Raw genomic sequence first — 288,358 nt, 5'->3', positions numbered from 1 at the left:
GTGAGCACTTTGGAGAGAGTCACCATAATTCAGTTATGTTTAGTTTAGCAATGGAAAGGGATAGGTACATGCCACAGGTCAAGGGTTACCGATGGGGCCAAGGCAATTATAATGCGATAAGGCAAGAATTAGGATGCATAGAATGGGGTAGCAAAATGTGGGGGATGCAGACAATGGAAATGTGGAGCTGGTTTAAGGAACAGATATTGCGTGTCCTTGGTAGGTATGTCCCTGTCAGGCAGGGAGGAAGCGATAAGGTAAGGGAACCGTGGTTTACTACACAAATTGCATCTCTTGTTAAGCAGAAGAGGGAGGCTTATGTTTTGATGAGGCAAAATGGTTCCGATGAGGCGATGGAGAGTTACAGATCAGCTAAGAAGGATTTAAAGAGAGAGTTAAGAAGAGCAAAGAGAGGACATGAGCAGGCTTTAGCAAATACAATAAAGGAGGACCCTAAAGCTTTCTATAGGTATGTGAGGAATAAGAGGATGACTCGGGTAGGAATAGGGCCAGTCAAAGACAGAAGTGGGAAGTTGAAGGTGGACCCTGTGGAGATCGAAGAGGTACTAAATGAACATTTCCCATCGGTGTCCACTCAGGAAAAGGAAAATATTGTAGAGGAGAAGAATGAGGTACGAGATATTAGACTAGAAAGGATCGAGGTTAGTTACGAACAGATGTTATCAATTCTAGAAGGAGTGAAAGTAGACAAGTCCCCTGGGCCAATGGGATCTATCCGAGGATTCTCTGGGAAGCTAGGGAGGAGGTGGCAGAGCCTTTGGCTTAGATATTTGAGTCATCATTGTCTACAGGTTTAGTACCAGAGGACTGGAGGATTGCAAATGTTGTGCCCTTGTTCAAGAAGAGATGACCCAGGTAATTATAGATCAGTGAGCCATACTTCTGTTGTAGGAAAGATTTTGGAAAGGATTATAAGAGATGAGATTTATAATCATCTAGCAAACAACAATTTGATTTCAGATAGTCAACATGGTTTCGTCAAGGGCAGGTCATGTCTCACAAACCTCATTGAGGTTTTGAGAAAGTGACCAAGCATGTAGATGAGGGTAGGGCAGTTGACGTGGAAGACGTGGACTTAAGTAAAACCTTTGATAATGTTCCACATGGTAGACTGTTGGAGAAAATGCAGAGGCATGGAATTGAAGGTGATTTAGCAGTTTGGATTAGAAACTTTTTGAAAGAAAGCAGCAAGTGGTGGTTGATGGAAAATGTTCAGCCTGGAGTCCGGTTACGAGTGGTGTGGCACAAGGGTCTGTTTTGGAACTATTACTGTTTGTCATTTTTATAAATGACGTAGATGCAGGCATAGGTGGATGGATTAGTAAATTTGCAGATGACACTAAAGTCGGTGGAGTAATGGACAGTTTGGAAGAATGTTACAGATTGCAGGGGGACTTAGATAAACTGCAGGATTGGGCTGAGAGGTGGCAAATGGAGTTCAATGCAGCTAAATGTGAGGTGATGCACTTTGGGAAGAATAACAGGAAGGCAGAGTACTGGGTCAATGGAAAGATTCTTGGTAGCATGGATGTGCAAAGGGATCTTGGAGTCCATGTACATAGATCCTTGAAAGTTGCCACCCAGGTTGATAGTGCTGTTAAGAAGGCATACAGTGTGTTAGGTTTCATTTGTACAGGAATTGAGTTCCAGAGCCGCAATATTATGTTGCAACTATGCAAAACGCTAGTGCGGCCACACTTTGAATATTGCATACAGTTCTGGTTGCCATATTTCGGGAAGGATGTGAAAGCATTGGAAAAGGTGCAGAAGAGATTTACGAGGATATTGCCTGGTCTGGAGGAAAGGTCTTATGAGGAAAGGCTGAGAGACTTGAGTCTGTTCTCATTGAAAAGAAGAAGGCTCAGAGGGGATTTGATAGAGACATACAAGATGGTCAGAGGAATAGATAGGGTAGACAGTGAAAGACTTTTTCCTAGGATGATGATGTCAGCTTATATGAGGGGGCATAACTACAAATTGAGGGGTGATAGGTTTAAGACAAATGTCAGAGGCAGGTTCTTTACTGAGAGAATGGTAAGGGCATGGAATGCCCTACCTGCGAATGTAGTTAACTCAGCCACATTAGGGAGATTTATACAATCTTGGATAAGCACATGGATGACGATGGGATCGTGGAGGTGCACGAGCTGAGAATAGTTTACAGGTCGGCGCAATATCGAAGGCCAAAGGGCCTGTTCTGCGCTGTATTGTTCTATATTCTATTTGTTAACCATGATGGATGTGTCTACTAGATTTCCAGAGGCAATTCAGTTATGGAGTATTAAGGCAAAAAGGATAGTAGAAGAGTTAGTAGTTTTCTTCACACAGTATGGGCTATCCAGAGAAATTCAGTCGGACTAAGGGTCAAATTTTACTGCTAGGCTATTTAAGGAGGTTATGGATAGTTTAGGTATATGGATGAACCTTGATCATCCGAACAAGATGGACAGGCACTATTTCGTTTGGATAATTGATCAGTTGATCAATTGATTCAATGCCTTTCCTCTGAGGCTCTGAATTTTCTGTTAAGTGCACTCCCTGTTCAGGAGACAAGGCAGCAGTACACCGCATGGGAGCCCCCCCCCCCCCCCCCCCGCGCACACTCTCCAAACCCATCCAACACCGTCCTCCTGCCTGCCCCCCAACCCTGTCCAACACCGCCCCAATCCTGTCTAACACCACCCCCGATCACCGTCTGCCCCCCAATCCCGTCAACACAGCTCCTGCCCCCCCCACCACCCAATCCTGTCCAACACCAACACTGACGCCTGCCTGCCCCCCAGTCCCATCCAACACCGATTGACAGGATCAAAGTTGGAGATCTCACACTTAGATTATGTATCTGAGGTGAGGAAGAGATTAACTCGAGTAGGTGAGTTAGCTAAACAGCAGCTAAAGAGGGCACAATATAGAATGAAGCAGGTGGCAGATAAAAGCTCTGAGACTCGAATGTTTTCCCAAGGGGTTGACGTGTTAGTACTGTTACCAGTGATAGGAGATCCGTTCAAAGCCAGGTTTTGAGAAAAAGTTGAGTCAGGTGAACTATCTTGTAAAGATGCCAGATAGGGAATAAAGGTATTGGGTATGTCATATGAACATGTTGAAGCCGTATTATGCTAGAGAGAAAGAACTGGAGAAACAGGTGTTAGTTACTGCTCCACAAAGTGAGGAATCAAATCCAGAAGATGTGGATTTTGATTTGCCTCAAAATAGATTAAAACATGAAGAAGTCCTTGAAGAGTGGGATAGGTTAGTAAACTGTCTGTCTCAGGAGCATAGAACACAGTTGAAAGCTTTGTTACTGCAGTATAAGGACATATGCAAGAATCAGTTGGGAGGACTAATGCTATTGCACATGAAGTAGATGTAGGGAATACTACTCTGATAAAACAACACACCTATAAGCTCAATTCTTTCAAAACCAGACCGGTCCAGATGGAGGTGGAGACCATGCTCGACGAGGACATCATTGAACCATGCCAGAGCAAGTGGAGTTCACCGATTTTGTGTGGATTATCGGAAGGTCAACGCCGTTCCAAAATCGGACTCATATCCAATTCCTAGATTGGAGGACTGTATCGAGAAAGTCGGACATGCCAGTTACATCACCAAGTTGGACTTAATGCGTGGTTACTGGCAGGTACCTTTATCAGAGACGGCAAAATAAATTTCTGCATTTGTAACCCCAAATAGACTATATCAGTTTAAAGTCATGCCCTTTGGAATAAAGAGCGCAACCACCACATTCCACAGACTCATGAACAGAGTTGTGGCTGGGTTAGCAAACTGTGCAGTCTATTTGGACGATGTAGTGATCTTTAGTAAGTGCTGGAAAGATCACATGGTAGTGTTGGCAGAACTCTTTGAATGACTTTGAGAAGGAAAACTGGTGATAAATAAAACTGAATTCGCGAAAGCAGAGGTGATGTGCTTGGGACATAACATCGGTCATGGAAGGTTGACCCCATGAAACACAAAGACGAAGGTCATCGTGGAATTTCCATGACCAACCTCAAATAAAGAGGTGCTTCGATTCTTAGGACTCAGCAGATTTATCGGAAGTTTGTTCCAAATTTCAGCAGTGTAATGGTACCGTTAACCAATTTGCTGAAGAAGAACACAAAGTTTCAGTGGACAGCACAGTGCCAGGAAGCATTCGACCATTTGAAATCAATATTAACATCAAACCAGTTTTAGCTACTTCAAACTTTTTAAAACCTTTTAAAGTCGCCATCGATGCTAGAGACATAGGTGTTGGAGCTTTACTCCTACAGGAAGATGAGGATGGGATTGAACTGCCAGTTGGTTACTTTTCAAAGAAGGTCAATGTCCACCAAATGAAATACTCCATGATCGAAAAAAAACCTATTGCGTTTGGTACTGGCCTTACAACATTTTAATGTGTATGTCACGAACAGTGTGCCGGAGACAATGGTGTACACAGATCCCAATCCTCTTACATTCTTAGAATGCTTTAAATGCGAGAATATGAGACTATTTCATTGGGTCTTATGTTACAGACTTTTAATTTTAAAAATCGTATATGTTGCGGGTCATAGGAATGTAATTGCAGATGCGTTACCACAGATTTAACTGATAAATTATAGATGAGATTTGTATTTATTTTATGTTTTATATTTATATGGGAAGAAGTTAAGGTGAACTTAGATTAAAGTTATCAGTAAGAAGAGAAAAAAATGAAGCCATCTTTTCATTATGATGGTTTATATCTTCTTAAAGGAGGAGGTGTTATGAAGGTATGGATGTACTGTACCTTCAAGAAAGCTAAAAGCTAGCAGAAATACCTGACAGCACCAAGTGTTCTGAACAAGATACAATGTTACCTTTTGGTCCAGCAGTCAGAATAGCTGGTTGCCTGGATACAAAAACAAATTTGAATTCAGCCAATCACTTTCAATTATACCCCCCAAAAAAACAAACTCCAATCAAGTTTGAATTTAATACATAGACAATATTAAAAGCCAATGACACAATCCAATGTTTTGTGGGTGTAAGACCCGTAAAAATAGAACAGTTTGGAGAAAACTGCCAAGCCACTAGGATGTACAGACTCCCGAAACACAGATCTCTTAAAGGTACATTTATCTATCAATGACCTGTGAAAGAGAAATCCTTAGAAGACAATCTCCAGAGGAAGATACAAAGAGAAGATTTAACAGCTGCCTGGTTTTGAAATTTGAATTTTTGGTAAATGATATTCAGGGTTTTTATTGGACTAGTATTACAGAAGGGAATGTAAATGACAGGTTAAAGGAAGGAGTTGTAAATTATTGTTAGTTAATTATTCTCTGTTAAAGTTTAAGAAATCAAGTTGTTAATTTTTATTTTAAATAGTTCTTGGCCTCTTGAATTGTCACAGATTACCGCATGGAGCAAATCTTTTCTGTGTTGCTAGTTTAAAATTGGCAGCGGGTGTTTACCCTGTGTCGTAACTATGGTCTAACAGATCTGTTAACATTGTATCCTCCATTTTCTGTTGACTTGTCAAATGTCCCCTTTGTGCTATGAATGCTGCTGGAAAGGAATACTCTCCTAGGATTTTTTTAATGCATCTGATATTTGTTGTATGAGCAATAACACTCCACCAGTTACAGTTTGCCATCCAAAATATTTATCCTGATTTTGTGTTTCCTGTTCATTAGCCTATCCCTATCCAAGCTGTTATATCACCTTAATATCAGAATTTGTTATCTTGTGTATTAACCATTTTATGTGGCAAGTTTGTGAAATAATTTCCCTTTGGCAAAACCATATCGACTGTAATTGCATTATGATCTTCTAAACATCTTGCTACTACCTCTTTCATAATTCTTCTGTATTTTCACAATGATAGATATTAGCATGATTGCTGTAGTTTCCATCTTTCAATGTTCCTCCTCCCTTAGACATAGGTGTTACATTTACAGTGTTCTTATCCACTGGAACCTTCCAGAATCTCTGAAATTTTAAAAGATAACAATTTATACAGTCACATACATTTTTCTAGCTATTTCTTTTAAAACCTCAGAATGTCGGCCATCAAGTGTAGGAAGCATTTTGGCCTTTAACTGCATTAGTTTTCCAATTACGTATTCATCACTAATAGTCATTGTTTTACATTTCTCCCTCTCTTCTGTCTCTTGGGACACTTTTTGTATCATCTGCCATGAAAACAGATACAAAATACTTGTTCAAAGCCATTTCCTTGTTTCCCATTATTAACTGCCCAGTTGCAACTTGTAAGAGACCAATGCTCAATTTAGCCATCCTTTCCTTTTAAGTGCTTATAGAAATGTTTACTACGCTTTTTTTATTTCTCTCTGGTTTTCTATCACATTTCCATTTCTTCCTTTTCATTACTTTTAAGCCATCATTTGATAGTTTCTAAAACTTCTGGACTACCAATAGTCTTTTCAGCATTGTACATTTTTTTATTTCTTCAGTGCTGCCTCACCTGCCAAGTACTTGTAGCATTGTCTGTTTCATGCTTTTAAATAGTGTTAGTGTGATTTTCTTTTGTGATGCTAAATGCATGTTCAATTTTCTGTGTTCAAGGAGAAATATTAACTAGATCAAAATGGGCAGGTCTAGCATTAGGTCAATAGGAATGATGCCTTGATCTGCTTACTCTTTTTACCCCACCAATGCATGCACGTAACACCTGTGATAATGATATCAATACCACGGAATTCAGTGACAGTTGTGCCAGAAATGGGCAGGAGTGGCATAAACATCAGTTTTTATTCCTAAACTGGCATTTGTATTTCTGAAACTACCAAGCCAAGCTGTGTGACGTTGATTTTATCATTTAAATTTCCAGTTAAATAATTCCCATTGCTAATCTATGGGATAAATATGACATCTCATTAGCCCATATTTTTCTGCCATTCAAATAGGGAGAAGTTCATTTTTCTCTTGCTTTATATTGTGCTTTTCCAGTAAAATCATCTTGCCTTGTACATTTTTATAACACAAATTCACTGTTTCTCAAATGTCGCTTGAGTTTTAGGCTACCTCCTCGTTCTATTTTAATAGGCAATACCACATCAATAATGATTCCATATTTACTGATGCAGCAACATATTGAGTAAGGAAATGGTTTTTTTCTCCCTGCTTATTTTTGGTTAATTAAAGTTTCCTATAATTATCCAACTCAACCTCCTCCTGAGTTCCCCACCATCACAGTCTTCAGTCAGACGTCAGCCGATTCAATTCTCTCCACATGATATCAGGAAACAGCTGAATGCACTGGATACATTAAAAACCATGGGTCCAACAATACCCCAGCTGTAGTGCTGGCGAGCTGTGTTCCAGATCTAGCTGTACCTCCAGCTAAGCTTTTCCATTACAGTTACAAAATTGGCATAAATCCGGCAAATTGGAACATTTTCCAAGAATGTCTTATCCATAAAAAGCAGGACAAATTGTGATAAAGAATTATAAATATTATTATTTTGGAACTTGAGTTCTAAAGTAGAGATAAAGGTTTTTAGTTCCATGAAGGTGATTTGTTTTCTCAGAGTCAGAAACTTTTTTTATCATTGAGTCAAAACAACATTTCTAAGAAATCATGTGGCCTAAGTTAGCCCTAGACAATCTCCCGGTAAGATAATGCCAAAGTATTTATGAAGAGGAGCTTTTGCAACCAGATAAGGAGACTTCAAAGGCAGCAAGGAGTTCAGTTCAGAAGGAAAAAAAAATCCATATCAGAAGATGTGCTATTTAACAGCCTAAAAAATAAAGCAATACACTGAAAGAAAATAAATAAACTGTTTGGAAGAAGAGTCATTAGATCTGAAACTTTACTCTGATTTCTCTCCACAGATACTGCTAGATCTGCTGAGTTACTCTAGCAATTTCTGTTTTTGTTTAAGACAAAGCCCTAAGTTCTTTTTCTTAGAGTTCGATGAGAAAGGTGAATGAGTTAGCCTGTGCCTGTGTGTCGTGAGGAGAGATGGAGAAAATTAGATGTGGTGAATATGCGGTAAGTTGCTGTTAGGACACACTTATGATTTTGTTTGTTGCTAATGAAATTAAAGATTGAAAAAGTAGTGACACTTCACTGCAGTTGAGTGCCTATAAAGGCTATTGCTGGGAAAAAGAATTGAATCTTTCTTTCCATTTCTTATGATGAGATTTTTTCCACATTGTCATATATAAATATCTATGATAACTTCGTGTAGTAAACTTTTTAAAAAATTCATTTGCATCCACATGTGAATGTGTGTGGTCACCTTGGTAACCAATTTGTGAACATGAAATTAATAGTTCATCAAGTGAGGTTTCACTTGGAATTTGACTTGTTCAATATTACTATCAGCTAGATCATATCAAAATCCAATCCATCCAAATATTGTACCATTAGACTATTCACAATTATTATCAACACCTGGAAAATATCATCAACAATGTTCGCAAGGACACCTACACATAAATTTCCCATTTACTGGCACTCAACTTGAGTTCCTCAGGACCACTTGGTAGAAGAAGTCGTTATGGACAAATAGACAAGGAGCAGGAAAAGCCCATTCAGTCCCTCGAGCCTTCTTCCTATTTAATAACATCATAGCTGATCTGATTGTAACCTCAGATGCCTATTCCTGCCTAACCTTATAACTTTTCATGCTTTGCTTATTAAGAATTTATCCATCACTGCCTTAAAAATATTCAAAGACACCACTACTGGTGCTTTGATATAAAGAAGTCCAAGAGCTCATTATCTGTGAGAAATGTCTTTTGCTTCATCCTTGTTTTAAATGGGCAACCCCTTATTTTTAAATAATGGCCCATAGTTATAGATTTTTCTATAAGAGGAAACTGCTTCTGCACATCTTTCCTGTCAATTACGTTGCCTCCTCTTCTTTGCTCCAATGGATACAGGCACAGCCTGTCAAACCTTTCCAACCTACCTATTCTAAATTTTAGTACAGTAAACATACTCTGAACTTTTTTTCCAAACTATTTATATCTTTCTTTAAATAAAGAGACCAATGCTGTGCACAGCACACCAGATATGATCTCACCGTACCCCATCTATGGGGATTGGTTAGTTCAGTTGGCTGGATGGCTAGTTTGCATTGCAGAGTAATGCCACTAGTGTGGGTTCGATTCCTGCTCAGGCTGAGGTGACCATGAAGGACTCTCCCTCTCAACCTCCTTGCCCTGAGGTCTAGTGACCTTTGGTGCTTCCAGCCTTCTTTGTCTAATGAAAGATCAGCTATATCGGTTAGTAAGATCATGGCTACATTACCTGTACAATTGAAGCATGACCTTCTTACTCTTGTATTAATTTCCCTTAACAATGATAACATTCTATTTGCTTTCCTAATTACTTGCTGAGTCTATATTTTACCTTTTTTCAATCAACGAACAATGGTACTTTGGTATCTCAGAGCTCTACATCTCTCACCATTTCGAAAATATACTTCCCTATTATTCTTCCTGCCAAAATGGACAATTGTACAATTTCCTGCATTATTCTTCATTTGCCAGATCTTTTCCCACTCATCGAACCTATCTAAATCTTTTTGTAGCCTCCTCATATCATCTTCACAACTTAGCTTCCTAAATATCTTATAATCAAATAAGCAAATTTGACACGCATACCTTCCAACTTTCTTCTAAGTGATTTATGTAAATTATGCACTATTGAGGTCCCAAAACTAATTCCAATGATACATCACTTGCTATACCTTGTCAACTTGAAAAAGATCAATTTATGCCTATTTTCTGATTCCTGTTAGCATGCCAATCTTTTATTCATACTAATATGCTACCACCCTGAGCTTTTATTTACTGCAATAACCTTTGATGTGGGTGTTTATCAAATCCTGATCTTTATCAACTTTCTAACAAGTTAAGTTCTGGTTCTCCTTATCCACAGTACATCATACTTCCTCAAAGAGCTTCAATAGATTGGTTAAACATGATTTACCTAAGAGTCATGGGGTCATAGAGATGTACAGCACTGAAACAGACCCTTCAGTCCAACCCATCCAAGACAACCAGATATCCCAACCCAATCTAGTCCCACCTGCCAGCACCCGGTCATATTCCTCCAAACCCTTCCTATTCATATACCCATCCAAATGCCTCTTAAATGTTGCAATTGTATTAACCTCCATCACCTCCTCTGGCAGCTCATTCCATACACGTACCACCCTCTGCATGAAAACGTTGCCCCTTAGGTCTCTTTTATATCTTTACCCTCTCACCCTAAACCTATGCCCTCTAGTTCTGCCCCCCCCCCCCCCCCCCCCCCCATCCCAGGGAAAAGACCTTGTCTATTTATCCTATCCATGCCCCTCATGATTTTGTAAACCTCTATAAGGTCACCCCTCAGCCTCCGACACTCCAAGGGAAACAGCCCCAGCCTGTTCAGCCTCTCCCCATAGCTTAAATTCTCCAACCCTGGCAACATCCTTGTAAATCTTTTCTGAGCCCTTTCAAATTTCGCAACATCTTTCCAATAGGAAGGAGACCAGAAGTGCATGCAATATTCCAACAATGGCCTAACCAATGTCCTGTACAGCCACAATGTGACCTCCCAACTCCTGTACTCAATACTCTGACCAATAAAGGAAAGCATACCAAATGCCTTCTTCACTATCCTATCTATCTGTGACTCCACTTTCAAGGAGTTGTGAACCTGCACTCCAAGGTCTCTTTGTTCAGCAACACTCCCTAGGACCTTACCATTAAATGTATAAGTTCTGCTAAGATTTACTTTCTCAAAATGCAGCAACTCGCGTTTATTGAATTAAACTCCATCTGCCACTTCTCAGCCCATTGGCCCATCTGATCAAGATCCTGTTGTAATCTGAGGTAACCTTCTTTGCTGTCCACTACACCTCCAATTCTGGTGTCACCTGCAAGCTTACTAACTATACCTTTTATGCTCACATCCAAATCATTTATATAAATGACGAAAAGAAGTGGACCCAGCACCAATCCTTGTGGCATTCCATTGGTCACAGGCCTCCAGTCTGAAAAACAACCCTCCACCACCACCCTTTGTCTTCTACCTTTGAGCCTGTTTTGTATCCAAATGGCCATCTTTAAAAAACAAATTTATTCAGCCTGAATACATGAAACTTACCTAAAGATCTTGCTGTAACTTCTTTAACAGTTGTTCGTAACATTTCCCCTATGGCAGATGTCAGGCTAATTGGCCTGTAGTTTTCTTCCTCTCTTTGTAAATATTAGCATGGGACCTTCCTTGAATATAGGAGATTTGGAAAATTAAAACCAGTACATCAACGAGGAGGTTGAGGAGTGACCTTATAGAGGTGTATAAAGTCATGAGGGATATAGATAAGATGAATAGCAGGTGTCTTTTCCCCAGGGTGGGGTATTTCGAGACTAGAAGGCATATTTTTAAGGTGAGAGGAGATAGATTTTAAAAAGACATGAGGGGCATTTTTTTTATATAGAGAGTGTGTGGAATGAACTTCCAGAGGAAGTGGTGGTTGTGGATATAGTTACAATGCTTAAAATACATTGTTTTCAAATAAATCTGTTGTATCATAACCTGGTGTCATGTGATTTTTAACTTTGTCCTCTCCAGTCCAACACCAGCACTTCCACATCATAAGAGACATTTGGATAAGTACATGAAAAGGAAATGTATGGAGGGATATGGACCAAGAGCAGGAGGGACTAGTTGAGTTTGGGATTATGATTGGCATGGACTCGTTGGACTGAAGGGTCTGTTTCCATGCCGTATGAGTCTATGACTCGATAACTATCTTACTAGCTACTTCTTTTATGACCCTAGGATGATGATCATCAGGACATGAGCACAAATAAACCTGCAGCTCTAACAATTACCAACTTTCTGGTGTTGGTTATTTTCCCGAGTCGCTTCTTTCAGTCTAATTTCCTCAATTACAGCTGCTTCTGAGATGTTATTTGTATTCTTTATACTGAAGTTTGATGTAAAATATTTGTTCAGCTCCTCAACCTCAGTCCAAATATAGACAAAAGAGCTGAATCCCAGTTTACGCGAAAATGACTGCCCTTGACTTCAAGGTAGTGTTTGACTGAATATGGCATCGAAGATCCCGAGCAAACTTGAAGTGAATGGAAGTCATGGGGAATCTCTCAACAGACTGGAGTCAGACTTTGTACAAGTTGATTATAATTGTTGAAGGTCATAGGAACCTCTCAGGACCTTATCTAGTATCTAAGCACCTTCAAAGCTTTCTTTAATGACTTTCCCATCATCATATATCAGAAGATATGATAGTCTGTGCTGATAGTTCCATTCATGACCTCTTAGATAATGACTGTGTCTGTGCTTGCATGCAGAAAGACCTGGATAACATTAAGGCTTGGGCTGATAAATGATGAGTAACACTTGCAGTACACAAGTGGAAGGCAGTAACTATCTAAAACAGGAGAAACCTTAGCCATCTATCTTTGACATTCAGTGGCATCAACACTGCTGAATTTCCTACCTGGCATCAACATTCATCATAAACCTAACTGGTCAGAGGCTAAGTACTCTCTGGTGAGTGATTCACCTTCAAAGCCTGTCGAGCCTCTGCAAAGCTTAACATGAGATTTGAACAAATGGATGGCCAAAGATCATCAAGCAGGGATTCTTTATTCTACTGGCATCAGGTCATTACAAACATGAAGAGAAAATAATGTCAAACAAGGAAGACACAGTATGTACATGGAATTAAGCCTGTGGTTTCTATTTGTCTGTCTGATTATTCAGATGAGTATGAGTTGGACACATGCACCCACCCTTCTCCTCCCTCCTCAAAAACCCATCTTCAAAGCAGACTGGGAGGGGAAGAAAACCCAGGCTGAAAGCAAACCATCTGTTGAGCCTCGCTTTTGTGTGAATTCTGCCAAGGTCAGCTCAGAGTGTGCGCTGCCATGGATATGTTAGTTAAATTCAATACCTTTGCTTGGCTGCAATCCCACAGCCTGAGTGATCAGGATTTGAGATATTGGCTTGTTCTCTCTCTAACTCTACTTCTTATCTAAAGAGGCAACAATGGTTCTATTAATTAGCCACTAGCCCAGAATTTTTAAATATCAGATTTATTCAACTTAAATTTCACCATCTGCCAGGATGGAATTCAAACATGTGTCCCTAGTGTAATAGTTTGGGTCTCTGGTTTACTAGTCTTCTGACATTAGTACAATATACTGGTTCCTTTCTACTCTGCTGTTTTGACACCTTTTAATGGTCATCATTCTGAACTACTCATTTAATTATCAACTTGTTGCCTTGCAGTTGATTTTTTTTCCGGAAATTAATTTTTTGCTGTTGTGGCAAATCTTATCTTTCTGAAATTTGCCTACCAGCCAGTCAAGTGAGAGAAAAAATTGAAATGTGGACATTGTTGTGAAGAAGTTGGACAATTCTCATCCACAAGGTGCACCACAGCAACTCACCGAAGCTTCTTCAATAACTCTTCCCAAATTTGCGACCTTTACTTCCTAAAAGGCAAGGATAGCAAATCAATATGAACACAACCACCTCTAGATCTTTTCCAAGTTACATTTCATTCTGACTTGGAAATATTTTGCCATTTCATACTTACTGAGTTAAAAACTATAAAATTCCGTTCTTAATAGCATGGTGAAGGTACTTGCATCGCACAGGCTTCAACAGATCAAGAGTTTCTTCAGGGCATTTAGGAATGGTTAATAAATGCTAGTCTTGCCATCAGTACCCTCGCTCCATGAATTAGTAAGTGTATTAATTTATTGTTAATATGTTACTCTCTAATTTTCTACAAATTTCATTCTTGGTTTTCTTTCCACCATTTGGCGATCTACAATGTATTTCTGCTAATGTGACTGATCTGTCATCAACTCAATCCAAAGGAATATTGTTTGAGCTACTTTCCTACTTAAATCTTTATGTTCTAATGACATTATCTTTAATTAGTATGACAACCTCATGTACCTTTTTATTGTTTATCTGGAAAACTCTATACCCAGGAACATTTGATTGTCATTAGTAATAAGATGTAGGCACACATCAGCTATTGCTTTTATAAGTTTTCATTGAAATCAGTGATTCTGGTACTTTCATTTTGTTCCTTATAATTTGTACACTGATGTACATTTACTTTAGTTTAGATGCGCTTGGTCTGTTAATCTTTTCTTTTATTATCTTGTCATCTTTCAGTTGAAAGTAATGCCCTGCCAAGTCCTATTAATTCCTGGCTAATGCTTTCTTCCAACAGGCATAAGGCAGAAAGCATTGTTGCAAGCATTTTTAGCATAGATAAAGCTACTGTGGAAATGGAAAGGCTTAATCATTTTTTCACCAATTGTTTCACTTTTTTAATGTGCTAACTATATTGCAAACACTTTCTGATGGTTGTAAGCACTTAGCTTCAAAAAGAACTTAAAATAGCTTCTACTTCAGCAACTTATTAATATGTATTTTCTATTGATTGCTGACTGCTTCCTTTTAATTTATAGATTTTTGATGGTTGGTATATTCTCTGTGCACTTGGTTGTATTTTCAGGCTCAAACACACTGTGTTACACATATTTGCAAACTGGTGTGACTCCAGAAATTTGATGGACAGAATATGTTGATATAGCCTGAGATTATCATTTTAACAATGTTGATATAAGCACACCATGTTCATACCTAATCTCTTCAGTTTATATTTCTCAAATTTAGAATGAACATTACTATCACATACATAGCAATGTATATTTCATTTATTTTCCATTTCGTTTCATTTACAAACAAAATATCTATTAATTTGTATGCAGACTTACTCATAATCATTCCAGTTTTAAATAATTTAATGTTTTGATGGTTGTTAAATAGTTCAAAATTAGCACATTGTTTGAAATTATATGTTGAATTATGTATGTAAATTCTTTTGGGGGAATCTGATTTAAGAATTATCACAGATTGAAAATTTCTTACTGAATGATTCTTCATGAAAGAGATATATCTGTGGCACCATAGCACAACAAGCTGCAAATTTTACTTAATTGCAAGTTCAATGTGGTTAGTGTGTAATACATTTAGCAGAATTCTAAATGTTAATTAAAATGGTCTGAACTCAAAAGCAACAAACCAACTATGTGCATAAAATGTGTAAAATATAGATATGTCCAATAAATCAGTAGATCTTAAAGTAACCCAATGTCATCTTGCTCTCCTCCAAGTTTTACAAGAGTAACTTTCAAAGCAGTCAAAGAATCAAGCTTCTGGATCAGTGGTGCTGGAAGAGCACAGCAATTCAGGCAGCATCCGAGGACAGGCAAAATCGACGTTTCGGGCAAAAGCCCTTCATCAGGAATAAAGGCAGAGAGCCTGAAGCGTGGAGAGATAAACTAGAGGAGGGTGGGGGTGGGGAGAGAGTGGCATAGAGTACAATAGGTCAGTGGGGAAGGAGATGAAGGTGATAGGTCAGGGAGGAGAGGGTGGAGTGGATAGGTGGAAAAGGAGCTGGGCAGGTCGGACAAGTCCGGACAGGTCAGGGGATCGAGTTGCTGGAGGTTAGAAACTGGGATGAGGTGGGGGAAGGGGAAATGAGGAAACTGTTGAAATCCACATTGATGCCCTGGGGTTCAAGTGTTCTGAGGCGGAAGATGAGGCGTTCTTCCTCCAGGCGTCTGGTGGTGAGGGAGCGGCGGTGGAGGAGGCCCAGCACCTCCATATCCTCGGCAGAGTGGGAGGGGGAGTTGAAATGTTGAGCCACTGGGCGATTTGGTTGATTGGTGCGGGTGTCTCGGAGATGTTCCCTAAAGCGCTCTGCTAGGAGGCGCCCAGTCTCCCCAATGTAGAGGAGACCGCACCGGGAGCAACGGATACAATAGATGATATTAGTGGATGTGCAGGTAAAACTTTGATGGATGTGGAAAGCTCCTTTGGGGCCTTGGATAGAGGTGAGGGAGGAGGTGTGGGCGCAGGTTTTACAGTTCCTGCGGTGGCAGGGGAAAGTGCCAGGATGGGAGGGTGGGTCGTAGGGGGGCGTGGACCTGACCAGGTAGTCACGGAGGGAACGGTCTTTGCGGAAGGCGGAGAGGGGTGGGGAGGGAAATATATCCCTGGTGGTGGGGTCTGTTTGGAGGTGGCGGAAATGTCGGCGGATGATTTGGTTTATGCGAAGGTTGGTAGGGTGGAAGGTGAGCACCAGGGGCGTTCTGTCCTTGTTGCGGTTGGAGGGGTTGGGTCTGAGGGCGGAGGTGCGGGATGTGGATGAGATGCGTTGGAGGGCATCTTTAACCACGTGGGAAGGGAAATTGCGGTCTCTAAAGAAGGAGGCCATCTGGTGTGTTCTATGGTGGAACCGCTCCTCCTGGGAGCAGATACGGCGGAGGCGGAGGAATTGGGAATACGGGATGGCATTTTTGCAAGAGGTAGGGTGGGAAGAGGTGTAATCCAGGTAGCTATGGGAGTCGGTGGGTTTGTAGAAGATGTCAGTGTCAAGTCGGTCGTCACTGATGGAGATGGATAGGTCCAGGAAGGGGAGGGAGGTGTCAGAGATGGTCCAGGTAAATTTAAGGTCAGGGTGGAATGTGTTGGTGAAGTTGATGAATTGCTCAACCTCCTCGCGGGAGCACGAGGTGGCGCCAATGCAGTCATCAATGTAGCGGAGGAAGAGGTGGGGAGTGGTGCCGGTGTAATTACGGAAGATCAACTGCTCTACGTAGCCAACAAAGAGACAGGCATAGCTGGGGCCCATACGTGTGCCCATGGCTACCCCTTTGGTCTGGAGGAAGTGGGAGGATTCAAAGGAGAAATTGTTAAGGGTGAGGACCAGTTCGGCCAAACGAATGAGAGTGTCAGTGGAGGGGTACTGTTGGGAACGTCTGGCGAGGAACAAACGGAGGGCTTGGAGGCCCTGGTCATGGCGGATGGAGGTGTAGAGGGATTGGATATCCATGGTGAAGATGAGGCGTTGGGGGCCGAACCCCCAAACCAAAAGAATCAAGCTGTCATACCATTGATTTAAGTTTGCAAATAAACAATTGAGTGTACTTTTAACTCAACATTCTAGCTTTAATGGCAAGTGTATGGGTTTCTAAAGCTGTATGAAACTAGATTCAACAATGCAAGCACACAGTAGAAACTCATTGATCAATGAAACTCACAGGCAGGAAAGCCTTTAACCAGTAACCTAGTATGGTGATGAAACATTTGGAAATCAACATTCCAGCTCATCACAGGAAATGATATCACCAGCCCAAAGAAACCCAATCATATAAATAGAACGCAGGAATTATCAGCAGTGCTTCGCCCGGAGGCTCACTGAAGATGTTACCTAGTATGGTGACGATACGTCTGGAAATGAATCTTCCAGCTCAGCGAGCAAACCTACATCCACACCTTAGTAGGTGTGCTAACACCAGTGGAAAGAGAAACAGATGTTTTGAATCCAATATGACTCTTTTTTTGGAAAAAGAGTCTGAAGGAAAGTCGTGTTGGACATTAAACATTAATCCTGTTTCTCTGTCCATCAACGCTACCAGACCTACTGATCTTCTACAGCATTTTCTGTGTTTTGTTTCAGATTTCTAGTGTATGCAGTATTTTGTTTTTATATAAATAAATGCTTCCTGCTTTTAATGCGGTTTAAAGTAATGGATCTCCTTTTATTACAGTCTCAATAGTCTCCATACTTTCTTCCTCCTTTGATCTGTTCAACTTAGCCTTTTAGATTTCATCCATACCACTTTAATTATGGCTTTGAAATCTTCCTGAGTCTATTTTTAAATTATTTTATTTTAAATTGCTGTTGTGAACTTTGATTTCTCTACAGGCAGCAAGGTGGCACAGTGGTAAGTACTGCTGCCCCACAGTGCCAAGGACCCTGCTTTGATTCCACCCTTGAATAAATGTCTGTGTGGGTTTCCACTGGATGCTCTAGTTTCCTCCCTCAGTCCAAAGATGTGCAGGTTAAGTGGATTGGCCATGATAAATTGGCCTGTGGTATCAAGGGATGTGCAGATTAGGTAGATTAGCCATGGTAAATGAGACGTTATGGGGATAGGGTTGGGTCTGGATCTGTGTGGGATGCTCTTTGGAAGGTCAGTACAGAGTTGATGCGCTGAATTGCTTCTTTCTGCACTTTAGAGATTCTATGATTCTTACTGTAGCTGTGTCTCATAATATCTGTTCATTTTGGTGACAACATTTGATCTGAAATCTGTAAGTTCTCTGTTTAATTTTACTTTTCCAACCTGTAACAGTGCTGTTTTAAACTTTTTCCACTTTCCCTTTACTCATGGTGCCTCCAAAGTCTGTTAACTCTCTGACTGAATTTAGGACTGCTCCTACAGTTCATTAGCACCTGATATAATCTGTAAATATCCAAGTTTGACTCATGTTCCAGCTGTGTCTAGCACGCACTCAGTTTTGCATGTCTTTAGCCAGGTCTGAAATGCCTTTTACCATTGGTAGTCATCACAACCTCGACTGGAAGAGTACACTGGAAATCAAGCTCTACTATTTAATGAGTCATCACAAATATGAACTATGACTAATTAATTACTTGTTAATGTCTTGCAGTGACCATTATCTAAGACTTTAAAAAAAGTTTCATTAATAAACAAACATTTATTATAACAAGAATCACCTAACAAGGAGCAAAATTAATTATTAATTACTCATATAAAAATGTAAGCTATTAACCGCTTTAAATCCAAAGACACACACATTCATTTACAAACAGGATGTACAGGACAAATACGACAAAACGTTTTAGGAATATTGTGGGGGGGAATTGTGGAAGAAAAGGAACAAGGTCTGTGGATTAAGAGTCAAAATCAAGAGGTAGAATGAGGTAATTTGGAAATTAGATTAGATTAGATTACTTACAGTGTGGAAACAGGCCCTTCGGCCCAACAGGTCCACACCGACCCGCCGAAGCGCAACCCACCCAGACCCATCCCCCTACATTTACCTCTTCACCTAACACTACGGGCAATTTAGCATGGCCAATTCACCTATCCTGCACATTTTTGGACTGTGGGAGGAAACCGGAGCACCAGGAGGAAACCCACGCAGACACGGGGAGAATTTTCTGTCAGTTCTTTTGTGTTTTAGTGATGATATCAAGTTGTTGTCCATTGTATCAATCCTCAATTCAATAGCCAGCTAGTTGGACCTGGCCCTGACTTGCATTGTATGATTTCTTTCTGAGTGTTATTTCTTTTCCATTCAAAGTGGAAGATAGACCATTCTTGCTTGCTGGCAGGATTTTTAGGTCTGACTCCCAACTGCCCTCTTTCCTCTAAGCTCTGTGTTAAACTTCTACTTGAAATCAATCTATATGCTGTCGCTTGATAGTTTCATTTGTTTGGGCTCAAAGACATCTTGTGTCAGTGTGTCTCACAAAAGTATCAAGTCCATCTCATTAACAAATTACATGGCTTTGTGTAATCATTACTGACAACACAGTTCCATTTTTCCTTTGAGTTGCAATTGTAAAGGTTTTTCTCTGCAACAAAGCAGACTAATTACCATTTTCAGTCTAAAAGTATACATTAACAGTATATGTGGTCCATACCGTTATAGATTCTGCCTTTTAGAATGTTGCAATTAGTTTCTCTTCTGCAGGTTTCTTGAAGGTTCAGTTCTTTCTGTTATAACCTGTGTGAGCAGCTTTGTTACAGCTGTGTTTGCAATTCTTCAAACATCTGCGATTTACTGTCTAGCCATAAGACAGAGTGAAGCCCACCGCTACGACCATGTGGTGTGATGGATTTTCAACACAGCACATCTTCTTGAAAGATATATTTGGTAGATTTGCTGCCATTATTTTCTTTTCTGATGAGAATTTACTGTACTTGGTTGGTCTCACGTGATAGGGGAAGGCCACTTGATGTCTATTGAGAGAAAGCTTTTGTCTTAAACAAAGTACGGTTTATTACATGAAAGCAATGAGATATAAATAAATTTTTTTAAAAAACTGTGGATTTAGTCATCACGGCCATGTTTCAATAACAGATCTGTTGCAGACAAAGGATCATGTGACAAACCAAATTTTTTTTATGCTTGAGGCCAAAAGCAGAAGAACTGCCAATCTCTTTCTGCATCCAACGTACAAATTTGAACTGTCTACTGTTCAACCGTCGACACGCTGTCAGCCAAGTCTTGAGAATTAATGCAGTAGCTGCTGACTCCATATGAACAGATTTAAATTGTCTGTCAATATATTTGAATCATCATGTCAAATCCAGAGGTATCATTGAACTGAGCCTGAAATCATGAGTTACCAACTTTAAGATTCATATATCATCAATTTTTATTGGACAGTAAAGACTGCTTCATCTATCCTATCATTCTGCGGAGTATTTTTTGATCTTGAATGCCCATGTGCATGTTATGGGTTGTATATGAGAAGTTCAGGGGAGGCAGTCATAATGTTACTGGAATGGTAATCTGGATCCTGATGCGTGACATTCCAATTCAATAAAAAGAGATTAAAAGCTTGTTGGTGACCATGTAACCATTGTTGATTGGCTTAAAAATCTAGTTCACCAGTGCCTTCTTGGGAAATCTACTGTCCTTACCTAGACTGGCCCATATGTGATTTTAAACCCCTAGCAATGTGCTTAACTCTTAATACCCTACGAGGTGGCCCAGAGAGCCATTCAGTTCAAGAACAATTAAGGATGGACAACAGATGATCCAAGATGGTGGCAGTCTGAATGGTCTGCTATGCTGGGCTCTGTGCCATACCCCTGGGCAAGGTGGACCTTTACCCTCAACTTATCAACCACGCCCAGGAGAAAAAAGTATTAATTTAAACTTGCTGACTATTTGGAGCTGCTGAAATCGCCTGGGACAGCTTTTAAGGTCAGGCTGAAGTCCAGTAAAGGAAAGAGGCCTAAAGGAGCACAGCAGACAGGGCACTCCCCTACTGTATTGGAGGTGCCTGCAGCCAGTGCTACCGGGACGGCCCCTTTGGATCCAGCAGGACAGCAGCACTTACTCTCGGAATTTGCCAACTCCGAGAGTGGATTCAAGCAGCAGTGGTGCCATTATCTATCATGCTAAAAAGGCATGAGCAGGAAATCCAGCGGACTGAACGAAGATTGGAGGCAGTGGACTAGAGGACCGCGGTATCGGAGACCGAGTTTGCCAACTCCAAGAGTGGATTCAAGCAGCAGTGATGCCATTGTCTGCCATGCTGAAAAAGCATGAACAGGAAATCCAGCAGACAGAACGAAGATTGGAGGCAGTGGAGGAGAGGACCGGGGTATTGGAGACCGTAGAGGAGGCTTCGCGAGGAAGAATCTGAACATTGGAACAGCAGGTTTGGATCCTTCAGGATCAAGTCGATGACCTGGAAAACAAAAATAAAAGGAAAAACTTATGGATCGTAGGTCTCCCGGAACACGAGGAAGGCGAGGACCTTGTCAGCATTCTGCAGGGATGGCTCCCAAAGTTCCTGGGTTGGAGTTGGAGTCGGGCCTGGTAAGCGTGGAGCAGGCCCACTGGATCACAATGTGCAGGTCTGGCTGGACCCATGCCCCTCCCCCCACGGTCCTAGTGCAGCTCCTGTGTTATAGAGAAAAACAATTAATAGTGGAAACAGTAAGAAGATTGGGAAGGAATTCAGCAGCTTTGGTGTACAAAGGCTCAAAGATAATGTTTTTTCAGGACTTTTCAGGAGCCTTGATTAAGAAGAGGAGGACATTTGGTGATGTCAAGAAAGAATTAAGGGACCTGAAAATTCGATACTCCTTGAGATACCTGGCTGTGTTGCGTTTCACCTATGGGGGGGACAGTATATAACTTTGACTCCGCAGAAAAGGCAAAGGACTTTGTGAAGTCTTTGAAATGAAGGACTTCAGCTGGGGTAGGAGGGGAGGGGGCATCATTGCAAACAATGGTTTGGGTTTTTTTTATTATCCCTCCTTTCTACTTCCCTCTCCCCCCCTTTTTTGTGGTTATTGGTTTCATATGTACAGTTTTGTTGTAAAATTGCAATTACTTTATATATCGGTCAGTTGGGTATTATCTAGGGTTCCTTTTTTTTACTGCTGTCCTCTTGATTTTGTATTGGGTGTGGTTATATCTGTGACTAAGATGAGTGGGAGGGAATGGGTAGCCATTGTTAACTTTCAGAATGTAAATAACAGGTTTTCCTCATTTGTGAATTGCCAGGGGCTAGGACAAGGCCTCAGCCGGAGGAAGTTAAGATGGTAATAAGGATTGGGAGGGGTGCCCCCTACGGGCAAGGTGAATTGGGGTTATTTGGGTGTCTGTTTCAGTTAAATGTAGTGTTTAGTTTTTTTAGTTGTAATTGTTTTTTAGGAATAGTTCTTAGATCTCATAGAGTTAAGATCTTTGTAACTCAGGTAAGATCCCTCCTCCTGGGAAACCACGGGCTGCCCTAGATTACCATGGCTAGTGATTTGTTTAGGTGCTGCACCTGGAATATAAAAGGGAGCCAATCTCTGATTAAAAGAAAGAAGGTCTTATCAAGCCTCAGGAAGGAAAGGGTGGGCATTGCCCTGCTGCAGGAGACGCATCTAACTGATGAGGAACATCTGAAACTGCAGCAGGGGGCTTATGACAGGGTATTTTTCTCATCCTTCAGCTCTAAGAGTAGAAGAGTGGCTATTCTGATAAGAAGGAACCTCCCTTTCTAGGTAACAGAGCAGATTAAGGATGAACACGGACAGTTATCATTCTTAAAGCCCTAATACATGGAGAAGAATACGGTGTTTTGATTATCCTCCGGTGCACTCTCGCAAATTTCTAATTGATGCAACGGCTAAATGAATGAAGCTTGGGGTTAGCCGTATGATTATAGGGGGGGACTTTAATCGCCTAATAAATCCAGAGATTGACAGGGTGCCAAAGGACCTGGCAGGTACGCCTACACAGCCTGAACAGTTGGTGGACATGTGCGATTAGTTGGGACTAGTGGATGTGTGGCGGTACCTCCACCCTAGTTGAAGAGACTTCACATTCTATTCCAACCACACAAGTGCCATACATGAATTGACATGTTTTTTATGCCAACTGACGGTTTGTACAGAATATTGATGTGCAAAATTGGCAATATAGCTATCCCCTAACAAAAATGGATCATGCGCCAGTGTATTTAAGATGTTAAAATCAAGGATAGTGGAATGGATGCACGTCACTGGTGCATGGATCCATTTTTGATAGGGGATAGTAAATTTGTTGAATATGTTACAAGAGAGTTCAGGGCCTTTTGGGATATCTATTAAGGTATGGCTAGTAATCTGGCAATGCTTTGGGAGGCCACTAAGGTATATTTACGAGGTTTGATAATTTCATATTCGACGACTAGAAAGAGGCAGAGGGAGGAGCAGCAATGGATGCTGAAGTTATCTGAGAGAACATATTATAATAGGCCTTCTTTGGGTAAGCTTCAGCGGGTCACAGCTCTCTGGGCTGCTCTCGGCTTAATGCACACACAAGTGGCTAAAAATGAGGTCTCCTTTGCTAAACAAAGACTTTGAAGTTGGAGTTAGGCCTGGTAGATATCTGGCTTATTTGACTATGAGGAGAAAAACTTCCGAATCTATTACCTATGTTAGGGAGAAGGCTGGTATGATTACCCGTGAATTGAAAAAGATCAATGTTAGGTTTAGGGAATATCTTCAAGAAATATATCGGTTGGGGAGGGGGGGGGGGCAACATGGTACAATGGGAATACAGTCCTTTTTTGAAAATCTGGACCTCTCCAATATAACTATGGAGTAGGCTTCCCTTTTGAATGCTCCTTTAACGGTACAGGAAATGCAGGAAGCAATAAAGCATCTCCAGGGTGGCAAAACACCAGGGCCAGATGGATTCCCAGCTGGATTCTGTAAGGAATTCATGAACATGTTAATGTAGCCACTTCTGGGGATGTACAACTATTCATATACACAGGATTGTCTGCCGCCTTCTCTTAGGGAGGCTAATATTTCCCTCATTTTAAAGAAAGGGAAGGACTCCGAAGAAAGTACCAATTTTGCTGTTGAATGTAGATTTCAAAATTCTATCCAAAATGCTGGCTCTGAGGTTGGAGAAGATCCTGCCCCAAATTATTAGATTACTTACAGTGTGGAAACAGGCCCTTTGGCCTAACAAGTCCACACCGACTCTCCGAAGAGCAACCCACTCAGATCCATTGCCCTACATTTACCCCTTCACCTTACACTACGGGCAAATTAGCATGGTCAATTCACCTAACCTGCACATCTTTGGACTGTGGGAGGAAACCCACGCAGACACGGGGAGAATATGCAAACTCCACACAGACAGTTGCCCGAGGCTGGAATTGAACCCGGGCGCTGTGCAGCAGTAGTGCTAACCACTGTACCACCCATAAAATGAAGACTCATCGCAGATTTGAACCCAGAACCTCTCGCAAGTCAGTGTAGTAGAAGCTCTAAAGTAAGAATCATACCCCGAGACCAACGAACCGCAGGCCAAAGGAAGACAGGACAGGTTTTGTTAAGGGCCGTAGCTCCTCCAACAATATCAGGAGGGTACTGAACACAATGCAGGTATGCCAGCAAAGATTGATTCCGGGTTTGGTCATCTCCCTAAACGCAGAAAAGGCGTTTGATAGGATAGAATGGCCGTATCTATTTGAGGTCCTAGAGCGCTTTGGTTTGGGGGGATCCTTTGCCAGATGGGTAATGATCCTAAGGCGGCAGTCATTACAAACAGTATTAAGTAAATTAACTTTAATATTGGAAGAGGTAGTCGACAGGGGTGTCCTTTATCACTGCTGTTATTTACCTTGGCGATTGAACCGTTAGCCGAAACTATTAGGTGGGATCCTGAAATAGTACCGCCAAAGGTGGGAATGGGGGAGCACAAGATCACTCTATATGCTGACGATGTCCTTTTATAATTAGATTAGATTAAATTACTTACAGTGTGGAAGCAGGCCCTTCGGCCCAACAAGTCCACACCGACCCTCCGAAGAGCAACCCACCAGATCCATTCACCTACATTTACTCCTTCACCTAACACTACGGGCAATTTAACATGGCCAATTCACCTAACCTGCACATTTTTGGACTGTGGGAGGAAACCGGAGCACCCGGAGGAAACCCAAGCAGACACGGGGAGAATGTGCAAACTCCACACAGTTGCCTGAGGCGGGAATTGAATCTGGGTCTCTGGCACTGTGAGGCAGCAGTGCTAACCACTGTGCTGCCCCAATTATTTTTGGCCAATCCAGAGAAGTCTGTTCCTCAACTGATCCAATTAATTCATATGGTGGTTTCTCGGGTTACAGGATCAATTTTACAAAATCAGAAGCCATGCCGGTAGGGAGATTAGTGGAGGTGCCTAACCTGAAGGATGGAATGCAATTCCTGTTTAGATGGTCGCCAAAACATTTTTTGAATTTGGGAATTTTTTATTACCCCTTCCTTCCACCAGCTGTATAAAGCTAACTATGTACAACTACTAGAGAGGATAAAACAGGATTTGCAGCAGTGGAAGGGGTTACAGTTATCATGGTTGGGCTGAGTAGACCTAATTAAGATGAATGTTCTTCCTCGACTGCTGGACCCCATGAGAATGCTCCTGTTGTTGTTACCTTGACAAGTATTACGGAGGCTCAATGGTTGGCTAGGGCCTTTTATTTGGTGCCACAGGCGTCCTTTAATTAAATTCACTAAATTGCAGCTTTCGCAGGCTGAGGGAGGGGTGGATCTTGTGGATTTGAAGAAATACCAAATAAGTGCTTTGTTAACATATGTTGGTGACTGGTTACGGGAGAATTCGGATTCGATTTGGCTTGATATTGAAGCCTTGCAGTCGAGATGTTCTTTAATTAATTTATTATTCATGGACAAGATGAAATCCGTGACCCAGTAGTGTAAAAGTTCAATTATTTTAAATACAATAAAAAGCCTGGAGGATAATGAGGCAAGATGAAAGCAACTGGTCTAAGGCTTCGCCATTTACCCCTTTGATGGGAGTCCAAGGATTTAAACTTGGACAATGGACTCTGGCTTTAAGGCATGGGAGAATAATTGAATCTTCTGTCTTGGAGACTTATTTGAGGGGGGAGGTCCTGATGTCACTTAGTTAAATCAGGAATATGGATTGTCTAGTACCTTTTCCGATATTTCTAGATAAGGGACTATTTACAGAGGCTGACCACGCTCCTGGTTCAGTGTTACAAATCAGACATGGAAAAAAGAATAGTCCAGTGTACGGGTGCTCTTTCACTCAGTACTTTATATAATTTACAGAAAAGTCACGCCCTGGGGGGACAAGAAAGGACTCTGTAGGACGTGGAATTGAGAGTTAGGAGAGGATATTTCATCTGAGGTATGGGAAGACATCTGGGGGAATGTAAGGAAAATCTCAGTATGTAACAGAGTGCAGGCCATGCAATTGAAGATCCTATACAGGGGTCCTATGGCACCAGAGGGGCTAGCTAAGCTCAAGAGAGGAGTATCATCAGAATGTTCCAAATGTAACATTAGTATAGACACTCTCACACTGTTACTGGTCCTGTTGTAAGATCCAGAGATACTGGAATGCTATAGTAAGGGAGCTAAAGGTTATCCTGGGGCTTGAAATTAACGTGGATCCGGTATTTCTTCTTTTGGGGTTGCCAAATTTGCCCTCTCTGGGGGAACACGGGAAGAGATTGTGTAACATTCGTACTCACTGTGCGGGGAAGAACATTCTGGTGAACTGGACGACAGAAAAACTACCAGGTCTTACAGGGTGGTGTAGACTGGTGATGGAGCATCTCTCCCAAGATTACCTCACAAATATGGTGCACCACAAAACGGAACAGTTTTACAAGACATAGTGGCACTTTTGAAATTATATTGATGCTACTTGTCAGCAATATTAATTAGGGCCGTGATATAACCATGAGAATCAGTATGGGTGCCTCTGGGGTCCTGGGAGGAGTAAACTGGGGGAAAAAGAATAAGGGTACTGTAGATGATGCTCCCAGGGATGGGAGCCTCAGTGGAGGTGTGACGAGTGACATAGAATAAAGTAGTGAAATATGATTTAATTTATTTGGATGTAGTTTAAATTAGTATTTATTTAATATGTTTGTAGTTTAGCTTAAGTTAAGTAGATATGATTGTTCTGGTAGAATACTAGGTCGTTTATTAACAATGGTACTGTGTTATAGCCTTTTTGGTACTGCCTTTTTTCTGTTTTGATGGTGTTATTCTTTTTATTTGTATATACATGTTTTGAAAAGATTTTCAACAAAAACATTTATAAAACAAAAAAGGATGGACAACAAATGCTGGTCTTGCCAGTGGCATCCATATCCCATGCAAGGAGAAAAGAAATAAAAATTGTTCTTTTTTTAAAAAAACTTAAATATCAGTGAATTGATTATCACTGCACATAGCCAGCTGAACACATGCTGAATTGACAGCAAACATTTTAAAAGGTAACTGTTGTAGTCAAACAAGGAGAACAAAAATAGGGGATGCCATTTTAAGAGATATTAAAGAGGTCTTGTTTACATCACATATGAAAAATCTAAAGGCAACGTTTTGAAGAAATGCAGAGGAGAGCCCCTGTCCATTGTTAATCCATTAACCAACATCAGTAAAAGAGCTGATCTGGTCATTATGTCAGTGCTGTGAGCATAACCCTGAAAAGTGTGTAGTGATGCATTTTAGAAAGGGATAACAAGACAAAGGAGTATACGTCTAAATGGTAGGAACCAAGGAAATCCAGAGGAAGAAGGGCTTTTGTGTGCATGTCCATGGATCCTTAAAGGTAACAGGGCAGGAAGACGAGGTGGTTATGAAGGCAAATAAGATACTTGCCCACAGAATGAAATGGTAGCCATGATGTGGAGGTGCCAGTGTTGGACTGGGGTGGAGAAAGTCAGACGTTACATGACACTGGGTTATAGTTCAAAAGGTGTATTTGAAATCACAAGTTTTCAGGGCGCTGCACTTCACCTGACGAAGGAGCATTGCTTCAAAAGCTTGTGATTTCAAATAAACCTCTTGGACCATAACCTAGTGTTGTATGACTTCTGATTACAGTATTAAAGTCACTAGAGATTTCAAAGAGGTTATGATAGAGCTGTATATAATATGAACTGGAATCATTACAGGTCAGGATTAGTGCTGCTGGAAAAGCACAGCAATTCAGGCAGCATTTGAGGAGCAGTACTGCTCCTCCGATCCTGCCTGAACTGCTGTGCTTTTCCAGCACCACTAATCCAGAATCTGGTTTCCAGCATCTGCAGTCATTGTTTTTTACCTCATTACAGGTCAGGAGAGTCCCTTTGGCCCATCCAGTCTGCCCCAATTTACCCACACTAATCCCATGTTCTAGCACCTGGCCTGTAGCTTTGACACAGCCAGTACAAATCCATCTACTTCTTTTAAAAGGTTGTATTGCCCATTGCAGATTCCCCCATGACCCTCTGGATGGAAATATGATTCAAATTGCCCCTCTAAATCTGGTCACCCCATTATAGGAAAGACGTGGAACCTTCAGAGAGGTTGCAGAGGAGATTTACCAGGTTGTTACCTGGACTGGTGGGCATGTCTTTACAAAGAAAGGTTGAGGGAGCGAGGCCTTTTCTCATTGGAGCGAAGAAGGATGAGAGGTGATTTGATAGATGTGTACAAGATGTTTAGAGGAGTAGATAGAATGGATAGCCAGAGACTCTTTCCCGTGGCGGAAATGTTTATCACAAGGGGGCATAATTTTAAGATAATTGGAGGAAAGTTTAGAGGAAATGAGGCAGGTTCTTTACACAGAGTGGTGGGTGTGTGGAATGCTCTGCTGGCAGTGGTAGTAGAGTCAGATACATTAGGGACATTTAAGCGACTCTTGCATAGGCACATGGAAGATAGTACAATGAAGGGTATGTAGGTTAGTACGATCTTAGAGTAGGATAAAAGGCCGGCACAACAGCAAGGGTCGAAGGGCCTGTACTGTTCTGTGTTCTGTAAACTTTCACATCAAAATCAGCATCAGTGAGTGCTGTTTTCGATTGCTCCTGCCTGGCTGTCTGTCTGGGACCGGTCCCCGGGGAAGAAGGAGGAGGAGGTGGATTGTCTCGGTCATCGGCTCCCCGGGTCTGTTTACCCAGCAGCCCTGGCGGCAAGAGCGGGAATTTCCGGCCGGAGCCGCCGCTCTGCAGCAATATGACGTCGGCCCTGGAGACCTACATCAACCGTATCCTGTGGGAGCGGGCCCGGAGTGGGGGACTGGGAGGGGTTCGCTGTATCCCGCAGGGCCGGACCGGACCGGACCGGACCGGACCGGACCTCACCCCCCACCCCGCTGTGAGATATTGGCGGGGGCGGGGGGTGTCGGTGTGTGTTTTCATTGAATACTCTCTCCATCTGGATTCATTAACTGAATGATTCCTGGTGGCTGTTGCGCCAAACTCTGCAACGTGTAATATCACGGAGGGTTCCTTTCATGTGGAAAGAATGCTGAATGACCTCGATTGCACTGAATGTGTCAAAATTGCAAAAGGCATTTGCTTGTCTTCGGGTGAACACTCAGCGATAGTGTGTTTACTTCCAGATTGTCAATGGCTGCGTTGTGAGGGGATTGTCGTGCACCATTCTGGAAGGTTTGCTGCATCTGTCCAGGGTATTGCATCTGGAGCATTATTGTTTTGCTCTAAAGAGTACCACACGTGGAGGGAGTGCGGTGGAAGTTCGCCAGACTTGAGTACTCAGACGGGATTGTCCTGCCTGGAGAGATTCAGTCAATTGGGCCTATATTCCCTTGAAGGGAGAAGAATAATGAGACATTATCTCGAAGTGATTCAGTATTTTATAGGGGTTTTATAGGATAGATATTGTGAAGTCATTTCCCCAATTGATGTTGAACTGGGGGCATAGTTTTAGAATAAAGGGTAAACCATTTCTTCACTTGTGGTATGAACCTTTTGGAATTCTCTGTCCCAGAGCATTGCAGATGTCTGGTCGTTGAGTATACTTAACGCTGAAGCCAAAAAAAGGTCAGGCAATCAAAGGACATGGAGATGGGATGACAAAGTGTAGTTTAAGTGAAATATTAGCCAATATCTTATTCAATTGCACAGCAAGTTTGAGGAGTCAGATGGCCTACTACAGTTATTACATGACTTCTAATTTCAGATTTGCCCTCCATTAGAGCATAAATGCTTGGTTGTAATTTGGGATTAAAACTTCAAATTTGTTTAATGGATTTAATGCTAGATTCCCCTTGGGAAAACTATGAAGTATTATTTTCCTTATAAATCGTCTCATGAGTTGATGGTCCAATTATTTTAATGTGCTGATTCAAAAAATATATACTTTTTGGCATTGTATTGTTTAATTATTTCTATTTTAAAGTAATATCCCTTCAGGTATTCTAGTAAAAATGTTTCTGCATTATACTGTCATCGTGGAAGTTTGCCAGTATCATAGCTGTAGTGTTGAAGTCATGTTGTGATGGTGTTCTGTTTCCCTTGTAAGCTAACACTAGCTGGGGAAATGGCATTGCTGTGTATTAACAGAATATTTTCTGCTAGACAGTCCATTATGAGGATATCTCAGCTGGCCTGTTCTTAAATCAGGTCTTGCATGTTGAATGACTAACTTTGTATTCAAAGTTGCTGTTCACATGGTTGTTACAAAATCAGTTAGAGTGGTGAAATGTGCTCAATGGACTGCTTGACTCTTATGTACACCTTACTACAGTTTACAATTTAAAAAAAAAGTTTCCATTTTTCTATGCATCAGTTAGAAAAAGTCCTTTTTGGCATATTTACAGTAATTCTCAAAGGGTATCCAATGTAATGTTAATTCTAGCCTCGGGTGACACTCTGTGTGGAGTTTGTACATTCTCCCCGTGTCTGCGTGGGTTTCCTCCGGGTGCTCCGGTTTCCTCCCACAGTCCAAAGATATACAGGTCAGGTGAATTGGCCAAGCTAAATTGTCCAGAATGTTAGGTGCATTAGTCAGAGGGAAATGGGTCTGGGTGGGTTATTCTTCGGAGGGTCGGTGTGGACTTGTTGGGCCGAAGGGCCTGTTTCCACACTATAGGGAATCTTAAAAAAAAAATTCAGTTTAGTATTGTATTAGGTTCACGTTCATCTGATGAAACGTGTGGCAACAGTTGAGGCCTATAATGAGTAAATGGAGATGAATGACCAAAATTACTTTGGGCAGTCTCAATGTTTCTGTATTATTTTGAGTAATTTTAAGAAGGGAGCACTTTTGTTCCATTTCTGTTTTGTGCTATATCATTCAGGATACAAGCTGCCACTCAACAATAACAATTTTCAACTCTGATATCTTCTAGAACATGCTTAAGTGCATCTGACAGAGGACTAAAAAAATAGAAATAATTGGAGAGGATGAAAAGGGCAGTAAAAAAGATAATTGTTGAGGGTTTTATAGTTGGAGAATAGGAAGTAGTGTTTGAGAGTAATGGAGAGATTACTGAACGTGGAACTGTGAGGAGTACATGTGCGGCACGGTGGCACAGTGGTTAGCACTGCTGCCTCACAGCGCCAGAGACCCGGGTTCAATTCCGGGTTTGCACGTTCTCCCCGTGTCTGCGTGGGTTTCCTCCGGGTGCTCCGGTTTCCTCCCACACTCCAAAAATGTGCAGATTAGGTGAATTGGCCACGCTAAATTGCCTGTAGTGTTAGGTGCAGGGGTAAATGTAGGGGAATGGGTCTGGGTGGGTGCGCTTCGGTGGGTCGGTGTGGACTTGTTGGGCCGAAGGGCCTGTTTCCACACTGTAAAGTAATCTTAATCTAATCTTAGTAATTAAGATGCATAGAGTGGGGAGGCAGTGTGTGTACATAGTGAGATTTTTACTGAGATGTGTTAGACAGGGCAGTGTTGAAACTGAGTAGCATGGATGATAGAAGAATGACATATGAGTGGTAGAGTTTTGGAGTTGATAAAGGGTGGAGGCTGGTAAGAGAGCATTGGAGAAATTGAGACCAGTGACAGTGAAAACTTGCATGCGGTTTTCAGTTATAATAGAAGTGAAATAAACAGTGGAGATGAATGATGCCATCGGTGTGGCATTAAACTGCCATGACAATTGATTAGATTTGGGACTTGAACTACCACTTTGGGGTTATAATTCACTGAGCGTGTATAGATTGACAGGGAACAGAATTGTGGTTGGGACGTTAATGGTAAAACAATTTTTGCTTGAATCTTTGTAACGTGAATTGGGAAATATTCTGTCTTTATTCACAATCTGATCCATCTAATGGATATTGGGCAGTATGAGAACAGTGGAGATGGATATGGAGTCATTGATAAAGTTGTTCGAAAAAAATGGATGTTTTTCATTTTTCCATGGGATGACTTAACTAGAGGGTGGAGCGGATAGGTGTGAAGGGAGATTGGCAGGTAGGACAGGTCATGAGGATAGTGCAGAGCTGGAGGTTTCCTGCATCTATTCCTGATGAAGGGCTTTTGCCCGAAACGTCAATTTTCCTGCTTCTCGGATGCTGCCTGACCTGCTGTGCATTTCCACCACCACTCTGATCTAAACTCTGGTTTCCAGCATCTGCAGTCCTCACTTTTAGCTAGTAAAGTCTGCATTTATTACCTATCCATATTGTCATTGAGAAGGCGTGCTGATCTTGACTAAGGAAGAGATGCAAAAATCAATATATTACCTTAACTTGAGTCTACAGGAACAGTTGCAGTCGTTACAGCAGATGGAAGAATGATTGTGGTGAGTTAACCTTCATTCTTACAAATCTTGGTTATTAATATCATGATTGTGGAATTCCAGAAGAAAAATAAAAATCTAGTTCTTCTAGGCTAGTATAACTAGAATTTGTACTGAAGACTTCAAATGAACTAGCAGACTATGGCTGCTCATCTTTATATTTGCGATTGGCCAGGTTTCAATCAGTTGGAGAGAGAGATCCTGGTTGTTTTATGTACTGAACCTGAGCAGGTGGGATTTAACCAGGCTTAGAAACTTGCAGAAAAGCAAAAGTTTTACAGTTTGCTTTCTTTGACCATGTAAGGCAAAAGAAAATTGAGGAACAGACTACTCAAATAAAGAAGGAGGCTGCAACTGTGGTGCTTATGTATGTTTTGTGCCATATGTAAATGTAGGATACTTCTATCCCTGTCATAGAATAGATATGTAGTCAAGACAGTGATAAGAGTGGCTCGTGAAATTGTTTCAAGCTACTACACTGTATTGCATTCTTAAGGTCTGTATTAAAGATGGGGAAAGATTGCTGAATACATAGCCATGCGCATCCTTGCTAATTGGCAAAATGACCCTCCTAGGTGGAGCCCAGGAATACTAATTCTTGAGAGATGTTTCATTTTTGCCTGTGAAGTTTTTAAATACTCCTGTTAGTTGCCTGAGAAACATAAGTACATAATCCAACATTGAGAATTCATTGTTGCTTTCTCTTTTATCAGTTTTAATGGACGACTTAGCTTATGATGACCATAAGTCAATTCGAATGGACAAAACACATTAGATTTATTTCGGGAATCTCTGATAGCAAATGATCGATCTAATGCTTTGTCCCTACTCTAATTCCATTTTCTAGCTCTTGGTCCATAGCTCTGGAGGCTATGGCAATGCAAGTGACTATCTAAATCCAGCTTAAATGTTATGAGAGTTTCTGACTCAACCATTTCTTCAGACAGTAAGTTCCAGAATCCCAGTACACTCTCGGGTGAGAAAATAAATTGCTCAAATATCCTCTTAGCTTTCTACCTCTTACCTTAAATCTGTGCCCCCTAGTTATTGACCCCTCCACTAATGGAAAAATTGCCTTCCTATCTGCCCCTTTGTATGCCCCTTGAATTCTGTGTAACTCAGTCAGATACCCTCTCAATCTTCTCTCTTCCAAGGAGAACTTGTTGAAGCACTGCTCTGTGTACCTAATCCATCCTGTATTTTCACCAGTCCCAGATTCTTTTATCAATACTTCAATTACCTCTGCCTTCTTGGCAGTGCCAGCAGAATTTTTTTAGCTGCTTCTAATTCTGTTTTAATATGAAAAACCTAATATCTGTCTTTTTCTCCTTTGCCACTTGCACTTGGTACAACGTAACTGGGAACAATGCGTCAATAATCATGCCCTACCTTTCCATGAACAGTCCCAAATGTATGAAATCCCATCAGACCATCAGGATGACCAATTTGCCTGAGTGAATGTTACTGAGCACAAAGCCAATTTGTAGTAGATTTTGTCCTTAACATAATAATTAATCTAAACAAAAAAGATTTCTCACCAATAACTGTGCAAGTTAAACTGTACCACTTCAAAATCAGCAAATACACACACAGTCAGTCCATGATGAAGACAGATGTGTTGACAAAGATATAATGTGTGAAAAAATAGACAAGTCTGAAGTTCACATTGCAGATTTCAAGCGTGGGTTGAATTGTCATTTTTTAAAAGAAATTCAGCACTGATGGCAAGCTGTTGTCTGTAAACAATGGATGTTCTTTGATTAGATTATTGACCAGGTGGACCAATGTCTTGTTAGCATTCCTTCTTTTAAGCTTTCTGGCTTTCCCACAGAAAGAGAGGAAGGGGGATGGATGATTTGAAATTTCAAGCTCTGGATGTTCACTCCCTCTCCTGCCCTTGCATTTAAGCTTTTAACGTGGTGATTGGATCAATCACAGCTGGCATTGGGAGGAAATTTATTTGCTATAAAGACTCTTGGTGTCATTCAGTCTCTATTCTCTCCCCTCGCTGCTTCTAAAAGCAAAACTACATTGAATTGCTCCAGATATGAAATGTTTGATTTTCAAGTTGCAAAGCTCTCCTGGTATATCAGTGATATGGTAGTCCAACTTCCATTTTAGGTCATAGCCTCGAGAAGTTAAAATAGGGGATCTCATATAGCGACTGCTGACATCACTTCTAAGGTTGACAATCCTCTGAAACTTTTAATCTCTCAAACTCTTGGCATCTGATTTTACCCAGTCCTCATCTTACAGCCTGATTGTTACCCTGATTCAAGTTCTGCTTCTGAACAGCACTTTGCTATCTGCAACTCGCTGGTTTAATGGTATTGGGCCTGAGATTTCAGGCCAATCTATTCAAGATCAATTTCAACACCCTGTATGCTTTAAAGAAATAACAGGCATGGTTCATTTTCAAACCCTTGTCTCAGAAAATGTTCATTTTTTTTTATCAGAAAAAACTTTCTCTCCTGATTTCTCATTTGGATCTTTTGTTTCTTTCCTATGTGATGTATTTCATTTGGGTTGTGTATCTCAGCATTTTATTACTGTTATTACTGATGAATTATATAAAATTGAGAATTTTGCCAAAATAACAGGTGGTAGGAACTTTAAACACCAATAAATGGAATTATGAATAACTTTGAGTTCCTTCTTTTCACAGGGAACCCTAAAAGGATTTGACCAAACCATCAACCTAATTTTGGATGAAAGTCATGAGCGCGTATTTAGTTCACAACAAGGCGTGGAACAAGTAGTACTTGGCTTGTACATAGTAAGAGGAGACAATGTGTAAGTGGGGATTACTTTGTAACACAGGGTATCATTGGTTAAAGAATCAAACATGCACAAGTAAAAGAGCATATACAAAATTTTATCCTTGAATCATGAGAGTCATATAGACTTGTACAGCATAAAAGAGGCCCTTCAGCCTGCTGAGTCTTTACTGACCTTTTTTGAGAAGATTTGTAGCTCAGGTTGATGATAATTGTGTAAGTTAGCACGCTGAGCTTGAAGGTTTGTTTTCAGACGTTCCATCACCATACAAGTAACATCATCAGTGAGAATCTTCGGTGAAGCTCTAGTGGTATGTCCCGCCTCTCTCTTTATATGTTGGTTTCTTAAGGTGGGTGATGTCATTTCTGTTTTTTTTTCCAAGGGGAGGTAGATAGGATCTAAATCGATGTGTTTATTGATGGAGTTCTGGTTAGAATGCCATACCTTTAAGAATTCCCGTGTGTATCTTTGTTTTGCCTGTCCTAGGATGTGTGTGTTGTCTCAGCCAAAGTGACCTTCTTTGTCCGAATGTATAGAAACTAGTGATAGTGGTTCGTGTCTTTTGGTGGCCAGTTGGTGTTCATGTATTCTGGTGGCAAGTTTCCTGCTAGATTGTATGTTTTTTTTTAACAGTTCTTGCATGGTATCTTGTAAATGATGTTAGTTTTACTGGTAGTATCTAATGGGTCCTTTAGGTTCATTAGTCGCTGTTTAAGTGTGTTGGTAGGTTTGTGGACTACCATGATGCCAAGGGGTCTGAATAGTCTGGAAGTCCTTTCTGATATGTATTTGATGTAAGGTAATGTGGCTTTAGTTTTTGGTTGCGTTGTCTCTGCTTGTTTGGGTTTGTTTCTGAGGAATCAGCAGATTGTGTTTATAGGGTACCTGTTTTTCTTGAAAACGTTGTGTAGATATTATTTTTTTCTTCTGCTTTTTGTAATTCTTAGGTGTTGCAGTATGATGTAGCTCATTGAAATAATGTCTTTATGCAGCTCCGTTTGTGGGTGTTGGGATGGTTGCTTCTGAAATATTTGGTCTGTGTTTGTTGTTTTTCTGTAGACGCTGTTTTGAAGCTCTCCATTAATTGTACGTTCAACTGTCACGTCTCGTAACGGGAATCTGTTGTCGTTCTCCTCTGTTGTGAATTTTATGCCTGTCAGGATATTGATGATTGTGTTGTATATTCCCTCTAATTTGTTTCGTTCTGTGATGACAAAGGTGTTATCTACGAAGCGGACCCAAAGTTTGGGTTGGATAGATGGGAGGGCAGCTGTTTAAGTTTCTGCATTACTGCTTCCACTATGAGCCCTGATATTGGTGATGCCGTAGATGTTCCGTTGACTTGTTTATAGGTTTTGTTATTGAATGTAAAGTGTGTGGTGAGGTACAGGTCTACTAGTTTGAGGATGTTGTCTGGTGTTTGTGGTCCTAGTTTTTCTAGTAGTGATGCCAGTGTTTCTTTGGCCAGGTCAATGTTAATTGATGTGAAAAAAGCTGTAATTTCAAAGGAGACCATTATTTCATCCTCTTCTATCTTGGTGTCTTTGGTGTTCAGGAATTCTTGGGTGGAGTGAATGGAGTGGCGTGAATCTTCAATTAGGTGTTTGTTTTTGGTGAAGTTCTTTGGCTAGTCTGTATGTTGGTGTACCCAGGTAGGGATACTGTGGGACTGAGGGGGGCTCCAGGTTTGTGTATTTTTGGTAATCCACAGAAGCATGGTGTGTTGGATCCATCTGGTTTCATGTTTTGGAAATCTGTCCTGTTTTATTCTCCTGATTTTTTTTAAAGTGCTGTGAGAAAGGATGAGATTCTGTTTAGTACTTGTGGCATCGGATCTATCGCCACCTACTGGTAAATGTCCGTATCTGCAAGCAGAGAATTTGCCTTTAAGATAGTCTGATTTCTTTACTGACATATCTACATGAATCACACTTTCTAGTCTTCTGTTTTCCATTCATAACAAAATGAGCCTTGTATATTATTGTAATGTTCTCACTATTGGCTTTTATTCTTACTACAACTTTAATAAGATAAACAAGAAGATAAATTTAGTTGGGATGATAGCATCTTCCTGATTTTTACAAATGTCCATACTTATGAAGGGAAATTTTATACTGTACAGTATTGTGTTCTGATGTATGTAAAAGTTGACATACAAATGTACTGTGGAATGGAATCTGCTTGTAACCTGGGGACCTCCTGTAGTTAGTTTAACAAAACTATTTAGCCTCAGATTCTAGTTCTGAATTGATGCTAATCATTAAGTATAGTATGAAACCTTTTGGGAGCAAATGTAGAAGTTGCTTTGAGTGATTGCTATTATATGTTTTGTAAGTATAAAATGAACAGTTAAAAGACATTTAATAAAAGCTGAAAGAACTGCAGATGCTGTAAATCAGAAACAAAAACAGAAGTAGCTGGAAAAGTTCAGCAGGTCTGGCAGCATCTGTGAAGAGAAATCAGAGTTACTGTTTCGGGTTGGTGTCCTTTCCTCAGAACTAAGTTCACCCAACCTGAAACGTTAACTCTGATTTCTCTTCACATATGCTGCCAGACCTGCTGAGCTTTTCCAGCTACTTATGTTTTTGTTGCAGTTAAAAGACATTGTTAATTTTATGGGGCAACAGTTTTAACTTGAAACTTTATCTCTGCTTTTCATCTAATAAACAATATTATTGTTTGCTCTAATTGGGGGCAAGTCTTTTTTTCCTAATAATTTACTGGGTAAGTTGAATTGGAATGTTCTAGCTAATATCTTTAAAGATACAAATTAAGATAATTATTCATCTCCTGTATTTCAGAGCAGTGATTGGTGAAATAGATGAAGAAACAGATTCTGCATTGGATTTGGGAAACATCAGAGCTGAACCTTTAAATTCTGTGGTACATTGAAAGACTTAAGAACTGTGTGAATGCATGGCTGACATTGGGAAGATTAGAAAACTGATACGTTCACAATAGCTCATGTCGGCAGTTTGATGTTTGAAGAAAGCAAATATTTCGTATTTGAATATTTTTATGTATTTGTAGTTTTGAATATTTACATATTTCTTAAAACTTGATTGTATTGAGTATTTGATGACAAAAAATAAACTTGAAATATTAAGCTAAATTCAGAATTGGTTAATTATGTACAATTTTACCTCTTGCTCAGCCCCAAAAGTCCAGTTATGCAATTTTAGTTAAAATGGTGCTTACAGCCAGACACAACATGTCAGTAAAATGTAATGATTTGCACTGGCTGTCAGCTTAATGACTTCCATGTTTTGATAATGTTGACATATGGGAGAAAGTGTGGATTGCAGATGCTGGAGGTCAGAGTTGAGTGTGTAGTGCTGGAAAAGCACAGCAGGTCAGACAGCATCCCAGGCGCAGGAGAATCGACATTTTAGACATAATTCCTGGTGAAGGGCTTATGCCCAAAACATCGATTCTCCTGCTCCTCAGAAGCTGCCTGAGCCACTGTGCTTTTCCAGCAACACACTCTCGACTAATGTTGACATGTACCTACTTTGCTTTCCTTAATGCCCACCTTTCAAAATAATCCTGTTCCCCTATTCCTTTCCCAGATATCTGGGTTTCAAATAAGTTGTATGCCAATTCCTGATCTGTCCAAATTGGTCAAACTTTATGGAAGGTTCCTGATTTATGAATTTACCGAAATTCTTAATTATTAATGAGATCCCACATTAGTATTAATTTTAAGGATCCAGCATATTTGTACTTACAAACAGATATTTTACAAGGTAACATACTGTTTCTGATGAGCTTACAAATTGACTCACGAATGTACTCAGGAACAGAATCCATTTGTAACCCAGGTCTTCCTGTACCAGTACCATCAGTGTGAATTGTTATTTTTCGAATATGATTGGCACGAAAACGTGCCAAGTTAGTACCAGAAAACTTGAGTGAAAAAGTGTGGTGCTGGAAAAGTACAGGTCAGGTATCTGAGGAGCAGGAGAGTTGACATTTTGGGCATAATTCCTGATGAAGGGCTTATGCCCAAAACGTCAACTCTCCTGCTCCTCGGATGCTGTCTGACCTGCTTGCTTTTCCAGTGCCATACTTTTTGACTCTGTCTCTCCAGCACGTGCAGTCCTCACTTTCCAATGAAAATATGAGTCCAGCAGTAGAGGAACTCATTTCACAGTGGCGATTCATGCTTTTGAATGTGTTGGGAAAATGTGATGATTCACCAGGACTTATGAATAGAATCTGGGTTCCGAGTTGGATTGCAAACAGAAAGAGGCTACTTTTAATTTATTGTGTAAATATTGTTGAACTTATTATCAGAAATATGGGCTTTTTAAGATAAGGGGCAGAAAGTTGGAACTTCTTTCTCCCAAAATGCTAGCAGAATTGGAGCTTTCAAGATTGAGAAAGACAAATAAAGGGAAATCAATAATATGTTTGGTAAGACATCTGAATAGGTACACTTGAAGCTACTTAAGCTAAGATCCTATGAATTTGGGGGTGGGGAGCTTTTGTGGTGCAGTGGTAGTGTCCCTACCTCTGGGCCAGGTTCAAGCCCCACTTGCTCCAGAGGTATGTCACAATATTTCTTGGCAGGTTGGTTAGGAAATAGGTAAAAACAATGACTGCAGATACTGGAAACCAGATTCTGGATCAGTGGTGCTGGAAGAGCACAGCAATTCAGGCAGCAACCGAAAAGCTTTGAAATCGACGTTTCGGGCAAAAGCCCTTCATCAGGAATAAAGGCAGAGAGCCTGAAGCGTGGAGAGATAAGCTAGAGGAGGGTGGGGGTGGGGATAGAGTAGCATAGAGTACAATAAGTCAGTGGGGGAGGAGATGAAGGTGATAGATCAGGGAGGAGAGGGTGGAGTGGATAGGTGGAAAAGGAGCTGGGCAGGTCGGACAAGTCCGGACAAGTCAAGGGGATCGTGTTGCTGGAGGTTAGAAACTAGGATGAGGTGGGGGGAAGGGGAAATGAGGAAGCTGTTGAAATCCACATTGATGCCCTGGGGTTGAAGTGTTCCAAGGCGGAAGATGAGGCGTTCTTCTTCCATGCGTCTGGTGGTGAGGGAGCGGTGGTGGAGGAGGCCCAGGACCTCCATGTCCTCGGCAGAGTGGGAGGGGGAGTTGAAATGTTGAGCCATGGGGCGGTTTGGTTGATTGGTGCGGGTGTCTCGGAGATGTTCCCTAAAGCGCTCTGCTAGGAGGCGCCCAGTCTCCCCAATGTAGAGGAGACCGCATCGGGAGCAACGGATACAATAAATGATATGAGTGGATGTGCAGGTAAAACTTTGGTGGATGTGGAAGGCTCCTTTAGGGCCTTGGATGGAGGTGAGGGAGGAGGTGTGGGCACAGGTTTTACAGTTCCTGCGGTGGCAGGGGAGGGTGGGTCGTAGGGGGGCGTGGACCTGACCAGGTAGTCATGGAGGGAACGGTCTTTGCGGAAGGCGGAGAGGGGTGGGGAGGGAAATATATCCCTGGTGGTGGGGTCTGTTTGGAGGTGACGGAAATGTCGGCGGATAGCCCCATGGAGTTGGGGGTAATATCTTAACATGGATAGAGGATTGGCTAACTAATTTGAGAGAGAATTCGGATTTAAGGGTCGTATTCAGGTTGACAACCTGTAACTTGTGGAGTGCAACAGGATTCACAACTCTGGCCACAGTTATTTACAATATATAAATGACTTGGATGAGGGAAGTGAATGTACCGATGTTGTTTCCAGATGAGATAAAAATCAATGGGAAGGCAATTGGAACGGATGACAGAGTTGAGGGATATAGACAGGTTAAACGAGTTGGCAGATGGAATATGTTATGTACTTTGGCTGTAAGCATACAGGAGGTGGGTATTATTTAAATTGAGAGAAAACTGCAACATGGAGGGATTTGTGTGACCTCGTGCCTGAATCACATCTAACATCCAGTTTTGGCAGGTGATCAGGAAAGCAATGGTACGTTGACCTTTTATTTCAATGGAATATAAACATAGAAGTCCTGCAAAAACTATTGACAGCACCAGTCAGATATACTGACATTGGAAGTAGACCAGAGAGGGTTCACTATGTTGAACCTGTGTACAGACTGATATTCTTATGAGGAGAGGTTGAATAGTTTAGGTCTGTACTCATGAAAAATGAGAATAAGTTGGAACATGTAAGATTCTTACAGGTTTGACAGGGTTAAGTTTAGAGAGTTTGTTTTCACTTGTGGGTGAGTCTAGGACCAGCAGGCATAACCTCAGACTAAAGGGTCACCCGTTTAAGACAGATGAGGAACAATTACTTCCCCCTGTAGTGTGGGAGAAAATCTAAAAGAAAAAAAACAGGAGAGCTGCCTCTGAGGCAGCTAAAAAAAAGGCAGTAAAGTGGAGTTGAGAATTATCAGATCAGCCATGAACCAATCCCTTTTGGAAGCAGTTCAGAAGAGAATCACTCTGCTGGGATAAAGTGTTGACTTATCAAGCATGGCGAGCAGATTATGCTTTTATTCATTTGAGTTTAAAATCAAGAGTATACTCAAATTTGATAATATGAGGGGACTGTTTGGTTTAAAATTTACAGGTTTACAATTACCTGTTGGCCATTCAATAGGTACATTCACCGTGCCAGCCAACAGTAGAAATGTTATTTCACTTTAGTTTTGTAAATTTCTTATGCTTGATGAGTGTAGAATAAAAAACTGAATTAATCACAATGTCTTTTTCAGCAACTCTCAACTTTAAATGGACATCATTACCTGGTGCTAATTGATGAGCTAGTGCAAGCACAATTGGCTGAATTGGCCATAACGCACTTGGAATACTGCGTCCAGTTCTGGTCGCCCTATTATAGGAAAGATGTGGATGCTTTGGAGAGGGTTCAGAGGAGGTTTACCAGGATGCTGCCTGGACTGGAGGGCTTATCTTATGAAGAGAGGTTGACTGAGCTTGGACCTTTTTCATTGGAGAAAAGGAGGAGGAGAGGGGACCTAATTGAGGTATACAAGATAATGAGAGGCATAGATAGAGTCGATAGCCAGAGACTATTTCCCAGGGCAGAAATGACTAACACGAGGGGTCATAGTTTTAAGCTGGTTGGAGGAAAGTATAGAAGGAATATCAGAGGCGGGTTCTTTACACAGAGAGTTGAGAGAGCATGGAATGCATTGGCAGCAGCAGTTGTGGAAGCAAGGTCATTGGGGACATTTAAGAGACTACCGGACATGCATATGGTCACAGAAATTTGAGGGTGCATACATGAGGATCAATGGTCTGCACAACATTGTGGGCTGAAGGGCCTGTTCTGTGCTGTACTGTTCTATGTAACATGGTGATTTCATTGATTCTGTACTACTATTCACAGCCATCTTCCTTTGGTTTACATTTGACTCCACCAGGATATTGAGAGAAAGTGAGGGCTGCAGATGCTGGAGATCAGAGCTGAAAATGTGTTGCTGGAAAAGCGCAGCAGGTCAGGCAGCATCCAGGGAACAGGAGAATTGACGTTTCGGGCATTCCTGAAGAATTGGCACATTTGTGTAGCCTGTTCCTGCTCAAGTGTGCAGTTATGTATGTGCAGTAACTTAATGGCTTCACATTCAGCTCCACTTCCTGGTCACCGATCCCATTCCTGCCAAAACTGTCTACGCTGAGAATAGACTGGAGGGACTGATTGGCCTCCTCTTGTTCCTATCAAGGGGACAAGCTGATATAACTTTTTTCTGTCTGTTTCCTCATTCCACACTACAACAGTTTGCCACTGACGTGTGCCTGGGTCCTGGACAATTGCCAATGATATAGGTCACTCTTGGTGATGAACACTGAAGTCCCTCACCCATTCTGTACTCTTGCTGCCCATAACACTACAGTTATTTCAGATCTCCAATATCTGCAGTTTTTGATTTACTTTATGAAAATCTAGCCGTTCCATAGTCACTGTCACTGATAACTAGCTTTTAATTGTTTAACCAAATTTGAATTTTCTGGCTGCTGGTGTGGGACTGGAGGCCACTTCTGCATTGGTCCAGAATTCTGGTCAAAAATCAGTAACAAAACTGCTCTACTGCATACCCGAGAATAACAATTGCAAGTATTCTATGATTCAATGAAGAAGTGACATCATCCAAATAATATCGCATTTTCTTTAAAGAAAATCAAGTTTCTAAACGTTAGTTATAAAATAAACTGAATTTAAGAATTTTCCAATTTCATTGAGCCACATGAATGCAACATTCCTGAATCCATGATGATTACTTCATCCACAATGTCCAAATACTAAGACATTCAGGAATTAGTCAATAACAATAAATCAGAATTTATGAGCAAAATCTAATTACTTGATTCTCTGGGTTAGCCTTCCCAATACAACTTCAATTGCATTAGAGTCAGGCTTCACGAAATTATGTAGTGTGTACAGCTTTGGCCTCATTTAAGGAAAGATACTTGATGTGGGGATCTGATGAAGGTAGGCCAAACAGGATGGGCCTGTGTCCACTGCAGTTTTAGATTGAGGTGACTTATAACAGATCCTGAGAGAATTTGATAAGATGGATACTCCCTTGTGGGAGAAACTAGAAGTCACAGTTTAAAAAATCACTTTTGTGACACACATTTTCTCAGCAGGTTATAAGTCTTTGTTCTCCAGGGCTAGTGTGTTCCAGGAGAGGCAGATTCATTGAATTACTTTAATGCAAGAGGTAGATTTATGACTAACACATAAGTCCGAGGTTATCAAAGGTGGGATTTTGGAGTTGAGGCCATAATCAGATCAGTCATGTTCTTGTTCAATTGATAATGGGGAATAGAGAAATGACATAATTTAAAACTAATATTTTGCATTAGTCTTCACAGTGGAGGACACTATATACATTTCAAAAATATCAGACAAGCAAGGTCCTAATAGAAGCAAAGATGTTGTAAGTCTCTTTGACAAGGGACAAAAAAAAACTAACTATTGGGACTGAAGGCATACAATAGATTCTGGAAAATGCAAATGTGATGCCCCTGTTCAAGAAGGGGGGTCAGACAAAAAGCAGGAAACTGTATGCCCATTAGCCGAACATCTCTTAAGGGACTCTTAAAAATTCTCCAACATGAAGGAAGAAATGGGACATTGAGAAAAGCTTAAAGCAATCAGAGTCAACCTGGTTTTGTACAAGGGAAATTATGTTTGACAAATTTGCTCAAGTTCTTTGAGGATATAAGCAGAATTGTGGAATCAGTAGGTGTAGTATATTTGGATTTAAAGACGACATTCAGTAAGGTGCCACACAAAAGGTTATTGTACAAAAAGCTCACAGGATTGGAGGAAATGTATTAGCGTGGATTAGAGTCATAGAGATTTACAGCACAGAAACAGACCCTTCGGTCCAACTCATCCATGCTGACCAGATATCCCAACCCAATCTAGACCCACCTGCCAGCATGTGGCCCATATCCCTCCAAACCATTCCTATTCATATACCCATCAAGATGCCTCTTAAATGTTGCAATTGTACTAGCCTCCACCACTTCCTCTGGCAGCTCATTTCATACGTGCACCTCTCTGCATGAAAAAGTTGCCCCTCTCACTCCAAACCTATGTCCTCTAGTTCTGGACTCCCCCACTCCAGGGAAAAGACTTTGTCTATTTATTCTATCCATGCCCCTCATGATTTTATAAACCTCCAAGATCACCCCTCAGCTTCCGACGCTCCAGGGAAAACAGCCCCAGCCTATTCAACCTCTCCCTATAGCTCAAATCCTCCAACCCTAGCAACATCCTTGAAAGGGTTCAGAAAAGATTTACAAGTTTCACATCTTTCTGATATGAATGAGACCAGAGTTGCATGCAATATTCCAAAATAGGCAGATGACACCAAAATTGGAGGTGAGGTGGACAGCAAAGAAAGTGACCTCAGATAACAACGGGATCTTGATTAGATGGGCCAATGGGCTGAGGAGTGGCAGATGGAGCTTAATTTAGATAAATGCAAGGCACTGCATTTTGGGAAAGCAAATCTGAGCAGGACTTATACACAGTTTGGATTGATGGGTCTTTTTCAAGTTGGAAAGATGTAACCAGCGCAGTGTCACAAACGTTGGCCCAAGGGCCTTCATTTTTTTTTAAACTGTCTATATTAACGACTTGGAGAATGGGGTAGTATAATATATCAAAATTTGCTGCTGATCAAAGTTTGTGAGAAGATTTGTAGCTCGGGTGCTCGTTGTTGTGGTTCTGTTCGCCGAGCTGGGAATTTGTGTTGCAGACGTTTCGTTCCCTGTCTAGGTGACATCCTCGGTGCTTGGGAGCCTCCTGTGAAGCGCTTCTGTGATCTCTCCTCCGACATTTGTAGTGGTTTGAATCTGCCGCTTCCGGTTGTCAGTTTCAGCTGTCCGTTGCAGTTCTCTGAGAACAGCCAGGGAATTCCTAGAGGCATGGCACTCATCCACAGATTCAATCAATAAGCACATCGACCTGGACCCAATATACCGGCCACTGCAACGGACAGCTGGAACTGACGACCGGAAGCGGCAGATTCAAACCACTACAAATGTCGGAGGAGAGATCACAGAAGCGCTTCACAGGAGGCTCCCAAGCACCGAGGATGTCACCTAGACAGGGGACGAAACGTCTGCAACACAAATTCCCAGCTCGGCGAACAGAATCACAACAATTTGCTGCTGATACAAAAATAGATGGGAGGGCATGTTTTGAAGACATAAGGAATATACAAGGAGATATAGAAGGATTCAGTGGACAAAAACATGGGTAGAATTTACGAAATTAGAATTTAGAAAAACATGGATAGGAAAGTTAGTATACAGATGCAGTAAGTAGCCAAGGAAGCAAATGGAATTTTGCTCTTCTTTGCTGGGGGAGGGGATGGGGGGAGTTAGTTTAAAAATAAGCAAATTTATAATTATACTCAGTATTGGTGAGGCCACACCTGGATTACTCTATGCAGTTCTGACTTCCTTATTTAAAGATATATTCTCATTGCAGACAGTTCAAAAATGGTTTAGTATGCCAATTCCTAGGATAAAGGGTTGACTTTTGAGAACAGCTAACAGATTCATGACAGCTGAGAAGAATGAGGAGCATTCTTATTGAAACTTGATTCTGAAGGGACTTTACAAGATAGATGTTGAGGAAATGTTTCCAATCGTGTAGGAATCTCAAACTAGGGGAACATAATTACAGAATATGGGGACACATTTAAAACAGATGTGAAGGAATTTCTCCTCAGTTATGCATATCTGAAATTCTCTCCCCCAAAGCAGCATGTAAGATAGATTACAAAGTATTTAAAGAGAAGGTAGGTAGATTTTTTTTAAACAGAAGAATTGAGAACTGAGGAGCTGCATGAAAGAGGAATTGATACCTGGGGTATGTCAGCCATGATCTTCTAGGATGGCATGGCAGGATAGAGGGGCTGATAGGATTATCAGTAGCCAAATTTTTATATCCATAATGAAACCAAATCATATTTCTTTATTAGGGCAACACAGAGGTGAGCGCTGCTGCCTCACAGCACCAGGGGATCCGGGTTCAATTCCAGCCTCTGGCGACTGTGTGGAGTATGCACATTCTCCCTCTATCTGCATGGGTTTACTCCTGGCGCTCCTCCCACAATCCAAAGATGGGCAGGTTAGGTGAATTAGCCTTGCAAAATTGCCCATAGTGTTCAGGGATGTGTAGATTAGATGCATTGGGCAGGGTAAATATAGAGTAATAAGGTAGGGGAATGGGTTTGGTCGAGTTCGTCTTCAGAGGGTCAGTGTGGACTTGTTGGGCCAAATGGCCTGTTTCCACACTGTAGGGATTCTATGTGAAGCTCAACCTCTAAGTTACAAGAGGGGTCTTTATGAAGATCTGTGGAAAATACAAACATAAATCCTTGGATCAAGTGAAATGCTTACTTCACTCATCTGGTTGGAGGCTTTTTCTCACAATCATAATTTGAGGGTGTTCTTTTAGTTGCGAAATTAGTGATGGTAATAAGTGTTCATGAAAGTAAACGCCACTGCATCCAGAAGTAACATTACATTGCACAACAATTTCAGCATAAATGGTAATGGCTTTACTGTACGTACCAAAACACACATTAAAAGGTCTTGGCACTATTTGACAATAATCTAGCATACAATACTGTATCACTGCAAAATAGACATTACCACATAGGACATTTTAACCAAGCTAATATTCACAAACAGCCAACTTTTTAAACGGTGTGTGGCAAAAATGTAGTTTGATAAAATGCTTTTATCTTGTGCAATTTCATAAAATATTAATTCAAATTATGGAATGTTCCATTAATTGGAACTCGTTCAATCACTGTAAGACATCAATGCAGGGAGATTGCAGTCCCTAAATCACACTATTAGAATTGGTTTGGTCAAATGTCACTTCCAACAAATAAAATATGAATAGACTCTGTACAATAATTTTAAATTGATATACAAATTTCCTCCTGAGCAAATATAGTTAAAGAAATCTATGTGCTGTAAAATAACCTTCCATGCGTTTACAATAGGTTAATCAAATCCATGGAATGTTATCACTAAACAGCATTTTGTATTCATAAAATTTTGAAATTGGACAGATTTTTCAGGAGAACTGTTATTTTGATCCACTTCTGTGCGGAAAGTTCATGGAATATTTTCAAATAGGGGCACAACACAATTCAAAGCATGTAATTTTTCTTGAGAACTTCCAGGTATTGTTCTGTGGCTCTAGTGACAGGATCCTGGTCTTGGTTTATACTCTTAAGTGAGCCAGCAGCTGATCCAAGAGGCGAGACCCGTGTAGATTCTTTTTCCAAATCAGCAGTGGCTGGAATGCAGATATAGAAATTAGTTACCAAATGAATCTGCTCTTATGTTCATGCTTCCTGTAATTCTTCAGTGGACAATATTTAATCATTCATATTCATAAAATCATAGCATCCAGACAGTGTGGAAATAGGCTCTTCGGCCCTACAAGTCCACACTGACCCTCCGAAGAGTAACCCACCCAAACCCATTATCCACCCTATTACTCTCCATGCAGCTTTATGAATGCACCTAACCTACACATCCCTGGACACTATGGCTGATTTAGCTTGGCCAATTCACCTAATCTGCATATTTTTGGACTGTGGGAGGAAATCAGAGCACCCAGAGGAAACCCATCAGACAGCAAGGTGGCCGTTGTATGGAGCCACAGAAAATGGGGGAGATACTAAATGAATATTTTGCATCAGTATTTACTGTGGAAAAGGATATGAAAGATATAGACTGTAGGGAAATAGATGGTGACATCTTGCAAAATGTCTAGATTACAGAGGAGGAAGTGCTGGATGTTTTGAAATGGTTAAATCCCTAGGACCTGATCAGGTGTACCCAAGAACTCTGTGGGAAACTAGAGAAGTGATTGCTGGGCCTCTAGCTGAGATATTTGTATCATCGATAGTCACAGGTGAGGTGTCGGAAGACTGGAGGTTGGCTAACATGGTGCCACTGTTGAAGAAGGGCGGTAAAGACACGCCAGGGAACTATAGACCGGTGAGTCTGATGTCGATGGTGGGCAAGTTGTTGGAGGGAATCCTGTACATGTATTTGGAAAGGCAAGGACTGATTAGGGATAGTCAACATGGCTTTGTGCGTGGGAAATCATGTCTTACAAACTTGATAGTTTTTTGAAGAAGTAACAAAGAAGATTGATGAGGGCAGAGCAGTAGATGTGATCTATATGGACTTCAGTAAGGCATTCGACAAGGTTCCCCATGGGAGACTGATTAGCAAGGTTAGATCTCATGGAATACAGGGAGAACTAGCCATTTGGAACTGGTTCATAGGTAGAAGACAGAGAGTGGTGGTGGAGGGTTGTTTTTCAGGCTGGAGGCCTGTGACCAGTGGAGTGCCACAAGGATCGGTGCTGGGTCCTCTACTTTTTGTCATTTACATAAATGATTTGGATGCGAGCATAAGAGGTACAGTTAATAAGTTTGCAGATGACACCAAAATTGGAGGTGTAGTGGACAGCGAAGAGGGTTACCTCAGATTACAACAGGATCTTGACCAGATGGGCCAATGGGCTGAGAAGTGGCAGATGGAGTTTAATTCAAATAAATGCGAGGTGCTGCATTTTGGGAAAGCAAATCTTAGCAGGACTATTACACTTAATGGTAAGGTCCTAGGGAGTGTTGCTGAACAAAGTGTCCTTGGAGTGCAGGTTCATAGCTCCTTGCAAGTGGAGTCGCAGGTAGATAGGATAGTGAAGGCGGCGTTTGGTATGCTTTCCTTTATTGGTCAGAGTATTGAGTACAGGAGTTGGGAGGTCATGTTGTGGCTGTACAGGACACTGGTTAGGCCACTGTTGTAATATTGCATGCACTTCTGGTCTCCTTCCTATCAGAAAGATGTTGTGAAACTTGAAAGGGTTCAGAAAAGATTTACAAGGATGTTGCCAGGGTTGGAGGATCTGAGCGACAGGGTGAGGCTGAACAGGCTGGGGCTGTTTTCCCTGGAGCGTCAGAGGCTGAGGGGTGACCTTATAGACGTTTTCAAAATTATGAGGGGCATGGATAGGGTAAATAGACAAAGTCTTTTCCCTGGGGTCGGGGAGTCCAGAACTAGAGTGCATAGGTTTAGAGTGAGGGGGCAACTTCTTCACGCAGAGGGTGGTACGTGTATGGAATGAGCTGCCAGAGGATGTGGTGGAGGCTGGTACAATTGCAATATTTAAGAGGCATTTGGATGGGTATATGAATAGGAAGGGTTTGGAGGGATATGGGCCGGGTGCTCGCAGGTGTGACTAGAATGGGTTGGGATAACTGGTTGGCATGGACGGGTTGGACCGAAGGGTCTGTTTTCATGCTATAACATCCCTATGACTCTATGACACAGGGAGAATGTGCAAACTCCACACAGTGGCCCAAGGCTGGAATCGAACCTGGGTCCCTGGTGCTGTTCTCTCAGCAATTTTATATGAATGTGTTTAATTTGATTAATATTTGTATTATTGATTAATAATATCCAGTGAAGCCTCAGCAACCTCCCTTAACCATACATTCCACTATGTATTCTCTGCATTCTTGTCTATAGCCTATTTTACAATCACTCTGCTGTTTCTCATAAAGAGAATTTCAGATGCTAAATATAAACCAGAAATATATAGAGATTGCCCCCATTTTCCCAGTGACTTCAATTTAACAGGGACTTTGGCACAATCCTTGCTCAAATGCTCCATTGATGTCAAAGGTAGTCACACTCATCTATGGAATTCAGCTTTTTGTCCATGTTTGGACTGAGTCTGTGATAAGGTCCATCCAAAGCCGAATTTTCCCTGGCAGAACTCAAAATAGATGCCAGTGGAAAGATTTTGAGGGAGTGACTGTGTAGAGGTCTATAAAATCATGAGGGGCATGGATAGGATAAATAAACAATGTCTTTTCCCTAGGTTTGGGGAGTCCAGAACTAGAGGGCATTGGTTTAGGGTGAGAGGGAAAACAAAGAGATCTAAGGGGCAACTTTTTCACGCAGAGGGTGGTACGTGTATGGAATGAGCTGCCAGACGAAGGGAGGCTGGTACAATTACAGCATTCAAAATGCGTCTAGGTGGATATATGAATAGGAAGAGTTTGGAGAGATATTGGCTGGGTGCTCGCAAGGGGGACTAGATGAGGTTGGGATAACTGGTCAGCATGGACGAGTTGAACCAAAGGGTCTGTTTCCATGCTGCACATCTCTAGGACTCTCAATGCTTCTTGATGCACAGCTGACTACACCTTCCATTACTTTTCTGATGATTGCAAGGAAGCTGAGAGGGGACAACGGGCCAGAATGAATTTGCCTTATTTTTAGTGGACAGGACGTATCTCGGTAATTTTCCACATTATTAGGTAGATGCCAGAGCTGTGGCTGTACTGGCAAAGTTTGGTAGGACTACAACTAATTTTAGTGCATGATTTTTCAGTACCATAGCTAGATGCACTAGTGACTTTAGCTACTTTATTTCATAACACAGTGAACCAAATTGACAATTGTTACCTTTGACCTCAACATTTATGAATGATAGGCCAATGCAGACTATTTTTGACTATATCTCTTATTAGGCTAGAATTAACAAACTGATACCCTGTCAGACGACAAAGTAGTGTTAGTGGGACAAAAGAACTACTTTTATAGAAGCAAATCAATAGATCAGCAGCATGATATGGAAAATAGTACCAGATGTAGGCCATTGAGTCCTCCGCCTGCTCAACTATTCAATATAGCCATGGCAGATCAGCACTTTGTTCTCGCTTTCTCCCCATTCTCTTTAATCTCGTTAGCCCCAAGAACTATAAATCCTTCTTGAAAACATTCAATTTTTTGGCTTCAACTACTTTTTGTGGCAGAGAATTCCACAAGTTTGCCACAGTGTGTGTGGAGAAATTTCTCCTCACCTGAGTCCTAAATGAGCTACCCCATGTTCTTTGCCAGGTTTGAGACAGATCGGTCATCAGGAATATTCTTCCTGCATGTATTGTGTCTAGTCTTGTTAGAAGTTTTCAGGTTTCTATGTGATACCTTTTCATTCTAAACTCCAGTGTATATAGTCCTAACCAATTCTCATCATGTCAGTCGTGCCATCTTAAGAATCAGTTCAATAAATCTTTGTTGCACTCTGGAAGAGACATAACATTCTTCCTCAGATAAGGAGACCAAAAGTGCATACAGTACTGTAGGTGTGGTCTCACTTAGATCTTATACAATTGCAACAACGCATCTCTGCTTCTGTACTCGAATCCTATTGCTATGAAAGTCAACATACTGTCTACCTTCACTGCCTGTGCTGGATGCTTAATTTCAGTGATAGGCATCCAAGGATACCCAGGTCTTGTTGCATCTCCCAATCTATCACTTTTCAGATAATAACCTGCCTTTTTGCTTTTAATATAAAATGCCACTTGATTACATTGCATTTTACTGCATATTGTTATGCAATTACCCTTTACAGCAGCTGCCATTTCAGTGTAGAATTAAAATCTCTGTTTACGCCTGTTAATTCAAAATTGTACAATTTTATATCAAATCGCAGGAAGAAATATCTCCAATGATATTTTAACATAAATTTGAATTATGGTGAAACTCAATTAAAAACATTTGTTATTGTGGAATACATTTATAATTATTCCTGGAGTTAATATACAAAAACACTTTGTTATAAATGTTCCATTATTTACCTTGAACAAGTTCTTTGGAAATATTTTTTTGCAATGCTTCCTGCATCTGAAATGATAACATTTGAACAAATTAATGCAATTTGATGAAACAAACAATTGAGGAAATCAAAGTAAAGCATTTGAAGTACACAAACAAACATTTATTTAATAATTTGTAAAAAAAAAAAATTAGAATTGCAAATATTTTAATTAGACAGACTACTAAAGTATTTGCATGTTGGATCATATTCATGCACTTACAGGGTTCAATGAACTAAAGCCTATACCATAGTTTAGTTTTCTTCCCTAGAAAAGCTAAACTATAGTGCAATTAATTTCTTCATGATTAGCACTGATCCTTTTTTAGTAGCTTTGCTGAATTAATTTATGCTCCCCTTTAAAATGTCACAGAAAGTCCTCAAAATGTAACAAATACAAAAAAGCCAATTATTATTTACACATTCGTTGATTTGGAAATATGTAGGACAAGCTGGATCTAAGATGTGATTCATAAACTTTTAATGAAGTCCTTTTCTGTTCCCCATATAAGTAGCAAGAGGCTTTGTTGCTCTCTAATTCTTTCCATACCTTCTTCCAGTTCCCTTCGACATGGTTTGCTAATAGAAATTCTCTGTGCTGAAGAAAAGAAAGGCCTGCGTAGGGATGTCAGGTAAATCAGACTATTCCAGAATCTCTACTCACCCATTCAGACCTGTATCTGTAATGTCAAACTGTGGAAGACAGAGTAATGATTGAAGCCCTTTTCCTGTAGTCACAACATATGACTATTTAACTGCTGTTTTACAGGATTTCATTCTTTGTTTGTTCTTTTTGTGTGTTAACTCTGATATCCTTGCCCCTTCAAAAATATTTCACTCTGGCCATTCCCCTGGTAAATTCCACAACTCTATTCCCATTGGTCCAAAGAATGCAGACTTGAAAGGAGGTGGCAGATATCTAATTTATCCACCCACTATAGATAAATTAGACTGCCTAAACCTCTACCAGATCCTGCTGCCAACTTTAAAACTGCCCATTATTCCTGGAGTATTCTGAATCTAAACATAATACCAGGCTTCTTTACTGAAAACTGTCTTCATAAACCTCCTATTCTCGCTACTCCAGCCCCCAACAAGTACACAGAGCTCATGGACCTCTGTCACTAAGGATTGAGACAACCTTATCAATTACCACTGCCATGTTCCTTCCTTCCACTAAGCCATCTAGTTAAGCTTCCATCAATACTCTCCATGCTCTAGCCCTGAACTCTCTACTTTTCCTTCGATCTTCTCTTGTGCTGTCTCATCAATTCTATCAGACTAAACTCTATTCTGATGATCCTATTACCACTAAGTTGTTGATTCACCCAACCTCCTTCCTCCCCTTAGCTCTCGTATACTCTTTATGTCCGAAGTTTCGACTTTCTTGCTCTTCGGAAGCTGCTTGAACTGTGTTTTTCTAGCATGACTCATTTTGACTCTGACTCTCCAGCATCTGCAGTCCTCACGTTCTCCTCATATTAACCAATTTTGTAAACGGTTCTCCATCTATCAAGAAACAAATTGACTTGGACCTGATTTACCACCCCCTTATAAAAAGAACAGGAAATGACATCCCCCATATGAAATTATATCACTACAGGAAATGATATTTCCAACCTAAAGAAACCCAAACACAAACAGAAAGTAGGAGTCATCAGCAGTGCTTCGTCCGGAGGCTCACTGAAGATATTACCTAGTACGATGGCGAAACATCTGAAAATGAACCTTCCAGCTCAGCGAGCAAACTTACATCTAGGTTATTCATCTCCCCATAAATTCTGAATGATCACCCCTCTTAAAAAAAAATTAGTTTCGCATTCCTAATCGCCCTTGAGAAGGCGGTGGTAAGCTGAATGACAATAAACCTCTTGAAAGCTGCAGTACATGGGGGGTATAGGTACACCCATAGTGCTGATAGGGATTTCTGGAATGTGCTGAAAAATGTGTTGCTGGAAAAGTGCAGCAGGTCAGGCAGCATCCAAGGAGCAGGAGAATCAACGTTTCGGGCATAAGCCCTTCTTCAGGAATGAGGAAGGTGTGCCAAGCAGGCTAAGATAAAAGGTAGGGAGGAGGGACTTGGGGGAGGGGAGTTGGGAATGCGACATTTCTGGAATGTGACTCAGCAAATGTGAACTAATAGTGATTCAGTACCAAATCAGTATGGTGTGGGGCTTGGAAGGGAACTTGTATGTGAAGGTGCTCCTATGCATTTGTTGGCTTTGTTCTTCTAGGTGATAGAGATCACAGGTTTGGAAGGTGATGTTAAAGGAACATCAGTGAGTTGCAGCAATGCGTCTCCAAAAGGGTTTACACTGCTACACTGTGTACGTGAATGTTGGTGGTGTTTAAGGTGTCAGTCAAGCAGGCTTCTTTGTCCTGAAGTGGAGTCTTTTAGGAACTACATTCATCCAGTTGAGTGGAGAGTATTCCATTACAATTGTGACTTGTGCCTGGTAGATGATGGAAGGCTGTGGGCAATTTGGAAGTGCGTCACTCACTACAGAATTCATAGCGTGGACCTGCTCTTGTAACTACAGTTTTTTTTCCTAATTAAATATTGTGAAAACTGAAGTCAGTGCGCTCAGTCCTCATTCCAGACTGTGCTCCCTAACTATTGACCCCATCCCTCTCCTTGGCAACAATCTGAGATCAAGCCATCTGTTCAAACATTTGGTGTCACGTGTTCCAAAGAACTTCTGACCTCTTATCTGTGCCATTACCAAGAGTGGTATATATCACAAGTCTTCCCTGATTCAGACCTAAAATCCTCATTCATACATTCGTTAGTTACATTTCACTTGGGTAGCAACCTGGAATTCAAGCCCTGTTATCCTTAGAGTTATCACAAAAGTTAAGAAGAATTCATAAAAGTATATAAAATTCCCCAACTTACCTATCTAATCTTCTTCTAAACTCCCCCTATTCACTAACACACACACATACCAACAAAACAGTGTTACAGATGGCAGGAAAGAATAGGAAGGTAGTTCATTGGTCCTTGTTCACAGGTTCACAGAGATGATCTTTTCAGCTTGTCAGGACTTGCTGCTCCTTTGATTTTCTTCTACAGGTACTTTCACTTGATTTTAGGATGCATTGGGCGATTGGTTCATATTTACAAAGTCTCTGGCTTGTTTTTTTTAAACCCACAGCATACAAAAACTGAAGGGAGATAAACTGGCTTTCTTCAGGCATGATGCGCATATTATTGCTCAGAAAAGAGCAGCTTGCTTTTCAGAATCCAATGACTTCCGATCAAGCATTCACACACCCAAGCTGTTCAGCTGCCTGGGAGTTGATGGCAAGTAGAAGACCTATGTCATTGATGACTGGTCACTACTCCACAAACCAATCAATGACTTGTTGCTGGTTGATTCTCACTTCACACACAGTCCTTGGTTCCAGCTTGTTTGGAGGAGCCTCCACTACTGCTCGAATAAACAGCAGTGTAAATATTTACAATTAGTCAGAAAACCTAAAAGTGCAGTTTCTATAATCATTGGTATTTAAAAGTCTTTTGATTTTGATCCATAATGCAAAATACAGATTAAAAATAAAATGGTCTTTACTGACCTCTAGGTCTGACTACTCCAACACAAACTGGGCTGGTTTCCCATATTCTTCCCTCATAAACTGGAGGTGACTTTAAGCTCTCCGGCAACTTGCAACAAGTATTGCTCAACTGTCATCTCCATCCTCACCGACTTATGTGGCTTCTGGTCAAGCAACATCTCATTCTGGTTTTCGAATAGCTCTACAGCCTTGCCCATCACTATTTCTAATCTCCTTCAGCCCCACAACCCATCATAATACCTCTGCTCCTCTAATCCTGGCCTTTTGTGCATCCTGAGTTATGATTATTCCTTCACTGATGGCCTTAGCTTTCAGTTGCTTAATCCCGACCTCAGGAATGTCCTCTCTACATATTGTTTTCTGCCTTTAAGACTCTCCTTACAGTCTATGACTAAGGTTTTGGGCATTTGACTCAATATCTCCTTCTGTGGTTTGATATTCTTCCATATTCAACAGATGTAAAGTGACAGAAATGAATATCTAATTTTCTTGTTTCTATAACTACTTACACGTGATATAGGTATATAAAATTCAAATATACTCTGCCCATAATTTTCTGACAATTAGAACTGTACACTTTCAGGTTGTTGAAACATCCTTCCCCTATATTCCTCAGAGGTGGCTCTTCATGGAATTATTTGTCAGCGTTATTTTATTAGTAGTACTCTCACATCTCAGCCAGTTCATCAATTATTCCTCAATTAAAAGCAGGCAGTTCTATATTGGTGTTTGCACTCTACATGAATTCCTTGCCATCTTATTCCGTTACAACTTAGAGTCATAGAAGTCTGCAGCACAGAAAAAGGCAGTTTGCCCAGTCACGTCTGTGTCAATCAAAAAAAGCAGCTAACCTTTCGAGGGAACCTCATTTTTCACCATAAATGGCACATAGCCATTTACGCATTGGAATAAGTTCCTTCCAGTCTACCCTATGTACAGCCCATATGATTGTAAAATCTCAACCATGTCCCCCACTCAGTTTCCTTTACTCTAAGGAAAACAACCCTATCATCCAATCTCTCTTCATAACTGAAATTCTCTAGTTCAGGCAACATCCTGGTAAATTGTCTTTGCACCCTCAATGCATTCACATCCCTCACTCCAGAACTGCACACAATACTCTGGTGGCCTAACTAACATTTTATACAGTCAGTTCCAGCACAACCTCACTGCTCTTAAATTCTTTGCCTCAACTATGAAAGGCAAGCATCTCTTATGCCTTCTTAAACATTTTATCCACCTGTCCAGCCAACCTCAGGGTCTGCTGGACATTCCTTAAGTTCCCTTTGAATCTATGTGCTTTCCAGGGTCCTCCTATTCATCAAGTGTTCCCTTGCTTTGTTTGTCTTGCTCAAGTGAATCACCTCCTAATTATGAGTCAGCCCATCTATATTCTGTTGTAAGCTAAAACTATCGTAATCACTGTATAGTATGCCACCAATTTTTATTACATCTGTGAATTTACTGATCAACCCTCCTAAAATCAAGTCTAAATCATTAATATGTAACACAAGCAGCAGGAGTCCCAACACTGATCCCTGTGGAACCCCACTTGACACAGGCTCCAGGTTACAAAAAAATGCCCCTTGCCCTGCTTCCTGCTACTCAGCTAATTCTGGATCCAATGAACCAATTTTCTTTGGATCACGTGCTCTTACTTAGCTATTAGCCATCCACGTAGGTCATTTTCAAAAACCTTGCGAAAGTCCATGTCGAATTGTTGTCCTCATATATATATACACCAAGACATCTCTTCAAAAAATTCAGTCAAATTGGTCAGACATGCCCTCACCTTAACGAAACTATACTGACTGTTCCTGATTAATCCCTACCTCCCCAAATGCAGATTAATTCTGTACTTTCGAATTGCTTCGAATAGTTTCCCCACCAATGAAGTTAGTCCAATTGGCCTGTAGTTTCCTAGTTTATCACTAGCTCCCTTACTGAATAACAGCACCACATTGGCTGTGCCAGTCCTCTGGCACCTCTCCTGTGGTGAGAGAAGAAGTGAAAACCATTGCCAGCACTCCTGCTATTTTCTACCTTGCCTCACTCAATAGACTCATTCCAGCACCTAGAGTGTTCAACTTCTAAGCCTATAAGATCATGACGTATCCTTCTATTACTTTCTCCCCAAGTAGACAATTGGCTGTGAAGTGCTTTGGGATGTCCTGAGGTGTAATACATGGTGCTCCAAGTTGTACGTATTTCCCTGCTCCAGCAGGAAAATACCATGAACGGGATGAGTTTTTTTTTAAAGCAAGATGTTCTCTGAACGCCTTCTCTACATTTTGTCCCTCGACTGTAATGTACCCCTTCAGTATTTAGGTTCCATTATGTGGCAGGACATACCATTTTCTTCTCTTTTCACCAATGTCTTCCCTAGCCTGTTGCCTTAGACAGGAATTTAAATGTATTGAAACTTTAGGTTAGTTTATTCTAAGTTATTGTCACTTTGTTGTATTTTGGTCCTTTTATATAAATTTATACTTACAAGAGTTGGAGGACCTCAGTTATGTATAAATATTAATTTCTAAATTTTAAATTGGTTGGATTAGTATAGAAAATAAAGATCAGACGTCAATAATAGTAGCTACTTTCCTTTTGTTAGCTGTAAAAATAAATTGTCCAAAGTTAACACAAACAGCATGAAATTATAATTCATCTGTTTACTCAGTTCTTCAGCATATCTTAAGTCATGGATTAATAAAGTTCGTAATACTACTGATCAGTGTCAACAGATGTAAAGTGAGATTTTGAAGGTAATAAACAATAGAAATTAGCTTGATATTGAACATTCACATCAAAACAGAATCCATGCTTTACGCAGATATCTCTTGCAACTCCATGCAATGTCAGAAAGAAACATTACTGGTCAACAGCATGGTCTATGATAACACTAAGAATGAATTAGACTGCTAGAGAACAAAAGTATTTAAGCTAATTAATTTTAATATTTAATAATACAATATTGAGAGATTTGTAGAATTGATACTTATATCAGACATGAATATACTTCACAGACCAAATGAAGCAGTTTAGACAGATATATACAAAGGGTATCCCTAATTTAGAACACAACCACAATGAATTTTAGTCAACAAATAACACATGGCTACAGACCTTGTTATGCATCTGGATGCATAGAAGATAGGTGAGAAACAGAGTGTTGAGTGAGGAGCTGAAGGAGCGAGAAATGAGACCTGTGAGTGTACAGACCTCTCAGTTCAGGGTTAAATTCACTGTTTTGTATTTTTAAAAATGGGGTTTCAAGCAATTCAGCAGTATTTATGCAGAAATCAAACTGAACTTTAAAACTAAAAATCAAAATGTAGAAATTTAACAAGTTTTGTAAAACAATTTCCTTTGCTGTTTGGCACAGGGCTTTCTATTTTCTGGGTGTCCAGTTTAATATATTAAAATTATTTATCACTGGAGAACATTTTCAAGAAAATCTCAGTAGTATTCCATATTTCTTTACAAAAGGGGTTTTAATGCCTGGGTAAGAACAATTTTCCTCCTTCTGAAAAGGTCCTTTCATAAAACAGAAATTTTACAAAAGCTATGAATACATTGTTAAGAAATTAAATTTTTAACTGAAAAAATGCAAATTACTTAAGGGATATAATTTGTAACAGTCATAATGTGGTGAACATTGAACATTAACACAAAAATTCATTGACAAGGGTCCACCTTACGTCAAAATTTTGAAATGTATTGAAGTCACAAGAATTTACTGAAAACTTCTGTATTGCTTGCACAATATGTTTTAATTATGCCTTGCACAAATCTTAATATTGAACTTCAAAAATAAAGAGTTGCGAAGACTGTAGAAAAATATCATAGAGAAGGCTTTCTCTCTTTGAAGATTACAATGAAAATGTTTGTTCTATTATTGATCAAGAAAAAGCTGCCTATATTTAGACAATGTGTTCAGGAAGGAAACACAAATTTAGAGCATAAAAAGTACACTGCGGTAACTGACCTTAGCCAGATATGACTCTACTTTGTTGGTAGAGGACATTCCATCTTCGATTGGATTTAAGAAGCTATTTCCTAGATTTCTGTTGAAAGTTCCCAGGTTACCGACATTACCCATTGTGCTTTGCAGTTGACCCATCTCTAAAGCAGGAGTTACATTGAAGCTTCCATTCATAATGCTGTTAGCAATTAAGGATTTACTACGTTGACGCTCATTTAGTAGCTTAGTATTGGTTTCTGCTAACCTCTCATTTGCTCTGTAGAAGGAAATTAATGAAAGTTGTTAAAATGCCAATATTAATTCCAAACAAACTGGATATCTTCAAAGCTTTTTGTACAATCTTTGATACAAAGAAAACTATTAGGATACATGCTCATTACATAAAACCATTGAAATTTCAGCTGTGTTGAAAATAATTTTCCAACAACCTAAGATACCAACATTCAATACTGCACTACTATATCATTACTGTCTCATGAAGCACTTTTGCAATTAGGGATGCACCCAATGAATCAACTAAATTCGGTCTATTTAGATTAGTTTTTGGGCATGATGTGACAGGACCATTGAAATGAATTAAGGAGAAATTGGTGAGTCAGAGTGCAAAGACCACACATTTGGTCAATCTATGATTCTGGACTGTGAGTGAAATCTTAGGGAAAGATTAAATAGAATGGGTGAGTTGGCTAGACAGTATTTGAAAGTCACACAGCATGTGATGAAACAGGAAGCAGCCAGATCAGAAACATGTAATTTAACTAGTGGAGATTAAGTGTTAGTGTTACTCCCAGTGGCGGTAGGTGAACCTTTAAAAGGCAAGTGGACCTTCTCAAACTGAAAGGAAATTGAGTGAAATGAATTATTTGATAAGAACACCAGATAGAAAGAAATCTCTTCAAGTGTGTCATGTACATATGCTCAAAAGGTATTTTGACAGAGAAGGAGAGCAAAGTGTGAATTAACGAAGATTCTGAATTGGACAATGAGAAATTTCTTAAAAATTGGGATAAATTACTGAGTTACCTTCAAAAGGAAAATTGAAATGACCCAAAAAAAGAATTATAATAATCACATGGGGAGATATGTGGGAATAAGCTGGGAAGTACTAATCTGATTATGCATGATGTAGATATAGGAAATGCTATTCCAATTAAGCAACATTTTTGTAGCCTTCACATTCTAAAGTTGGCACAGCTTCAAAAAGAGATTAAATGTGTGCTGAGACACAATATAATCAAAGTGAGTTGCAGTTAATTAAGCTCATCCATAGTAACAGTACTAAAATCATATAGTACCTAACGATTGTGTGTGGACTATCGCAAAGCCAATGCAGTTACAAAATCTGATTCATATCTTATTCCATGTTTGGAAGACTGTATTGAGAAGGCAGAAGAAACAACTTATATTTCAAAGTTGGACTTACTCAGAGGACACTGGCAGGTATGTTATCAGAAAGTGAAGGAAACTTCGGTTGTCATGACGCCAAATGGAATGTACCAGTCTAAAGCCATGCCATTTGCTATGAAAAATGCACCAGACATATTTCAAAGACTAACCAATAAGATAATTTCTGGATTACCCAATTGTGTTGTATACATCAACAATCTGGTGATTTTTAGTCACACACGGAAGGAACATTTGGAGCATCTATCAGAATTGTTTGATTGACTTCAGAGGCAGGTTTGGTGATAAACCTAAGAGTGAGTTTGCAAAAGCCTAAGTCACATTCCTGGGCCATGTTATTGGACATGGACAGATGGCCTTATGGGATGTGAAAACAAAGGTCATTGGTAAGTTTCCCAAACCATCAACAAAGAGGGAAGTACTACAATTTCTGGGATTGAATGGTTTTTATTGAAAGTTCAGACCAAATGTTAGCAGTGTGGTTGCTGCACTGACTGACATTTTGAAGAAGTTCAGAAAATTTCAGTGGATGGACAAATGTCAGAAGGCACCTGACAGCCTGAAAGCTGTTAACCACTGTCCCAGTGTAAGCTACACCTAATTAAGCAAAGACATTCGAGATGGCTATCAATGAGAGTGATGTGAGTGTTGGTGCTGAACTCTTTCAAGATGACGACGAGATAGAAAGATCTATTGGTTATTTTTCCAGAAAACTGACTAATCATCAACAGAAATATTCCACAATTGAGAAGTATCCTTGAGTTTAATGTTAGCTTTACAACATTTATAATGCCAGTAATGCACCCTAGATAATTATACATACTGATCATAACCCCTTAAAGTTTAAGGGAAAAATTTAAGGAGAAAAATACTAGACTGTTTGGAGACAGATTATTGTAGCCATTCAATTTCAAAACTATACAGGATGAGAGAACATAATTGCTGACGTGTTGTCACAACTTTGATGAATGAAGACAAAGGCATTCAGTGGTGGGAAGAAAAGAACTGAAATGGACTGTAGTGGTCATTTTTTGCATGCTTAGGCTATATATGTAATGTATATGTATTGTAATGTACTAATGGTGTAAAGCTAAAGGTTTCTACAAATGAAGCCATCTTTGTAAATTGATGGGTTTTTTTAAATTATGGAGGAGTGGGAAAAAGGTGTGATGATACATGACTTTACGAAGTGTATTTTGACTTTTTTTTAAAAAAGAATCAAGATTGAAACAGAGCTGCTGAACAATCTGCTCAAAACCAATAGAGTAAACAACTTCAGGGGCCTTTGATTTTTAAAAAAAATTGGAACAATAGAAACTGGCTTAATAGATGGGGTCAAGCTGCCACAGAACCAGGAGTTTTAGTTTTAGCTCTCAGCCGTTGCTGTGGTCTTGAAGCTGGGTGTGGAAGCTCTTACTCTTCACTCTGTAACAGCTAAAAGCTGGGGTTTTCTTACAGCAGCTGGAACTGCATGTGAAATGATCTATGTAGTGTTTGTTACAGTCCTTGCAAGGTATTTTGTAAATGACGTTAGTTTTGCTCATTGTCTGTATAGGATCTTAAGACCCTATACAGTGGAAACTCGATTATCCAAATGAGATGAGCGGACACTATTTCGTTCGGATAATCGATTATTTGGAAAATAAGGTCTGTAACAAACACTACGTTGGACAAATGGGCAGAAAACTAGCCACCAGGATACATGAACACCAACTAGCCACAAAAAGACATGACCCTCTCTCACTAGTATCCTCACATGCGGATGAGGAAGGACACCACTTCGATTGGGACAACACATCCATCCTAGGACAAGCCAAACAAAGACATGCACGAGAATTCCTAGAAGCATGGCATTCCAACCGGAACTCTATCAACAAACACATCGAGTTAGACCCCATCTACCACCCCCTGAGAAATGGAACAGGAAGTGACTTCACCACAGGAAATAATATCACCACAGGAAATGATATCACCAACCCAAAGAAACCCAAACATATAAATAGAAAGCAGGAATTTTCAGCAATGCTTCGCCTGAGGCCCACTGAAGATGTTACCTAGTAAAGGTAACAAAACATCTGGAAATGAACCTTGCAGCTCAGCGAGCAAACCTACATCCAAAACCTCAACCTGAGCTACAAATCTTCTCAAAACTCACTATGATCTATTTTATTAAATTTGTCTTCGCGAAGGGTGTATTTCTGGGATGTTACTATATTTGAATGGTCAATTAGTAGTAGTTAATATATCTATTATTTTGTTAGGCATTTTGATACAGTTACAGTTAAACTGATTCTTTTATTTTTATTTTGTCTGTACTTTAACTGTAGTATAAAGTGTGTTTTCCTTAATGTCGAGTAGTTTGACCAATCAAATTGCATCTGAATGCAACACTTTCATTTACCTTTACAATAAGAAAACGTAGAGTCTAGACTATCTTCTTAACATATCTTGAGTGGTTTTGATCTGATCCCTAACAGTACCCATCACAGTTACCAACTTTGAAAATCAAAATATGCAGTTTTCATTTGGGGGTGGATTTTACGTTGAGACATATTCTATCCCTGACTAAAATGTTGGAAACTGGCTACCCTACCACAATATTATAGTACCAGCAACACTCGAGTCAAAATGGGACTTTCATTGCTTTATTGGGAAGTCTGCTGTGCTTACCAAATATCTGTCCGACATGCGATTCCAGATCCACAGCAATGTGGCTGATTTTTAATGCTCTGTGAAATGACCTATGAAGGCCACTCATTTGAAGGGAAAACAGTAATGGGCCTATTACTCATTAAAGAATTAAAATAAAATAAACAAAAATGGGCTGGCCAGCTCTGTAGTCCCAATTGTACCAGAATGGAGAGGTGGTCACTGTTGTAATTGTTGATAGTCGTCAAGGGAGTCAAAAAAGACCATAATCCGAAGTAAATCTGGTATTTTGGATAGAACTGCCCTAAAGACCTCTAACAAGTGAAATATTGTTTAATGGCATAGTGACACCCCAATAGAAGATACCTATCACCCTTGTCCCTTGCCAGGGGCCTGCATAATAAAAGCTGCTGGGCTTCCTGACTTGCCTGCACCTGCCACACTTACAACAGCTAGAACTGATGATAAACTGATTAGGCATCTGCAATAGAACTTCCACTTCTCTACCTTTCTGAACCAGACAGGTCAGTCACAAAAAAATATTGAATTAAGATTACTCATACTGATACTTTCATTTAGTTTCAACCTCTGGGAAAACATACTACTCCAAACCAAATCTTGATTAATCAAAAGATAATAGAGGGATTTGAAGTTAATGATTGGCACTCATCACTAAAGCAAATTCCGTGCCTGAATTGGTGATATATGTTTGGTTAATGCAAGGAATGAGCAATATTAATAAGAAATTGGTTAAATGGTTCAAACTTGGCTCACAGGTAGCATTCTCAACTGAATCATAAATGCACAGGTTCAAAACCTCCTTCAGGAAGCACTTAATTTAGGCGGACACATCAGAAGTAATAGAATGTTCCATTGCTAGACAATGTTAAATTGAAGCTCCCTTTGCTCTTTTAGGTAAATGTGAAAGATCCTAATGTACCATTTAAAGAACAGGAGTCCATTTTTGACAGTTTAGTAGACTAAAGCAATTTCCCCTCCCACGTAGTTGATGCCCTCCAGCGCATCTCATCCACATCCCGCACCTCCCCTCACCCCTCCAACACGGACAGAACTCCACCGATCCTCATCTTCCACCCCACCAACCTCTGTATACGTCGCATCATCCTCTGCCATATCCGCCACCTACAAACAAACCCCACCACCAGAGATACATTTCCCTCCTCACCCCTATCAGCTTTCCGTAAAGACTGTTTCCTCTGCGACTATCTCATCAGGTCGACACCTCCTAACAACCCACCCTTTCCTCCGGCACCTTCCCCTGCCACTGCAGGAATTGTAAAACCTGCACTCATACCTCCCCCCTCACCTCCATCCAAGGCACCAAAATTGTGGTAGATCATTTAGTGATTGGTCTAAATTTACTGTGAGCTCCCTTGATTCCTTTACCCCACCTAGATTCACATGTGAGTAGTAAGTGATATCCTCTTCTAACCAAATATACTGCCTTGCAATTAAATGTGTTGAACTTTATTTGCCAATTATTTATCCATTTTGTAAGTTTATCGTTGTCCTCGTGCAGGTGTTGCCCCATATAGAGCTTTATTCAAATTGCTGCTGAACACTAAATCAGTTGTTCGAGTTGTCAACTCAAATTGGAAATGTTTCTAGCTGTTTAATCATGTGATGCCAGATTATGTAGTATCTATAAACATTATTGAATTTGATGGTTGTATGTCCGGGATCTGAAAAATTACAAAATTATGAGGGGCACAGACAAGATGCACTAAGTTTTCCCTTTGATGGAGGCATCGATGACCAGGCCATAGATTTAAGTGATTGAGCAGGAATTTAGAAGAGATGCAAAAAAAATCTTCTTCACCCAGATAGTGGTGGCAGCCTGGGTATCACTGCCTGTAAGGGTGGTAGAGGCAGGACTTCTTATGACATTTAAAAATTATTTCGATATATACTTGCATATAAGGCTATGAGGAGAAAGTGAGGACTGCAGATGCTGGAGATCAGAGCTGAAAATGTGTTGCTGGAAAAGCGCAGCAGGTCAGGCAGCATCCAGGGAACAGGAGAATCGATGTTTCTGGCATAAGCTGTTCCTGAAGAAGGGCTTATGCCCGAAACGTCGATTCTCCTGTTCCCTGGATGCTGCCTGACCTGCTGCGCTTTTCCAGCAACACATTTTCAGCTATAAGGCTATGAGACAAATGCTGGAAAATGGAATTGGAATAGTTAGATCGTTGTTTTTGGTTGCACAGACACGATGGTCCGAAAGGCCTTTTTCTGTGTTGTATACCTCTTTGACTTTATGAAGACTTCTTGGTCATGGTTTTATAACGTAGACAAGCAGGAGGCTGGAAGAACACAGCAATGCAGGCAGCATCAGGAGGTGGAGAAGTCGACGTTTTGGGTGTAACCCTTCTTCTGGACTGGGGGTGGGTGTAAGCGGAGCTGCAGATGAAGAGGGTGGTAGTGGCAGGGGCAGGGCAGTGAAGTGGGGATAGGTGAACAGAAGTAGAGGGTGCAACCTAGTTGGTCAATGGGACAAATGAATCCAGTAAGCGGCTGGGAGGATTGGAAGGGAGGGGGAGAGGCAGAGAAGGAAATGGAGGCTATTTGAAATTGGAGAACTCAATGTTGAGTCCTTCAAGCTTATCCAATTTCAAATAATCTCCCTTCCCTCAAAAACAGCAAAGAGATAAATCTGTTTTAATATATAGGTTAATGTGTCTTTCTGTCTGCAATCCCAAGTGCGGAGGATTATTCTTTTCTGCATAGGTCATAGCTGGATGGTTGTGGGTTGACAGTTGATTAGCCCACTAAGCTAGGTGAAAGTGAATACTGCAGATGCTGGAGATCAGAGTCAAGAGTGTGGTGCTGGAAAAGCACAGTTGGTCAGGCAGCATCCGAACAGCAGGAAAATCGACTTTTCAGGCAAAAGCCCTTCATCAGGAATGAGGCTGGGAGCCTCAGGGGTGGAAATATAAATGTGAGAGGAGGGTGGGGCTGGGGAAAAGGTAGCTGAGAGTGCAATAGGTGGATGGAGGTGGGGGTAAAGATGATAGGTCAGAGAGGAGGGTGGAGCGACTGGATGGGAAGGAACATTGACAGGTGGGACAGGTTATGAGGACGGTGTTAAGCTGGAAGGTTGGAACTGGGATAAAACGGGGGGCGGGATGAGGAAACTGGTGAAATCCACATTGATGTCATGGGGTTGGAGGGTCCTGAGGTGGAAGATGAGGCTTTCTTCCTCCTCCCTCACCTCCGTCCAAGGCACCAAAGGAACCTTCCACATCCAAAGTTTCACCTGCGCTTCCACACATCATTTACTGTATCCGTTGCTCCTGATGGGGTCTCGTCCACATTGGGGAGATAGGACGCCTATTTGCAGAGCGCTTCAGAGAACACTTCCAGGACACCCGCACCAATCAACCCCAACGCCCTGTGGCTGAACACTTCAACTCCCCCTCCCACTGCGCTAAGAACATGCATGCCCTGGACCTCCTCCATCGACACTGTCTTACCACCCAACGTCTGCCTGAACCATCCAAGCTTGGGGGATAACGCTTACAAATGTCTCACCTGTCAAGTTTGGCTGCAAGAGATTTACGTAGTTTTAATTCTTCTGAATACAATTCTTTGTATCTTTCAAATTCCAACTGTGCGGAATCTTTCAGATTAATGCTGTCTTGTTGTGAAGTTCTAAGTTTATTGAGCTCTAATTCCAGGTCTTTTATTCTCTGGTCCAGTTGACTTCTAATTGTGCTTTCGTTTGTGGCTCTCAATTGTTCCAAAGCTTCTTGGGAGGCCTGTTGAGTCTTAACACAAGGAGTGCAACAATTTAATACTGCATTGGAATAAATTAATTTTATATTATACATTTTTGGTAATGGCTAGTTTTTATGCTGCATTGTAAATTCAAAGAATTGAAGTTATCCGTCAAGTTGTGAGACTAGATTACTTAAATTAAGCATTTATTTTACAGGTTTGAGGTTGGCTTCTGTTGCAAAATGCCTCCACAGTTGTACAATACCGTTACACAATTTGTTCTTTCTCCTTAGCATTTTTTGTTCTAAACAGAGTTTTTGAAACTTCTGCCTGCCAGAGTCTGAAATGTAACAGTCTTAGCTATGCAGTGAATGGGAATAAGGGGCATTATGACTATCTGCTGTCTCTTTAGTTGATCAATTTCATTGGAAATTGCATAGCTTGCCTACTACATATCCCTATTCTCTCCAATAGGCTGAAAAATGTTGTCGGACCATAGTGTTAAAACTAATTATACACAAATTAGAAACAAGTTACTAGTAACAATAACAGAACTAGATCAAATCACACACATTTAAAAATCTCTTCCTCAGAATATGCTCCTTACACGAGGACTAATTCAAGGGCATGTATTAAGGACGAGTTTATCGCAAGCCTGTCGATACAGGATTCTTTTTAAAAAATTAAGGATACTAAGATTTGTTTCACAGAAACTTACAATTTATTCAGTTCAGTTGGCTGAAGAAAAACAAATACTCAGAATTTTGGTGATTGGTGACAGTATGGTTCCTGATCCTTTTAAAAACTGAGTTACTCTATGGGGTTTTGCATGCCAATTTATAGACTTTGGAATGGCCAAGCACAGCACCGCCCTGTACATGCAATTGGAATTTGTATGAACAGGACAAGCAACTGTATGCTTTAATTGATCAGATTAGAGAATCATTAATGAGCAGCACAGATTCTGATCCAAGAAGTTACAAGAAGTGATTTCAATGTGAAATCCCATACAAAAAGAATCTTACCTGTAAGAATAAATTGACTTCTTCTAGCTTCTGCTTGATTTCCTTACGAGCATGTTCCTCTATGTCCCTCTTGTATTGTTCTATGTGACTGTAGTTTATCAAATTAGTTTCAATCTGATGTTTCAGACTGACTATTTCTTCCTCTAGCTGGTGTTTTCTCTTTTCTAGCCGATCTTGGTTTTTCTGTAGAATTTTCATTGATGCAACCTGTGCAGAAAGTTCTTGATTGGTTGATTCCAAATGCCTACCCTTAGCAGCTTCAGTTTCCAACTGCTGGGATAACTCTTCAACCTGAGAGATATGGAGAAATTAGGTTACAAATACCTTAAGAGTCTCCTGCTTGACATTTATGAAACTTGATAGCTCCAAACATATATACTTATACATGCAAGTCACATCTAATGTCCCTGAATAATTTTAGAATATGATGTGGAAGAGCCAGGGTTAGACTGGTGTGGACAAAGTTAAAAATCACACAACATCAGATTATAGTCTAACAGGTTTATTTGGAAGCATTAGCTTTCGGACCGTTGCTCCTTCTTCAGCTGAGTGGTGACTGGATGGTTCCTGATCCTTTTTAAAGACTTCCACTTGCTGAGGTATTCTATAGGGTGACAATTTACAGACATGGGATGACCAAGCACAGCACTGCCCTGTACATGCAATTGGAACTTGTATGAATAGGACAAGCAACTGTTTGCTTTAATTATATGAATCAGCTGAAGGAGCAGCAGCGTGCTGAAAGCTTATGCTTCCAACTAGTCCTGTTGGATTATAACCTGGTGTTGTGTGATTTTTAATTTTTGAATAGTTCGAGATATGATCAGTGACTCTCAGTTTAATATAACGATATGTGTGTCACGGGTGCATATCTCTGGAAGTAGGTGCTTCTGGAATGGACTGCTTCTGTTAACAAATTACGTTAATAATCTGGATAATGGGTAATATTAGGGAATGTTGTCCAAATTAATATACATTCCAAAACAGGAACCACACTACATAATTCTGAGGACACAGACGAGCTGAATGTGTTGTCATTTTAATTTAGGGATAAATACTGGTGTCGGCACTGGAGATATTTGCTTTGCTCTTCTTCGAGCTAGAACTCGAGGACCTTTTACATTTTGAGAGCTGATGATCTCAATCTGATATCTGATCTTTAACAATGATGCAAAATAGCAGCTTTGATTTTGCGATTTCTATTTGATTATCCAAGATTTCTTGATTCACCAAGAATAATAAAATCTTTAGATTGAGATGTCACAACCTGCACAATTTCTGAGTGCAAAGTAAACTTGCTGATCCTAAGATTTTGCCAACCCAGCTGTTGAGTTGATTACTGGGAAACAAAGAAAATAATTTAACATGACTTATCTAATATGTTTTAACATCAAGTGACCAGCATTCAACTCTCTTCCTCTCTACAGATGCTGTCAGACATAAGTTTCTCCAGAGTTTTTTTGTTTCAGATCTTCAGCATCCACAGTTCCTGGTTTTCTATTCATAAAGGAATATCTGTTGTATATCTGTACACTACTCAAGGCATAACATCTCATAGCACCAGTAAAAGTCAGTGTATGCACTGTACCATTAAATTTAGAATACACAATGGTCTCACCTTTGTCTTCAGTCTGTTAAGAGTGGTTTCAGATTCAGAGTGTCCATGATTCAGTTCTTGAATACCACCCAGTTGACTGACAATTTGTCCATTCTCATAATCCTTTAATTTCTTTTTGGTAGTCTTCAACAATGTTCTTATTCTGCATAACAAATACAATCACCTAACTGAAGTCATCTATTATCTTAATATAACTTTTACTGGAGATTCTACTTTGCATTTCAAGTTATATTGGCTATAATCTGGAGTATATGTAATAAGAAAACATAATAAGTGACCTTTAAGGCAGTAACAGTGAGCTCAATTTAACACTCTACAGCAAATTAAAAACCAGACCCAGTTGTTTCAGGGAAAATCATAGAATTATAAAATCCCTATAGTGCAGAAAGAGACCATTTGGGCCATCAAGTCCACACCAATTGTCCGAAGAGTATCCTGCCCAGACCCAGCCCCTACCCTAAAGAAAATAGCATTGAAAGATTCTATTCAAATATCTACATGTAAATTTAACTGGATACAAGGAAAGTGTGAGCAATGAAATGTAGAAGGAGGGATTGGGTGATGGGAAAATGGAGAGAGAAGGTTTGAATAAAAAAGTAGCTTCCTACAGGATAAAAAAAGAGAAGCTGTATATTTTACAACAAGTGGCAATATTTACCATTTAAATAATATAGGGTTTCCAGTTTTGCTGTAAAAGTCCCTTAGAAAATCCTGTTTGGCATTAAGGACGGACAATTTCTGCCTTGAGCTGAAGAGCTGTGGCCAGTACTGTGATATTAAAGAGTTAACTTGCTCTGCTGACCTGCAGGAAATTGGATGACCTGAGGCTAGGATGGGATGACTCTGATTTACAGACAAATTGTAAGAAATTACCTTATCGTCTCCTATTATCCAGAGCCATTTACATGGCCATTTCCATGCCATTCAGAGCTACTTACATTTTCATCCCCGATTCAGAAATCAATAAGAACATTACAGTTGGAATTCTGACTACTCACTATAGTTAAAAAAAATACAAATCACACCAGATCTGGCCATTAAGGGATTATTTGCATTACATTGTTTCTGGAAGTGAGGTGGTCACTGCATTGTCTTGAGTGCCATGTGACAATGAGGGAGCGACTGGGGATTGTCTTGTGAGTATTACTAATTGTGATGCAAAGATTTTATATAAAGGAAGGACTGTTTCCTTTGTTCAGAGAGCGCTTCCCTGGACACACTTCACCTCCATGATGAAGTGTTCAGGATTTCTCCAAAACTTGTATTGAACTGTGCTTAATAAAATTTTGCTTGTTCACAGAAGTTGGTGTAGTGAAGTTGCATCAAGTGTGGACTTAAGTCAAGGAAAAAAAAATCTTAACAGTACTATCTATAATGTTCTGGTTGAGGCCTGTAATTAATAAAGTTCAACAATGCTGTCTCTGCTTTTATGTTCTATGCCTAAGGACAAGTAACACATCTTTGAAAAAAAAATCACTTGCTCAGCCATCATTAAGGATCGTGTACGTGGAAAACAAAGCCTCTCTGCCAATCCACAACTTTCAAAGTTATGCTTGTACATTATCTTTCAATATTAGTCTTGCCAAAATGCAGCACTTTGCTTTTTACTGTGCCAAATGCTATATTCCATGTTTCTGCCTATTTCACAATCCAATGAAATCTTCAAGCTGACAACTACATCACATCTACAACTGTTAAATTCCATTGTCACCAAACATTATGGACTTGAATTTGCAACCAGCAGTGAAACAATGGCACCCGCTGTTGACTTTGAAGAAAGCTGTCTGGAAAAATATATCAATTTTTGTGGTGTGGATTTCCCATTGAGAAGGCAAACTCAATTAAGGAGATCTCCATGGGCCTAAAAACAGTAATGTCAGCAAACAGGGACAAGCAACCAATCACAATGAAATGTTCTCAAATACAGCAAACCAAGGTGCTTATTTCGCTAATTTTTAAAATTTCAAGACTGAAATAAATAGCTGAATTAACACACAATCTGAAATACCCTCAAACGTTTGAAAATGTATTCTAAAATTCAGATATATCTTAATGGAGACATTTTACATTGAACAAATAGAAAATTAACTTCTGGGTCAGTGAGGGTTTAAAAGTAATTATAAGTTTAGTCTGTTAAAAACCAGTAATGCTTCATTCAGCAAGATGCAAATGTTTCAAGGGCTTTTACACGGAGATACAGCAAAAAAAGTAGAATTGAATTTAAATCAATCATAGGAGTTCCTCAACAGTGCACCCTTTGGTGGGGCACTGGATTGTTGACAGCAATTTCTGAATGCGCAGATTCCCAAAATTGCCTTTGATTTCAGTAGAGTAACGATGAAAATCACTGACAGTTTTGCCATCATTGCCACACAACAATCTGGGCCTGTAATGCTGCTTTCTTAGCCAAGTCTCTCATAATTTATAAAAATTCAAAAGACTCTTGATGAACAACACTGTGAACCATTTCATGTAGAAAAGTTCCACCACCATAACACTTCCTAACACTGAGCAATTATATATCCAGCTCCACTTTTCTTTTAACTGAGCAGGCTTTCATCCACAGGAAACCTTTGTACACTGAGTCAAAAGGCTTTTGAAAGTTCATGTACACAACATCTACTGTACTATCTTTCATCAACATTTTCTGACACAAAGAATTCACAGTCAAACAAAATGCACATTTTACAAATCCATGCAGCTGTCTGAATTTAAGCCCTGGCTTTCCAAACTAAAAGCTTATTTGGTCTATGATTATCATTTTCAATAACTTCCTCACGATTGATGTTAGGTTAACTGACCTGTAGTTACCTGCTTTATTCCTTTTGAAAAGTGTGAAAATAACATCATGCCCCTGGGATTTCTCCTGAACTGACTAAGAATTGAAATATTATGATAAATGTCACTGCTATTTCTATTTCTTTTTCTTTTAATAACATAGCCTGAATTCCATCTACATCAGCAACCTTACCAACCTCCAGTAATGTTAATCTTTTTAGTATCTCTTTTCTATCTATTACTATTGTCTTGTCCCATAATTTCCTTTTCCTCTTTTCATCCATCCTTAGTATAGTTTGCTTTCTTTGTGAAAGCAGATGATTCCATTTGATACTTTGGCCATATCCTCTGCCTCACGGTGAAGATTTCCTTTTAGATTTCCAAAATACTTGCAACCTCATATTTACAAAATACTTTCCATTTCAACATCATGCTGACCTCGTAACCTCTCTGCCTCCTTATGGAGTTCTTCTGATTTGGTTATTATTCAAATCTCCTGATATTTGTCATTAGTATCCTTGTGCTGTTTTATTCTAACATTTTTATTCTTCACTACTGGGTATTTGAGCTTTGTAAGGCTTTCATCTCCAAGAGAAAGCTAATTTCAAATGGGGCCTCTTTCCCTCCCCTTTGGCTGCCTGAGAGCTCTTTATCCTGCCATTACCAGTTCCAATCTGTGATAGGTCCTTTCTTAGATCACTAAAATTAGCTATTCCCCAGTTCAGCATTTTTATCTTTGTAATTTTCCTATCTTTTTTCCTTAATTATTCTAAACCAAATTATGTTATCATTACTGTAGCTACTGGATATCCAACTGTAATAAATTCATTTGTCCCTAGGTGATTACCTAGGTCCATATAAAACACTGCTTCCTTCCTTTTTAAGATTTGAGATATATGAATCAGAGGTCCATACAACAGGAGAAAAAAATTGAGGGAACTTCAGCAGATGGGTAAAATGATTAATTACAATGAGTTATGCTGGAAAAGTATAAGTAGCAAAATGATAAAGAATGATAAAAACAGTCTTATGCTGGAATGCATGATACAGCCAAAATATTCTTCTAAAACACAGTCTAAATTCAAGTTGCAAAAGTGAATATCATACCGGTTTAGTTCTTTCTGAAGCTCATTGTTTCTTTTCATTTCCTGAGCCAGTCTAGTTTCTACTGATCTTTTTAATTCTAGAAGCTTCTTTACTTTTTTCCTTTCACTTTCAACCTTTAAAAAAAGTATTTGCATTTAATCTTTAACAAAAATAAATCTGCACACATATATTTACCTTAATAACTGAGCTACAAGTAGAAGAAATCAATCACTACAAGTACATGAATAAAGATTTCCTATAATGCCCTTTTGTTTTGAACTAATCCACAGAAAGTGGGCATCATTGGCTGTGTAACCATCCCTAGTTATCCTTAAGAAGGTGGTGGTGAACTTCTTTCTTCAAACAAAATGCAGTCCATTTGATGTAGATAGGTCCACAATGCTGTCAGTAAAGGAACTTAGTGAAACTTTTTAATTCTGTAATTGGTCATATTATGCAAAAGCACCATAAGACTGTGGATAAACTATTTTGTTAAGCAATGCTCACGAGCAGTTAATCGATTATTTTGCAACAAAATAATCAATACTATACATACCTATTATTCGATACTATACATACCTATTATTCGATACTATACATACCTATAATGTAAGGAAGCTCTTAATATCAATTAGTGAAAAATTTTCATTTGCTGTGCCATTCAAAAGTGTTGACACGATAGGAAATAAGCTACAAACTTTTAGTTAACTGTTACTTTGTTAATAGCAAAATTGGACACTTGTAATTTTTGAAATTTAAACCTCATTCATACAGATTTTTCAGTCAGTGATGAATAAACTTTATTATGCTTGCCCAGACTTTTGAGAGACCTTTTGTCTGGAATTTATTGTGATCAGAATTTTAAGAGTGCTGTCTCCTCGAGTGGGGACCTTTGCAAAAACAAGGCAGGCAAAGCTGTATCTTAACGAGATGGCAGAATCATTACTGAGACATTAAAATGCCCCTCTTCATCTCAGAAATAGGCTGGGCTTGAGTCAGGTCAGAAATCAAAGGCTTATAAACCTGAATGCTAATCACAACCCACCCACTTCAAGTTTTAGAGAAGCTAAAATGGGGTCAGGTTTGCCAATCTCAATTTGGCATCTTCCAATATCTCGTCTTCAGATTTTGTATTAGGAAGGATCTGGTAGAGTAGTTTATTTTACCTGCTCCATGCAAATTAAAGGAAAGAAATTTGTGATCAAAGGAGAGAAGTAAAAGAGACAGAAGTAAAAGAAAAGAAAGTTTACTACAACAAACGAATTCTGAAGGTATGAGATTACACAATTATAAAGGTTAATTTTCAGAAAACATGTTCAGCAATAATTAAGAATTGCATGTAATCAGTATAGCAGATTTTCTGGTACAGCAGGGCAACTCTCAGTAACTTCTTAATTTTTATTTTTGATTGTACATTTGCAGCTGCATAAGCTGCTATCTGACTTGTTCTTTTGTAAAAGACAGCATCCGTGCTCTGCTAATGGTGTTTTCTTCTGTACAGACCTCTAAGGTCCATGTGTGATAGTGACTTCCAGAACCAGAAGTCAATGCTGAGAACGGTGATCGCGCAGACTCTTGGAGCAGCTGAACCCACACAACTTAGGAGGATATTGGTTAGCAGCGATGACGTCACTTCTTTTTGATGCAAAATCCAAGCAATATTTTGCCATTTCTTTAAATAATATTTTGCAATTTCAACATAATTATGAAAATAAACTTTGAATTTAAAATTTATCAAGTCATCTTACAATGCTGAAATTTGATAAAACATATTGTTAATGACACCCAAAAAACATACATGCCAACTTACTGCGAGTCCCCTTCTATGAAGAATGACAGCTGGGGAAAGCTGTTGTAGTCTCTTCTTGCTACATTATGACCGAAATCATTAAATTTAAACTCATAGGAGGAAAGTAATTTTATAATGTAAGACGACCAAAATGTCAACAACTATTGGTTCAAAGTGTGCTTTTACCTGCCCTGCCAAATCATCTTTTTCTCTATCCAACTGAGAAATTCGAAGTCCAAGCTTAGATCGTGTTTTCAATTCCTCTTCCCACAGTTGATGAGAATCTTTCACACTCTGTGACAACATTGTTTGTTTTTGTACCTAAACAGATATGCATTACAGAAATCCAATGAGAGATGTAATTTTTTCTCTCTCCATACACAGATGATCAGTCCATTAAATATTAGAGGTGACACTGACAATCTACATTTGAATAGTTAACAAAAGCAAGCAACACTGTGAAAGCTTTCAAAGAATAAGATCTAAATATTTTAATATATTCTCATGCATATTCCCTTAGAAGCAAGAGAAATACATTTTTACAAGTATTACAATATAGTAGAGAAACTATATTAGTATAGGCCATAATTATTCCAGCCAATAAATAAAATCAGCCATTTTTAGTGTTAAAGAGGAGGTAACAACGTGCTGTACTTTTTGGTTGCAGGATTAAATATAATCATGTCAAGATTACACTATAATGGAAATATCAGACCTCTTGACCGAGTTGATCTTCTAAGTTAACCTTTACTCCTTGTAAACTTGTTATCAAATCTTCTAGACGAGTGCGGACCTGTTGAAATAAAATTGGAATAAATAACATCATTTCCTGTCTGATTATCATCCATTTGCAAGCAAAGGAATGAAAACTACCACACTTAAATTTAGGAATACTGCAAAATAACAGGGGCTTAACAGGTCCTTGACTTGATAGTCAAGGGAAAAAAAAATCCTTGGGATTTCCCTGGGAAAGGCATTGAAAGTAAAATAGAAAAGATATAAAGTTATATATTGAAAACTCAACTGGTGAATCTTCAATGCAACAATACTGCGCATTCCTCCATGCTGTGATAATTCAACATGCACCTTCCCTACAATGTGAATTCAAATTAAAAGAATTCTATACAAATTTCAGTTTAATACTATCAAATGTTAAAATTTCCATCAGCTATCCTCAGAACCAGAGAGATATTATCAATTTAGTGCTAAATTGTTGGCTACATTTGTGCATACACCGAAGCCCACAAAGAACAATCATCTACAACCAGTAGGTTAAAGCGATTTGTTTAATGAATAGATGAGATGTGTTGGCTGGGTTTGCCTTTTGTTATACTAGTTTACTTCTCATTTTCAGTCTACACCACTGGTTAGAAACAATATGAACAAGTCTCTTCCTGTCCATTGACAAATCTTCTTGTGATTTCGGACTAAAGCTTCAAACAAGGTTCAGGCACACTGATAGGTGATTACACCACCTCCCAGCTATTGGTGAATAGCTCCACTGCTCTGTGAATACGTCAGGAGATTAGAGGCTACCTGAGTACATCTGAACAAAATAAAAATGTACTGGAACCCAAAGGCAAACTGATATCAAACCATGCCATTTTCCCAGCAACTCCTACAATCAATATGGTGTTAAGTGTGGTAGAAATGAAATTTATATTTCTTTGGACCAACCGTTGAGGTTGAGCAGTCCAACATCTCTACAAGTTTTTGCCAAGGCTTGTGCCCATACCATCATAACATCTAACAGTAAATTAGACCATTCATCCCATCGGGTCTGCTCTGCCATCTGATCACAGTTGATATGTTTCTCAACTCCATTCTCCAGCCTTCTCCCTGTAAGCCTTGATCCCCTTAGGGATCGAGAACCTATCGAGCTGCCCTAAATACATTCAATGACTTGGCCTCCACAGTCCTCTGTGGCAGTGAGTTCCACAAATTCACCACCCTCTGGCCAAAGAAATTCCATCTTATCTCAGTTTTAAAGGGTTGTCCCTTCACTCCGACGCCATGGCCCTGGCCCTGGTCTCTCCTGCTAGTCAAAAAATCTCCATATCCATTTATCCAGGCCACTCAGTATTCTCTATTTTTAATGAGATGCTCCACCCCCAATTCTTCTAAACTCCACCAAGTACAGACCCGGGGGCCTTAAATACTCTTCACGTGATGAAGTTAAAAATCACACAACACCAGGTTATAGTCCAACAGGTTTATCTGGAGGCACTAGCTTTCGAGGCGCTGCTTCATCAGGTGGTTGTGGAGCAGAATCATACGACACAGAATTTATAGCACCAGTGTGCTACATAGCAAATTATGTTTGTGCTTAAAAACTCAATCAGTTTAAAGCAACTTGAAAGTTAGGAACCAACAAAAAACAAGGAATTAGTTTGCCAGGAAGCTGGAATTAATTTACATGTTGTCAAGCTAGCTAACGTCTCCAGGACATAGCTAGTTTATGGATGAGTTGTAACTTATGAATGTGTATATATAGTTTGAAGAAACTTGCTACCAAACTGAGGAGCTGCAGAAGATCAGCATTAACTAGCTTAACAGAACACACTGTTTAGCTTTGCAAGTGCCAGACGATTCAGTCATCGAACCAAGGCGACTAAATGACTTCATGCAATCTTGAACAATTTGTTCAGAGATGAACATAACTGCCACAAATAAATGTGGTTGCATGAAAACGATTTGTTTAGCATAAATAAAACAAATTATGATTACAGCATACGAGACAATCCTTTGGCTTTTTGTGTCCGTGGCACTAATTTGGTAGAGCAATCCAGGTAACTGCACTGCATTTTCTCTTTCTTACATTTTACTTTTCATATACATGCAGTTTAAGGTAACATAGAACATTATTCAAGAAACTTCAACAATTAAAGTTTGCAGCTTGCTTTCAAAGCTCCATCGTATTACATGAACATCTGAAAATAAACCATTTGTTCATGAGGAGGAAACCACAAAGTCCAAAAGCATCACATCAAAACTTCATGCGATACTTACTGAGATCTGGAATATTCATGAAATGAAATGCTGCTCAACAATTCAAGAAAATGTAAATTGGTTCACAGAATGTTGCTCTGAATCATTATCCAATAATTGAAAGCAACTCTCTGGGTTGAGGTTAAAACAGATGAATTACCTCTGTTAAAGCTTGGTCTTATAGTGGGGTTTTGTTGTGTGCAGTGTCTAAATTGGGGAACTCACCTGATATTGCACAAAGCCAGAAGCAGTGAAGGTGGGGTCAGGTGAAGGGAGGATGAAATGTGGGGTGGAGAAGAGAGGACAAAGCATGAGGTGGAGAAGAAAGGTCGAAGGGGGATCGAACAGGGAATGAAGCAGCGTGGGGGAGTATAGAAGAGAGGACAAAGCGGCGTTTGGGTGGGGGGGGGGGGAGAAAGGAGGGAGGATCAAGAGGATGAAGTGGGGACGGTGGGGAGGAATGAGAGGACAAAGTGGGGGGAGAACAAGAGGATAAAGGGAGGATGGAGGAGAACGACAGGACAAAATGGGTGGGGGGTGGGAGGAACAAGAGGACAAAGCTGGGGGGAGGCACAAGATGACAGAGTGGGGGGTGGGGGAGAGAGAAGAGAGGACGGAGTGAAGGCGCGCCGGCCGGGGGTACAGGTAGGAGGATGAGGTGGGGATGGGGTGGGGAGAAGAGAGGGCAAATGGGAGAAAGAAAAGAGGACAAAGCAGTGGGGGGGAATGCAGAAGAGAGGACGAAGTGTGAGGGTCAGAAGAAAAAAACTAAGTGGCGTTTGGGGAGGGGAGGAGGGAGGAACAAGAGGATGAAGTGAGGAGGGTGGGGAGGAACATGAGGACAAAATGGGGAGGCAGGGAGAACAAGCAGACAAAGGGAGGGGGAGGAGAACAAGAGGACAAAATGCATGGGGGAGGGAGAAAGAAGAAATAGTTGGGGGGGCACTTGATGAAGTGGAGGGTTCGGGAGAGAGATTAGAGGACAAAGTGGGGGGTGGGGGGGGGTAGAAGAGAGGGCGAAGTGGGGGCAGTGGGAGAAGAGAGGATGAAGTGGGGGCGTGGGGGGGGGGGATAGAATGAGGTGGGGGTTGGCGGTGGAGGTGGGGGAAGAGAAGAGAGGACAAAGTGGGGGTTTGGGTGGGGGGGCATGAAGAGAAGTCAGGACGCATGGGAGCAGGGGCAGAAGACAGGATGAAGTGGAGGTGGGGGAGAAAGCAAAGTGGATGAGTGTGGGGGGCGAGGTGAAGAGAGAAAAGAAAGGACAAAGTGAGGGGTGGGGGAGAGAGAAGACAGGATGAAATGGGGGTGGAGGGTAGAAGAGAGGACGATGTGGGGGCAGGAGAAAAGAGAAGAGAGGACGAAGTGGGTGTGGGGGGGGAAGGGAGAGGACAAAGTGGGGTGGAGGGATGAGAGAGGACAAAGTGGGGTGGAGGACAAAGCAATCCCCATTTACACATTGTCTCCTCTTACTACATGAAAGTGAGGACTGCAGATGCTGGAGATCAGAGCTGAAAAATGTGTTGCTGGAAAAGCGCAGCAGGTCAGACAGCATCCAAGGAGCAGGAGAATCGACGTTTTGGGCATAAGTCCTGAAGAAGGGCTTATGCTCGAAACGTCGATTCTCCTGCTCCTTGGATGCTGCCTGACCTGCTGCGCTTTTCCAGCAACACATTTTTCTCCTCTTACTACGCACAAGCCAAGTACTATGCCTTGTTCCACACTAAATAATCGCTCATGACTTTCATCCAAAATTAGGTTGATGATTTGGTCAAACTAGGCCTAGCTACTGTCAGTTCTGAAGAGTCGTCATTGGACTCAAAACATTAACTCTGCTTTCTATCCTCAGATGCTGCCAAACCTGCTGAGGCTCAAAAGCTATTTCTGTTTCAGATTTCTGCATCCACAGTTTTGTTTTAGTTTAGGACAGATAAATAAGTTGGTGAAGAAGGCATTTGAGATGCTTTCCTTCGTTGGGTGAAGTATCAATTGAGGAGAAAGTGAGGTCTGCAGATGCTGAAGATCAGAGCTGAAAATGTGTTGCTGGAAAAGCGCAGCAGGTCAGGCAGCTTCCAGGGAACAGGAGAATCGACGTTTCGGGCATAAGCCCTTCTTCAGGAATGTCGATTCTCCTGTTCCCTGGATGCTGCCTGACCTGAAGTATCAATTCCAAGATTAGTTATATAGTAGTGAGGCCACAGCTGAAGTTTTGTGTACAGTTCTGATCAGATTATAGGAAGTACATCATTACTCCAGAGAGGGTACAGAGGAGATTGACAAGAATGTTCCCAAGGCTTGAAAATTGCAGTAATAAGAAAAGATTGGATAGGCTTGGGGCTGTTTTCTTTAGAACAGAAGAGGCTGAGGGGTGATTTAAATGAAGTATTCAAAATAATCACAGGTTTGAATAGAATGTTCAGGTAAGACTAGTTATCCCTAAAGCAGTCAATTGCCTGGGACCACAGAATTAAAGTGATGGATAGAAGGATTAGAACACTACGAGGGGAAATATTTTTGCACAGAAGGTGACGGATGCCTGGAATTCACTGCCCAGTTTGTTGGTTGAGGTGAAAACCATGCATTTGATATGTTGTAACCTGTAAGGAGAAGGGCCAGGAACTTTTAAGTTGGATTTAACATTTATCAACTTTGCTTGTATTTTACTCATTTTTCATCTTCACCTGGTCCATGTAACCCTTTCCTTACTCAGTTCCTCTTTCTTAATTTCTCCTTTTCAGCTGTCAAAACAGACCCACCTAAAGACAGGTACACTTACTGACACAGTATCCTGAAGTTCCTTCTCCATCACTTCAGATTTGTTTGCCTGCTGTTTTGCCACAGATTCCAATTTTGCATTTTCAATCTCTAACCTGAAACAATAGAAGAGGAAGTTGATCTCATTTTAGTTATTTCAGCAAGTTTGTGAAATAAGAATGTTCACAATGAAAGTGCGCAAAAATTCCATCACTTAATAGAACACCTTGGAACATGAGAAATAGGAGCAAGGAAAGGGCATATGGCACCTCAGGCCTGCTTCACTATCAGATAAAATCATGGCTGATCTGATTATTGTCTTAACTGGTTGTTTTGCCTGATCAAATAACCTCAGCTCCCTTATAGATCGAAAACCTAATTTATTGTTGAATATACAGAATGACACACTCTCCACTGCTCTCTGGGGTAGGGAACTTCAAAGATTAACAATGTTGTGAAAAGATATTCCTTCTCACCCATCTGTGCTCCCTACTTCTAGATTCTCTAAAAAGGGAAATATTCTTTTCAGATCTCCTAAATCAAATATACTTGTAATTTTAATGAAAAATACAAGCTCCTATTATTATTCTAAATTCCAGTGAGTACCCAATCTGTTCAACCTTTCTGGTTGGAACCCCAGATTGAATTTATTATCAACTTGCATGCTATAGAAAGGCTCTTAAAATTAACAAATTTTGGGCACAAGGACACAAATATCTAATTTTTTGAAACATTTACGTTTCTTTTAACTTACTAGAAAACTGACTACATTTTTATGTAGCTAATAAATGGCTTTGCATTGTTTCCAAATTTAATTTTCAGTTCTTTAAATAGGGTTAGCCACAGCTGATTAACTAGACACTGATTAAAAATACCCATATTCAACTGTATTAATAATTGCTAGTTTACTATATTTAAATATATCAATTCACATTTTTCAAAACAAAATTACATACCTTTTGAAAATTAAATTCTTAAGCTTTTTGCAATTGTGCTTATTCATGAATGATTCTATACCTGACAACATTGACTGGACGCTTTGGCAAGAAAGCTCATCTGAAAACCAGTGCAACTTACAGCGAAAATTGCATTTAGATCACCAATTCAGTCCAATAATGGAATCTGGCCAAAATGTTTATTAGAACTCAACAATTCAGTCATAGATTGAAGTTCTTTCTCCAATTTTACAACATTAAAATTGCCAATTACCGTTGTATATGTTCTTCAAGTTGCTTTGCAGCTTCCTTTGTCCGTGAAGAAGTTGACAAAGCATCTTGCATTTTCTGGGAAACTGTAATCAAATCACGTTCTTTATCATCCAGGGTATTCTGTAGGTGATGGATTTTCCTCTCTGACTGCATGCACCCATCTCGCATCCCCTGCAGCTGTAAAGTACAGATGTGATTATTTAGTTTAAATGTCCGAGTTATAAAAAACAAATAGTTATTTTAAAAAAAACTATAGTTGTGTTATGGGCAACATGTCAGACAGTCTGTTATGTGGGTGTATTCATTTACAGTTTATTCATATAGATCTTGTGGACTGACATCAGTTGAGTATTTTGAAATTGTTTTAGATTAGATTCCTTACAGTGTGGAAACAGGCCCTTTGGCCCAACCAGTTTACACTGACCCTCCGAAGAGTAACCCACCCAGACCCATTTCCCTGTGACTAATGCACCTAACACAATGGGCAATTTAGCACATCTTTGGACTGTGGGACGAAACCGGAGTACCCGGAGGAAACCCAAGCAGACATGGGGAGAATGTGCAAACTCCACACAGACAGTTGCCCGAGGCTGGAATCGAACCTGGGACCCTGGTGCTGTGAGGTAGCAGTGCTCACCAGTGAACCACTGTGCCGCTCATTTATTAAAATGATCTGATGAGCAGTAGGATTACACTATTACTGTAGGAATCTTTCACATTTAATTTTAGTTTATGGCTTGATGGTCATATTTACCTCCATTTTAAGCTTCTCCAATTGGTTCTGCATACGTATTTTCTCTTCTTCAGTTTCATTGCGATAGCGCGTAGTTACTTCCAGTGAAGCCTCTGACATTGAAAGTTTCTTTAGTGCATCAGCGAGTTCTTGTTGAAGCTGCCTCAATGTAGTCTAAAAAAAAGTTCTCATTGATTAGCAAAACACAAAAACAAACATTACTGAGAAAGCATATTTACCTTAGAAATGTGTTGCAAGGTACTTTGAGAGGCATAATTAGGCAAGAATGGGCTCTGAGATACAGGAGGAGAAAGTGAGGAGTGCAGATGCCGGAGATCAGCGTCAAGAGTGTTCTGCTGGAAAAACACAGCAGGTGAGGCAGCATCTGAGAAGCAGGAGAGTCGATATTTCGGGTATAAGCCCTGTGTCAGGAATGAAGGGCTTATACCGGAAACGTCTATACTCCTGCTCCTCGGATGCTGCCTGACCAGCTGTGCTTTTCAGGCACTACATTCTCGACTGAGTTGCAGCAGGACGTATAAGGAAAAATAACTAAATCTTGATTAATGAGTAGGATTTTATGGATAGCGGAGGGCTTAGGAAGGAACTTTTGAGTGTGAGGTTCATGTGGCTGAAGGTAGAGCTGCCAACTGTGAACAAGGTATGGGTTGGGTAGAAGGGATAAAACAGGATAAGGTTTGTAATTCAACTCTGGGATTAGAAGTTACTCGAAGTCCATAAGATCATAATGTGTGAGCAACACTTAAAAATATTAGAGTTTTGCACAAGTTGAAATATATAGCACATGGGGAAAAGAGATGGTGGCCAGAAGACCACCAGAATAACTGAATCTGGAAATGAAGAAGGCCTGGATGAGGCTATCAACAGCAGTTGGGATAGTTCTGATTCTCAGAAATGAAAGTAAACTCTCATTGTGACTTACAGGATAAAGTTAGTAGCTTATCTCAGGAGTGAATAGAACACCAAGAGTTCTAAAAACAATTTAGCTAGAGACAACAAAGGGGGCCTGCAGACTGGAATAGTGAACATATGCTTCTGATGTAAAGTGATTGACCTGGGCCACTGCCTCTGTTTCCTTCTCCATGAATGTTGCTGTATCTGCTCAGAATTTACAGCATCTTCCGTTTTTAAATTTTCAGTTTTGATAATAAGGAATGAGGTCTAGTTTAGAATGAGGTGATTTAACCAACATTAACAATGAGTCTGAAGAGAGTTAGAGGACTTTAATAGTAAGGAATCATTGTTATCAGCTGTTCCTCAATTTGAAGAGAACATCTACTCAAGATCACAAGTTTCTGCCATAGTCTTCACTTGATTTTTTAAGGCGGATTCTTGATGCATATATCTTAAGGCAGGATATACCATGAGGTTAGGAGATCTGGAGTCACGTTTCCATTTATTTCCTGTTCTGACACTACCCTGACTCATCATTAAGATAGAGCTTGATGGAGTGGTGCTGCATTTCCAGGAGTCTTTAAGAAATTTCTTTGGCCTCCCCTGGAGAGAGTGCTAATTGACAGCTGAGAAAACAGGACTTAGTAGGAGAATGGCTTTTTGGTCATTCAGACGCAGTATTCGATGTACAGACGTTGATTTTGCAGGAATTTTACCTGAATGCAGTGGAGCTGACTTCAATAGGATATTAACATTTGTTTAACAGTGTTCCAATTGAAGATGACGCAGTGGAAGCAATACTGATTGAATACATCTAGTGCTTTAGTCAGCATCCAGATTTTGTTGTAATATCTAAGAGCAATAACCAAATGCAGTGCACACTAGGATTTTTGTAATGAACGCAGGGCAGTTGGTAATGATTGTTTTGTCAGTTATCAAAGAACTGAGGAATCATGAAAGATTAGGTTGATGGGTTATCCATAAATGTGAGTAGTATAGTTTATATAGGGAAAGAAGTTTGGAATACAGTTGATTCACAGGATAGAGGTCAAAGTGTTGAAATGGGAATTGGAAGTCTCATAAATGTTTAGTTGTTCAAAAGAGGGGCTTAAGAGCTTTGGAAAGGAGCAAATTCTTGCCACCCCTAAGCCCAAGTTTTGGTCAAAAATAAGAAATCAACACAATGAACTATGATGAGATCATGAATGACAGCAGCAGTAACGAGGTATTGTTTGAGACTGCTACAGAACATTGTCCACAGTTGCAGAGTGGATGCTTTGAGCAAGATGGTAAGGAGCTTGATGAGGGCTTCTGGGTGGGAGAGTTATTGAGGGAAGAGGATGTTGGAAATTCTGGAAAGGGTGAAAATATATAAGTCCCCTGGGCCTGATGGCATTTATCCTAGGATTCTCTGGGAAGCAAGGGAGGAGATTGCAGAGCCATTGGCCTTGATTTTTATGTCCTCGTTGTCTACAGGAATAGTGCCAGTAGACTGGAGGATAGCAAATGTGGTGCCCTTGTTCAAGAAGGGGAGTAGGGATAACCCTAGTAACTATAGGCTGGTGAGTCTCACTTCTGTTGTGGGCAAAGTCTTAGAGAGAATTGTAAGGGATAGGATTTATGAACATCTGGATAGGAATAATGTGATCAAGGATAGTCAGCATGGTTTTGTGAAGGGAAGGAGGTGCCTCACAAACCTTATTGAATTCTTTGAGAAGGTGACTAAGGAGGTAGACGAGGGTAAAGCGGTAGATGTGGTGTATATGGATTTTAGTAAGGCGTTTGATAAGGTTCCCCATGGTATGCTACTGCAAAAATACGGAGGTATGGCATTGAGGGTGAGTTGGAGGTTTGGATTAGGAATTGGCTGGCTGGAAGAAGACAGAGGGTAGTAGTTGATGGTAAAGGTTCATCTTGGAGTGCAGTTACTAGCGGTATTCCACAAGGATCTGTTTTGGGACCATTGCTGTTTGTCATTTTTATAAATGACCTGGAGGAGGGGCTAAAAGGTTGGGTGAACAAGTTTGCGGATGATACGAAAGTCGGTGGAGTTGTTGACAGTGAGGAAGGATGTGTCAGGTTACAGCAGGATATAGATAAGTTGCAGAGCTGGGCAGAAAGGAGGCAAATGAAGTTCAATGTAGGTAAATGTGAGGTGATTCACTTTAGTAAGAGTAACAAAAAGACGGGGTACTGGGCTAATGGTCGGATACTTGGTAGTGTGGATGAGCAGAGGGATCTTGGTGTCCATGTGCACAGATCTCTGAAAGTTGCCACCCAGGTAAATAGTGCGGTGAAGAAGGCATATGGCATACTGGCTTTTATTGGTAGAGGAATTGAGTTCCGGAGCCCTGAGGTCATGTTGCAGTTGTATAAGACTCTGGTGCGGCCGCATCTGGAGTATTGTGTGCATTTTTGGTCGCCATACTATAGGAAGGATGTGGAGGCACTGGAACAGGTGCAGAGGAGGTTTACCAGGATGTTGCCTGGTATGGTAGGAAGATCGTATGAGGAAAGGCTGAGGCACTTGGGGCTGTTTTCATTGGAGAAAAGAAGGTTTAGGGGTGTACAAGATGATTAGGGGTTTAGATAGGGATGACCATGAGAACTTTTTTCCACGTATGGAGTCAGCTATTACGAGGGGGGATAGCTTTAAATTAAGGGGTGGTAGGTATAGGACAGATGTTAGGGGTAGATTCTTTACTCAGCGAGTCGTGAGTTCATGGAATGCCCTGCCAGTAGTAGTGGTGGACTCTGCCCCTTTGTGGGCATTTAAATGGGCATTGGATAGGCATATGGAGGATAGTGGGCTAGTGTAGGTTAGGTGGGCTTGGATCGGCGGAACATCGAGGGCCAAAGGGCCTGTACTGCGCTGTATTTTTCTATGTTCTATGTTCTAGGATGGGGTCAGTTCGGGTTTCTGCTCACAAGGAAACAGCAACAAGCGGTCTTCAGCCTAAATGCAATCTTTTCTGAGTTACATGTGGTTCTGAAGAATCACTGAACTCGAAAGGTTGACACTGCTTTCTCGCAACAGATGCTGCCAGATCTGCTGAAGTTCTCCAGCAATTTCTGCTTTTGTTTCAGATTTACAGCATCTGCAATTTATTTTTTCCCAACTGGATGTTATCTGATATAGAGGAATTGTCGAATGAGCAAGAGCTAAACTTGGGACTACACTCATTGCAGCTCAGAAGAATGAGAGGTGATCTCTTGAAACATAGAATTCTTAAGAGGTGTGACAGAATAAATATTGAGGGGGCGTTTCCTCTCATGTGAGTGTTTAGGGCGTAGACTTAAATTGGCACTCCTTTATTCTGAGACTGAGATGAGGAGGGATTTTTCTCTTAAAGTTGATTGTCTTTGAACTTCTTGCCACAGATGTGTATGGGTAGAGTCCTATAAGAGATACATAGATCTTGATCAGTCGGGGAATTAAAAGTTACAAGGATAAGACAGAAGGTAGATATGAGGAATGTTGGATCAGCCATTATTCTAATGAATGGGAAAGCAGACTTGAGGGACTGAATGGCCTACTTGTGATCCTATATCTTATAGTCTTACAGCTGCATGCAATGATTATTTGATTAAAGTTCTGTGAGGCATTTTAGGGAAATACGAAGCATTGTATAAATTAAATTTCTTTCTTTGTATCTTCAATTTGAAAGTCACCACCACGTACACCATTATTAAACTTAGGCTATGTAAAATAATTACAATGGAACACAACAGTAGAGTCCAACAGCAGACCAAAAATATATTGTCCCTTATTTATTTTATCACATTCTATTGTGGGAAGTTTTACTTTCATTATTAGCAGTAAGCTAGCAAAGTCATAAAATTTAATTTAAAATTCAAAAGTGGCAGAAACAAAGTCTGATTAGTTATTGAAATCTTAATTACCACAGTACCTCTCGCTCTATCTTCTCATTTTCAAACTTGCAGATTTGTTCTCTTTGTTCAATAGTCTTGCTCACTAGTTCCTTATTCCTCTCTTCCACCAAACATATCTGCCGTTCACCATCTCTTCGAAGTTTAGAAAATATGTCATTGAAGCGGTCCTGAACATCAGTGACTGCTTTTTCCTTCATAATACCTTTGTTTTGTGCATCTTCGAGCTGCTGCCGCAACAGCATGATTTCACTTTGGGCTTGTGCCAATCTCTCTTGCATAGACTCCTGACGAACTGTAAATTTGCTTATCTGTTCTTTTTGCAATTGATTGGTGTGTTCTAGGTCATTTATGCGAGCCTGAGATTGATTCAAGCTCCTCTGAACACTCTCCAACATAAGGTTTTTTTCAGCAAGAGAAAGTGTTGCACGATGAAGTTCACTATCTAACTTATTGGCTTTTGCTTCCTCTTTACTTAATTTTTGCGACAAGCTGTTATTACTCTCACGGAGACTGGAAATTTCATAGTTTCGTTTTTCGTCTGAATGGTGCCATTCATCATGCTCCCTTTGAAGAACTTGTTCAGATTCACATTTAGCTGCCTGACTCCGTTCTAGTTCCTTAAGTGCTATACTTAACTGTGAACGGATAGCTTCCGTCTCAGTCTCTAGTTTTTCTTTATTTTGCTTCTCATGTTCCAGCTTGGAAGTTAACATTGAGATTTCAGTCTTCAATGAATTCAGTTGACTATTATACTGCAAAGCGGTGTGAGTTAAAGCTTCTTCGTTAAACTTCAAATCTTTTTTTGTGTCATCTAGCTTTTCTTTCAAAGCCTCAATCTGCTCCATGTACTTTCCCTGTTCTTCCTGATTCCGTTCACGAACACGAACCAATTCTAGTTTAAGTACTGCAATTTCATTTTGTAGTGAATGATTTTGCAGCGTCACATCTTTTTCGTTGTCATTAACATCACAAAGGTGAGTAGCAACCTTCAAGACATAGAATGTGACATTTGAACAAAGGATTCAATGGCAAAACACAAAAGCTAATATCAACATTACAGCAGGAATTAAACTTTTAATTTAACCAGGTAGAAAATCATCCACCTTTTAATTTTTTTAATTGTTTTAATTTTTCTTCAGTCCATTGATTGGTTCAAGGTCCCGATCAGTACTACTTTGTAGCCAATCTCTAAAAGTGCATAGAAATAATCCATAATGCTTTCCTCTTTGATGATACAGTGCAACAATATATAAACATGGCTAGTTCTTTTTTTAAAACAGGACCTGTACATGTGATAGCACGTATAATCTTCATTACACTACCTTAAAAATATAAGAGGACTAAGAAGTCTACATAGAAATATCAAAAAATTGTAATTGAGGATATTGGCTGAAATGAAGAATTTTAATACAGGTGGTCTACAGGTTGCAAATGGAATCAGTTACAGAATTTGCTGACGAACAAGGCGGGTCAATATAAAAGGAGCCACCCATTAGTACAGGAAACATTCATACGTTGGGTCTTTAAAATTACATCCATGCCTGAGATCGTGCTTGCTTGGCACAAGTTTTAGTAAGTTGGACATTCATAAATCAGGGACCCCCAGTACTTTTCTTAAGGAGAGAGAAACAGACTCGAAGCAATAACTCTGTCTCTCTCTCCACAAATGCCACCAGACTTGCTGAGTTTCTCCAGCACTTTGTTTCCAGCATCTGCATTAAGTTAAAATTGAAATTCCTAAGAAATTTGAATTTCTTAGTTGATAGTACAGTATTTATAGCAGTCAGATGCTCTAGAAGTAGGATTTATTTTTCCCACCACTTGCATTTGCACAATTTTAAGATAGTCTGTCATCATTGTTTACATACCTCTGCATTTTTTAACGCCTTCTTGTCCTCCTCTTCTATTGCATGATTTCTGTGCAGATGGCTGTTGACGATTTCTCTGTGAATAGATTGTTCCCGGTTGAATTGCTGTTGTAATTCATTATGATCTTCATGAAGCTAAGCATATTAAACAAAGTTTAATTAATCTGTTGTTACAAAAATTATTTCAGAATTAGTAAGTTCAATAGGATTCTGTATTTTTTGGCACATGGTCTTTGAGTAAACACTGAACAAATTTTACTTTTGTTGCAATTACCTGATTCTATATATATATTTCACAAATATAACTTATTGCTTTAAAAAGACATTATAACTGTTGAGAGATTAAAATGTCAAATGAAAAATGAATGGAAACAGCTTATTATTGCCTCAATCCTAAATTAGCACCATTATAATAAAAAAATGTTCATTTCATTTCAGAAAAAGGCAGAAAACAAACAATGGATGACCAATCTTTTGTAAGGATAACAGGTGTAGAGTTACTATAATAAAGAATGTGGATTATTCATAGTTCCAAGAGCAAAGCAGGTTTCTAAATAAGGGAGATGATTAGTATAGAGAGAGCTAGAGAGAGCACAAGAACGAGCGAGACAATGACACACACACAGAGACAGAGGGAGGGACAGAGAGATACTGTCAGAAGCTGTAAAACAGAAGTGAACTGTCTATTAGAAATTATGATTATTTCTGAAGTGAAGTCACTATCCAAAAATGCAGTGCAGCACACATTTGAGTTGAAGCTTCCACAACTTGTGAAGTGCTTAAGGCACAGTAAAGGACTGCTTAGCTGGAAAGAAAGGCACGAAGATGACTCATCTTGGTGGATAATAATGGGGAGAATCTAAGTGATATCCTAAGAGCTGTGGCACTTTGGTTTGGTCCATAAAAGTGAAGGAACGTTTAAGAGCTATATATAGTCGAATACTTTTTTAAAAAATGGGTAGGAGTAAACCATATTTAGTTAATAGCATTCACTTTGTTTGAGACTTGTATAGCAAAATAATTTAATTTATGGAGTATTTGGCTTCATTCTTTCAGTAATGAATGGGATTTCAAAATTTCTTTGTAATAGTCTCTACTGGGATCATAATTTGTTGAATACTTTTACCTGTCACGACAATGAGCAATTATTTCAAATTCTGCATAACTAAAACTTAAATTTCAAAGTCAAATGTTGTAGGATCCCATTACAGTGCAATCTTTGAACTTCTTGACATTACCTAAGTAGCACTAAAAAGCAGCTCATGCTTGAAACCAAAGAATTTGTTTTATTTACAAGGTATCTTTGATGTAGAAATATATGACACTTCAAAAAGGTTTCTTAATATGCCTTAAATTGCCTTTTAGATTTCCTTCCTTTTGTACAGACTGCAAGAGGTTTAGGGAATGCAGCTGGAGAGAAAGCAAAGCGACTGTTTTTCAGAACTGGACTTGAAACATTAACTCTACTTTCTCTGCATTGATGCTGCCAGGTCTGCTGAGCTTATGTAGCAATTTCTGTTTTTGCTTCAGATTTCCAGCATTGGCAGCTTTTAGTTTATTTTTTGTGTAAAACGTTAGGCAAAGCACATTTTTCAAAAAATGTATTAATAAATGTCGGAGAACTCATTTAAAGTTTTTTTTTTAAGTACCAATGTAAAGGAAATAATTTAGTTCTCACATATTCCATAATTCTCTGCACCTATATTTTCCAAAACAAAGTATAGTGTCTTTTTATTAGATCACATCATTACTTTGAAATAAGTCGAACGACCTGTTCTATGTTGCTGATCAATGATTTCCTTTCCAGTTCCATGTTTCTTATTATTAGTTCCAATTCTTGTTTTGCTTTCAGCTCCTCACAGTACTGCAATTCCTTTTTTTGGAGTTGCTCACGGCTCTTTTCATATAATATTTCTGCAATCTTCCGTTTTTCCTCCTCTTGTTTCAGACTAAATCTTCATTCAAAAACATTAAAGATCATAGATATAAGAACTATATTGTAAATAATATCTAGACACTTCATAAATTAATCAGATTTTATTTTGCACACATTATAACCATGAATATTATCAAGAATTTTTAAAATTAATTTTTTTTCTTAAACATACTGTTCCACGTGCCATTTTGATTTTACTACCACTTCTCTGCAGGGGTGACCAAAAAGCCTGAAGAAAGGTTATTCTGCAGAACAACATCCTACAAATGCTGGAGAACATTAGTGTCTTATTTATGAACCAAGATAACAGGCGTGTTTCTTCCCTATAAGCTTTGGGGACATCTTCAAGTCATGAAAAGGCCCTATATAAATACAACTGTTTTCAGAAATTCGGAGGTATCTTGAAGAATACTTCACTGTCATTATTTTGCACAGGAGGAAAATAGACCAGAAAATCACGGCATTTTCTACTGTTTAAAATTAATGGATGGGAAACAGGAGGCACTTTTCTGGGGAGGGAGATGGGATTCTTAAATACCCAGCATATACATTACGCTGTGTTTACCGAGACTGAAACAATATTGACCAAGTTAATGATTAATCTCTGATGAAAAATTTACAGTGACACTCATCTACCATAAATATCAGTTTCTTTCAAAAAGACAAAAAAGTAACCACCTCAAGTAGCAAATATTTTTTCAATAGCAAGGTTTTTAAAATAATGTCAAATCTATCATGAACTGGTTAAGGAAAGAGGTGAATGCAAATTTACAAATGTGAAAGATTTCAAATGCATTTATTGACTCGTGACAGTAGCACACAAATTGGAGGGGGAGAGTACATTTAATTAGTAGGAAGACAGTAGGTGGGAATCTAGCTAGCTTTTTGTCTCTGATCTGATAAAGTCCAGGGCAAGATGCTTGTGGATGGTCTGCATCCAAGTGAGACTCTTAGGTTGGCAATTAATGCTCACTTATGCCCATTCCCACTATTGTTGGTGGAATCATCAGAGCCTGAAAAGAAAAACCTTGTCAGTGTTTGCTTGAGAGCTTGTGTTAGGCACTCAGTGCCACATTGAAGGAAACAGCAACAGGAATGTGCAGACTATACAATGAAAGCCACATCCACTGCCTTCCATCTTTGTTTCTTTGCTTTGATCCTCCTTCCGTCCACTCACCTTTTGCTCGGGTCACTCGGTAATCTTGGTTGATACTCTTAGGGAGTGTGGGATTTCTGTCCCTGGAATCATTAATTCCAGGAAGACTTGCCACTGGCCTCTGAAATGAGTATTTGCACTACATATAGCAGGGCTTTCCCAAGGGAAATAACATGGGACTCTTACCAGCTTTATAGTCAGCCATCAAGACCTTTGCTGGAACATTGATTTTTGACATGTATCAAAATTTAGCATTGATCCAGATATAGAAAACTATATTGACAAATAATATATGCAAGAACATTACTTGACACTATTAAAGTCAGTATCTCTCTCCATTTTCTGACACTCCAGTTTGGATTTCATTTCTTTAGTTTTGTCCAGTGCTTGATGGAGCTCTTTCCGTTCATTTTCCAGATATTTTACTTTTTCTGAAAGTAAGGCATAACGTTTCTTTTCCCGTTCAACTGCTCGCTCATATTCATGAACCAGATTTTGGATTTTCAGTAAACTTATGGAGTCTGTCATTGGAAAAAAAATATTATAAAAATAAATTATTTCATTAATTCACTTGACAATGTACAATTTATTAAAAAGTTAGAATTGCCTAATTGATACTGGGTACGATACACTGCATTTATTGGTTTCTCAGATAGGTCACAGAATTTAAACTCAAGAACAGACTGAATTCCATCATATAAACAGATTTTTTTGTTTAATAATTCCTTGCATTATTCATATATATCTTGCTTGCCTGGTGTTAGTTATAGTAAAAATTCCATAATCTAGGTCAAAATTGAAGTTGGCAAAATTGTTCTTACTTGCTTATCGTAAATCCTCTTTATAATAATAGAAGAGGAACAAAGTTGAACAATAACATTGGAAAACTTTGCATACAATGCAGTAAGAAGAAGAAAGAGAATTCTGGATTTACCCTCCTTACCTATTGCCTCTGTATCCAGCTGTGCAATTAACAGTGGGGTATTCTTATATGCAGAACTAGGGGATTCTGACCCATCTGTACCAGTATCAGAGGACTGTGTAAGATCATCCAGATCATCTGAAATATTTACTGGTCTAGTGAACTAAAACAGGCAAATAGAAAAATGGAATTGTGAACGTATCAATAGAGTAAATTACTGTACAATAAAAATGTGTGAGTGGAAACACTGAATAGGTGAAATAGCAGGTGTGAAGAAAAAAAGTTACTCTTTCAAGTTGATGGCCTTACTGTGGAATGGCAAAGTGGAACCAGGGACAAAAAAACTAGGCAAAGGAGGTAATGAGACAAGCACAGAAACCTGTCTCGTTACTTTTAAATGTCTAATCATCATGTTAACAAAAAGTTTATCTTTACTATCATTCATTTCTGAATGACGTGCATCGACCTGAAACATTAGACTTGGGTTTTACTGATAAGCTTGAAATTTCCAAATTGTGGTCATTTATATGACCACATGTATGAATAATGGAATATCTGTATGTATGTTGTATATTGCAGTCACTTTCTGAAAAGTCTGCAGAGGGGGAGTTATGGGCAGAAGTCATTGCCATCCCCTCCTTGCTCTTGCACTCTACATCCTGCTTAATAAAGCTGAGAAAATGCCTTCTTTACTTACTGCTCTCTCCACTTGCCCTGACAACTTCAATACCTGTGCACATACACAACCCTTTGTGCCTGCACCTCCTTTAGGATCAGAACTCCTATTTTATATTGTTTTACAATGTTCCTCTGACCAAAGAGTATCACTTTACTCTTATCTGCCACCTACTGACCCACTACACCAACTTGGCAATGTCCTTTTGCAGTTCCACACTATTTTCCTCAAGGTTTACAATTCTTCCAAGTTTAGCGTCATCAGCAAACTTGGAAATTGTCACCGGCACATAAAGATCCAAATCATTAACATTTTGAGGAAAGGCAAGGGTCCCAACACCAACTCCTGGAGAATTTCTATACAAACCTTCCTCCAGCCCAAAAAATATCCATTGACCATCACTTTCTACTTTCTATCACTCAGACAATTTAGCCTGAGTGTTTAGTCCCTCTTATACCATGGCCTACAACTTGCCTCACAAATCTATTGAAGCATTATATCAAATGCCTTCTGGAAATCCATGTATACTATGTCAAAAGGTTATCCTCATCAACATTTTCCATTACCTCTTCAAAAGTATTGCAAGTTAGCTAAACACTATTTCCTCTTTATAAATCAATGCTGGATCTTCCTAATCAACCCACAATTTTGCATGTGATTCTATCTCAAACAACTGTTTCAAAAAGATTCCCTACTACCAGAGTTAATAAATTGGTTTTTAATTGCTGGGATTATCCTTGCAACTTTTTTTGAACAAGACTTTAAATGTTGGCAATTCTTCAGTCTCCTAGCGCCGCCTCAGAGTCCAGGGAACACTGAAATATTATAGCTAGTGTCTCCACATTTTCTACCCCGACTTTCTTGAAAATCCTTGGATGCATTTCATCTGGCTGCAATGCCTTGTTAACTTTAAGTGCCAACAATCCATCCATCTTCCCTTGTTAATTTTGAACCCTTCCAGTGACAGAGTTTCTTCCACTGTCACTACTGCCTGGGCAACAACCACTTTTTGTAAAGATAGATGAAAAATATTCATTTAATATCTCAACCATACTCTTGCCACCATCTATAAATCCCCTTTTTGATCTTTGATCAGCCCTAGTTCTCTTTTAATAACTCTATTACTGTTTATATGCCTAAGCCGACTTTGGGATTCCTCATTATGTTAGCTGCTGGCCTTTTCTCATACTTTGTCTTTGCTTTTTACCCCACAAACCTTTGGTATTCCTGTTGATTTTCAATTGTGTTTTCTGCCTTATACTGTTATAAAGCACATTTCCTTTCCAAAGTTTAATTTTTACCTCCTTTGCCATCAAGACAGCTCTGGATTTGTTTATGCTACATTTTCCTTGATTGGATCCAAACCATCTACTCCTTAAAGGTGGCCCACAATTCAGTGACTGATCTTCAAGCTAACCCCCTTATTACAATCAATCCTTCTCAGTTCTGTTAGAGACCAATTGAAGTCCACTAACTGGCTTTTTTTGCTCTGGGTTGTTGTATGTCATTCTCCAGCATGAACTTACAGTCATATTGTAGAGAAGAGCTACTTCAGCCCATTGAGTCTGCACTGACCTATCCACACTAATCTCACTTTCCAGCACTTAGCCCATAGCCTTATTATGACATTTCAAGTGTTCATGTACCTTTTAAAGGTTGTGAGGTTTCCAGCCTCTACTACCCTCCCAAGGGGTGGATACAATGATCCCTGTCTCCTAACCATTCTCTAACTGATACTTGATTCATTTGATCCACGTCATATCCAAGGACCAGGATCAACAATGCATACTTCTTTGTTGGCCTGGACACGTACTGCTAGAGGAGATTCCACCTAACACAATTCAAGAACATGTGCCTTTCGTTGCCGCAGTGTGATTCAAATCCAGAGCATGAGTCTGGTGCTCTGGATTACCAATTCAATGAAATTACCTCTCCTCCCAACCGTCAAATGATCATTTGTCTCGAGTGCACTTGCATTGCAGATTTAGTGTTTCATGTCACCATGACATTATAAATGAAGTACCAGCATGGAATTATATAAGCAATCTGACTCACTGGCAGCTAGAAATTGAAAGCAAAACTTTGAATACCTAAGAATTTCAAGCCTGATACAAATTTCTGGCTATAAGCTCTTAAGGCTTAGAAATCCAAATGCAATTGACTCTCAGTTCACTGTATGCAGTGCAAACCAGGTTTATATTTTGTGCTGAGCTTCTATTAATACAAATCAATGTCATACTTTGGCTCACAAGATTTATAATTACCTTTTTACTTGCAGATGACTTGCAAGGTCTGAAAAAGATATTTAAAAAGGGAGTGTGAACATTCAAATTGTGAACCAAAGTTTAAATGTAACCTGTTATGTCAAAAGATAATACAATTTATTTTGTTCATAATTTGTCTTTGTATGTTAATAAGATTTTTTTCAACTTGCTATGGTTCAGTGATAGCATTCTCACCTGAGTTTCATTCCAGAGGCTTAACCAAAAAATCTAGGCTAAACAACTCAAAGTCTTCACTTTCCAAGTAAATTCTCACAACTGAAATAAAAGGAATTATGCCAACTGTAAGAGATCTCTCTCTCTCTCTACAAACAACAAACAAAACAGAAATTCAAGCAAAATTAAAAATGCTGTTTCTGCAAATACATTTTGCAAAACCTCAGCAGCAATAAAGTATAACTGCAATACTCTGAGGTATAGAGGGATCTGAGTGCTCAGTACATGAAAAATAAAAAAATTAGTAGGCAGTTAGAGTAATTAGGAATGCCAATGAAATTCTGGAGTTTATTGCAAGGTTGATAGAAAAAGTGAATGTTGGGGATATTTTATCACACAGGGCTTCAGTTAGACGTTATTGTCCAGAGACCAGTTAGGAGTTAACCAGCTTGCTGGGGTGTCTGAGGTCCCACACTGGCCAGTCCAGGTAAGGATAGCAGATTTTTGTCTTTAAAAGGCATTAGTGAACCCGATTTTCTTTTTAAACTGACAATTGACATGGTTACAATTCATTTAGTTTTTTTTAAAACTGAATTTAAATTTCACACATTCCATGGTAAGATTGAGAACATGGCCAGAACATTAGCTTAGGTTTTTGGATTACTAATGATATTATCTCAATGTCATTACCATCCCTTTCAGTGTTGAAGCATATAACAGGGGTGATGAACCCTGATTAAGTAGAAAAATCAGCAAGTACGGGAACATGCCACCTGAAATATATGGTGCCTTAAGGAGTTAAAGAATCAGCAAGTGGGATTAAAAAGTTTGACACTTCAAGAAAAACACAAAAATAAAATATCAAATTTTATAGTAATTCTTTCCATTTAAAAATAAAAGTTCAACAGTAGCTTCTAATCAAGCGCAACCTTTTTTTGATTTAGAGTCTGTTTAGGTCACTAATTTAAAACACAAAGTAAACCTGTCAGACTTCCTGAGTTCAAAGTTTGTGCGAAGATTTGTAGCTCGGGTGCTCGTTGTTGTGGTTCTGTTTGCCGAGCTGGAAATTTTTGTTGCAAACGTTTCGTCCCCTGGCTAGGCGACATCATCAGTGCTTGGGAGCCTCCTGCGAAGTGCTTCTTTGATGTTTCCTCCGGTGTTTATAGTGGTCTGTCCCTGCCGCTTCCGGTTGTCAGTTTCAGCTGTCCGCTGTAGTGGTTGGTATATTGGGTCCAGGTCGATGTGTTTGTTGATGGAGTTTGTGGATGAATGCCATGCCTCTAGGAATTCCCTGGCTGTTCTCTGTCTGGCTTGCCCTATGATAGTAGTGTTGTCCCAGTCGAATTCATGTTGCTTGTTGTCTGCGTGTGTGGCTACTAAGGATAGCTGGTCATGTCGTTTCTTGGCTAGTTGATGTTCATGTATGCGGATTGTTAGTTGTCTTCCTGTTTGTCCTATATAGTGTTTTGTGCAGTCCTTGCATGGTATTTTGTACACTACATTAGTTTTGCTCATGTTGGGTATCGGGTCCTTCGTTCTGGTGAGTCGTTGTCTGAGCGTGGCTGTTGGTTTGTGTGCAGTTATGAGTCCTAGGGGTCGCAGTAGTCTGGCTGTCAGTTCTGAGATGCTCCTGATGTATGGTAGTGTGGCTAGTCCTTTTAGTTGTGGTATGTCCTCGTTCCGTGGTCTTTCTCTTCGGCATCTGTTGATGAAGTTGCGCGGGTATCCGTTTTTGGCGAATACCTTGTATAGGTGTTCCTCTTCTTCTTTTTGCAGTTCTGGTGTACTGCAGTGTGTTGTGGCCCTTTTGAATAGTGTCCTGATGCAGCTTCGTTTGTGTGTGTTGGGGTGGTTACTTTCATAGTTTAGGACTTGGTCTGTGTGTGTGGCTTTCCTGTATACCCTTGTAGTGAATTCTCCGTTCGGTGTTCTCTGTACCATCACGTCTAGGAATGGGAGTTGGCTATCCTTTTCTTCTTCTCTCGTGAATCAGATTCCTGTGAGTGTGGCGTTGATGATCCGGTGTGTTTTTTCTATTTCCGTGTTTTTAATGATTACAAACGTGTCATCGACATATCTGACCCAGAGTTTGGGTTGAATTTGTGGTAGGACTGTTTGTTCTAACCTTTGCATAACTGCCTCTGCTTTGAGTCCCGAGATTGGTGATCCCATGGGTGTTCCGTTGATTTGTTCGTATATCTGGTTGTTGAATGTGAAGTGTGTTGTGAGGCACAAGCCCAGTAGTTTAAGTATGCCGTCTTTGTTGATAGGTTCAGCGTCCTGTTTTCTGTTCTGTATGTCCAGTAGGTTGGCTATTGTTTCTCTGGCTAGGGTTTTGTCAATCGAAGTGAACAGTGCCGTCACGTCGAATGTAATCATGGTTTCTTCTTTGTATATGTGCATATTTCTGATGATGTCCAAGAATTCCTGTGTTGATTGTATCCTTAGTAGCCACACACGCAGACAACAAGCAACATGAATTTGACTGGGACAACACTACTATCATAGGGCAAGCCAGACAGAGAACAGCCAGGGAATTCCTAGAGGCATGGCATTCATCCACAAACTCCATCAACAAACACATCGACCTGGACCCAATATACCAACCACGACAGTGGACAGCTGAAACTGACAACCGGAAGCAGCAGGGACAGACCACTATAAACACCGGAGGAAACATCAAAGAAGCGCTTCGCAGGAGGCTCCCAAGCACTGATGATGTCGCCTAGCCAGGGGACGAAACGTTCGCAACAAAAACTTCCAGCTCGGCGAACAGTTCCTGAGTTCAACAACCTAACAACTCTTCAGCCTTCAATGTCTAGAATCCTGTGAATCAAATAAACCCCAGTAAGTAGATGTTATTACTAATCAGGAATAGATGTTATTATTCCCAGAGTATATTGTAAGAAACCTATCGAGTTGAAACTTGTAAATACATTCAGATTTTTAAAAACTATTGTTATTTTCATTATTGATGTAATGTCCAAATGTCTCACTGAAAATGACAAGTTTAAAAATTAAGTGAATCAATGGAAGATATTCTACTTCAGGAGATTATTCTGAATTCTACTATATGCTCAAATAGGACTCTGTAAAGAATGACTTAAATAATATACATTTAATTTTAATTCCAGTAAAAATGCACGCATAAAAACATGGAGCTGGAGTAGACTCTTGGAGCTTGCCCCATATTCAATATGATCATGATTGATCCTTTTTCTCCCCATATCCTTTGATGCCACTGAAGTTTAAAAATTTATCTCTTTCTTTTATTATGGCCTGAAACTTTGCCTCTACAGCCTTCTATGGTAGAGAATTCCATAGCACATCAGCAAAACTGAAGAGCTGGCCACTGACGTCAGGAAGCAAGGTGGAAGACATACCCCTGCCTATACCAATGGTGCCGAGATGGAGATGCTCGAAAGCATCAAGCTCCCAGGAATGATGATTATCAGTACTCTGTCCTGGTTCACCCATGTTGACATTACAGTCAAGGAAACACAACACCACCCCCTACTTCAGCAGGAGGCTTAGGAAATTCTGCATGTCTATAAAGACAATTACCAAATTTTATAGATGCACCATAGAAAGTGTTCTATCCAGATGCATCACAGCTTGGTATAGCAACTGCTCTGCCCAGGACCAGAAGAAACTACATACTTGTGAACATAGTCCATTACACAAGCCAACCTTCCATCCATTGACTCCATCTATACCTCTTGCTGTGTCAAAAAGGCAGCCAACATAATCAAAGATCCCTCCCACCCAATTATAATCTCTCCCAACCTCTTCCATCAGGCAGGAGATAAAAAACTTAAACATACAAAGCAACAGCTACTTCCCCACTGTTATCACACTTTTGAATGGACCTCTCAAATCTGAAATATAAATGTTGACCTTGCTCTATGTGCACCTTCTCCACAGCTATAACATTGTTTTCTTCGCTCTATTACCCTGATGTACTTTGCATGGTATGGTCTGCCTGTACTGTACACAAAACAAAACCTATCACTGTACCTAGGTACCTGTGACAATGATAAATAAAAAAAAATCAAGGTTCACAACCCTTTAAGAGAAGAAATCATTCCTCATCTCAGTTTTAAATGGCCTATCTTTTAGTCTGAGATAGTTACCTCTGCTTCTAGACTCCACAGCCAGAGAAAGCATCTCTCCATATCTAATTTGTCCAGCCCAATTATAATTTTATATGCTTCAATTAAATCCTCTCTCATCCATCAATTTCTAGTGGATACAGGCACAATCAAACCAATCTTTCCCTACAGGACAGTCCTCAGTATCAGTGGAGTACATTTCTGCTGCATCATCTCTATTATGTCTTGAAACAAATACGCCAGGTGTGATCTCATCAGCGCGGTGCATAACTGAAGCAAGACATCCCTATTTTTGAACTCAAATGCATTTGCAATGAAGACTAAAATACGATTTGCCTTCCTAACTGCTTTTTACACCTGCCTGTCTACTTTTACTGTCTGGTGCACAAGGACATTGAAACCGCTTTGAACATTCATATTTCCCAATACATAAATAGTACTCTTCCTCTCTATTTCTTACACCAAAGTGCAATTGATCACTAATTGTTGTCCAATATACCATTTCCCGCTAGTCCCTTATTGGAGAAAATCAATCGGGTTTCTATACTTCCTACACCACTAAAACAGCTCTGATCAGAATTATGAATATCATCCTGTGACTTGACCAATAAAACATTTCATTCTCTCCTTATTATCCTCAACGTACTTCATCATCAGTTCAGGAGTGGGAATGTGTGCCAATGATTGCACAATGTTCACCACATGAGCAACTCCTCAGATACTGAAGAAGTCCATATCCAAATGCAAGAAGACTTGGACAATATCCAAGTTTGGGCGGGAAAATAACATGTAATATTCGCGCCACAAAAATGCATGATAATGACCATTTCCACCTCTCAAATCACCAATTGCTCCTTCACATACAATGACATTAACATCACAATCTCCCACTAACAATCTGGGGTTACTATTGGAGAGAAACTCAACTGGACTCACCTTATAAATAAAAGACCAGGCCAGATGCTAGGAATACAACATCAAGGAACTCACCTCCTAGTTTCACAAAGCGTGTTTACCATCAATAACGCACACATCAGAGGGGTGGTGGAATATTCTCCTCTTGTCTGGACATGTGCAACTCCAACAACACTCAAGCAGCTTGACAATCCAGGACAAAGCAATCCATTTGATTGGGACCACATGCACACATATCCATTCCCTCCACCACAAATGCTCAGTTGCAGCAGTGTGCACTATCTACAAGATGCACTGCAGAAATTTGCCAAGGGTTCTGAAACAGCACCTTCCAAACCCATGACCATTATCTTCTAGAAGGTCAAAGGCAGCAAAAGTACAGGAACACCACCCCCTACAAGTTCCCTTCTATGATATTCACCATACTGACCTAGAAACATTGCTGTTCCTTCAGAGTCACTGGGTTAAAATCCTATAATTCCCTTCCCAAAGGCATTGTGGGTCTACTTACAATACATGCAGTACAGTGGTTTGAGGAAGCAGCTCATCACACCTTCTCAAGGGCAACTAGGAATGGGCAATAAGTGCTGTGCTATGGACCAGGCCAGACCCTCTCAAACATTTTAAGGTAGCCCAGAACCTAACTTTTCTAGTTGTTTTAAGCAGATATAGGTGGGATATCTCAGGAGTGGTCCAGCTGGCCAAATCTCTGTTTTAAATAAAACTGAATTTATTTACACACGAACAAAAGAAAATCGAATTTAGAATAACATAACTATTTGAAAACCCAACCGACACAAAACGCAACTTAAAGAGTTGTTCAGATTTTCTGCAACATCCCATAACACACCCCTTGGCAAAAAGATAAGTTCAAACACAGGTTCCTTACAGGAGAGAGATTGCAGAGAGTTTGCCAGGAAACTTTGTTGAATTTGGGAACCTTCTCCCCTAGCAGCTTTCTTTGACTAGCAGCTTCAAAAACTGCTTGTAAAAACTCAGAACTGACCACTGCACTTTCATTGTGCAAGTGTTTTGATAAAAAACTTAAAAGCCTTTGCAAGTAGATATTTGCAGACGTAAAGAACCTCTGCCTTTACAACCCCTCTTGAATAAAAATACAAAGGACAACATAACCTTGTTAAAAGGGCAGCACAGTCACTGCCAGTTCCGCCAGTAACATACATATTTCATGAATTTTTTAAAAAAATTTGAAAAAGGTCGTTCCCTCAAATATAAGACCATAAGACATAGGAGCGGAAGGAAGGCCATTCGGCCCATCGAGTCCACTCCGCCATTCAATCATGGCTGATGGGCATTTCAACTCCACTTACCTGCATTCTCCCCGTAGCCCTTAATTCCTTGTGACATCAAGAATTTATCAATTTCTGCCTTGAAGACATTTAGCGTCCCAGCCTCCACTGCACTCTGCGGCAATGAATTCCACAGGCCCACCACTCTCTGGCTGAAGAAACGTTTCCGCATTTCTGTTCTGAATTTACCCCCTCTAATTCTAAGGCTGTGTCCACGGGTCCTAGTCTCCTCACCTAACGGAAACAATTTCCTACTGTCCACCCTCTCCAAGCCATGTATTATCTTGTAAGTTTCTATTAGATCTCCCCTTAATCTTCTAAACTCCAGTGAATACAATCCCAGGATCCTCAGCCGTTCCTCATATGTTAGACCTACCATTCCAAGGATCATCCGTGTGAATCTCCGCTGGACACGCTCCAGTGCCAGTATGTCCTTCCTGAGGTGTGGGGACCAAAACTGGACACAGTCCTCCAAATGGGGCCTAACCAGAGCTTTATAAAATCTTCCACTTTATCATTCCAATCACAGCAGGAATGTTTCTCAAGCTATCAAAACATTCATCTATATTTGGTGCATCTCAAGATTTAATTCCTCCAGTATTCTGCTGTCTGCCTTACTATTCCCCACAATTTCAGCTCATCCAAAACACTGCTCCATATGTTAAATTTTATATTACTTAACACTGAATCATAAAACTTTTTGGTGACACTCAGGTTCCACCTCCTTTAATGTCTTAAAGTTAAAATCCGTTATTCAGCTCAAGTACCCAGAAAATATCATTTTCACAACTGTGTAATTACATTACATAACATGGAAAAAAGCCAAACAATTTTTAAACAAACATTCTTACTAAACAGTTCTTAGAAGTCATGACAACCCTTGTCGATTGTGGCTGTTATTTGGCTGTACTTACCTCACAAAAGAAATCACAAGAGAACTTTTAAACTTCAATGAATATTTCCATGGGCAAACAAACATCTGACAATGTTCCACGGAGATGTGAATAGCACAAATAACTTGACAACGAGAATTATCTAAAGTCATAACTGAGACCTAACATAAATTCATCGGATTAAATCTAGGGTGAAAAAGATGTCTATGAGAAGGAAATAAGTAGAATGGGTCTATATTCTTTAGATTTTAAAACAACTAGCTGATTTGAAGACGCCATAGAGAACAGGGTAATGAGGTTGGAACTCACTGTGAAGGTCAGTAGCAAGACTGTGGTGCCAACATTTCTGGATGCAACACTAGCTAAGGTTTAGCCAACTAATTAGGGAGCAAACGTGGGTGGAATAACATTTTTAAATCGACCTAATGGGCATCTTCCCCAAAAAGCAACCCTACCTAAAATGCTTATTCCTGTACTTCATTCTTCATATCATCTTCCCTTTGAAGTGTACCCATCCGTCTACAGATTCCGGTTTGATGATTTATTTCTGACATTCAGCTTCAAACTTGTAGTTAGACAAAACCCGAGTGTGATCCTCTTCATATTTTTTCCTCTGTCTATCATCTACGGCACGGTAGCACAGTGGTTAGCACTGCTGCCTCACAGCGCCAGAGACCCGGGTTCAATTCCCACCTCAGGCGACTGACTGTGTGGAGTTTGCACATTCTCCCCGTGTCCGCGTGAGTTTCTCCGGGTGCTCCAGTTTCCTTCCACAGTCCAAAAAATGTGCAGGTTAGGTGAATTGGCCATGCTAAATTGCCCGTAGTGTTGGGTAAATGTAGAGGTATGGGTGGGTTGCCCTTCGGAGGGTCGGTGTGGACTTGTTGGGCCGAAGGACCTGCTTCCACACGAAGTAATCTAATCTACTCCACACTCCATTGCTCTTGCCTCTTTGCAAACATCACTCGAGACAGCAGAGTTCAGAAGATGCCTCTACAGACATCTCCATTCCTACCATTGCAAAAGTATTGGAAATAAGTGAGGTCTCTGTGAAGCTGACCTGCTGATAAATATCACGCATGAAATTTAACATGCATTCATGTTGACCTGATGGGAGAAGTCACTGAAATATGACATAAGAACTAGGAGCAGGAGTGGGCCATCTGGCGCGTCGACAGCATAGGCAATAACGATTTAACATCATCTTATCTTGACCGTTCAAATTCACATCTTTCAAATCATATAGACCCTTCACATATCATAACAGGTGTATATGAAGAGGAAGAAGACTTCTCAAAGGAAGTCACACATTCAAAGTTCACTTACACACAGTCCTCCAGCTCAAATGTACATGCCTTAGTGGTAGCAGCAAGGCAGGTCTTTGGATTCTCACAGAATCGCACACATCACAATTGGGCACTCATAAGTGGTAAAGAGAAAGAGTAATGGAGAGAGTCTACTTCCAAGAATACAGGATGGTTCAAATTCTAGTCATTTGGGTGTAGATACTGATCACTGAGGACTGTTGATGTGAGCAACTTTTGAGCATCTGTGCAAAATACATACAATGTTGTAAACTACCTCCACTGCACTTCAGCCGAAGGGGGACAGATTGAAAGAGTCAGTCTCTCATGCTTTGATGTCTCAGCTGATGTCTATGTTCTTGCAAAAAGTGGCCAATTGCATGTAGAATCAGACACAACAGTTGACCAAGTGTATACTGCCCTTCACCAATAATCTGCACTCTTAAGAATTCCAGAAATACAAATCAAACTTTTAATAAGAGTACACAGGATGAATTCAGAGAATGCATATAAGATTGCTTTCTCAATAAGTTATCATTTTAATGGACAGTGGAAACGGATTCAGTAGTAACTTTCAAAAGAGTTAGATAGCTACTTGAGAAGCTAACATTTGCAGAGCTAGGCATAAGAAAACTAATTGAACTAACTTCAAAGAATATGCAGAAGTGAGATTTGTTGAACAGTTATATCATTGAATGATTCTACAATTTATTTCTGATGACAAAGGAACCATCTTTTGCTACAGGCACTGCAAAGTTCAAAGACAATATTTAATGCTTTTGGAAATCCATGTGGATCATTTACAGATCATAAGTATAGGTAATATACTTCAGTCATTCATATTGAATGTGTTCATACAAACAAAGTAAACTCTGGGGGTGAATACAGAGCCCAAAGTAATTCCTGGTATTAGTGCACACAAATCATTCTGCAGAAAATTGCTGAGAATCATGCACTTCTATTCCAGTTTTATACATATCTTCAGAACTTCCCTGATTAAAAACAGGCCTGAATTTTTTCCAGAGCTGTGTAATTGTATATGAGATTCCATTAGTGGCAATCAACACTCAAAACAAGAAACCTCTCTAAATAAGAATGGCTGACAGCCTAAGAAACTTCTATTGTGGTAAACATGGACAAAGTACAATTTCTACCAGTTCTTAATTTACTTTTGCCTTTATATTTGCTAAAATTAGCAAACAGTAGCAATTTCAGCATTAGAATGTCCTGCTTGTCAATATTAGTACTTAGAATATGAACATTAAGTACCTCACTTCATCTTGAGACATCTCGCTTGTAGTACTGTCAAAGACAGATAAGTCATCCCCATTCATTGCAGGTGTCTGTTGTAGTCTGACCAGTCTCTCAATGCTTTTCAATTCTTGATCAGCTTGCTTTGGCTGATTACATTGATGACTTTCATAATTCTCCTCATCTGTGCCCAAGACAGTCCTTTAAATAAAAATGTTTAACTTGTGTGCATGTGTGTATATATATCTATATACATACTTGAATGGTCTCCCACAGTCTTTGCATATGGATTCATGTCGATTAGGTGTATCTTGCACTTTAAAGTGTGCACATAATCAAAGCAGAAAAATGTGTTGCTGGAAAAGCACAGCAGGTCAGGCAGCATTCAAGGAGCAGGGGAATCGATGTTTCGGGCATAAGCCCTTCTTCAGGAATCATACCTGAAGAAGGGCTTACGCCCGAAATGTCGATTCTCCTGCTCCTTGGATGCTGCCTGACCTGCTGTGCTTTTCCAGCAACACATTTTTCAGCTCTGATCTCCAGCATCTGCAGTCCTCACTTTCTTCTACATAATCAAAGCAGTCTGCTGATGCACCAGCAACCTGATATTTTTGAGCAGGTAACTTGCTCAAATAACAAATTCATTTCTGAAATATTACATTTGTAGCTGAGAATTTGAAGAAAGTGAGGACTGCAAATGCAATAAATCACCCGTAAATATCAACCAAAGTTAAGAAATTTTTTTTTAAATAAAAAAGTAATGGATGTAAACTTAACTGCTTTATTTTTCTTCACATTATTAGTTAGAATTTTCCACTGTTAAAGTGATTTTGACCTTTTCTACCGAGGGAAAAATATGAAGTTAGAGTCATAGAGTAATGCAGTATGGAAACAGCCCCTTTGGCCCAATTCGTCCATGTCCACCAGATCTCCTAAACTGAACTAGTCCTATTTGCTTGTGTTTGGCCCATATCCCTCTAAACCTTGCCTATTCATGTATCTGTCCAAATGTCTTTTAAATAATTTAATTGTACCCACCTCTACCACTTCCTCTTGCAGCTCGTTCCATATATGAACCACCCTGTGAAAAGATTTCCCCTCAGGTCCCTTTTAAATCTTTCTCCTCTCACCCTAAAAATATGCCCCCTAGTTTTCAATTGCCCCACCCTTTGCTATTCACCAATCCATGCTCCTCATGATTTTATAAACTTCTATAAGATTACCCCTCAGCCTCCTCCAGGTAAAAACGTCCCAGCCTATCCAGCCTCTTCTATTAATTCAAACCTTCCACTATTGGTAACATTCTTGTAAATCTTTTTGCACCGTTTCCAGTTTAATAATATCCTTCCTATAGCAGGGTGAGCAGATTATACATAGTTCTTCAAATGTAGTTTTAAAAAATTTGTTAAGTATGAACAGATAAAATAAATTATTTCAGCCTGAAATATTGAATAACCTATAGAAAAATTACATTTCAGCACAGTATAAGCCCATTCTGCCCAACTTGTCTGCATCAGCTTTCCAAATGAGTATTTGAATTCATGTCATTATTTTACAAATAACTGCAACTCCAGCTTGAATGTCTTAATTGAACCTGACTCTACTACACAATGTGTTTCAGATCATAATCGCTCATTGCATGACATTTTTCTTTCTCATTTTGCTTTTACCTCTGTGCCGAGTGGGAACAGTTTCTCCCTACATACTATTCAGATCTTTCAGGTTTTGAATACATTTATCAAATCTCTGCATAGTCTCTTTTTTCCAATGCAAAAAATTTGATCATCACAAATCCATCTTCATTGCTGAAGTTCCTCATTCCTGGAAACATTCTCGTGAATCTTTTCTGCACTTGTCCCAGTGTTCACATCCTTCCTAAAGTATGGTGCCCAGAAATGGATTCAATTGGCTAGCTGATGCCAAATTAATGTCTTTTACAAGTTCAAATAAACTCCCTGCTCTTGTAATCTATGTCCCTACTAATAAAGCCTAAGATACCGTATTGTATCAACTGCATTCTCAACCTGTCTTGCTACTGTTTATGCACATATACACACACACACACACATATACATACACACACACACACACACACACACACAAAAACACAAACACACACAGTGTACACCCTACTGCTGCATTCTCCTTAGCTTCCAGTCTTTAGATTATTTTGTCACATCCTTCCTACCAAAATGAATAATCTCATTTCTTTGCAAGGGAACTATCAATGCATTGCATCAACCTGTCAATTTTCTTTTCAAGTTTTACACTATCATTCTCACAGTTTACAATGTCTCCAAGTTGTGCATCATCAGAAAATATTATTCCCTGTGCACCAAGACCTAGGCTATCAATATATTATCAGGAAAAACAAGGGTTCTGACACTGACCTTTGGGGAACTCCGTAACAGATTGACTTCCAGCCAACAAAATACCTACACTGTTTTCTGTAAATCAGCCAAATTCATATCCATGATTCCACCGTCCCTTTTGTTCCACGAGCTATAACTTTGCTCAGACTGTTGGGTGGCACCGTATCAAGTGTCTTTTGTAATCTATGTACACCACAGCAATATCAATTCCCAAAACAACCTGTCTGTTGCCCCTTCAAACAAAAACCACAGCAAATGAGTAAAATCGGCTTTTCCCTTAAAGAAATGTTGGCTCTCCTTAATTAAGGGGTTGTTTCTTCTTGCAACTAATAGTTGCTTTACCAACTTGAAGTAAAGATAACCTCATCAACTGTAATTTAGTGCATCAATTATTTCCATTTTCACCTGACCCTTGTAGCGCCTTCTTTCTTGATAAAGAAAAATGCAAATTATTCATTTAATACCTCGGCGCTAGCCTGTGTGTAAACCCATGTTCTGATCCCTAAAAACATATATACCACCCTTTCACCAACATTTCACTCGTTATGCCTAGAGAATAATTTGTGATTCCTCTTTATGTTAGTTGCAAGTCTCTTTTCATACTCCCTCTTTGTTTCTCTTATTTGATTTTTCACCCTCTTGCTGAACTTTCTATAGTCAGCCTCATTCACAATAATTTTTTCTATTAGTTGCTTGTCATAAGCATGTCCTTTATATCTTATTTGCCATCCAGGGAGCACTACATTTGTTTTGCCTTTCCTCTTTATATGAATGTACATAGTTTGGGCACAGTCAATCCATTCAGCTACCATTTTCGCTGCCAAACTTTAACTTCAATTTACTCGGACCAAGCCCATTCTTACCTCATTAATTTTTATCTCCCAGTTAATTAATCTTCCTCTGGATTGCTCTTTGTAGTTTTACATAATCAGGCAAAATCTTATGAAACAACAATCACTGTTCCCTAAATATTCTAATACTGAAACTATTTACTTAGCCTATCTCATTCTCTAGAACCAGGTCTAGGAGTGCCTCCTTTCTTTTTGAGGCTGAGAAATTCCATGAAGTGTAGGAAAGAGTGTGGACGTGGTAATCTTTGTTAATGAAAATAGATCCTCCTCCAACGACTAACTGGACAAATGAGGCTGGAATGGATCATGTCGCACAGTGAGAACAAGAAGAGGGCAGCTAACAAGACATTTGGAAGACAGGATGAGCAAACTTTTAATATTCCATCTGAATGTCTGAATATACTTGGCAGCAGCATCTTTGAGAAAAGATTTTCCAAGCCTGGGCGGCATGGTGGCACAGTGGTTAGCACTGCTGCTTCACAGCGCCAGAGACCCGGGTTCAATTCCTGCCTCAGGCAACTGTCTGTGTGGAGTTTGCACATTCTCCCCGTGTCTGCGGGGATTTCCTCCGGGTGCTCCAGTTTCCTCCCAGTCGAAAAATCTGCAGGTTAGGTGAATTGGCCATGTTAAATTGCCCGTAGTGTTAGGTGAAGGGGTAAATTAGGGAAATGGGTCTAGGTGGTTTGCTCCTCGGAGGGTCGGTGTGGACTTGTTGGGCCGAAGGGCCTGTTTCCACACTAAGTAATCTAATCAAGCCATATAGTTATCTAAGTTCCTTTCCTGCAATTCATTCAGGGAAAATTCATGATGGCAGTCTGAGGGGATTGGAGTGGGAGTGAGACAAATCAATTAGAAGAAAAATATAGAAAGCAATTTTTAAAACCCTGAAAGGGAGCATACACAAGGGAAGCAGAAAACTGGCGTATATTCAAAACAGATATCAGATTTAATTTACACACTGGTCACTGTTAGAAACACACAAATTCAGACACAGAAATGCATACGTACAGACTCATCCCTACTTTGAGACCATTTTTCAAAGTACTTTTAGAAATATATTAAAGACTACCGCTACTGGTATATGCATTAATATTTGGAAAACTTAATCTTTCAATTGCTATTGTGTCCACAAAAGTTTTGTTTCTCTATGCCAAGCCATTTGGTAAGTTTTTGGTTCACTTTCTTCAATTCAGCACGATTTTATAAACTCACAAACGATAAGCTAGTGCAAGAAATGGAAAATCTCATTAGCTTGGTAGCATTGGGGTTTAGGCATAGTATGGCAACATAGTTTCGCCTTAACTTTGCAGGTCTTTCTGTTACACACGATCTGAGTACTTGATACTAAGATTTTTGTCTATCAGGGAAAAAAAGAGTTCTAAGACCCAACCCAAACAAATCCCACTTTTCTCAACAGAAAATATTTTAAAAATAAACATTCTGATACTAATAGTTATAGCACATACATTTTGTCATAAACTTAAATTTTATATTATTTCTTTTCTTTACAATTATTATTTTCATAGTAAAACAAACTTTGAAACCATTTATTTTATTTTCCTATTGATGCCTACTGTCTAGATTTAAAAGCTGATCTTTTGACTTAAAGTCCAAACTGTGTAAAATGACCTAGCCTTGCCTTTAAATTAATCATGATAAATATTTAAACATTGGCAGGGCATTCCATTACATGGAACATGCTTATAGTTTGAATATACAAGAAGGGTTCAATTAATTTTTAAACTAAAACAGAAGCTACTATCTACAAGGTGTTAGCATATCACTTTAAAAAAAACACGCAACACATTGTATCAATGTGCACAACTATCAAAACGATGTTGTATGTTACACATAAGACTTGTCTTTTCGAAATGAATCTGAAGCAGTAAAACAACTGGGGGACTAACAGAAAATTACACTGCAGCTGTTAAACAATGTCATATTTTCTCTAAACATTGATGCTAAATATCTATAGACAGTTATGATTATTAAAGCATAAAATCATACAGAACAATTAACTCACCCTTTGAAAACAGGTTTTCTTGTTCTGTCTTTATTAATAAAGTTTTCCCTTTGCTTTTCTTTGTCCAACTTTGAAGTTACATTTGTCTGTAACTGTTTCAATGAATTTCCATGATCCTGAGCCAACTTCAAATCTAATCTTTCATTATTTTGGTGTTGGATAGATTTCTCACGTGGTACGTTTTGCTTTATGCTCCAGTTGTTCTTATCTTCTTCCTCTAATTCAGAATTGCCTAATTTATCATAGTTGTTTCTTTTTTGATTTTGAAAATGTTTATTTTTTTCTTCTTCAACCTGAAAACAAAATAGGGTTTTTAATGGTCAAGCTCTTTCTTAGTTGCCAAAAATCAGTCTTTAAAGTATTACTAAAGTACTGCTGGTGAGATTTTACTGAATATCAGTTTTACAAATTTACTGTACGTGGCAATCAGCATCTACTCTAGATGTAGTCATTGAAATCACAGTTTAATTTCCACTTTGTGGAGTTTACAGTAAATAAATTTCTTTGCCACGTACCAACACAGAGCTTTAGCTCCAGCCCAAGTAATCACCTCAAAAAGATTTTTATTTCATGCTTTTTAAAAGAAATAAAGATACATCATGTGACCCAAAAACATTTTCTGCACAAATAGGTATTATAATGTACTAGAACAGTATTTCAGAAAATACCTCTAAATTTGCAGGCAAACAAAACAGCCTTGAAATTACCCCAAGAAATACTGTTGTAACTCAAATTTGGCCCCTTATGAATGAGCAAAAACATTAACCTGTTTAAAACTATATCTCAAATACTTCCAAATTGAGGTATAATCATAAAAAATGTCTAGATTTCAATAACAATTTAAAATCCTACTTTTGGCACTTTAAAAGTTATAGGGATGGAGTTTCTGTTAAGCAAATTCAGCAAAACGCATTCATATTGTGACCTATGCCCTACCAGTGCTGCTTGGGGAGTTACCCCCACTAAACACATTTGGGCAAGCCTGAATGTAAATTCTTTATGAATAAGTACATTTAGTGTAAATCAATTGTTGTTGTGGGAGATGCCCAGATGTGAAGTATGACCATAACTTACTGGAATTTAAAATGCTACAATTTTATTTTCATTTGATAATGCTCAGGTTAAGTTAGTACTTTGGTGGAAATTCATCAGACATGCTCCTGTGCACACAGATCTTTTCTCATAACGGCAATGCTCTTGTCGTTTCTTTAATTTGTTGGTAGGATATGGGCACTGTGGGTTACCCAAACCTAACTGTCCTTGAGCTTAATGGTTTTCTAGGCCATTTCAGGTAGCAGTTAACAGTCAACCACATTGCTGTGCATTTGGAGTACCACATAGATCAGACTAGTTAAGGATGGCAGATTTCCTTCTCTAAAAGGATACTAGTGAACAAGATAGATACTTATGACAATCAATAATGGATACATAGCTGTCGTTGGACTAATTTTTAATTACAGATCTTTATTGAACTCATTCTATTATTTATCATGGTGGGATTTGAATCCATTTCTTTGGAACACTCTGGAATACTAGCCCAATTACTTCTACAATACTGCCACCTAGTCTATTATTTTGATAGTTTCATTCCGTCCTTTTTTTCCTGTCTGTTTATAGGGGAAATATTCAAATTTGAGAAGAGTTATTTAAATAAAATTTCTACCATTCACTGCATACTCAACTAAGAGCAAAAGTGCTATTTTAGCATTTGCACATGATCGGCATTTTCATCCATTTGGAATAACTGGTTCTCGGTAAGCTAAAAACAATTCTATGTTTACAAAACAAAAACATTAACCTAAGAGAGAAATCATAAAAGGTAGAAATGTCTACTTTAATCTGAAACAAAAGGGTGTGATGGTGACATAAAAACAAATAATTGATGAAAGAACAGGGAAAAGGTCAATTACTGCAAAGATAAAAACATAGAAACGCAAGATACGGTATCAAGTACACTGACAGGGTTCATTCAAATGTATAAAATAGAAACATTATTTCAAAATAAACACACATGTACAACTGCAGTATGTTTCTTTTTATACCAAGCTACCATTACTTACTGGATTTTCCAAATATTATACTAAATAATAGTGCCACACAACAGGCAAACTGTACTTGACCAAAGACTAAGTTTCTTCCCCCTGTGACACAGCATGAAGTTTTCTGTAACTTCACAGGTCAGCAACAGACTTCATTTTATCTTGTTCAGCTATATATATTGCAATTTTTGTGCAATCAATCTTCAATTCTGGCAGGGAAACAATTACGGTTTTATCATCATCATCAAAAGTCAGCAGATTTAATATTGAAAAAGTAAACAACAATCTAAAAAGGAATTGATTGCTGGGCCTCTTACTGAGATATTTGTTTCATCCATAGTCGCAGGTGAGGTGCCAGAAGACTGTAGGTTGGCTAACACGGTGCCACTGTTTAAGAAAGGTGGTAAGGACAAGCCAGGGAACTATAGACCAGTGAGCCTGACGTTGCTGGTGGCAAGTTGTTGGAAGGAATCCGGAGGGAAAGGATGTACATGTATTTGGAAAAACAAGGACTGATTAGGGATAGTCAACATGGCTTTGTGCGTGAGAAATCATGTCTCACAAACTTGATTGAGTTTTTTGAAGAAGTAACAAAGAGGATTGATGAGGGCAGAGTGGTAGACGTGATCTAAATGGACTTCAGTAAGGTATTCAACAAGGTTCCCCGTGGGAGACTGGTTAGCAAGGTTAGATCTCATGGAATACAGGGAAAACTAGCATTTGGACACAGAACTGGCTCAAAGGTAGAGGACAGTGGGTGGTGGTGGAGGGTTGTTTTTCATACTGGAGGCCTGTGAAGAGTGGAATGCCACAAGGGTCGGTGTTGGGCCCACTACTTTTCCTCATTTATGTAAATGATTTGGATGTCAGCATAAGTTAGTAAGTTTGCAGATGACACTAAAATTGGAGGTGTAGTGGACAGCGAAAAAAGGTACCTCAGATTACAACGGGATCTTGATCAGACTGGCAAATGGGCTGAGGAGAGGCTGATGGAGTTTAATTTAGATAAATGTGAGGTGTAGCATTTTGGAAAGGCAAATCAGAGCAGGAATTATACACTGAATGGTAAGGTCCTCGGGAGTGTTGCTGAATAAAGAGACCTTGAAGTGCAGGTTCATAGCTCCTTGAAAGTAGAGTCGCAGGTGGAAAGGATAGTAAAGAAGGCGTTTGGTATGATTTCCTTCATTGGTCAGAGTACTGAGTACAGGAGTTGGGAAGTCACGTTGCAGCTGTACAGGACATTGGTTAGGCCACTTTTGGAATATTGCATGCAATTTTGGTCTCCGTTCTATCGGAAAGATGTTGAGAAACTTGAAAGGGTTCAGAAAAGACTTACAAGGATGGTGCCAGGGTTGGAAGATTTGAGCCTCAGGAAGAGGTTGAATAGGCTGGGGCTGTTTTCCCTGGAATGTTGGATGCTGAGGGGTGACCTTACAGAGGTTTATAAAATCATGAGGGGAATGGATAGGGCAAATGGACAAGGCTTTTGCCCTGGGATGGGGGAGACCAGAACTAGAGGGCATAGGTTTAGGGTGAGAGGGAAAGAAAAAAATGAGTCCTAAGGGGCAACCTGTTTACGCAGAAGGTGGTGAGAGAGAGAGAGATGGGCTGCCAGAGGAAGTGGTGGAAGCTAGTTCGATTGCAACATTTAAAAGGCATCTGGATTGGTATATGAATAGTAAGGATTTGGAGGGATATGGGCCAGGTGCTGGCAGGTAGGACTAGATTGGATTGGGATATCTGGTCGGCACGGAACAAGTTGGACTGTACATCTGTATGACTCTAGTTTAGCGTAATGCAAGTAAAATCACAATTAGTTCCACGTTCTCTTTCCTGTAATTCAACACTTTCATCTAACTTGATTATTAAAAACTTATACTGCAGAAAGCAAACTATCATTTCCTTTCTCAGCACAATGGGAATGCAACAAGTTGGAAAGTCATATTACCAGAAAACCAAATATTAGTTTCATGCACACTACTTCCTGTCAAAGTAATTGAAATGAGGAAATATTAAAGGCAAAACTGGAGCGCTTACAAACATAATGGGGGACTACTAGGGAAACATCTACCTCTTTTTGTAGCTGTGCTTTCTTTTCCTCCAAAGCCAGGAATACTACTTTCAGCATTCCTACCTCATTCTTAAATCGCTGCATATCTCCCTCTAATTCTTCATCCAAGTAAGGTCGATCAGCTACTCCAGAAGACAACTGGATACTTCTTGGACTGTGCTCCAAATCATCCATTTGTGCCTTTAGATTTCTTACATTAAGATGAGGTGTACAGTTGGCCACATCTTTCCTTCTTGTTGATGAATACTTAACCAATTCTGTACTATGCTTCAGAGGTTTTTCTGAAAAATCAGGGTTCTTGTTAGAAGAATTTGCTTTATCAGTACCAGAATGTAATTTAAGCGAATCATCGCCCGCATCAGAGTCTATATCAGTAACATAACCAACAACATCAGTTTCTTGTTCCCTTAACATGGACAATTCCACCTTTTTTACATGGTCTTCTTTAGCTGTCTCCCATTTCAACTCTTTTGACTCACTAACTTCCTCAGGTGTACAAGCATGTTCAGAGCTATTTTCATCATTATTTACTGCTAGTTTTGATTCAGTCATCCTATGGAATGTTTGCTGCTCATCTCTCCCATCTGTTGGCTCTGTGCACAGATCTTCATATTCCTTTTGCTCTGGAATTAGATTAAGTACTTTGCAGTCATATTCATCACATCTACTCTCCTCTTCTTCTATAACAGTGTCTTCATTATTCTTAAAATCTGCAATTACAACTTCTTGATCAGATTCATTGCTCACGTATTTTCCACCAAAATCTTCTGAATATTCCATATTAGTTGCATCATTCTTACTCTGTCGAAGTTCTTCAAACCTTTGCTTCAACTCAACTGTCAAATTTTCTAGATGTGATGCTATTTCCTCCTTTCCTTTTTCAATCCAGACTTTTAAATATTTTTTCTTCAAAGCCGGTCTACTCATTTCATTTATCCCCATACCTGCAGCAGCATTCTCCCTACTATCAAAATCAGGCCCTTCATGCAGGTTGACTTCTTCAGCCTTCTGTTGAGAAACCAAAACTCCTTCATGGGTTTGACTTGTAAATTGAGACCTCTTGGTGGGCAATTTGTCATCGACACTGGTTGTTTCTAAAATATTTTTATCCTTGTGAAAGCATGCGAAACAGGTAAAGAGAAATCAGGCATCATTACCAAATGATCAGTATGCACTGGATTATAAAGAAAAACACATACTTCATAATAATTAATAAAGTAGTACATTAGATTTATGAACAAAGAAATACTGCCCATAACATTCAATACATCTATTACTTTGCAACCTCGGGAACGTGATACATACATTCGTTATGAGACACTGGGAATTGGGTTTGATTACTTCTCAATTGATTTCTATCATTTGTACTATTATCTTCAAATCCAATAACAGTACTTTGCATAATACTGTCATGACAATGATATGCCAATTAATTTCAGCTGTATGGAACATTTCTTTATTCTGTAGTCTACATTTATAATTGCGTGGCTGCCTTCTTTATACAGCACAAGGGCAACCTCGATTATCCAAACAACACCAGCAGGGAGTATTTTGTTCAGATAACTTATTGTTTGGATAACTGAATCTTCAGATAACACTTTACCCAAGCATTGAGACCTTGAGAGCTTGTTTGGATAATCTGAAATTCAGATAATCGAAGTTTGAATAATAGGTGTTGTACTGTATATTATACATGTTGAAAGTTAGTTAAATGTGATAAGTGGAATATTTTTTAAACATACAACAATTGAAAACATTTTGATGATTCATTGCTTCCCCTATTTCTATTTAATTTTAGAAGAATAAATCTAAATTTGATTAATAATTTACTTGTATATGTTGAATTCATGGTATTAATTCATACTTCTTGACAGAACTAGCTTTGTGATCATATCACAGGTCAGCAATTCTTTCAAGAATCATTTAACAGTCGCTTCTGGTGATAATGAATAAAGTCATTCTAATATCTCACCGTTTCAAAAATTATAAAGTAAATAACTCAATGAATATTGGTCACCAAAATGAAGTCAAAAGTATTTCAAAGCAGAATTTTTTTTTAAAAAGGATGTATAATAAAATGCAAAAGCAACCACTTCATAGTTTTAATTTTTAATAACAACATAAACACCTACAGTCTTCATTTGACACTGCAGTACTGTGTGACATCAGAATTGGTTGGCCCTCAAATAATCAAAAAACCTAATCATAATGAAGAATCGGACCCAAATTATTTCAGAAACTCTTGTATCTGTCATTCTCAAGTCAGCAGCCAATATGCACAGTGCACATTATCATGATATTATTAAGCAGTTCTAATTACTTAAAGAAAAAGCGTTTGCTAATTCTGAAAAAAAAAAGTTGCAGTACAAATAAAATCAAGAAAATGTACACCTGGGGTGCATCCCTCCACAGCAAGGTTTATGATTAGATTTCCTACAGTGTGGAAACAAGCCCTTCGGCCCAACAAGTCCACATAGACCCTCTGAAGAGTAACCCACCAGACCCATTCCCCTACATTTACCCGACTAACGCACCTAACACTACGGGCAATTTAGCATGGCCAATTCACCTGACCTGCACATCTTTGGACTGTGGGAGGAAACCGGAGCACCCGGAGGAAACCCACAGGGTGAATGTGCAAACTCCACACAGACAGTTGCCCGAGTCGGGAATTGAACTCAGGTGCCTGGTGCTGTGAGGCAACAGTGCTAACCACTGAGCCACTGTGCTGCCCAATTGCGTGTGTAAAACAATATACAGCAATAAAATGTTAGTAAAATCAAATAAGTATTGCATGAAAAGGTAAACGTAGTGGATTATTGTTCACTAAAAGACGCTTGGGCCACTCACTGATCCTCTTGTTCGGTATCTCAGTCGCAGAGTTATAAAGAACTGAAACACCTTTCCGTCTAATTCGTCCACGCTGACCAGATATCCTAAACTGATCTCATCCCAGTTACCAGTATTTGATCCATATCCCTCTAAACCCTTCCGATTCAGGTCTTCATTCAGATGATGTAAATGATGTAATTATACCCGCCTCCACACTTCGTCTGGCAGCTCATTCCATATATGCACCACCCTCTATCTTAGAGCTTCCTCCCTACTAATTGCAGCCCTTCTCACTGTCATTCACTTAATCTCTCTCATCCACATCAAGTGTTTGAGAGAGGGAAACTGTATGTAAGGGTCAGGAACCAGGCGGTAAGAAGAAACAGTAGGTTATGAAGAATTAATAGGAATCTTTGGGATAATTAAGTTAAAGGAAATCAATATGCTTTCACTATGAACATCATAGTTCAAGAATGTCAGGAAGCATGGCGTCAGTTGTCATGCCTTTTTAGGAGTGCATTGGGATAGCTGCAGTGATGAATTAAAGTACAGAGGAATATCAGTAACTAACACGTTCCTATTGTTTAGATCAGAGTGGTGCTGGAAAAGCACAGCAGGTCAGGCAGCATCCGAGGAGCAGGAACATCGACGTTTCGGGCAAAAGCCCTTCATCAGGAATAGAGGCAGGAAGCCTCCAGAGTGGAGAGATAAAAGCCTATCTTCCAAATTTCTTTGTACTTTATGTACAAAATACTTAATTATTTAGATTGAGAAATAAACTAAAAAAGTTACGTGGCCTGATTAAAATTTTCCAATATCCCCATTGCCACTTGCTATTTTTCTAGATAAACAGGACATCCATTGGTGGCAAATGGAATGTAAATACAGTAAATTCTATAACAGCTCTCATAATTCATTCAAACCATAACGGTCTTATGACACTAACATCATGGGATGTTACATTTTCTGACACAAGACAAATTTTTTTAAAAAGTTACAAGCATCCTCCTTGTAGTTAATGAATAGAAATAAATATTGGAATGCCAATTCTTAGGAAGCGCAATGCAAGTAAAGATCCAGTGAATGTACATCTGTGAACCTAGATGCATCACAAGTAGCAATTACTGAAAAGCTAGTTTGTAACTTGAATAGTAAGGAAAATAATGATAAGAGAGAAGCCCCTTTGTAGATATTGCAGTTGGTTAGCAAAATTTATTGTCTATTTGAGAGTTTTGCCAATATTACTTTCAAGTCTCAGTTGGTGATCATGGTAAAAATCAGCTCTACAATTTTTTAATTGCCTCACTATTTAAAATTGCACTCAACTATTAACTGTGGTAGGTTCAATCAATGCCAGCTTGTGCATTTGTTTTAATGTATGGAGTTTATAACAAGTTACAAACAATGCACTGTTTCTGGATTGAAAATGCTACACCAAGATTGAGCTAACATAATTAGAAACTTTTGTGAATTGTATTTAATTACTGGATGATTTATTTCAAGTAAACCATGCAGCGTTTTAATTTTTTAAGAAAATCATTTTTGCATTAAAAAATCCAGTAAAATGCAAAACCAAATTTACTATCACAGTCATTCATGAATATCTCACCTTCTGCATATTCCAGTCATAGTTCTCTTTTTCATTATCTTCATCTTCCAATAGAGATATTTTCAGATCGGATTCTGAAGATACATTTACAAATTTATTAATAGCTTAATAGATACATTTTTTAAGAGGTGCATAAATTTCCTTAGTCAATACTGTAACAAATTGTGATTGAAGCAAACACAATTGAGAAATCAGATGTTTCACCATTTTTCAGCAATTGTGACAGGCAAATACTTTGCATCCCATAGTTGATATGATTGCAGGCACAAAATTGGCAGATTGTCTGTTTGCGTCAGTAATAAATGTGTTTTAGGAAGCACCATAAGGCCAATATTCAACTCACAGCTATCAAATTCTGGCAAAAATGATTAGCTTTCCCTTTGCCAAAGGAAAGATGAGTGAAGATCACGTGTTTCTTTATACTTTGTTGGCTAAACTTTTGGACTTGTGGATTCTCATGTCCTACAGATACACTTTTCCCCCGAGGGAATATCCTTTTAATATGAATTCCAATCAGTTTCTAATTTGGAAGAGTGCAACAAGTCAAATAGAGAGTTATATTAGTTCAGTTTCAATTTGAAAATATACAAATTGCTCAAAATCAGTGAGGAATGAACATTTTAGGTGAGATACAAGAAAATTCTTTATTCCACAAAAGGCCATTTATTCAGAAGAAAACTACATCTGGTGCTTAGCACAAATTGGAAAGATACAAAATCCTGTGATACTTCTTTGGGTCCAACAAATGATCCCACAGAAAATACTATCAATATGATAACATCAGAAAAACAATTATGCAATATCCTGTTGTTTCGACAAAAATAAAAGGTGTGCCTATCAGTACATAAATTTTGCTATGTTGAAGTAAGTAATTAGAAAAACAGAAAATGCTTGGTATAACTACCGTTAATTTTTTTCGTTCTCCAGATACCAGACCGGCGAAGTACAGTCATAGAATCATAGAGATGTATAACACGGAAACAGATTATTCAATCCAACTCATCCATGCTAATCAGTTATCCTAACCAAATGTAGTCCCATTTGCTAGTACTTGATCCATATCCCTCGAAAATCTTTCTATTCACATACCCATCCAGATGCCTTTTAAATGCTGTAATTGTATAAGCCTCCACCACTTCCTCGGACAGCTCATTCCATACACGCACCACCCTATGCATGAAAAAGCTGCCCCTTAAGTCCCTTTTATATCTTTCCCCCCTCACCCTAAACCTATGCCTTTAGTTCTGGACTCACCCACCCCAGAGAAAAGACTGTCTATCTATCCTATACATGCCCCTCATGATTTTATAAACCTCTATAAGGTCATCCCTCAGCCTCTGATGCTCCAGGGAAAACAACCCCAGCCTATTCAACCTCTCCCTACAACCTGGGCAACGTCCTTATAAATCTTTTCTGAACCCTTCCAAGTTTCACAACATCTTTCCAATAGGAAACCAGAATTGCATGCAATATTCCAAAAATGGTCTAATCAATGCCCTGTACAGCAACAACATGACCTCCCAACTGCTATACAAAATGCTCTGACCAATAAAGGAAAGCATACCAAACGCCTTCTTCACGATCCTATCTACCTGTGACTTCACTTTCAAGGAACTGTGAAACTGCACTCGAAAATCTCTTTATTCAGCAACACTCCCTAGGACCTTACCATTAACTGTATAATTCCTGCTCTGATCTGCTTTTCCAAAATACAGCATTTCGCATTTATTTCAATTAAACTCCATCCGCCACTCCTCAGTCCAATGGCCCATTTAATCAAGATCCTGTTTTACTCTGAGGTAACCTTCTTCTCTGTCCACTACACTTCCAAGTTTGGTGCTTTCTGCAAACTTACTAACTATACCTCGTATGTTCACATCCAAATCATTTATATAAATGACAAAAAGCAGTGGACCCAGCATCAATCCTTGTGGCACACCACTGGTCACAGGCCTCCAGTCTGAAAAGCAAATCACCACCACCACCTTCTCTCTTCTACCTTCGAGTGCTGTGTCCAAATGGCTAGTTCTCCCTGTTTTCCACAAGATGTAACCTTGCTAATTAGTCTCCCATGGGGAAGCTTGTCGAATGCCTTACTGAAGTCCATATAGATCACATCTATCACACTACCGTCATCAATCCTCTTTGTTACTTCTTCAAAATGTTCAATCAGGTTCGAGAGACATGATTTCTCATGCACAAAGTCAAGCTGACTATCCCTAATCAGTCCTTGCCCTTCCAAATACATGTACATCCTGTCCCTCAGGATTTCCTCCAACAACTTGCCCACCACCGATGTCAGGCTCACCAGTGTAGTTCCCTGGCTTTTCCTTACCACCTTTTTAAAATAGTGGCATCACGTAAGACAATCTCCAGTCTTCCGGCACCTCACCTGCGACTTTCGATAAAACAAATATCTCAGCAAATATCCCAGCAAACATTTCCCTAGCTTCCCACCAAGTTCTAGGGTACACCTGATCAGGTCCAGGGGATTTACCCATTTTTATCCATTTCAAGGCATCTAGCACCACTTCCTTTATAACATGGACATTTTTCAAGACGTAATCATCTATTTCCCCATATTTTACATCTTCCACATCGTTCCCCACAGTAAACACTGACGCAAAATATGAATTAGTATTTCCCTCATCTCCTACGACTCCACACATAGGCTGCCTTGCTGAGGTTTGAGGGGCCCTATTCTCTCCCTAGTTACCCTTTTGTCCTTAATATATTTGTAAAAATTGTTTGGATTCTCCTTAACCCTATTTGCCAAAGTTATCTCATGTCCCCTTTCTGCCCTCCTGATTTCCCTCTTAAGTATACTCTAAGGATTCACTCGATCGCTCCTACACAGGTCATGTGCTTCCTTCTTTTTCTTAATCAAACCCTCAATTTCTCTAGTCAGTCACCATTCCCTACAGCTACCAGCCTCTTCTTTCACCTTAACAGAAATATACTGTCTCTAGGCTCACATTATGTCATTTTTGAAGGCTTCTCATTTTCCAGTCATCCCTTTACTTGCGAACATCTGCCCCTAATCAACTTTTGAAAGTTCTTGCCTAATACCATTAAAATGAGCCTTCCTCCAATTTAGAACTTCAACTTTTAGACCTGATCTATCCTTTCCCATTACTATTTTGAAACTTATAGAATTATGGTCGCTGGCCCCAAAGTGCTTCCCCACTGACACCTCAGTCACCTGCCCTGCCTTATTTCCCAAGAGTAAGTCAAATTTTGCACCTTCTCCAGTAGGGATATCCACATGGTGAATGAGAAAACTTTCTTGAACACACCTAACTTCCTTTCCATCCAAACCCTTAACACTACGACAGTCCCGGCCTACGTTTGGAAAGTTAAAATCCCTTCCACAACCACCCTATTATTCTTAGATAACTGAAATCTCCTTACAAATTTGTTTTTCAATTTCCTGCTGATTTGTAGGGGTCTATAATACAATCCCATTAAGGTGATCATTGCTTTCTTATTTCTCAGTTCCATCCAAATAACTTCCTTGGATGTATTCTCAGGAATATCCTCCTTAAGTACAGCTGTGATGGTGTCTGTTGTGAAATACACCACTCCCCTTCCTCTCTTGCCCCCCCTTTTCTATCCTCCCTAAAATATTTGTAATCTGGAACACTGAGCTGCCAGTCCTATCCATCCCTGAGCCATGTTTCTGTAATTGCTCTGATATCCCAGTGCCATGTTCCCAACCATGCCCTGAGCTCATCTGCCTTCCCTGTTCGGTCTCTTGCATTCAAGTAAATGCAGTTTAATTTATCAGTCCTACCGCGTTCTCTGCTTTGCTCCTTCTTACCCTGACTGTTTAATTTGCTCCCTTTCCCAACTGTACTAGTCTCAGACTGATCTCTTAACTCACTATTTCTCTGGCTCCACCCCCCTCCCTCCACCTTAGTAGTTTAAATTCTCCCTAGCAGCACTAGCAAATCTTCCTGCCAGTATATTAGTCCACTTCCAATTCATCCTTCTTGTACAGGTCACTTCTACCCTTGAAGAGATTCCAATGATCAACAATGTGAACCCTTCTCCCATGCACCAGCTCCTCAGCCACGCATTCATCTGCTCTATCCTCCTATTCGTACCTTCACTAGCTTGTAGCCCTGGGAGTAATTCAGGTATTACTATCCTTTTAAAGTTCCTGCCTAACTTTCTATATTCTCCCTTCAGAAACTCATCCTTTTCCCTTCCTATGTCGTTGGTTCCAACGTGTACAATGACCTTCTGCTGGTGCCTCTCCCCTTTGAGAAATTTCCTGCACCCACTCTGGCACCAGGGAGGCAACATTCCATTTACATTTTTCGCTGCTGGCTGTAGAAATGTCTGCCTGTGCTTCTAACTAGACAGTCCCCTATCACATTTGTTCGCTTGGAACCTGACATACCCCTCATTACACTAGAATTTGTCTCAATACCAGAAACTTGACTGTTCGTGCTACATTCCCTTGACAGTTCATCACCCCCTACATTTTCCAAAACAGAATACTTGTTTGAAATAGGGGAGCCACAGAAGAACTCTTTCGCTACCTGCCTACCTCTCCTACCTTTCCTGGATTTAAGCCATCTATCTGACAGTATCTGCGGCTTTTCTCCCCTCTCATATCTGCCATCCATCACACCCCCAGCTCTTGTAAATTCCTCATTGCCTCTCACTGTCGCTCCTCTTGATCCAGGCAATACGATAGGATTCGCAATCAAAGACACTTCCTACAGACAATCATCAATAACATGGAAACTCTCCCTAAACTCTCACATTCAACAAGAACAGCATATCACTCTACTAAAGGCCATCTTCATTCCTTCACAATCTAGAAAATAGCACTGTCTTTTTGCTCAAAAAAAAAAATGCTCCAGGCTAACTTAGTACTTACGGTTTATATTTTGAAAATTTAATCAAGAGACAGATTTCAATAAAACATATAGTCAAGGAAGAACCCATTCTACTCACTACTGCAGACTTACAACAAGGTTACATGTTAAAAACTATACATTTTTAACATGTATAACATGTGAGCTCTCCCACACAGGTTCCTCCAAGGTCAGCTGTGAATTTCGCTGTTTGTTAATTTTTCCCAGATGCACTCGGATGCCCAGAGATACATAAAGTCAAACAGTAAAGGCAGAAACTGTGCAGATTCACTGCTATGTCAGTTGGCAGTGTAGGCTTCTTTCTATCATGCCTCAATGACCATGTGGTTGCTGCCTTTTGTGGGTCTTTCTCACTTTTAAAAGTGCTGTTAGTTTGACTTGTTTTTTTCTCCAAAATTTCAAAACAATGCAACAGCATATAAAACAGTAATTGCTGCTCCTGGAATTCGAGGAAATCACCTCCAACACCTAAAATACCTCAAAGAAAAGTACTTTCAGCCTCAGTGTTTTGCTTCACTATCCCACCAAAAGTGAATTAGTTGCATTTCTTCATTCTATTCCATATTTGAATGTACTTTAAATTGAGTCATACCACTGCTTCAAGATCAAAAGCAATAAGAATAAATCAGTTCCTTGAACCTGCTCTCTCACTCAGGGCCAATCTTGTGCCTTAACCCAACTTTCTTGTTTATTCCCTATAATTATTTGATTTGAAGCAGCCAAAAATCTGTCCATCTCATCCGTGAATGCACTTGACAATGGAGCATCCATGCCAAAAATCACAACTTCACATCAAAGAATTCTGAAATGACTGCTAACTTGTCCTGAGACTATGATCCTAATCTTACTCAACATTACATGATGTAATTTCAAGATCTTTTAAAATTCCAATTGCATAATACTGTAGGTATTTTTTGATTGTATTCAAACACTTGTCTCACAATTCAGTAACCAAAGTCTGTGACCACTTATTTACTTCTTGAGATTACCTTATACTGAAACAAATTGATTTTAAAAATGGCAACATTGAATATGTTTGTGTTTGCATTTAGGACTTATCAACAGTGTCTAAAACTGAAGTATAAAACATAACTTCTTCATACATACCATTTTTATTTTCCAATTTAACTGATGGAGTATTTTTGAGTTCAGGCTCTGGAGAACTTTGATATTGCATTAAAGGATGTGCAGTCAATTTAGTTTTCAATAAATCAGGTGACAGTGATGTTCTGTAAACACACATGGTCTCTTCAGAATTTGACTTCAATTTGCTTACGAGGCTCTTTGGTGATTCGGATGGGAGTAGTGTTGATTTGTCAGCATTCGTAACTTGATGCACTTGTGGCACAGAACTAAACAGGTAGGGTGATACATTTTTGCCTGAAGCACTGAAAGAGTCCCAGTCTGAGACATCTGTAAAAGAAACATCCATACCTTACTGCCAAAGTTTACACTCAGTTTCCACGCCAGGATTTGTAGGTTTACACTGCATTTTGCAAGTATGCCACATTTAAGGTTTGCCATCTGAAGCTGTCAGTTCAGGCACACAGTTTTAAAAAAAAGTGGTGTCCAAAACAACATTCCTCGTTCAGTTATGATCATCAAACAAAATGGAACAGGAATAGGCTTTGAGTTCCTTCTGCTTGCTCTGCCATTCAATTTGACGATGGTTGATCTGTACTTCAACTCCTTTGGGTTGACTTGGTTCCAAATTTTTTAATGCCCTTATCTAAAATAATCTGCATTCTGAGATTTTTCAAACTGGCCCTGCCTTCGCAGCATTCTGGGGGAAAAGACATGCTCCAGAATTTCACTTCTCTTCGTATGAAGGACCACTTCCTGCTAACATCCTTGAATGATTCAACCTTATTCTGGATTCTTCAAACAGAGAGAACAGGTTCTCTTATACCCCTGACAAATCTAAACATCTTAAAAATCCTTCAATATGATTGCTCCTTAATCTTGCAAACTCAGGGAAATGGGATACTTATTATATGCTTAAATCATGTCTAAAATGGCTGCCTCTTAAGTTAACAGGTTTCAGAATATATATTATGTGAGCAATAGTCTGCATATTTCAGAAGTATAACTTATTGTATAAATGCACACTTTTGTTCATCAAATAGAAAACTAACATTGATTCCAATTTGGTTTTGAATCTCTCATAATTTAATGAATTATAACAATTCTCATTTCCTTAATTTCTTCACATCACACCCCGAAAAAAAAATAAAGTTTCATCTGTTGATACTGATGCTGAAAACTTGGATGCATGCTGCAACATAATCTGCACAAAAAACAATCATGTCTTGTACAGTTAAATTTCCAACATGTATGACTGGTAGGCAAATACAGGACTGGGAAATGCAAAGTTGGAAAATTAATCTCTACACTGTGCACCTTTTGAACAGCTTTTACACATTGATGAACACTGCAGTTCAGTACAGATTCAAACAGTTTAGGGTTAGAGCTATTTGGCAACAACTCTTGGCATTTGAAGGGCATAGTATGATTGAGCATTCTGCACTATTCAATGTGGCACTCAAATTCAGAGTAACTTCTTGCTGGCTTCTGGCTGTGGTTCATGCTAGCACCATAATGTTTGGATTATACACTATGCCTTACTTTACTCTGACATCTGTGTTTACTTGTGCTAGTCAGAGTCAGAAGGTTGTCGGCGTAAGATGTGTTACAGGACTTGATTACAAAATTAAGGCAGACACTCCAGTATGGACTGATTGACTGCTATACTGTTGAAGGTATGTTGAGATGAAATGTCAAACAAAGGCTCCATATATGCCTTTTGTGTTATGGCATCAAATATTCACATTATTTATTAATGACTTGGATAATGGCATAGAAAGTCACATATCCCAATTTGCTGATGATCAAGAGTGTTAGGCAGCATTATAGACAGTATAGATAGTCTATCAATGTCTGTTTGCAATTTTATGCTAAGTGAGTGGGTAAAACTGTGCCAGATGAAGCTCAATATTTTTGATTTGATTTATTGTCACATGATGTTTGGTTTTATGCTCAGTACAGGCAGATCATAACGTGACTGAACAGAGCGAGGAATACAAAGTTATGGCTGCAAAGGAGGTGTACAAAAAGCAAGATCAACATTAGATTTAAAATTTGAGAGGTCCATTCAGAAGCAGCTGTTCTTGAACCTACTGGTACAAGTGTTTGAGTCTTTGTCTTCTGCCTGATGGAAGAGGTTGGAAGAGATTATATTTGGACTGGGAGGGGTCTTTAATGATATTGGTTGCCTTTTCATGGCAACAAATGTAGATGGAGTCAATGGAAGGAAGATCAGCTTGTGTGATGGTCTGGGCTGTGTTCACAACTTTCTTATGGTCCTGTGATGCTCTTGACCGTCTGCAACTCAGTTCCACTAATATTGGTAGGGGCATGTCCTCTTCCTTGCTTCTTGAAGATGATCAGCTCTAAATTTTGCTGACGTTGAGGGAGAGATTGTTATAGAATAGAACAGTAATTTATTGTCACATATATTTTTATTTAAAAAGCGAAACATTTTATAAGTTGCTATACCATGGTGCCTGTATTAATAACATAAGTCATAGGTAAGAGGGAAAAAAAGAAGTAAAGAAAAGGCAATGTTCATCCAGACCAATTTCAGTGCAGGGAAAGCCAATTTAAACAGCATATGTTGGAATACCCAGAAGCCGCCAAAGTCATTCCCCATGCCAGGACGAGACTGCCTGCTAGCCTGCTGGATTACCCGGAATGAGGCCTCCACGCCAGAATCAGAATCCCATACTCGGCTCCTGGAATGCCTGGAAGCTGCTGCTGAAACAGATCTCAATGCAGGTACAACACCTCCATGCTGGGACAAGTGCAAATGCGAAGTTGGACTGAAAAAGGATAGATCAGAGTATTTTCTAGATGGCCTTAAGTTAAATACAGTACATGTCTGAAGAGACTTCGAGATGCAGATGCACAGACCTTTAAATATCATGAACCGGTGAAGAAAATAATTAAGAAACCTAACAGAATGCTGGCCTTTATCTAGGGGATTGGAACATACGGATGCAGCAGTTATGTAAAACACTGATTAAATCCTACTTGGGAGCATTGAGAGCAGATTAGGGCACTACACATTAGGAGGGAAATATTGGCCTAGAAGGTAGTACAATGTAGATTTACAAGAATGATACCTGGACTTCAAGTGTTATGAGGAGAGATTTTTTTAAATTAGACCTGTTTACTCCAGAATTTGGAAGGTAAAGGGGTGTTCTGATCAAAGGTTTTCATGATATTGAGGGGAAAAGACAGGGTAGGTAAAGATAAACTAGTTCCACCAAGTGACAATCATAGACCTAGGGGACACAGTCTTACAATCAGGTGACCATTCAGGTGAGTTCTTTAAAAGAACTTCGACACAAAGGATGGTGGATGTTTGAAATTTTCTTCCACAAATGGCAGTGGATGCAGGATCACATTCATTTTAAATCTAAGATAGATAAAGCTTTGCTTCACAAAAAAAAAGGATATGGGCCAAAGGCTGAATGTGGCGTTAGGTCACGGATCAGCCATGATTTCATTGAATGGTGGAACAAGCTCAACTGGCTCAATAAACTACTCTTGTTCCTATACGATAGGAAAGATATAGCACTGCACTAAATCATCCTCAAAGTCCTGGCCAATATCTATCCCTTGATCAACATCACAAACGAGATTGTTAACTATAATAATCGCGGTAGAAATGTAATATGGGTGTTTGCTGTGTATACCTTTGGCTGTGTTTCCTATATTTTAACAATGACTACAAAGTACTTCATTGGGTTGCAGTGTGCTTTGGGAAGCTGAGTGACTTATTTTCCCCTTTCAGATTCTGCGGGTTAGCAATTCTGAGTATTTGGCAAACGTATCACTAAATTCCAAAAGATATATAGTAAAGTAGAATGCATCCAATGCTTTCAGGACCAGAAAATGAAAAAGCTGAAGAAAATATATTGAATGCAAAGCATCCTAAAACGCTTCACAAATTCTATCTTTCTCTATAGGAAGAATGTGGATTTTTAGAACATTCATATTATCATCCCAATTATTTTAGAAAATAAAAGTTTTATTTATGTACAATATGTATTCTGCTATTGCAGATGTCCAAACTAATTAAAATAAGGAGTGAAATGTCATAAACTTGCAATCACGCTGACAGCAAGCGTCTGTTTCACACACAAAAAAAAATCATTCTTCAGCATGGATGAGGAAATCAAAGTAACATGGAACTATTATATAGAATAATTTTGGTATTAATCATCATGCTATATCAGTTTCATCTAAGTGTGAAGTAACTCCATCTAGCATTGTCTTGTGACTGCATTGAAACCAAATGCATCATTCAAAAGACGTTTCCCATTCTTTAGGCTTCACATTAATACAGTACCATGTTTTAGAAGCACATACTTTACCTTTTTACTTAGGCCAGCAATATAATTCAGAACCACTGAGCATATCTGTACAATAATATTCAAATATTTTGCCAAAGATCTTCCATATTCAGATATTAAATTCCTTCAATCTGCTCAAACTTGCTTATTTTATCTTTTCAATAACTGATATGTCAATAACTTTAATGAATCATGAATGCATCATGAATGCATCATTAAGACATATGATAATTACCTTCTATATCCCCTGCATCAATTAAACCAAGCTCTGCAACTAGATCTGAAACAGAAGAAAAGCAGAACAACTTTGATTGGAAGGGAAAACAAAACACACCAGTCGTAAAATTTACTCTTTTTACTGAAAAAAAAAACACTCAATAGTAAGCCTGAGGTATACCTGACTTCTGCTTATTTCCTTCAAATGTTAATGGTGGCTTGAAAGAAATAGAGCTAAGAGTTAAAATATGCATATAATTACAGAATATTTTAATTTTCAAACCACAAAAAAGTGTATTAATACAAAAATAGTAAATAAAAATAGAAATAATGTATTACCTGTACCACAGTATTCGATTCCAATATTTCTATTAGGAATAAGAATGAAATAGACAAACAAAGTGTTGTAGCAGACAAAAAAACCTCAACTGTTTAGTTTATCAGTTTGCACAAGTATTGTACTTAATTGCAATCACGCAGATTGAATCCAAGCACATTATTTCTCACAAAACACCTAATTTGTCAGGTAAACTATATCAAAGATGTAACTAAATGGCAAATGCAATATAAAATTCATGGCAAAGTAGGCTCTGCCTATATTTATGCCTACATGATCCACTTATTTCATTTAACCAAATTAGTGCATCAGTATAAATTTCATCAAATGTGATAAATCAGTAAAAAGCACACCTACAAGCACTAGTAATATGCACAATTCTTCTGATTTATTTTCCATTGACACCACAGCTAACTAAAATAGAAGAACAAAAATGCTAGGTATCATTTTTTTGAACAATTACTGTCCCGACTAAATTTATAGAATGATGTCTATAATCATGCTGCGTCACTTGAATCTTGTAGATTAGTTAACAAACATTCTCAAACAAGAAAAGGTAGTCTTATGAAGGCAGAAATATACAATATATTGAAAAAATTGGTAAGGTTAAAAGTGGGAACGTTCACAACTCCTCCAATACTGAAGTAAGCTCTGCCTGCATGCAAGACCTGGTCAAAATTCAGGCTTCCGTTTGGGGAAGTCACTCACAACGCAAGTGCTAGACAATGACTATTTCCAACAAAGCAGGATATAACCATCCTCCATAAAAAACTCAATGATCACTACCATTTTTCCTTAGTAGCATGATGACATTCCCCATCCTAACTAGACTGGGTGGGTCTCAGAAGCATTAACCCAACATATACAATGTGGAATTAACATGAACACTACACTTTTGTTTTAGAAAGCACCTAGAACTTGTGAAAAGCCACATAATCTGACAGCATTTTTTTTTCCTGTTTAAAAGATCAGCTAACAGGTGATTTTCAAGCAGATCTAACAGAATCAGTATTTGCAAGACAGTAATCAACCAAAAACGAATTTGTTCCAGTCAAAACTCACCTTAAAACCAAATACTTAGGCATGTGACCAGAAGAAACCTGAAGAAAGTTACAAGAATGACAGATAATCTTATTGAAACATCTAAGATGACTTGACATGTGGATGCTGAAAGGATGTTTCCGACTGTGGGAGAAATGAGACCCAGAAGATATAGCTTATCAATAACCCATTTAAAACTGAGATAAGGGTTTTTTTGCCCCTTCTCAGGTGATATTAGAATTCTTTCCACAGGGATCAGTGGAGGAAGCTAAGATGAACAGATTCACATTTAAGAAAGAAGTCAAAGGTAATGGGGAAATTAAGAATAGGAAGTTCAGGCATATTCAGATCAACCGTGATCTTATTAAATGGTGGCACATACTCAAAGAGATCATCTGTACTCCTAATTTATAGGTTTCTATTCTTTCAATTTGCTGTGAACAATTTACTTTACAGCATGCCATTTCAACTTTAAAAGAATTATATCTTCAAGAAATCCAAGGCCTGCCATGTGGAGATTAGAAACTGAACTAATATAATCTATAAAATTGCCAGTCTCTTCACTGGTATCCAATGTTTGTTTGCTGGGTGAGATAGTGTACATAATGTTTAGTTTTTAAACTTTATAAAGCTTGATGCTAAATTAACTGGAATGCATATTCCAATGCTAAGAAAACATATCACTCACAGAGAATATGGAATCACCTACATTCTCTCCTTGACACCCACAACATCCGGCATTTATAAAGTCAAGATCAGCAGGTGCACAGGAACACCATCTGCAAGCTCCTCTCCAAATCACAGCATCTTGACTTTGGACCATTGTCATTCCTTCCGTGTTGCTCAGTTGAATACACCCAAATTACACTTTGGATGTACCTACACCAAACAGATTGCAGTGATTCAAGGTGGCGATTTATCTCCACTTTCTCAAGGGAAGTTAGAGATAAGCAACAAATGCCAGCTTTGTCAACATACCTTTAACTATATAAAGGGTTAGCAAAACTAAAATAGATTGGAATCATCAAAATATGAGCTAGCAAGATTAGACTTGGCTCAGATCCTAAACGTTTTCTTCCAAAATATATTAAATATCAAAAGATTTACTGTATCTATTGAAGGAAGTCCAATGTTATCATTTTAAAGTTTATTTCTTTTGAGCACTATAAGATCACAGGTTTGGTTTTGGTTGGGTATAATCATGAGGGCAACCATAAAAAGCCAAATTCAGTTGATGGTGGGAGTCTGAATCTCTTATGGCGCACTGGTAATGTCCCTACCCCTGAATCAGGAGACTGGGGCTCAAGTCCCACTTGCTCCTGAGGTGTGCAATAACATCTCTAAACAAGTTGATTGGAAAAATAGGTCTAAAACAGAAAATGCTGGAACCACTCAGGCTCAAAGGTTAAGGCAGAGAAACAGAGATAATGCTTAAGCTGCTGACCTTTTACTATAACTGGAAATAGAGATGTAACAAATTTTAGGCAGGCATACGGAGAGGGAAAGGGAACAAAAATAAACTCTGCGATGGTTTGGAAGGCTGGTGTGATTAAGTAAAATAAATAACTATCCAAGGTAAAAGTGGATGTATTCCAGAAAACACATGCCTGTGGTGAGAAGTTATTCCATTTATTCTCTGGTACCTCACTTCAGGGCCAATTCAACGGTGGAGGGACTTGTTTCTTCATCAGCAAACATGTGTATTTCCACAAAGAATCATTAGATACGAATCACCATGGGGAATCCTGACTGATTTTTAATCACATCATTTTTAGGATTAGTGCAACTGATATCACCTAACTCAGCATAACATAGGGAAGCCTTACAAAATTAGCTTTAAAATCTTGCTCTGCATAAATGTTGATATAACTTCAAAAGCAAGATAGCAGAAAACTAGTAAATCAGTCATATGAATCATTGAATCATACAGTAAAGGCCCTTCAGCCCATCTAATATGTACTGCTGAAAATACATCAAATCTACAATAGTCTCAGTTTGCAACACTTTTCTATTTCCTTAAGCATTATAATACTTCAACTGCTTGCCCAAGTAAGAGGTTATGAGGTTAGCAGTTTCAACTACTTTCTCTGGCAGCGAATTCCAGACCCCCACCAAATCCTGGGTGGAAAAATAAAGTCCCTCAAATCTGTTCTAAACCATCTCCTATCCAATAATTCACCATCCCGCTGTTATTGACCCTTCAATTAAGAATACATTACTTCTATCCAACCTGTCCATTGCCCTCATAGTCATATCATTGTCATCAGTAATCACTTGCTGAACAACAGGATTGTCGAACTAACAAATTACAAGTCACTGGTCATGTGAAATGCGGTCCTTGCATGACCGTTGAGCTCAATCCCGGAGCTGGATCTCTGACCACACATTTCACAGGTGTTTCCAGAAGCCAGAACTGGTCCTTGTTCTTGAGAACATTGGTGTTCCTTTACTGTTCTTCCTCTTGCCATCGGACCTTCTCAAAAAAAATTGTGCCTTCATGTAAGTTTCCTCCAGGTCAATTTCTTCCAAACAAAGGTTGTCATGCGTTGACAGCTATATTGCATTTCTCGAGAGAAGACTACAAGGAGCCTTTAAAATGCTTAGCTTCCTCTTCCATCATTCGAGAGCTCCCCTTTAGATGGGAGATGATTTGCTTTGGTAGTTGGAACACAGGCATCCTAAAAATGTGGCTAGCGCAGCAAAATTGGTTTCAACTGATCATGTCCCTGATGCTAGTGCTGTTAGCTACTTCAACAACATGGATGTTAGCAAGCATGCCCTCTCAAGTGTGTGGAGAATTCATCTCAAAGAATGTCAATGGCAATTCTTAAGAGTTCTGAGGTGGCTTCTACATGTAATCCAAGTTTCAGAGCCATATGGAAGAGTGAAAGGATGACTGCCTTATATATTATTATCAGCACAGATGTCATGGTTGAAGACTCTCATCCTCAAGCTTCCGAAGATAGTGCTCGCAGATTCGAAATGCCTCACTGATGTCAGCCTTAGATGCTGGGGAGGCAATGGCCTAGTGGTATCTTTGAAGGACTGTTAATCCAGAGACTCAGGTGATATATTAAGGCAGATGGTGAAATGTGAATTCAATAGAAATCTGGAATTAAGAGTTGGATGTCCACAAATCCATTGTTGGGAAAACCCCATTTTGTTCAGCAATGTCCTTTAGGGAAGGAAATGGCCATCCTTACCTGGACTGGCCTACATGTGACTCCAGACCCACACAGCAATGTGGTTGGCTCTCAGCAACGAGGAATGGGCAAGAAATACTGACCCAGCCAGTAATGCCCTCATCCTGTGAATGAATAAAAACAAAGAATTAGCTTACCAGGTAGGGGATATGTTCCATGTTTGGGAGGATTTCTCCGTTGATCTTAATGGAGGGAGGGACTGGAACTTGACCTAGGACGGTTTGGTAAAGGGTTCGAGACAATTCTTTGGTATGCTTCTGTGAAGGTATTAAGTGAGGCTTGAAGATTCAAGAGAATTCTTCTTGGATTACAACCAACTGAGGATGAAAGGTTTTCCATCTATCCTGTAGACAATGTTCACATTGCCGGGAAACGTGTTCTTGACAAGATGAAGAATGGAGAAAAGGGTGGGGATGATGACACACCCCTTGTCTTGACTCTTGTCTTGACCTCAAAGGATTCTATTATATTGCCAAACTTCCAATGTCTTCACCAAAATCTCCAAAGAGTTCATTGAAATGGAGTGGGGGGGAAATCTGGAAACAGCTGAAAACTGCCATTGTATGCTATGAAGAAACTATTGAATACAGACCAGCAAGTGCCAAGACTAGTTTGATGAGAATGATCAACAGGGACCTCATTGACAAAAGGAGGAAAGCTCTTGGTACCTTGCAAAATGACTTCAAACAGCAATAATAGAGTTCCATAGTACTATTAGGAAAATCAAGAACCAAGGACTGAAAAAGTTTAGAAGCTGCAATTCCTTGCTGAAAAGCTGCTTCAGCACCAAAGCATAGGACCAAAGAAACCTTGGTTCCTAATCAGTGTGGAGTTGGGATGGCAACCTTTTGAGAGTCAGAGAAACATCAGCCTCTGATAGAAAGAATGCTTTAAAGAACTTCTAAACTGCAAAATAATCATCAATATGGACATGCTTGAGGAAATTCCCCAATTCTCCAAAGATGAACTTGGACTCCAATCTAGTGTGGCAGAGTCTCCATTAGACAAATAAGGAATGGAAAACCTGCAGGATTCCAGCAGAAAATTTCAAACTTGGAGGAGCACAACTTATTTGTCATCTCCATCAACTATTCCTGAAAATCTAGGACAAAGAAGGAATCCCTGCTCATCTTAGGGATGCTTCCACCACTACTATCTTCAAGAAAAGAGACAAAGTGGACCGCGGGAGCTACCAAGGAATCTCCCTTATTTCCAACACTGGGAAGATCATGGCTTGAATCCTTGTTGTGTGCTTTTCTCCAATCTCGGATGAAATCCCTCCTGAAAGCCAGTGTGGATTCTGACTGAATCGTGGAACTACCAACATAATTTTCACTGCTCGGCAATTCCAAGAAAACTGTCAGGAATACCACCAACCACTCCATATGGCCTTCATTCGCCTGACCAAAGCTTTTAATTCACTCAGGAGAAAGTGAGGACTGCAGATACTGGAGATCAGTCAGTTTTAATTCACTCAGTCAAGAAAGTATTGTGGAAGATCCTGTCGAAGTTGACTGTCCAGTGAAATTCAGCAAAATCCTTCATCTCCTCCACAACAAAGTACTGGCAATAGTCCTCATTGTCTTATACACCTCTATTAGGTAACCCCCTCAACTCTCTCTGCTCCAAAGAAAACAACCTTTACTTCAAAGTTTGGGTGAAGATTTGTAGCTCGGGTGCTCGTTGTTGTGGTTCTGTTCGCCGAGCTGGAAGTTTTTGTTGCAAACGTTTCGTCCCCTGTCTAGGTGACATCCTCAGTGCTTGGGAGCCTCCTGTGAAGCACTTCTGTGGTGTTTCCTCCGGCATTTATAGTGGCCTGTCCCTGCCACTTCCGGTTGTCAGTTTCAGCTGTCCGCTGTAGTGGCCGGTATATTGGGTCCAGGTCTATGTGTTTGTTGATGGAGTTTGTGGATGAGTGCCAAGCTTCTAGGAATTCCCTGGCTGTTCTTTGTTTTGCTTGCCCTATAATGGTAGTGTTGTCCCAGTCAAATTCATGTTGCTTGTCGTCTGCGCGTGTGGCTACTAGGGATAGCTGGTCGTGTCGTTTCGTGGCTAGTTGATGTTCATGGATGCGGATCGTTAGCTGTCTTCCTGTTTGTCCTATATAGTGTTTTGTGCAGTCCTTGCATTGGGATTTTGTATCCCATGATTAAATCCAGCGCTTGGCCACCATCTTCTGTTTTTTTTTATTTTCAACAAGTCCACACCAACCCTCCGAAGAGAAACCCACCCAGACCCATTCCCCTACATTTACCCCTTCACCTAACACTACGGGCAATTTAGCATGGCCAATTCACCTAACCTGCACATTTTTTGGACTGTGGGAGGAAACCGGAGCACCCGGAGGAAACCCGCGCAAACACGAGAATGTGCAAACTCCACGCAGACAGTTGCCTGAGGCGGGAATTGAACCTAGGTCTCTGGCGCTGAGGCAGCAGTGCTAACCACTGTGCCACGGTGCCGCCCCATCTTCTGTTTATATCTGTCAAATAGGGCTCTGATTGGCCCAGGTTAACAACCCTACTCAAGAATCCCTGTCAATATGATCCACCTGGTTTCAATCACTAGTGCCCTGATCGACGTCTTCAGAAAATTAATTAAGAAATCATCATCTATGCCTGTGGAAGAACACATTGTGAAAACCACTTAAAATTTTTTTAAAAACTAGCCAGATTACTTATTTATTGCTTAACTGCATTTATCAGTTGGTCTTACTTTTGTGTGAATGGTCTGAAAACAAAGTCTTATGATATAGACCATTAAAGACTAGTGTAGATCAATTGTGTTGTTTAATTTAATGCCACTAAAAAGTACTATACTGTTAATAAATTGCTAAGTCATTTGCTTAACATACAAATTGATTCCAAGATGGATTCTAAAAATGATACGCAAATACCGGGGTTGCATGATGGCACAGTGGTTAGCACTGTTGCCTCTCAGTGCCAAGGTACCTCGGCTTGATTCCAATCTTGGACAACTGTGCAAACTTCACACAGAGAGTGTCCCAATGTCTGTGTGGGTTTCTGCTAGGTGCTCTAGTTTCCTCCCATAGTCCAAAGGTTAGGTGGATCAGCCATGCTAAATTTCCCCATAGTTTCAAAGGATGTGTAGGCTAGGTGGATTAGCTATGGTTAATGTGAGGTTACAGGGGTAGATTGGGGAGTCGGTCTGGTTAGGATGCTCTTCAGAGGTTTGGTACAGACTCAAATGGGCCAAATGGCCTCTATCTGCACTGTAGTGATTTATGATTTAGTCCAACTAGGAAAATGGCCATACTAGACCTTGTATTGAGAATACAGCACAGCCAAGTGATTAAAGTATCAGTGGTAGGGCATTTTGAGAACAGTGATCATAATAATGGTAAGTTTTAAGATACTTATGAATAAGAATAAGTCTGGTCCTCAGGTGAAAGTGCTAAACCGGGTAAGGCAAGTCACAATAGCATTACACAGGAATTAGACAAAATTAAGTTGGGGTGACTGTTTGAGGCTAAATTCATATCTAACATGGAGGAGTCTTATAATGGTCTACTGATCAGAGTTAAGAACAGCATTCTCCAATGAGGCCGAAAGATGGGGAAGGCAAGATTTGGGAACCCTAGACGACGAGATGTAGAAAGTTTAGTCAAACAGGAAAAGGAGGCATGTGTAAGGTTTAGGAATCTGAAATCAGACAAGATCCTTGAGGAATGTAAAGGCAGCTGTAAAGAACTAAAGTAAGGAATTAGAAGGGCTAAAAGGGCTCACAGAATGTTCTTGGTGAGAATGATTAAAGAGAATTGCTAGGTGTTGTATAAAAAAATTAATAGCAACAGGGTAGTTATGGAATGGGTAGGTCTGTTCAAGGAGTATATATGGAGCCTGAGGAAGTGGGTGACATTCTTAATAAGTACTTTGCATCACTGAGAAGGACCTGGATGGTGCTCAGATCAGGGAAGTGTCTATTGCTATTGTTGAGCATGTCAATATTAAGGAGGTGGTGGTGGCGGATGTGTTGAAAGCTACGGTATTAGCTTCCAGGGCCTGGTGGGATCCATGGTGAGTTGGTAAGTTAGATACAAAATTGACTTGGTCATAAAAGACAGAGGACAGTTGTGGAGATTTGTTTTTCTGCCTGAAGGTCTGTGACCAGTAGTGTTTCACAAGAATCAATGTTAGGACCTCTGTTGTTTGTAACAGTTAAAATGATCTGGACCAAAATGTAGGTGGTCAGAATGGTAAGTTTGAGGATGACATAAAAATTGATGGAGTTGTGGATAGCGAGGAAGGCTGCCAAAGTATATAGCAGGATATAAATCGAAGTTGGTTGGAGAAATGGCAGATGGAGTTTAAGTGTGAGGTGATGCATTTTGGAAAGTCAAATTCAAGTGGAAAGTATACAGTAAATGGTAGGACTCTTAGGAGAACTGATATACAGAGGGATCTAATGGTGCAAGTTCATAGATCCCTGAAAGTGGCAAACAAGTGGATAAGGTGTTAAAGAAGGCATACAGCCTTATCCATCCATGCACTGAGTATTAAAATCATGTGCAACTATATAAAACTTCAGTAAGGCCTCAATTTTGGAATATTGTATACAGTTCCAGTCACCACACTATAGGAAGGATGTGGAGGCTTTGGGCAGGATGTAAAAGAGGTTTACCAGGATGTGGTCTAGATTGAAGTGTACTGGCTGTGAGAAAAGGTTGGACAAACATGGATTGTTTTCGCTAGAGCACTGGAAACTGTGAGTGACCTGATAACTGTATATAAAATTATGAGGGGCATGGATAGGTTGGATAGTGAGAGCCCTTTGCCCAGGGTGGAAATGTCAAATACTAATGGCATTGGTTTAGGGTGAGAGGGGGAATTTTGTGGTAGATACCTGCAAGTGTGGTGGGGAGGGCTGCAGAAGAGATGCAACTGCAACTTTTGAGGCATTTAGACAGATACGTGAACAGAAGGATATGGATCATGCTCAAGCAGATAGGATTAGTTTAGAATGGCACCATGGTTAGCACATACATAGTGAGTCAAAGCACTTATTCCTGTGCTGTCCTGTATTATGTCGTATCTTTCTAAATTCTCATGTATAAAACTTTGTTTTTTGTTTTCTTTTGTGTAAAAAAATTGTGTAGTAGCGGATATTTGTGAATATGTTCAGTGACTAATCATCATGGCAACCAACTGTAAAAATTAAACGTGTGATCTATCAAGCAAGGTTTCATGTGGAGATCTGACTTGTCCAGTACTACCAACAATTGGCATGGGGCCAGTTGGCTGCACAGCTGGTTCATGATTGACTGCAATGCCAATTAGCAGACAGTTTCAATTCTCAGATCTGGCTGTGGTTACCATGAAGATCCCACCGTTTTAGCATTGCCCCTTGTCTGAAAGCAAAGCGACCCTCAGGTTAATCGACTACCTCCCCCTTATGAGACAGCAGCCCTTTGGTCTTCCGGGACTACAGTGACTTTACCTTTACAACAGGTGGGATCATGACACATCAAACAGTACTTGTGGGATGTATATTGAGCTTCAGGTGTCATTAGAATGTGGAGCAATGACTTTGATTTACAATGAGTCTACAGAAAAATGATAGATTGGGAATATCCTGCAAAAATATTTTTTAAAATTAAACATTATTATACTTGACCAAATTTTAATTGCCAGTTTTGTTTCAATAATGATTCAGTGTAGGGATAGGAAAGATGACAAAGAAAATAACTATGTAGAAACTCAAAGGAAGCCTACAATTCAACAGTTAGTTATTACTAATGATCCAAAGTGCTCAATAGGTATGTTGGCTATAAGTTATTGGAATCCATGCCTGAAGTTCTAAATTAGCAATGAAGCGATTCGAGATGATTCAAAAACGTTTATTAGACTTGGTCCTCATTATCCAGGAGGGATAAATACACTGACTTCTTGTGGATAACAAAAAAAATGGATACCATTAAGGCAGACTCCAATGCACCTCACAATGTTTCCTGAAAAAGACTGTGTGGGTAAATGGATAAAACAACAGAATATTGGTGTGGGAGATGCACACATGTAGAAATTTACTTGAGCGCCAATGACTACAAGTATGCGTTGGTGTTTTTTGTGTGTGTCAAAGCCTCTGGAAAAGGCTTGAGATGGGGTCTGGGTCCAACATTGTCAGTAAATGGATTAAGAGAGCAAGTGCATGCGAGCGAGAGAGAGAGAGAGAGAGAGAGAGAGAGAGAAAACGTGCAAAAGCAAGAGGATAAAGAAAAAGAAAGAGAAAAGAAAGAAAGAAGTGTTATGAAATTGTAGGTGTGTACTATTCCTTTAAGAGAGTGAGTGCTGTTTTAAACTGAGAGATTACAAGCACCTGTGTATATGACTAAATGGTGTCCCAGAGCATACTGGACAATTGAAAATATGTAACATTTGGCTGTGAAATGGATACCTGAGTTTTGGCTGCTCTTTTGACAGCAACTCCAAGGATAATAAACCCAAATCAAATTTGATTTCTTTGTTTTAACAACATCAAACCAATGAGGCGACCCGATGTTGGGGATATAAAAATGCAGACATTTTAAAAATTGGAAAGAGAGAGAGCAACTGCCATGGAGAGACACCCAAGAAATTAGGAAACACTCTCTACCAAAGGTACCTTTTTCACATGAAACATATTTGCAGTGAAAAGAAAAAACAAGGGCCCAGGAAGAAGAAGCCGAAAGAAGAAAGACACCAAAGATGACAGCAACTGAATGGTTTTGAAATTAAGTTGATGTAATTTTAATAAGTGTCTTATTAGATTTTTTAGATTAGATTACTTACAGTGTGGAAACAGGCCCTTCCGCCCAACAAGTCCACAATGACCCTCCGAAGAGCAACCCACTCAGACCCATTCATTTACCCCTTCATCTAACACTACAAGCAATTTAGCATGGCCAACTGCACATGTTTGGACTGTGGGAGGAAACCCATGCAGACACGGTGAGAATGTGCAAACTTCACACAGACAGTTGCCTGAGGTGGGAATTGAACCCGGGTCTCTGGCGCTGTGAGGCACTGTGCCACCGTGCCGCCCCACATTTTGTAGAGTTGGAGACTGGTAATAAGCAGTTAAGAGAAAGAAGGGGTTAAAGTTGTGAATAGTTGTTGTTTAGTGTTCACTTTTAGAGTTATAAATAAATTGATATTATTTCCTTAAATAGTGGCATTTGGGAGTTCTGTCACTCATATTTTAATGGCCAATGAGATGATGTGAGCTTTTCTGGGTGTTTGGTTTAATTAACAGAAGAGTTCACTGCCATGTTGTAACAAAAGAGCGAGAGAGAAAGAGAGAAAAAAACCACTAGTGTAGATTTAATCTGAGGTGACCATTCCTCAAGCAATTGGAAAGGTTGAGAAGGAGGGATCTTCACAGTAACTTCAGTTGGTACAGGAATTGAATTGATGCTGATGTTTCAATCTATGCAGACCAACCAACTAAGCTAATTGAAAGTCACATTCTGAACAGTTTAAGAGTAACACATATTCTAAAGATTCTTCATGGCATTATTATAACACTTAAGATACTCAGCTCTGAATTTAATGGACGTTTGGAGAACAATATCACCACATTCCAGCATCTTCACCCATAGAAAAACTGTATGCACCCCATTATAAAGTCTAAATTATGGATTGTAGTACCATAGAACAATATCTTTAGATTATTCTCAATTAAAGAAAAACTGTTTATCTCATAGGTTTAAATAAAACAAATGTGATTGATTACCGTTATTCTGATTTGCTGGAGTATGTTGCATTTTTGGTTGTTCCTTGACAGATGAACCAAGTGAGCCAATGGATTTCTTCTGTGGGCTTTCTGTGGTAGACTAAAATAGTAACATTTATCTTGATAATATCTACTTTGATATTATTCTGCATTGCATTAAATTTAAAATAATTCAATTTCATTGGATTAACTTGCAAGCTCCATTGTAACATATTCCCTGTAAGCACATGTAGAAATTTACTTGTGGGTCGAGGATTGCATCTGTACACATTCCTGCTCTTTTGGAGGCATTCCAAATGATTTTTGTGTGACTCAAAGCTTAATCCATTTTCACTAAAAAAAAACTGACCAACTCACTTTCAGTTCTAGTCAACCTGCTTATTGTTATTCTAAATAATTCCATTTCGATAGGTATTGACCCTCACACTTTCGAAAATATTATTCCTTTAATCTTCTCATTACTATAAACTATTTCCTATTTCCTCTTAAAAGGCTCTTTAGTAGATCTTTTCTAGAATCATTCTCATTCCTCCCATAAATGCCTGTTTGAATTGCTCAAAATCAGGATATTGCCCTCCAACAGCAGTGAAATGTCTCAGAGTTATTGTGGTCTTACTTACCATTTTAAGCTTAAGCCAGAATGAACACTGTCCTTCCTTTCCAGTACTATTTGTTAGTACTATTCCTGCTTTCCTGTCTTCTGCAACTATTTGGCATAATTTACACATATGCACACCAAATCCTGTCCTCTTCCCCCATCATTTTTTACCTCTTCCATTGCTTTCAACACTTGGGCTGTTTGTCCAGCATCCAGTATTCAAAGAGTGTAATTATTTTAAAATAAACAGAGTATCAAACCCATTGTATTTAATCTCTGCTTCCCCAAACACCCTCATATTTCCTATCATGAGCCCTACTCCCTTGCTATCAATTCCAGCTGCCTTTAATAACTGGTTCAGGTTTGGAACCTCAACATTCTCGTGGTCCTGAGCTGACTTTCTCACCACAGTGCCTTCATCACAAAGACCATCTATAACATCACCTGCCTCTGTCACAACCTTAACCCTGGCGAAATCTTCATACTAAAGCCTCATCAACTTTAGGTCCAATTACTCCATTGCCCTCAGGCCTCTACCTTTCAAATTCCAACTTGTCCAAATTCTCGTACTCTACCCTATACAAGGGTCAGGTTATTCATCCCCTTTATTATCATTGATCTAAACTGAATCCCACAGCAATACTTGAAATTTTAAATTATTACCCTATTCTTTTAATCTCTCATTGTCTTTTCCCACCTCCACAACTTGTTCCAATTATGAGACTCAAATAATTTATTGCCTTGGCTCAAGACTGCACATTTCCTTTCCTCCTTTACCCTAAAAATAGCAGCATAGCTTGAAGGCACATAGGTCCCACTTTCTAAGTTTCTCTCCATAAACATTCTGCTTATCTGTTTGTGTGCTCTCCTTTAAAACTGAGTTTCTTGCTTTTATTTTTGGCCAGATTACTCATTTCTCCTCTTTCTGCTAGGCATTTTTTCAAGCTTTTGTGGAACAGTTTGGGATGTTTCCTATGATATAGGTGTAACGTAAGTTTAAGTTGTTATTGTTGGTTCAAAATTCTTCAATTTTTCATTAGTAGCCAAATTTTATCAACTTAGATTAGTTTGACTTATTTTTGAAATTCCTGGGAATTCCAAGCTGATTTTTAAGTGGCAAAAGTACCACAACGCTTTATATCACAATTAACTCGTGTCTTAGATGAGAATCTTTGTCTTAATGTAGGAAACCAAGTTGGAAAATATGTATTAAAGCATACCTCAGAATCCCAAGGAGATTCTATATTCTCTTCAGGTTCCACTTCCTCCAAGCCCAATTCAAACATCAGGTCTATATTTTAAAAGAATTTTAAAAAATATTCCAATGAATAAAATAACAAAAAAGTGTGCAGATGTTAACTGTATCAAAACTGCCTACAACATTTTATATTCCATAAGCCAATTCTCAAAGTCAAATGTTTTTCTCAAAATATAGACATCTGCTATTGCATCAAGATTTAACAAAAGGTGAAAACTGTACATGGTGGCGTGACCCAACCATGGACACATGACGGAATTGCAATTATATTAATACAGACCTGGAATTAAAAATTCTGTAATGGTGACCATGAAACTATAACTGAATGTCATAAAAAACTGGCTCATCAATATCACTTAGGAAAGTGAACCTACCATCTCTTAACTCACCTATGAAATGGTCTTGCAAGTGACTAAATTAAGGGCAACTGGAGGAGGACCAACATCTATGCCCTATCTAAGACTGGAGAAAAAAAAATGCTTCTTAAAAGTTTTCTACAGTCTTCAACTTTATGGAATGGAAAATGGAAAGTTCCTTGGCTGAAAAGATATTGTTTGGGTGTTAATCTGTCTGCAGGATTTGACTGTATCATAGACTCAGAGGATTATGAATCTTTGCAATTCCCTCCCTCAGAGGATTACGGATATTAACTGATGTTAATGTTCAAGCTATGATAGCTTTGACCTCTCAGGTAACTCAAGGCAGACTGGAGTGGGACAGTCGAGTTGAGGCAGATGATCAGCCTTTTTTGTAATGATTGGAGGACCTGGCTCAAGGTAGCATATCACCTGCACTTGCTCCAATTTATATTATGACAGGTATTCACTTAATTTGTGTAGCCACCAGCTTTTTAATCTGCTCAGGTTATGAGGCTGTTCCACAATCTTAAACTTGCTTATGTTATGAAGTTGAAGGCGTGTATTCTCTTCTAAATGAGAGTGAATGGTGTTTTGCACTGAGAGGCTGCAGTCACTTGTCATGTGACTGACTAGCAGTCACAATGTCGTGGAAACGTGAAAATGTGACATTTGGTTGTTTTCACAAGAGTTTGAATTTAACCAGTTTAAATTTTGCTCCAGGATACTAAAACCCAATCAAATTTGAATTTTACTATTTTGACAACATCGAACCAATGAGAAGATTTGATGTTTGGGGTATAAATAAGCCATTATTTTGAGAGTTAGCCAGAAAGAGAGCTCCAACTGCCATTGAGAGACTGCCTGAAAAAGGTACCTTTTTCACATGAAACATCTTTGCAGCAAAAGACCGAAGATGACCTAGGGAGATCTAAAGCCAGAGGAAAACAGATACCAGAGACTACAGCCGGTGTAGGGTTTTGAAAATTAAGTTGATGCAATTTTAATAGGGGCATTTATTTGGAACAGTATATTGTTATACATTTGGAGGTAGATAACAAAACTTTAAAAGAAAGGAAGCTTAGAGCTGCAAATAGTTATTGTTTCATGGTCATTTTTAGAATAAAAGAATAAATTGATACTTTTTCTTTAAATAGTGGAAGTTGGGAGTTCTGCGTCATTCATACTTTAATAGATTACGGAGCAAGGTGAGCTTTTCTGGGTTTTTGGTTGAATTAGCAGAAGGGTTCCCTGCCATTTTGTAACATTTACAAAAAATATTCATACATCTTTTGATTCATATCACCTAAAAGGCTTGAAATCAATTTTCCTGATAAGATAGTTGGCAAGTCGCATCAAACTTTCTGTTAATATTTCCTGAGCAATCCTTATGCTGGAACATAAAGGCTGACGTAAAGCAAGTAAAAGTTGGCATAAACAAACTAATCAGAGTCCAAGGGAAAGAACCTAAGTGACTACATTTTCTACAAAACGTCACTCGGCATGATTTTCATTTGTAACCTATTAAACACAATGTATGCAAATTAGGCACTGAAGACTTAACTAAAATGAACTATGTACTTAAATATTATTTTGACTTTAAATTATTCAATACAATTCTGGGTAATCCATGGTGGAGGATGGGAAAAATTTCTGATTGTAATAAGCTGCTCCTTTTTTGATGTATTTTAGGTGTAGGAGGTGATTTCCTCGAATTCCAGAAGCAGCAGTAACCATTTTATATGCTGTTGCATTGCTTTGGAGAAAAGGTCAAAAGAATGATGGACAAAGGCAGCACATGGTCAGGTCTGAGAGACAGAGACAGATAGACAGAGAGAGAGAGAGAGAGAGAAATAAAGCCACACTGCTAACTGATACAACGAACGTGTGCAATTACTGCCTTTGCTGTTGAATTTGTGTATCGCTGGAAATCAGAGTGCATCTACGAAAATTAACATACAGTGAACTTCACAACTGATCTTGGAGGAACCTGTTTGGGAGAGGTCACAGCACAGAAACAGATAAGTAAATAGTTTTAAGTATAGCCTTACTGTAAACCTACAGTAATTAGTAGAGGAGTTTTTTCTTGATTCTATATTTTATTGAGATATGTCTCTTGATTAAACTTAAAAATATAAGCCATAGGTATTAAGTTAGCCTGGAGCAGTGTTTTGTAGAAGAATAAGACGGTGCTATTTTCTGGGTCTGCAGATTTGAAAAAGCAAAAGTGGCCCTTAGTAGAGTGATATGTTCTTCTTGTTGGATGTGGAAGTTTAGGGAGAGGTTATGTGTTACTGAGGATTATATCTGCAATAAATGCCATTGGTTGTGAATCCTATCAGATCGAATGGATCAGTTAGAATGACAGGTAGAGGCAATGAGGAATTTACAAGAACAAGGGGGTGTGATGGATGGCAGTTATAGGAAGGGAGAAAAGTTACAAATATAGTCACATAGATGGGTTAACTCCAGGAAAGGTAAGAGACGCAGGCAGGTAGTGCAGGAGTCTTCTGTGGCTATCCCCATTTCAAACAAATATGCTGTTTTGGAAACTGTAGGGAGTGATGGATTCTCAGGGGAACTTAACATGAACAGTAAAGTTTCTAGTATCAAGACTGGCAGTAATGCAATGAAGGATATGTTGGGTTCCAAGAGATCGATTGTGTTAGAGGACTTTCTAGACTGAGGCACAGATTGTGGCCAGTAGCAAAAAATCAGAATGGTGTGTTGCCTCCTTGATGTCAGGATCAAGGATTTCTCAGAAAGGATACAGAATGTTCTCAAGGGGAGAGGGCCGAGCAGGAGGTCATTTTACATATTGGAACCAATGACATAGGAAAGGAAAAGGATGAGATTCTGAAGGGAGAATAGAGAGTTAGGCAGGAATTTAAAAAGGAGGTCCTCGAGATTACTCCCAGTGCTATGAGCTAGTGAGGGTAGGAATAGGAGGATAGAGCAGATGAATACATGGCTGAGGAGCTAGTGTATGGTAGAAGGATTCACATTTTTGGACCACTGGAATCTCTTCTGGGGCAGAAGTGATCTGCACAAGAAGGACAGATTATACCTGAATTGGAAGTGGAGTAATACACTGGCAGGGAGATTTGCTAGAACCGCTCAGCAGGATTTAAACTAGTAAGGTTGGGGGGTAGGACCCAGGGAGATAGTGAGGAAAGAGATGAACGTGAGACTGGCACAATTAAGAAAAGAAGTCAAACAGTCAGGACAGGCAGGGACAAAGTAGAGAACAAAGTAGGACTGATAAATTAACTGCATTTATTTCAATGTAAGAGGTCTAATAGGGAAGGCAGATGAACTCGGAGCATGTTTAGGAACAAGACTCTGGAATATCCTAGCAAATATGGAAAAGTGGCTCAGGGATGGACAGGACTGGCAGCTTAATGTTCTTGGATATAAATGCTACAGGAAGGACAGAAAGAGAGGCGAGAGAGGAGAGCAAATGGCATTTTTTAAAATAAGGAATAGAATTATACATAGCTTTAGAAATTTTTAGAAATCATTACAGCTGTACTGTAGAGGATAGTCCCGGAGAAGAAAATCCAGCAACATTATTTGGGTGGAACTGAGAAATAAGAACGGTATGATTACTTTAGTGGAATTGCATTATATACCCCTAATAGTCAGTGGGATGTACCTACTAGAGAAGGTACAAAACCTGACCTACTCTTGGAAAATAAGGCAGGGCAGGTGACTGAGGTGTGAGTGGGGGAGCACTTTGGGGCCAGCGACCATAATTCTATTAATTTTAAAATAGTGATGGAAAAGAACAGAGCAGATCTAAAAGTTGAAGTTCAAAATTGGAAGGCGGCCAGTTTTGACAGTATTAGGCAAGAACTTTCAAAAGCTGATTGGGGGCAGATTTTTGCAGGTAAAGGGATGGCTGGAAAATGGGAAGCCTTCAGAAATGAGATAGCGAGAGTCCACAGACAGAATATTCCTGTTAGGGTGACAGGAAAGGCTGGTAGGTAGATAGAATGCTGGATGACTAAAGAAATTGAGGGTTTAGTTCAGAAAAAGAAGGAAGCATATGTCAAGTATAGACAAGATAGTTCAAATGAATCCTTAGAAGAGTATAAAGGCAGTAGGAGTATACTTAAGAGGGAAATCAGGAAGGCAAAAAGGGAACATGAGATAGCTTTGGCAAATAAAATTAAGGAGAATCCAAAGGGTTTTTACGAATACATTAAGGATAAAAGGGTAACGAGAGAGAGAGTAGGGCCCCTCACCGATCAGCAAGGTGGCCTTTATGTGGAGCCGCAGGAGATGTGGGAGATACTAAATGAGTATTTTGTGTCACTGTTTACTGTGGAGAAGGTCATGGAAGATCTAGAATGTGGGGAAATGATGGTGACATCTTGAAAAATGTCCATAATACAGAGGAGGAAGTGCTGGATGTCTTGAAATGCAGAAAGTGGATAAATCCCCAGGACCTGATCAGGTATATCCTAGAACTCTTGGGAAGTTAGGGAAGTGATTGCTGGGCCCTTTGCTGAGATATTTGTATCATCGATAGTCACAGGTAAGGTGCCAGAAGACTGGAGGTTGGCTAACATGGTGCCACTATCTAAGAAAGGTGGTAAGGAAAAACCGGGAACTCTAGACCAGTGAGCCTGACATTGGTGGTGGGCAAGTTAGATCATAAGACATAGGAGAGGAAGTAAGGCCATTCGACCCATCGAGTCCACTCCGCCATTCAATCATGGCTGATGGGCATTTCAACTCCACTTACCCGCATTCTCCCTGTAGCTCTTAATTCCTTGTGACATTAAGAATTTATCAATTTCTGCCTTGAAGACATTTAGTGTCCCAGCCTCCACTGCACTCTGTGGCAATGAATTCCACAGGCCTACCACTCTCTGGCTGAAGAAATGCCTCCGCATTTCTGTTCTGAATTTACCCCCTCTAATTCTAAGGCTGTGTCTGAAATGAAGGCTAAAGTTGTGGAGGGAATTATGAGGAACAGGATGTACATGTATTTGGAAAGGCAAGGACTGATTAGGGATAGTCAACATGGTTTTGTGCATGGGAAATTATGTCTCACAAACTTGATTGAGTTTTTTTGAAGAAGTAACAAAGAGGATTAGTGAGGGCAGAGCAGTAGACATGATCTACATGGCCTTTAATTAGGCGTTCGACAAGGTTCCCCATGGGAGACTAGTTAGCAAGGTTAGATCTCATGGAATACAGGGAGAACTGGCCATTTTGATACAGAACTGGCTCAAAGGTAGAAGACAGAGGGTGGTAGAGGACAGCTGTTTTTCAGACTGGAGGCCTGTGACCAGTGAAGTGCCACAAGGATCAGACAGGGTTCATTCAAATGTATAAAATAGAAACATTATTTCAAAATAAACACACATGCACAACTGCAGTATGTTTCTTTTTATACCAAGCTACCATTGCTTACTGGATTTTCCAAATATTATACCAAATAATAGTGCCACACAAAAGGCAAACTGTACTTGACCAAACACTAAGTTTCTTTCTTCCTCCCGTGACACAGCATGAAGTTTTCTGTAACTTCACAGGTCAGCAACAGACTTCATTTTATCTTGTTCAGCCATATATATTGCAATTTTTGTGTAAACTATCTTCAATTCTGGCATGGAACCAATTACGGTTTTATCATCAAAAGCCAACAGATTTAATATTAAAAAAGTAAACAGCAATCTAAAAAGGAATTGATTGCTGGGCCTCTTACTGAGATATTTGTATTGTTCATAGTCACAGGTGAGGTGCCAGAAGACTGGAAATTGGCTAACATCGTGCCACTGTTTAAGAAAGGTGGTAAGGACAAGCCAGGGAACTATAGACCAGTGAGCTTGACGGCAGTGGTGGGCAAGTTGTTGACAGGAATCCTGAGGGACAGAGTGTACACATATTTGGAGAAGCAAGGACTGATTAGGGATAGTCAACATGGCTTTGTTCATGGGAAATCATGTCTCACTAACTTGATTGAGTTTTTTGAAGTAACAAAGAGGATTAATGAAGGCAGAGCGATAGACGTGACCTATATGGACTTCAGTAAGGTGTCTGACAAGGTTCCCCATGGGAGACTGGTTAACAAGGTTAGATCTCATGGAATACAGAGGGAACTAGCCATTTGGATACAAAACTGGCTTGAAGGTAGAGGGTGGTGGTGGAGGGTTGTTTTTCAGACAGGAGGCGTGTGACCAGTGGATAGCCACAAAGATTGGTGCTGGATCCATTAGATTTTGTCATTTATACAAATGATTTGGATGTGAGCATAAGCGGTATAGTTAGTGAGTTTGCAGATGGCACCAAAATTGGAGGTGTGATGGACAGTGAAGGAGGTTACCTCAGATTATAACAGGATCTTGATCAGATGGGCCAATGGGCTAAAGAGTGGCAGATGGACTTTAATTTAGATAAATGCGAGGTGCTGCATTTTGAGAAAGCAAACCTTAGCAGGACTTTTACACTTAATGGTAAGGTTAGATTGATGCTGGAAAAGCATAGCAGGTCAGGCAGCATCCGAGGAGTAGGAAAATCAACGTTTCGGGCAAAAGCATTCCCGATGAAGGGCTTTTGCCCGAAACGTCGATTTTCCTACTCCTCGGATGCTGCATGACCTGCTGTGCTTTTCCTGCACCACTCTAATCTAGACTCTGATTTCCAGCATCTGCAATCCTCACTTTTGCCCACTTATTGGTAAGGTCGTAGGGAGTGTTGCTGAACAAAGAGACCTTGGAGTGCAGATTCATAGCTCCTTGAAACTGAAGTTGCAGGTAGATAGGATAGTGAAGGAGGCATTTGGTATGCTTTCCTTTATTGTTCACAGAATTGAGTACAGGAGTTGGGAGGTCATGTTGCAGCTGTAGAACATTGGTTAGGCCACTTTTAGAACATTACATGCAATTCTGGTCTTCTTCCTATCGGAACATGTTGTGAAACTTGAAAGGGTTCAGAAAAGATTTATAAGGATGTTGCCAGGGTTGGAGAATTTGAGCGTCAGGGAGAGGTTAAAAAGATTGGGACTGTTTTCCCTGGAGCATCAGAGGCTGAGGGGTGACTTTATAGAGGTTTATAAAGCATGAGGGGCATAGATAGGATAAATAGACAATAAATAGATTTTTTTCCCTGGGGTTGGGGAGTTCAGAACTCGAGGGCATAGGTTTAGGGTGAGAAGGAAAAGATCTAAAAGAAACCCAAGGGGAAACTTTTTCACACAGAGGGTGGTGAGTGTATGGAATGAGCTGCTCAAGGAAGTGGTAGAGGCTACTACAATTGCAGCATGTAAAAGGCATCTGGATGGGTATATGAATCTGGGAGGGTTTGGAGGGATATAGGCCGGGTGCTGGCAGGTGGGACTAGATTGGGTTGGGATATCTGGTCAGCATGGATGAGTTGGATCAAAGGGTCTGTTTCTGTGCTGTACATCTCTATGACACCATTATGTGGTAAGAAAGGTACAACAAATAAAGGCAAATCTAATAGGGGAAAGAAATACAAATAACTGACAAAAGTGACATAAAATACCAGAAATATGACCAGGTCCTAATTTAAAACTAAAGACACAAAGGTAGATCTTGCTGAACCAGTGTAAATTCAACGAATTCACATATGTTCTTACATGGTGTTTGAAGTCATATGAAGGAAGAGTACAGAACTTTGCATCATTAACATTAAAAATGAAATAATAAGGTTTAACTTGAAAATATATCACTCGGGGGAGGTGATGTCTAAGTGGTATTGTCACTGAACTAGTAATCCAATAGATCTAGGCCTACACTCTGGAAACATAGCTTCAAATCCAACCGTGAGAAGGTTAAAATTGAATCAATTAAATTCTAGAATTAAAATAGCTTATGACCTGGTCATTGGTATCAACTGTTAAGCAGCATGGTGGGTCAGTGGTTACCACTGCTTCCTCACAGCACCAGGGACCCAGGTTTGATTTCAGCCTCAGGCAACTGTGTGAAGTTTGTGCATTCTCGCTGTGTCTGCGTGGGTTTCCTCTGGGTGCTCCGGTTTCCTCTCACAGGCCAAAGGTGTGCAGGATAGGTGAAATGGCTATACTAAATTGCCCAAAATGTCCAGAGATGTGCAGACTTGGTGAATTAGCCTTAGAAATGCAGGGTTACAGGGATAGGGTAGGGAGCGTGTTTCTGGGCAGGATGATCTTTGGTGGGTGGGTGTGGACTCAATGTGCCAAATGGCCTGCTTCCATGCTGTAGGGATTCTATGATCCCTCCAGTGTTGCTGGGTCAAAATATTGGAACTCCCTCATCATCATTGGGGGTGTACCTGCATCAAATGGACAGCAGTGGTTCAAGAAAGCAGCTCACTGTCGCTTTCTCAAGAGCAACTTGGAATGGGCAAGATAAAAACATCTAATGAATGAATTTTAAAACTGTAATGAAGGGCATAATTCACTTATGCTGAAAATACTTGACAACTTTAGTCAAAATTAAGCATATTTTTGTGCTTCCGCACAAACTTTCAGGAAAGTTCAGGCCACTGTTTGAAATAAGAGAAGGAAAATACTTTAAAGTTTTGGATTAATGATTTTAAAAAATGGGCAGTATAGTGGCTCAGTGCTTAGTACTGCTGCCTCACAGCACCAGGGACCTGGGTTCAATTCCAGCCTTGAGTGACTGTCTGTGTAGAGTTTGCACGTTTTCAGTGTCTGCATAGGTTTCGTCCAGGTGCTCCAGTCCAAAGATGTGCAAGTTAGGTGGAATGGCCATGCTAAATCATTCCATAGTGACCAAGGGTATGCAGGATGTGTGTGTGTTTGTCATGGTAAATGCAGAATTGTGGGGATATTATGGGGGACTTGGTCTGCGTGAGTTGCTCTTCAGAGGGCTGGGTAGATTGGCCTCCTTCTGCACTTTAGGGTGTCTAGGATTCTATGAAAATGAATCCTTCTAAGACAAAGACAAATGGAAACACTCAGATGAACTGTCTTGTCTCAGACCTGCCAAAAAGAAAATTAGAAACAATAATTGCCTGTGCCTAATTGATCTTAAAGTGATGGTTAGCCTCCTTTCTCAACTGCTAAATCCCTATGTCAAAGGTATCCCTTAGAGCTTTTTTCACTAAAGAGTTCCAGAATTCCTATCCAGTGACTGACAGAATGACAATATGAGACAAGCTGGTCAGCTGTGAGACTTATCAAGGCAATTTGGAATCAATGAGACTCCCAAAAATCTGTTAATTGTCCTTGTTTCTAGGTCACCGACTTCACAGGTTTGAGAGATGCTGCTGGAGTAGTCTTGGAAGTTGAAGTGCGTACTGTATGCGCCCCATTCTGCAGTAATGGTACACCAGTGATGATGGTAGTGGACTTTAATGTGATGAACGAACCGCTAATCAAATGGACTACTTTGTCCTGAATGGCATCCAGAAGTTGCAGCCAGGTAAGGGAAAAACATTCAGTCATATTCCTGACTTATGTCCATGTGGAAGAGCTTAGTGGAATCAGATGGTGAATCAGTTGCTGCTCTTTGAATGCTTTTGGCCAATGGTGAGCCCAAGTTTGACACTGATTTAATGATAAATAAGTTTGCTTGGCACTTGTCTGAATGTGACTTGTTACTTGTGGATTCAAACATGAATGTTGCCTAGGGTTTTATGCATTCAGGCATGGACTGCTTTATAATCAGGAGAAATTGGAAATAAAACGACATTATACAGTCATCCAGAATGGCAAGATAGATGGTCAGGCCAAAACATTGTGGAAAAAATGGTTTGAGTATCTGAACTCAATTGTACTCCCAATAAGTAGTCTTCAGATTTGGTTTCAAGTAAATCATCCCAAAACACTTCAGAGTAAGATCGGATAAACATTAGTAAGATAAATGGCCAGTTAGACTATTTGGATAATGATGGCTGTGGAAAGATATTGGCCAGAATATGATGATTGATTTTTGAATAGTGCATGGCCAATATTTATATCAACTTGAACATGGACTTGGTTTAATGTGCCATCTGAACGGCAGATCTGACATTACAGTCTCCTTGAGACACACAAACAAATATTAACCTTGACAAATTACTCATGTCCTAGTTTGAATACCTCCCTTTTTGATTCAGGGGCTTTGGTACATGAAGATACACCCAGTTTACCAGGACAGTTGGAAAGACAGAGCTAAAAATGTGATGGGAGACAAAAATTATTACATCTTGGGAAACTTTGAATTCTGGGAAAGGTTGTAATACAAAATAGAAGTTATTGATGTAAGAATAAATATTTAATTGAAGAAGGTGAAGTTTTTGTGAGTGAAACATTAGTCCAATGATAAAAGGACACAACCTGAAACATTAACACTGTTTCCCGCTCAACAAATGTTGCCAAACCTCTTGTGTATTTCCAGCGTTTATCACAGAGAATTATGTATTCCTTGCCATTAGGTATAGAGATAGGAAAGGAACAAGGACAGCCACATAGGAGACATAATTTCAACCAAAGGAATTTGTTTCCTCATGATTGGTGATGGTCAGAGCGATTTAAAAATAAGTTTTAAAAATATACATATAGCTACCTCTTCTATTCTTTTGTTGGGAAGTATCTTCTGCCTGAGCACTATATGTGGAAGTTTCATCAAGGTTAGCAGGTTGATTTGGTGCAACTCTGGAGTTTGGTGAACATATTTCAACAGGCCATGTCTCTTCTTCTGAGGATCTGTCCTGCACAAGTTTAAAGATTGAATAACAGTAATTTGAATCCTATTGCATACGAACCACATCTAATATTTCATAAATTGAAGTTACAGATTACAGCAAACAGTAAACTTAGTCATCACAATTTCAAACCTGTAGTCTTAAAAAGGTTTCAGGAAATATACATTCAGATTCTGGAAAAAAGTACACTTGTTTATTTTGTAATTTGACTGCATTAAAAAGTTGTTATATATTTAACCATTCAGCCCTGACCTCTGTACTGCCTATCACTCACTGTGCTACACACGGTCATCTCCCTCAATCAATTCCTTTCTTTCATTCCAGGAGAAAAAAAACTCAACAGGGCAGAGAGAGACAAGACTGCTGATAGACTGCCTGACGTTTATGGAGGTGAGGAACCTGACCCTGATCACTCCAAGTAGCCATTAGACCCTACCCAAGCCTCGACTGATATTGGTGATTTCCCTACTTACTGCACCGGACTCCCTAACTGAAAGCAGTCTTCTGTTGATTTGACTGAAGACCTGTTGACAACGGTGCCTAGCACAGACACAAAGCCAGAAAGTTTAATGGCAAGGCAAAATAGAAGTACTGCCTGGTAGTTTTGTGTGGGTTAGAGAAAGTGGAAAGAAAGGCCAGACAGAACAAGGCAGAGATGCTGTGAGCATCTAGATAGGCTCAAGGTGAGTGAACCCTAAAAGAGCATGCAAGCAGCCTTGACACGTAGCCTCACCCAATCATGAGCTGGGTGTCTGTCCCACTGTACAAAGTATCCTTGCAGCACGCTTTAATTGTTAGTTGCTGGTGAGCTGTGAAACACAGCTTTCAAGTTCATAAGTGTCTTACAAGTAGATCAGAATGATGACATGAAAACTCTGAATGGCAGACAGGCAATGGATGTCAGTGCCCAGTAGTGCTGGTGCCCTGGACTATGCCTTGAGATGTTTGTGCCAGGTTTGCAAGATGGAGGTGCAAGCCGTAGGGTAGAGTTGCCAGATAACCCCTTTGATATTTGTGTCAGGAATTCTCTGCATCCAGTTTCCTTACAGCTGGTGATAGAATAGAAAGCTGTATATTAATGAAACAAGGTGTGCAGGTAATTAGGTCAACATTGAGCAATAATCCCTCTTAATAGATATCTCACACTGTTTTGTGAGAATCTGGTCTCTGTATCCAATACTTTGTTGGAAAATCTGCCCATGACAGAGAACAGCCTCATTGAAGTTCACATGGTATTCTCCCAAATTTCATGTCACAGTCTACAATTGCTCAGTCCTAGAAGGTTTTGACCTTTAACTTCAATGACTGACCAAGCTATAATGTCAGTTTTACAGCAAGATAACAAGTGGTGAACCTACTGCATTCTCTCTTTCACTACAGAGGTAGTTGTCAATATCACAGCATCACTTTAAATCAGCTAATGATTTTTTAAAATTCTGGGCTTGTTCCAAACGATAACGCAGATTATTTCTATTCTAATTCTAAAATAAATCTGAGTGATGTAAAGGTTTTCTAAATGAAGAATATTCCCTTTAGTGTTGCAAGTTACTCGAGAAAAGTGCCCCTGATTTTATGAATATTTTATAATAGACATCGCAACAGGTTATTTAGTGTGTAATTATTAAATAACAAATTTCCATAAAGAAACAGCTGGAGCTGGAGAGAAAAATAAAACTTGAGCAGCTTTATGATTTTCCAATTCGAGTGTGTGTGTGTGTGTATAGAATATTTAAAGCCACTTGTGTTTGCAAATGGTAAGCCGCATTAAATGTTGATGCATCCTTTATATTTCAGCTCTATTACAAAGATTTAGATTAGTGGCGAGATCTTGTTATTTCAATGCTAGGAGCCAGAGAACTTTATTCAATGCACTGCAGTTTGAAATTTGATTAGATTAGATTACTTACAGTGTGGAAACAGGCCCTTCGGCCCAACAAGTCCACACCGACCCGCCGAAGCGCAACCCACCCAGACCCGCTCCCCTACATTTACCCTTTCACCTAACACTACGGACAATTTAGCATGTCAATTCACCTAACCTGCACATTTTTTGGACTGTGGGAGGAAACCGGAGCACCCAGAGGAAACCCATGCAGACTCGGGGAGAATGTGCAAACTCCACACAGTCAGTCAGTCACCTGAGGCGGGAATTGAACCCGGATCTCTGGCGCGGTGAGGCAGCAGTGCTAACCACTGTGCCACCGTGCCGCCCACAGTTCTTGAATGATTTAGCTGGCAGCACTATTGTGATTTACTGAAACATTTGCTAATTAATATCTTCAAACATGTTGATTTTCAGTACCTTTATCTATGACACCACTACACAAAATGTACAATTCAGTTTAACATTTCATCTAGTCCCAGTGCCTTGTCAACCTTAAGTGCCAATAGTTCATCTAAGCCTTCTTCCTTATTAATTTTGAACCCTTCAAGTGACAGAGTTTCTTCCTACGTCAGGAAAAAGGGGCGCATCCTCCTCTTTTGAGAAGAATATGTATTCATTTAACAACTCAGCTGTGCTCCATGTGTAAATTCCCTTTTTGGTTCCTAATTGGCCCCTATTTGGCCCTACTCCTTTCAGCATTCTTTTCTTATATACATAGACTTTGGGATTCCCTTTTATTTAGCTGCGAGCCTTTTCTCATCCCCTTTGCTTTCTCACCTCCCCTCTAAATCTTTTGGTTTAATATTCCTGGTAACCTAATTTGCTTATTTTAAAAAACTGATCTCTGCAGGGAAATTCTGCTATTTCCTTTCCCAGAATCCACAATTTTTCATGTTTATTTTCTCATTATTTTCTCTATGCTGTTCAATTACATTGGAAAAAGTACCTTTCAGTTTCACATTATTGTATTCTTAGTTTGAATTAAGTTAGCTGTGTCCTACTTAACTGACTTTGGCACATAAGCTGTAAACAATCCTCTGGACCATTGTCATCCTCCACATGATTATTTTCTTCAACTAAAATAGATTCTGGATCATGCTTTTCTCTTTGTATTATCCAAGCTATTGATTACTTTGCATTTCAGTTGAGTTTTTGGCAGTAATTGCCAGCAATTTCTCCAAAATAATTTTCATTGCACCACTTAAGAAACAGTTCAAACCATTACAAATAGAATATAATCTATATAAAATCTACCTGCTTGCAGCCTTTAAAAGGGGTAAAATTTGATTGAGTTTTTATAAATGAGCTGGATGAAGGCATAGCTGTTTGAGGTGAAGCAAGTAAAGGTGTCTTTGATTGTGGTGAAGGCTGTAGAGGTGAGCAGTTATCATTAATTTCTTCTTCATCACGACTATCTTCTTCTGACTCTTCCTCACTTTCTATATCTGATTCGACTGGATGCAAATTGTCTGTATTCCGGACTTTGCAGAAGTTAGTCTTTTCTACTGAAGGAAAACAGAGAAATCCTTTGTTTGTACATGCTGAAACAACATGTCATTAACTATATATGAAGCAAATCAATATTTAAACTTAATTTTGATCATTTTTTCAACAACTTACCATTATCTTTACTTTGTTGTGAAGTATTTAGCAACTTAGTCAAGCTAAGCTTCTGTGGTACCTGTAAAAATAGAAAACATTTTCTTATCAGGAAAAATAAAGAGTTAAACATTTAAGGTGCAAAACATGTCTACATAGCATCTAAAGAGAATGTGCATTTTGGTAGCAATTGGTAAAGGGTATCAGCAAAGGAAGAACACTGAATAATGAACAACAGGACAGTGAATGGACTCCAAGACTTTGGAGTTGAGGCTGTGTCGTAGGATTGGCACGGAAGAAGGTGGTCATCTATATACAAGGGACTGGGAGACCCTGAAAATGCTTCAGATAACAGTGGGAACAAACAATTATCACAGTCATTGCCAGAAATATAGTCAAGGTCCTGGATACGGTGCCTTTCGAAGGTAAAAGTTCACAAGGTTAATGAATGCAACTTCTAATGCTATAATCTATCAGAAACAACTAGCCATACAAACCGCTCAACTCACAAAGCCTCCTTCATTTAGCACTCCCCAAATGTAAGACCTTTAGAAGGACACATGTAACAGATGCATTGAAAGGGTGTAGGTTTGCTTGCTGAGCTGTAGGTTTAATATCCATATGGATATCAAACCTACAGCTCAGCGAGCAAACCTACACCCTAAACCTCAACCTGAGCTACAAACCTTCACAAACCTTGCAAAAAGATGCATTGAAACATTACTACCTGCAAGTTCCCCTCCAAGGGGCACAGCATCTTGACTTGGTAAGGAAAAGCAGCTGGGAATGCGATAAGTAGATCAAGGTGGGGTGAAAGTGATAGGTTGGAGAGGAGATTGGAGAGGAGGGTGAAGCAGATAAGTGGGAAGGAAAATTGACAGGTAGGACTGTTCAAGAGGGCGGTGCTGCTTTGGGAGGTTGGGACTGGGATAAGGTGGGGGAAGGAAAATGGGGAAACTGGTGAAACCCACATTAATCCCATTTGGTTGAAGGGTCCCAAGATGGAAGATGAGGCATTCTTCCTCCAGGAGTCGGATGGTTAGAGTTTGGCAATGGATGAGGCCCAGGACCTGCATGTCCTTAGCAGAGTGAGGGGTGTTAAGGTGAGGGACAATTTATCAGCTTGAATACAGGATTGGTTAACCAACAGATAGCACAGAGATCGGATAAATAGGTCATTTTCTAGTTGGCAAGATGTAACTAATGGGGTATCTCAGGGTTCAGTCCTTGACCCCCAACTATTTACAATCTATATTAATGACTTGGATGCAGGGATATAAAAAAAGTGTCATCTACAAATTTGGCAATAAGGTAGGTGGGAAAATAAGTTGCATTGAAAAAATGAGAAACTTACAAATGGACATGGAGGCATTAGGTGAATGGGCCAACCTTTGGCAGATGAAGTTTAACTTGGATAAGTGAGAGGTTATCCATTTTGGTTACAGGAATGGAAAGACAACTTATTATCTAAATAGACAGAAACTTCAGAGTGCTCTGATGCAGAGAGATCTAGGCATCCTTGTGCTTGAACCACAGAAAACTTTTATGTAGGCACTGTAAGTAATAAGGAAGGTAAATGGAATAAAGTATAAAAGTAGGAAAGTGTTGCCGCAACTATACAAGGCAACAGTCAAAAGGTACCTGCAGTAATGCATATAATTTTGTGTCCCTTGAGGAGGGATGCAGTTACACTGGAGCAATTCAGAGAAGGTTTATCAGATTGATTTCAGAGATGATGAGACCTCATTGAGATTTATAAGAAGTTAAAGGTGGTGGACATAGTAGATGCTCCTTCTTGTATGAGTGCTCATAGAGATAATGTGAAATTACTTCTCTCAAAGGGTCGTGAATCTGTGGAATTCACTAACCCAAAGCATGATGGAAGCTGGGACATTGAGTAAATTTAAGGAGCAGCTGGACAGATTTTTAATTTGTAATGGCTTATGGGGAACAGACAAGAAAATGGAGTTGAGGTCAAGATTAGATCAGCCATAGGATCATATTAAATAGCAGAGTAGCTTCAAGGGGCTGAATTGACTATACCTGTTCCTAGTTCTTGTGTTCACATGCAAATTTGTAGCATTATTCCATAACCATTGAGACCATTAGATCATAATGTCCAATTAATCTTAGTACTGGACAAGTCAAATCAGTGACAGGAACCTGGTTGAGTAGATCATAATTTTTAAAAATTTTAATCACTGAAGTGACCTTTGACTAAAATATAAGTGTGCAATTTGTAATTTATTAACAAGGGAGAAAAAACACCCTATTGCCATACAACGCAGATTCAAATATTCTTAAACACAGCAGAAATAAATCAAGCACTCTTTATAGAATGAGCAGAAAGAAGACCTTTGTATCAGAATCATAGAACATAGAACAGTACAGCGCAGAACAGGCCCTTCGGCCCTCAATGTTGCACCGAACTATGAACTAATCTAAGCCCATCACCCTGCACTATATATTATAATGTAGCTTACAAATGTTGTTGTACTAAGAACATCTAGTACTTATTTCTAGCAAGATCCCATTCATTTCATTTCCAAGGGACAGTGAGACTCATTTTTTAATACTTTTATAGGCTTTAAAATAATTAAAAATTCAACTCACTACTGACACTGTAGATAATTCTTTCTTGGTGAAACCACAGGTCGCATACATGGGATCTTGTTTATGGATGTATAATTTTCAAGACGTGACATATGAACATTTCCTGTATTTACGAATGGCTCTTTTACACTGGAGAACTACACGGGACAATTTGCATGCAAATCAACTTGAGAATGCACTCCAGAATGGAGTTTGTTTGCATAACAGGGATTGCCTGTATAGTGTGCAGTTCTTGTCTCCTCATTTGAGGAAGATGTCAATGTATTAAAGACAGTCCAGAGAAAGTATACTATATTGATGTCTAAAATTTCCCTATAAAGGAGAGGTTGGCAGAATGGGCTTGTTGGAATTTAAAAGAGAGTGAGAGAGGTGAATGGCCTTGACAGGGTGGGCTTGGAAAGGATGTTTCTACTGTGGACAAGTCCTGAATTGGAGGCACTGTTTTGAAATTAGGGGTCAGCCTTTTAGGACAGAGAGGAGGAGATTTTTTTTTCCCCTCAGAGGGTTGAGGTTTTGGATTGCTCTGCCTCAGAAGACAGTGTAGGCAGAGTCATTAAATATTTTAAACTAGAGATATTTAGATTCTTGTTAGACAAGGAAATCAAACTATATTAGGGATAGATGGGGTTGTGGAAATCCAAATACAAACTGATCAGCCATTGACACACTAATTTGCAGAGTAGGCTCAAGGATCCAAACTTTTGCTCCTATTTCATATATTTGCATGTTCACTACTTCACAATGTTGCAAGAGTCACAAACACAGCTCAGAGCTTGTATATATTGCTACTTATGATATTATGATCCAGATACATCATCCAGATTGCCAACATTCATTAATATGCTTTTTCTCACATAGAGAATAAAATGTTGCCCAATGTCAGTGATTAGGTGGGTATGCCCTAACCTCATGATCTGAAGAAACCACTAACTGTTATTAGGACAGCTACTACTGAGTCTGTGGCTAATTCCACCGTACGACTATAGAGATATCAGTACCCTCACACAAAGTTACTTTGAATACCCTCATTCCCAATCTCTTCTGATTTAAAAGCTGCAGATGCCTTAACTATTGTCTGAACTATTAATGCTGTTGAGAGAGTTTTAAACAATCTTTCTAGCTAATTTTAAACTAATTTGGGAGGGGTATGGGAACTAAGAGAGAATATTAGAGAAGAATACTGATGTTAATAAAAGCTTGGAGAGACAGTAAGCTAGCATAGAGAATAATAAGTTAATAATGAAGTCAAAATGAAGGGAAAAGCAATGAAATGCATTCCTTACATGTATGCGAATACATGTAGTGTAATAAATCAGATTTGGAAATTATAAGTTGCAGATTGCTATGGTGTTGTGGCAACAACAATCTCAAGGAAAGGCAAGTCTGGGTATTAAATACTCCTGGGTATAGGTGGCTCAGAAAAGATAGGAAAGGGAGAAAAGCATTGTTTAAGGAAAGTGTTGCAGTGCAAGAGAAAGAGGATGTTTCAGAGATTCAAGGACAGAATCAATTTGACTAGAGCTAAGGAACAAAAAGGATGCAATTACATTGCTTGGTCTAGTCAAGGGAACATCAATTGGTGGGACAAATGTAGAGGAATCAATTTGTAGGAAAATTAAAGGGAAATGCCAACATGATAGAGTAGTTATAATGGGGGCTTTAATGACTCAAATATAAGTGGGATAGCAGATGTATAATGGACAGCAAGAAGCAAATTTTCCTAGCTGGCGCTCAGGTGAATTGCCTACAGTAGGTTTTTTTTTTCCTTTATTCTGTTACAGGATGAGAGTATTGCTGGCTAGGCAGCATTTATTGCCCATCCCTAATTTCTCAGAGGGCAGTTGTGAGTTAACCACATTGCTGTGGTTCTGGAGTCACATGTAGGCCAGACCAGGTAAGGATGGCTGACTTCCTTCCCTAAAGGATGTTAGTGAACCAGTTGGATTTTTCCAACAACTGGCAACAATTTTATAATAGTCATTAGATTCTTAATTCCAGACGTTTTATTGAATGCAAATTCCTCCATGTGCCATGGTGAGTTTCGAACCAGGTCCCTAAAATATTATCTGGATCTCTGGATTACCAGTTTAATGACAATACCACTAGGCCATCGCCTCCCCAATTGAGTATGCACGCAGTCCAACAGGAAGGGCAAGGTCTAGGATCTTGGTGGAGAATGACCATGGTTAATCTACAGTAAGAAAAATCAACTGAGTGGGAGCAGACTTCAAGGGACAAGAATGGGGTTGGGCAGGATCCACTGGAGCAAAAGGATGTTGGCAAAAGCCGTGACTGGCAACAGGCCAATTTCAAACAGGAGAGAGAGCCACAAAGTCACATAGCATAGAACAGACTCTTCAGTCCAACTAGGCAAAAGTAAGGACTGCAGATGCTGAAAATCAGAGTCTAGATTAGGGCTGAAGAAGGGCTTTTGCCTGAAACGTCGATTTTCCTGTTCCTCGGATGCACCTGCTGTGCTTTTCCAGCACCCCTCTAATCTAGACTGTTCGGTCCAACTAGTCAAAAATGACCATATACCAGAACTAAACTAATCCCACCTGCCTGCGTTTGGCCTATATCCCTCCAAATCTTTGCTTTCATGTATATATCTAAATGTCTTTTAAAACATTGTAACTGTGCCTGCCTTCACTATTTTCTCTGGCAGTTCATTCCATATTCTAATCACTCTGAAAAAGTTGTCCCTTGCGTCCTTTTTAAATCTTTTTCCTCTCACCATGAAAATACACTCCCTAGTTTTGAACTCCCCCATCTTAGGGAAAAGAACTTTGATATTCACCTGTCATGATTTTATAAACCTCTATAAAGTCATCCTTCAACCTTGTACACTCCAGTGAAAAAAGTCCCAGACTATCCAGCCTCTTCTTATAATTCTTCCATTCCCAGTAACAACCTGGTAAAGCTTTTCTGAACCCTCTCCAGTTTAGAACAGGTGTAGGCCATCTGGCCCTTGAAGCTCAGTCCGCCATTCAATAAGGTCGTGGCTGATCTTTTCATGGCCTCAGCTCCACTTAACCACCCTCTTACCGTAACCCTTAACTCTTTTACTGTTCAAAAAATCTTAGCTTTAAAAACATTCAAAGAGGGCGACTGTGTGGAGCTTGCATATTCTCCGTGCCTTTGTGGGTTTCCTCTGGGTGCTCTGGTTTCCTCCCAAGTCCAAAGATGTGCAGGTTAGGTGAATTGGCCATGCTAAATTGCCCATAGTGTTCAGAGATATGTAGGTTAGGTGCATTAATCACGGGAAATGCAGAGCAATAGGGTAGAGGAGTAGGGCTGGGTGGGATACTCTTCGTTGGGTTGGTGTGGACTTGTTGGGCCAAATGGCCTGTTTCCACATTGTGGGGATTCTATGTCATTCAAAGTCTAAGTCATATTAATTGGTTAGGAAATTCCACAGATTCACAATGTTTTGGGTGAAGAAATTCCTTCTCAATTCAGTCCTAAACGTGGACCCCCTAACTTTGAGGCTACGTCCTTTTGTTCTAGTTTCACCTGCCAGTAGAAATAACCTCCATGCTTCTATCTTATCTATTCCCTTTGTAATCTTATAGGTTTCTAAAAGATCCCCCCCCCCCCCCCCCATTCTAAAGAGACTCTACTCTCTCTCATTGCTCTTTTGCTCTTAATGTGCTTCTGGAATCTCTTCAGATTATCCTTAGCCTTATCTAACAAGTGCCCCTCTGGGCCTTCCTTATTTCCCTTTTAAGAATGCGTACACTCTTTATACTCTTCAAATTATTCATTTGATCCCTGTTGTCTACATCTAATAAGATGACTTTATTCTTTACTCATCCATTATTCCTTAATCTTACCAGCCTTACTTTTCACTCTAACAGGAACAATGTTTCTGAACGCTTGTTATCATATTTTTGAAAGCCTCCCACTTATCAGTCATCCCTTTACCTGTGAATAGTCGACTCCAATCAACTTTTGAAAATTCTTGTCTCATACCATAGCTCACTCCAATTAAGAACTCGAATTTTTTTTGAAGGTCTATCCTTTTCCAATACCGTTTCAAAACTAGTCACAAAGTGTTCCCCGTACTAATACTTTTGTCACACCTTGCCTTAACTCCCAAGAGAAGGCCCAGTTTTGCTTCTTCCCTAATAGGAAGATTTGCATACTTATAAAGAAAACGTTCTTGAGCACGTAATAAAATCCTCATCATCCCAACCTTTAACACAATGGCAGTCCTAGTCATAGTTAGGAAAATCAAAATCCCTTACTATTACAACCCTATTACACTTACATTTATCTGCAATCTCTCTACAAATTTGCTCTTCATTTTCCCTCTGACTATTGGGGGGGCCCCATAGTACATTCCCATCAAAGCAATCATCCTTTGCGTATTTCTAATTTCAAACCATATATTTTCACCAAATAGTCTCTAAGAAATATTCTCAGAGATAATTTGAGTACAGTCAACACAAATTCCCAAAAAATGAAAATTGCAGGACAAACAGATGTCCCTGAACAAGAAAGGAGATAGAAATTAAGATATATATCAATGCGCTTATGAAAGCTATCGTGTAAAAACTACACAGGGAACCAAAAGGAATAGTGAAGGTTCAGAGGGATGGTAAAAAAAACAAACTTTTAAAGAAGCAAAGAGAAGTTATGAGGAAAGACTGCATCCAACAGAGAGGAATCCTAAACTCTTTTGTAGCAGTATTTCGCAAAAAGTGGTGTTGGGCTATGAAAGTCATCTAATGTTGAAACTCTGCACCTAAACTAAGTATTTTTTGAAAAAAGGCACGGAGATAAGAATTAGGATACTAACTGTTGATACATACGTATGTGCTACTCAGTTGCCAATAAGGATGATGCTTCACACAGAGGGATGGTTCGGACAGTGACATTCCAGAGAAAGCTAGAGTTTCCAAAAAAGTGTAATGTCCTAATGATGCCATTAGTCATCATGGTCATCGAACTAGCACACACTGTAGCTTTTCCAGGTAACATATACTTTTTTTTCGCTTTTCCAATGTAATTTCTATGTAATGCCCTAGCTTTGTGAATATGCCTTATTTGCTCGTCAGCTAGAACGAATGTTTAATGTATTAAAAAGATATGAATGTATCTCTTGTAAGCTTTCCCCATATACATACCAATACAATCAAAAGTTTTTCCAATCAAGGAGCACACTGTATGGTCCATGCGAACAACTTGCAAACAACAATTGGCTGTTGTGTTGTCTGATTGCATAAAACTGGTCAATTTTATTAAAGCAAATACAATGAACAGCTGAAAATTCAAAGAACAGTGCGCAGAGATGGATGCTGAACACACAAACCTTTTGCTACAGAGTTGAAGTGGGGTGGTTGTTGTTTGGCAAGGTATTATTTTGAATCTTTAAAATAAAAGAAGAAATTCTATGATTCTTGATTTGAAAGAAATCTAAGATAACAGTTACTCGATAATACAGGTGGTCTTCAAAATTGGGATACATGGCAGTCATACTTGGGCTTCTAAGTGAACAGGATTTGCAGATGCAAGGTCCATTGACTTCATCCTTGTTTCTTGCAGCCAAAATAGAAACTTTCAAAAATAAACTGGATGCTTAGAATAAAAAAAGGATTGATGAAGGAATATTTGATTTGTTTTAATGCATTGTAGACATACAAGAGAACATGGAATATGACAATCATTGTATTGCTAAACTCATTTCAGAACAACCAGATAAGCTCAAGGACAAATTTAATGAATATTTTCCATCTGAAGACAATCCGCAGATCAGATTTTTGCAAATAACAGATTTGTTCATTCACTCTGGCAGTGAAACAATTAAGCTGGAACTTTCATTCTCAGAGGAAGATCGTCTCATTGAATTAATAGCCTGTCCAACATTGAACGAATCATTCAACAGTCTTCCTTAAAAAGTGATAACAGAATATGAACTACTTACTGAAGCGGCTATTAAGAAATGAATAGCCTTTTCTTACCTATATCTTGGTGAACACACCTTTTCTGCATTTGCACTATTCAAAGGAAAGAAATATACCATTTGGTACAGCTTCTCCACTTTGCCAACTTTTGATCTCTGCAATTTCATCACATACGTTTATTTTGTTTGTCTCTCATTTTTTTGCAATATATAGTGTTTGGATAGGCTACAGCATCCATCCCATCACCTTTAACTGTTAGCTATATGCCTTTGCATGATCAGCAATAAGAATCTGTATTCCAAAAAAGGCATTTCATGGTCTTACAATTATTGTCAGTCATGTGCTAGGCATGAGCCATTAATACCCAAGGAAGAGATAATGCAATATTTACTACAACCCTGTTTAAAACCAAAATATTGACAAAATAAAGTACCTTGGAGTTAAATTGCAGTTCCTCATCTTCATTGGAAGATAGCCATGAGTCACCTGCACCTTTTGAGGCTCTAAAATCAAAATGTGTAAAAATAATCTTATAAGGAAAATTAAGGTTATAATAATACACCAGTTTTAAAAATGTTAAAAAATCTAACAGAAGATTAATATTCCTCAAGTATTGCTGAAAGACAAGCTATCAAACTTTTCATCTTGTACTCATCAGGACAAACACTAAAATGTCAAACAATCATTATTTATTTTATTGAAGAGCTCCCTGCATATGATCATATGTCACTTCTCAAGTGTAAATGAGCCATGTTACAATCCTGATTAGCCTAAATCGATTACTAGTGTTACTGTTAGAACACTCAATTGTTCATCAAATGTTGCCCAATCTCAATCATATTGAACAGCAAACTGTTTTTAAAAAAGATTTTGCAAGCACTAGCTAGTTAAGTACATAATGTATATTTTGCCTAATTCAGACAGTTAGAAGAACAAGTTGAGAGATTTGATCAGCCAACCATTGGGACATGTTAATAATATGCAATTCCAGGTGTAGGAAACGCTTGCTGAATCATTGAATGATTACACCACCAATCAGTTGAGCTTGTAATTAGGATAATTTACAGTTGCCAGAAGTAATGCATATTCATATGCAGGAATTCTGTTTTTGAAAACAAAAAGGATTTTTTCAAGTCCTGAACATTTTTTAAAATTATCCAGAGTACACAAATCCTACAGCTCTGTTCCTTTGTCCATGGCAATACCTCAATCAATTGAAGTGACTTGCCAAATAAGCAGCACTCTTTCTCACCAGTAATACAAATTGCAATCATTTGAAATTTGGCATTTTTGCATTTATCTAGTTTTTTTTTCAATTGACTCATAGCATGTGGGCTTCACTGGTCAGCCAGCCTTTAGTCCCCAATCCCTAGTTGTTCGAGAAAGTGGTGAGTTGCCTTTTCCAAATGTTGCAGTGCATGCCCTGTAGGTAGACCCAAAATGACATTAGGGAGGGAATTCCAGGAATTTGATCCAGGTGACAGTGAAGGAATGGCAATACATTTACAAGTCAGGATGGTGATGGTTTAGAGGGGAACTTACATGTGGTGGTGTTCCCATGTATCTGCTGCCCTTGTGTTTCTCAGTGAAAGGCCTCATAAATCTGGAAGGCATAATCTAAGGAACTCTCTTGAATTCCTGCAGTGCATTTTATATATACTACATATCGCTGTTACTTAGCATTTGTGGTGGAGAGTGGTATTTGTGGATGTGATGTCAATGTTTCATCCTGGATTGTATCAAGCTTCTTGAGTGTTGTTGGAGCTGCATTCATCAAGGCAAGTGGGAATTATTCCATTATAATCCTGACCTGTGTCTCGTAGACAGTGAACAGGATTTGGGGAGTCAGGAGGTGAATTACTTGCCACAGTATTCCTGGTCTTGTGGCCACTTAAGTCCAATTAAGTTTCTAGTTAATGGGAACCACAGGATGTTGATGATGAGGAACTTAGGGATGGCAACACCATTGAATATCAAGGGTGATGAGATTGTTTCCTACTGGAGATGCCTGTCATTTGTATGGTGTATGTGAATCTTATTTGCCACATGTCAGCTCAAGCCTTGGCATTATTCAGAACTTCAACTTTAAGGGCATTTAAACTGTCATTGGATAAACATATGGATGATAATGGAATCGTGTAGGTTAGATGGGTTTCACATTGTTGCGCCGACCTGTGAAACCATAGAGAGCCAAATACAACGTTCTTGTTCTATGTTGCATTTGAACATTGACTGCTTCATTATCTGAGGAGTCATGAATGATGCTGAACATCATTCAGTGAACATCCCCAGTTCTGAACTTATGATGGAGGGAAGGTTGATGATAAAGAAGCTGAAGATAGTTGGCCTAGGATACTAGAGTCTAGATTAGAGTGCTGGAAAAGCACAGGTCAGGCAGCATCCGAGGAGCAGGAAAATTGACGTTTCGGGCAAAAGCCCTTTGGCCTAGGATACTACCCTGTCGAGGTGCCCTAGAGATGATATGATCGACCTACCATAGTCATCTTCCTATGTGCCAGGTATCCAGATGAATGCAAGGTGAAAGGCTTTGATACCATACATCCCTTTACAGCAATATTCAAGTTTTATACTACCAATTGACTTCTTACCTACTGACTGATTCTGTCTGAGATGCATCATCTGTTACTGCAAAACAAAATTAATAACTTACACATGGCTATAAATACCTAAGTTCATAATTCATTAGTTTTAGTACAACTTTTAATTTTAGATTTGCCATTTTTAAAATGTAAGATAATTGAAAACACCTGGTTTCAAAATCTGGTAAGCAGATGTAAAGTAACGGCAAATCAAAAGATGGCCTATGTTTATTCTATAGGTCGGTCGACCTTTCTGAGATTCTTGATGGAGATGGTTGTCAACGGCTGTTTCAAGGAATTTAAATTACTCATATTGTTTCTAAGTCAAAGGGAAAGTTGGGAATTGGCGATAATTAGTTTAAGTCTCAATATGGATAATCAATGGCATATCACATTACTGTACGGTTAGACTGCATCGTTTTTTTTTTGATTTTGGGTGTGTGAGAGATTTCTCAGAAAATGAAACTTGAGGTCTAGGTCTAGAATAGCTTGCCAGAGCAAATCTACCAGTGACTTGAACCAGCAGAAGGGTGCTTTCTGGAATTGTGGCGATTTTAGATCTGAAGTCACCACAAATGAAATGAGGTCCATGCTTTAGATGAAGAGTAAATAATCCTGAAATATGAAGGAGAATCGGCATGTTCTGCTTGCTGAATGGCAGTGAAAGAACCTCAAGAAGGTGCATAACTCAGAACAGCAGGAACAGTCAAAAGAATTAAAGTAAATTCCTGGAAGCTGAGTCATATCTTGATTTGGTTTCTGGACAAAAGAAGAAATGCTCAAGATTTGTATAGGGGAACACTTGGGTGGAAATGAAAGTATCCAAGTAAAACTGCTGTCGCGATCTTCAGATTTAATGTTTACGTTTACAAAATAGTACATTAATTTGTTGTACTTGCTTTAACATGTGTACAACAAACATTTAAACATTACAGTTTGCCTTTTTAAAGTTAATAATTGAGGTGAATTTCCTTTTCAAAGAAACTAATTTGTAATCATAAAATAAGGAACTTGATTTATTAAAAATTTAGACTTGTTTTTTTTTATTGTTTTCATATTGATTTTTTTTTTCAAATACAACAATTTAAGGCTACTGCCCTACAGGAACAATTCCATTTAAAAGCTTGACTCTACTCAGGTTTGTTCACATTGGAATGCTTCTATGGAACAAAGAAAATTAGGCCCACCAAGCCTGCGCCGATCCAGATCCTCTATCTAAACCTGTCACCTATTTTCTAAGGGTTTGTATCCCTCTGCTCCCTGCCCATTCATGTATCGGTCTAGATACATCTTCAACGATGCTATCATGCCTGCCTCTACCACCTCCACTGACAACGCATTCCAGGCACCCATCAAAACCCTCTGCATAAAGAACTTTTCCCCTCTGACTTTGAACTTGAGACCCCTAGTAACTGAGTCCCTCACTCTGGGAAAAAAGCTTCTTGCTAACTACTCTGTCTATACCTCTCATGATTTTGTAGACCTCAATCAGGTTCCCCCTCAACATCTGTCTTTCTAATGAAAATAATCTTAATCTATTCAACCTCTCTTCATCGCTAGCACTCTCCACACCAGGCAACATGCTGGTGAATCTCCCCTGCACCTTGTCCAAAACATCCACATCCTTTTGTAATGTGACGACCAGAACTGTATGCAGTATTCCAAATGTGGTTGAACCAAAGTCTTATACAACTATAACATGAATTGCCAACTCTTGTACTCAATACACTGACCAATGAAGGAAAACATCCCACATGCCTTCTTGACCACTCTATTGCGACTTTCAGGTTACAATGGACCTGAACACTTAGATCTCTCTGTACATCAACTTTCCCCAGGACTTTTCCAAGTGTCATATAGTTCGCTCTTGAATTGGATCTTCCAAATGCATCAACTCGCATTTTCCTGGATTGAACTCCATCTAGTATTTCTCCATCAATTCTCCAATCTCTCCCTGTTCTGTTGTATTCTCTGACAGTCCCCTTCACTATCTGCTACTCCATCAATCTTGGTCTCATCTGCAAACTTGCTTATCAGACCACCTATGCCTTCCTTCAGATCATTTATGTATATCACAAACAGCAGTGGCCTCAACACGGATCCTTGTGGAACACCACTGGTCACAGTTCTCCACTTTGAGAAACTCCCTTCCACTACTACACTCGGTCTCCTGTTGCCCAGCCATCTAGCTAGTACACCCTGGACACCATGTGACTTTACTTTCTCCATCAGCCTACCACAGGGAACTTCATGAAACACCTTACTGAAGTCTATATATATATATGACATCTACAGTCCTTCCCTCAATGAACTTTGTCACTCCCTCAAAGAATTCTATTAAGTTAGTAAGACATGACCTTCCCTGCACACAACCATGTTGTCTGTCACTGATAAGCCCATTTTCTTCCAAATGGGAATAGATCCTATCCCTTACAATCTTCTCCAGCATCTTCTCTACCACTGACGTCAGGCACACCGACCTGGATTATCTCCGCTACCCTTCTTATACCCCAACACAAAATGACTCACTCTTTGTACAAACCCCAATTATTAGACAGAGGCAGTCTCCAGAACAAATTTTGCTGCACACCAAACTTTGAAAAGGTAGGGTAAATACTTCAATTGCTCATATACTTCAATGAACAACATGTAAATACATGTTACTTATTCAACAAAGGGAAAAACACCTTGGAAGTATTGGAGTTGATCCTGTCGGCAACTTCATTCCTCATTTTTTTTCAACATTCATGTATCAGTTATGTTTTTATGCAAGTAAACAGGAGACAAAAGTAAATCCTCTTACAGGTCGTCCTGCTATAACGTGACAGTTGTGTTCCTCTGCAACTTTGTGCCAAAGAAAATTGTGCTATGGAAAACCACTTCAGAAAATTGCACTGTAGAAGATCATTAATAGAAAAATCGCTATACCTGTTCAGTACAAAATTTGCACTATCCAAACTACGTCCACAATTCGTTAATCGCGTTATAGCCAATTTGTGCTGATGAATCATGCGTTATACCAGAACAACCTGTATATGTTTGTAACGGATGGCCTTCAGCACCCACAATGAAGTACTTCAGGATTTTCAAACACTCACTATTGAAGAGATGATTTTTGGGAATAAATTAGCCACTCATAAATCCTACTTAATTTTCTTTTCCATTGAAATCCAGAATTTGATATGTTAGAGTTTTCTTCCTGATGTAAAACCCGGGGGAAAAAAAATTGAAAGCCAAGAATTGTTGAAGGATTACTATCCTTTTTAAAAGTTATCTGATACTCATTGTAAATGCTATTTGCACAGATGTTGATACAAACAGTGGGGAAAAGTTAGTTACATATAAATTGAAGTCAGGGGACTGTATATGAATGGAGATACAGCCAGGAATGAGTTACTGATTGGACTGTGAAATAGTGACCGGTTGTTGATGACAAAGACCTCCTGCATGCCAAGATAGTGCTGTCAAACAGAGACACATAGGGGCTGCAAGTACATTGTTCTTTGAAAATTGCATCACAGGTAAACAGGGAGATTAAAGATGTTTATTTACTATGCTTGCCTTCATTGCTCAGATCATTGAGTACAGGGGTTGCAATGTCATGTTGAAGTTTTACAAGATGTTGCTGAGGCTACTTCTGTCGTACTGTGCACAGTTCTGGTTGCCCTGCTATAGGAAAGATATTATTAAACTGGGCAGAGTTCAGAAAAGACAATGGCACTTCTAAAAGGGAGAGGAGCAGACAAAGGCAGCAAATGGTCTGTGCAGGGGATAGCGAGAGAGCGAGAGCGAGCCTTTACTGTTGAATTGATGTATCGCTGGACATCGGCGTGCACCTGGGAAAGCAGTGAAATTCCCAACCAATCTTGGTGGAACCTGTTTGGGAGAGGTCATCGCACAAAGACAGATAAGCGAATAGTTTTAAGTGTGGCCTTGGGGCTTTGCTGCAAGTTTGCAGTAGAGAGGGTTCTTTCTTGATTATATGTTTTAATTGAGATATGTCTCTGATTTAACTTAAAAATATAAGCCATAAGAATTAAGTTAGCCTGGAGCAGTGTTTTGTAGAGAAATAAGACGGTGCTATTTTCAAGGTCTGCAGATTGGAAGCAGCAAAAATGGCCCTTAATAGAGTGATATACTCTTCTTGTTGGATGTGGGAGTTGAGGGAGAGTTTACGTGTTACTGAGGATTATACCTGCAATAAATGCTGTTGGTTGCGAATCCTATCATATTGAATGGATCAGTTGGAGTGACAGTTACAGGCAATGAGGAACTTACAAGAGCAAGGGGGTGTGATAGATGTCAGTTATAGGAAGGGAGAAAAGTCACAGATACAGTCACACGGATGGGTTAACTCCAGGAAAGGTAAGGGGGTAGGCAGGTAGTGCAGGAGTCTTTTGTGGCTATCCCCATGTCAGGGGTGATGGATCCTCAGAGGAATGTACTACAAACAACCAGGTTTCTGGCATTGAGACTGGCTCTATGGCAATGAGGGATATGTCGGGTTTCAAGAGATCGATTGTGTTAGGGGACTCTCTAGTCCGAGGCACTGACAGACGCTTCCATTGTACACAATGGAACCAACGACATAGGAAGGGAAAAGGTTGAGATTCTGAAGGGAGACTGTATAGAGTCAGACAGGAATTTAAAAAGGAGCTAATCAAGGGTAGTAATATCTGGATTACTTCTGGTGCTATGAGCTAGTGAGGGTAGGAATAGGAGGATAGAGCAGATGAATGCACGATGAGGAACTGCTGTATGGGAGAAGGATTCACATTGAAGCTGGTGTATGGGAGAAGGCATGCTGAGGAATTGGTGTGTGGGAGTTCTCGTGCGGGCCTCTGTTTGGCTTGTCTGTATAGGGTCTTTCAAGTTCGCTAAAACAGCTGCTAATGTACTTGAAAGACCCTATACAGACAACAAGCAAACCAATGTCATTTACAAATTACTGTGCGAGAACTTTAACAAACACTACATTGGACAAACAGGCAGAAAACTAGCCACCAGGATGCATGAACAATAACTAGCCACAAAACTGCATGACCCCCTCTCACTAGTATCCTTAGATACAGTTAAGGAAGGACACACTTCGACTTGGACAACACATCCATCCTAGAACAAGCCAAACAGAAACACGCACGAAAATTCCTAGAAGCATGGCATTCCAACCGGAACTCTATCAACAAACACACCGAGGTAAACCTCATCTACCACCTCCTGAGAAAAAGAACAGGAAATGACATCACCAACCCAAAGAAACCCAAACATATAAATAGAAAGCAGGAATTATCAGCAGTGCTTTGCCCGAAAGCCCACTGAAGATGTTACCTAGTAGGGTGATGAAACATCTGGAAATGAACCTTCCAGCTCAGCAAGCAAACTTACATTCAGAAGCCAGAGAAGTGATTGCTGGGCCCTTTGCTGAGATATTTGTATCATCGATAGTCACAGGTAAGGTGTCAGAAGACTGGAGGTTGGCTAACATGGTGCCACTACCTAAGAAAGGTGGTAAGGAAAAACCCGGAACTCTAGACCAGTGAGCCTGACATTGGTGGTGGGCAAGTTGTGGAGGGAATTATGAGGAACAGGTTGTACATGTATTTGGAAAGGCAAGGACTGATTAGGGATAGTCATTTTGTGCATGGGAAATTATGTCTCACAAACTTGATTGAGTTTTTTTGAAGAAGTAACAAAGAGGATTAATGAGGGCAGAGCGGTAGACTTGATCTACATGGCCTTTAGTTAGGTGTTCGACAAGGTTCCCCATGGGAGACTGGTTAGCAAGGTTAGATCTCATGGAATACAGGGAATACTGGCCATTTTGATACAGAACTGGCTCAAAGGTAGAAGACAGAGGGTGGTGGAGGACGGCTGTTTTTCAGACTGGAGGCCTGTGACCAGTGGAGTGCCACAAGGATCAGTGCTGGATCCACTACATTTAGTCATTTATATAAATGATTTGGATGTGAGCATAAGAGGTATAGTTAGTAAGTTTGCAGACAATATCAAAATTAGAGGTGTAGTGGACAGCGAAGAAGGTTACCTCTGATTATAACGGGATCTTGATCAGATGAGCCAATGGGCTGAGGAGTGGCAGATGGAGTTGAATTTAGATAAATGCAAGGAGCTGCATTTTGGGAAAGCAAATCTTAGCAGGACTTATACACTTAATGGCAAGGTCTTGGGGAGTGTTGCTGAACAACGAGACCTTCGAGTACAGGTTCATAGCTCCTTGAAAGTAGATAGGATAGTGAAGGTGGCATTTGGTACGCTTTCCTTTACTGGTCAGATTATAGAGAACAGGGATTGGGAGGTCATCCTGTCGGAAGAATGTTGTGAAACTTAAAAGGGGTCACAAAAGATTTACAAGGGTCTTGTCAGGGTTCGAGGATCTGAGGTACAGGGAGACGCTTAATATGCTGTGGTTGTTTACCTTGGAGTGTCAAACACTGAGGGGTGACCTTAGAGGTTTATAAAATCATGAGGGGCATGGATAGGCTAAATAGCTAAGGTCTTTTCCCTGAAATGGGGGAGTCCAGAACTCGAAGGCATCATCTAGGGTGAGGGGAAAAAGATATAAAAAAAGAGACCTAAGGGGCAACTTTTTCACGCAGAGGGTGCTGCATGTGTGGAATAGTCTGCCAGGGGAAGTGGTGGAGTAGTACAATTGCAACATTTAAAAAGCATCTGAATGAGTGTATGAATAGGAAGGGATTGAAGGGATAGAGGCTGGGTACTGGCAGGTGGGACTAGATTGGGTTGGGATATCTGGTTGGCATGGATGAGTTGGACTGAAGGGTCTGTTTCTGTGCTGTACATCTCTATGACTTTACTTACAAGGATGTCACCAGAACTGGAGGGTTTAATGAGGCTGGATGACAGGTTGAGGTGATGGCCTGATAGAGGTTTATAAAATCATGAGGGGTATAGATAGAGAAATAGCAAAGATCTTTCCCTCGGAAAGTCCTGAGGGAGAGTTCAAAACTGGGGCGTACATTTTTAAGGTGAGTGAACAAACATTTAAAAAAAAAGTCTTGAACTTTGTCCACACAGAGGGTAGTTCATATGTGGAATGAACTGCCAGAGGAAGTGATAGATGCAAGTATAATTAAAACATCTAAAAGATAATTGGACAGGTACATGAATAGGAAAGGTTTAGAGGAGACATTGGTAAAGGCAGGCAAGTGGGACTAGTTTAGGAAACTTTGTCAGCATGGGTGAGTTACAGCAAAGGATTTGTTTCAGTGCTGTATGATTCTATAACTGAGAGACTGGGTACCAGGTAGCTGAACAGCGCGGATGGCCATGTGAATGCTCAGATCAGATGCCATTGCACCTCCAAAAGGTAAGGAGTCATTTTTGCAAAGGCAGTAGAAAAGATGTTATCTATGCCTTCTGCAAACAATTACCCGGTGAAGGAAGATCAAGATGTAGCAATCAGGTCAGCAAAAGAATCAAATCTGGACGGGGACCACTGACCTGCCTTTCTAATCTTACCCTGTACCAAAACACCTTTTGAAAGACAGAGAGAGGGAGAGGGAGAAAGTATTAATTAATTAATTAATATCTATAATTTAACAATATACTACATTGATTGCAATGTTTTAATATGTTCCTTGGCCATATTTGCTTTTAACAAATATACACAAAACACTAAAAAGTTCGATTAAAAGTTCAATCTAAAAATTTTAGACTATGGTCGTTTTTACCTCATAATAGTCATTTATACTTAAGATCACGTTTATTCTCTCCTCCACATGCTGCAAATTAGAGATGTTAAGTCTGATGTTAAAAGAAATAGTCAAAGAATATGGGCAGCACAATTCCCCACATCTAATTTATTTGAAAAGGTGACTGCAATCCATCTTCTTTATTTGCTACAGTCCATACGCTTGAAGGTACATTTACAATCTTGTCAGATAAGAGTTTCAGGATTTTGATCTAACGATGATAAAGGAGCTTCCATATCTTTTCAAGTTGGGATTGTGAGAGCACAACTTGGAAGAGAACATGCTATTGGTGGCATTTCCCTGCGCTAGCTGCCCTCGTTCTTTCAAATGGTAGAAGTCCCAGCTTTGAAAAGTAACTTTACAGAAGAGTTGGATGTTGCAGCTCATCTTGAAAATATGCAAGCTTTGACTGAAGTACCAACTATCCCAGCTACTTAAAAGCGGCAATGTTGAGTTTCTCAAGTGCTGTTGAAACTGCATGCATCCAGATAAATGACCAGTATTAAATACATTGGACTTGTGTATTACATATTAGATTCCAAGATGTAAGGGTGGCATGGTGGCTCAGTGGTTAGCACTGCTGCCTCACAGCACCAGGGACCCAGATTTGATTCCAGCCTCTGGCAACTGACTGTGTGGAGTTTGCACATTCTCCCAGTGTCTGCGTGGGTTTCCTAATTAGATTACAACAATGTTCTGAGATTGAGATAATTAGATTAGATTAGATTAGATTCCCTACAGTGTGGAAACAGGCCCTTCGGCCCAACAAGTCCACACTGACCTTCTGAAGAGTAACCCACCCAGACCCATTTCCCTCTGACTAATGCACCTAATACTATGGGCAATTTAACATGGCCAATTCACCTGACCTGCACATCTTTGAACTGTGGGAGGAAAACGGAACACCCAGAGGAAACCCACGCAGACACTGGAGAATGTGCAAACTCCACACTTCACTGAACTCGTGGCAGAGAGAAAGGCATTGATAAGCTGCTGAAAACAGCTGGGATGCGGAATTCTTACAGCAATGTTCTGAGATTGAGATGATGATTAACTTCCAATAATCACAATCAACTTACTTATGTATTCTGTACAACTCCAGGCAGTGGAAAGGTTTTCCTTCAATTTTATACAGGCTCTGTGATGCCCGCACAGCCAAATGCTGCCTTAATATCAACGGTATATGTGCCTAGAGTTCAGCAGACTTAGCCACATTTGGTCCAAGGTTGGAATGAGGTGTTGAGAACGGATAGCTAAATGCCAGTATTATAACTTCATTGGAACAGCTCATTTAGGGATCCAGTTAATTCTGGAGCACAAGTTTCAGCCCTATGGCCGAGATCTTGACAGAACCATAGTCTTTGATTTTCAATGAGCGCAACCTTTTTTTTGATATATTTAATTCTATTCCCCAGTTATCGAAGTTTTATTCTAATATGCAGGGGGAAGAAAACCGCAAAATCTTAAAAGTTGGTTTCACAAACCAGACCATAATGCAACAAGTACTACGCACTAACAATTAAATGTAGCAATTTTTATAAGCTTAAGTTACCATTTAATTAGAAATGCATAATGTATAAATTAAGGTTGTCTGTTTACAAAAAAAAATGAAATTTATGTACAACCGCTTTTGCTCAGGGAGGATATACAAGCAAAAATTGCTCACAACATTCTACTGAGTGAGAAGTGACAACATTTCAACACCCATTTTTCAGAACAGTACAATTTCAATCAAGTAACAAAGTAGGAAAAAAGACAAACTACAGTGAAAGCTTTAAAGCATGAAATATTTCATTTTTTGAGGGAAATAAGGCAGAAGATAAATTTTGGTAATTATTAAAGCAGCTTGAGGTTTGCTATTTTAAATATACTGAAATATAATTATGTCGCCCATTTCATCCTGCAATCATTTGACCAACATTTGCAATAAAGTTGATTTTATCTGTATATCAATTTAAAAATAAACAATTTACAAGTTAACATTACACAGGGATGTTTATGCAGAAACATATAATGGAAAATGGGACCAAATAAATTTTGCAAATGAACCCATTAAAGCAAATGTTGTGCAAAAACAGAAAATATAGGAGTCAAGTGGGATATATTTTGCCAGAAAGATTCGATTGTCAATACTACCTTTCTCAGAATCACTGGTTCGCCACTTCTGTTCAGGAGACTCCTGAAACTCTATGTCCATAGGAAAAGACATGAGGAACAGATGAGACAATGTCAGGAACAAGAGAAAGTAGAAGCTAAAACAGAATTCTAAGCACAACATTGTTGCCACAATCACTACAAACAGGAAATCATTGTTTGATAAGTTTACCGTAGCTTTTCGAATATTGAACTAAGAGCAGGTACATTAAATTGTTAAACTGATTTTATTTTGAAACCAAATTACCTAAAACGTTTTCTGTACTATTAAATTATAATAGTACTAGATTAAATTTTCATCAGGTGACTTTGCAAAATAATTTTCTCAACATTCCAACTGAAATAATCTAGTTAGTTATTTTTGGTCCAAGTAAACCCATATCATATATACGAGTATATCAATTCTCATGTACTCAACAAACTAAATGTCTTTGATATTTTAACAAAGCAGATGTGGCAAATGGTTGTTGCATAAATCATATCAGGTGTTATACTTTGTAAATTAAGACTATTATTCTGATTGAGATTACTTTGTCATTAAGTTAAAAAATGGTAATACTGAAGAACAAAGAACCTTTCTACTCCAATCTTTTCAGGTTTTCAAGTTCCCAGTCAGATGTTGCTGGACCAAATATAGAATAAGTCTTTCCAACTTCTGTCTCTAAACACTAGAAGATCTCATACTCTTCCACATTAACTATTCTTCTCAGTTTTACCAGTTAGACTACCATTACACTACAGAACAGCCCATTGAATTAAGTAGGGATTGCTAGATGCATAGTATATTTAAGAATTTTGCTTTCAAAGAATTAATCAGTTCTGATTAAGCAGCTGTACTGTAGATTTGCATTGTAGAAGTAACCAGTACGAATCCATTCAGTTTACGAATGTGTATCCTTAATTGAATTATAATTGCGAGCATACATAAATGAGTTAAGAGATTTCAATTGCCTCAAATACCAGATATTCTGCTTTCTAACCATGGCTGAGGGTATTTGTCATCAAAGCAAGGATTCTTCGAAGAATTAGCTGAGACACTATTCAACTAAAATTTATTAAGACTTACGACCAAATCTCTCAACGCACTGTAGGCATGGGAATTATTTTACAGTTACACTAAGGATGCCAGTTTTAAATTAATAACTAAACTCAGATTGGAGGACTGTATGATTAGATACCCAACACAAATCCCAGTTTAAATTAGATTAGATTAGGTTTAGCTTAGATTCCCTACAATGTGGGAAGAGGCCCTTCGGCCCAACAAGTCCACATCGACCCTCCGAAGAGAAACCCACCCAGACGCACCTCCCTCCGACCAATGCACCCAATACTATGGGCAATTCAGCATGGCCAATCCACCTGACCTGCACATCTTTGTTTACGACATGTATATAGAAGAAAACTAGAAGGGGGCCAAATTAATCACAGAATCCCAAAGCAGAGCCAATTATCTATTGAATAGATCAGCAAATACTATTCAAGCTTTTCAAGAATTGTTCGTGAATGCAGTTGATGCATAACCATTATTCACAGCACAGCAGCAGTGTGAGAAAATGTAGCTCTCAAACTATGTAATGAGCTCAAAGAAACTACAGGTCAGCTAATTCACTGTACAATTCCCTCTTCGTCTTGATAATTCAATTTACTGCACACAACTTAACAGTGCTTCACATACCAGTGAAGGAAGCACCCCATCAAAACTTTTCAAATTTGTTTGGAATGGTTGACTACACACAAGTAGCATTCTGTGCCAAAACTTACATGATCTGTAAAGACTGCCATTCCTTAAACATGCAGTTCAATTTCAATAAAGGTACAGTGCCCTACACATACTTTTATATTATACTAGAATCTGGTATAATGCTTTGAACAGTATTATTCAAATAGTGGGAATTAATGACAGATTGAAAACTGAGTGATGAGGCATACCGAGCACTCCAGAGGTTGATGCTGTCTCCTTGTAAGAGCCCCAATACAGTAATGATGCATAAATAAGAGGACAAACCTCTAACATGCCAGTGATGTCTAGTTTAGTAACAGCTTGTATTGAGCACAAATTAACATGGTATATTCACTGAATCCCTAAAGAAGCAGGCCATTTGGCCCATCAAGTCCACACTGTCCTTCTGAAGATTTTTCCACCCACTCAGATCCACTCCTTTACCCTATCCCCATAACCATGCATTTCCCATGGCTAATCCACCTAGCCTGCATATCCCTGGAGACAATGGACAATTTAGCATGGCCAATCCAACTAACCTGCACATCTTTGGATTATGGGAGGAAACTCATGAAACAGTGGGATAATGTGTAAACTCCACACAGCCAGTTACCGGAGGGTGAAATCAAACCGTGAGGCATCAGTGCTAAGCACTGAGCCACCATGCTGCCCTGACATTATGTGCTTCACTACTTTTTAAGGGTTCACAGGTAAATGCCCTAGATGATGCCAGAATTTGATTAACATTACTGCTACAGTCAGACTTTTAGATACAACCTCACAGATGAATACAGGACTACTGTACTGAACCTTAGCCCAAAGATTTGCCCTCTCTTGGCAAAATATTTATGGGCTAAGGAAAATAGTTGTTTTGCTCAACTCAACATACCATTTTAATCTAATTTCAACATCACTACCTGTTCATCATGATTATCCATTAGCAAGTACCAGAAACCACTTTAACGGTGATTTATTACAAATATTCATAGCCACATTATCTTGTTCTTCACTCACATGTGACCATCTGAGCTTTTCTCTGCCTCACCAAGTGTCAGCTGATAACCTGAGATCAAGATGTTGGGCATTTCAGCAAAATATTGGGAAAGATGGGATGAGGGTGGGGTGGCTAGCCTTTGCTCAAGATAAGCAGGTATTTTTAAAAATCCACAGAAGCAACTTATAAAGCTCAATAAGCTGCTTTTGCTGAATCCAAGTGTCAGTTAAGGAAGTGTAATCTGCTAAATCAAAATCAAAATCTCAATCCAGAGGTACTCAGGATTCCCTTTCCATCCTTTGGCATCTCAGTCATAGCAAAGAATTAAATAAAATGGGTCAAAGCTGTCAAAGAACTCACTGCATTAAACAGGATGATATTTTAGCTGTGATCATAGGTGTTGAAGGCCAAACATCTGGCAACAGCGATAGTAATTTACCTAATCCATCACTCATCCTCATCTTTCCACTCAGGGCATCAAACACGCATCTCAAGATACACATAGTTGGGATGAGTAGACAAGAATTGTAAGGTGGGTTGAGGATGCAGATATGAAAGCTCTGATGAAAGGCAACCAATTCTGCCTCTTTCTTTCTACAGATGCTGCCCAACCGGTTCAGTATATACAGCATTTTCTGTTATTACCATATTTCTATTACTAATTACCAAGGCTTTGGTATCTGGAAATAGTTCTTCCTCATTTATGTTATCAAAATTCTCCTTGATTTTGGAAACTTCTTTAAATCTGAACCTTCTCTGCTCCAAGTAGAACAACCCCAGCATCTTCTACATAGCTGAAGTCAAACATCTCTCATACCAGTTTTATTCATGTTATTTGCACCCTCCCTAAAGTGTGGTATCCATGTTCAAGTTGCAGCCTAATATATAACAACTTCCTTACTTTTATATTCAATAGTGCCATTTGGAAAAGACAAGGGCTTAATGCGAAACAAAAACAGAATTAGCTGGAGAAACTCCGCATCGGTAGAGAGTAGGCAGAGCCCAGGGAAAGACAGATAGAGAACAGTAATTAGGCAAACAAACTAATGGATTATGGTGAGCCTAGGAGAAATAAAAACTGCTAATGGGGATCAATCGTGGGTGGAAATGGGTTGGCTCTGGTGAAAGCAGTCCATGAGATGACAAGGTCTGGTATGTGGGGGAAGAATATGGAAGAAATCGCTCAGATCCTGAAATTATTAAACTCAACATTGGGGTACTGAAGCTGGAGGGTCCCCAAGCAGAAAATGAGATGTTATTCTTCCAGCTTGGGCTGAACTTTGCTATAGTACTGCTGCAAGCCTAAGACAGAGATGTTGGCCAGGGAAGACAGCAGTGTGTTGAAGTCAAAGGCAACTGGAAGCTTGGGCTAATTTCTGTAGACAGAACGAAGGGGTTCCGCTAAGTGGTTGCCCAGTCAGCATTTTGTGTCCCCAATGTAGAGGACACCACTTTCCTGCCTTCGCCCGATCCAAAGCCCCAGACACACCTTCCAGGTGAAGCAGCAGTTTATCTGCACTTCACTCAATCTAGTCTACTGCATTCACTGCTCACAATGTGGTCTCCACAACACTGGGGAGACAAAACGCAGACTGGGCAATTGCTTTATGGAACACCTCCATTCTGTCTGCAAACAGGTTCATTTTCCTTAATTAACATAAATATATTATTTCAATCAATAAAACTATAAACAGAGCCATTGCATCGTTTCAAAAAATATTTCATTTGTATTTTCAGAAGGGAAAACAAAATTCAATGAAATCTCAGCTGGCCATAAAAGGTATTTTCCACAAAAATGATTTTCAGGTTCATCAAACATTCACAGCGAAATATTTTCAACTACCATAAACACAATTTAAATATAAATACCTTACTACAGTTAGTCAACAACAATGCAACTGCTACACCCAATCCTTTTGTAAAATTAAGTTTTAATATCATGATTATAAACACAAAAGTACTTCCAAAACATTTCAATGTGTATTTATGCATCTGTTCTCACAAACTCACCGTCTTTGTCTGTGACTGGTCCTCCAAGTGCAAAACCTGCTTCAGCAGCATGGTTTCCTTTAACTTTGTTTGGTCCATAATATGGTGACTGAAGAAGTTTCTTTCTCGTATCATGTTCAGATATTAAATGTGAACAACTGTAGAAATCAGAATAAAGATTTGTTTACATAAGAATCACCCGAAGTAGAACAATATTGTTTAAGTTTTAAAAATAATTTGGGGGCAGGACCTTAATATTTAGCTGTTTCATTTTGAAGTTGTATAATCATAGAGAGTGCAGCACAGGAGGTGGCCATTTAGCCAACTGCTTGGGCCAGCTGTAATGGCACAGGTTGGAGGGGTACATTGATTCCTTTCTAATCCCAATCCTTTACTGATCATAAATTTAAAATTTCCCCAAGAGGCAACTATGGTCAATTATGTTGGTTTTAAACTGCATCTGTTTCAATATTACAAACAATTCAGCCAGGTTTTCATTAACAATACGTAGGTTATTAGAAATAAGCTTTTTCATGCACGCAAAAAATGTTGATTAAAAGTTTAGATACAGAAAGATAGAAAAAACGCCTTCTAACATTCCAAACTTAAATCAGGTAAATATCAGTAACTGACAAAGGCTGATCATCACCAAGAACATACCAAATGGCAAATGTGACCAAAAGAATCCCAGATTTCTCAGTAATCACCTCCAAAAACAGTGACACTGTGGGCCAGCAAATCTGAACAAAAGGTCTGAGAGACTTTCAACAAACCAGCATTGAAACTCCCTCAAAAACCACTCAGCCATCTCAATGGTTGCTCACATTCTGGGTGTCTATCCTTCCTTTTCTGGATATACACTCTGTTGAATTCCTGGAAATTGCACCCCGGTAATTAATTACAGGTATGCCTTCAGATTTTTAAGAACAGTGAGATTTACCAAACTAGTACTGACCCTAGATCACACCACCTCACATCCCCGTTACAGAAAGCAAATACAGCTTGTAGGTTTTCAATCCTTAATTGTGTAACAGTATCTTTCAAACATTTCACACCTTCTCGGACTTATCAGAGCCCTCATTATACAGTTACTCAACTGCTCTAGACCTTTCTCAAGTCTCACTTACATAGATGACTGAACTATGCAGGATCAAACTATTAGTTGTGTGTACATTTCTTTCAAACTCTTCAAAGATCCATGACATCTTCAAGTCCTCCTTTCGTAGTTTCAACTGTTTACGATTGCTGAGCCCAAACTACGTTGAACTCACATATTTCAATTGTTTCTATCAGCACAACCCTTCCCAACATTGGAGTATACTTCTCTTTCTCTCACACACACTGACTTCCAGAGTTTTTACTTGTCATCTTTGAATTTCACTTCAGTGACCCCCAAAACTGTCCTGAGCAATCTACTTAAAGTATTGCATCAGGCTTGCTCTTATTGTTGGCAGAATTGAAAGTAACTAACATTAGGGCAAAGACAAATGTAGCACCCATCAAATTGTCTGTACCCCTGAATATTAGTGTTCACTGAGGAGTGGCCTCGACATTACAAATTGATGCAATGGAAAGGGAGTTCAGACAGCTCTTTAAAAGATCCCTCAAATTATTCACATTATAATCTAAATAAATATATTTCCCCACAGTTCTGCAACAATTTCCAGAGGCTCAGTGGTTAGCACTGCTGCCTCACAGTACCAGGGTCCCAGGTTTGATTCCAGCATCGGATGACTGTCTATGTGGAGTTTGCACATTCTCCCTGTGTCTGCGTGGGTTTCCTCCGGATACTCCGGTTTCCTCCCACAGTCCAAAGATGTGCAGGTCAGGTGAATTGGCCATGCTAAGTTATCCATAGTGCTACGTGCATTCGTCAGAGGGAAATGGGTCTGGGTGGGTTACTCTTTGGAGGGTCGGTGTGGACTGGTTGGGCCGAAGGGCCTGTTTCCACACTGTAGGGAATCTAATCATCTAATCTAAACTTCCCCTTCAAAGCATATATCTGAATCTCTTGAGAAAATTACTGAATTTGTTTCAACAGTCAATTCCATATAGCAACTTGTTAAAACATACACCCTTCATGCTAAGCTCTAGTTCTTTTGGAGGTTACTTTAGATTTACCTTAAACATAATCCTTTTACCAGAGGGTATTTCTATGGCAAACCTGCTCTATTGAAATCTTAACACTTACTCCAAATGGGCCCTCATCAGAGCTCTTTATAACTGAAGCACAACTTTCCCTGTTTTTTGCATTCGTACCATTTGAGACAATGGCGCAAGTTCCAAAGAATGAAAGAACAAAGAAAATAACAGCACAGAACAGGCCCATCAGCTGTCCAAGCCTGCGCCGATCCAGATCCTCGATCTAAACCTGTAGCTTATTCTCTATGGGTCTGTATCCCTCTGTTTAGATACGCTATTGTGCCCCACTGTTCTACCTTCGCTGGCAACGTGTTCCAGGCACCCACCACCGTGAAGAGTTTTTCATGCATATCTCCCTGAAGTTTTTCCCCTTTGACTTTGAATGCGTGACCCTGAGTAATTGAGTCTCCTATTCTGGGAAAAAGCTTCTTGCTATCCATCTTGTCTATAACTCTCATGAGTTTGTAGACCTCAAATCAGGTTCCCCTCCCCCCCCGCCCCCCTTCAATCACCATCTTTCTAATAAAAATAATCCTAATCTACTCAACCTCTCTTCATAGCTAGCATCCTCCATACCAGGCAACATCTTGGTGAACCTCCTCTGCACCCTGCCCAAAACATCCACAATGGTTTGGTAATGTAGCAACCAGAATTATATGCAGTATACCAAATGTGGACGAATCAAAATCCTGTACAATTGTAACATGACTTGCCAACTCTTGTACTCAATACCCAGTTGGATGCAGGAAAGCGTCCCTATGCCTTCTTGACCACTCTATCGACCGGAGTTGCCACCTTCAGGGTATAATGGACCTGAACTGCCAGATCTCTCTCTGTACATCAATTTTTTCCAGGGTTTTTCTATTTACTGTACAGTTTGCTCTTGAATTGGATCTTCCAAAATACATCACCTCATATTTGTCTGGATTGAACTCCATCAATCATTTCTTTGCCCAACTCTCCAATCTATCTATATTCTGTTGCATTCTCTGAAAGTCTCCTTCACTATCTGCTACTCCACCAATCTTAGTGCAATGCTTATCAGATCACCTATCCCCTCCTCCAGATCATTTATGTAGATCACAAGCAACAGTGGTCCCAATACTGATCCCTGTGGAACACCAATTGTCAGTTCTCCATTTTGAGAAACTCCCTTTTAGTATTACACTGTCTCCTGCTGCCCAGTCAGTTCTCTATACATCCGGATAGTATATTTGGATTCCGTAAGACTTCACTTTCTCCATCAGCCTGCCATGGGGAACGTTATGAAACTGGGAGAAAGTGAGGACTGCAGAGTAGAGAGCGTGTTGCTGGAAAAGCACAGGTCAGGCAGCATCTGAGAATCAGGAGAATTCTGACTAACCTGACCTGCTGTGCTTTTTCAGCACCACATTCTCTAACCATATCAAACGCCTTACTGAAGTCCACGTACATGACATCTACAGCCCTTCTCTCAATCAACTTTGCCACTTCCGCAAAGAATTCTATTAAGTTGGTAAGATTTGACCTTTGCTGCACAAAACCATGTTGCCTATCTCTGATAAACTCATTTTCTTCCAAATGCAAATAGATCCTATTCCTCAGTATTTTCTCCAGCAGCTTCCCTACCACTGACATCAGGTTCACCAGTCTATAATTATCTGAATTATCCCTGCTACCCTTCTTAAACAAGGCGACAACATTAATTATCCAGTTGTCTGGGACCTCACCTGTGTTCAAGAATGAAGTAAAGATATCTGGTCAGGCTCCAGCTATTTCCTCTTTCGCTTCCCTCAGTAACCGGAGTTAGATTCCGTCCAGACCAGGGAACTTGTCCACCTTAGTGCTTTTTAAAATACTCAACACTTCCTCCCTCCTCATGCCGACTTGACTTAGAGTAATCAAACATCAACCTCAACAGCCATCATGTCCCTCTTCTCAGTGAATACCAATGCAAAGTACATATACTCATTAAGAATCTCACCCATTTTCTCTGACTCCATGTGTAACTTTTTTCATCTGTCCTGGAGTGGGCCAACCCTTTCTCTAATTAGCCTCTTGCTCCTTATATGTGAGCAAAAGGCTTCGGGACTTTCCTTAATCTTGTTTGCTAAAGATATTTCATAAGCCCTTTTAGCCCTCTTAATTCCTCATTTCAGATTGGTCCTACTTTCCAGATATTTTTCCAAAGCTTTGTCTGTTTTCAGTCGCCTAGACCTTATATATGCTTCCTTTTTCCTCTTAGCTAGTCTCGCAATTTCATCTGTCATCCACGGTTCCCCTACTCGTGCCATTTCTGTCCTTCTTTTTCACAGAGACATGTCTATCCAGCACTCTAATCAGGATTTAAAAGTGTCTTTAAAAGTCTCCCACATATGAAGTGTGGATTTACCCTCAAACAGCTGCTCCTAATCCACATTCCCCAACTCCTGCCAAATTTTCCCACTTACTTTTTTTGATTATCTTTTATACTTTTGTATTAACTTATAATTAGACTATTTGGTAATTCACATTCCCTTATCCCTCCATGGCTCTCATTCTCTCACCACTGAGAGCATATCTCAATTAATTTTTTTTGGATCCAAAACAGGATGAACAGAACTAAACTCCATAAGTTTTTCTACTCATTTTAGGGTGGAGGATTGCTGGCTGAAAAATAATCAGAATTGGCTGATTCTCTCCCACATCAACAGTTGGAAGACAGAGATCAGTTATTGTACACAAATGTTGGTTGGGGAAGATAAGCTAATTAAGCGTGGACCAAGAATGGAACAAACTGTTTTGTGATCCAGTTTTATACTGAGGTAGACAGACTGTCACATTATAGGGCAAACCCAAGATATGTTAGTAGTATAATTGCCATGCCATCTGTACTACTCCACTACCTCTAAACATGAAAATAATAATGGAACAGTAAAATCCATACGCATGGTGTCCATTCATCATTGCATGATCTTCAGCTGTCCATCCTTTATCTTCTTTTAAGGAAACATCGGCATTGTAATGTAGAAGTAACTTAACCAAACTAATTTGTCCATTACTCGCAGCAATCATCAAGGCAGTTCTAGGAAGAACAGGATACAAAGGCTTATAAATGATGTACTGGAATCACTAACCATAACTAAAACACACTCCTCTCTATCAATGCTGCCACAAACAGATAATTGACTTATTTTATTCTCAGGATTGAGCTGTTAAACATTTAAAATGTACAACTCCTTGATGCATAATCAATAACTCAAGTTGAATTATGTGGCAAGCCTAGACACTGATTTATTCCCACTTGGATGTAAACAATCTAAAAGGACTTGCCCCATTTGATGTGGGATTGACATTGGTGCTACTTCAATCTACTTATTTTAAAATCACAATTTCTTCCTTCACACTTTTATTTGGTATCATGAAACAGGACACAAAAGGCTAGCAACATCATTTCAATTTGTAAAAGAATAATTTATCCATTTGGCATTCTTGACAAATGAAGAAAATTCTCCTGACAAAGTTATGTTGCTGCTTTAAATATTAAGCTTATTAATAAAATAACATCTTTACATAGAAACTAGGAGCAGCAGTAACAGCATTCAGCTCTTCAAACTTGTTCTGTGATCATAGTTGATCCTCTAACTTAAGACTATATTCCTGATTTCTTCCCCTACCTCTGATACATTTAATATCTAAGATTTAGATGGAAAGCAAAAGGATTAAAATAAATTTTAAAATGTGCCTTTATAGAGTTGTTGCTACCATTTTTGCCAAAGATGGACCTCAATGTCGTGAGGATAGAAAATTGCATGAAAATGACACACAGGGGCCTGGGCATCCAGAGGCAAGGTGTCAGGTAGTCAGGTCATATTTAGGTAGCAAAACTATAGACATAGGCAGGCCTCTCAGTAGGGCATAAAAATAAGATCCTCAAGCAGCTAGGATCAAAAGAAGCTTGATAAATTCATCTATTGATAGTTTTGTTTAACCAGATGTTGCTGAGTCTGCTCACAAGTAAATCTGAATGGAAGTTGGAGGATGATACAACATCACAATTACATGAAATGTCCCCAGAACGGGTCGTTAAAATTACACTGCTGTATGGAATCATATTCGTAAGTACAAGTGCTTGTAAGTTGGATGTCTGTTAATCGTCGATTTAACAAACTGCTAGTTTGTTGCACCAAAATTATTATCTGTTGCTTTTTTGTCTTGCCCAAAAAAAAACTCTATTTAGGACAGTAGACCTTATACATGGAATATGGTTGCCAGTGAATAGAACCCTAGGAGGCCAAATCAATCCATTTGGAAAGACTAGACTGGATGCTTATGATTAAGGGATGTGTTTGATGTATTGACTATTTAAGATAAAAGATAAATTTCATTTTAAAGTATCTTTTGCACATTAATGCATGTTTAATTTCCACGGACTCTGATCTGTGGAACAGTAAAGGTTAGGACAAGTCAAACTTTGTTGACAATTTCTTCAAATGGGGTCCAACTCAGTGAATTTAGTTTACACTTTCCCTGAAATGATGGTAACCTGACTAGCCTTGACACTGCCCAATCACAAGCAAGTTAACATTCCAGCTGAATTAAAAGTTCCTTGATGCCAGTGAACTACATGCATTTATTTTCCTATTATTCTCCTTCCTTTCATCCATCAGCAACTAAAAGGACACAAAACCTATAAAGTTCAACACTTTAATCTTGGTGAAATGAAGATACTGCATTGAAAATAGATACCAGGAGGTAAATGTTCCTTTTAATCTTTGATGGTATGTACAATATTAAAATTACATGCTTGAAAGGGCTAATTGCTCTTAATGAATGGCATTGAATATATATTCTAAGAAAATAAAGATAAACTGGTTGAACAATCGGATTTAGTTTAGCAATGGAATGTTGACCAACAATTTACCACATTCTCTCATGAATATGGGATCTTGTTGCTGGCAACCAGAAAGTAAAACATAGCAACTGAGATGATCAATACTCAATGTTAATTCAAAAGATTCATGAAGAAAAACACATAGGGAAGAGGTATGCAAATTTCACACAAACAAGTCCTTATGTTATAATATGATTTAATGTATAAACTATACCTCCCAGTTTTGTCCTTGGCATTGACATCTGCTCCTTCTTTAAGCAAGAGTTCTACTATTTCCTGGTGATTTTCAATAGCAGCCAACAGCAAAGGTGTGTTACCATCCTTTTGGAAAGAAAATGTACTTCAAATCATTTAAATGACACGGATGGAATAATTAGCAATTCCACTGCTAATGGTTAGGTTAAATAATAGCCACACATTACTAAAATTAGTTCTCACTTGATAACTGTTTAAACATTTGGAGATCACTTTTTAGAATGTGGAGATTTGGAAACATCCCAGTTTTTAATCTTGTAACTTCACAATGTACGGGCACTTTTAATTTTGAACAAGTTTCTGAAAAAAATATTTTTATTCATTCTTGGCATGTGGAGATCTTGTTAAGCATCGTATTGACCTTTACCTACAGTCCCTATCATTATAGGAGCCAGTCCTTGATTGATAATACGCAGAGAAGAATGCAGTGGATAATACAAAGAGTTTGGAATCCAACATTAGATGCAGCACTGATGAGTTAAATTCCAAAACAAGCTGCAGTCCTAGACACCCTACATGTACAACACTGGAATCCACCTGACCAAATGATTTTTCCCCTGACCACAAAAAGCAGAGACACAAAATGAGGATCTTATGTTGCATTGGTACTGTCCCTACCTCTGGGACAGAAAATCCAGGTTCAGGTCCCACCTCAGGATGTGATGACCATCGAGGAAATGAATAAAGAAAAGGCTGGAAAAATCCAATTTTATCCAATCGCTTATCCAAGAGTCTACAAGGCACGGATGGAATTGAAGAAGGTGCTACTACCTATTTGCTAGTAGTCTGTTCATTGGTGTCTGATTTGGATTAGTGAAGAATCGTCAAGCTTCAGTCTTCATGATGGCATTGATCCAAATATGAATAAAATAACTGAATTTTTTTAAAAATGTGGTGCAAATGACTTTGATAGCAAGATAGCACTTGTGGTTCTTGATGTCTGAATAGGTCAATCCAAACACCACAGATTTTCTTATGGTGCAGGCATTGGTAGGTGTTAATGGTGGTTGGAAGTGGTGGAGGCTGGGCTTTTCTGATGTTCCAGCTCTCCTCGAGCAACAGTGGTTTCTGTGCAGTGGCACGGCAGAGATAGTTTTCATGGCGTATAGCTCCCTACTGGATTATGCTTTTTTAACTGATTCCAGTTTGTAGCCACGTCCTCCGAGTTGTTGATGTTGATCTGGCATTTCTTGAGGTTGGTTCAAATGTTATCTTTCAAGTGTTTCTTTTGGCCACGAGGGGCACACTGACCATCTTTTAGCTGCGAATATATGATCTGTTTTGGGAGGCATAAGTAGGGCATTCACATGACATAACCAGTCCATTAGAGTTGCCATTGAATTACGGTGTGATGCTGTCTATGTTGGCCACCTCGGAGGCATTGGCGTTAGTGCACTTGTCTTCCCAGGTGACCCACTGGATTTTTCAGAGGGGTCTCTGGTGATGTTGTTTTAGTATTTTAAGTTGCCAACTGTAGGTATTTCAATCTCAACTCCACGCAGCAGACTGAGAAAGACAACGGCTTTGTAGGCGAGAAGTTTAGTCTGGGATTGTAAGTCATTGTTTGAAAACATTCTTCTTCTGAGTTGGGCATAGATTTCCCCGACACAGCTCAGACAGTGTTGTATTTCTGCAACAATGTTGACCTTGGAGGAGAGATGGTTGCCGAGGTATGTGAAGGGATCTATATTTTCAAGGGGGTGCTGTTGACCCTTCATTACAGGAGGGGCGCAGGGACTATTGCGTGGTATTTGTTTTTATTGAAGAACAAGGCCCATCAGCTTATATGCTTTGACAAAGCCATCCAAGATGCACTGCAGATCTTCCACAGTATGTTGCAATGGTGTTCTGTGACTGGCAGAATATCACCTGGAAGGCTGAAAGAAAGGACTATGCTGAAGCTAAGGCTGACCTGCAGAAGAGGGTAAACAGAAACAAATGATGGACTGATAAGGCCTTGAAATACCAGCAAGTAGCACATACTGGTTACACAAGAGGCTTCTTCAGTGTCACCAGGGTGATACATGGTCCAAGCTACTGTGATCTAATCACCCTGCGCTCTAAAGTCAGACAAAAACTGTTCAAGAATGAGGCAATAAACACCCACTGCAGACAGCACTACCAAGAACTCCTCAACCATAATACCAATGTTAATTTGGAAATCATCAACCAAATCCCCCACAAATCCATGCAAGATGACGTGGGAAAACATTCCAATGCGATGGAAGTACAAGATACCATAAGGAGCCTAAGAAACAAGGCTGCTGGTTCTGATGGGATTCCTGCAGAGATCCTAAAGAAGGGAGGGCCCAGAGCTCCATAAACATGTGAATCCTTTGCTCTTGACGATTTGGGTCAAAGAAGCACTCCCCTCGGAGTGCAGGGATGCTCTGATTGTGATCATTTTCTAAAGGGTGCCAAAGCTGACTGTGAGAATTACAAAGGCATCCCCTTCTGTCAACCAACAAAATACTAGCATCTCCTTACCAATAGACTTCTGCTGTTATCTGAAGAAATGCTCCCTGAATCGAAGTATGGCTTACGCCCCTCCAGAGGGCCAACAGATATGATTTACACAGCATGCCATGTCAGGAACAAAAACAACTGCTTTGCATGGTCTTCATCGACCTAAATAGTTTGACACAGTTAACCACCAGACGAACTGGCAGATACTTTCACGATATGGCTGCGCTGATAAGTTCATCAGGTTGCTGAGGCTGCTGCATGATGACATGTTTGCGACATACCTAGCAACTGTGGATTGGTGTCTGAGCTTTTCACTGAGGACGAAGAGGTCAAGCAGGGCTGCATCATTGCATCCACCCCTGTTCATCATCTTCCAGCTCACTAGTCAAAACCTGCCCACGGGAATTCAAATCATTTACCATATGGACAGCAGGCTGTTCAACCCTAAGAGGTTCAAGGCCAAGGGGGCAAGGTCTCCACCACCTCCATCCTGGAACTTCAATAAGAGAGAAATAGAAATTGTGTAACACCATAAAAGTTCAACTTTTAAGTCAAAAATTATTCATTGCCGAGGATTGGAGAGAAAGTGACGTTGTATCATTAATGCACTACAACGTGTTACAAAGCTGACATCATGAAAATAATATACACAAATTTTTTGTTGAGATTACAGCGTACTGAGATATCCAGGTAGCATCAAGGTTAGTTCAAATTTACCAGATTATCAACTCAAATATCTAAACACCAACATGGATGTTCACTTGGGACACATCAAACCATAATATTATGCATTTTGTTTATAAAGGCTGCATTAATTTGGGAAGTATTTTTATTGCATACAACAAAAGATTCACATTGGTCTCAATGTAGGTAAGAAATTGAGTAATTCTAGACAACAGGTTTAACAATACAGAAGTGAGTGTGAAATGGCAATGAACAGAGTCTAAAAAACTGACTCTTCACACCACTATTCAAAGACAAAACCACCAGTCATCAGAATACCACTTGAAACCATTCAGGCGGAAGCATAATCAAAGGAACATCAAGTAGGAAACAAGACAGGTGAAAGAGATTATCAAATTTCATAAAAAACTGAAGGTCTTCAAACAAAAGTCATGCACAAACCAAATCAATCTACACGGAAAAACTGATCCTAAAAACAATTATAGATATCAGGGAGTTTACTTTTGCAGATCCATTGTTACAATTCTATTACAGATTTATAGAAAAATCTGCTGCACAGAGACACGGCTTTTTTTTAAATGAGGGAAAATTTCCACAATGATCAATGTGGAGGGTAGAAAGTAACAATGTATTCATCGTAATATAGCTGTTTTTGTCCAAAATAAACACAGCACATTTGTCACTATCCTGGGGTGAGGATCCCCATTGTATTACAGTTCCAGGTGAGTTACCCCAAAATCAGCAAGCCCACAGGTGATGAGAGAAGAATTGACTCCACGACTTTATTCACCTGTCCCCCCTGGTTAGCCACACCAAGGTTAACTTAAAAAGGATTTCTTTCTGTGCAGATGCCTCTCTCTCACATTAAATGAAGTTTTAAAGGAGTCAACTTAACCATGCTTTCTTGAGCTAACGAAAAAATAATGTATTAGTTAATAAATGCAACACAATAATGCATTACATGCAAACACATCAGAAATGAATGATGAGATGAGAAATGATGAAAGATAACAGATTAATGGATTGATCTTTCAGTTCAGTGAAGTGTTGATGATGGGACATTCTGGTCATCACACTGAATGATAGCAGTGACAATGGTAGCAGAGTAGTTGATCTGACATGCTTGGTATTTCAGGTCAATTGGAAGGTCTTATTGCATTTCCTTTTGACTGCACTTCTAATTGCATTCTGCAACCAGGGTCTTCCTTTCTTTTTACCTACAGTTCAGAGATGAGAAGGGTTTTCTCTCTTCGAAATCCTTTTTGAAGCTTCTGTGACATGTCAGGTGTGACATTCCAGAATCTCGTCTGTAGCTGAGAATGATTCCAACAAGCTTTAGAGAAGTCAGTGAATCATCTTGCTCTGAATTTACATTCACAATCATTTGCTTGAATGTATGTCCCCATTTACTGAAGAAAAATGCACTGTAATATAAGAGTTCCAATACATTTGTACATGATACAGGATTATGATCTGTAGTCATGACCCTCAAGACACCACAATGACAAATTTGAAGTCAACACTTGAAACAAATGAACAACTTGTATTGCTTTTTGTATAACTTGTTGTCCATTTTAAAATTTTTATCTAATTAAATGTTGGGAACCGTCGTGTGATTGGCATTGAAATCAACATAACGGATCAGGATCAAAGAGACTGCGGCGACATCTCGGCTACATCTTTAGGCAAAACCAGAAAATATGTTGAATTTGTGGATTTTTAATGACAAACTGTTATGGTTTGCCATCATTACACCTATGAATCTGACAGCAACATCAGGCTTGAAACAACAATAACATGGATAGCTTTAAATTGCAGCCAGCATTTAGTTCTCTGCCTCAGAATATGCAAAAGATACCACATATCCCAGAACTGGAAATTATAAGTCAACTGATTTGGTTAGAAATTCCCCATTTCCATTTTATATTTCTACAAGAGACTTCATGAAAAGTTTAGTCTTGCATAATGAGGTGTCTTATTCTTCGAGTTCCTTCCCTAAAACTGGTCCAACCAATTGCATCACAATCTCCACAAAGGAAGGGCAAGGGGGCAGGTTTTGAAGTCACCCTAGCAAGAACAGAGAGTAAAACTCTGCTGTTGGCACCCATCTTATGCAAGCTAGTCACTCGATAATCAAGGAGTCAGAATTGTTAAGCAACACACAGATTTACATCCACGATGTAGCCTGGAGCTAAGGATAGTGATGATCAAGGTCCCAATTTCTTTCCACGACTTAGCTGATTTGAAATCTCTCCCAGTCTCACTTTTTGTCAATGGCATATGCTGGAACAATTCACATGTCAATACTCAACCTGTTTGCTGTACCATGAATGTGCTTTTTTTTGGCCATAAAGTGGGACTTGAACATGGAGCTTCTGGTCAGAGGCTGAACTCCGACCATTATTTCACAAGATCACAATAAAGTGAAACTGGGTTTTAACAGCAGGAAATTATCTCCATTTATTAATTTGCTATGAGCAATGCTAATGCTCAGACCACTACTACAAGTGTGACTCAAGCTTAGCATATTCCAAGTATTCATAATAAGATTCATAATAATTTATATTAATATACAAAAATTAAGTGTAGTTTGATTTGGTGTAAGTATCTTAAACACTTCAAGTTCGACAGGAAAGTTTCACTACTTACATGCTGTATCAAGTCCTTGGTGTTTACATCAGCAAGCATCATGTTATTTACAACAAATCGCAAATTCTATAACATACCTAAGAAAGTTAGATAAATTTTGTACAACACAAATTTTGTACAAACTAATGATAACAATTAAATAAACGCAAATGTAAGTACCTTATTTCGAGCATTCATGTGTGCTTCTCGCTCTATTAAATGCATTACCAAAGAGATGTTAGGGATCAGAGCAGCAAGATGCAGGGCAGTATTTCCATTAATGTCCACAAGGTTAGGATCAGCATTATGATCCAATAAAATGATTGCACAACGCTCTTGTTGGCACTGTACTGCCTGCGGATGATATATCAAAAAGTTTGCATTGTAATAATTTTCAAAGTTGGATAATTGAAGCATTAGGTTAATCTATAATATACAGGATCAAAACTCGACTAAAATTTCACTGTTCACTATCCAAGAGGTCATTATTAATAAAAGTTGTGTTACATGGGATATATAACTGATGCACCACGTGTAAGTTAATTGAAAACCCATTTGTAGAACTCACAGTATTTTGTAGGTGAGACAGTGCTAGGTATTCACGGTGTAAAAAGGTGTCACACTGCATGTTCACAATTGCTGATATTTCATGTTGGGTCTATATTACCCCATGACTACTGAATTGTCATACCTACCTTTTAAGTTTTTTTACTTAAAAGGCTTTAAAACTTTAAACTTCAGTTTGCTATTTTATCCAAAGATGTGACTGAGAGGTCCAACACAGGTTGCACTGGCATCAATGAATTAAACTGCTAGTTCTATCTTGCTACTTTTTTAAAAAATGATGCTTATCACACAGTTAAGTAAAATAATATGGAAAATGAATTTCAGTATTTATGTGATACGAAGGTGGCCATACTTCCCGAAGACGGCCATACTTCCCGAAGACTGGTAGATTGCATCAAGCTACTTCGCATCCTTTAGAGATTCGCAGCAAGAGAAAAGGATACTGGCCCGTGCTCAGCATCCCACTTCATGCTTGGAAAATTTTCAATAACATATCCAATATTACACGTGACCCTTACAATTAAACAGAATCCGAATAATCCTGGTTGTGTGAAAAATTACCATGATAATCAATTTAGGATTGACTATTGGATTTGCTATGTGGTGCCCTTGCATACATAGAAGTTAAATATATTGATAAACAAAGCAATGTTCTTTCAAGAACATGTGCATACACTGTTTCAACAATGCAAACTAAGTACCAGTTATTCTTTGTTTGCTTCTCAAGGCACTCCTTGAACAATGAACACCAGCATGCCTGATTTAAAATGTAAGCATAGCCAGCAATGGAGAAAGGGAACAAGAGGATGGTGAAAAAAGTGGAGCAGGGAAGTGAGAAAGATACTTTTTGATGTTGTGTTAGAAATGGGATCGCAACAAACTCCCTGCTCAATTAGGGAAGGGAAAGGAGATAGATGAATGGACAAAAGAATACACAAAATATCAGTTTCTAAATCCAACAATTTATTGCATGACAGATTGCCTGTTCACTATCCTACAAGACAGAATTTGGCTGCTCCATATTGACACTTGATGACTGGGGTATACATAACCTTGACAATCATCAATAATTTTAACAGCTAAAGTTTTCCATTTAACACTGAAAATATAAATTACAGTGCCAGCTAGATATGTAACTGACAGATCAACCAAGTGTTGACGTATCTCAATACAAAAGTACACAAACAGAATGTGATACATTCTTCATTTTTAATGGAAACGGATGCACAGAATTTGGTCAACACAGTATCATTTATTTCTTACCTTCATCAAAGGGGAACGGTTATCATTGTCACAGATATTTAGCTTTGATTTGTGTTCCACAAGGAAAGTAACTGCCTCTACATGCCCACTTGCACATGCAAGATGTAATGGTGCCCTGGAAGGAAAATGAACAAATATTAACCTATTAATCCTGAACAGAATACTGCTGTGACACTGATACATTTTTGCACAAATCATTCTAATATGGTCATGATTTTTTCTCAAATAATTCATCTTTATAGAAGCAACATCAATCGACTTATCTTGTGAGGCTAGAGAATTATAGATTGTTTGTTTCTGGGTTGTAACAGTCATTTGGCCCAAGAAGCTTTTACAGCATATTTCTCCAAATGAATCAGGTAATCTAAATACCTGTACTACTTCCCTGGTTCCTCTTGATAACCATGAACACCAAACAACTGGTCTTTAAAAACAATGCATTGATAAATTTTGCTTCAACAACTGCTTATCGTTGAAAGTGCCACTTACTATTCGAAGTAATTTTCCACCTTCACTTCAATCATCTTAAAATTCCACCCTCTTCTTAATCAGCGAAGCACTGCTGATGGTTCCTGTTTCTATTTATATGTGTGGGTTTCTTTGGGTTGGTGATGTCATTCCCTGTTCAGGGGGTGGTCGATGGGGTCTAACTCGATGTGTTTGTTGATAGTTCCAATTGGAATGCCTTGCTTCTAGGAATTCTCGTGCATGTCTCTGTTTAGCTTGTCCTAGGATGGATGTGTTGTCCCAGTCGAAGTGATATCCTTCCTCATCTGTATGTAAGGATACTGTGAGAGAGGAATGACCCTCTATATTTTCTACATAAATAGAAAGCAGGAATCACCAGCAGTGCTTTGCCTGGAGGCCCACTGAAGAGGTTACCTAGTAGGGTGAAGAAATGTCTGGAAATGAACCTTCTAGCTCAGCAAGCAAACTTACATCCATTAACATGACCAATAAAACCTCCTACCCATGGCCACCTTCGGCTCGGTCTCATCTGATGAACTAGTAGTTCATGTTAAATAGCACCTGTAAAAAACACAAAGGTAGCATTCTGGCTGGTGGCTTCCATGTCTATCACAAAGAGTGACTTGCGAACATTAGATTAGATTAGATTACTTAGTGTGGAAACAGGCCCTTTCGGCCCAACAAGTCCACACCTCCCCGCCGAAGCGAAACCCACCCATACCCCTACATTTACCCCTTACCTAACACTACGGGCAATTTAGCATGGCCAATTCACCTGACCTGCACATCTTTAGACTGTGGGAGGAAACCGGAGCACCCGGAGGAAACCCATGCAGACACGGGGAGAAAGTGCAAACTCCACACAGTCGCCTGAGGCGGGAATTGAACCCAGATCTCAGGCGCTGCGAGGCAGCAGTGCTAACCACTGTGCCACCGTGCCGCCCACAAATTACCGATCGAATCTTAATGGAAATAAAGGCACGGAGGATTTAAGGCAGTTGCTGAGAAAACCAAAGGAGAAACCTAATTCACCTTATTTTCACCAACCTGCATGTTGCAAAACATCAAATCCATGGAGACAAACTGCAACTTTTCACACTGAGTTCACCGCCTATCATGATAAATTGGAAAGATAGAAAAAGATCTAGCAGCTAAAAACTGAGAATTTAAGAGGCACTACAGGCTAACAGCAATCTGCAACATGATGGCCTGGCCTATTCCTCACTCTTCAGTATTTTTCCGTCCCCATACCACCATTTACAAGTCTAACACCCAGTTTTGATGAAAAGTCCTGGACCTGAAACATTCACATGGTCTTTGCATCTCTAGAATGCTTTTCTTGTTATTGTCAGGATTTCACATAATCAAAAAATACTTGTAAATTACATTACCAAAATCTTACGGAGGCGGAGGCATGTTTGGGCCCAGTATGAGACCTAGTGGCATCAGTAGCTTTGGCAAGGTGGGCCAAAAGCGGACTCATCGCGGCAGTGGTGTCGGATTTGGGCTGCTGTGGTACTGAGCAGCATTAGTGGTGTCTGCACTGGCAAAGTCCATCAAGGACTCAGCAGTGAGAGCATTGGTGGAGGCAAGATGGTGCTGGAGTGGCGACTTTTGTTCCAGCGGCAGCAATGTGGTGAAGGGGACTTGTGTCTGACTACCAGACTCTCAACAGAACATTTAACAAGGACTGTAAAGTTTAACACGTTTTTTTTTGCTCTTATATTCTACATTTTGAAATTTTTTTTTAAATATGGTGCTGGAGAGTCGTGACACTATAGAACACTTTTCACTATATGTTGTAACAAAATACACGCTACAATAAATAAATCAACAAAATTATTGTTTAAGCCGTTAGCACCTGAAAGGAATTTTTTTTAATACGTTTATGGGATGTGGGCATTGCTAATCAGGTGAGTATTTATTACCGTCTTGTACCACTACAGGTATTGGCATGGAAGGGCAGTCATAATGGTATTAGGAAGAGCGTTTCATAATTCTGATCCACTGACAGTGGCTACACACATTTGCAAGCCAGGATGGCTTTAAGGAGAGCTTTTTGGTGGTGGCAATCCCATGTATCTGATGCAGTTTTGTTTATGTTTGCAGGCTTGGAAAATTCTATTGGAGAAGTCTTCTGTCACGGCAGTACATCCTGCAGACAATGTTCAAAGTTGTGGTTGGTGTGCCAATCAAACAGGCTGTATTTTCCTGGATGGTGTCAAACGACTTAGGTGTTTCTGGAACTGCTCCCATTCAAGCAAATGGAGAGTATTTTTTCACACTCCTGACTTATACCTCAGACACACCGATACTGGGGAAAAGGTGATGAAATACTCACCACAGAAGTCTCAGCTTCGGACCAGCTCTTACATCCATAGTATTTAAATGGTTTGTCAGTTTCTAGTACAGTAGTCCTCAGGGTGGCAACAGTGGGGAATCCAGCAAAGGGAATGCCAACAAATCTTAGATTCTCTCTTTTTGAAGATGGTTATCGCCTGACATTTGTGTGGTGTGAATTTTAATTGTCATTTAACAGCCCAACTTTGAATGTTGTCCAGATCTTGCTGCATACGCACAACATCTGCTCCAGCATAAGGAGTCACAAAGAGTGCTGAGCTTTGCAGAGTTTGAGCTAATGAAGGATAGAGCTGCTGGAGATGATTGGACCTTAGACAACTTTGCTGCAATGTCCTGGTTCTCAGATGACTGACTTTGAAAAACCACAACAATTTTCATTTGTGTAACAGATGATTCCAAAACACTAGTTTTATTTGGGTTACTAGTATCATATTCAAATACTGCCATGATGTCAAGGGCAGTCATTTCCAACTGATGTGTGGAGTCCAGCTCTTTTGTCCATGTATAGGCTAAGGCTTAATTGACATCAGGAAAAACAATTTAAACTTGTATATGACGGGACTAAATTTTATCAAGAAACTCTTGTAAATTGAGATGTAATTCAACTGATATTATATAATGGGCTTTCTCTGTCTATCAAGACCAAGTGTCTGTTCCACCAAAGACTTTATATTGCTACCTTTCCCCAAGGGATGCGAGCCGATACTAATACAACGGACTGTGGCAGTGAATCTTCACAAAACATCTCAGATGACACCAGACAAGACCACAACATATACCAATAATAGCAATATTTTCAGATATTATTTCAAGTCTGGATTCCTCAGGGATCATTTTTAATGAAACACTCCTTTAACCTTATTAATGGAGACCAAACGCATTGGACTGTATGCAGTTTCATGGGTAACCTTTGCTGTCCTTTTGAAAAAGTAAATAGGAATAAGATCTATTTTTCTCTACTAGTTAAATTTTGTCCAAAGCGAGGATCGATTTTTTTTACAAAAACATTAAAAATCACAGCACTAAGAAAAGTCAAAATAAAGTAAACAACAGAAGTGGAAACTGAACCTGGTTGGTTCTGGGAAAGCATGTGACCCACAAGTTATATCTTAGCTAGAATGCCTATTTCAAGGACTGAATTACTGTATTAAGCGGACAAACATCAAGACATTACCATTGCAAATGCTGGAAATCTGAAATAAAAATGTGAACAGTGCCGGTAATACACAGGCAGCATCAGTGGAGCCATGTTTCAAGCCAATTAACAGAAAGGTATCAACATACAATTTTATCTGTTTCTCTCTGATCAGCTGGGTTTTACAAATTTTTTTTTGGTAAGATTTGTTCTCAGATGTTTTGTCACCATGCTAGATAACATCATCAGTGAGCCTCTGGTAAAGCATTGGCGTTCTATCCCATTTGCAGATGCTGGAGATTAGAGTCAAAAATGTGGCACTGGAAAAGCACAGCAGGTCAGGCAGCATCCAAGAAGCAGGAAAATCAACATTTCGGGCAAAAGCCCTTCTTCAGGTGGGATGCTGCATGACTAGCTGTGCTTTACTAGAGGCTCACTGATGATGTTACCTAGCATGGTGACGAAACATCCAAGAACAAATCTACCAACTCAGCAAGCAAACTTGCAACCTGACCAACAACCTGAGCTACAAATCTTCTCCAAAGTCTCAATGTTGTTTTTATTTCTGAAGGTATTTTATGGCATAAATACCAGGAACCACCTTACCTGTTTTCTTTATCCAGTTGATTTACATCATTTTTCTTAATGAGCTGCCGCAGCTTAGTTAAGTCTCCGGTAGAAGCAGCTTTGTGCAGCTTTCCCAAATCCTTCTCTCTCAGCTCATATCCTGCTGAGGCCACACTCGCAGTGTCTGAGGCATTGGGCGAAAATTTTCTCTTTTTCTTTGCAAAACGGAGGATTTTCTTCATTTTTTAAAAAAATACAATGACAATTACTCAAGCCCTATTGTTGCCAAATAAAAGCGTGTGCACATCACTCAACTCTGCCCGTTAACAAACCGGTGACAACGTGGGGGCATCTTTCCCCAAAGTACATTACAGTGGGACAAGGGGCTACGTGGTGAGGTGGCGTTAAGGAGAGCCAGACGATTCCCCAATGACACCGGATTAGTTGAGACGATTTTTAATCCGTTTGCTCCTGACGTTGTAAGATTTACAGCAGGTAGATGTGGCTCGCCTTTATGTACAGATTCCCTTCCTGCGACGTTTTCAATTCATAATAAATAGTGATGATAACGTGGAGCCCAGCAGCTCTGACAGGGGGTGGCCTAAGGCCGGGGGGGGGGGGCTACTAACAAGCGGCTGAATGACACCGACCGCTTCCTATTTTGAGTGAGCGGCAATTTTCACGACGAGGTCCTGTGCATTTCGCCGGCATGTTTATGGAGGAGCTGCTGCCGCCGCCGCTTCCGCCGCCTCCTCCTCCTCCGGCCGTCCAGGTACCAACGTCTTCGCCGAAAATTTGCTCCAACTGCCGTTCGCAGCCGGGCACAAACCGGCCTGCGCGTGACGTCAGACGCAGTCCCACGCTCACGCTGACGTAAGGCAGAACGCCTCTTTGTCGCGGCCAAACCATTCAGGACGTCAGAAGCTGGGGGGAATGGGCGGGGCTTGTTCCTGGCACGTGTTCGGCCGAGAGTGAAGGTATTGCAAACCCATACCAGGTTTCAAGGGATGGCGCACAGTCTCAACAACTTGCATTGAACTACCACCTTATTGTTGTACTGGGTTATGGGTTGCCAATCACCGCCTCCTCTGGGGTAAGGTACTGACACCAATCTTTGCTTTAAAAAAAATTTAATATGTGGTGTCCTGAGATGAGACTTGAACATAGACCTCCTGCCTCAGAGGAGAGAAGCCATTTGACCATGGAGAAAAATAAAATCTCAAGACAAGTAATTTAACTAATCTAAGAGCATTAGTGTTAGTCAATGTGGAATTGTTGGGCCAATTCTGTATGTACTTCAAGAAGTTGTAGGCAGTGAACATGCAAAATCGATAAGCGTCAGCAGCACTCTTGGGAACAGCAGCGGGCTGGAAGCAGCACTCCTGAAGAAATATTTCAGCTTTGACTTGGTAAGTGGATCAAGTAAGATATGCTATGTGGGAAAATATCGGGAATGCTGGATGACAAAGAAGTTGAGGGTTTGGTTAAGTAAAAGAAGGAAGCATATGTCAGGTTTAGACAGGATAGATTGAGTGAATCCTTAGAAGAGTATAAAGGAAGTAGGAGTATACTTAGGAGGGAAATCAGGAGGGCAAAAAGGGGACATGAGATAGCTTTGGCAACTAGAATTAAGGAGAATCCAAAGGGCTTTTTCAAGTACGTTAAGGGTGTGGGATATAAATGAATTAATGTTATTTCTGCAACTATAAATTCTGATACAGAACAGGAATGAGAAAATATATATTCAGCAAAAAGAAAGGATATGTTAGCATGAGACGTGATTACAGAACAATGGTGGATGTATGGGCAAACAGGAAGACATCTGTTTCCCCCGCTTACACGGAGACACAGGAACAAATCCTAATCAAAGAGGTCAAAGTGGCCTCTGGATAGAAATAGATGCTGATAGAAGAAAAGATATGCCTAATCAATAACCTACAATAGACTGACGTCAAACACCCTTATGGGAGTCAGAGATAAGAGTTTGTCATGGACAAGACAGGATAAACAGAAGTTGTGGGATAAGTCTTAAGGAAATGAGTGACGTAAGCGAAGCAGGGAACAAACAATGGAATAAGGAAAACATATGGGAAAAAAACTGTATAAATTACAAGGGTTTTTTGGGGTATACTGTGCATTTGTCATTGCCTTACCTGGCAATTAGACAAGGCACCCACCTGCAGGTGTACAAATAAAACGACACTGCTGTTTCAGATATTTGGTCTCGGACTGAAATTATTGATGTGAGTGGGCTTTGTTTCTCACAATTGGGGGCTCGTGTCCGGGATTTTCTTCCATCACCGGGGGGAGTGGCTGGCCTTGGACACTGGGAAGACGCGTCCCGTTCCCCATTGAGGAGCAGTCTCGTGTCCCGGTTTGGTCTGCTCCCTTGGGTGACTGATGTGAATCCTATAAGAGAGACATCTGAATCAGACAGTGATAGGAGCTCGATAAAAGATACGGTGACAAAAGGGGCCAGGCAATTCTGTGCACAGACCAAGGTAAGAAAATTGACTTTTAAGTATTGCCTTGGTGGCCGGGATTGAGTTTTAGTAGTTACTAAGGGACTAACGAAGGAACTCAATATGGATTGCGTTGTGGGTAAGGAAAAAGCCTCGGGGAAACAAAGTAAGGAAAAGGCAATGGAAATGGAGGCGGGGTCCCTTACAACATACCTCCAGAAAGACCTTTGGGGAGGATGTTGTGGAATTGGCAAAATAATACTTGTACAAGGGAGAAAGATGATTGAATATTGTTGCATTGTATGGACTAAGGAATCCATTCTTCGTCCCGCTGTCTTCTGGCTAAAGTACAGATCGGACGAAGACTGGGTTTGTGAATATCTGAGTTTATATGTCAATGTGCGAGAGAGAGAGAGAGAATGTAAAGAGCTGTACAGCTGATAGGAAGTTTAACCCTTTGTGATTTGGTTTGAGTGAACATTTGTTTGTTGGTGATTGAATGTTTGTGTTTTATTCCCTGGAGCTTGAGTTCCAGGACTGTTTTGAATCTGATTTTTGTTATGGAAACTTAACATGATTTCTTTTAAGGTTAAGGATAAAAATCGAGATTATGAAGAAAAAAAAAGGATGATAACTCCTGTTCTTTTTACAGATCATGACTGCCTTATTATCAGTTTCTAACTAATCTCTTTTATCTTTACATAAAAGCAATTTATGGAGGACAGTTGAAGTTTCAGTTCAACATTAGATTGTAGTAAAAGCAAAATTCTATGGTTAATATCTGTGACCTTGGATTCAGCCATTGTTCATGCATTAGAAGTTTTTTTTTAAAAACTTGAGTAGACAAATTCTTTTAAGGCAACTCTGATTATTTTACGACTTATAGTATTGTAATTGAGCAATGATTGGTCAGGACTATTTAAGAAAACTAATTTTGGATCTAAATTAAAGGACTAAAACTGGGTAATTACAGTGAATTGCAAAATTGGGAACTGTGTGCATTTTGCATTTTAACTATTAAATACTGAAGAAATGAATGTAAATATATATAAATATATTTATAAGTTAGGAACAGGCTTTAAAGGTTAGTCAAGCATGAATTGGTGTTTGAAGTTATGGGGAGCTAGAAATATTGCAATATTTCTTTTTAAAAAAAAGAAAAAGGGGAAGAACGTAACGACTTATCCCCTTTGGGAGGTACCCATAGGGGACAAAGAGATTGGGTTTGTAAGTGCCCCCCCTCACCAGTGGGGAGGTCAGAACATTTAAAAAGGAAATGAAGGTCCTAGTTGAGGATCCGGTGGGGTAGTCTGAACAAATTGATCAATTTTTGGGGCCCAGTCTGTATACCTGGGCTGAGTTAATGTCTATTTTGAATATACTATTTACTGGGGAGGAAAGGGGACTTATACGAGGAGCTGCCATTAAAATATGGGACAGGGAACTCCCGACTGGAGATGGGGATGCTGGACAGGGAGAGGTGAAGTTTCCCCTCAGAGACCCCCAGTGGGAAAACCAAAACCCGGAGGATAGAGAAGGAATGAGGGAATTGAAAGACCTGATTCGAAAAGGAATAAGAGAGGCAGTTCCGAAGTCACAGAATTTGATTAAAGCCTTTGAAATTAGACAGGAGGAAGATGAGACTCCCTCAGCTTTCTTGCAAAGATTAAGGGACTCAATGCGGAAATACTCTGGAATGAACCCTGAGGTCCCAGTGGCACAGGGTCTTTTGAAAGTACATTTTGTGACAAAAGCATGGCCAGATATACAGAGAAAGATCCAGAAGATACAAGGGTGGAGTGAAAAACCATTAGATGAATTGTTGAGAGAGGCACAGAAAGTGTTTGTAAAGAGGGAGGATGAGAGACAAAAACAGCAGGCGAAAATGATGGTAGCTACGGTTGATGAGGTAGTTAAGAAAAGAATGGAACCAATAGTGAGCAACCGGAGCGGCGGGTGGCAGCATGTAGGACAGAGAGGAAGAGGGAGAGGGAGAGGACAAGGGGGAGCATTTGATAGAGGGTTAGAGCGACAGGGGCAGAGATGGAGGTCTCCACAGGCAGGATGCTATTATTGTGGAAAGATAGGGCATTTTAAGCGGGAGTGTCCTGATCTACAAAGGGAAGTAAGGGCAATTCCGCTTATGAATTATGATGAAGAATAGGGGTGTCAGGGGTTCCTACCCTCGGGGGCCCACCAGGAACCCTTGATAAACTTGAAGGTGGGACCTTGTAGGGAAGAGGCAGTCTTCCTAGTAGATACGGGGGCAGCACGGTCATCGCTGAATTTTAAAACAAAGAAGGTAGAAATGTCGACACGGTCAATTATTGTTTCTTTGTTTCAGGGGTGAAAGGGGAAGGATTTACTGTTCCGGTATTTGAACCTATGATGATAGAAGGTCCTAAGGATAGGGTCACAGGGGAACTACTGTATATCCCTGATATAGGAAGCAACTTACTAGGGAGAGACTTAATTATCCTTTTAAGACTGGAGATTGGAATTCAGGAAAAAGAATTAGTTGTACAACTGGCGATGTTGACAAAGGATGCAGAGAGAAAGATAGACCCTATAGTATGGGCTAGAGAAGGGAATCGTGGAAAACTACAGATCCCTCCCCTTACAATAAATTTAAAACGGAAAGGAGACGTTATCTGTGAACGACAATACCCTATTTCCATAGAAGGTAAACGAGGATTGCAGCCAGTAATTGAGGGACTGATTAGAGATGGACTGTTGGAGCCATGTATGTCTCCTTATAATACCCCAATTCTACCAGTACGGAAATCTGATGGAACTTATCGATTGGTGCAGAATTTGAGAACATTAAATCGAATAGTACAGGTCAGGCACCCAGTGGTGCCAAACCCCTATAAGTTATTAAGTAAGATCCCTCATGATTACAGATGGTTTAGTGTGATAGATTTAAAGGATGCCTTTTGGGCTCGTCCCTTGGCGGAGGAAAGATTTGGGACTATCCCCCTATGAAATCTTATTTGGATTACCTTATCTGGGAACGCAGGGAGAATTGCCAATTCCCGAAACTAAAGATTTGTTTTTAAAGAAGTATATACTGGGCTTGTCCTCCTCTTTATATTTCCTCAGAAAACAGGGTCTATTGGCACAGACTCCGCCCCTTGAATTTGCTGTTCATCCCATCCGGCCAGGAGATTGGGTCTTAATAAAATCGTGGACAGAGACTAAGCTGCAGCCAGACTGGGAAGGGCCGTATCAGGCTCTTTTGACTACCGAAACGGCAATAAGGACGGCGGAGAAAGGCTGGACTCATTACACTCGGATCAAAGGGCCAGTGGACCCTCCAGTTGAGGAAGAAGTCTGGACAGCCGAATCAACGCAAGACCCGCTGAAACTCAGACTAAAGAGACTTTGAGTAATTGGCTATACAGTGGCGACGCGAGCGCGGGATTATTTCTGTAAGATTGTATATTAAACCTTTTTGTGTTTTAGCATAATGATTAGAATACTGGGAATGCTTAGAGTTATGATGCTAGCCCTCTTGGTATTAGGATTTTGTCAAATATCATTTTCATATGTATTATTAATGGTTCCGGAGTCTGACATTGATGTATGTAGCTTAGTAAATTGTGGGAATGTAGCTAATCAGAGACAATACCGCAACTCAGAGATACATCTTAAGTCCTATGGGGATGGCCTCGGGGATGGTACCTGGTATAATGGTCTTGTCACAATACACCGGGCCCCCTTCCGACCAGCTCGCGATTGTCTCGATAAGAAGTGTAACCCCATATATTTAACGATAAGGAAAACCACATGGCACGAAGAAGTTTTGGGGGGTGGCACTTATGAGATACAATTAAATGAAACATTTGGGATTGAAATGAAAGCAAATAGGAAGGAGTTTGTGGGCTGTTGTTTTCGAATTAGCGTAGGACAGGAAAAACGGGTAGAATTACTGGGTAATGAGATACAACCTTTCACCCCTCCCGATGATCCTAAAGTAGTAAAAATTATAGAGGTAAAGGATTTGCAGCAGACCATCGAGTTAGGAACTGGGTACGGGGATGCAAATGCCTGGGTTGAATGGGTAAAGTATACTGTAAAAAGTCTGAACAAAAGCATTTGCTAAGCATGTGCCTCAGGTAGGCCAGTGGCCCAGGTGGTTCCCTTTCCACTCAGGTGGAAGCGAGACAGGAAGGGCATGAAATGTATGATAGCCCTGTACCAGGATGAGACTGCATGGAATGATAGGAATTGTACCTCCCTATCTCTAATGTTACCTCCCTTGGAGAAGAAAGATGTAAACGTTCCCCCCCACATTTTCCGCCGCAGTTGGAAATCACACGTCGTGTGTGCACAGGCGAGGTACGAGTCGGTCGAGAGATTTGGGGGAGCTGAAATTATGTACAGAGATTAAGAATGTTACCGAAACGGAGAAGGGAGGGAACTACTCAGCACTAAAGGTTCCCCGAGCGGATCTGTGGTGGTACTGTGGAGGAAAAATATTGAGACCCACCCTACCTCCGGATTGGAAAGGGATATGCGCAATTGTACAATTGGCAATTCCATTTACCTTGGCATTTGAGAAGGAAAAGATAGTAGGGAAAAAGGGAAGGGGTAAGAGATTACTGTTAGATACTTCTTTTGATGACAGGATTTATCTTGATTCAGTAGGAGTCCCTAGGGGAGTACCTGAATTCAAAGCTCGTAACCAGATTGCAGCAGGCTTTGAGTCAGCTCTCTTTTGGTGGGTAACAATTAATAAAAATGTAGACTGGATAAATTATATTTTCTATAATCAACAGCGATTTATAAATTATACAAGAGAGGCGGTTAAAGGAATATCAGAACAGCTTGATGCGACAAGTAGGATGGCATGGGAAAACAGAATAGCCCTTGATATGATTTTAGCAGAAAAAGGGGGTGGTAGTTTCGATCCTTACTTCCCTGATAGTAGTAGTCAGGGTATTGGTGGCCATTGGCTGTTGTGTCATACCCTGTATACGAGGGCTCGCCCAGAGGCTAATTGAAACAGCCTTGTTGAAACAGATGCCCCTGAGAGGGAATCAGACAGAGGGACTTTATCAACTAAATAATAAGGAGATGAGTGAGACTAAGATGGATGAAATCTCTGAAATGATGCTTGCGAATTTTGGGAACAATGTTTAAAAGAAAAAAAAAGGAGACAAAAATGCAGAAGATAACAGATAGTAATGAAAAGAAAAAGGGGAAATTGTGGGATATAAATGAATTAATGTTATTTCTGCAACTATAAATTCTGATACAGAACAGGAATGAGAAAATATATATTCAGCAAAAAGAAAGGATATGTTAGCATGAGACGTGATTACAGAACAATGGTGGATGTATGGGCAAACAGGAAGACATCTGTTTTCCCCCGCTTACACGGAGACACAGGAACAAACCCTAATCAAAGAGGTCAAAGTGGCCTCTGGATAGAAATAGATGCTGATAGAAGAAAAGATATGCCTAATCAATAACCTACAATAGACTGACGTAAAACACCGTTATGGGAGTCAGAGATAAGAGTTTGTCACGGACAAGACAGGATAAACAGAAGTTGTGGGATAAGTCTTAAGGAAATGAGTGACGTAAGCGAAGCTGGGAACAAACAATGGAATAAGGAAAACATATGGGAAAAAACTGTATAAATTACAAGGGTTTTTTGGGGTATACTGTGCATTTGTCATTGCCTTACCTGGCAATTAGACAAGGCACCCACCTGCAGGTGTACAAATAAAACGACACTGCTGTTTCAGATATTTGGTCTCGGACTGAAATTATTGATGTGAGTGGGCTTTGTTTCTCACAATTGGGGGCAAAAGATCAGCAAGGCGGCCTTTGTGTGGAACCGCAGAAAATGGGGGAGATACTAAATGAGTATTTAGCATCAGAATTTACTGTGAAAAAGGATATGGAAGATATAGACTGTAGGGGTATGGTGACACCATGAAAAATGTCCATGTTACAGAGGAGGAAGTGCTGGATGTCTTCAAATGCATAAAGGTGGATAAATCTCCAGGACCTGATCAGGTGTACCCGAGAACTCTGTGGGAAGCTAGAGAAATGATTGCTGGGCCTCTTGCTGAGATATTTGTATCATTGATAGTCACAGGTGAGGTGCTGGAAGACTGGAGGTTGGCTAACGTGGTGCTGCTGTTTAAGAAGGGTGGTAAGGACAAGCCAGGGCACTATAGACCAGTGAGCCTGATCTCGGTGGTGGGCAAGGTGTTGGAGGGAATCCTGAGGGACAGGGTATACTTGTATTTGGAAAGGCAAGGACTGATTAGGGATAGCCAACATGGCTTTGTGCGTGGGAAATCATGTCTCACAAACTTGATTGAGTTTTTTGAAGAAGTAACAAAGAGGATTGATGAGTGCAGAGCGGTAGATGTGATCTATATGGACTTCAGTAAGGCATTCGACAAGGTTCCCTAGGGGACACTGATTAGCAAGGTTACATCTCATGGAATAGAGGGAGAACTAGCCATTTGGATACAGAACTGGTTCAAAGGTAGAAGACAGAGGGTGGTGGTGGAGAGTTGTTTTTCAGACTGGAGGCCTGTGACCAGTGGAGTGCCACAAGGATCGGTGCTGGGTCCTCTACTTTTTGTCATTTACATAAATGATTTGAATGCAAGCCTAAGAGATACAGTTAGTAAGTTTGCAGATGACACCAAAATTGGAAATGTAGTGAACAGTGAAAAAGACCTCAGACTAGAACGGGATCTTGACCAGATGGGCTAATGGGCTGAGAAGTGGCAGATGAAGTTTAATTCACATAAATGTGAGGTGCTGCATTTTGGGAAAGCAAATCTTAGCAGGACTTATACACGTAATGGTAAGATCCTCAGGAGTGTTGCTGAACAAAGAGACCTTGGAGTCCAGGTTCATAGCTCCTTGAAAGTGGAGTCGCAGGTAGATAGGACAGTGAAGAAGGCGTTTGGTATGCTTTCCATAGTCCGGCGATGGAGGTGGCCAAGGACCTGCATGTCCTTGGTGGAGTGGGAGGGGGAGTTAAAATGTGCAGCCACGGGGCGGTTGGGTTGGTTGGTGCGGGTGTCCCATCATTTACTGCATCCGCTGCACCTGATGTGGCCTCCTATACATTGGGGAGACAGGCCGCCTACTTGCGGAACGTTTCAGAGAACACCTCTGGCACACTTGGCAACACGATGCCTGGAGGAAGAACGACTCATCTTCCGCCTAGGAACCCTTCAGTCACAGGGGATGAATGCGGATTTCTCCAGCTTCCTCATTTCCCCTCCCCCCAACTTTTCTCAGTCCCAGCCCTCAGACTCAGCACCGCCTTCTTGACCTGCAATCTTCTTCCCGACCTCTCCGCCCCCACCCCCTCTCCGGCCTATCACCCTCACATTAACCTCCTTCCACCTATCGCATTCCCAACGCCCATCCCCCAAGTCTCTCCTCCCTACCTTTTATCTTAGCCTGCTTGGCACACCCTCCTCATTCCTGAAGAAGGGCTTATGCCCAAAACGTCGATTCTCCTGCTCCTTGGATGCTGCCTGACCTGCTGCGCTTTTCCAGCAACACATTTTTAAGCTCTGATCTCCAGCATCTGCAGTCCTCACTTTCTCCTGGAGTCAGGGAGTCTAGAACTAGAGGGCATAGGTTTAGGGTGAGAGGGGAAAGATATAATAGAGACCTAAGGGGCAACTTTTTCACGCAGAGGGTGGTAGGTGTATGTAATGAGCTGCCAGAGGAAGTGGTGGAGGCTGGTACAATTGTACATTTTAGAGGCACTTGGATGGGTATATGAATAGGAAGGGTTTGGAGGGATATGGGCCGGGTGCTGGCATGTGGGACTAGATTGGGTTGGGATATCTGGTCGGTATGGATGGGTTGGATGGAATGGTCTGTTTCCATGCTGTACATCTCTATGACTCTAAAAGCTAGCCACGCTGGGATGAGACAGAATCCATAGAGAAGAAGTCTCTGTGGGCATGACTGGGAGCTCTGCAAATAAAGTTAGAGGTACGTTAGCAATACTGCCTAGCACTGATCACCATATCCTATTGGGCTGTGTTGGGGGTATAGTGGTGCCACTAAGTCTGAAGTCTCAGACCTATCTTATTAATAATAGAGGATTGATTATAGGTGGGTCTTTGCCAGAATACACTTGTCCTATATAACAAGAGGCATTGTATTGATAATAGCAGTAGATACAAATGACATTGACTAATTGAGCATATTTAACTAAGACTATCGGGTCCCAGGGATTTCTGACATCATCAGAACCTTATGTAAACTCGCCAGTTCTACATCAAAAAACTGTGATGTCACCAGATTGGGTGGCACTTAATGCAATTTTGGAATGAGCTTTCAGAACCATTGCCTTAAAACATCTATCTGATTTCATTGGCTTTTCAGAAATAATCCAGCAGGGAAATGGGGAGTGTTGGAAGAATGTGCATTGCTTATGGAACAGGATATTTGATGTTTTCAAGCTAAGCTTTAGCATCGCAAAAGTGAAAAAACTGAAGATGCTGGAAAACTGAAATAAACTCAGGAAGTTTGAAAGCATTTACAAGTATAAGAGGCATAATTTGTGAAGCAACAGGGCCAGTTCTACTTCCAGCATTTTCAGTTTTATGCCAGATATAGCATGTTGTGAAATTGAGTTTGGTAGATTAGACTTTGCAGATTGGCATTTGAAATGATCACGAGAAAGACCAGTAATTGTAGGATAATGGTTCAGTCCCATTATGCTAATAAATGAACTAGATTCCCAGTGATACCTGAGACATCCAAGCACACTTGAAACTTGTATTGAGCCAACATTGTTTTTGGAATGCTCTTTTCTGTCTAATTCTGTACATAGGTTAGTGAATAAAAGTTCAGCACGATGAAGATGGACTCTGTACAATTTCTCTACATTTTCACAACAGTAATGGCTTTCAAGGAAGAGGTCCTGTCACCCTTAACCAGTCTATGAGCAGTTCAAGTTCTCATTATTTTAACAAAATGTATTGTTGATTTGGAGGCATAACTATTCATACTATGTTATCTATGCTTTGTTGCCCTTGTGGAGGTTGTCTTGTTGCTGTCAATGTACTTCTCAGATGCTATAAAGCAGGTAGCTGCAGGAATTTCATGTAGCAGCAAGAAAGAACAGGATTCCATGTATGAGTCAATAATTTGTAGTGAATTCTTAATTTCATAAGCAGCTGGAGTTGTTGTGTTGTCTACACAGATTATATGTTGACCGAATGTTATGATCATAGGGGAAATACAATGTCAATAATCAGTTCGCATTATTTAACTTTTATACCTGAGATTTTTGTGGACAAAGTAGTTTTATGAAGGACACTATTGACCTAAAATGGCTGCCGTGAGCATCTGCCACTCCCAAGCAACCCAGGTGGAAAATATGATAGAATCATACAATACAGAAGAGGTGTTTCAGTCCATTGAGAATGCAGTGCCAAAAGTACACTGCTACCGATGCTCATCTCACTTTCCTGCACTGAAACCAAAGTTCTGAATATTATGACACTCCAAGTGCACACCTCCGGTCCTAGTTTCTCCTACTAGCCAAAACATTTTCTCTGTGTCCACTCTATCCAGGCTTCTCAGTATTTTGTAAGTTTCAATGAGATCTCCCCACCACTTTCTAAACTCCATTGAGTACAGATGCAGGCTCTTCAACTGTTCCTCAAATGACAAGCCCTGCATTCCGGGGATCAATTCTTGTAAACTTCATCTGGATCCCTCCAAGATCAGCACACATTTCCTCAGATATGGTGCTCAAAACTGCTCACAATATTCCAAATGCAAAGTAACCAGAATCTTCTATAGCCTTATCAATAAACAGCCAGGATACTGAAAACTATTACCTCAGAACCATCTATGGTTTATAATAAACAAAAAGAAACCACCATTCACCAATAAATCAAGATTGTCTTGAGCTTCACTACTCTTGAGGAATCAGGACAATAACTAAAGATCTGGAACTCAGGTTTCACTCTTGCAACTCGAGGACTGTACAAACTTTCAACAGCAACTGTTTTTACTTTCCTGTCTAAATAGATACCGCTTTTTAAACTTATTTCCTGTGTTTATATGTGCACATTTGATTTTCTATTGTTATTATTTTCTTCATGATAATATGTAATTAAAACTGTTTCACTCTAGAAAACCTTGAAATTGGCTTCCTTACTTTTATTGAATTAATTATGTTTCAGTTGAAGTGTGATAACTGCATCCTAAAAAAAGAAAAAAGTAATATATTATGATCAAATGAAAGGGAGCTGTGGCGATGGGGGTGCAATCACCCCTCCTTACCAGGTTGCAAGAACAGCAAGTTTTCAGAAGCAATAAGTTGGCAGAGTCACCAGTGGATCTGGTTTCAATAGTCATGCCTAAGCATTCCATTGTAATGTAGAAGACTAGAATACAGGCCCAAAGCTGTAGTGAAATGCAAACCTATCAGATTTGGTAATAAGTTTTTTGCCATTTGAGCCAAGATGAAACTCAGACCTTTTGGCACAAAATCAAAGGTTGACTGTTGGAAGGTGTCCAGAGGTATATATGTTTGTGTATGCCCTTAGTTTATCCTAATCTTTGTTTAATCCTTAATACTTTAAAATAATGCCTTCTGCACTTACATTTTGCACTACCCTCATCTAATGTCTACTTAATAAGGATAAAGATTAGTTTTCTTACTTGCATGCTCTAAACCTCTGTGTCTTTGCTTAGGTTTGAATTTGCTGCCACTCCTAACTATAATTTCACTGAAAATATTTCCTTCATCTGACAAGCATAACTTGTTCATATTCACTACTATTTAGGAAATGACCAAGTCATTCTATTGTCTTTAAGTTGATAATTACTTGTAAACAAACTCTCAAGTCCTAGAGAAAGTTTGTGAGACTAATATAATGTTTCACTGGAATGCCCTCCTTCAAGGTATAATTGCATTAATTTTCAACCTAAAAAAAAATTAGTTAAAAGCTGTTTCGAATATGTTATATTTTGTTTTAAAGCAATTTTAGCTGTGTATAAAGGATATTCCACTTAATTGCTCAAGGCAAGTCAAGGTAAGTTCTTTGGTAACATACAAACCTAAATGAATGCAGTTTAAAAAATGAATTGCAAGTATATGGAGATTGAGGAGTGGAGAATTCTTTAAGTGGAAGGAGGGAGAAGAAGATTTTTTCTTCTTTGTTTTTGTTTTTCTACCCTCACCCTGTAGAAGTAAGCAATTGCTCTGGAATAGGGAAAGGAGTTCACTGTTTGGTGAATATCTGGTAAATAGTTAAGGTCTATTCTATTCTAAAGTTTAACAGGACATACAAACTAATAAAATGTATTAAAAGCAACACAAATAATTGAATATTATAACTAAATAACTAATTTGGACATATTAAGAATGGCTGGGCAGAATGCAGCATGTGGAGCTCCAGGATACTGTTATGATCCAGGGCAAACAAATATGCAGCAAGTTTTTGAAGTTTGAGGAGCTTAAGCTCAGAGGTTTTAAGTTGGAGGCTGAACTGCAGACATTGGGACACAATCTTCTGATTTGGTGAGTGATCAGGAACAGGAATGTGTGTTTGCAAGATCAGAGAATCCAGAGCGTAGAAGTGTCAATCTCTGCAATTGTCCTGTCGGTGTAAGGTTCCTTCCGCTTGTTCAGATAAAATCAAAGGTTACAGGCCACAGTACTATGGTACAGGAAGCCATTCAGTGAAGGGGGACAGGGAGAGAATAGCGAACATAGTGATAGTAAGGGATAGTGGACTGAGGGGAATTTACATTGTCCTCTGCAGTAAAGAGCAAGAGTTCAGATGGCAGTGTTGCTTACCATTTGCTAGGGTATAGTACATTTACTCAGGTTTGGAGAAAGAATAGCAGTGGAAGATGGAGGATCAAGTTGTCATGGACTACATAGGTGCCATTGACAGAGGCACAACGAGGAAGGAGGTTCTCTATAAATAGTTCTAAATCAAAAAGCTGGACTTCAAAGGTTATAAATATTTTTGATTTTATATTTGTTAGGATCAATGTGAAACTGCAATGTCAGAAGTCATAAGTAGCACAAAGGAAGATGCTTGTGTTTGTTGGAGACCAGTTATTTCAACCTCAAAGTATCATTACAGGCATTCATCTTATAAGCTCAAATACCTCCAGCCATTTCTTCAATGAGCTTCCCTCCATAAGTAGGACAGTTCACTGATAAATGCTGTATTCACTTCCATTTGTAACTCCACAGATAATGAAGTAGCCCATACCTGTATTCAGCAGACCCGAGCATATACAGGATGGGGCCAGTATACTAATCAGTTTGCAAATGAACAAGTAACAAATAGGTTTATCTTTCATAATATTACAGAAAACAAATAAAAGGTAGCTGCTGATATAGAGTCATAGAGATGTACAGCATGGAAACAGACCTTTCCGTCCAACCCATCCATGCCGACCAGATATCCCTACCCAATCTAGTCCCACCTGCCAGCACCCGGCCCATATCCCTCCAAACTCTTCCTATTCATATACCCATCCAAATGCCTCTTCAATGTTGCAATTGTACCAGCCTCCACCACTTCCTCTGGCAGCTCATTCCATACACGTACCACCATCTGTGTGAAAAAGTTACCCCTCAGGTCTCTTTTATATCTTTCCCCTCTCACCCTAAACTTATGCCCTCTAGTTCTGAATTCCCCAACCCCAGGGAAAAGACTTTTCTATTTACCCTATCCATGCCCCTCATAATTTTGTAAATCACCATAAGGTCAATCCTCAGCCTCCGACCCTCCAGGGAAAACAGCCCCAGCCTGTTCAGCCTCTCCCTATAGCTCAAATCCTCCAACCCTGGCAACATGCTTGTAAATCTTTTCTGAACCCTTTCAAGTTTCACAACATCTTTCTGATAGGAAGGAGACCAGAATTGCACGCAATATTCCAACAGTGGCCTAACCAATGTCATGTACAGCCACAACATGACCTCCCAACTCCTGTACACAATACTCTGACCAATAAAAAAAAGCATACCAAATGTCTTCTTCACTATCCTATCTACTTGTGACTCCACTTTTAAGGAGTTAAGAACCTGCACTCCAAGATCTCTTTGTTCAGCAACACTCCCTAGGACCTTACCATTAAGTGTAATAGTCCTGCTAAGATTTGCTTTTCCAAAATGCAGCACCTCACATTTATGTGAATTAAACTTCATCTGCCACTTCTCAGCCCATTAGCCATCTGGTCAAGATCCAGTTTGTAATCTGAGGTAACCCTCTTCGCTGTCCACTACACCTCCAATTTTGGTGTCATCTGCAAACTCAGTAACTGTACCTCTTATGCCCACATACAAATCATTTATGTAAATGACAAAAAATAGAGGACCCAGCACCGATCCTTGTGGCACTCAACTGGTCACAGGCCTCAAGTTTGAAAAACAACCCTCCAGCACCACCCTCTGTCTTCTACCTTTGAGGCAGTTCTGTATCCAAGTGGCTAGTTCTCCCTGTATTCCATGAGATCTAACCTTGCTCACAGTGTCCCATGGGGAACCTTGTCGAATGCCTTACTGAAGTCCATATAGATCACATCTACCGCTCTGCACTCATCAATCCTCTTTGTTACTTCTTCAAAAAACTCAATCAAGTTTGTGAGACATGATTTCCCATGCACAAAGCCATGTTGACTATCCCTAATCAGTCCTTGCCTTTCCAAATACATATACATCCTGTCCCTCAGGATTCCCTCCAACAGCTTGCCCACCACTGTCGTCAGGCTCACTGGTCTGTAGTTCCCTGGCTTGTCCTTACCACCCTTCTTAAACAGTGGCACCATGTTAGCCAACCTGCAGTCTTCTGACACCTCACCTGTGACTATCGATGATACAAATATCTCAGCAAGAGGCCCAGCAATCACTTCTCTAGCTTCCCACAGAGTTCTCGGGTATACCTGATCAAGTCCTGGAGATTTATCCACCTTTACCCATTTCAAGACATCCAGCACTTTTTCCTCTGTAGTCTGGACATTTTTCATGGTGTCACCATATATTTCCCTACAGTCTATATCTTCCATATCCTTTTCCACAGTACTGGTGCTAAATACTCATTTAGTATCTCCTCCATTTTCTGCGGCGCCACACAAAGGCTGCCTTGCTGATCTTTGAGGGGCCCAATTCTCTCCCTAGTTACTCTTTTGTCCTTAATGTATTTGTAAAAGCCCTTTGGATTCTCCTTAATTCTATTTGCCAAAGCTATCTCATGTCCCCTTTTTGCCCTTCTGATTTTCCTCTTAAGTATACTCCTACTGCCTTTATACTCTTCTAAGGATTCACTCGATCTATCCTGACATATGTTTCCTTCTTTTTCTTAATCAAACTCTCAATTTCTTTAGTCATCCAGCAATCCCTATACCTACCAGCCTTTCCTTTCACCCTGGCAGGAATATACTTTCTCTGGATTCTCGTTGTCTCATTTCTGAAGGCTTCCCATTTTCCAGCCATCCCTTTACCTGCGAATATCTGCCCCCAATCAGCTTTTGAAAGTTCTTGCCTAATACCGTCAAAATTGGCCTTTCTCCAATTTAGAAATTCAACTTTTAGATCTGGTCTATCCTTTTCCATCACTATTTTAAATCTAAAAGAATTATGGTCGCTGGCCCCAAACTGCTCCCCCACTGACACCTCAGTCACCTGCCCTGCCTTATTTCCCAAGAGTAGGCCAGTGTTTTGCACCTTCTCCAGTAGGTACATCCACATACTGAATCAGAACATTGTCCTGTACACACTTAACAAATTCCTCTCTTTCTGAACCTTTAACACTATGGCAGTCCCAGTCTATGTTTGGAAAGTTAAAATCCCCTACCATAACCCCCCTATTATTCTTACAGATAGCTGAGATCTTCTTCCAAGTTTATTTCTCAATTTCCCTCTGACTATTAGGGGGTCTACAATACAATCCCAATAAGTTGATCATCCCTTCCTTAGTTGTCAGTTCCACCCAAATAACTTCCCTGGATGTATTTCTGGGAATATCCTCCCTCAGCACAGCTGTAATGCTATCCCTTATCAAAAATGCCACTCCCCCTCCTCTCTTGCCTCCCTTTCTACCCTTAGCATTTGTATCTTGGACCTTAAGCTGCCAGTCCTGCCCATCCCTGAACCCTGTTTTTGTAATTGCTATGATATTCCAGTCCCATGTTCCTAACCATGTCCTGAATTCATCTGCCTTTCCTGTTAGTCCCCTTGCATTGAAATAAATGCAGTTTAATTTATTAGTCCCACCTTGTCCCTGCTTGCCCTGACTGTTTGACTCGCTTCTGTTCTCAACTGTACCAGTCTCAGATTGAATTCTTTCCTCACTATCTGCCTGGGTACCACCCCCCACCTTACTAGTTTAAAACTTCCTGAGCAGCTCTCGCAAATTTCTCTGCCAGTATATTAGTCCCCTTCCAATTTATGTGCAATCTGTCCTTCTTGTACAGGTCGTTTCTACCCCAAAAGAGATTCCAATGATCCAAAATGTGAATCCTTCTCCATACACCAGCTCCTCAGCCATGCATTCATCTGCTCTATCCTCCTATTCCTGCCCTCACTAGCTCGTAGCATTGGGAGTAATCCAGATATTACTACTCTCGAGGACCTCCTTTTTAAATTCCTGCCTAACTCCCTGTAATCTCCCTTCAGAATCTCAACCTTTTCCCTTCCTATGTCATTGGTTCCAATGTGGACAATGACCTCTTGCTGGCCCCTCTCCCCCGTGAGGACATTCTGCACCGTCTCTGAGACATCCTTGATCCTGGCACCAGGGGAGCAACATCAAAACACACTTTAAAACATAACTTGTATTTTTCTGGAAATCTATGGAAGTGTTAGCCTGGAATGGGAGAAAGGAGAGTATATGCATTTTTAAAAAAGTTTTTCCAAGGATTATTACAGCAAGATTAATCACATAAAATATGGAGAGGCAAAAGTGAGGACTTCAGAAGCTGGAATCCAGAGTTTAGATCTAGGTGGTGCTGGAAAAGCACAGCAGGTTAGGCAGCATCTGAGAAGCAGGAACATCGACGTTTCGGGCAAAAGCCTTCATCAGGAATAGATGCAGGGAGCCTCCAGGGTGGAAAGGTAAATGGGGGTGGGTGGGGGTGGGGAGAGATGGGGTGGAGTGGGGCTGGGGAGAAGGTAGCAAAGAGTACAGTAGGTGAATGGGTTGGGGATGGAGGTCAGAGAGGAGGGTGGGGGAAGGTAGTAAAGAGTACGATAGGTGAATGGGGTGTGGATGGAGGTGATAGGTCAGAGGGGAGGGTAGAGCGGATAGGTGAGAAGGGAGATTGGCAGGTAGGACAGGTCATGAGGACAGTGCTGAGCTGGAAGGCTGGAACTGATGTAAGGTGTAAAGGAGGGGAAATGAGGAAACTGGTGAAGTCCACATTGATATCCTGGGGTTGAAGAGGCGGAAGACGAGGTGTCCTTCCTCCAGGCATCAGGTGGTGAGGGAACAGCAGCGGTGGAGGAGGCCCAGGACCTGCATGTCCTCGGCAGAGTGGGAGGGGGAGTTGAAATGTTGGGCCAGGAGCGGTGGGGTTAATTGGTGCGGGTGTCCCGGAGATGTTCCCTGAAGCGCTGTGTGAGGAGGCGTCCAGTCTTCCCAATGTAGAGGAGACCGCATCGGGAACAACGGATACAATGAATGACATTGGTGGACGTGCAGGTGAAACTTTGATGGATGTGGAATGCTCCTTTGGGGCCTTGGATGGTGGTGAGGGAGGAGGTGTGGGCGCAGGTTTTGCACTTCCTGCGGTGGCAGGGGAGGGTGCCAGGATGGGAGGGTGGGTTGTTCCGTGATTACCTGGTCAGATCCACGCCAGCAGACTGACCTACATGTGAAAAAAAGAAACAAGACATTAATGTTTTGCTCAGCACCCTTGATCATAATAAGAATATTCTCATTCGTTTCAGATTTTAATCATTCATTGTTATTTCTAATGCTCAGTTTTCTGTTGGGTTTCTAAGGAGGAGAAAGTGAGGTCTGCAGATGCTGGAGATCAAAGTTGAAACTTTATTGCTGGAACAGCACAGCAGGTCAGGCAGCATCGGGGCCTGTGCCCGAAACGTCGAATCTCCTGTTCCCTGGATGCTGCCTGACCTGCTGTGCTGTTCCAGCAATAAAGTTTCAACTGTTGGGTTTCTAAACCGACTTTGCCATCTAGTGGGAAAAAAGGGAGAGAGCAGAACAATCTGTCCAATCAGTCTCATAAGTTTAGATGTATAAGCTAAAATCTAATATTCTTCCTTGAACTGTGATTTGTTTTTTCTTATATTTGTATTTACTCTGCCAAAATAAATATTGTTCTGTAAGATAAATAAAGCAAAATTTTACTTCCCATACAATGGAAGGAAGTTTTAATGCTTTGTAACTTCTTCATAGGTTTAAGAAATTGAGAAGAATGTAGTAAAATGTTCTATCTGGAGTAATTATTGTACTACAAAACAATCGAATGTGATTCTGTGATTGAAATTCCCAGCTCAGGATTCTCCATCACATTTGAATTGCTGAGAAAAACCTGCATCAAATCACAATTATTTCTCCACAAGAATTGAAGAAAATGAGAGATTAATTTATCTGGAGCTGCTTTCTAACAGAGTAGAAGTTATCCAGCAGGAGAAGGTGGGGACCCCAATGGAATAAGCAAATAAAGTCATAAAAATGTGACACCTTCGTAGAATTCACTATCTGTTAGTAAACATTTGAAATTCTGATAAACAAAATCCTTTGTCATTAGTAAATAGGAGGTTGAAACATTATGGTTTGATATTGCACTTCATTGTATTTACAACATGGGTCATTTTGCTCAACAGCTCAGTGCCAGTGTTCATGCTCCACATGGTTCTATTCACAAGCTTCCTCATCAATCTTAATCAACCTGCCCTTCTATTCCTTTTTGGTGTACGTGTTTATCTAAGTTCTTCTCAAATCTATCTGTGTGCCATCTCAATTCCCTCCAGAGACAAGGAGTTTCATATTTCTAACCATTCTGAGTAAATAAGTTTCATAAAAATAGGCTATCAATATTAAACTTGGTCATCTGATCTTTATACCTGAGATTTTTCATGAACAAAAATAGATTTTAAATAGGATAAATACAGACCAGAATGGCTGCTGTGATGGTCTGACTGCAGATTGAGGCAAGTATTGTGAAACGATTGTGATATATGCAAAATCCATATTGTCATTTCATCAGAAGATGGTGAAACCGGGCATCTATATTAGTATCAAGAAATTTAGTTTGCATATTGGTGGATATTGTGTATTCAGCTTGGAAGGACAATGGAGTAGACTGCGGAATACAAACATAGATGAATATGAACAGCTGTGCTGAGCAGCAAGGCGAAAAGGGAAAAAAAATCATGAACTGACAATGCAAGAAATGGAAACCTCTCTCGCAATGTCCTGTTCAATCTTGAAGTTAGTGCCCAGTGAAAAAGCAACTTGGGACAGGAACCATTCATTGAGTGTTGTGTCTCTGCTGCAGAATTTGAGTCAACAATTAATAAATTAGCCTCAGGTTTAAAATGTAATATTTCAAAAATCTGAGCCCTTTTTTACAAAACTGCGAAGCCAATTCCTTCTGTTCAAAAATACGTTACCTGTATTTTTACATTTTTGTTTGATGTTGCATCTTATTTTTTTTTCTCAGAATTAACAAAATTTCTCCTTATTTCATTCAAGTAAACCTTTTAATTTGGTTCCTTTATTCTGGTACAGTAATTAAGTTGGAACTGAAGTGTGATAGCTGCCAGTCAAAAGAGAAAGAACATACTTGTGCATTGCTGAGAAAGGATACATTTTGTTAAAGCTTTTCATCTTCCACTCATCAGGATAATTCACAAAAAATACCAAAGTAAAGGGAAAACAACTTTGAGAGGAGACAGGAACAGCACAGACTATCTCCAGTTACCCTGGAAGAATAGTTAGAACAACAGGTGATGCTAGTTGTTTCACATTACCACTACACAGAAGTAACATGACTAGTGGATGACTAGAGAAAACATTTCTCTCCACAGATGCTGCCAGATCTGCTGAGCTTTTCCAGCAATTTTTGTTTTTGTTTCTGATTTACAGCATTGTTTTTTATTAAGACAAAAAGACTTGCTGCCTGTCACACAGATGAGTAATGTATATGAGTTTCAGTACCTTTGGGATGCTAGGCATGAAGACTGTATATCCCAAAGATGGTGGATTGTATCAAATGGCATATCCCTTGAGCTGTTTGCATTATCAAATGGTACCGACTCAACCAGCCTGCACTTGGATAACTCACAACAGCGTTCAACACTAGATGTTGCATTGAAGAACATTTTCTAAATAATCCTGAGTGAGCAATGAATTACACTAACAACTAATTTAGGATTGCAAGTCAGGCTCGGAGTGTGGAAGACTTGGGTGTACTGGAAGCGATGTATATTTATACACAGGGCCTTGTTCTTTGCAGATGAATAAAACAATACCAGTCAAAGTCCACTTGTCAACCGATCACGGTTGAATTCTCTTTTAGTATAATTTTTCCCTTACTTTGGTATTTCTTGCAAGTTATCTTGGTGACTGCAATAAGAAAAGGTTCAATATAATGTCTCATTTTCAATAATACTCAAACTCTGTATGAAGTTAAGAGAAAGGGAGTTCTAATTGAAAAAAACTTGAGCTGAGGTGGGGAATTTGAGGTCATAGTGGCGAGGGAGTCACACCTAACACATTTAACAACTGAAGTATTCGCATTTGCACATTTAATCCTAAAGTTTAGTGCAGAAGTGGCAGACACCTCTTTTATCTCCTTTGAAAGATTAACACAGCAGTTAAGGTGACTAGGCTGTCATCTCAAAGCTTACTCCACTTACCTGAACAGGGTGGCATTGACTATGAGACAGAAAAAGGGGCTATTTTCAGTGCATGTTTATAGTGTCACAGGCAAACAGGCAAAAATTCCATAGCCTCAAGTAACAGCCTGATCATTCATTAGAATTTGAATGGCTTAGACACCTGACTTTTGCCCAGTGGATGTGGGCCCTTAAAATGGAAGCCATCTGCAAAAACCTTTTGAGGAGCTCAAAAATTCAATAACTTTTCCAATTTGGAGTTGTGAACAACAGATGGTAACAGGGCCCAGGCTAGCAGCAATTCTAGCCAAGAATCAAAACAACCCATAGATCCATAAACACACATTCTGGGATCTGAGGACTGTCACAGGCCAGACAGACAGACAGACAGAGAGTGAAGTGAATTGCCTGAAACAAATTGGAGAGAAAAGGGAGTTGAAAGTGTGTTGCTGGAAAAGCAAATCGGGTCAGGCAGAATCCAAGGAGCAGGAGGATCGACGTTTCGAGCCGAAGCCTCATTCCTGATGAAGGACTCTGGCCCGAAACGTCGATTTGCCTGCTCCCCGGATGCTGCCTGACCTGCTGTGCTTTTCCAGCAACACACTCTGAACTCTGATCTTCAGCATCTGCAATCCTCACTTTCTCCTGGAGAGAAAAGGGAAGCTAGGCAGAGAAAATATTAACTGCTGTCAAAAGTTAATAGGAGGGAATCAGATGGGAAACTCTAGGAAACTGCGTGAAGTGCTTTTAATGAACCAAGTCCTGGGATGTAAAGGAAACTCATTGCTTTTGGTGTTCTGTAGGTCACAACAAATTTGAGGACTTTGTTTCATATATTCCCACAGTTGAAAGAAAGGCAAACTGAAGAAAACCAACAGCAAGTAGTGGAAAAAGCCAGGAACCAAAAGAGCTCCATTAGAGGCCAGGGGCAGCAAACATTGGTAGGACTGGCTTATGAGCACCAAGCAGTGCTGGAAATGTAAGGTGTAGTAGAAATCAGGAAATTAGAGGTACATGTAGCTTGAGGGACCAAACAGCTTACTCCTGTTCTTATTTCTTATGGTCTTATGATCTTTTCTATCTTGTGAAATAACCTTTATGGAACAGTGACCATAAAAAGATAGAATGTTCCATTAAATTTAAAAAAGATGTACATCATTAGGGTCTTAGGTATGGACAAGGGCAATTATGATGGTATAAGTCAGAAGTTGGCTAGTGAATTGGAAAACTACATTAAATGGTTTGAGAATAGATAAAGAATTAATGTTTTGTTTTTTAAAAAAGGAGCAGTATTTTAAGATGAACATACCAAACTGGAAAAGTGAGAAAGCCATGGTTAAGAAGGAAAGTTAAATATAATATTAGATGAAAGAGATACGATGCCTACTGATGATTGGACAAGATTCAGCACTATTTGTGACTCTCATACTGCTAGGTTTCCAGCATCGGACTCTAACATTGATCATCTTGATCAACTGGGAAGGCATGGCCTCTCCTCCTTTGTCCACCTATATGACTAAGGCCTTCAGCACTGCACCTTTACATCTCTCAGTATTTCTATTCCAATTACTTTGTCCTGAAAAGTCAAAAGTCACATGACACCAGGTTATAGTCCAACAGGTTTATTTGAAATCACAAGCTTTACACAAGTGCTACCCTTCGGCAGGGGTACAGGAGTAGGCTGTTCAGCCCCTCAAGCGACGTAGACTTTTAATTTCCTGATTTCACCACAGCCTACGTTTTCACTACCGCTTGGTGCCTATGAGCCACTCCTACCAATGTTTTCTGCCCCTGGCCACTACTGAAGCTCTTTTGGTTTCTGGCTTTTCCACTCCTTGCTGCCGGTTTTCTTCAGTGTCTCTTTCTTTCAATTGTGGCAACATAAGAAACCAAGCTCCCAAATTTGCTGTGACCGACAAAATGCTAAAAGCAACCTTGTTTCCTTTACATCTCAGGACTTTGCTCATTGAAAGCACTTCACACAGTTTCCCAGAACCTCCCATCTGATTACCTCCTATTATCTTTGAGGGCAGTTATATTTTCCCTGCCTGGCTTCACCTGACAAAAGGTCAGTGCACCAAAAACTTGTGATTTCAAATAAACCTTCTGGACTTCTGACTTTCTCCACCCCAGTGCAAAACTGACACCTCCATGTGAATGCTACCATCAACACCACAAACAGCTTGCTCAAAGTGAATAGGATCTCCAAGAAGATCATGCAAATGGACAGACTTCACCTGATGAAGGGGCAGTGTTCCGAAAGCTTGTGATTTCAAATAAACCTGTTGGGTTACAACCTGATGTCATGTGACTTTTGACTTTGTCCACACGAGTGCAACACCAGCACCTCCACATCATGGCTTTTGTCCTGAAAGGTAGTAATATTTTTCAAAAGCAACCTATGATTGAAAAGGGACAGACTTCCTTTAAGAGATCGAGTCAAGCTGAAACTAATGCTAGCTTCATATGTTATTAAACCCCCTTTAGTGTATGTGGCTGCCCAGCAAAGTAGATCATGCTGGGACATAAGATGAAGTCATGCAAATGGGGAGGCAGGAAAATGTTTTGTACTACCTGCCTCAAATGGAACAGTGTAGGCATGTTGCAAGTTGCAAACCCCACAACGAAAATGGAAATCAATGATCTTTTAGTCCTCAGTTTGTCTGCTCAGTTGCTTCCTTAAAACGTTTAACTTTTTAGTATATATTTTCTCTCTTGATTCTTTCAAATTGGCACACCTCTTGTATTCTGCTTTAAATATTATCTCATAACTATTTGTCATTATCTATAACTCCTAACGATTCTTGTGTTGTGATTACAGGTAACCATTTTCCTTGATTTTTGCGTCAATCTGAAAATGATACAGTACTGCACCTTTACATCTCTCAGTATTTCAGTATATCAGTATACAGTATATCACTACCTATTGAGAAAAATAATGATTTTAGCACAAATCCTTCAAACAGTTAAATCATTGATTCTGAAGATCACAGCTGAATTATTAGTGTTTGCTGTCCTTTCAGAAATGACCTTTCCAATACTGCCACACCTCTTTAACACCATAAATCTTCATTGAATCAAAAGACTGCCTATGTGGTCCTTTATACAACATGTTTTGAAAATCAAAATCAAGGCACTACATTACTTTATTCATGCCTAGTTGTGGAACTACATTGTTTACAAGCAGCATAACCTGTGAAATTTTCATTATCAGAAGGAAATTACTCAAGTGATAAAGGTTATTTGTTATGATCTCAAACCAAATACCTTAAAGCTGACTGTCTTAAGAGAATTTGACAGTGCAATAAGTTGTTATATTTTCCCTGACCTTGGCTCTTGATTTCAATCCAACAGAGACCAATGAGAAATGCTTTCTTCACTCCACTGCTCTATGTTCCTTGATGAAATTAGTCAGGAGGTTTTCACCTCAGTTCCTAATGATTAGCTCAAAACAATGTCCTGTACTATGCTGACAAAATAATGTTGAATCTAATCGCACTTGTTGCCATAGCAACCTCTGATAGCCACTGTGCATTGAAACATGGAAATCCAAAGATTGCTATTTGACTTATGCAGCTCCATCATTAGCTCATGAAACAACATCTGGTTAATCATCAAAATGCGCAGAATAGCATGAAGCATGCTAGATGTGAACTAAGATGGCAATGAAAAGGTTATTACTTATTTCAGCTTAAATACCTTTTTAATAAAGTGATAGTTGTTCATTACTGCCAGTCTGCATTCTGATACTAAACATTAACTACAATAATTCCTCACTTAACATTGTAGTTGTGATCCCGAAAAACTCATTTTTAAATGAGACAACATTAAATATATTAGATCTTATCATTGCAACTAAAGTAAAACTTACTGTTAGGTTTGTAGGGCCCCACTCACTAGTAGGAAGGCTTCACATTCTGGAATTCATATTTGCAAATGATATGTCTTTCAAAACAAAATAAATTTAAAAATAAAAGAAATGTGCTAATTCTACTTACCTCCTACTTGTTAATCCTTCTGCTCACCACCTTTCTTAGTTTCTTATTCTTCTGCTCCCTGAATCTCCCGGTTACCAAACTGTGCCCACCTCTCCCACTTGCAAGACAACTGAGAAAATATGAGATAATCTGTAGAGATGCACCTGGATGTATCACATTTTAAAGTCCATGTCCAACAAAGCAACAAGGAAACCTTAATTTAAACTGATCATAATCCATTAGACTTCATTGAAATGTTTAAAACTTGAAATGTGAGACTATTCAGGTGGAGTCTTTGTCCCAAGCATTTAAATGCAAAGATTATTTACGTTGCTAGTAATGATAAAATAATTGCTGATGCATTGTCCTAAGTGTAAAATTTTGGTTCAAGTTAAAGTTTTGTGAACTATATGAAATGTAAAAAGGGAGGAGGATGAATGTGGATGTAAGTCTTGAGCTTTGTTTTTTGTAATGTAATTTGTGATTTGCATATTTGTAATGAAGTATATTTTTGAAATGGTGTATCATCTTTTCAAGGGTGGAGGCATGTAAAGACTGTTCTTTTTTATTTTTGTGTTTTAATTGTAGACTGAAGTGAGAAAAATGAGAAACTGTTTGAAAACCAGGGATTGCAAGGGTTGCTGCATGGTTTGAAACCCAGCAACTTGATAGGTGTTTGTGAATGTTGTTTGTACAGCTGTGGGTTATGGATAAACTCGAGCCAAAAGGTTGTGTGCAAAGGAAGCTTTGGTTGGCAAAAAGTAGCTGATCGGTTTATGGGCTAGTGACCAATTACCAATGACAAAGATCTTCTGCCTGCCAAGAACTATGTTGGTAGGTAAGTGAATGAGTAGTCTAACACCCGAGTAACTTTTCAACTGACACCATATACCACACACCACACCCAACTTATACCCAAACCACTTATACCCTTCAGATCCAAACCTGATAGCCCTGACTCTACCTGCAGGACTTGAAACACCCACCCTACTCTGGGCCTGACATCATCTTTCATTCAGACATGCTCCCTGTTTTTCCACACCTGACCTCCTACCTTTATGGGTAAAAACAATGACTGCAGATGCTGGAAACCAGATTCTGGATTAGTGGTGCTGGAAAAGCACAGCAGTTCAGGCAGCATACGAGGAGCAGTAAAATTGACGTTTCGGGCAAAAGCCCTTCATCAGGAATACAGAGTTGCCTACTCCTGACCTGCCAGCTGGTGTCCTTCCATGGTGTGCTGTCTAGGCCTCTTTGAAAGTTACCAGAAGTGAATTGGCTAGGATTATCAGGACTTCAGGCTCCAGGATTATGAATAGTGATATAGGTCTGATTTTTCTGGCAAGAAAATTCAGGAATAAATAGACTTCTAACTTTTACATTGTAATCAGGCAGAACAAATATGACTGAATCTAACAGATATTATTTAAAGATTTAACTATCTTCAAGTGATTGTTAATTTGATTTTGGATATTTGAAGATTCCAGATCATATATAGTTGTGTTTTGTATTTAATGCTATGGTTACTTGTGAAACACAATATCCCTGAGAGGTGGTGCATTTGTGTTTCTGCTGAGACAAATTCAAATCAACAAACCTGACTCTTACGACCTGACTTGGGAACTGTGAAAGTCACATGTAATTCCCATAGTGAATAAGTTGAAAGTGGGATTTCATGTCAATAAGAAACCAACTGTCTTATCCTCAGCTTTCAGCTTGCAGGGAATAATGCAATCCCGTGATACAATCACATAGGTTACAGTGTAATCCCAAGTACTTTGATTACTTTATGAAAATATCTACTGTGTTCTCAATAAGCACGATTAGTATGAATTTCAATTACTCCTTTTACTTATCTTTATGCTTCAGGGGAGTTTCGACATTACTGAAAATAAAATCTATGAAAACCAGAATGATTAATAATAGTCTATTACTCACGGTTAGGAAGACAGCACAATGAGGTGGAACAGAAATGTAGAACCTTCAGACCTGGCTTTGAAATGAGGATTTTAACTGCGTTCTGTCTTTTACTTATTCCTTTTGTGACATTCATATCTAACTGTTTGCATTGAATTTGTTTGTGCAGAGAAAACATGCTGTTGCAGGAAACCAGTCTCCTGAATTGACTGAATTCTATTTTATTTCCTCACATGTTATTGATTACAGTGATGTTTTGGGATAAATGTTTCCATGTGATACTTATGTAGTACTCATGTGATCAAGTGGCAAAGGGGATTCATGGGCCATGTGCAGAGTGGGTAGTCTTTGTTACCAGTCAGCATGTAGTTTGCTGCATTAGCTACAGATGGAGTTGAGCAGCCAGTTTGGGGCGATTTGTATCTGCATTGACATTCTGCAGGTGAATAAGCAATCTCACCTCAGCCTGCTGTATGCAGAGGTAGCAAACACAATGGAGGCAAGCTTTCTGTAGTTGGCCAGGAGGCCACCATAGTCAGAGGCTCCATGTCTCAAAGAAAGAGCTACACTTATACACAGCTCAATGAAGGCCATAATTGATCTAGTGAAGGGGACTCTCCTTTGCTCCGCTTGCTTTACCAGCCTGGATATTAGTTTATGATTCACTGATGTGCAAGCCAGCAAGAATGCAGTCATGCTTGCCTGAGCAGCATTCACCTCTCCTGGTAGAACAGCCTCAGCTCCAGTGTTCTCAGACCACTGGTTGAACCAGTGTCTTTAATCTGATGGAAGCTAGCAGGCTGCCTATTAGAGATCAATTCTGGCAAGAATGCCCTCCTGTTTTAGTTCTAAACGTTTGGGCTTGGGATCCACATTTGATCCCAACATTAGGATCATGAAACCCGCTGCAAATTTCAGCCTTGGATTATGTCACAAGGTGCATTCTCGAGTTCATGATAAACACAGAGTAATACATGTTCTATGCTAACAGCATGACTGAATTTGACCTAGCTGTATAGAGAATCACAAATGAATTCATTTCATCACCTCATCGCCATATCATGCAACCATATTGAAGCATGGATAAACTTCCAAGTACTGATACCTCATTCAGAGATTTCCGATTCAGCTATTTTATAAACTGAGATAATGGATATAAATTTGTTAGACCTCTGGTTTTCAGATAGACAGATATGTGTATGTCCAACTCACTGACTGTGGTATTTGTCCAGGATGGTTAGACTTCCAATGAGAAATTATCCAGCATCTAGAACCTTCCAAGAAAGTCTCCAACTTTGGAGGATTCTAACTTACTTACCCAGGGACTCAGAGATTAAAAGCCACTCTCACTCCTGGATACCTGTAAAATTGGACCATCCCCGCCGCACCTCCCCCGCCCCCCCCAACCACTCGCATCGACTACCCAATCCCTAACAGTGATCAACGATCAAAAACTGATCCGATATCCCAGTCCTGACGATGGACCCCTGCTTTCCAGACCGCCGCCTCCTGCTCCTGTTTCTTAATTTCTTTTTTAAACATACAAGATAAGGGCAGAAGTAGACCACTTGGACCCTGAAGCCTGCTCCGTTATTCAATAAGATTATAGCTAATCTATTTGGGTTCCAAATTCCATATTCCCTAATAATGTTTGATCAGTTACCTTACAAAAATCTATCTATCTCTGCTTTGAAAATATTTAACTACCCTATCTACACTGTCTATTGAGGCACAAAGTTTGAAAGTTCTTCACCCTCCAAGAGGAAATATTTCTCATCATTCTCTGTCCTCGTTTCAGAATGGTGCCCACTAGTTCTGGATTCACCCAGAAGAGAAAGCATTCTGATCAAATCCCCCTTGTTGAAGCTGTTTGAGATCTTATAAACTTTGTTTACACTTTGCCCAGAGCCTGTATGGAAGTATTGAAATCAACAATTGCTGAAGTTGAGCAACTAAAAACTTGCAAATGACCATTACCCAGAGATGACTGGGCAGTATTCCTCAAGAAATTCCTGAGAACATTCATTCATTTTTATCTTATAAAGAAAAATTTAATACATCATGGCCAGTCATTTTCAAGGGCCAACAAGTCCTAATATTGATGGATTTATGCATCTACAGATGTTCCATCTCCTCCTTGAAAAAATGATGTTAACAGTTTTATTCAGAGTGCGTGGGCAAGTTTACATCCGTGTGACGGACTACCTCTCCAAATTTCTCAGTATTTGATTGCTTAGCAACACATGAGTGCAACAATTGCATACACAATGAGCATTGGTTTTAAAAAATTTTACAGTCTCCTGGAACATATCGTGTCTGACAATGTACGACAGTGTGCTGTCAAACCATTTCAAGACATCTATGGGGACTTACCCATATTGTCTTATTATACTACTGTCTTTGTTCAAATAGTCTAATGGAAAGCATGTTGCACACCATCAAATCAATGATCATCAATTATTGGGACACAAAACAAGATTTTCACATTGCATTGTTACATTTTTGTGCAACACCAATGGAGAAGGGGCTGCCATTCTCAGCACAGTTTATGGCCAAAAGACAAATACAAATGACCTTGCCCAGCAGCCAATCGGTTAACCATTCCGAGACAAAGGATCTGCTTCTTTGAAGACGGAGAATGAAAGAAATCCATGACCAGTGAGCAGGTAGAGAAATATCACAATTGCATTCTGGGCAGAGAAGAATCAGTAGTCTTAATTGCAAATACTTGGATAACAACAAAACTTTTGAGGATTCACATCTAATCCAGATTATACAAAATCATTAGTGGTCATCATACTGCATCATTAAGGAACAGAATCCAGTTCAGACTGATGTACAACATTTCAATCATGTCTGAAGTAGGCGAGGAAAACTCTGCCGATGATTGTGCAGTGATGTTGAGTGACAACAAACAGCAGCAAGACAACAAAATTGTCAAGCAAGAGCAACCGAGCAGAGCACATAACCCTCCAGACAACTGTACAATCACTGTATCAGGATTAATTGTCAAACCTCCAAAGCATTCAGTTAAAGCTTGAGCTGTTAATTTCATAAATCCTGTTTCGATCTGCCTGTATTGTCAACAAATCGTCAACTCTTGCTTATGTCCAGCCACGTATATCTATTTGGGATAATTTTTAGCTTTGGAATTAGGGATGTGCTATGTCTCACAGTCAGGAGATAGTATACTTTTAAAAGACACATTCATGATATCATGGTGATCATACCATGTGACTTGAGGTTGTAAAAGTCTCAGCCTCTATTTTGACTGGGCTGACTTGAAGCTTGACACACTGATGGAAACATGCTTCTCTTTGTAAGCAAATAGATTAGTATTAGCCTAGATACTCCAAATGCTTGTGACAACAATGCATGTGCACCATCCAAATCTGTAATAAATGAATCTTCAAGTATCGCATTACCCACTTCAATGCTGGGGAGCTAACATAAGCATTGTTGCAATAGTACAAATATTCTGCTGGAGGCAAAACCCATACCATGATGCAGATCAGGAGTTCATGTCAAAAAAAAATCATAGAAAGGTTAAGAGGATAATTATTTGCTTGATTATGGGTTAGAAATAGAGAGTCTGTACCAGGTTAAAAGATTTAGGCATATTCATCACAAAATTGTAATCTATTCAAACAGCAAAATGGATAGCTGACATCGACAAGCTGAATTAAAATAACTCTCTGATATTGCAATGCCCCAAATTTTGATGCTTTTAAGACAGCATTCACTTTATGAATGATTAAACATGAATTCAACCAGTTTTGGAGTAATGTACATTCCTAATTAACTGAATTTGACCTTTGACATTAATACCTTGCATCTCAAAAACTAGTTTGAATTGCATTTACCTTTTGACTGGATTTTCTGAGGTTGCTGTCACAACAAAGGACGGTTGACAATGCAACAAAAGCCTACATAATTTAGGTTCTTAAGTGATTTAATGCAACTAACTTTGATATGCATTGATTAAGAACAGTACTGTTTCTATGATATGGTCCATTATCTTCACAGACAGCCAATTACTATAACCTGTTTCCTCTTAAAGGTCCAATCTGATCAGATTTAGACCTTGTTGAGGGACTATTTGGCAAGAAGACTTCTGATTACCCACAGAATTGCTCGGTTTTTGGAGGGAAATGTACTACCTTTATACATTTTGGCTGGATTGCATAACAGAGTCCTACTGAGCTAACTTCACGTTCAAATGTGTCTGCAATGTCCTAATCTCTTTTCCAACGCTTTTTTAAAGTGCTTGTTAATATTCTGTTTTCTTATTTGTAAGTGACTGATTATTTATATGTTAGCATACTACCAGCCAGCCTACTTATTACCATCTGAAGTATGTGGGTCTCTTAGCAACTAGTTCATTATCTAAGTATCATTTTGAATTTCAGAATTTTCTCCACGTTTGCTTTCTGGCTAAAACACTCAAGCAAAGCACTTTAAGATATCTGATCTCAATTAAAATATTCTAATAGTTGCTAATTATTCAAGGATCAGACCGCCATACATCAGTTCTGACAAGCTGATGAATGTTGATGCTTGTGGCTGATGAGGATACAGGCAACAAGATTTCTGTTGATGTGAAGTGACCAAAAGTGAATAATCAGAAGTTCATATTTTAAATTCCTTCAATGAGATTTAGCACCTTCAAAATTAGAACTCTGGAGACATATAGGAATTCTCATTTGTCTCACACAATAGATTTGGTGGAAGAGCAATAGAATGTACTGAAAACAAAAGGTGGTGGTGAGCCTTCATCTTGAACAGCAATCTGTGTGGGTGAAAGTGCAACCAGGGTGCTGTTGGATAGGAAGTGTCAGGATTTCTACCCTGCAATGATGAAGGAAAACTATGTCCCTGTTAAAACATCATGGTGGTGATGGGGCTTCCATGAATAAGCTACTCTTCTAACATATCTAGCAGAAAACCAGTTTTCCAAGATTTTCTGTGATGGTTCAGCAGAGCTTGAGTTGAGCAGAACATATACAATGCGAAGGCCATCAAAGAATTTGGTCATTCCTTGGTTATAGACCTTTCCTGGATGATACCATATACAAAATAAATTTAGATGTTCTGGCCTCCTGATTCGAAAAACTGGACCCTATCAGGGGTTTGCAGCAGTAGAGGATCCACACAGATAAATGACTTGAAGTCAATAAAAAAGCCATTATTTTAAAAATTCTTTGTCAGCCTCTCATACGGAGATTTGAGGAGGAACATATTGAAGACTTGAGTGAGGCTTGGGAAAGTGTGGTGCTGGAAAAGTACAGCAGGTCAGGCAGCATCTGAGGACCAGGAGAATCGACATTTTGGGATTAAACCCTTCATCAGGAAGGGGGGAGGAGGTGACAAGGAGGCTGAGAAAAATAGTAGGGTGGGGGCGAGGCTGGGTGGTAGGTAGCTGGGAAGGTGATAGGTAGATGGAGGTGGGGGGTGATGGTGATAGGTCTGAGTGGAGGGTGGAACCAGTAGGTGGGAAAGAAGATGGACAGGTGGAATAGTTCAAGAGGGTGCTGCCGACATCCAAACATCACATCTGCTGTGTCTGTTGCTCTTGATGTGGTCTCCTCTACATTGGGGAAACAAGACGCCAACTCATGGAATGTTTCAGGGAACACCTCTGGGACACATGCACCAAATAACCTCAACGCCCTGTGGCCGACCCTTCAACTTCCTCTCCCACTCCGCCAAGTACGTGCAAGTTCTCGGTTGTTTCCACCACCGAATCCATGCCATCCGATGCCTGGAGGAAGAACGCCTCAACTTCTGTCTTGTGACCCTCCAACCACATGGCATCAATGTCAATTTCACCAGTTTCCTCATCTTTCCTACCCCCCCCCGCCCCCATCCCAGGTCCAACCCTCCAATTCGGCACCACTCTCTTGAACTGTCCTACCTGTCCATCTTTCTTCCCACCATCCACCCTCCCCTCTGACCTATCACCATTCCCCTTACCTCCACCTACCTATTGCCTTTGCTGCTATCTTCCCCCCCAGCCCCACCCCCATTCTCCTATTTATCTCTTGGCCCCCTTTTCCCCCCACAATACATTCCTGATGAAGGGCTTATGCCCGAAGCGTTGAATCTCCTGCTTTTTGGATGCTGTCTGACCGGCTGTGCTTTTCCAGTGCTACACTTTTTAACTCTGATCTTCAACATCTGCACTCCTTACTTTCTCCTGAGGCTTGGGAAATACTCCTTAATGATGGGCTACAAGGAGCAGCGTAAACACTTGTAGTCGTGTTAGTAGCCACACAAATTAAGCCACACAGGACAGTTGAGTCAAGCTAATGATTTGGAGTAATATTGTTCTCAGTCTTTGAATTTAAGAGATTAAAAGAAAGCAGTTTTTCCAAAAATACGTTTTAAAAATACTTTGTCTTTACAAGAACTGAAAGCTATAACATCCCTTTAGAAGTCAAAGTGGAGGGCAGCAGAATGAAGGGGGTTTGCCTGAATGTAGTCAGATAATAGATGGCAAAGAGACGAGCTAAAGTGGATGTGTACAGATTTTGCAAGCATATAAAAAATATAAAAATGGAGCTTCAAGAGAAGCACCGACAGAATTTAGAACGTTAAAATTAGAGCAGACACATTACAGCCATATTTAATGGCACACTTAGAACAGATTTCTAAGGTTGTTTTAATAATAATTGTATTGCAAACTCAATCTGTTTCATTTCTGTTTGAAGTATATGGTCACACTGTTTCTGACAACATGTTTTGCTAGGTTGTGTTCATAATAAGGAAAGTGGTTGATGGAATGGAAATTAATGTCATTTGCATGCAATGCAAGTCTTCATCGCCATTCCCAAATGTGAAAGATCTTAAGAACAGATTATATTTGAAACAGTCATTTAAAGCAAAGCTTATATAACTACAATTTTGTCAGGAAAAGTTAAAATTTGTGGCACAGTAACTGTGATCACACAGCATCAAATGTATCCTACGGACGTATTTTAGACATTGTAATGGACATCCAGCTTCATAACAATAATCAACATCAAATTAAACATGCACTGTATCATTAGTTTCACCAGTTTAAACAGTTAGCTCAGAGGACATTGTGGATAATGGTGTCAGCAACAGTAGCAACAGTGCTTGTTAAAAGTGATTGTTGGCATGTAACCTATGTTTTGACTTCAAATTTCAATGTAGCCTTGCACTACTTACGAAACGTTTCTATTTCTGGATACAAGTCACAGTAGCATAAGTTTTAACAGTTTTTGAAGATACAGTATTGATTTAATTGCATAATCTAAATGCCTGTTTAGCATTAGAATTTACTTCGTATAGTTTCCCCCAAGGCCTGTTCGATGAAGATAAGATCTTTTGAGCATTGCCATTGCAACAAGTATTTACAACTGCAATGTATCCAAAAGCAATTCCAGCCGTATATTTAACATTGAAAAGATTACACTAATGAAATGTTTCTGTGGAATATGGTACAGAATGAATTACACAGATGTATGTTAACCACCACGATTTGGATATCAGGTTGTACCACCTGATGAAGGAGCAGCGCTCCGAAAGCTAGTGCTTCCAAATAAACCTGTTGGACTATAACCTGGTGTGGTGTGATTTTTAACTTTATCAACCAGTAAAATAAATGGTTCTTTTCAGTTTTACATTTTGAATCCATCAGTTTGGCATAATTAATGAAACTAGCTATATTTATATTTACATTGTAAACAAAATTCCACTGACCTTAAAATAGTTAATAATTGTTTACAGTCCACAAATAAAATTCTAAATGCTTTCTCCAATATTCTATTTTGACAATACTTAAAATTTTGAAAAATCCTTTGTTCGGTAGAACTTGGTCTATCATTTGCTTAAAGTTGTATTTACACCTAAAACAAACTTTGGGAGAGGTTGATTGGAACAATGTCCCACCGAAATTGTTATTTGTTGTATTAATCATTTGGAATATGCATTGTCTGATTTAATTTTGGCCTTGATTCTAACTGGATTACTTTTTCTCATTTCAATTTATGTACAAAGAACATAGGACAACTCTTCCCTTGACACATTGTTGAGCTGACAGGTATATTGTTTTCATTATTGTCCATCAGAAAAAAAAAGCAAAACAAATCATTCCTATGCACATACATGCTTTTTTGAGTTTTTTTATTTCTAAACTTTGTGAATTTTGTTGGATGCATGATCCTCATGTAAGCAATTCTTTAAATAGAGTTATAAATTTAGCAGAGGTAGTATCTGGTAAGAGATTTTTTTTCTTCTCTCTCTGGAAAAACACATCTAGAAATGTTGAGGGCATCTGTCTTGTATCCTCTTACTTGTACAAGTGTCAAGTAAAGGCCAGACTATGGCCCTCAGCATGATGTAAACTAAAAGAATGGCTCCAGCCAAAGTGATGGACAAGGTGACCACCCACCACTGAAAACTTGGGTACCATCCCTACATTCATTGAATAGAAGGATCTGAGTGATTGACATTGGGTGAACTACAGACACCCAGAAATTGTGTATATTGATGTATGTTCAGAGGCAGGAGGCAATCTTTATCAGGCAGCTGCCCTCTTCAGATGGTGGAGACCAGGGACAATGGAAGAAGACTGGGGAAGAAGAGCCTTCTAAAATTAATTATTGAGCAAGAGGACATTGTCATAAATTACAGAGATCGATATAGCTGGTAGACCCAACAAAATACCTTGAATTCATTTATGAACTTTGGACTTTATATTTTTAAATTCCCAAGTTTAAAATGTACAAATTGGTACGAGAAGTAGGATCGCAGAGGTCAGGGTATAATTTGTTTGAGGCTTGAGAAGTGTTAGTTATTAGTCTTAATTAAATGTGCATAGAATACTTACTAAGCAAATCCAGAGTTATAATGGGTTTGGCACATTACATGGAAACACTGCCAGATATCTGATCAAGAAAACAGATGTACCTGTAAAAGACAGTTTAAACTATCGCTGGAGCTGGTAATTAGCTTCACTTTTGAAAGTAAACCTTAAAAATTTAATTAAATTTGAAGAATTTAAAAACATACACATAAAAAACAAGTATTTTGACCAAATTTTACTTGTGTACTTCTGTAAATCACCAAAGGTGGTTCTTGGGTATCAAATAAAATGACATTTTATTGAAAATAAGAATAAATGGAACATTGACAATACTTTTGGAATATTTTAATTTAAATTAAATAATTTTAAAACGCAAAGAATGTCAAGCACAATTGTGCAGGTTACATTTGCATCTAAAATAAAGAATAAATCAACATTAATGCTTGAACCTAAATTGGAATGTCTGTTCCAAAGATATTATAAAAATATTTTATTCATCCTAAGATCTTCGTGTATCGGATAATATTTTGGATGAGTTTAAGGATTAAGAGAAACTTCTAATTGGGAGATTGACATTGGGGAAAAAAAGATAATCTGCTGCAGGAGTTAAATGTCATAGCAACTAAATAGGACATTTATTATAACATCAGTTTCTGCTGCTGCACACTCAAAGAAGATGATTGGCAGATGTGGAAGATGGCAAAAAAAAACCTTGACTTGCAATATAGCTACACTTTCAGAAAATGAGGTTGAGGAAAAAGACCATAAAACATTTCAGTGTCTCAAAAATAATGATTTTTCTTTCTTTCATGGAAATTCGGCATTGCTGACTAGGCCAACATTTATTGGCCCGTTCCTACATTCCCTTCTGGCGGTACAGATGAGTCACCTTCTTGAACCAGTGTGGCTGGGAGGGCAACATGCAGGTGTTTCCATGCTTGTGTTGCTCTTGTGCTTCTAGTTGCTAAGGGTCGTGAGTTTCATAGGTCCTGTTCAAAAAGCCTTGATGAATTGCTGCAGTACATTTTATAAATGGTGTACATGCTGTCACTATGTCAGTGGTGGAAGGAGTGAATGATGAAGGTGGTGAATGGGTGTTAATCAAGCAGGCTGCTTTGTCTTTAATGATATTGAGTTTCTTGAGTGTTGTTAGAGCTGCACTCATTCAGGTAATTGGAGAATATTTCATCTCACTCTTGACTTGTGCCTTGCAGATGGACAATTGACACTTTCACCCTTCACTTATAAGTATTTATTCACTTCCATGCATTTATCCTTTAAAAGAAACTTGCATGAACTTTAATTATTTGTTGCATGTGCTTATTCTCTCACCCATTCCAGGTGCTTCAGTGCAACTTATGTTAAACAAAGGTCATCCTCACTTCTTCCTTTGTTATCAAGACCAAAACTGGAAGGCAAATCAGTGTGTCAGAGATATGAAAGTATGTGTCAGTTGTAGATTTAGAATGGGGCGATCTCTGGCATCTGATCATAAATTTCAAACTTATGTCAGGGTTGAGCAATCCTTTCTGCTCTTGTTTTGAGATGATGAAGTTCAGTATAGCTTAGCTTCAGAAACATCAGTGAAACAAAATCACTCTGTAATAGTGGCAGTGCTGCGTCAACACAGAAATAGAACATCCTCCAGCCTTTTGTTCCTATTTCTTGAATTTAGTATGTATAATTGTGCTGTTATGTTATGTTTTATTGTGTAGAAAACTCGGAAAATCTCAGAAAATGGGCAATTTTACACTGACAGTGTAATGATGTACAGCTGCAAATTGAAAAGCAATATGTATTTCATCACCATTAATGTTATGGAGACAGCCACAGAATAACCTCGCAGTAAATTTCAACCAACTGAACAGTTCAGAAATTGTTCAGTCACAAAGTCAAGATAGATGGTGTCGACTTGGGTTAGTTTCAATTGGTTGGGAAAATTTTACGGGGGACACAAAATAATGCAATGTTGAGTTTGGGTTGTACTAAATGTAACTGCAAATATATTCCTTTAGCCATAACCTTCAAATCTCTTCAAAGATTTTGTTTCTGCCTGTAGAGCATCAGTAGTAAAGTGCTGGCACAAGCTGAATGTGTGCATTAGATTGATTTGTGCTTCATTACCATTTCTAATAGTTTTATTTATGCGGTTCTCTGCTGCTTTACTGTAAAATCTCTTCTGTGATATTAAAATATTAATATTAATAGATTATCAGGAGCAAAATGAAAGAGAATAGATTCTGATCCAGAGTACTGCATTACTTAATGAACACTTAACCTGCATTAATATTAATATTCTTCCCTGTGGTAAGTTTGATAGTGAAGGGCACATTTAGATGGTTGGAAGGATGCTGGGAGAAAATGCACCACTTTTTAATTCTTTCCCCTAGTGAGTTTTTGAAGGGCAGCCACATGAATGACCCTTCTATCTTACTGCCAAATGACGTCCTTAAGTCAGCAATTAATGCCCACTTGAAGTCCCCATGTAACTGCAACTGGCAAGCCAGAAGAGTAAACCTTTTCAATGTTGATTTTGGATAGGACCCTCACTCATGGGCATTCAAAGACCCTACCGAGAACTGCCCCTGTCTCTTTGCTATCAATTCCCTTGCCTTAACCTCACCCATCTTCAGTTTCATGTGCCTGTGGTCCAGTGGTGATCTTGGATGTTGGAGGGTGTAGTACTAGCAGCAGCCACTAGTGGCATTACCAAATGAATCAGTCCCTGTCAGGCGGGACATTCCCTGCTACCCCCAGCTCCTTCCAGTGATTTAGATTTGGGGGAAGGTCAGGCATTGTCCAGTTAAATACCTGATGGTGGGACTTCCCAAAAAGCAGTATGTGGCATTCTCATTGATGAACTAAGGACAATGTTCCAGCTGATGCGCATGGCCCTTACTGCTTCCATTAAATACTGTCCCAAAATCTGAAAATTATCATTGTGGATACATCAAATTTGACATCGAATTTGCTATTTTTTCCCTCTAAAGCAGTGCATTGTGTATTGCATGAACATAGCATGTAAATTCTAAAGTGATGAATAACGTAGAACAATATAGTATTCCATGAGGAATGTACAAATTATTTAGCAGTTTAGTTTTATGTGAAAATATTTACGCAAACTTCATTTTTTTTTCAATTTATGTCTTTTTCTTGCAATCTGATTAATAACTGGAGCAGTCTTTGAAATATACTCAATAAATTTGATGTTGAAGGACTGGGCTAATTATGAGCAGCTATTTGTATCAAGAAGCCCCCTTGGTGAATATGAAAATACTTTGATTGTCAGTCGAGAATAATGAAGTGGGTATAATTACATTGAAACAGAGATAAGATCTAAGTACCATAGTTTACTCTTAGATTAGGTTAAATTAAATCTGTTAAGTTTCTCCTGCAACTGATTATTTTTTTTTGAACATAAAACTTTTTCACAGTGTCAAACTTTAGAAGATTGAATCATTATGTGTAGGCTGTATGACACACGATCGTGTCAGTACATTCTGGGTCAACTAACCTGAAATTGTTGAAATTGATTTTCTTAATTGAATGTAAACGAACGTGATTCTCAAGCAAGATAGATGCTAGTGAGCAAATTTAGCGTTTTTACAAAGTGTAGCTGTGTCACAAGATTAAATTCATTCCATCACGAAATATTAAGTTTAATAGAAGGAATTTGTGTGGAATGGAATCAGCTTATTTCATCTGTTGTTGCCTCTGTCTAGAGAGGGGTAAAATACATCTAATTTAGACCCTGAAATAATGAACAAGAACCATAGAATAAAACTAGCCTATATGTGTCGATCAATATATTTTGGACATAGAGATTACAACTGTTACAGCCATTGGTAACACTCTTGTCTCTATCCCATAGAATCCAGGTTCAACTCCTGCCCTAGTGAAGGCTGACACTCAGGTGCGGAACTGACCAGAATTAGGCTACTCAGCCCATCGAGTCATGGCTGAGAAGTTTCCCGATCCTATTCTCTTGCCTTATCCCTGCAACCATTGATCCCCATACTAATCCAGAACCTATCTATCTCTGTATTAAGTACATTCAGTGACTTGGCTTCCACAGCCTTCTGCAGTAATGATTTCCACAGATTCACCACCTTCTCAATGAAGAAATTCTGCCTCATCTCAGTTTCTAAAGGGTTGTCCCTTCACTCTGGGCTGTGCCTTCAAGTCTAAGTCTCTTCTAGAAGTGGAAACATCTTCTCCACATCCACCCTTATCCAGGTCTCATCCTGTAAGTTTCAATGAGATCCCCTCTCATCCTTCTAAACTCCACCAAGTACAGACCCAGTCTCTTACCTTATTTAGCAGCTTCCTGTGCAGCACTTTGTCAAAAGCCTTCTGGAAATCTAAATAAATCACATCCACTTGCTCTCCTTTGACTAACTTGTTCATTACCTCCTCAAAGAATTCTAACAGATTTGTGTGGCATGACCACCTATTGATAAAGCCATGATGACTCAATCCACATTTATTGTAGAGGATTGTTTTTTGCACTGGAGGCCTGTGACCAGTGGTGTTCAACAGGGATTGGTGCTGGGTCCACTTTTGTTTGTCATTTATATAAGTGATTTAAATGAGAATGTAGAAGGCATGGTTAGTAAGTTTGTGCATGACACCAAATTCAGTAAAATAGTGGACAGCGAAGAAGGTTACCCAAGATTATAAAGAGATCGTGATCAATTGGGTCAAAGGGCTGAAGAATGGCAGGTGGATAATTTGGATAAATGTGAGATATTATATTTTTGGAAAATAAAGAAGGCCAGGACTTAAGTATTAATAGTAGAGCCTTGGGTGGTGTTGTAGAACAGAGCGACGTAAGGTATTCAGGTCTATAATTCTTTGATGTTTGTGTCACATATAGATAGGGTGGTTAAGAAGGTGTTTAACATGCTTGCCTTCATTGCTCAGACCTTTGAGTATAGGAGTTGGGACATTAATGTTGAGATTGTACAGGATGTTGGTGAAACCTCTTCTGGAGTACTGCGTCACCCTCTGAAAGAAAGGATATTATTCAGCTGGAGAGATTTCAGAAGAGCTTTACCCAGATATTGCCAGGAATGGAGGTTTTGAGTTATAAGGAGAGGTTGTATAGGCTGGGACTTTTTTCACTGGAGCACATGAAGTTGAGAGGTAACCTTTTTGAGGTTTATAAAATCATGAGAGGCAAAGCTAAGGCGAATGGCAGGTGTCTTTTCCTTAGGGTGGGGGATTTCAAGACTAAGGGGGCATATTTTTAAGGTGAGAGGAATAAGATTTACAAAATGAGGGGCAATTTTTTATACAAAAGGTGGTATGTGTGTGGAATGGACTTCCAGAGGAAGTGATGTTGTGGATACAGTTACAGTATTTAAAACACATTTGGATAAGTACTTTGGCCGAGAAATGTTCGGAGGGATGTCGGATGTAGGAGTTTAGCGAGAGTTTATGTGTTAGTGAGGATTATATCTGCTATAAAAGCTGTTAGTTGCGAATCCTTTTTAGAACGAATGGATTGGTTGGAAAGACAGTTAGAGGCAATGAGGATTCACAAGGGGATGTGGTGCATGGCAGTTATAGGAAGGGGGCAAGTCGCAGATACAGTGACAGAAGGGTTAACTCCAGGAAAGAGGTAGGCAGGTAGTACAGGAATCTTCTGTGGCTATCCCCATTTCAAACAAGTATGTTGTTTTGGAAAATGTAGGGGGTGATGGATTCTCAGGGGAACATAGCACGAACAGCCAAGTTTGAGACTGGCTCTAATGCAATAGCGGTACATTGAGTTCCAAGATATCGATTGTGTTAGGGGACTCTCTAGTCCAAGGTACAGACAGGTGTTTTTGTGGCCAGCAGCGAAAAATCAGAATGGCGTGTTGCTTCCCTGGTGTCAGGATCAAGGATGCCTCAGAGAGGGTGCAGAATGTTCTCACGGGGGAGAGGGGCCAGCAGGTGGTCATTGTACACATTGGAACCAACAAGATGGGAAGGGAAAAGGATGAGATTCTGAAAGGGGATTACAGAGAGTTTAAAAAGGAAGTCCTCGAGAATAGTAATATCTGGATTACTCCCGGTGCTACGTGCTAGTGAGGGCAGGAATAGGAGGATAGAACAGATGAATGCACGGCTGAGGAGCTGGTGTATGGGAGAAGGATTCACATTTTTGAATCATTGGAATCTCATTTTAGGGTAGAAGTGACCTGCACAAGAAGGACAGATTGCACCAAAATTGTAAGGGGACTAATATGCTGGCAGGGAGATTTCCTAGAGCTGCCCGGGAGGGGGAGGTGATACCCGGGGAGATAGTGAGGAAAGAGATCATTCTGGGACTGGTACAGTTGAGAACAGAAGCAAGTCAAACTGTCAGGGCAGGCAGGGACAAAGCAGAGAACAAGATAGGACTGATAAATTAACTGCATTTATTTCAATGCAAGGGATCTAACAGGGAAGGCAGATGAACTCAGGGCATGGTTAGGAACATGGGACTGGAATATCATAGCAATTACAGAAACATGGTTCAGGAATGGACAACACTGGTAACTTAATGTTCCAGGATACAAATGCTACAGGAAGGACAGAAAGACAGGCAAGTGAGAAGGGGGAGTGGTGTTTTTGATGAGGGATAGTAGTATAGCTGTACTGAGGGAGGATATTCCTGGAAATACATCCAGAGAAGTTATTTGGGTGGAACTGACAAATAAGAAAGGGATTATCACCTTATTGGGATTGTATTATAAACCCTCTAATAGTCAGAGGGAAATTGAGAAACAAATTTGGAAGGAGATCTTGGATATCTGTAAGAATAATAGGGTGGTAATGGTCAGGGATTTTAACTTTCCGAACATAGACTGGGACTGCCATAGTGTTAAGGGTTTAGATGGCGAGGAATTTGTTAACTGTGTACAAGAAACTTTTCTGATTCAGTATGTGGATGTGCCTACGAGAGGGGAAAAGAGACCTAAGAGGCAACTTTTTCGTGCAGAAGGTCAGCTGCCAGAGGAAGTGGTGGAGGCTAGTACAACTGCAACATTTAAAAGGCATTTGGATGGACATACGAATAGAAAGGGTTTGGAGGGATGTGGATCGGGTGATGGCAGGTGGGACTAGATTGGGTTGGTATATCTGGTCGGCATGGACAAGTTGGACCGGAGGGTCTGTTTCTATGCTGTACATCTCTATGACTCTATGAGTCGAAGTACAGGCAGAGGGGATTGGTTTAGTTTGGGATTATGGTCGGCATGGACAAGTTGGACTGAAGGGTCTGTTTCCATACTGTATGACTCTTTGACTTTGTCATGCTCGTCCAAGTATTCCGCAATCTCATCCTTAATAACAGAGTCTTTACTAACTTATCAATAACTGATGTGAGGCTAACCAGTGTATAGTTCTCTGCCTTCTTCTGACCTTTTTTAAACAGGAGTGTTATATTAGCCATTTTCTAGTCCTCTGGTGCTGTTCCTGATTCCATTGATTCTTGAAAGATCACCACCATTTCTTCCACAATCTCTTCTGCTTCAGAATCCTGAACTGTAGTCCATGTAGTCAGGATGGTTTATCTATCTTCAGACCTGTCAGCTTCCCCAGTGCCTTCTCCTCAGTGAGGCCCCTTCGCTCACTTCTGACTTCTTGTGGTTCTGTAATGCTAATAGTGTCTTCCAGTAGCTTACCAGGTGCAAAATACCTACTCAGTTCTTCTGCCGTTTCTTTATTCCCCGTTACTACTTCTCCAGCCTCATTTTCCAGCGATCCAATGTCCATTCTTGCCTCCCTCTTATCTTTTGTATATCTAAAAACTCTTGCAATCTTCTTTTGCATTACATGTCAGCTTATCCTCATATTTCATTTCTCCCCTTTATTTGCATTTTTTCGTTTTTGTCTGCTGGTTTTTAAAGGCTTCTCATTAATCTTCATTAAAAAGTGTATACTTTTTGCTTTTATGCTGACCCTGACTTTCCTGATCAGCCATGGTTGCCTCATCTACTCCTGAGTATGTTTCTTCTACCTTGGGATTAATTTCTGCTGAGCCTCCTGAATTATACCAGAAAGACATGCAACTGCTGCTCCTCTTCCAGTCAACTCTTATCACTCCTCCCTCACGTCTTTGTAGTTACCTTTACTCAATTGAAATACCATTGCATTTAATTTTAGTTTCTCCCTCTCAAACTGCAGGGTGAATTCTATCGTATAATAGTCACGGCCCCTTGGCCCTCACGTAGACATTCCACAAATTCCTTTTTTTTGGGATTTGCCACCAACCTGATCTTTCCAGTCCACCTGCGTATTCAAGTTACCCATATTTATTGTAATAGTGCCTCTCTTAAATGCCTTTTCTATTGAGATTTATTGACTTTCCCACATCCTGACTACTGCTGTCAGGATTATATACAGACCATGGCCTGTAAATGACTCTCATCCGGATCTTTTCTCTTTTGCATTTCCTCAACTCTACAAATTCTACACTTTCCAATTCTTTTTCATTTCCTGCTATTGATTTAACTTCATTTCTTACCAAAAAGACAAACCTGCACCTCTGCCCATCTGCCTGTCCTTTCGATTGGATGTGTATCTTTGGATATTTAGTTCCCAGCCTGATCCCATTGAAGCCGTGTGTCTGTGATATCCACAACATCATACCGACCAATTTCAATCTGCGCTACAAGCTCATTTACATTGTTTGGTATACTGCATTGACTGCCCCTCTTCTCATAGTTGTACTAACAGTACAGGCATTATTGGAGGTGCAATCTTTCAGATGAGATTTTGAACTGAAGCCCCATCTATTTACTGAGCTAAATATAAAAATCACGTGGCACAACTTTGATGAAGAGAAGAAAATTTACCCCTGGTGTCCAAGCCAAAATTTATCCCACTGTTAATACCACCAACAGATTATCTGGTGCTTATCACACCATATGTGAGTGCTCCTTGTGGATAAATTGGCTGCTGTATTTCCTCCATTAAACAGTGACCACACACCAAACGTACTTCAAAGATAGTAAAGTGCTTAGATATATCTGATGGTCATGAAAAGCACTCTATGAATGCAGGTTTTTCTCCTTTTTATGACCAAAACACATTAACAAAAATTAGTGTATAATACATGAAAGGGATTAATATAAAGCCTATGTACGGCTCTGCCTATCTTAGATATATAGAATTACCTCTGGAAGGAACTAATCAGTTCTAATTGTCCATTGTATCTGTTCTACTCTGAAGTCTTGAGTTGTTAGCGGCCATGTAACTCTGCTGTCTCTTAGAAGATTTGATGTCTCTTATGAAGTGTAATATAGTTAACCAGTCTTAAGCTAATGTAATATTATTTTAACATGTAAATGAACCACTTCTTGTTTCATAAGTTTCTGACTCTTCTGCTGAAATGTATCAGTAATTAGTTGATAAAAATAACAACATGGGAAAAGAGGGCCAGAGAATGGCTCAGTGATTGAAAAGAAACAAAAGGAAAATCAACAATAGACTCTTAATTCCAGATTTTTTACTGAATTTAAATTTTACAACCTGCCATGGCAGGATTTGAACCCTGGTCCCAGAATATTTACTATTTTCTACCAGTCCAGTAATGATACCTCAAGGCCATCACCTCCTCAGTTGTTTCTCTTGCATTACTTTTATTACCTCATTATAATTGCCTGACCTTTCTCAGTTAAATCCAAGTACAGCTATTTGTTTGAAAAACATACACATTTCTAATTTACAGCAATTTATAGACCATCCCTAACAGTAGTTTCTTACCAACCAATGAGTTTACAGTTTTCCTGTTTTTATGGCTAATGTAGCTTGGTACTTTCTGTAGTTGTATTCTCATGATGTCTCAGGCCGCATGATGTCTCAAATCTTTGTGCTGATGTCCACCAACATTGTCAGAGAGCTAAGTCTTGGCAAACCAACAAGTGATGCCACTTTGGACAGAATGGAGGACGGCTTGTCTCGATGGTTCAAATTTGGAAAGGTACAGAGATAAGAAACGTTTAGAGTGAGATAGGCCAAAAGCAGGCAAATGGGACTAGTATAGTTTAAGAAAGCTGGTCACAATGGACGAGTTGGACTGAAGGATCTGTTTAACGCCGTATGACTCTATGACTCGTAGCAAAATTCTCTCCAAAAGCTTGACACAATGGTCATTTAGCCAAAAAAAGCTAAGATTCACTCCTGATTGTTTCTCCACAAATGTTGCCAGACTTGTTGAGTATTTTTTGGGCATTTTCAATTTTTATTAACAATTCCCAGCATCCACAGTATTTTGCTTTTATCATTGTTCCATTTTGTTTGAAGATAACTGGTGCTTTTTGCTATTCTAGTAACAATTGTGCATCATTGATCAAACTTGTATAATGTAATTTTGATTTTTATTTGATCTTAATTCACAAGCAAGATCCTTGTTTGTAGTTGCATTTATATAATGAGATTTGCTTACAATGAATACAAATGATATTATTAACTATATCAACTGATTATTTCCAAATGTAGGTTTCAAGTTAGATTGGTGAACTTTCATAGGGATACGTATCAGATGGTTTTGTTACCAAGATGAAAGCTAACACATGTATCACCTCACATCAAAGTAAAACAGTAAACAATTGCATTGTCAAGACTGCATGAGAGCATCATTCTTTTACTTCTGCGTTATAGGTTTCAATCTAATAGAAACAAAATTGTGATATGATCTTTATGAGCATCTTTCTCTTTACACCAAATATGAGAAACTCAAGGGTAAATAAATTGGCTCACTTCTGAAAATGGTCTGGGGGAATCACTGTTCACAAATAACCCACAATTTTTCATTGTGTTGCAGGCATGGTAAATGTGTGCTGCCTGTTGCTTTGCATGATTGCTACTTGAAGGTAGCACTGCCTCTATATTCACTTGCTCCACAGATTAGTACGTATGGAGGAGATGGTGAGGATTACAAATGCTGGAGATCAGAGAGTGTGGTGCTGGAAAAGCACAGCAGGTCAGGCAGCATCCGAGGAGCAGGAGAATCGATGTTTCGGGCTTAAGCCCTTCATTATACCCAAAACATCGATTCTCCTTGCTCCCTGGATGCTGCCTGACCAGATTAGCATGTGCTGCAATATCCTGTGTGGCTACTGTCACTTAAAAACAGACTACAGGGGAAATAAAGAATTGTGACTGCAAGAAATGGTCAAAGTCATTTCAAAACTGAATCTGTATTGTGATAAGAAAACAGAATATATAAGAGAGTTGACATTGAAGTGTTCAGACACCACATTGGAGATCTTGGTGAAGGAGATATGTCCTGTATCCATGGAATTTGTCCAGGGTGCCAGATGCTACAGCAGAATGTTTAGGGGATGCTCAATAGGCAGTGAGGACAAGTAACAATGAAGATTGATGCCAGGAATCTTATTCCAAGATCATGGATATAGTACAAAAGGAATAATGATCACGTAAAAATCACAGCAAGGGAACTTATCTTCAAATTGCCCGGCATAATAACTTCTACAACTTCATGTTTGATAATCAGGGGTTGTCTATTTAAAACAGAGATAGGTGAAATTGTTTCTCTCAGAAGTTTGAGAGTTGCTGGATCTCTCTTCCTGAAAAGGTGAATAAAGGAGGGTCCTTGAATATTTTTTAAGGCAGTGTTAGGTATATTCTTGTTAAAAGATTTATCAAGAGCAGGCAGGAATTTGGAGTTGAGGCTACAATCAGATCAGCCAAGATCTTATTGAATGGCGGAATAGGTTGAAGAAGTTGATTCCTAATTTACATGTAATTTCACCATTAGTATCATCTGCTGCTCAAATTAATATTACTCACCCAACAATGTCTATCAATTCATAATCTTGTAATGAGTATCTTTTACCACACTCTCACATGCTTTGCATTAGTTGAAGTTATGTACATACCACAAACTAGGCATACTATCACAACTGTGCATACTAGCAACCATACAACCAGGACTTCCATATTAACCAAACAGATTTTAAGACATTCACTAATGGACTTTCTGATTTCCAGGACTCACTGGAGAAGAGCAGGCATCGACAAAGAATTGGATGAGAATAAGTAGGGCTGCATGTTTTAACTTTCATGCTAGATACAGTGCTGGTCTCATTCAAAGGGGCAGTACGATGCCATGACTGCCTCAGGCTGTCTCGAATATTGAACTTGCTTTAATTTGCAAATCATGACTTGCAGAGGTTTAGGACTTACACAATCCTCCTGGGAAAATGGCTAGGTGCTGAATGGTGCCAGCTCATGGCAACATAGCCAAAAGCAAGATGCCATGCTATTTTTGCTCTATATTAGGTGAAAATTCTGCCTTTGCCTTGTGTCATTAAGGTAAAGTTGGCCTGGGAGTATGCCAATCTTTACAATGTGTACTTTACACACGTAATACAACACGAAGCACATCTATTTCAAAATAAAAGTAGCACTTAACACAATAACCAACAACTTTGAAATTGACTTCTGTGTAAATGACTATATTGCTTCTTTACCAATGTAACTAACTGCTTGTTTCAAACATGAATTTTGGGCTAGGACTGCATGTTGGAGAGTGTTTTGGGTGACATTGTAAACCAAGACTTTGCCTGCTGATTTGACTGTGAGAGTGACCAAGGCATTGGTCCAACACCACCATACAATGAACACTAATTTAATTCCTCTGTTTTGGACTTTGGGATGTAAAATTTGACAACTGCTTATGGCAAATAAGCAATAATGACTTCAAATGAAGTCTGAGACATTTTGAGGCTGTGAAAAGTACTATGTAAATTTCTCTTTCTAAGATGGTCCTCTATTTCTCTTTAAATGCCTGCATTGATTTAGCTTCCAGAACATTGCAATTTCCCAAGTTCCAATACTAGTTTTCTGCCTTGTACACCTCAATTTACAAATAACTGTGACAATTTCATAATCAGAGAAAACTGTGGCAGTCAGCTGAATGCACTTAAGGTAAGAAATACATTTATTTCTAGCCCTTTGGGATGACTTACTTCCAGAAAGGAATTAAAATTCTAACTACAATAGTACACGATGTAGCTTGTAAATTATGCCTTCTGTGTTTTGTGTGAAAGATAACTTTAAAAATTATAATCTGCATATTTTTGAAGGGGACTGGAGCATTGGCCTAGAAAGTTGTTGACACTGAAATGACTTCATAGAGGCTGGTATCCCATTACCAAATCACTCTTTATTTATATGTGCATTGTACAAGATACTGACCCAGCCAGATCAGTACTGGGTCTAGAGTGCACAGAACCCCTGACACTCCTGTTTGTATCTGTCAGCCAAGATTCCCTGTTTGGTTTAGTTAACAGTCCCAATCAGGGAACTCACATTCTATGAGGTTCACCTGTTTGTCCGTGTTCCAATCACTACAAATGCCATACCTGATTTAAGGCATAAGCCAAGCACAACAGCCATTAAATGTTTGTGTATGTGCACATTCTGAGCTGGAATTTCCACTTACCACTATGCTGCTCAGTTAGGGTATGGACTGCATTAGCACTCGGTAACGATGCTCATTTAATGAGCTAGTGCAGGCGCAATGGGCAAAATGGCCCCCTTCTGCACGATAACACTTTTGTGATACTTGTAACCATATAATTACAGGCATCAAAGATCTTCCCCCTTTGGCCATGGGAAAGCCAGAAACTATTACAGAATCTCTCAAGAAATTGGCTGTCCTCGACATTGCCTGCATGGTTTACTGTGATCGGGGTAAACAAGTGCAAATGTGTCCTAACCAGCAATGCTTAAATGATGTTGCAATTGACTCACTAATGAGTTGCAAATATTTAGCAAAAGTCAGTATAATTTACATTTAAACCTGCTGTGTTATTGCTCACAGATACTATACAGTATATCTTTAAGAGACTTGATTATGACTTCACTATCATACCATATGATCTGATTATGTAAAAGTCTCAGAAACAATTTTAGCCAGGGCCACTTGAAACGTAACCAATTGATGGAGTGTGCTGCTCTTTGTAACTGAATAGCTTACTATTAGCCCAGACACTGAAATACTTTTAACTGTAATATACGTATATACCAGGATCTGCAATAAACATCAAATGAATTTTTCATTGTTGCATTGCTGGTTGTTATGCTGCGAGAGCTAACATAAATATTTCCTCATAAGGAAATAAGACAGAAGCTCACAACATGGTGACAGACCTAAGACCTAATGGGGTTATCTGTCCTAGTTCAGGGATCACTCATGCTGTTTCATGCCAGCCTGCGAAATTCACAAACAACATCCCTAATATAGTGCTTGTTCATCTGTGATAACTGTAATGACTGATTAACTACATAGTAATAACAGTATAGGAAATGAAAGGCAGTAAATGATTAATTACATTATTCACTTTGGCTATCTTTTCACCTGTTTCCTCATTAGTAATTGACAAAGAACATTATCAATCAAAGTAGAGTTATCAGATCACCTCCATCTCTACTATTCAGCCTAGTTTTGTGTGGAGGCCCTGACTGCTGTAATGCAGAATGTCACAATTGGATATTGGCATTTAAAAATAGGTTTGTTTTTAATCACTTAAGAAGGTTTAAATTCTAGGCTAGAAATTTAAGATTGTAAACCCTGAGTTACACCCGACCCAGCCTTGGAACTCATCAAGATCAAGTCAGCACAGTGGAATGGAAGGTCAGGGCTGATACAATGTTAGATAAATAGCCAAAGGGTACAAGGAGTTTGGGATGACTTTAGGGGAGTCAGGACTTAGTGAGTCTGATAATGAGGCATGTAAAAAATATCAACAGGATTAGACAATATCAAAGTGGATTTATGAAAGGGAAATCACGTTTGATCAACCTCTAGAATGTTTGATGACATAAATAGTAGAATAGATTGGTTAGGGCTAGTGGATGCATATTTTTAAAGAGTTTTTGATAAATGCTCCTATTACAAGCATAGGATTATTAAAGTTAAGGAATATAGTATTAGAGGTAAAATACTGGCATAGATTGAGAATTTGTTAGCAGTCAGGAAACAAGGTGGAAATAAATGGGTCTTTTATGGAGTGGAAAGCATGGACCAGTGGGTTATAATAGGAATCAGAGCTAAGGCCCTAGCTACTAACAATATATATCAATTGTTTAAATGAAGGAATCAAAAGTAATATTTTCCAATTTGCTGAGGACACCAAACTAGGCAAGATTTTAAGCAGGTGAGAATGATGCAAAGGAGCCTTAAGGTGAGTTAGACAAAATAAATGAATGGGAAGCTTTTGAATAGGTATGAATTTTTGAAAAAGTAGTCCTTGAAAAATCTCAAACCTCAAAAAATATATTTAAAGGCCTGCTTCTAAGGCTCCAATTTGGTGGCTGGTACACTTCATGTTCTTTATGTGTGTGTATTTGCTGCCTGCTATTTGAGGCTGGCTTTGCCCTTCATTCTTTGAGAATGTGGTGGGGAAAGAACAAGTTCAAGTAAATGTGTTACAAATCTTATCTTGTTGATTGTAATCTTATAGTAGATATCAGCTGAATCAGGAGAACCAATACTGATTTAAAGGTTTGAAATAATGTCTGTTCCTTGTTTGCGTGTGCATGAAAACTCTTAGCTGCACAGATGTGGGCACTAATCTTTTTCTGTACTTTGCTTGTATGGCAGCCAACAAGTACACACTCATTGACAACAGGAAGCACACTGTATTGTGGACTGAAAAGCAGAGCTTACAAAATCCTGCATTTGTTGCTGGCAGGCTCCATGCAGGAAGAGAAGCAGCCTGTAACTTTACGAGTGACTCCTTCCTATTCTGCTCCATTCTATTAATGGGGGAAAGGGGTGATTTTGGTCTGATTAATTGCCCTAATGAAAGGGTTTTCCTGGGTGCAATGGTGGCTTCAGTGGAAGATTTGCTCATCACCACCGTGTATTTTGAACACTGCTGAAAAACCTGTATACTTTTAAAAATAATCTTCTTTATCACATTCTTAAATATGACCAATCATCTTAGTCGCAGCTGATTAAGGTAATGTGCTTGAAACTTTGTTTGAAACAAAGTTGCAATGGCAACAGTTCAGCTTGCAGCTTTGCTAATGATTAGATTAGATTAGATTCTCTACAGTATGGAAACAGGCCCTTTGGCCCAACAAGTCCAACCCGACCCTCCGAAGAGCAACCCACCCATACCCATTCCCCCACCTTATATTTACCCCATAACTAATACACCTAACACTATGGGAAATTTAGCATGGCCAATTCACCTAACCTGCACATCTTTGGACTGTGGGAGGAAACTGGAGTACCCAGAGGAAACCCACGCAGACACGGGGAGAATGTGCAAACTTCACACAGGCAGTTACCTGAGGCAGGAATTGAACCTGGGTCCCTGGTGCTGTGAGGCAGCAGCAGCAGTGCACTGAGCCACTGTGCCATTGCCTGTGTGGACATACAGTCTGTGTCATGAATCTTTTGGGAGAAAGATAAAGCAAATCTGTAGATATAATAATAGGTCAAAAAATCTCCTAACGCAAATTTCAGTTAATGTACTGATATAACTAACAGCAAACTCACACCCAGCATTGTTGGAGTATGAATTTATGATAGCATTCAGAAATTGACATGGCAAATGTTAGATGGAATCTACGTAAGCATTAATCAAAATTTGATTGCCATGAATATATTATTATTGCACACTTGTAAGCCTGCTCTCAGCAGAGCATTGGCCTGCTTTATCTTCCCAGCAGGTAACACACACTTGTAGTGAACTTGTACGGTTACATTTCTGTAGTGTTTGATCAGTTCACTAGATGGCGATACCTCGGGAAGAGATTTCATCACTCAGGAAGAATATTCAGATGACCTCAAACATCTGACTTTTCTTAAAGCAATTCCCAGATAATAACACATGCAACTCTCATTTAGTTGTTCATATTTCATATTTTAATCTGAGAATATTTCCTAAAATATGGATTAAAAAGCTGACTTTATTTCATTGTCAATGTGTCTGATTTTACTTTTGAGGTGATAAATGGATGTTGGGAAAAGGGGTTTGTGTAGAGCTCTGACTTTTGCGGGAGTGAGCTGCTAATTAGCTAGAGTTTGGATGTAGCAGCCAATTATTAGACATGGAATGGGAATGGAGGCACATTAATAAGAGAGGGGATCTGATTGAAATCCACCACGGCAGCCATTACTGCAGCTACTCTTTCAATGTTTTCTTTGTACTGTTAAAGTTGGAACAGGAGAGGCTTGGCACACCAGACAACCTGAGGTCCTCCTCGAGGCCATGAAGGAGAGCAAATGGGTCCTGTACCTGGAAGCTGGCAGGAGGAGACCACCTCACAGGCCTGAATGGAGGCCACTGACACTGTGAGCAGAGGGTATGTGCTCTGCAAACCTGGGATTCAATGCAGGAAAAGGATCATTGAATGTATTCATTCGGGATTGGCTTCTGGGTATTCACTCCAGAATTTGCACAAGCTGAGGAAACTAGGGATACAAGCTGCTCTGAACTTGGGAGGGGTGTGTGTCTAGGGCACTCACTGATCCCTCAGCAAGGCCTAGAGTCATAGTAGTGTTGAATATCTGCCAACATTGATACATGTAGCTTGCTCTGCATAGGAGTCACTGGCATCGGCCACAGATATCGGCAGTACCATATTTTTTTCATGGTAAAATTGCAGAGAAGCATGCACATAATATGTATGAGATGAATAGAGGGGAAAATGAGTTCCCTACGTTCATGTAATCAAGACCATGGAGATGCCAGGGTTGCTGACAAAGGGCATGTTGGGGAAGGTCAGATGAGCAACCTGTTGAAGATGGTGAATTCAGATTGCAAGGCATTCATCAAGAACAGAGATAATGTCTCCGGTCCAGTGACCCTTCTTCAGAATGGTCAAAAAGTTCTGAAGATGAGTCACTGGACTTGAAACCTTAACTCTGCTTTCTCTCCTCAGATGCTGACAGACCTGTTAATTTTCTGACAATTTCTGATTTGTTTCTGATAGTAATGACCTCATATAGTTTTAATCTTCTCAACAGAAACATTTGGGCTTTTGAATTTTACTTTCCAACTGTGATTGCTGCCCACAAGAAGATAAACAACTGAAGGATTCCCAACTGGTGAACTTCGAGCTGGAACAACTGAAGACGGAGCACAAATTCTTTGAACCCACTTCACTCATTCAAAGCCTAATTATTGAATAAACCTCTCGAGGGTATCAACAGAATTAATTAATTTTCTATTCTACATCAAATCCCTGAACAACTATTTTATATTTCAAGTGCTGGTGCTTCACTTTCAAACTGCAGACTGAAAACAGTAGGGGAGCCTCGGTTCAATAGCTTATTCATGAAACTTGACTAAAAATGCATGGAAAAACATTTGGAACACAAGTTCTTCTACAAATTGAAATCTCTGTTAGAATGCCAAGCAATCCATATTTGGCCAATTTACTTTTGTATCATAAACATGACCAGATCTTTGGTGTTTTATGGCCTGGATTTCTGCTTCTGAGGCAGCTGTACAGTGCAGGGAAAGTTCCTGGATTGTTGCACCTGCCTTGGGAAGAAGTACCTGGAATGTTGGGATCTTTGCCTTGGAGTTTCACGATGATGTTAGGTGCATTATTGCTAGAAGCAGATCTGAGCAAGTCACAGGGACTGTCAAGGGTTAAGGCAGGTGTTTAGAAGACCTGCCTTGTGATTTTGTGACTTCACATTTGTCGCTTTTCCAAACAAAGCTTCCGCCCCTCTCAAACCCCATTTCCAAACCCGCTCCCCTTGCTCACATTCAGGAAGCCTTTCTACTTCCTCAGGAAGCTCCTTCCTTTTGCATTCTGATTTGATGACCAGGAAACAGGCCATTTGCTTCTATTTTAGGACTAACCCTACCAGGTCTGAGAAGATCATTAATGTACTAGTGGCACAGAATGTAATTCTTCCTCATGGTCCTTTGCTGTTGCTGTCATTACTCACTCCATACCATGTCCTCTTGGCAGGTTATCTATTGCTGCTGGCAGGGATGTTTCTGTGCACCGTCATCTCATTCTGCAGCAACTCCAGAAATGTGTGCAAGAAACAGGGGACGGCCCTAGCATTTGGGGCAGACCCCTACTCAATCCTTGTGTTGTAGGGAAAATAACCAGCCTTGGAGTCAGAGTTGAGATTCAATGACAGTGTTTATTGTACAAGGGAATACCGGAGCTCCGGGGAGAGAGAGAGACACCAACAGCACAGTGGCCAGCCGTGAGTCCTCTCTCAACCTGGAGCACATGTCAAGGTTTTTTAAATACACCTTGAAATATAATAGGTCAGTGATGAGGTTATCGTCTTTGTAACATAGTTTGTTTATTGTAATCATTACAGAATTGTTGATCCTTTCAATGCAGTCATTGTCAGTTTCAGTACAGCCTTTGTTAATTTCAGTGCGGTCATTGTCAGTTTCAGCGCAGACATTGTCAATTTCAACGTCTGCGTGAAAGTCCATTGCTGTAGAAATGGGTGCTAATTGCTCTTCCTGAGAGTGGTAATTGCTGCAGCCCTGGCTATTAGCACTTTCTATAGAGTCCGTATCAAACAGTTAGCATTTCTATCAAAGGTGTTGGCTGGACCCAGACACTTCGGTGGACAGTATACGCTACTCATGCATATTCTCTCCCCCACCTGCCTTAAATTAATTAATTAGGTTATGAATGCATTGTGCTGGCATTCTGGTTGCCCTAGGCAGTATCTGTGTTTGCTCTGTTGTCTCTCTCCATATTGTGGTCTGTCGGCCATCTTGTGTCAAGTGGCCAACTTATGGCCCAGCGGCCATCCTGTGTGTACGCGTGCCTAGTGTCACCCTGCCCCTTGCCTTGTGCCATTTCACTCCCCCCTTTGTGGTCAAGGAGGTGACTTCGGAGATTGCCCACAGACCACCCAATTCACATGGAGAGGTAGGTCATCTCTAAGAGCTCCTCCTCTCGAGGGGTATTATGGAGTGTCAGTTTTGCTGGGGGCTGTTCCATGGTGACACTCGCTGCTGGCACAGTTCTCGTCAGTAGGGTCTTACAGCAGAGCTTTAAACATCCGAGGCCCACACAGAATACCAGCATGAATGCAATGAGGAGAACTATCCCATGTGCCAAATAGGGTCACCAAGATTTACCTATCAACCAATTTAGCCAGCTGTCTGTCGAAAATTATCTAGCTGGTCTCAGATATTCTTGTTGGCTTCTGTAATGTTATAAGAGTCATCAGTAACATGGGTAATACTATTGTCACCAATAATTGTATAAAACTCCCCCTTGCTGTGCTAATTGATAATGCACTGCATAACGTGTCTGCTCTGTGTAGAGTCTGAGTTCAGTCAACTCTGTATTAGTGGTTTCAGAGCTTTCAAGGTATTATTGCCTAAGATAGGTCACATATATGGTAATTTCAGTTTTAACACTGATGACCCCTGCTGCGCCCCCCAAAGATGGAGATCCCAAGAATCCATATCCCAGTGATGACTCCAAAGTGGTGAGGACCTGCCAGTCAGTACAGAACTCCTGACAGATGGAGCGGGTCACAATCCTTCTCTGGGGCATGGTACAGTAAAGGGTTCAATTGTCCCTACTGCGAACAGGTTTGGGAGGTCTGGGGCGTCTGTCGCATAAATCCCCTTAAAGAGAAAAAGAAATCCCTTCACTGCTCAGTAACATACATTGTCCTGCCCTTCCATTTTTCTGTCCACCCATGTCGCCCCGATCCCCCAGGTGTCTCCCCAGCTGATAAGTGTCGAACGGGTACGTCCATGTGGCGGAGCTGACATGGGTGCCATTACACTGACCACATATGAATTGTCGCGGTCACATTCAAGCATGCCTGCTTGCTGCAGGTACAGATAAATTGGCTCCTGGTGACTGTACAGTGCTGATAAGTGCACTGTGTCTGGACGCATGAGTCAATTTTGGGAACCAGAGCATAAATGCATCCCCATCGTTGCCCTGTGATACAAAGTGGATAATTACCAGGTTATAAATGGATCTTCCCTTCCCTAGGCTGGGGTGTGCCTGGCCCCATAGGCCAGTGGTTCTACCCAGCTGCACACATCTACCCTGGAGTCCACGTTTGTATTTTCCTATCTGCCCCTTACACGGGTCACACTGGGGTGGCCACAAATAGGGATTCTACTGATCAAGCCAGTGGGTAGACGACGGTTCGGTTTCCATGCAAACTATGTGGGTTTTATAGAAGAGGTTAGCTTCAAATCCTGACATGCTCCCGTCAATCGTGACACTTAAATACAGTGAAATACATACAGGTATAGACATTTTGTAGTTAAAGTTATCAGTCAAAGCCTTTGTTTTTGTCAGGAGGTGCAGTCATGCTTCTGTGTGGTTTGTTCTGTTGGGTTTTCAGTACACACCCCAGGATGACTGTCTTGTCTGCCATTCCTGTCTATATCTGGGGAATGGTCAATGACATTAGTTTGGTTACAGGAGTCTTTAAACAGTTTTAGTTGGGTCCAGTGCGTCCACGTGTGTTTTCCTTTATTATCTCTGCAGGCACGGGTGTCCCCATTTATTATTGCGTCGTATGGCCCATTCCATTTTGGGGCAAAGCCTGGTTTGTTGGGCAGTGCTCGCACCAGGACACGGCTTCCTGCTGCTGGGACCGCAGGAAAGATTTGGAGTTTCCTGCCTTGTCCTTTTTGTCCTGTTTATCAATTACAGACTTCCACATCCCTTTCAATAGGGCATTTAACTCTATCACATAGTGCCACATTTTGTCTTTTAGTGGACCCACATCGGTGCCACCTGGCAACTGAATTACTCACCCGGTCATTAACTCATGGTGTTGGCCCGGTTGCCTGATTCGTGGTGGCTCTTAATTTCATTAGTCTGGCTGGCAGCACTTCAGCCCATGTTCTGCCTGAGGATTATATAGCCTTAGCTAAAATATTTTTAAGCATTCTATTCATTCTCTCTACCATCCCCGAGCTCTGGGGGTAATAGGAAATGTGGAATTTTTGTCTAATGCTGAGTAATTGGCAGATGGTCTTCCTGACCTTGCCTGTAAAATGCATCCCTTGGTCGGAGTCGATCTGCAGGGGTACCCCCCCACTTTGGGACTACCTCCTCCGCTAATATTCTGGCTACAGTGGTCACAGTGCAGCTTTTGGTCGGGAATGCCTCTACCCACCGGCTGAATTGATCGATGATGACCAGGCAGTATATTTTCCCACGGGAAGGTGATAGTGGCTCTGTAAAATCTATCTGAAGGTGTTCCCAGGGTCCCCTAGGTCTGGGCTGGTGTCCCATCATAACTTTTATGGGTCTCCCCGGATTATGTTATGCCCAAACCATGCATCTGCGGCAGTAGATTAGATTGGATTCCCTACAGTGTGGAAACAGAGCCTTCGGCCCAACCAGTCCACACTGACCCTCCAAAGAGTAACCCACCCAGGCCCATTTCCCTCTGACTAATGCACCTAACACTATGGGCAATTTAGTATGCCAATTTACCTGGCTTGCACATCTTTGGACTGTGGGAGGAAACTGGAGCACCCGGAGGAAACCCACGCAGACACGGGGAGAATGTGCAAACTCCACACAGATGGTCACCCAAGGCTGGAATCGAGCCTGGGACCCTGGTGCTGTGAGGCAGCAGTGCTAACCACTGAGCCACCGTGCCACCCCAGTACTTGGCCACATCTCTTCCCATTCCCTTCCACCACCACTCTCCCCCTAGGCTTACTATCATGGCCTCTCTACCTGTATGGGAGAGCGTGTGGTGCAGTTCAAGCAATGTGTTCTCTATACACGCTGGTGCTACACCTTGTCTGCTCGCCTGCAGACACCATCCTCCCCTTTGAATGGCCCCTCCAGTTCCCATTTCTCTCTCCCTTCCTGCGGGGTGTCCTCCTGTAGCTGCTGAATTTGGATAGCGTCTTTTGCTAATTCAATAGTGGCTATTACAACCTCGTCAATTGTTTCTTCTTCTAGGGCTTTCTGCGCTGCTTAGTCTGCTGCCTGGTTTCGTTTGAATTTTATCCAACTTGGACTCTCTTTCATTGGCTCCTTTTGATGGCTTTTATTTTCATTACTGCAGCCTCTTTTGGCTGTTCACTGGCATGCAATAGTGCCTGAATTCTTAATTGGTGTCTGATAGGGGTTCCCCCTGCGGTGGTTAACCCTCTTCTACCCCATGCCACCACGTAGTCATGGACTACACTGAAGGCATATTGACTGCCTGTCTACATACTCACGATTTTTCTTTTTGCTAGTTCCACTGCTTTGGTGAGTACTACCAGTTCTGCAACCTGTGCGGACTGACTTCCATCAATCCTTCCAGACATAAATGTTTCTAACTTATCATTTACCACAGCCCATCTGTTCAGGGTGACCCTGCTACGTATTTTTGTGACCCATCCATGAAGAGGGTCCCCTCTGCTGTGTCTAGGGGGGGTAACCTTTACTCTCCCCCTATTTTCATCCCCATCTAAATCCCCACAGTTATACGGTTCACCTGTGTATAGCATTCCCTCAGCTGGGTTTTCTCCCATATCCCTAACTATTACTACGGACTGCCTTGTGGGTAAAAAAACTGCCTCTCCCTTTGCCACTCTCGTATTGGAGATGGCTCTCAGTTTCCCTGTGTTTAGCATCTCTACTAGGGTGTGTTTAGTGTGGGGGATGACAATGGGCTCACTAATCCTAACAGCCCAAGCAGCACAGTCTAAGGCTACTATGCGCTTGTAGTTGAGTCGTACCCTACAGGCATTCTCCTGCTACTGTGGTCTTGGGTGACCACTGCAGAGTAAAATCCTCCCTCATTGTAGTGGATGTGAAAATCTTTGCTGGGATCTGGCAGCCCTAACCCGGGGACTGCTATGAGCCGAGTTTTAAGCTAATTGTATGCCTCCTCCTGTTCTGGCCCCGAGGTTACAGGTTCCAAGGCGGGCTTGCTTCCTTTAATTAGTCTCTGAATCGGTTCAGCCAATTTTGCGAACTCTGGTATAAATCTGTGACTGTAGTTGAATAGCCCCATGACCTTTCTGACTCCCCTGACAGTGGCAGGTCGTGGCATCTGTTGGATAGCCTTCTTGTGGTTTTTGGGAATTTCTTTGAGTCCCTGGGATATAAGATGTCCCAGGTATAAGACTTGTGTTTTGCCAATTTATGCCTTTGTGGGGCTGACTTTTAACCTGGTAGTTGCCAATTCCTGTAATACTAGACACAAAGCTTCCTGGTATCTTGACTCAGACTCTGAGGCAATTAGGATATCATCTACATATTGGAGGGCAGTGCTAACCTCTGGTAAATCTACTTTCTTCGTCACCCTGCCGCTCGTCACCCTGTTAGAAATAGTTGGGCTGTTATGCAACCCTTGTGACAGGTGAGTCTACCTGTACTGCCTGTCCCTTATTGTAAAGGCAAATTTATTCTGGGACTCCGGGTGTAACGGGATAAACCAGAACTCATTGGCTATGCCTAAAACAGTAAATATCTTGTGTTCGGGGGCCAAGCCATTTAAAATAGTGGAGGGGTTTGCTACAAATAGGGGATGACCTTATTTAGTCCTGTATAATCAATGGTGAGCTTATAGTTCCCATCAGGCTTTATTACTGGCCACGTTAAGGAATTTTTTGTACTTGTGGTTGCTTTCTGGATTCCCTGTTTCACTAATCCTTTCACTATCTCCACAACTGCTTTTTCTGTTTCGGATTTTATTGGGTATTGCCGGTGGGGTTTATGCTCCCTTATCGGGTCCATGTTAACTAGACCTGTGTCGAACTTTGTTTCTGCCCTGGCTCCAGGGATAGAGGTGCAGATGGCTCCGAATCCCCCTTTTCAAGGTTTCAGTCCCGACTGGTGACTCTAGCCACTTTAATAGTTTCAAGGTGACTTGTAAGTTTCCCAATCTCGGTCTTTCGACCATCCTGTCTGGGCCAAATTAATTTCCCTTTTGCACAATCGATGAGAACATTCTATTCTCTCATGAGATCATTGCCCATTATGGTGCCTTCATTATTTTGGCATACATAGAATTCCATGGGGATATATTTCTAAGAGGGTAGTTTATTTCTATGCGGATGGTTTCGCTTAGGTAAGCTGGTGTTTTAATACCGTCCTACCCCCAGTTAAGTGAATAATTTAATTTGTGTGGGTAAGGGTAAGTTTGTGATAGTTATGGCCACTCCTGTGTCTACTAGCATTTCATATTTCCTCCCTCCTATTACTGCGGGCACATAAATTCTCCCTTCTCCCTTACCCTCACGAATGGGGCAGCTGTTGTTAGCTGTGCTGACCTCGGGACCCCCGCTGTTCCGCAGTGTTCCATGTGGTGTTTGGAGGTGCCCCATGCTTTTCCCAGCACACTGCTTCTATGCGTCCTGTTCTGTTGCAGTAGCTGCAGTATTTTACATTGTTCCCTGCTCATGGGCTCTAATTCTATAGCAAAGTGTCCCTGTCGGCCACAGTTCTGACAGGATAGTTTTATTCTACTCTCACCTCCATTCCGGTCAGCTGCTTTGTCAGGTCTTGCATTTATTGCAGGAGCTTCAACTCAACTAGGTCATCATAATCCTGGGGCATTATTATTCCAAATTTCAGGATGGCTTGCTGGGTGCTAGAGAGCCCATCTCTAAAAGCTTGGATGAATGCCCATTCCCCCCCTACCCCCCCCGATCTGGGTTCATTTGCCCTGAGCATTCCTGATAGACCCTAAATAATCATTCCCCATACTCAGAGGCTCCTTCCCCTTTATGTTGCTCAGTGTTCATGCTCTTGCTCCAGTTCCTGGGAGCATTTCCTAGCACCCTCGGGATTTCTTCTTTAAAATCGGTGAAAGGACCTGCTGAGCATCTATCTCGGCTGTGAGGACGACGACATGTCTCCACTGTCCTCACCAAAAGTCTCGGGCTGCTGTGGCTGTAGGTCCTCCAGTTGTCTGTCTCCACTTGTCTGCTGGGCAAGCTGCCCGGACAAGCTGGTGTATGTCACTCAGGTGTAGTTGGTGCCCTACCCATACACTATCCAGCTCTTCCCAGAACCTGGTGTTTGCGCTCCAGGGCTGTAATTTGCCCAGGGAGGCCATAATTTGCTGCCTCTCCCCTGGGGTGAAGGGTTTATAATTCGCTTTGGGCTGTAAGTCTGTTCCTCCTCCAGTAACTGGTGCTAAGTTATACTCTTGCATGGTTTGTCCAACAGAGGGAGCATTTGGTCCCTGCTGGATGGCCTTGTAAGGAGGAAGCAAATCCACGTCTGAATTTTTGTGCACCCTTCTTAACTCCTGCTCCAGCTCTTGTGTTCTATCCTCCAGCTCTTTAACTTGTTCCTGGTCCTTTCTCCACCAACATGCGGAAGCACTCACTTGTTCAATTAGGCCTGCTAATTGGTACACTAACTTTACCCCTATCTTTTTAGTTTTATTCCATTTCTGTTTATCTATCCACTCTTTCTGTTGTGCTAACTTTTCTTCATTTGCTCTGTCAACCCTTGTCTGTTTGCCTTGTTGGGTATGTTGGCTCAATAGGGTGTGCTCTCTACCTGACTCCTCTACCCTCCTGGCCACCTCTAATGACCCAACACCTCCCGATAGGCTCAGAAAATTATCTCTAGCCCAGTGTGCTCTCTACCAGTGGGACTCTTTACCCTCGCGGCCACAGCCACCATTCAAGCTCGGTCATTCTACTGCAGACTGACAGGGTATCACGGTTATTCACAGTGTCTCGCTCCCCACCTTGGTAACATGCGCTCCACTGAGGTTTAGCTCTTGGTCAGAGTGATCAGCTCCTTTTCCTCACCAAGTTGGAAATTACAAATGCAAACAGCACCCAACTTTTAACTTAAATTCTAACTGGGCTCTGCGTTGTTCGCCCCTACACAGTCCACTGTTACCCAACTTTACCATTTGTGCTTCACAACTCCTAGTGCCTTTGGCATCTCAATTCCCACTTCCAATCCCAACTTTGCATGGAGAGGGGTGGCTACTCCTCTTAACAACTGGTTTAGGGCAGGGTGTTTGAGACAGGTACTATCTTGCCCTCTGGCTGTTTCAGCACAAGCAGCAGATTCTTACAACAGTTAACACAATTAAACATTTATTCTCCACAGACATGTACTTAAAGTTTTAACTCAGTACTGTAGCAAGTTAGACATTACAATCAGTATACCTTTTAAACTGTGTCTTTGGCCTGGTCTGACTCTTCTTGTTTGCCGGTACAATTTGGTTCTTACCCGGCTCCCCGATCGTGATCTTCGACCGGTGTACCAGTAATAACCCTGCATGCAGTGCCAATTGTTGTGGGGAAAATCACCAGCCTCGGAGTCAGAGTCGGGGTTCAACAACAGAGTTTATTGTACAAGGAAATACCGGAGCTCCGGGGAGAGAGAGAGAGAGAGAGAGAAACCAACAGCTCATTGGCCAGCCACGTGTCCCCTTTTAACTGGGAGCACACGTCAAGATACTTTAAACATTTTGTAATATAATAAGTCAGTGATGAGGTTATTGTCTCTGTAACATAGTTTGTTTATTGTAGACATTGCAGAATCGTTGATTGTTTCAGCGATGTCATTGTCAGTTCCAGCGCAGCATTTATTAATTTCAGTGCAGTCGTTGTCAGCTTCAGCGCAGACATTGACAATTTCAACATTTTCGAGAGAAAGCAAAAACATTACGAAAAGAAGGAGTCAATTCTTAAATCAATGTTATTTTAAATTGGTATTAACTGGTTTTAAATAAATGAGTTAACAGCAGCAATAAAATAACAGCAGTAAGAAGTATTAAGGTAATGAGTCATCAGAGTTGTTCAGTACCTTGAATTAGGTTTCCTAGATCATTGGAGCAGTGAGTCAGATCCATGTGCCATGATGAGTAAATAGGCTATGAATAATTAAATTACTTTTGAATTAGACAGAATAACCATTAAACACCATATTTAACTACTTACGCCCTGAGAGCTTATCATTTTTCCATCATCCCCCTCCCTCTCTCTCATCCTCTCTTACATTAAAGCTTTTATCTTTTATCCCTTCATCTCTCTCCTTTCCTCTTTTACTTTTCTGTGTTAATTCCCACTTCATCTACTGTTGCTGACCACTGTCTATCTTGATGATCTTCACGATCTTCTGTCTTCTCTACTTGCTCTGAACCACTTTCCTTCCATACTCACTTACGTATTTTCCTCTCCTTCATCTTTTGTTTCTCGTGCATCTTATTCTTCTAATCTATCTTTACTTTCACTTCAGTTCTGACTCTTCATCCCCTCGTTTCTGTCACATCTGACAAAGCTGTACCGAGAGAGAGGGAGAGAGAGAGACAGCTGCTTCACTCCTGCTTGGAGTTGTGAGGGGACTGCCTTTTTAAATTCAATCTATTTTTTTTTAATTAACAAGTTATTTGCAAGTATATATGTCTTATTAATCATCTCATTCAAATACAGCTCTGCTGGGAGAGGTATGGTTTAATTCAGAGCCAAAACAAATCAAATCAATAAGAAAGATTTTAAGAAAGAAATGTTTGTATAGCACCTTTCACAACATCAGAATGTCCCAAATATATATTGAGTGCTCTTTCTTTTGAGCCAGTTAAGTAATTTTGAAGTTGTAATGTAGAAAATGTCTCATTGTCTTGCAATTGAGGGATTCTGAGATAGCTGATAAGTTCAATGTGTGATTGTTAGATAGGAAAAGCAGTCTGTCACTATTGAGTTTGTCTATGATGGTTTGTCCAAAATTCATTTTGGTGAGTGCAGGATGCCTGTACATGATGTTGTTTTAATGCAGTGGGACTATTGCATAATGACTGCCATCAGTAGAGTGAGCCTTGGTCCAATGGCATGGGGTTCGAAAACAAGGGAGGTCAGGCATTGCCAGGAAACAATCTGTGCATGAACATACACAGGTGGTAGCTAGAACAAACAACAATGTGACGATGATGATCAGAGAAGTTGCTTTAATGATGGAGATTAGGAGATAATAACAACTTGTGCGCTAAAGATGCATTCTTCCATGGAATGGAATCCTTTACATTCATCTGAGTATTTAATATTCCAACTGAATGATGCAACCATGACATTACAGCATTCTATTAGCACTGCAATGAATACCAACCTTGTATTTTGTCTTCAAGTGACTGGAGCTGGATTTGATGCCACACAGTGGCTCAGTGGTTAGCATTGCTGCCTCACAGCACCAGGGACCCAGGTTCAATTCCATCCTTGGCGACTGTCTGTGTGGAGTTTGCACATTCTCCCTGTGTCTGCATGGGTTTCCTCTGGGTGCTCTGGTTTCCTCCCACAGTCCAAAGATGTGCAGGTTAGCTGAATTGGCCATGCTAAATTGCCCATAGTGTTAGGTGCGTTAGTCAGAGGGAAATGGGTCTGGGTGGGTTACTCTTCGGAAAGTCGGTGTGGACTTGTTGGGCCGAAGGGCCTGTTTCCACACTGTAGGGAATCTAATCTAAAATCTAATCTAACTATTCTGACAAGAGGTGAGAATGATAGCATTGAGTCACAGCTGACACAGCGATGCTTTTAGAGTTGATTGAAACTGGAAAGCTTACCAGATTCAGCTCATAGTTCATAAGTTGAAGACAACACTCTATTGAAAATATAAATGACAAGTAGGATGTCATCAGTTTGTAACATTCAAAGTCTGAGAAGTTCTCACAAATGTTGTTATCATGTACATCATACGGTTCTTAGCTTTCTGGACAATTCTTGCAATCTTATGTATCCCATCTCCTCGAGTAGTGTCTGTTGAAATGTGAAGGCAAAAAGGTTATCAGCGTGCAATTTTCTTATTACTATTTGCACTGAAGACAATATTATTTATAGAGGATCTGAATAATATGAGCTGTTGGCAGTTGGAGTGATGTATTATAATCATTGAATAAAGTTCAGGGCTCACCTTGTGTTTTCAATGGACATTTGCAATGATAAAGAACTTGTACATTGGGCAGAAACAAGATGTCATTCTCCTGTTTGTCTACACAAAAACAACTTGCATTTATGTAGTGCCTTTCAAAAACTACTTCGCTTTTGGTTGTTCATTCACCACATTTCTGCAACTAGCTCGGAACTTAAAATCATTACTCTTCCTCACTCTGACTGTTCCCACTGGTATGGCTGTCATTTCTTCTCCCTTAAGAGCAAGTTTGCCTGTGAGGCTTTGGAGGCATTTGAAAATAAAAATGAAAATTTTAATAGTGAGGTATTGCTTAACTGGGAGTTATAGTAGGTCAGTGAGCATAGGGTATTGGGTCAAAAAGTGTGGTGCTGGAAAAGAACAGCCGGTCAGGCAGCATCCAAGGAACATTTTGATAATAATCCCTTCCTCAGGAATGGGGCCTGGGGCCCAAGGGGGCTAAGAGATAAATGGGAGGCCGATGGAGCTGGGGGAAATGTTGCTGGGAAGGCGATAGGTAGGTGAAAGTGAGGGTGAAAGTGATAGGTCAGAGAGAGGGTGGAGCACATAGATGGGAAGGAAGATGGACAGGTAGGACAATTCAAGATGGCGGTGCCAAGTTGGAAGGTTGGATCTGGGATAAGGTGGAGAGAGGGGAAATGAGAATCTGGTGAAATCCACATTGATTCAGTGTGGTTGGAGAGTCCCAAGGCAGAAGATAACGTGTTCTTCCTTCAGGCATTGGGTGGCTAGAGTTTGGCAGTGGAGGAAGGCCAAGACTTGCATGGCCTTGGCAGAGTGGGAAGGGGAGTTAAAAGTGTTTAGCCACAGGGCGGTGGGGTTGTTCAGTCTGTGTGTGTGCCAGAGATGTTCTCTGAAACATTCTGCAAGTTGGCATACTGGGTAAACAAGACTTGGTGCAATTTAAAACAATGACACAATAGTGACTGTACACCAAAATAATTGTTTCATGTGATGTGAGATATAATATGTTGCTTAGAATGTTACTTTTCTAGAATTCATTATCAATTTTTGTATTGACTTTTGCCTTTTTAGTATCCATTTAGCAAATAGATGTGCATATTGTCATTCTCAAATTGACTTTTAAGTATACATATAGCTGAATTGTAACACAATCTGCAAGTACGTTGCATTATTATGATGATGTTGTGCTTGCTGACCATATTAGTGCCTGATCTGCAAATGCTTTATATATTTTTAAGTGTCATTTTAGTAAATCTACAATTTCTTGATTGAGGGTTTGAAATGGGAAATGGTAAAATGAGACAACGTGAAAAATGGAAGTGATTAAAAACAACATGCACAGGAATTAGTCCTGTGACAAGACAAAATTGGGAAGGAAATTATAGCCTGTGAAAAGAGAAAAAGAATTGCAGCAATCAGTTCTAGTGTTGGAGAAGCAGGAGGAAAAACTAAATGTCAAAACATTCTAAATTATTAATTGTAATCAGCCATAGCATTGAAAATGATCAACAAAGCAGCAATTATTCCGTACAAATTGAAGAATAAACAAACTAAACGCATCTTTTGTTTGAAAGCTTTTGGAGTTGTTCTTGAATGAGATTTTGATGTATTTGCTCCCGAAAAGGGTGAAGTAGTTTCAGTCAAGTTCAGGCTGATCATTGTGATCCTTCAAACTACCACTAGCACACAGTTCATCCATTTATAATGGGATGCTGGTAAGGACAGCTCATTTATTGCCCATCCCTAATTGCTCTCAGAAGCTAGAGGAATGCCTGGCTCTTTAAAACAAGGGACCCTGCCTTAAACGGTTGCTAGCCAATCAAAGGACTGACAGAACTTCAGGTTGTGTATGCCACTGGGTGTGAAGGCCCCTTTTGGGACTGCAGCTGAGAGAATGGTGAGGGTTCACTGGGTTCAGTAGAGTAGGCCCTGCCCCATGCAGATTGGAGTTTCTGGTGAGAGAAAGGAGGCGTTATGTGGCAGAGGCTGCCATTGCCAAGAAGGTCCCTAATTAGGTGGATCTGCTTACTTCTCAGCACTCCATGCACAGTGATAGTGAGCTCAATTGTCCTCTGCGAGCCATCCTGCACTGTCCTCGCAACTGGCAATGTACAAGAGAAAATGGAAGTTAATTTAAAAAAGGATTTTAAAAAAGGCTTATTTTTGTTATTAGGTCTGCGGATGATTCAAAATACTTTCCTTAATTTGATTAGTTGTTTTCCACATTATGTGGAGGTGCTGGTGTTGGACTGGGATGGACAAAGTTAAAATTCCCATGACACCAGGTTATAGTTCAAGTGGTTTATTTGAAAGTGCAAGCTTTCGGAGCGCTGCTCCTTTGTCAGGTAATGAAGGAATAATGCTCTGAAAGCTTGTACTTTTACATAAACCTGTTGGACTATAAAGTTTTTCACATTGTTTGGTTTCTGGTTAGATCCATTAGGTGGCAGCATAGCAACATAACTATGGGCTCTTTTGTTAGGAATTAAATCTTGATGATCGAAGGGTGACAAATGATTCCTCCTAGACTATGTGTAATATATTCAACCATCCATATTTCTTATTGACCAAGATGTAATTAAAAAAAGGCATTTTAAATAAGCTTGTGTGCAAAGCATATATAGCTTCCTTTAATTGTACCAGAGATGTAGAGGATATTACAAAATTCAACTTATTCCACAACATTACTTGCCTTGGCGCCTCTGCAGTTCCTGTGTTGGTACAAGTCTTACAAAGGAGCTAGATACTAAATTCCAGGACATGGACCCAATAATGATGAAGGAATGGTAGCATATTTTTAAATGAGATGGTGTGTGACTGAGAGGAACTCAGACGTGATGATATTCTCTTAGAATGAATGCTTTTGTTCTGCTCAGTGGCAGGACTTTCAGGACTGAGAAGTTATGTTGCTTCATGAGGATTGTTGCTGATATTGTGTTTGGCAAATTGCCCCTCAGCAGGAGTACTTGAGTAGCTCAGAAATTAATGAAAAGTTGAAGCATGGGTGGTGCTGTACTCCTGGTTGTGTGAGAAAGTGCCTATGCTTTAAGATCACACAGTAGGTGTATGTGTAGGTGACAAAGTATCTAGGTGCTTCCAGGCTTAGTTCACAAAATGATGGGCTTCCAGGCTTAGTTCACAAAACAAGTCTGGTTGGTGAATGAACACAGATCATGCAAGCAGCCTGATAATCTACAGTGGTGCACACCCCAATGTGTATGTTTAAGATAACCCCTTCCTTGGCATACCTTTTCAGGCCTGAATAAGGATTGTTTCTTTGATCCCATGGCTTTGTGATGTCGGAAACTGCATGAACGAAGCATCACTGAAATACTTGCAGAGGAAGCAGCCATTAGGTTTGCTGAGGATGTAGCATTATTAACTATTCATCCATAAATATCTATTATAGTTCTACATTACATTTCTTTCCCTTCGCTCTTACCAGAACTCAAGATTTCTTTTCTTTGTTACATGATGTTGGAGTGCATTAAGGTCATTTGAATGGTCAAGCTATCCCAACATCTTTTGCTTTGACTTACCAAGTTGTTCAGTAGTGGAGGAAAGGGAAACTCCTAATCTTGTCTCCATGCCTTGAAAACACTGTTTAGAAACAAGGGCAAAAAAAACTAACACCGGCACGGTGCCTCAGTGGTTAGCCCTGTTGCCTCACAGCACCAGGGACCTGGGTTCGATCCCAACCTTGGGTGACTGTCTATGTGGAGTTTGCACGTTCTCCACATGTCTGTGTGGGTTTCCTCCTGGTGCTCCAGTTTCCTCCCACAATCCAAGGATGTGCAGGTCAGGTGAATTGGCCATGCTAAATTGCCCATAGTGTTAGGTGCATTATTCGGGGTAAATATAGGGAATGGGTCTGAGTGGGTTACTCTTCAGAGGAGCGGTGTGGACTTGTTGGGCCGAAGGACCTGTTTCCATACTGTATAGAGCCTAATCTTAAAAAAAACCTAAATTCCAAGAACCAATTATCTGATATGCGCCTGGTTTTCGTGACACCTCAAACCAAAGAAATAGGTAAAGATTTTGGTCTCTTCACTTACCTCAAAAATAAAACTTGTAGAACAAAGGAAAAAAAAATGAAACGCTTCCCACTGGGTTAGTAAAATTGTGGCTTCATTTACATGCACAACTGCATGCAATGTAGAGACAGGCCAAAGTTAGATTATAGTGCAACAATAGAATCAAATATGTTCCTGGAGAGATCAGATGCTTTGCAATTAGATGAAAAGCCTGGAGGACTGAGTGACTTGTCCCACCCTTGGAAACCATATTGTGTGGTTCTGTTTGGGGTCAGAGCACTCTGTGGTTGGGCTTAATCCAGTCCACAGGAGAGTGTAGTGCAGTGTTGGTGGTGTCAAATCAAAAGGGAAGGCGGGGAATGGAATATATGATACCTTTCTGATTATGTGCAAATCAGTCAGCCCAAGGATAGCCTTCCTAAACACAGCTCAATCGAGAGGTCAATTTGGGAGCAGTTAAAGGTCGCGTCTTGCCCTGCTGACATTGTATCATTGGTGGAGACACCGCGCAGTAAAGATTGGAGGACTACCTGTTGGCTGAAAGGAATATGAGTGGGAAGTTCTCTGGATGGGGCACCCTTTGGTCCATGGAGGGTATTACTTCTGACGGAAGCCAAGAGAAGCACCCAATCTCTGCCTTCACAAATTATCCCCTCTATCCTATCATTGCAGCTTGACTGATTGGCCCTAGTAAGCCAGACTCCTCTCTGCTTGTTCCTTGCGCCTGTTCTTTGTTCCTAGTCCTGGTTAAGGGCAGTCCCAACCTTTGGCCATTACTCGCAGTGTTGGAAGCTGAAGATCTGCCAACCGTCTGATTGACTGCCAAGTTTTTGTAGATAGGATCTCTGCTCTTAAAACAATGGGAGCCCTGATGCTTGGTTGTTAATTGACTGATCAGCAAAGTGACATCTTGAAACTCCCATAGACAGGGATTGCAAGGTTGCCCCAGCTTTCTACCCTGCACTGGGGGCAATTCTTCTGGAACTAAGATTAGCCTCAGCCTCAGTTTAGCAACTCACAGGCACACAGGTAGCCTCAGGACAGACATGTGGAAGTGTTCACATTGCACCTGTGAACCAGGTTATATTATCTGTATGTCATCACATTGTTTAAAATAACACAGTAGAACAATTATATTAAATCTAACACTTATTACTGGTATACTGTCAAAAGTCACACAACACCAAGTTATAGTCCAACAGGTTTATTTGAAGTACAAGCTAGCTACTTGGCTTGTATGGGGCAGCACAGTGGCTCAGTGGTTAGCTGCCTCACAGCACCAGGGAACCGGGATCAATTCCCATCTCAGGTGACTGTGTGGAGTTTGGACATTCTCCCTGTGTCTGTGTGGGTTTCCTCTGGGTGCTCCGATTTCCTCCCACAGTCCCAAAGATGTCAGATGAATTGGTCATGTTAAATTGCCCATAGTGTTAGGGGCATTAGTCAGAGGGAAATGGGTTTGGGTGGGTTACTGCTTGGAGGGTCAGTGTGGACTTGCTCGGCCAAATGGCCTGTTTCCACACTGTAGGGAATCTAATCTAATCTAATCTACCTAATGAAGGAGCAGTGCTCCAAAAGCTTGTATTTCCAAATAAACCTGTTGGACTATAACCTGGTGTCATTTGACTTTTAACTTTTGTCCACCCCAGATTAACACCAGCACCTCCACATCAAGGTGTATTGTCATTATTCCCATTACTATTATTATATTATTAGTTTAACTAATAATGCTTGTTATTATAAAAAGCATTGATGTGTAAATAATGAGTAGAGTTATTATTGCTGGACTAACAAACCTCTAATGTGATGATAACCATGGGGTAAAATCTCCAACATACTGCTGATATAGTATTCATTTGGACATGGAAATATGAGAATCTTGTCTCCCTAAGATATCCTTTTAAAAATGGGTTCTCATGTTTTCTCTTACTGCCTTACTTTGCTAAGTGACTTCTGGATTCTGAGAAAAACAAAGGATAAGAAAATCTTGCTCACTGGATTGTACTGAGAATGAAACAGGTTGGAAATTTTCTACTGGCTGGCTTCACAATGGATTAACCATTGGGCTGAGGGCAGAATCTGCGCCCTCTTGTTAAAATTGTGTGATTTTTAATTATGGCAGCTGTCTAATAATTTTTGAACCCCTAATTCCCAACAAATGAAGAAAACATTCAAAGAGCACAGTTTGACTGTTTATATGAATGGACTTCACTGAAATCCACAAAGGGCACCAGCTGTCTATGTCCAAGAAAGAATTGTTCAGTACTATAATCACAACCAATCTGTATTTTCTGTGATTCCAGCTGATTCTTTTCTGTGAAAGACCTGTTAATTGCAATTAATAGCAGATTTTTTTTTCTATTTCTTTCAGTGAGTTTCTAAGACATGCCCCTGCAGGTAACACACAATGGTAAAGCTTCATTTTGACTCATTTATAGATTATTAATAACGTAATAATGTGGGATCTTTGTACAATTCAATGGGTGTTAAAATCAGTGCTATTAAAGAAGACAATCACGTGGGGGAGTACTATAAGCAAGATTGAATTGACTTCCTTAGTTGCTCTGTAAATTGGTAATATGTGTTAGCAGCTAAATGTTAGCAAAGCTGAAGCTATCACTTTGTCTCCATCTCACATTTATATCACAGCAACCATCTTGGTGTGAGTGCATGATTATAGAACCTTGACACCAAATTATCTTCCCCTCTCCACACCCAATTAATGATTGAAATTGCTTTTATCCTCTTCTGAAAAATAATCCAGTTCTCAATCCTCCATTGCATTTAAAAACAATTCAATGCCTTGATTAACGTACGATGTGTTTCCTCTAATATTCTCCCTGTTAGCCTCCTCGTTCTACCTCCAAGAATGCTGCAACTCCAAATTAAACCTGAAAAAGACCCAAGGTCCATCTGCAATAAGCCTCCATGCCCAAATTAAATTGAATGCACCCTCTTTTTCAGTTCTCGCATTAAAATATTCTCATCTATTAATATTGTCATCTGTGCAGCTCATGTAGTCTTCACTCCTGTCGCCTACTCATCAATCACCACTTCTTTTGTGACATCTCTGGTGGTTGTATTTTATGCCACCATATGCTTATGCTTTCTCATGACATCAAATTGTTTGAGGATTAAATAATGTAGACTTGGTTTCTTTTCCCTTGTCTAGATTAAAGTGGTGCTGGAAAAGCACAGCAGGTCAGATAGCATCTGAAGAGCAGGAGAATTGACGTTTTGGGCAAAAGCCCTTCCTCATTCCTGATGAAGGGCTTTTGCCTGAAACGTTGATTTTCCTGCTCCTCAGATGCTACCTGATCTGCTGTACTTTTCCAGCACCACACTCATCTAGACTCTGACCTCCAGAATCTGCAGTCCTCACTTTCACCTAGTTCTTTTCCCGTGTGATCAGGCAATTTTAAGATGATATGACTGAGATGTTTACAATGCTGAAAGGATTGGATAAGAGGTCCAATAGAAATAGAGAACCCATTTTCTATTGCTGAGGAATCAAGAACAAGGAAAGTTATAGTTAGGCTATTCAGGAGAGAATGTAGGGAACATGTTTTCATTTGAGAAGTAAACATTTTTGAGCCAATGAAGCTTAGAGACTAAGGCCAATAGACTTTGTTGGCTCTGGGTATCAAGTGATAGGTTGAGAATTGAGTTGAGGTACAGATCCGATATAATTGAATAGATAATTATATGATTGATATAATTGAATCGCTGAGCAACTTGAAGTGATTGAACAGTCTTGTTCTTGCTTCTGTATTCATAAGTGGGCGGCAGTGTGTGGGGGTTGAGGTGGTGGGGGTGATGGTGGATGGTCATCTAGCTAGGTGGCCAGTTTCTGATGTACACTGATGCCACAAGGTTGGTCCAGTTCCCATAGTGGCTGAGTATACCATGAAGGATACTCCTTCTCAACTTCTCCCCTCACCTGAGGCATGGTGAGCCACAGGTTAAATCACCACCAGTTGTCCCTCTAGTCTGGTAAGTCTATGGCAACTTTGCTTTTATATTCCTAATTGTTGCAATACTGGATCTTTCTTACCTTGTCCACAGTCTGAAATACACCCATATTTCCAAGCCTTTGGGCTGCTAACCAATTATTTTTATTAGTTGTTTCAAACAGAACTGACTGTGATTTGTTCTGAGGCTGCGATGGACTGGTCTGAGGAAATTGTTGAAAATTAAGGATGAATGCTTCAGTAAAGATTTTGGAAATAAGTGCCTGAAGCAATACATTATTTTTAGTAAAGTTTGATCCTCCATTGATCATAAAGTTTCAGCATAGCATGAATCTGATTATCATAAAAGAGAATGTGGAAAAAGTAAAGCAAATCATGCAAGCTTTAGCTACTTGTGATAAAAATTTAATGATACAATAGGCAACTTGGATCTTCTCAGAATAAAAGTTTATATAATTTCAGATAGTGATATAACATAATAGTTATCATTAATACAGTTGCATAGTTCTCACTCTGAAGAAAAATGAAAATATTGCATTTGTGTAGCACCTTTCATGATTACTGGTTGTGTTGTAATGTAGGAAACACAGCAGCTAATTTGCACATAGAAAACTGCCACAAACAGGAAAAGATTTTTTTTGTAAAGTAGATTAAGGGATAAATATTGGTCAGGCAACAGGGATGAGTTCCTTACTCTTATTCAGAAAGTGTCAAGTGATCTCTCACACTAAGGTGAGAGGGAAAACAGGAGCTCAGATTAACATGCCACCTAAAGGCTGCTCCTCTGACTGTGAGCATTTTTTCAGTGTTGATTGTTAGTCTAAAAAGTTGTGCTGAAGTCCTGGAGTAGTACTTGAACCCACAACCTTCTGATTTAGCAGTGAGAATGTTGATAATTGAGCCACAGCTTACATTAAGGGGTAGCATATTAAAAGTTATACGCCTTTGTACTCTGTATACCATAGGCAGGTTACTACTGCAGAGTCCAATAAGCCCATCATCTTTGTGCCAGCTCAATAAACTAATCATTCATTTTATTATTACTTTCCAGCATTTGGTGCAGATCAGGTTCCTATTGAATGAAGGTTGAAGGTTTTTGCCACAGCCACCAAATTGGGCTGTGAATTCCACCCACCACCCTTTGGGTGAAGAAGTTTTACCTTACGACCCTCTAATGCCTTTACTGATCACTTAAATATGTGTGCTTCTGGTGACTGACCTCTCTGCTAGGGGAAAAAGGTCTTCCTGTCCATTCAAGCCAAGTCTCTCATTATTTTTTATATGTCGATTATATCACCCCTCAGCCTTCTCTGTTCTAAGAGAAGCTAAATAAGCCTCTCCAATCTTTGCTCAGAGCTGCAATTTCAAGCACTGGCATAATTTTTGTCAATCACCTCTGGTATTCTTATGTTATTTTTCTTATTGTTGTTCATTTTTAATCGCACACTTTATGTCAACTTTTTCCCATTATTAATTTCTGTATCCTCAGTGAAACTGGGTTTGTTCATGTAAACTCATTAAAAGCTGAGCTATCTCTCCTCTACTCTCTAAAAATGCTCTGTAGAATCATAGAGCTATGGTTACAACACAGAAGGAGACCAATCAGCCCAGAATGGTCAATATAGAAACAATTCAGCTCATGCCAATCCCTTGCTTTTGTTTTACGGCCTTGCAAAACATTTCTCTTCAGATGATTATGATGCTCTTCACTCCCTTTTGTTGCTCAGTCACTAAAATGCCCAGTGAACAAAATAAGGGTTTAACTAATTTGAAAAAGAAATCAAAACTGTAATTAAATGTATTCATTAAATTATATTTTGTGCCTTTTAATGTCTTGAGTAAAGATGTACTTAGTCTCTAAAAAAATAGCGTGGCTTTAAATTTTATAGATAGTTCAAAAGGAAGGAGTAAGAGTAGTATAGGAGTGGAAGTGTGATGGGAAAGATAAAATTACAAAAGTAGTTTTAATAATGGCTGGGAGAAAGGATACAAGAACTGTGCATCTGTATTGTAGATAACCAAAGAGTTATGTAGGATTTGCAACTCAAGCAAATAAGGCAGCTGGTATGGGCTGAACATGTTCAAGAAAATTATATTTATATATGGTGTAATTTGTTCTCCAGAAAGTGAACAAAATAGTTTGTCAGAAAAGAATGGAAAGTTTTTCTTTAATAAATACTAACCTGAATGTGGAGCTAGATAATGCAACTTTGCTATTAAAATGCAACTTCAACATTAAAAACCAGGTAATACAGCCATCCACCATCCACTCGTCCTGATTGTAATTGTCCTTCTCGCTCAGTCATCACGCTCTTTCTTGATTACTTCCTCGCAAAATAACTATCCCAGGGTTGCTGTTGATATCACAGAATATTAAAATTGGGCTGATCCTCTTCAGCTGATGAAATATCTGAATATCCCAAAAATTTTTTTGTGGTTCTCTAAACTAATGTAATTAATGCTTGAAGCCCTAGGCTAAAATCTTAGTCGCCCTTGGTTGTTCTAGTGCCCAGTTTGCTTTTGTCGGTTGATGCAAACCAATCTCTGACCAACATTTTATTCTTTAAAAGTGTTTGCTATTAGTGTCACTCTCGTAATGCCAATTAGACCTTCTATTTAAAACAAAATAAATAAATTAAAGAACACTTTTTTTTGTTTTTAAATGTTTGTTTCAAGGATTGCATTATGTTAGAGTATTTTCTATTTGTTCTACTTTGTGAGGGTCCCTGAGCTGGTTTGTATAACAATTTTCTGACTATTTAAGTTAATTCTATTCTGATCCTCCTTTATCTCCAACATTATCTCTTGCTTTTGATTGCTGGAATATTCAGTCACATACAATGTTCCTTCATGCATGTTTCCTGCTTCTTTAATTCACTCCTGAGAATAATGTTTGACAAATGCCTGGGGCACAGATAAATAATTCATCTGTATAAATATTGCATATGCATTGATGTCCAATACGTCTGCCATATCTAAAAGTGGGGCCTAATATTTTCTCAAGCCCCCTTGCCGAAAATGTGTCAGAATGTGTGAATCAGCTTGTTCTGCAGATTTTTTGGTGACAAGAATTATTTTAAAATAAACCAGAATTTTACCAATGTAAGATTATTGTTGTGGTACCATGAATAGTGGAAGTGCTCCCCCCAATCCATACCATCCCATTGCATCACACCTCCTGTTGCCATTCCATGTGCCATTTAACTTTGCTACAACTGGTGAAGCAAGCCTGATATTCACTTTACCTGTGGATGCACAGGAGACACTTTATCCAAGTAATATTAGTAAGACCCAAGGACTAATTTCAGGTTGGATTTTCATGTCCAAAAATGTTGGAAATGAAACTGATTAACAGAGGGCACAGGACTGGAAATCTGAATTTTCCTGAGTCCCACACAAACTTCACAAAGGTGGAAAGAGGTCTGAGTTCGGCAGGGATTAAGACTCTGCAGCCACTTTAATAAATGTCATAGGGAAAATACCAAAATATGTTTTTAAGGATCCTTGAGTCGGGCATTTAAAAGAGATCTGAATGCAGTTAGATGGAGTCTACATAATTTTGTGAAAGGGAAATAATGATTGATTAACTTAGTGGAGACTTTTTTTTAGGAAGTAACAAAAAGATGAATGTCTTCCTTATTTATCAAAGGAAATAAATGGTTTGGAGAAGGTTCATTCAACAGATGCCTTAGATGGGTATGGGTTATCTAATGAGGAAAGTTTGAATGGCTGAGCCTATATCCTTTGGAATTTAGAAGAATAAGATGAGTTTATTGAGACAAAATTCCTGAAAGACACGACCGGATGGATGCTGAAAAGATGTTCCCCCTTGGAGAGAGATTAGAACTAGGGGGCATGGTTTAAAGACATGACCTTCCATTTGAGATCAAGACAATTTTTTTTCTCTGAACGTCACATGTTTTTGGAGCTTACTTTCCCTGGAAGTGGTGGAGGCAGAATCATTGAATATACTTAGGGCAGAGGTCGAATGATTCTTCACTAACAAGGAAGCTAAAAGGTATCAGGATAGTTGGGAATGTGGAGCTGAGGTCACAACGCAAATTACCCCTCTTGACAGAATGAATGGATATTTGATTGACAGTGCTATTATATTGCTAGATATTTACTTCTTTTGAAGTCAATTTTGAAGACTTAGCATTACCATTGTGTGGCTCTTGAGTCAAAGAGTATGATGCTGGAAAACCACAGTCGATCAGGCAGCATCCGAGGAACAGGTGAGTCAACATTTTGAGCATAAGCTCTTGGCGTCTGAGTTCTGTCCAGAGTGAATTTTGCATGAGTGGCTATGAGGATAAATGGAGAGCATGGGAGATATAAGGGGCCATGGGAAATTTGACAGGATATTTGGATAGATGCGGGGAAGATTGGGCAGGGGTGATGTAAGAATGATAATGAAGACCTGGACCAAATTACCAGGAGTCAATCGTGGTTATACCCTAAGCTCACCTCAGCACCCATTGTCCTTTGGCCTACCTTGGGAGGGAGGAGACCAGAGTGTTGTTATGCACACATTTCTATGAAATGGAAATATGGCAAGTATGTGAAGAGGTGAAGACTTGTGATTGGGAAAAGTCATTAATCTACCTCAACTTCTGTTTCTGAAACATGGCTCATGCTTGGACTACACCGTCCATGCATAGCATCATTTCCATGCCCAAAATCAGGCCTAAGGGACTTTTAGTTCCATCCTACGTCCTGTTTTAAATTTTTGTCCTAGCAGAATCTCTACCAGGTTATATAGAAACGATGCAGCAGATTGCAGTGAACTGCTTCCTTTCACTCACAGCCCTGCAAAGCGGAGATATTTGTAATACCTCCCTGGAGCTTTTAACAATTCAGTTAGCCTTTTATTTATTTTACCTGACTCAATGGGTAACAATCTCCCTGAGGTCGATAGAACTATAAATGAAAGATCTGTGACAGCAGAATTTTATCCCTCCAGATATAATTTCACACTTTTATATGTAAATAGTACCAGGTGAATTTATGTATTATGACAACTATTTTCTCTGCCAATACATAGGCTGTAAAAGCTTCATTTAAAAAGAAAACTTGTTTCTCATAATCTTTTGCAATGCACAGCTATATACCAGCCTTATAGAGGCTGGAGCTCTTGGCAGTAATTAGGAGTTCTGGCAACCAGGGACTAGAAATCAGTTACTGCAGCATGGAATACAATCAACTGCTACTGCAGTTCGCACTGATTTAGAAATGATAAAGTTGTATGGTAGGTCAAAATTACTGTCAACAAACCCTCTTAAAGCCACTGGCAATAGCTCCTTTCATTATTACAAAGAAACACGAACAAATAGAATGGCTGAGGGTATTGATACCTCTGCAGTTATCAGCTGAGCCTTAAATGAGAAAAGTTGACTTTGTGGCATATATGATACAATAGTTAACTTGATCCATATTATGCCTCGCTGCCTTGAAATGAAGAAAAGGTATTGTGCAGCTTTTCATTGAAACGTTATTGATGTGAGATATTTCCTTAAAGCAATGCATTGCTCTTGCTTATTCACAGATGAAGCCAAAGATGAATCATCACCCATCACAGTAACATTTTTTGAAGTACAGAGCTGCTGTTTAGATGTTCAATAACGTGCAGTTTTATGCCCTTACCCAAGGAAAGGAATATGTGTCATAGAGAGTATGCAACAAAGGTTCACCAGACTAATTCTTGGGATGGATGAACTGTCCTATGCAGAGACGTTGGGCCTATGTTCTCTGGGGTTTTGAAGAGCAACACGTGATATACAAAGTTCATATATGGTAGATGCTGAATGATATGTTCTCTGGCTGGATCTAGAACAAGGGGACACCGTCTCAGAATAAAGGACAGTCCACATACAATCCAAATAAGGAGGGATTTCTTCATGCAGAGAAGAGTAAATTCTCTGCTGCAGAGGACGGTGAAGGCCCAATCTTTGAGTAAGTTCAAACCTGAGATTGATAGACCTCTTCATACTCAAACATCAAGGAGTACAGATAGTGCAGGATAATGGTATTGAAGTAAAAGATCATCCATAATTGCATTGGATGGTAGAGTGGGTAGGAAGGCCTGAATGGCCTACTCCTATTCTTATATTTTTGTGAAAGGATTCCACAGTGAATTTCAGAAAGTCTCGCCATTTAATTGATCCACAGGGAGAGGTTGTTCAGGCACCTCGACAGATCTGTGTGACTCCGTGAAAAATGTCCATATTACAGAGGAGGAGGTGCTGGATATCGTGAAATGCATCCAGATAAATCCCCAGAACTGATCTGGTGTACCGTAGACCTCTTTGGGAAGCTAGGGAAGTGATTGCTGGGCCTTTTGCTGAGACATTTGTATCATTGATAGCCACAGAGAAGTGCCAGAATACAGGATGCTAACGTGATGCCACTATTTAAGAAAGGTGGTAAGGAAAAGCCAGGGAACTATGGACCCGTGAGCCTAACATTGGTGATGGCCAAATTGTTGGAGAGGATCCTGAGGGACAGGATTTTACATGTATTTGGAAAGGCAAGGACTAATTAGGGATAGTCAGCATGGCTTTACACTTGGGGAAATCATGTCTCTCAAACTCGATTGAGTTTTTTGAAGAAGTAACGAAAAGAATTGATGACGGAAGAGTGGTGAATGTAATCTATATCAACTTCAGTAAGGCGTTCGATAAGGTTCCTCATGGTAAACTGGTTAGCAAGGTTAGATCTCATGGAATACAGGGAGAACTGACCATTTGGATACAGAACTGGCTCAAAGTTAGAAGACAGAGGATTGTGTAGAGAATTGCTTTTCAGATGGACGCCTGTGACCAGTGGAGTGCCACAGGGATTGGTGTTGGGTCCACTGCTTTTTGTCATTTCTAAATGGTGGGCGGCACGGTGGCACAGTGGTTAGCACTGCTGCCTCACAGCGCCAGACACCCGGGTTCAATTCCCACCTCAGGCAACAATATTTTAGAATATTGTGTGCAATTCTGGTCTCCTTCCTATCAGAAGGATTTTGTGAAACCTGAAAGGGTTCAGAAAAGATTTACAAGGATGTTTTCAGGGTTTAAAGATTTGAGCTACAGGGAGATGCTGAATAGGCTGTTTTCCCTGGATCGTCAGAGGCTCGGGGGTGACCTTAAATTCTATGATTCTATGACTCTAATTAACTCTTTAAGTTTGAAAACAAGCAAACACATCTTAACTTCATGCTGGAGTTTATAGCCACCTTGACTTTTAGTTTCAATTTTAAACAGAACAGGAAAAGTCAATTCAATACATTAATGTACAAAGCTCAATTTGCCTGCAACTACCTTTAAGTAGTGACCAGATAACCTGTCTCACATTTTACTGAAACATTCTCTAACAGCAGCTCTGTACTTTACAAAAGTGAATATGCAAGAGAAACGCAGTACTTTAAGAAAATATTTCACATCAATAATGTTTCAATAAAGAGCTACATAATATCTTTTCTTCAATTCAAGGCAGCGAGTCATAATATGGATCAAGTTAACTATTGTATTATAAATGCCACAAAGACAACTTTTCTCATTTAAGGCTCTGCTGATAACTGCAGAGGTATCAATACCCTCAGCCATTCTATTTGTTTGTGTTTCTTTGTAGAAATGAAAGGAACTATTCCAAATGTCCTTTCTTCAGAATGAGTCTTGAAATATTAATTCTGCTTCCTCTCCATAGAAACTGCCAGACCTGCTGAGTTTCTCCATCAATTTTGTTTTCGTTTCATACTCCAACCTTTTTTTTTAGACTTGAGTTGCATAGGTGAATGATATACATTAAAGATCTATTGTTGGAAACTTCAGGGGCAATGAGAAATGAAGAACATGGGAACAAGGTGAACCTGAGCGAAGTAGGTCTGAAAAGAAATGTGGAAGTGTTGCAACATTGCCAAAGGGATTTGCA

General features: G+C 39.9%; 2 protein-coding genes across 13 annotated transcripts; one reads left to right on the top strand and one right to left on the bottom strand.

The window, feature by feature from the left end:
• Nucleotides 1-29,051: 29,051 nt before the first annotated feature.
• Nucleotides 29,052-38,549, top strand: lsm8 (LSM8 homolog, U6 small nuclear RNA associated). Of its 2 annotated transcripts, none has more exons than XM_043709601.2 (4): nt 29,052-29,149; nt 32,622-32,662; nt 35,325-35,452; nt 38,239-38,549. In XM_043709601.2, exons 1-4 carry the CDS (start codon nt 29,119-29,121, stop codon nt 38,327-38,329), a joined length of 291 nt encoding a protein of 96 aa, XP_043565536.1. In that variant the 5' UTR covers nt 29,052-29,118; the 3' UTR covers nt 38,330-38,549. The 2 variants fall into 2 exon arrangements, with proteins under 2 accessions (XP_043565536.1, XP_043565534.1); XM_043709599.2 differs by lacking the exon at nt 29,052-29,149 and adding an exon at nt 29,217-29,575.
• Nucleotides 38,550-47,431: 8,882 nt separating this feature from the next.
• On the bottom strand, nt 47,432-206,426 carry LOC122559435 (alanine and arginine rich domain containing protein). 11 transcript variants are annotated; one of them, XR_015760430.1, is made up of 41 exons: nt 205,636-206,410; nt 201,066-201,180; nt 199,416-199,589; nt 193,417-193,523; nt 191,256-191,393; nt 186,230-186,366; nt 181,488-181,538; nt 171,631-171,667; nt 169,455-169,524; nt 160,524-160,584; nt 160,158-160,408; nt 156,880-157,024; nt 145,960-146,030; nt 144,142-144,241; nt 132,172-132,200; nt 132,014-132,050; nt 131,852-131,896; nt 127,307-127,612; nt 121,311-121,384; nt 116,870-117,979; nt 112,760-113,052; nt 107,532-107,714; nt 97,555-97,582; nt 94,636-94,777; nt 94,000-94,213; nt 92,372-92,555; nt 90,601-90,735; nt 88,750-89,718; nt 83,945-84,097; nt 83,192-83,367; nt 82,005-82,098; nt 76,959-77,036; nt 76,430-76,564; nt 74,476-74,588; nt 70,591-70,732; nt 68,973-69,263; nt 67,762-67,997; nt 60,160-60,412; nt 59,298-59,355; nt 52,582-52,627; nt 48,115-48,206 (listed from the first exon to the last, which is right to left on the bottom strand). XR_015760430.1 is itself a non-coding variant. In XM_087997188.1 (40 exons), the coding sequence occupies exons 1-40, from the start codon at nt 205,836-205,838 to the stop codon at nt 48,058-48,060; spliced, it is 7,272 nt and encodes a 2,423-aa protein (XP_087853314.1). In that variant the 5' UTR covers nt 205,839-206,407; the 3' UTR covers nt 47,432-48,057. The 11 variants fall into 11 exon arrangements, 10 of the variants coding, with proteins under 10 accessions (XP_087853314.1, XP_087853315.1, XP_087853313.1 ...); XM_087997188.1 differs by lacking the exon at nt 59,298-59,355 and having other exon boundaries at nt 47,432-48,206; nt 160,158-160,405; nt 205,636-206,407; XM_087997189.1 differs by lacking the exon at nt 59,298-59,355 and having other exon boundaries at nt 47,432-48,206; nt 171,631-171,661; nt 205,636-206,407.
• Between the last annotated feature and the right edge of the window lie 81,932 nt (nt 206,427-288,358).

The sequence above is a fragment of the Chiloscyllium plagiosum genome, unplaced genomic scaffold, assembly GCF_037043375.1.
Source record: "Chiloscyllium plagiosum isolate Xiang-an unplaced genomic scaffold, Cpla_swu_hap1 HiC_scaffold_19, whole genome shotgun sequence".
NCBI classification, from domain to species: Eukaryota; Metazoa; Chordata; class Chondrichthyes; order Orectolobiformes; family Hemiscylliidae; genus Chiloscyllium; species Chiloscyllium plagiosum.
Note: the sequence above shows the minus strand (reverse complement) of the source record. Positions and strands in the feature narration are given on the sequence as shown.

Bases quoted from the DNA above. Each gene is read 5' to 3' on its own strand.
- lsm8 (XM_043709599.2), top strand. From the start codon at position 29,410: ATGCTGAATGACCTCGATTGCACTGAATGTGTCAAAATTGCAAAAGGC. The intron at 29,576-32,621 runs GTATTGCATCTG...TTGAGTCTACAG, and splicing joins GTTTGCTGCATCTGTCCAGG to GAACAGTTGCAGTCGTTACA. The intron at 32,663-35,324 runs GTGAGTTAACCT...TTCTTTTCACAG, and splicing joins CAGATGGAAGAATGATTGTG to GGAACCCTAAAAGGATTTGA.
- LOC122559435 (XM_087997187.1), bottom strand. From the start codon at position 205,838: ATGAAGAAAATCCTCCGTTTTGCAAAGAAAAAGAGAAAATTTTCGCCC. The intron at 181,539-186,229 runs GTGAGTTTGTGA...CTATGGACATAG, and splicing joins ACCAGTCACAGACAAAGACG to AGTTTCAGGAGTCTCCTGAA. The intron at 146,031-156,879 runs GTAGCTATATGT...TTTAAAATATAG, and splicing joins CCAACAAAAGAATAGAAGAG to ACCTGATGTTTGAATTGGGC.